Here is a 288,358-nt window from a genome sequence, read left to right as displayed (position 1 = left end):
CACCACAGAGATATTCACAACGCAAGAACTCCAGCTAAAGCGTGCGTCTACACAAATAAAACGTAAACCACAAAGATGGCACGGGACAATTGCGCACGCTCGTGACGTCATTCATGATGTCGACTCGAAACTTCTATAAACTTTTTCATCTCAGTTTAGCGGATATTTTAATAATAATGTTTTTACTTACCATTTATAAGTTTTATATACTTTTCAATTCGACAGTTAAACACATTTCTTTGCTATTAACTATGAGCTTGACTTTAACCACGGAGGTCGCCATCTGTAATCTTTTTATCCGACCTTACATTCGGATTAGTTTGATCACCATCCAGTCGATCCTAGGTGACGTTTGTATACGCAGATAGAAATCGATCAGATCGCTAGTTCGTTTGTATACAGGATTGAACGATCAGAGTAATCTTGAGTCAGTTTGATTCCAAAAGTATATGCACCCCTGGACGTTGTGTGTTATCGTAGGCTTCCGGTGGATCGTTGCCCAAGCGAACACAAACACCCTGCTCGATAAACGCCGTATTTCACTAATCGCCGAGCACTCCACACATCGCTCGTAATGATCCTCAAAGTTTATAGGATCGGTGAAGATCCTGCTAGGCACCACCGCCGGTATCCCTACCTCGTAATACCCGTACGTACAGCACAGCAGTGATCACGAGACCCCTTCCCCACGCAGTCGTAATATAAACTAAGAATCACCGCGTGATACGTACCTGTACAGTACTTACCAGTGGCGCACTCATAATTTAATCTTGGGGAGCCGAATGGAAAAAATTTTTAATGCCAATTCGATAAAATTCCCACCTTCTAAGACCGCTAATTCATTAATAGTATAGAAATAGAAGCTACACAAAATAAAGAAATAACGAATTTTAATTGGGAAAAGATCATCGGAAAATTTTCTAGTGTTTTTTCAATTTTCTTTGGAGGATGCGGGGCCTCTTGGACCCCCTCCGGGTGGGCCATCGATACGTGCGTACGGACCCGGTTTTCGAAACTTTTAGATCCTAGCCGGCAGGCGGTGTGAGCGAAAATTTCGCGGTATAAATGACACACAATAAAAGTTCTTAAACTGCAACTTTAATCGGTTCACAATACCCTAGAGGGCCTTTTTTCACTCGAAAAGTAGCACAACCACATTTAAAAACATTTTCTTTTGATACAAATGATGCCCTTATTATATAAAGGATTCGACAAGAAAAAATAAAAACACAATTTGATTAATTCACGTAACAATTTCGAATACTGCATCGTAATATTTATTATTAATACGAGAATGGAACGAAAACGAAATAATTGGCAGTGATTGGCAAAAACTTTTTAACACCGACGGGGAACGAGCCGAATGGCGTCGCCCGTCTCATTCTCGTCGTTGGGCAAGAAACGTTTCCGTTTAAAATATAACCTTTGATAGAAGCCACAACATTTCGAACGTTTTTCTACATCGTGCTAAACATTTAAGAATATTAAAAACAGTTTTTACTAAGGCTTGCCCAGTGCTCCGTTTGTGCATATAAATTTTCCACACCGACGATCCAACGATGCATTTTAACATTTTCTTTCTTTTTTTTATAATTAAAACTACCGGCAAACATTGGCGCCGTCGGTCGAATCTACGTCTACGTTTTACCATAACCAATATCGTACAACATAAATTTAATCACACGAGTACCAATATCAAAGCCGTTTTTATTAAAATACAATATGAGAAAAACGAGGCCCACGCACTTCACCTTTCCACGTGTATTATTAAAGGGTGCTTGCCGTAACTGGTAAAAATAAATAGGTACAATTATAACCGTAAATATGAACACAACGGAGTTTCGTCACGTCCGAGAACCTAAAATTGGCAGTGTAAATTCTTCCGTTCGGATGGCAAAGGACGACTCGTCCGGGGTTAAATATTGCGGGTCCTTAGTCAACCGACGGCTAATCGTAGTACAAATGAATGAATTGTCGTTTCTTGTCTTGTCATTATATATATATATATATGTATATATATGTATATGTATATAATATATCTTTGATCACAAAAGTTAGTATTCTTTATATGTTTAACAATACAATGTTTAAACAACAACAGAAATGGCAGTGTTTATTATATCAATGATCAAGACAAGAAGTCGGTGAAAAAAGTAGGGGTTAGGGGTTTCCGTAAAGCTAAATATCTAACACTAATTAAACAATGTATTTTGTACTTTTAGTCACGGGTTTAGTAATGAAATTCTACTCTCGGAACGCACAACAAAGAAAACTGCCAAGGAACGTCGTACTAACCTCAATTAAACGTACGGGCAGTTGACGAAATATCCAAAAAAAACCGCATCCGACTTTGTTCCTAAGTACGAACGAAACGATTTACGTAAGCGACGTACGACATGGTCCGAAGTATTTCTAAAATCTACGGAAATTTTTCGGATAAAGGCGATTATTAAAACGGATAAAAATTTTATATAAATAGATTATTACTTTGTAAATAACTGCAAAATCTTCGTGGGTAACGAACGACGGGATTAAACGCAATAAATTAAAATAAAACACCACGGGAAACGCAATAATTACTAAGGGCGACGGGCGTTGGCCGTCGACTTATAAATTGCCCTTTTTTTATATATTACGAAGCGCACGGGGCTTTAAAAATTGAACCGCGCAGCCGATAAAATTGACGACGTATTTCGGAGAGACCGGAAATAAGAATAAAGTTTTTAACATTTATCTCACTAATATTCGATAAAGATTTGCAATAACATTAAATAGTAAAGAAAATACTCTAGGTAAATAAATAACTGTAAATGAATATTTTAAATGCAATAAACAGCTTATTCACGCAATTATCGTATTGTTATCTGACGTGGTTTATATATTATACGGTAACAAATTTGTTGGCAGTGAAAATTCTCCTTTTCTTTCCGTGCCGACGCCACCCCATCCCCGGCTGAATCCAAATGGGCAACGGGAAAGGCCATTTCCACCGACGGCGGGTTAAATCGGAGGAAAAGAGCGTTTTTCGTCCGTAATGCCGGGGAAGGGGGCGAGGAGGCCGCGTCCTCCCCGCCCGGGGGACAGATGTGCGCGGCGTCGAAGGTCCCGGGCAACGAGCGCGGAGCGTGATCGGAAGGGAAAGGATGGTTGTGATCACAGTAGCCGGCCGCGTCAGACGCGACCGTTCGCCTCCTCTTCTCGAGACGCCGCCCCCGCCGACGCCGGAACCGGAACCGGAGACGAGACAGTCTTGAAGAAATTCCTGAGAGGTGTGAAAAGATGTCTGATGACGGGCACGCTCCAAGCTTTACCCAGCAGCTGCTGTCTTCGTCCCAGAGGGATGTTGCCCACGTCCGTGTAGTGGCGAGGGAATCCGAACACCCTGTCCGACAACAAAACCCTTTCGGTTAACCGTTTCCTAATTTTTCTATTTTACATTGTCGTTACTTACTGTTCTAGTTCTGTAACCCAGAGTACATCTCCTTCACCATTCATTGTCACTGGCAAAATACATTTCTTCCCTTGTTTTAATGAATTACTGCGTGTTGTCACGGTTCTAATTTTTTCTACCTGGAAAAAAAAGTCTGTTTTATAATATATTAAATCATTTCTTCATTTTATCCAATGCCTCTATATTAACATTTTTACTATGTCGTATTGTATTCTCGTAAGTCACTGTTCGCATTCATTGCAGATCGGACGGTGATACTAATCTTAACTCATTAGCAGTCTTTGTGCTGTGATTTTTCTTAATACACACACACACACACCACACACAATAGAGTTAGCTAGACAATTAAAGTTACTTCCTGCATGAGCTTCCAACTTGTCTATACTGCATATATGGAGGTCAATGGAAGTAAAAGACTGGAAACGCTTGGAGTAGACGTAAGTCGGTCTGAGCTAGGTCTATGTCAGGTGAAAGACGTGTCGACTCCCAAGGGAGTTGACACGTGGACCTGATCTCTTTGGCTGTTTTGTTTTTTACGTTTGTAAAACGTTTTTGTACCATCTTTATCATAATTATATTGTTTTATATTTTTTTTTTACAATTTTATTACTTACTTTTAATTCTGACGTTACTTACACCTTAATCACATGTCTCTTTTCGTACATTTCATCTAACATAGACCCTATCTGCCGGGGCTGACTTTAACATTTAATTATTAATTATATTATTAACAATTAAAATTTTAACGAGATAAATTATTTAAACATATTCAAAAATAAAAAGATTCAGTTTATTATTTTACTATAAACATCAAATAGTATTACCATGGCTTTTCTATTAAGACAAGGAGTTAAAACACTGTCCAGTGTAATGTCTTGTTCAACCAAGTGCGGCTGCAAGGGACTAGAAAAAAAGAAAAAAGAAAATTAACTTAAAAACGGTGATGAATAAATAATTCCATAATTAAAATTCTTTAATAGAAATTTTAAAATATTCAAAAATAATACATAAGGGTGCATCATCACCCAACATTAATGGAGAGTAACTTACTTTGAAATATCTTCTCCTTTTGAGTATTCCTTACCTCTGCGTGAGAGTCAGTGAGGTAATCAATGAATAAATACTATTTTTTTAAATTATTTTATTTTTAGTTGGAATAAATTTCTATCAGTCCAATTAGTGTTAAACTAATTTCTTAAATTTATGACGAGAATTAATTTGATCATTGTTAAGAGATTTGTTTCAGGATATTTTCATTTCACTGTTAATTGTAATTTAGAAATTTTCAAAATAATATTTTTCTTTTCAAAAATTTGGAATTCTATGCAGTGACTGTAATGTTTTTTCAGTGTAATAACAACATCCTGACTAATTTACAATTTCTTATTGATTTAAATATACTGTACCTATATTTTTAAAATAGATATGCTTACTTACGTGTATAATCCTGGAATATTACCCCAAAAATAACGTGCTCTATTTTGAGGAGAAAAATATTTGGAATCGAGCATAGCCGGTTCACACTAAAAAATAAAATTCAGAATTTTTTTTCATTACTCTCGTATATATATTTTAAATATAGATATATTGTATATTTACTACAAAATATATCTATATTGAAAATTACGTAGAAGTAATGTAAAAGTTTTTTCGCGTGTGGGTAAAATTTAATCTTGGATCACACTACAACTCCAGAGCTGAGTTTTTTGAGTCTAGGAATTTGGTGAGAAGAGTAAACTATTCATTGTCCAATTGTTTTGGCTACTAGAACTATTTTCTTTCTTTCTTATGAGTTTAGTTTATCTTTGTGTATAATATATATATTTATATATATACACACAGTTATACAGGGTGTAACTGAACTCTGTGCAAATATTTTAGGGATGGGTTCTAGAGTCAAATTTCCCTTAAAATTCTCTATAAAGATTTTTCAAGATTCACTTTGTAAGACTTATGGCTTGTCAAAAAAGGTATTTTTCAAATTCCATGTAAATATACTGTATTAACACCAGAGTTGTAAACTTTTTAAAGTAATTTTATATCTTTTTATGCTTCTGTCGACTGATTGAGGTAAGTAAATGTTGCCCAACAGGTCCTACTGTAATAAATGTAAACAAAGCTATAGCCACTTTAAGATTTTTTAATTATCTACCGTATCTGTTTTAGAGCAAAAAAACAAAAAAAGAAAATTAGTTGAAAAGCAAAAACTTGTAAATTTACTTTGAATAACATTTCATTAAACAGAATAATTTACAAGAGCTTCTCAAAATGACCTGTGTGGATGTGGATGCATAATTGCATACAACAAGCCAGTGACTCGAGCACACAGGCTAACATGTATTCAGAAAAATAATTTTTAACATTTAAAATGAAAAGCTTTAGTGTGTACATGTTGGTAAAACAAAAGTAGAAACAAGCAGTGATATAACCTTACTTGGTTAAATATGGCACTGGCTGGGGACGACTCCTACTTCCGTGGCCTAAGAACATCGTTGGTAATTCATTACATACTCGTTGGGCTTAGAGATGTTTATTATATATATATATATACATAATATACCTCACCGGGTAATGCGTTAGCTGGCCGAGTGCCATTGTGGAGATGTTCTCGAGCAGTAATATCTTTTTGGTAAGAATTTTAAAATTGGTTTCTGACATATTTTGGCAGGCCATATCTCAAAAATGAAGCAATTTCGAAAAACTTTTGTAAAGGATTTTAGGCATATTTTTGACCCTAAAATCTATCCCTAAAATATTGGCATTGAGTTCAATTACATCGTGTATATATTTTTTCTTCCTACATTTGTTATGCAATAGTGGTTTAATAGAGTCAAAAACTGAATTATTTGAGTAAAATATTAGAATGATTTTCACTGAAACAATTGTTTGATTTGAAAGCATTAAAATGTTCTTCTCTTGTAATTTAAAGTTTTTGACTCCATTAAGGCACTTTAAGATTTATTTTCTCCAGAGTGGCATTTTAGTTTCTTCTAATACAAATGTTGTTTGATATTTTTGGTTATATAAAATTATCAGATATACTAAACCTGCAGAAAACGTGTAATAGTGGATTTATATTCTTGAGGCATTGATGCTACGTTTTCGTATAACCAGAATACATGTCTTCCTTTGTTTGCTAATTGCACGGCTTTCAAAACTCGGAAGAAATCAAAAAACAATTTTCCGGTTCCCGTTGGATCTGGAAAAAACATCAAAATTAAGTAATTTTATATATTCATATAGTAATAAATTATATACATAATAATAAACTTACCGTATAATCCCTTTCTTGCAGGATTTACTAAAGAAAGATCATTACATGGTGAACCTCCAATAACTAAATCAATTGGGCAAAGTTTAGCAACCTACGTAAAAAAAAATTCACTTATTTATCTAAAATAAATAATAAATATATTGTAATGTATTATAGTGTAAAAATGTTTTATATATTATAATTAAAGATATATTTCTGATATTCTGATTGATATTCAGTTGTTTTAATTGATTTGTGAAAGTTGTTATTTTTTGACTGATAGAAGTAATTTGAGTGAAGTAAAAAGATGATGTGAAATGAGCACAAATTAATATTAATATTTAAACTATTTACAATTTTAAGATAAACTATATACAGTAGACCCCCTATAACACGGGTTCATATACGACAGATTCGTATAACACGACGGAAAAATTGCAATCGTGTTCGTATAACACGCTAAAAGAGGCTCGTATAACACGGTAAAAGAATGAGACAGATTGTTATGGCCGACTCCTGTCTTGACAGAATTGGTCGAATCTGGACCAATAGTGGACATTGCATAAACCGTCGAATTTAAACAAGCAGCAGACCTACTAAAAAACATTTATAATTCAATGGCCATAAAAATTATATTTCTATTAATGATGACTCCAAAGTTCGGCAAATTTTTCGCAGAAAGAATAACTTATCAGGAAATATGCGTCCGCCGTTCGACGAGCCACTCTGCAACGAAAACAAGCTTAAGCAATGGCGTCTTCGAACAATGCGCACTCGGTAATTATTCCTACTATTTATTGTTTATAGCATAGTTTATATGGATTATTCCCAAAAAATTATACATGTTTTGGAACGTTCGAGCCAAATTAGTCTAGAATCGATTAATTTTATGGAATTTCAAACGGCCATACCCCCTAAACTGCACGAGTGCCGGGCTGTGAACGGCTCGTGTATTTGTAAAATCTAAGTAACTCATACAACACGGAATTCATATAACATGGAACGTATCTACCGTGTATAGGGGGGTCTACCGTACATAATAAAACAAATAATTAACAAGGAACATCACCCAAGCATCCCTCTCTATTTTGATGTTTCTATGAACACTGGTGGCCAAAAGATTTTGTTACATCGAGATTGAAAAATCTATTAATAGTTTCAAGCAAATTTTTTCCATGTGTATTTTACTCCTTAAGTTTAACTAATTACTAGAATTTTAATTTGAAATATATAAAAATATTTTAGAAACTACAATTTTCTAATAATGTGATGGCCAAAAGTTTTCATTACACTTAAAATTTTGTTAATAAAGCCATATTTTATAAAGAATAATATAATTTCAATGTATACTAATTTACATCAGATTATTTTAATCAGATCTCACTCGGTGAAGATAAATCTTAGATTTAGCAAGGGTATATCATCAGAAAGGGTATAAATTCATCTCTCTTGCTCAGAAGAAAATGTTCTATTATGATTATTACTTATTTATAAAATTCTTTTATTGTTTAAAAAAATTAAATGAATATATAAATATAAATTATTTAATTTCTATTTTCTCTCATATTTTATTTTTAGAGAGTGTGAACTTAAAAATTTTTCTACAAAATACAATGTAATCTGGTCCTGTGTAAATATTAAATTTTTCTTAAAATCTAAACATAATTTAATATAAAAAAAATTTCGATTTCAAAATTAAAACAAATTGTATAATAAAAATATTCGTACTTCTGCATCAGTAATTTCTTCTATAGGCCCTAAATGTAATATATTTGTTTTATGTTGAACAATGGCAACATTTATAGCATCTTGATCGATCTCACTTGCATAATAAACTTCTACATCTATTCCCAACAGATCTAGAACATATCTTCCTATAAATATTTATAAAAATTAAATTAAATTAATAAAATGATAATCTTTCAAAATTAATTTTATTTGAAATTCATTTATCATACTAAGAATAATATCTAAAAAAATTCATCCTTAATGCAGTGTTTTTCAATCTTTTTCTAACAGTAGCACAGCAACTTTGTAGTTTTTCTTGCAGCACCTCTACTCCTTTATATAATTTAACGTGCGTTGTAAATACATGTACAATTAGTTTAAACAATTAAATATATAGAAGTCTCTGTAATCCGAACAAAATATACTTGTAAATCGGTAGACTATCTTTCAGCCAAACTGCTAATAACTTCTTTTATTTAGTATGGTAAATGCATTTCGGTCCTATTTTACATCATGGACCCTCTTCAATACCTTCATACTCCCGGATCTTATATGCGCTTCTACTGCACTAATACAGCTAATATACATGTAAATATTCACCCAGTTGTTGACTGTGGTGCTAAAAACGGTTAAAAGATTACATTTAATGTACAACACTAATTTGTTATAATTATATGTTATAACACCGAATTTAAAAAATTGAAAAAATACAAAATTACATACGTTTTTGGTGACCGTGGAATCAATTCCGTACAATATATATATATATACCAATAAAACATCACTGCGGTATACAATTTTCAGTGGTAATACGTCACATAACCAACCCGTACAAATTTACACACTGTAACAATCGTTATACAGCACTATCTCACTGCGCCATCTATCAGAGGGTACCATCTCTGATCAATTTGCATACCGTTAGAAATGTTGATCAAATTATTATTTTTACTATTGTTGTATTTTATTATTTCTATGTGTTCTTTAAATTTGCGTTTATAAATATCCCGTTCATTATGTAAAATTTGTACACTATTTCTATCAATTTGACAATTATTATTAACAACATGAGGGTACCAAGGAGAAATATTAGTTTTCAAACGCATAGCTGCTTCATGTTCTTTAATTCGTTTTTCCAATGTACGACCTGTTTCCCCGATATAAACATTCGGATTCTGACAGTTGCAATTAATTTTATACACAGTACCAATCTTTTTTTCCCTATCAATTTTAATTGGGTTAGTTTTTACTTTAATATTATTTAATATTTTATTGGTCAAGGACGGGGCCAACACAATTTCATCATTTTTTAAAAAATTTTTACACTTATTATATATAATATCCTCATAAGGGAAACTATTATAGAGATGTTTTTTATTCTGCTTAATATTAAATTTATTTCTTTCATAATTAGTATGCCATTTCTTTAATATGTATTGTGGGTAACCATTAAGAATAAATTTTAAATTTAATTTATTATATGCTATGATTTGTTCGTTATTATTAGTGATTCTTGTGTATATTTTCCTCAGTTCCATTATGTAAACATTCTTTTTAAAACTTATTGGTGCACTTGAGTAATAGTTCATTGTTTTTTGTACATTGGGGGATTTTGTATAAGTAGTAAATGAATATTTTTCATTTTCTTTAATTATTGTTATATCTAGAAAATTAATTTTATTATTTTGTTCTAACTCTATATCGAATTTTATATGCTGACTTATATTATTTACAATCTTTAAAATCTCTTTTTCATTTATGATTTTGTTATTAAAAATTAATAAGTAATCATCTACGTACCTTCTTACTATTTTTACCCCAGGTATATTTTGTATTTTAATGTCAATATTCTTCATTACTAACTCGGCAAGTTTTGGCCCCATCCTTGACCCCATACCAATACCGTCAATTTGTCTATAATAATCGTTATAAACTTCAAAATAATTGTTTTTATAAGCAAACTTGATTAATTCAATTAGTACTGGGTTGATATTATTTTCAATTAAACTATGTTCTACTAATTCCCATTTAATGTTAGGGTACATATTTTTTATGTCTAAACTCATGAGGGTATCTGTGTTCTCTCTTTTAATTTAAAAACACACAAAGAAATAGAACAATACAGACCCTTAGTAGACTTTCGTTACTCTATTTTGTATAATTTAGAAAGTTACATAAAAGAACAACTAAAACATATTGATAATTCTAGTAATAGCATTAGAAATGCGGATGAATTTATCAATACTATCCTTAAAATTAAAAGAGAGAACACAGATACCCTCATGAGTTTAGACATAAAAAATATGTACCCTAACATTAAATGGGAATTAGTAGAACATAGTTTAATTGAAAATAATATCAACCCAGTACTAATTGAATTAATCAAGTTTGCTTATAAAAACAATTATTTTGAAGTTTATAACGATTATTATAGACAAATTGACGGTATTGGTATGGGGTCAAGGATGGGGCCAAAACTTGCCGAGTTAGTAATGAAGAATATTGACATTAAAATACAAAATATACCTGGGGTAAAAATAGTAAGAAGGTACGTAGATGATTACTTATTAATTTTTAATAACAAAATCATAAATGAAAAAGAGATTTTAAAGATTGTAAATAATATAAGTCAGCATATAAAATTCGATATAGAGTTAGAACAAAATAATAAAATTAATTTTCTAGATATAACAATAATTAAAGAAAATGAAAAATATTCATTTACTACTTATACAAAATCCCCCAATGTACAAAAAACAATGAACTATTACTCAAGTGCACCAATAAGTTTTAAAAAGAATGTTTACATAATGGAACTGAGGAAAATATACACAAGAATCACTAATAATAACGAACAAATCATAGCATATAATAAATTAAATTTAAAAATTTATTCTTAATGGTTACCCACAATACATATTAAAGAAATGGCATACTAATTATGAAAGAAATAAATTTAATATTAAGCAGAATAAAAAACATCTCTATAATAGTTTCCCTTATGAGGATATTATATATAATAAGTGTAAAAATTTTTTAAAAAATGATGAAATTGTGTTGGCCCCGTCCTTGACCAATAAAATATTAAATAATATTAAAGTAAAAACTAACCCAATTAAAATTGATAGGGAAAAAAAGATTGGTACTGTGTATAAAATTAATTGCAACTGTCAGAATCCGAATGTTTATATCGGGGAAACAGGTCGTACATTGGAAAAACGAATTAAAGAACATGAAGCAGCTATGCGTTTGAAAACTAATATTTCTCCTTGGTACCCTCATGTTGTTAATAATAATTGTCAAATTGATAGAAATAGTGTACAAATTTTACATAATGAACGGGATATTTATAAACGCAAATTTAAAGAACACATAGAAATAATAAAATACAACAATAGTAAAAATAATAATTTGATCAACATTTCTAACGGTATGCAAATTGATCAGAGATGGTACCCTCTGATAGATGGCGCAGTGAGATAGTGCTGTATAACGATTGTTACAGTGTGTAAATTTGTACGGGTTGGTTATGTGACGTATTACCACTGAAAATTGTATACCGCAGTGATGTTTTATTGGTATATATATATATATTGTACGGAATTGATTCCACGGTCACCAAAAACGTATGTAATTTTGTATTTTTTCAATTTTTTAAATTCGGTTTTATAACATATAATTATAACAAATTAGTGTTGTACATTAAATGTAATCTTTTAACCGTTTTTAGCACCACAGTCAACAACTGGGTGAATATTTACATGTATATTAGCTGTATTAGTGCAGTAGAAGCGCATATAAGATCCGGGAGTATGAAGGTATTGAAGAGGGTCCATGATGTAAAATAGGACCGAAATGCATTTACCATACTAAATAAAAGAAGTTATTAGCAGTTTGGCTGAAAGATAGTCTACCGATTTACAAGTATATTTTGTTCGGATTACAGAGACTTCTATATATTTAATATATTAACAGCCGTCATTACAAATTTTAGTTTAAACAATATTTTCAATAAAATAATTATAAATATATAAAGTAATTTATAATTTTAATTACATATGAATATACAATAATTTTTATTAATACAAGTAAAAAGCATTATGGTGCTGCTCGTCACTATATTTTGTGTCGTTGCAGTACCCTAGTGTGCCGTAGCAACCCAGTTGAAAAATCACTGCCTTAAAGTGATATTTCTTTAACTTATTTTTATTGAATTTTTTAATATAATTCCTGATCTGACAAATTATTTACATTTAAACTTGTAAGGCTATTTAATAGTAAGCTTCTTGTCTCTAATGATTAATTATCTCAAACTTCCAAATAGTGGAGATATACAGGAAACTTATCAAACTGCATTGGAACATCAAAATAATTGAGATCACATCTTTAAAAGATCAATTTTAATAGTGGAATGCATTTTGGTCATGCATAGACCCTCTTCGGCCACTTTTATACAAATATTGATATCTACAATATTGTAAACCATTATTTAACATCCAGTTTTAAACTAAATATATATATAAAACTACAAAAGAAAACAAACCTGTATTATTTTAATACAACCATGTAAATTTTTAGTACTATGTTAAGTAGGTACTAAAAATTTATATGGATATACTGTCTAGCTGTCCACATAGCTATCTGGTTACAGATTCTTCTATAAAACCTACCAGCAGTTCACACAGACAATTCCTCATATAACCTTGTATTAAGCAGGTCTATAACTATACTCGGTAGTGATCCCTCTTAGTGAGAAGTGATAGCCAGGACCCGGGATTCACATACTTTTCTTCTTAAATTATCATTAATTCTTTCATTAACATTCATAATTTTAAAATGCTCATAATACAAGCATTTTAAAATTTGGAAGTTTGAGATAATTGTAAAGCTATATTTATAAATAAAAATTTGAAATTATCACTTTCTGCAGTGGAGGTTAGTCCTTGAGAATGTCCATTTACATAGATAGATTTTGTAGATTATCATTTACAAAATCTAGTTTTATCAACAGAGAGAAAACTTTTTATCTATATCCATTTTACAAAACGTATTATAAATATTAACATAATAAAAATTATAGACAGAAACCTGTTCCTATTCCATCAAATAATGACAGCACTCTAATTGCCCTTTTTTCTTTGTAATCATCCATTGATGGTGGTAACTGTACATGTTTTTCTGGTTGAAACAGCTGCATCACATTTTGTTGCCATTCCTCTTTTTTTCGAATTAAACCATTTAATTCAGGATCATATTCTGAACATAAGTAACAGAGCCACGGACTAGTTGCTAGCACCTTTACGAACGAAATTACTTTGATTTATATTTCATATTAAATTATTATATTTTATTTTTAATAAACGAATATAGTTTTGCAAAATATAACTAAATTTGGGGCCATCCATTAATATGTGTACAGTTTTTGAGTCACATTTACTCCCTTCTTCCCTGTTGTGTACAGTGATGTAATTTTGGCACTCTCTCCCTTTTAATTACATGCACTATAGTTCATGGACATCGGAGACATGCCCTTAAAAAATTCTGCAAATATTTTCTGATAGTTTTATTCATATGACTAGAAAGCATGCTTATAAGGTCAAATTTATATGCACTGAAAAATCCATGCAGATAATGCCTCAACTCCCTCCTTTAAACTGTACTTGTAATTAATGGAAGCCCTTAACTATTATTCAGAATTATTTAACTTTTTTAGATGGATCTACATTATATTTTTGGAAATTTTTAGACTACCTCATTTCACATTCTTTACATTTTTATATATTATGAAAAAATTTACAAAAACATATTTTAAAAAATTTTTATTTTCATTTTAAATTGATGAATAAATTGAGCCAAAATTAAAAGCGGTCCAAAAACTTTCCAAAAAAAAATATTTATAATTAACATTTAGAAATAGAATAATTATTTATATGTGTTCAATGTTCAATAATTAATTTACTTTAATACCAAAAATTTGATATTTTTACTAAAATATTATAATATATTTATCTTACAAAAAATTTTGATTATATTTAACATTCAATAAAAACCTTTTTATGAGCTCCAGGAGCCACTAAAACATCCACGCAACCTGTACAATAACACCTATAAAAAATATATCTATTACATAAGAGTAAATAGTACAATAAAAATTTATTATGCATATGTTAGAGAAAACCAATTCACAAAATAACAAAAATATATTCTTTTGTGGAAATAAAAAATTTAACTTCATAATCCATATTCATTATATCATAAAAAAAAATTAAGTTAAACAAAATACAGTCGAGTCCACGTAAGTCGACACCCGGATAACTCGACATCGTAGGTTAAGTAGTCAATTTTGTGTGGCCCCGGCCGACTTACATAGGCATTAATGTTGTTAATGTTAAAAAATTTGGTTTATTCGACATCGTTTAACTCGTCACCACTGGATAAATCAACATACTTTTTCTGTTTCACACTCGTTTAGACGTCTGATAAGTCGACTCCCCCTGAAAAATGAGTTCACATCACACAGCTTATTGTACAATGTGAACTCATTTTTCAGGAGGGGAGTCGACTTATCAGACGTCTAAAACATGTAAAACAGAAGAAGTATGTTGATTTATTCAGTGGTGACGAATTAAACGATGTCGAGTAAATCGAACTTTTTAACATTAACAACATTAATGCCTATGTAAGTCGGCCGGGACCACACAAACTGACTACTTAACTTACGGTGTCGAGTTATCCGGGTGACGACTTATGACTTATGCGGAGTCGACCGTAGTTATATTTCATTAACTCGTCAACTTTTCACGACATAATATTATGTATCAAATTCCAGTTTATTTTTTATAGAATATTACATGTTAACAATTATTACTAATTTACTAATTTCTATTACTATGCATTTAAAGATACTAAACATAGTTATAGAGCATCCAGTACAAGTTAAATGCTCTGAAATAGAACATATTTTTAAATGAAAATGTTTTTGATAGTCAATGTAGATTTAGAGAAATATGTTTGAAAATAAGGATTCAAATAGTCCACTTATAAGACAGACAAGAAATCTATTTACAGGTAACCTCCGTATAACACGGCACTTCCATAGCATGGATTCACTCTAACACGGTTCGAGAATTGGGTAAACCCTCATACAACATGAAATGTAATAAATGTTCATGTATTTAAGTACTAATAGTTAACGAAAATTATTATTTTCGTGAACTATTAGTACTTAAGTATGTAAATTTTCTTTTCCCGCCTTCTGTCGATACACGTGGTCCTTCTCGAAACTTGTTTCAGTGTTACTAGATCTCGACGCTTATGCTTTTGATGTCGCCACATGTTTTTCCCTTATTCCATACTTGCTTTACTCTTCATAAGTGCTTAGCACCATATAAGGAAATTTATAAAGATCTTTTAACTAAAAGCAAGCAATCTAAAATAACATATTTTTTGCAAAAGGTAGAGCATGGATCTGAAGATAATGCAGAAAACTGCTCAGAGGATGAGGATATTTTGTCAAAAAGAATTCTCTTTAAATGGGAAGTTAATCTTCAAAAAAACCCTTGTACACAGCCTTGATCAGAATAACTGACTTTCTTGAATGTAGTTGAACTGAAACTCAAAAATTATCATAAAATTATATCTTGAATACAGGTTTAGAATTACAGGGGTTTAAGGGAGTGTCCAACATGTTGTGGCAGTATGCCATGTTTTATGTATAGTACTAGTTTTATATCATATTTTATTTATAATCTTTCACTATCCCTTTGTTGTGTATCTTGTTTTCCATATTCCGAGAATTTTCATACCCAACCCTTCTCAACCAGGATGTGGAGGAGAAGACAATAGAGAGCAGGAAGCACTGAGAATAAAAACTCATTCTAGAGAACCACTTTTTGGCTGGACAAGAGGTGTAGATGGAAGGATCTGGGTCGTTTCAGCAGATGAGAGTGTGATACCAGAGGAAAAGACACATAAGTTTTTGTCCATAAGTGTTATAGGGAAGACTTCTCAGAGAACATCCCTCATTGTGAACACTTAAAGAATGGTTCAGAGCAGCAGATTGGCAAGGACGTTAGAATCTGATCCAAACCAACGCATCTAAAGATTAGTCAAGATTTTGGGTACCCGTCCTACAAATTCTTCTTTCCTTTCTTCTTCTATCTATATGCATATTTCCTTAATTTAGTTATAAATAGGTTAAGATACTAGGCTAAGAATACGGTCTGTGATTGTAAAGTCTTCATACCATTACATTTTAATAACCAACGAAAAGTAGAAATTGTGATGACATCTCCCTACACGGAGGATTCATTGTATACACCAGTCTTGTGAAAAAAACCTGGGACTTATGTACGAGTTAGGGCCTATAAATTCCTTGTTCGTATGTGAAAATAAAGCGTTTCTTGTATACTATACTTTGCGTAATTACCTTTCACTTTGAACATTCACAATGTCCTCTGTCTAGATGTAGAAAAGTCATCTTTTAATATTCCTTGTCCCCATACATGTTGAAATACAGAAAGATTTAAAAATTAAAATCATTGAAATTTACAAATACAGGACTGTTTTTTTTTCTTTCTTTTTACTCTTTCTGTCCTGCAAACACTAAGAGGATGAAATACAAAAGCCAGGATGAAAATGATTGGAATGCTTAAACTGAAAAGAAATTCTTTTGAAAAGGATTGGATTTCATAAGCCAAAAAAATTGCTTCCTAAGAAATACTTTTAGCACAAGTCATACTACCATTTATGCAATAAAAAGGATTTTGAATACTAAAGAAAGACATAACTAATGACAAAAGCTGCATTGATCAGAAAATTCTTTTAAGCTAAAACTTGCTACAATAAACCCAAATCTCAAGTCTTACATGATATATACCACTTCATATTTGATTCTTGTCTAAAAATGACACACTTATAAATGGTTTTAGCACAATTTGTTTGCTGTTAAATAAAAAAGCCTCAACATTAGCATGGAATATCACACAGAAATTGTACTATAAACAACTGGAATGAATTTGTATGAGTTTTGTCATCATCTATCTTCACAAAAGTAATTGACGAGATTCTATAAAAGCAAAAACAGATGTCAAACATTGCTAGTGAGCACAGTTAAATGTGAAAGTGTTTCATAAAACAAATTTAATCCTCACATAATTGAAAAAAATCTGTTATTTAAAATCTAACATATGCACGTTCATTGTGTGACTGCTCGCCTTATTAATTATTTAAAATTTATGTGTTTTGATTATTTTAATTCTCAACGTCTTTCCTCTGTTCATGTCTTCCCTTTCTGGAACTTTCTATCCCTTTCTAATCCCTCTTTTGTCAATGTTCTGAGAAACATCAGTAACAATAGAGAGAATGATGACAGGCCCAAAGGGAAAAGAGAAACTGGTTACTCTTAAGCTAGATTTCAGAGAGGATGTGTGGAGGTCCTCATAGTCTGAGAAGGTAATAACAGAAAAGCGAAAAAGGTTAAGCTTCGGCAAGTACCGTGTGGCTCGAGAGGACATAAATTTTATTAGTGCTCCTTTCCGAACAAGAGACTTTTGATCATCACGAAGTTGGATAAGCAACGGAACTATATTTGTGAAGAAAGATGGAAAATCATAAAGCCAGAAGAATTCATTGTGATTCCAATCTCGCAAGCAAAGAACAGTATTTCCAGACAAAATCCCAGGTATTTTCACAATTGATCTTTCTATCTCTATCATTCTAATTTCTGTATCCTACTTTTCTCTTATTTAGATTGTAAGGTAGTTTTAGGGTAATATTAATTTTGGGTTACTTCTGTTATGTGCGAGATGTTTTTTTTTGTTTGGTCTGTAACCACCTGCACTCCCAACGTGAGGAAAATTCACTGGTATCCAACCTTAGTTGGGATCCCGACAAAAGATCCCGCGACAGTTATTCTGTGTAAATAAAGTTGTATTAACTGTATCTGTTCACCAATTGTGTCTTGGTATTACATTTTGTATATTGCTTTTGTTAGCATTGTATCAACACTTGATCTTCACAATTGCATAAAATGGGTCAGAACATAAAAATGGAATGTAATACCATATGTCAACATATTGCTATAATCAAAAAAAAATAAAAATAAAATTTGGCAACTAAGGGGAAGTTTGGCAGCTTTGGCCCATTAAAAAAATGTGACTGTATATAAAAACATTTCAGTTTTATTTTTAAAATAATTTTCTGGTTTGGTAAAACGTGTTTTACTGATATTAAAATTTTAAAAAATTATATGTGCCTCGACCGTTTTTTTCATTTTAAATTCATTTTATCACAAGTGCCAAAAAAAGTTGGACTTTCTTTGTTTAGAAAGTGAGATTCCAATACTGCATTGACAAAATTCACTTGATAATGTTATCTGTGGAGAACAATATTTTTTATGGTAAGTTAAAATAGATCAATTTTATTAATTGTTGCAAGCTGAAATTCAAAGACCAATAAAATTGGGTGTAGCTAGGATTATGTTAATGCAACTACAAGAACTTATAAAGTTTATATAATAGAAGCAAGATGAAGATATATGCAAATTATTAAAAGCAATGTAGTCTTTATGAAAAATGTTGTGATTAAAAAGTTTTATAGTTTAAAGATTGTATAATTTTTGGTAAAAGTCATGTATTTTTCCTATCAGTTTTGACGAATTACAGCTTACAGTTCTATAATAATGGACTTAGCATAAATGAGCAAAAACTTAGAACAAATCATTTTCAAAATTTAACAGTTCTTAAGTAATATAAATTTAATATTTTTGTTAATTAATAAGATTCAAAAATTCAATATCATAATTGATTTTAACTAAAACTTTAAAAAATTATACACATGTTCATACCTATTGCATTCATTATTATCACAGATGAGAAGCTCTCCAGCTTGACCACAAATCACACAATATGCCTGAAATATCATTGCTTTTCCATTATATTTTTATTGCTAATTTGAAAATTAAAATAAATTTCATTTAACGTACATTTGTGCCGTCGTCTCCGTAAGCAAACATTGTTTCTACAATATCATACTTGCATTGTTTACAAAGACCACCATGAATAAGTGGATGTTGTTCTACAATTTCCACTGAAGAAGAATCACAAGCAATACAGACATCTATAAAAATAAATATACAACAATAACTAGTTAAATTTAAATTAGATAAAAGGGTACTTTTTCAACAACTTGTTTAATTTTTATCTTAAATATAATTTTTCTAGTTGAAATTTAAAATTATCATTCTTGTAATTGTTCAGAAACATTTGTTTTAATAGAACATAAAGACTTTTGAATCTCATCCATCTTCAGGAAATTTTTAGAATGTAGAATTAGGATTCACAGCTATTTGTCATTGTAAATTTTCCTGAATTTACGTTATCATTAAAAATTTCTAGTACCCTATTATTATTAGACTTAAAGCTTATCCTGTACTTATGGCAAAATTATTAACTTCATAACATAGTAATAATACAAAATTCTTTTAACTGCCAATTACAAAAGTAAATTCCCACTTTATGTCAATCAATATGAAGATGAAGTCACGGAGTCAAATTTGATGTAACGAAAAACACAGACTATATCAATGAAATATCAACATTAACTTAGAAATATGCTTTGAGTAACTTTAAGTTTAATCCATATTTCCAAGTCACTTACAATCTGGTCATGCTCTGTTCTTGATCCAGTCAAATATTTATTAATTATGTACAATATATGTATTTACATTACGAGTAACATTCAAGTCTCGATCCAATATATTGGACACCATTGATAAATATTCGACAGGACTATAAACAGCTTGGTAGTGAGGATGAGGCCTTTAAAGTTAGTGTCAATGGCAAAACAGTTACCGTCCGTCAGACAAAGATAGCAAAACACTTCCTGGAAATCAACATAAAGTATACATACCCGACTCAAGCCAGAAATGTACAAACTGACGGACAGAAGTCTATAATGTTAATTTCTATTTAATCTCATGAATTTATATATTAGTGTATGTGTGATCATCTACAACAGTACGTGTCAAAAATACATGGTATTATGTAATGCCCATAAGCCAAGAATTATATTTTTAATGAATATTCACCAAGTGCTCGATAAGCACTGGACTCTAAGCCAGCACTTACCTGAAAAGTGAGCACTCAATTTCTGATAAAACTCATTTCTGAATGCACCTTTTGATTCAAAGAAGTTAGATGACTTGAAAAATTCCTATGCATTACATATGAATGAAACTTTGCACATCCACTGCATCAGTTAATTATTTTGGATAAAATCATATAACATTAACAGAGAACAACAAATTTCCATGAAATTCTCCTTCTATCATGGAAAATTTCCAGATTTTCCATGATAGCTATGGATCCTGAGAATTCTATTGCTATAGTAATGCATTAAGGACAGATGAAAGCAGATGGTAAAACAAAAATCTGTTATTTTGTATTTAGAATTCCTTAATAACAATTTCTTTTGTTTTATCATCTCCTTTCTTAACAATGTGTTTTTAATGCATTGCCATGGTAATTGTGTTGTGTTCTGAGCACTTCCTGAAGATGGACAAGAATATAAAAGTGAAAAAATTTGTTCCTTTTTTCAAAGTTTATTAAGTTTTATTAAAGCTTCATTAAAGAAAATATTTCTATTATATTTTAAATTTGTGGAGTCTTTTATACAATTCAAACAGTTTGAAGAGGAAGAAAATCTGCAATTTCGAAAATATTGGCCAAAATATTAGCTTTAAAATTACTGCCCATACTGGGTTAATGGTAACTAACTATATTTATAGTATGTACTTAAGACAACTATACTAAAGAGCATTTTTAATGTATCACATTCCAACATGTAAAACACAAGATACAAGACAATTAATACTAAGAAGGAATACTACATCTATATCTCTCACCAATTTTGATGAATTTTGGCACATAGGTAGTGTTTGATAATGCAATTCTCAAACTTGTTTTATTCTAAGGGCCATAATAAGTGAGTTATTGAGGTTTAAAAATTAAAATATCCATCTGTGTAGTCTGCTGCCGTAGGCTCGTTTGTAGAGGCTTCACCCTATGACAGACAACTTTTTTGGTATTTAATTATGTTCTGACTGTAAATTTTTTAATTCTTTTGAGTGATGAATATTTACAAATAAACAAATATCTGATGTTTTCCAATAATGTTTTTGGATTTGGAAATTAAGGAAATTGGACAAAAGAGGATATTTTTCAGAGTGGAGGTCTGTCTGCTCTTAGTTGGGAAATGAAAAGGAAAAAGCAGACAATGAAAGGAAATTTTTGTTATTGGACTGCAATTTGAAAAATTTGTAGACCTATAAATTCTCACTGTTGTTTATCTGTCCTTCCTTAATCTTGAGAATGGTATTAGAGGAATGTTAGACCAGATATAGAAACCTCAGGGATAAGAGGCCCCAATTAACTATATACTAACTTTTGGTTTGGACTGGAACTCACATTATTTCAATTCAAAAATCTTATGAATGGAGATAAATGAATGACCAGCATGATTCTATTGTTGATGTCAACAGGAAAAGTATGATGTACTAGGAGCAAAGAATTAGAATTGAGAGCACTGCAATTGTACTAGAATTGAGAATTGCAATTGAGCACTGCAATTGTACTAGAATTGAGAATTGCAATTGAGCACTAGAATTGAGAATTGCAAATTGAGCACTGCAATTGTACTAGAATTGAAAGCACTGCAATCAAAGATTGTAGCCTGGCATTGTGACGATGTCACAGTAAGTAAATGGTTGTTAAAGTTAAGTCAGTATAGAAACGCAAGTCGAATCTGATCTAACATTGCCACATCCAGAACACATCAATCCTTTTGGAGTTTTACAAGAATTGTCTGCAATTTTTTAACATTGTGTTATTGTCATGCTGTGATTTGAAGTAAACTTGAAAATTGAGCAAATGTTAAATTTTGTATTAAACTTTAAAAATTTGTTACGAAGACCCTTGAAATACTTTGGGAAGTCTATAGCAACTAAGCAATGGACAAAGGCCACAATCTCCAAGATTCAAGAAGACATGACAAGTCAGGAGCACAACAAAGAGAATGTTAATAATTTTTTAATTTTAAGGGGATTGTGTACTAGGAATTTGTTCCTCTCAGTCAGACAGTAAATTCAGATTTTTACTGTAACGTTTTCAGTCAATTGCAGAGGATATTTGTAGCAGACGACCAGACTTATAGCACAACTGAACCTGGATCCATCATGACAACACTTTTGCATACATTGCCTTCAAAATATGAGCATTTTTGGCATAAAACAACATGACAATCATCTTCTTCCATCCTCCTTACTTGCCAGATTTAAAATTTTGTGACTTCTGTTTGTTCTCCAAAATGAAAAGCTTGAGATGTCATTTAAAATGTCATTTCAAGATAGTCAAGGAGAGCTAATCCAAATCACAACAGGTGCTTTGGAATTTTTGAAATAATAATTTTCAAGAAGTGTTTGAGACTTGGTAGAAACAGTTGGATTACTGTATAAAGGGTAGTAATCAGATTTAAATTAGTTAGGTATTAAAATATTTATAAATCAAATTTGGTTTCTTTTTTCTTTCACCTCATAATTATATTAATAATAAAAGTTCTAAGCATCTTTCCTATTCCGTAATTCAAATAGTTTTAAATAATTCAACATCACTGGTGTAAACAAGCTCAATATGAATTTATTTAAACCCCAAACGATTACCAGATTATATTGAACTGTATTAATGCTACTATCAATCAAATGTCAATCAGGATGATCAATGTTTCTTTAAATCATTCTTTAATTTATTAAAGCTAAATTACTTAAAACTAATAGTAAAAACATATGTAATTTAAATTATTTTTACCTTCTATTTTCAGAGTACCTTCACGAACTTTTTTTAATACACTATCTATAAGGAAAAATAATAAAATAAAATTACTAAATAAATTCTACACTATTTCCATGAAATAGTCAATACATTTATTTTTAAATCATACAAATTAATATTTTATATGACCTAGAAATATTATAAGATTTAATAATTTTGTGCTTAATAATATGTAATAACTAAAAAAAGTGAAAGAAAGACTTGTCTTCTGAATTGCTTTGTGTATGGATCTGAAGATGAGACGTGAACCATCCTGAAGATTATTTTACTGCATTAATAAAAGTGACTCTTTGTATGATTATTAAAATTTTGGTGTGTATCATCAATATCATCATATATAAACATCTCAAAGCACAATGTTATTAATCAATACCAAATGATTGCTGTAATAAATCAACCCTATTGTAATGCTACTATTAATAATTAAATTCTAAGTAATTTGGTACTAGAGGTAGGCATTAGGTGTCATCTCTTATTAAATTTAATAATTATAATTAAATTAATATTTATTATGTGGTCTGAAGACCACGTGTTCTGTTGTGTAACCAGCTCCTTCGGTGGGCCACAGGGTAAAGAAGGAATGGGCATTCTCGATGATAACCGAAAAACCCGGATGAAGGAGGAAGAGAGGGAGATCATGCATGCTCAACGAAAGAAGCAGGACTTTTTAGGAAGAAAGAAAGAGGAGATGTGTAGAAGAGAGAGTTGCGAGTTTTTTTTTTTTTTGCATTGTTTCCTTTGTTTTAGTGTCTGTTATAGCGAAAGGACAGAGAAGTGATCGGAAGGACTAAAATAAACTTTAAATTCCTTGCATTGGAGTCATAGTGTGTGTGATTTATTTCTTCGAAGTTTCTTTTTTGTTTTGTTCTGCATGGGGAATACTCTAAAGATTGAGTACTTCCCCACAATTAAATAATTTAGGATATTCTAGAAGAAAAGAATCAATCCTGCCTCTAGTACCAAATTACTCAGAATTTAATTATTCATAGTAGCAGAAAAATAGCCTGATTCATGATTGGCTTTGATTGATGTAATCTTAAACTTGTAGTTGTAATATATAAAATGAGAAGATTCCCACTTTTACCATAATACACAATCACTCACTAAACTTGATAGAAAACAGTCATAAGAACTAAAATAACCAGCAGAAAAAAGTGAAAGAGCTAACGTTTTTGCACATGTTGAACGAGCATCATCACGTTAACCTGATAATGCCCATTCAACATGACAAAAATGTTAACTCTCATCTTTTTCTGCTGGTTATTTTGATTTTAATGGCTGCTTTTTTTTTTTACCATAATTATAATTGATTACTTTATCTGGATATTCAAAACATCACAACGGACATTCAAAAGGGAGTAAATGTTTTTTCTTTACTTTGTGCAAAGTGGAATGGTCTCTATTGAACAATTGTGTGTGTACTGCTCCGCCACTTTTTGGTTGTAATATGTGTGTATATTATATATATTGTATATAGATATCTTTTGTACATAGTTTCGCATTTGGTTTATTATGTTCATTATTGTATTGGGTTTTCCTTTTTTCTCTTTGTTTTGTTTCGTCACTCGTGGTTGACACGTGACCTTCTCACTCCAAACCATTTTTTTAAAGGTGTGTGTAAAAAGGCCGTTTGATTGGTTGTCCAAAGGTCACGTGGGAACAGGAAGAAAATGGATAAATAGAAGGTCCAGGTGTGGGGGGACACCTTTTGGTTCTTACCCTTCATCTCAAGAGGATTGGCGCTATGGAAGGATTCCAAGAAAGCACGTGAGTAGGAAGCGAAAAACCGTTTGGAACAAGGGAGAAGGAAAGAGGAATAGAATCCAATTCCATCTGTGGCATTTGAGAAAACAACGGAGTGAAGTGAATTAATAAGGAAGTTAGAGCGTCTAAGGTATCGTCCCAAACAATTATTTTGTCTCCATGTGCGATAGTTGTCGGTCGGACATCATTGTTTAAGTACAGAGTCACCATAAGTAGATTGTTCTCATTGTAACCTCCGGGTTAATGTAAGCTTTGTGTTAACCTTGTTACGCGTTAAGGAAAAAGGGAGAAGGAGAGTGAAGGTACGTGTAATATTTGTACTCGGAACACGTGAATGTAAAGGAGCCTTTCAGAGGAGTTCATATGAGCCCTCAAGTTGCTGAGCATGTGTTAGTTATAAATAAATGTATATTTGTAAGCCGACTATTTGTTAATTAATTGTAGACTATTAGATCTCAGTCTAGCTATGAGTCTTCTCATATGTCTGATACTTTATTTTAGTCAACCTAGGAACATCTCTATAGCAATGAACAGGAAACAAATTACACAAACATACATTATCTGTATCATATGTCAGCAGTTGCCAACTGGTGGTCCATAGGATCATTGATGGTCTATGAGAAAATTTTAATAGTCTGTGGAGAAATTTGGACATTGATCAACTCAAGGTTACGTGAAGTATCACGAAAGAAATGCAAAATTCTTGATTGCTTTTTCTCACTCATTGGGAAGTTTTTATTTGAATCTAAAGCCAAACATGAAATGACTGTTATCAATAAATAATAATGTTAATACATCAATAAATAATCAACAATAAATAGTGTTGTGAGTGCAATTGTCATCCTTCGTGGAAAAGAGCCAAGAATCCATAAAGTTAATTTCAAACAAGCAGCAACAAACTTTACACTAATCTGTTATAACTAAACAAGTGAATTTTGTATTAATAAAGTAAAATGGAACTTTTATGATCATTATTTTATAAACGTTTGTATCATTTAAAAAAATATTCATGATTGTTATGTATGTAAACCTCGAGGGGATAACCCACACTGAATTTCCCCTTGACCTAGTTAGGTGACCCCGCACCTCTGACCTTTGTGGTGTTCGTTTGTCTTCGATCAGTCATGCATTAGCTGTAGTAACACTTAGACTTGGAGACACAACATTACGTCTGTATTATCACAAAGTTATGTTTTTATTATAATAAAGTTAATTATATACATTAACAAGTAATTGTTTATTTTATGGACACAACAATGATAGTGGTCTGTGGGATTCAAAATTTAGTTTAGTGATCAGTGAAATCAGAAAGGTTGCCAATTGCTCTCATATGTTATCATCTGTAATACTACAGTAGAATGTCAATTATCTGAATTAATTGGGAACTGGGGTTGTTCGGAAAATCAATTTTTTGGATAACCGATTATGTACGAAAAAATACATTATTAATATAGTATATTAGTATATCCCATGTAATTAGTATACTGTATTAATATACCCCACATTGAAATTTTTCTCCGTTGCGTGTCGCTTCGTGTTGAATTTTCGTCGATTTTTATTATAATAATAATCGTGCTATTGTATCGTTAAAAATTATTTCTTTATTTTGTACGAACAAAATAAATATATTGAAATATATAAAAACCAAAAAAATTATACTTTAGAAGTTAATCTAGTATCAAAAATGTTCAATTCAGCACAACACACGTCCCAACACAGTCCGACTGGAAAGCTTTCGGTTAATCGACATTTGGATAATCGACATTCTACTGTATCTGCTATGTGTATCATAGTTTGTAAGGTATTTGTTCAGTTATTACTATATTTAATAAAAATTAAATTTCTGATAGTTATAAAATAAATAAAATAAAATAACATTCTTTTACTTTTGGAATGTAATCCTCCATTTTGTATTGGTTCTTAACCCTGTATATCATGGTTTCACACTACATGAGATATTACAGTATTACATGAAGACCAACTTTACAGTACATCTAGAGATGAAAGTAAGCTGGAGACTACATCACATAACTGCTTTATTGTAGGTTTTATAAATTCAAATCTCATTCTACATCAATCTCTCTCTCTAGTTATAAATATATTGTTAATTGATAGATAAATTAATTCTAATTATTAATAAACTAGCAGATATTCCTGGTCTGGGCAAAAACTAAGAACAACAAACGTTAAAATGAAAACCATGTTAAGTCTGGTATTTTAGTGTATCATTGCCATGTTTTTACGATACTTGGATGTGCAGAATGATGCAATTTCATTGGTCAGGTAGACAGAAATTAATGTTTTTCAATAGAAAATAGTCATTGACTTCTGTCTGAATGAGAAGACAATTGAAGATATCTATATTTTTTAAACACAAAATTAAACCAAATTTCACTAAAAACCATGTAATATTTACCAATAAATAATAAATGAGTACATGTACAATAAATATAAAATTTAAATTAAAGATATGTCATATGAATTTATTTAAATTTCAACTTTACCTTTATTTTCTAATTGTTCTAGTCTTGAAAATCTGGGTGGCAAAATATTATTAAATTCAAGTGATTGCAAAGCTTGAAGATATTGAGATTTTATTCTATTCAAATGTTTTCGCACATTCTCAGGAACTGGTTTTGCTGAAAATAATTTATAAAAATCAAGAAAAATGTTAAATTATCGAAATATTTAAAATTAAATTCAAACTTAAATAGCTGGTATTGTCAAAACTTTTTTTTTATAACTTGATTGAAGAAAGCAATCTTATTGAAAGCAAGTGCAAGTTATGCAATGATTGAGACTAAGACATCTAAGTGCTAAAAATCATATAAGTTATAATTTATCAGTTTTGTAACTACAGTCGACTCCGCATAAGTCGACACCCGGATAACTCGACACTCGTCGGTTACGCAGTCGGTTTTTTGTGGTCCCGGCCGACTTACATAGGCATTAATGTTATTAACGTTAAAAAACTCGGTTTACTCGACATCGTTTAACTCGTCACCACTGGATAAATCTACATACTTTTTCTGTTTCACACTTTTTAGAATTCTGATAAGTCGACTCCTCCCCTGAAAAATGAGTTCACACCACACAGCTTATTGTATGGTGTGAACTCATTTTTTCAGGAGGGGAGTTGACTTATCAGACGTCTAAAAAGTGTGAAACAGAAAAAGTATGTAGATTTATCCAGTGGTGACGAGTTAAACGATGTCGAGTAAACCGAGTTTTTTAATGTTAATAACATTATTGCCTATGTAAGTTGGCCGGGACCACAGAAAACTGACTAATTAACCTTCAATGTCGAGTTATCTGGGTGTTGACTTATGCGGAGTTGACTGTATTTATATGATTTTTAGTGCCTAGATGCCCTAGCCATAGAATGATGCAAGTTATCTGACAAGTTCACTTACAATTATGAACTTACCAAACAGATTTTCCTTTGTATAAAGTCATCAAGAGTATCTTTAGCAAACATAAGAAATCTTTTAAGTACTATATAATCTTACATTCGTCTAATATCCTAATTTTTCTGAAAACCACAAAGACATGCATACTTTGCCTTTAGTTCTTACCTGTTCACATATGCCAACCTACACTTTAGTTGACATTATAACACATTCCTATTTTAACTTGTATTTTAAAAACTGATAAGCTTCAAATAAATTTTCCTTTCTATAAAACTCTCGAAGAACTGTTTACTGTTCTACTTTGAAGCTAAACAATCAACTTTCGAATCCATATCAATCAGTAACTTTAATATTACAATTTCTTTCTATTTAATTGTTTTGAATTTATTATAAGTATATAACTATAAATAAAATAAATTAATATAATATAATATATAATAAGTTAAAATAACTATATGAGCATATAAATAAAACTCATTTTGGACTCAACAGGTAATATTATCCTGAATTAAATAAAAGGTGTTTACACAATAATTTACATTTAAAAAATGTTGCATGAAGCTGATTTTCTAATGCAATAATACTTTCAGATATGTGATAAAATAGAGATCTATTAGAATATTGATAAACAAAAATAGGCAAAGTTGAATTATGGGTTAATCTATACAAATGAACAACAACGGCCAACCCGTAACGTATAAAGCTACCACCAACCAAAGCCGAAATTATCGGGCGGAACGGCTAGCCGTTTCAGCCGATAATTTCGGCTTTGGTTGGTGGTAGCTTTATACGTTACGGGTTGGCCATTGTTGTTCATTTGTATATTTTATCTAATTCTTTAGAAACTTTGGTTAAAAGTGAAGGTGCAGCCATAACTGTATTGGTATGCAATAGTCAATAAGAGACTGAATATTTGCAAAAAATAATGAACGTAGAATAGATTTTTGAGGAATTGACCTACAGAAGTGCCAAAAAATGCCTTGATGTATTGCAAGCAATTTTATTATTTTGTCTATTTGGTATCTAAAATTCAAAGAAATACTTATTTAACTATGACTGGATTGGTGGATCTACATCAAATCTGTTACAAAGAGAGTTAATAAGGGTGTTTGACAGTATGGAATCAAGTTTATTGTTGTTAAAAATTTATGTGCTGTTAACAATAATTATCATTATAAAATGGCAATGACATAATACAATTAAAAAATCTTGTTGTTTGGTAGATTTTTGTATTATTGATATTTATAAAGTTAGGAGTTTCCATCTCTATATTTTGTTTTCCCCTTTTACTTGTTTTATAATTATACCTACAATGTATAGCTAATTAGCATAAATTATATAATAACTGGATGAATAAATCAAAAAATTCAAACCTTCTTTCCAGCAGTTTATTACATCAACCTCTAAACAGAAACACTGGTCTGTGAGACTGTTGCTATTACATTATGCTATAATGTGACAGAACAAAAATGCAAAACATGAAGTCTACAAAAATACAAGGTTTCTCAAACCAATGTTTCCAATTATGTAGTAGAAACCTATGTTTCTGTTTAGAGGTTAAGTGAATACAGGTATTTAGATTGTAATTAGAAAATTATAGGAAGAATAAACACAGATTATTTTTAAATCCGGATTTATAATATACAAGTTCTGTAAGTAAAATGATCTGAGAATAGAAACTTACTAGAATCAGGTGCATATGGTGCTGGTCTCTTAGAATTTGTACAAAAACCTTCTTTTGCCCAAGTAAGAAATCTGGCCGAATCATTGTCTGCTATATCTACTTCTGCTCTGACAGCAACTTCCTACAATTCAAAATGTTAAAATTAAATTATTAATTAAAAAATTATGAAAACAATTAATAATTTAATTAAAATTCATTTCTTAAGATTTTAATAATAAATAAGACTAGAGACAAATTTTAAATAACTAATTTAAAACTGACCAGAGCAAGTCTGGAATAGGACCTGAATCCTCAACTAGATGTGAACTTCGTGTAAAGACTTTTACACTTTCAATTAAACTTGTGAGAAAGACAAACAAGATAATACTATAAACCAGTAATTCCCAAACTTTTTCTGTTCATAGCACCCTTCGTGTCTTAGAAATTTCTTCATATCCCCAAGCCAAAAGAAATACCTAACATTTCTGCTTATTAAATAGTTAAGTTCAAACAAATGAATCTCTTTTTGTCCTAACAACTTAGTATCCATTTGAAGGAATAATAAACAAACTAAAAGAAAAACAGTATTTTTATTTTGTTTTTAGATATCTACAGTTACTAATGGGATGTATGCATCTGTTGAGCATCGTACAGTTTCGTAAACTTTGGAATCAGACTGAATATTACCATTGTGGCAGTACACCATTTTGTATATATTAATTTAAGTATAGTTTTAGTCCTCTCTTTTGTTCTTTGTTTCTTCTTGCTTCCAGAACTTTCCTTTCTAATTCTTTTCCCTTGGGTGGGATGACCGATTCTTGGAACCACAGAGAACAATGAAAGAAAAGAGGCCCCGAGGGCTGGCGAGAGAAGGGAAGGACATTCTTTGGCGTCGAATGTGGTGCTCCAGGTTGCAAATGACAGCGACTGGAGAATTCGAGAGCATCGGAGAAGAAAGTTGGATGTTATTGTAGTTACGATAAAAGGTGTAGTTGCTACACTTTTTATCAAACTTTTGCATATTTAATAATTATTTATTTATTTTTATGTATTTAATTTTTTAAACTTCGTATACTAAAGCATAATATAAAACGTATAAATTTTTTGGTCATTTGAAAAATGAGAACTTTTAATAAATCTATAAAAATTAAGATATTTCATATAAGAGAAATATAGAAACTGTCAAATTTTTTGCATTTCTGTTATAATTGTTTGAAACATTTGTAATTCAAAAAATGAAGAAAAAAAATGAAATGCTTACCTTTATAGCTTCAACTACACCTCTCTTAAACATTTTTCCAGCAAAATCTGAGAACTTATTACTAAAATCAATTACAAAATCTGTTAATTTATCACGAGGCAACTGAAAATATATAAAAATACATACGTAATTATTATCTTCATAAAAATTTCATTTTATCGATATAATTAAAATAATATCATTAAATATAAAAACCTTTAAAAAATTAAAATTTATATTTATTATTATTATTTTTATATTTCATAAAATATAATGAAACTTTTTAAGTATCAGGTTGTAAAGGTGAAATTTACAAATGACTGGGAAAAATTCTCTAGAACAGGACTATTTAAACTATGAGTCACAATCCCATTTGGGATTGCAGAACAGAATTTGAAAGTCGTGAAAACTTTGTCAACTGTTCGCAAAGAATGTCACTTTTTATTTATTTATTAATGTTTTTATTTATTGCTGTACAAAAGAAAATGCCATAACATAATTGATATCCTCCCATAATACAGTAGATCCCCCTATAACATGAGTTCATATAACAAGGCAAAAAAATTGCAATCGTGTTCGTATAACATGCTAAAAGAGACTCGTATAACACGGTAAAACGTCATCCCCGACTCTTGTCGTGACAGGATTGGTCGAATCTGGACCAATAGTGAATATTGTACAAACCATTAAGTTTAAACGAGCACTGGACCTAATAAAAAACATTTATTGTTCAACGGCCATAAAAATTATATTTTTATTAATGATGTCTCCAAAGTTCGGCGAATTTTTCGCAGAAACATAACTTATCGGGAAACACGCACCTATCGTTCAATGAGCCGCTTTGCGACGAAAACAAGCTTCGGCAATGGCGTCGTCGAACGGTGCGCACTCGGTAAGTAATCCTACAATTTTTTGTTTATAGCCTAGTTTATATAGATTATTCCCAAAAAATTATACGTGTTTTGGAAACGTTGAGTTAAATTAGTCTATAATTGGTTAATTTTATGGAAGAAACCTTTCAAACAGTCGTAGTCCCTAAACTGCACATGTGCCGGGCTGTGATTGGCTCACGTATTTAAGTGACTCGTACAACACAGAATGTATCTACCATGTTATAGGGGGGTCTACCGTAACAGAAAAGAATGATTTTATATTTTCCAATTTTCTAATAAAGTTTAGTATTTGTCTTACTATAATAAGTCATTTATATAAAAATTTAGTCTAAACTAATGATTAAGACTCTTTTCTTCCATTTTTTTTAATTATTTTATTATATATATATATATATATATATATATATATGTATGTATGTATGTATGTTGTAATATTATAATTTATATCAGTTTATTTCCCATAATTTTTATTGAATTACTTATGTTACTAAATGTATAATTATATTATAAATTATTTCATATTAAAATTATATTTTAATTGTATGTATATTTTTAAGTGCTATTTTAAAATAGCACTTAAAAAAATACTAATAATTATTTCAATATCAATCAATATGATATTTACCTCTGATATTTTATGATCTCCAAACCAAAAAACCCACGTCTGACCAGGACGAGCTGGAGGTTGGCCACAGTCTGCACCCCAAATCACCATAGCCGGCCACCAGCGAGTGCAGCCTAACTTTGCCCATACTATTTCTCCAACTCCTGCTTCCTATTGAAAAAAAAAAATTATGTAATGCAGAATATATTAATTTAAATAATAAGCATATTTAATAAAAGCTTATTTTGATTGTAAAATTAATAAAAGTTTTCTAACTTCCAGTCATAAAAATAAACTCCACACAACTGCCAGATTAAATCAAGCGACATTACTGTATTATAACAGTGAGAATATAGCCTGATTTAATCCAGCAATCATTTGGCTTTAATATAGTTATCAGGCTTAGAGTTGTTTATATACAAATAAAATGCTACACTTGACATATACGTATTTATTTCTTATACGTGGTTTTCTTTTTTAACACTGGTTACAAAATATCTTTAGAAAAACATTGTTTTCCTCCTCAATTATATACTTTGCAAAGGTGTTGATGATCATATAATATAACTGTATATCATAACACTGTCTGCTATATTCAAATACTCAAAAACCAATTACATTAATTTTATATTCAACTTTATGTAGAAATGAACATATTATCAATGTATTTTAAATATTACAGAATAAGTGTATTACTGTAAATTTTGTGCTTAAGTATAAGAGTTCTATGTATTCCAATTTAGGATGTTATTGACCTGAAACAGATCTTGTGTAAGATTGAAAACATTTGTCAAATTTACATTAAATTATTTATTGGAATTATCAAGGTTTTGATTGGTCTACTTAATTATAAGTATATTACAATACATAATTATATTATGTAATCTTCAACAGCTTCAGAAAGTATACAGCTAAGAAAGAAATTTTCTTTTAAACACATTTTGTAAACAGGCTGTTGTAAAGAAATATCAAAAATAAAAAAAAAATAAATATGCTCTGGCAAAACTTTCATCGTAGTGGATTTTGTCTGCATCATCTTTGTCTTTCAGCAAAGGTGCAAAAAAGGACATTGTTAGTAAATTCTATTAGAGTATAATTGTGCTGTGAATTCATTATGATTTCATCAGTTTTTCTAGAGGTTACATTGAATTGCACAAATTTTTATTCAAGTATGTCCTGGTTAAAAGGTTCGTGTGTGGTGGCATTTTGTCGTCAGTGTATATATGTTGTGAGGTTTTTATTAAGGATTTACAATGGAGTCCCGTACAGTGCAGAGGATACATGCTACATGATCAGAAATCGGGTTATCAAGATATGCATTATTACACGATTTTATGCAAGTTTAAACTTAGGTCTAGTTAAAGAAGAAGATATATATGAGATGACAAAGTTAGAATTTTGTATGAGTACCAATGACAATTTTTTTCATTGAGTTATACAGGAGTTCACTATACTAATGTGTATACGTATGCCTACAAATCCTAAAAAAGGATCTATGTATTAAGACTGAAGAGGAGCCTGTTATGTCTGAAATGCATATTGTGAAATAAATACATAGAATTACTCTGCAAATTGTATGTCTCGACATAATTCTGTTCCATGTTTAATCCAGTGTGATAAGTCTGTCTTTGGGAAAATTATACCAGCACAAAACATTCAAACCTATCAACTGTTTTAATAATAATAATAATAAAACAAAACAAACATCCCATTTTCAAGACAATCTGTCTTTGTGATATACTAACTTACAAGTTTTAGTTGTTGCATCATTTGTCAGGCAGCCAGATGTGATTTCTTCATCATCATTTTATATCTTTTTGTTTTCTAAAAACCTTTTTTGGGTTTCTTAAAGTGTGTATGTGAATTTTTCATTATTTGAAAACGTTCTCTCAATAGTTAAACGATGTCAAATAATAATATGCAAATTGGCACACAAAAAATTTTGCATCATAGATTTCACAATTTTTGTATGAGCACTTGAAAAGGTTTGTGGTGTTCGTGGAGAGAGGCTTGTAAACCCGTGAATGCACGTTACAAGTATGAACACAGAGACTGATACACAATTAAAAGTTCTTTTATTTCTCCTCCGGAACACGGTTCTTTCCTTTTCTAATTATAAATGATCCCAACTGGAATAACTTCACTGAGGAAGGGGGGGTTGCCACATACAAAGAATCACACCCGTGCTCGTAACACAAACTTTTTACACCCGACTTAAAACTAAACTTATATCTACCTTAAAAACAAAAAAGGAAAAGGGAAACAGATAGATTTAGGAAAGACGGAAAGTATATAGAAACAGATGGAAGGTACCCGGGTCTACGTTGATCGGTATTTTCGCTTGAGTGTATTTCCACAGTAGCAGCCATTTTTCTCTCTTTTTCCTTGTCCGGCTGTCTGCCCTCAACGTTTTTCGATTCCCTCGGTGCTCCCTCGGTTTTGTGTCTATATTCCTTTGACCTCGACGGTCCTGTAGCCTCCTTTCGATTTTTCCCGTTTCTGGTCGATCGCTGGCTCACACTTCCGTCCTTCTCGAGGTCCAGTAGAAAAGTGTCCCTTGTTCCACCACTTAGCCTTCAGGGCGTCTTTGCCTTCTTTTGTTCTTACTTAGGAGGGGTAATCCTGCCCTCCAGCGATAACGGTCAGATTGTTGAGACAAAGGAGAAAGGAACGGAAATAAGAGAATAGAATGAAGGAAGAAGGAAGATAGAATATATATATATATATATGTATTTACAACTTATGAACTAAACAAAAAATAAACAAGAAAACAATATGGCTGACAGCCACAGGTTGTCCTCTCTGGTCTAGACTATGAGGTAATTATCTAAAAGATGAGGAGGCATGGAAATGGGTAAAAAGACAAGAAAAGAGAAGTAGGAAAAAAATAGACAATAAAATCTAGTGAACTTAAAGAAAAGTATGAAAACTAAGAGGGTTGCAAGAAATATGATGGAAGAGATTTCATGTTTGAACTGAACAGATAAATATTTTTTAAGTAAAGGAGAACAGTGGGTGGTAGTCTCTTCAAGACTGGAATTCCTAGACCAGGGGTGGCCAACCTTTTTGGGAAAAGTGCCACTATCCGAAAAAAAAAATTATGCATGCCACTTCCAACATACTATAAAATATAAAAAGGTGAAAAAATGTTATTTACAGGCTAATTATGGGATTTTTATGCAAATAGCACATTTTTTCTCATGTACGTCTGAGTAGCGAAGATTTAAAAAATAATATAATAAATAAAACAAAAATACAAACTTAGATTTGATTGTAAATAAACATATTTAAAGGATCAGTCAGTTAGGTTATGTATAAAATAACAATGAATAACTTGAAACATTTAATTCTAAATAATTATTAAACAGTCAGTCCCCGTACTTAATTAATGTGGCTTTTGAATTTATAGTTTTTTTACCAAGTCATCTATATTAGGATTAGTTCTTGAAGATGCTAACAAAATTGGGTTTTGGGTGCATATCAGTTGATCTTGAATGATATTTTGATTTTATTATGTTAATAATAGAAAACATTTGTTCACAAACATGTGTTGATCCAAACCTACAATAATATCTGAGCCAAATCATGTAAATTTGGAAAATTGCTTGTTGGTACAAATTTCCAAAATTCAATATAGTTTGGATCACTTGCATTTGAAATAAGTTCCTTACATTTGGTTTTCAGTGTAGTGTGGTACTGTAGGTCAATAATTTCGATTTGGATTTCAGGTGGGTAACAATTAATGTCTTGCAAAGAAATTAAAAAAGGATTTGTGAAAAGATCAGCATGTTTTTTTTCTTTATCATCTTGAAAATCATCAAACCTAGCATTAAATGAATCCTGCAAAATGGATATTAAATTTTTATATCTATCATAGTTCAAAGCATTATTGACTTTGGTAGCTAGTTCCTGCATTAATGTGAAATGTGTTAATCTTTTTTCTCCAAAAATCAAGACAAAAAAGCAAAAATTTCTTCACAAAAAAAGATATATGACCAACTAGGGTAGGAAAAATACAATCTTTTCCCCGTAATCTTAAATTTAAATTATTTAAATGTCCCATAATATCGGTGAGAAAAGCTAAATCCCATAGTCAATCTTCATTCTTCAGTAGAGTAGCAAGCACTCACTGGGCCGTTCATTGTTTTCTTCCAAATATTTTAAAACACTCTCCCTCAAATTCCAAAATCTCGCATCAACCGAAGAGTGTCGCACTCGCTCTCGCTCCAAAATGAACAACCATAGCAAGACACAACGGCGCCAAAGCAAGGCAACTCAAACCATTGGGCTTGTCCCACGACCACGCTGTCTTACCGCATCGTCATGCCGGTGTCAAGCAGTGCTGCTTTTTACAGATTTTGACAAAGTTTCCAAAGACAACGTTATTATGTTGTCAAATTTTTAAATTTTTCAATAAGTCTTTGCGTGCCACTGTTAACACTCCACCGTGCCACATTGTGGCACGCGTGCCGTGAGTTGCCATCCCTGTCCTAGACTATTTGTATTTGAATTTGAATGTTTAAAATGTTTTTTGAATCAACAGAATTTGGAATTTGTGTGGTCAATTGCCACTTATGATGAGCCTAAGAAGTTTGAAAGTACTTGGGTAAAATATCAGACTGGTTTCTTTTGTTAGTTTCTCCGGTAAGATTAAATTCTACACTTGATCATGTTTATCAAGTTTTAAGATGGGGTAACTCCTCTAAAACATCATTAGATTTAGATATGTCCTCAAATGTTCAGACTTCTATCTTGATTAGAAGTGAGTGAAATTTGAATTGCAAGATTTGATGATAAAAAAACTCCTTTTTGTCCTCCTTTTTATGGTAGCTTATTAGTCATTAGCTTAATAGTTTATTTTTCTTTCAGTGGAAGAACACCAGCAACAAACATACCTAACATTCAGACAGCTTAACTGACTTAATTGTTGATTTGTAAAAAAATAAGAAATAGGTAGTAAAAATACACAGATTATAATCAAACAAGATACTGAAATCTTTTATATATTCAGCAATTTATTAAGAATACATTTTTAATTATTTTAGTAGCAATTTTCATATTATAAACACAAAGAATATTTCAAAACAATAAATGAAAAAATTAAATTATTATTTAAAACTTTTAAACAAATTTTAAAATCTTTCATTTTTTGTTTTAAGATTTATGATGATGGATTTTCAATTTTCTTTGTTGTAAAGAATTTGAAGTAAGTTGTTTGGTGCTGATTGTGAGTTCCTTAAGATTTGCGTAAAAATCATTCTAAACACTCTAAAGTTCACAGTAAATTCTTCACTCCATGAAAAAACCTTTATAATCCAGTAATGGGTGTTTCTACGACAGCTAACATTTTCAACCCTTTCGGGTCTTCCTATCACTGGATTATAAAAGTTTTTTCATGGAGTGAAGAATTATAATTCATCCAGTATATATTAAGAAGTATATTTGTTCAAAGTAAAACAAAGCAATGTTTTGTTTTAAAAATATTCTCTTTATTTCATATTTAAATAATATCCAAATACATAAAATAATTTGAAGAATTTGTAATTTGAGAAATATTGATAATATAATATCCTTAACATAAGAATATTAAAAACTTTTACTGCCAAACCTCCTTGGTTCATTTTCAAGACCAAAATACAATACTTTCATAACAGATATAACCAAATTGTCAAAAATCAAAGAATGTAAGTATTACATGACAATTCAAACAGTTGTCATTTGGGATACTTACCCAATATTATATTTTCCGAACCAACCTAACCTAACAGTTTCTAACAAATTCGGTACAGTAGACCCCCCCTATAACACGGGTTCATATAAGACAAATCCGTATAACACGGCGAAAAAATTGCAATTGTGCTTGTATAACACGCTAAAAGTGGCTCGTATAACACGGTAAAAGAACGAGACAGATTGTCGTGGCCGACTCGTGTCTCGACAGGATTGGTCGAATCTGGACCAATAGTGGACATTGCATAAACTGTCGAGTTTAAATGAGCAGCAGACCTACTAAAAAATATTTATTATTCAACGGCCATAAAAATTATATTTTTATTAATGACGACTCCAAAGTTTGGCAAATTTTTCGCAGAAAGAATAACTTATCGGGAAACGCGTTTGCCGTTCGACGAGCCGCTCCGCAACGAAAACAAGCTTAAGCAATGGCATCTTTGAACGGTGCGCACTCGGTAAGTATTCCTAAAATTTTTTGTTTATAGCATAGTTTATATGGATTATTCCCAAAAAATTATACGTTTTGGAAATGTTCGAGTCAAATTAGTCTAGAATCGATTAATTTTATGGAAGAAAACCTTTCAAATGGCCGTACTCCCTAAACTGCACAAGTGCCGGGCTGTGAATGGCTCGTGTATTTGTAAAATCTAAGTGACTCGTACAACACGGAAGGTATTTACCGTGCTTAAGGGGGGTCCACTGTACTTATTCCATAGAAACATTAGAATTATATTGGTTGGAAGTATAATATGACTATCAATTTTTAAAATTAATTTAAAATATTGCACTTTTAATAGCAGCTTAAATAAGATAGCACAACCTAGTGATTAATAGATTTCTACCCTAATAAAAATATTATTTGAGATCATATTTTCATGGTACATGATTTCAAAATGATATGACATGACAACAATTGACATCATGTTATATTTGAATATAACATGATGTCAAGTATGACTTGATTTCAATTATCAGAACATTATAAGATTAAATCACTTGTAACGACATATATTCCTGTTTTAACGTCATATTTGAAGCACTCCCAAATTTACAAAATTAGATTACAAATTTTATTTAACAGAGAAAAACTACGTGTTCAGTCCTAGGGTCAGAGTCCACTTCCTAGAACGACTGTGGGTGGTACTCTCGCCACCTGACTTTAATGGAGTGAGGTTTAAATGACGTGACCATCGGTTATTATGTACTCATTTTTAAATTATTTTATGCTAAATTGTTAAATATTCTATTATTTTTATTTTAACATATTATATCAAATAGTTTATAAAGAAATAATTGAATTATTTTTAATTGGCATACATTAGTTTAACCTTTTGATTCAACATTATTCTCAAAACCGGAAGTTCAGCCGTTATTAAAACTTAAGACAAATAGAAGTTTCTTATAAAAAAATTTTTAATTGCATCGATGTAAACTTAGACGTAATAATGTAAATAAAGTTGATTTAAACATGTAGTTTGCATTTTTATACATATGATAATAAATTATTACCATCATAATAGATACAGTATACTGTATTACCATTAAGAAATAATTTTATGATAATACATACGATGTTAAATTAGAATGGATTTTATAATAGATTCTTAAATACACTTGGTACTTTTTATTAGACTGAAATTATGACCCAGCAGATAACGACACTCTGTTATACCGTCAAAAAATTGTCGGTCCCATGGATGACGTTATAATCGAGTTAAACTGTATCTATGATAATTTTGTATAGTTTTCTTTCTTTCTTTGTTTCATTGTCTATCCTTTCCAGAATGTTCTTTCTTTAACTCTTTCTTCTTGGGTGGTGATGACTAACCCTGAGAACATAAGAAAGGAATGACGCCCTGAGGGCTATGTTGGGAGAACGAGATTCATTCTTGGTGGGGACTTCGATGGGAATGGACAGATGAAGTGAGTTCTCTAGTGCGTTTTGGCAGCATATAGAGACGGAAGAAGACCTAAGATAGAATATTGGAAACTTCGGTCAAGAGGAATCTTTGAAACACCGAGACCATCATTCAGGAAAATTTAGCGGGGACCAGGACCATCCATCGACCCAAGGAAGAAAAGCTCTGAAAGTTCACCACCCCAAGATCACCATTGAAAATTGGTACCCACTTTCCTCTATCCCTACTCAATTTCCTGTTTCTGTCTACCTCCTCCCTTCTTACCTAGATTTAGTTAGTTGTAAGCACCTAGTTGTAGTTTGTTATATATTTGTTGTAAATATATCATATTCAGTAATTTGTAGTGTCGCGATAATAGAGTCAATAACAACCTGTTATATCAAGATTTGTATGGTTCAGGTTATACACTTGTGTATTGGGACTGAGAGGAGCTGGCATTCCAAAGAATTGTTTTACTGTACGTGAAATAAAGATATTAATTTTATAACGTATCTTTGTAACTCATTTCGGACCTATCATTACAATATATATGAATGGGAAATCTTTCTACTAATCAACACAATAAAACTCCAACAAAATACTTTATTTACTGCTTACATCTTTCAATAAGTCTAACTACAACTTCATCACGGCCCTTCATAACATTCTCTGATCTTGCATCTAAACTTCACATCTCCCTCCAACTTTGTCCCTGCACTCCATACACTTCTCTCACCCTTGACCCCAAACTTAAAGTATCCTCTTCTCAAGTGTCCCCAGCCATCTGTTCGGACTATCTTCCCGAAACACATATACGTAAAAATTGATTTATCCATTATATATATATATATATATATATATATATATATATATAATTTATCCTTGATATTGTCTAATTTTTTATCATTCAAATTTCTCAGTATTAGGATCTTAGCATACAACTACCTTCGATCACAGTTCAAAGTAAAATTGGTTTTTTTCACATTCAATTTTAACATGTTCTTCATACCAAAACAGCAACCAAAAATCATTTAAATCTGAATTCTATCCTGTTGTTTTTAGAAGATGACATTTTTTCTTTTCTCTTCAGTGCATGCCTAATTCCCCGAGATGCCACATGTAATCTAAGATGATCGGGTAGGTTGTCATGACAATGGAATAAAATGTAAACAAAAATAATTCAGAATTGTAAACAATATTGAGTTTATTGTACAAGTATATTTATCTATTTAAGATAAATTAATTCAAGCAATTAATACCAAAAAAAACAAATCCAATAAAAAATAAAATGTTTATTAATAGAACAAACATTTTCAACTGTATGTAATGTCAATTACGTGAATTTATTATGTTCCATTCTAGAACCTGAAGATAGCTATTATACATGGTTAAAAACATTTGTTCCATTAATAAACATTCCATTTTTTCCTGGATTTAAGGTTTTTTGATATTAATTTTAATAATTACATCCAGTTTTTGGAGTTTTTCAGTTCAAGTAATTTATTAAAAATTAGAATGAGCAAAGTTTCTCAAAGCATATTTCTAAGTTAACTTTGATATTTGATTGATCTACTCTGGGTTATGCATTACGTCAGATTTGATTCCAAGACGCCAACTTCGTGCCAATCGGCATGAGGTGACGATTTACTTTTATTGTCGACTCTACTTTTCACGATAATCCCTTAAACTATACACTTAATTAAAGAACAGCCCTATTTCTGACTTCTATAAAACTTGAAAGTTTCAACATCATCCTTGCATTTCCAGCAAACACATTTATTAACAACAAACATTTTTGGCATATTTCATAAGCCTGCATTGTGTTTACAATCTAGCTTCAATTTTAATAAATGTGTTTTCTAGAAATACAAGGATGATGTTAAGATTTTCATCTTAATCATAGTTTCAGTTTCGTTCATTACTTCTATAAAACTGTTTAGCAATGCATTTGTATTGTGGCTATATGCCATAATGTATCTTAGTTAGTTTTTAATATTTTTTCCCTGTTTTTTGTTTCTCTCTTTCTAGAACTTTCTAATCCTTTAATTCTTCCTTCTTGGTTGTATGAATCACTTCCTGGGCAAACTAGTTTGAGAAGTTGCGTGTGTATTAGTGACCTTTTGAGCTGATGCTTGAAAAGACAATCTGGTGAGAGGAATGTGGAACATCAAGAACTGGAGTAAATGGGAGACTTGTAACCTCATAACGGAACCTTGCTGAGACAAGGTGTGAGGTAGACTGGCATTAACTGAGTTGAGTTTCTTGCCCTGAACCAAATCCTAGGAGAGAGGACTCCAGTTCTCACATATCCTGCAGTGTATAAGTGACCCAAAATCAAACTGAACCATTCTGATCTTCTGCTAAGAAACAGACATCTTGGCTAGAATAGACATCAGGAACAGAAAGCGAAACAGAAGGGATCATTAATGGTATAAGAAGGTCCACTTAGGCCAGCAAGACAACAGAAGCTGACAGATGTCTAAAGGAACCAGGTACCTTAGTTCTTAACTATTCTCCATTTTTCTACTTCTTTCTCCCTGTTGTCCATTTACTTATTAGCTGTAAGTTTAGTTTTAGGCATTAGTTGTAAGGATATAAAATTTGTAACAAATAATTTTTTTGTACTAGTTAGTCATGTCGTAATTTGGTCGTAATTGTACATAAATTTTATAACTGTTTTGCCGACAACTGGAGTTTGGATGACTACTGGTATAATTGTAATTAGTCTAGATTTGACATCCGAAAAATACCTGTTACAAAATCACGCATAAATAAATTAATTCCTTTCTCCTAATTACTGCTGGTTTTTTGTTGTGTGTTTGCCTTTGTGGTTAACTGAAACACTATCATATTTCATATAATATATCATAAGTGATAATATTATACATAACAAGGCATGATCTCATCACTTGATCATCAAATAATTTCATGCCTTGTCATTTGGCCATTTGAAACTGTCCAAAAATCTATTCAGATGATATCACTTGATATCATTTAAAAGTGATGAAATAAATTTTTACTAATCTGACATAATGGCTTTTTGCATTTTAATAATTATACAGTCAACTCCGCATAAGTCGACACCCGGATAACTCGACACCATCGGTTAAGTAGTCACTTTTCTGTGGTCCCGACCGACTTACATAGGCATTAATGTTAAAAAAACTCTGGTTTACTCGACACCACTGGATAAGTCAACATACTTTTGCTGTCCCACACTCCGATAAGTCGTTACCGCCTCCTGAAAAAATGAATTCACTCTGCACATGTGGTGCAAACTGATTTTTTTTCAGGAGGGGGAGTGGATTTATTTATTAATATATAATTAATATATATATATATATTATACATATTAATAAAAATGCCTTAACATTTTATGTATAAAATAATAACAGATAAACAAAAATAAAATATGCAATCTACATCAATGCCACACCAGAATCCAATTTTGCATTTTCTCACGCTAGAGCCATTAAGAATCCTTAGACATTACTTGCCAACAATTGACAATTGCGAAGATGATGTTTTCGAGGCTTTCGTGATGGTTGAAAAAGAAAGTCAAGACAGTTAAGTGCTCAAAACAAACAACACTAAACGAATTTTTCAGTTTTTCATCTAGAGTAATTGTAAATGGAGGACACAATGTATTGTAAGCCGATACTACTGTTTAACGCACTACTGTATTTTCCTAATTGTAGTTTTGTGGTTTTTTCCCACTTCGCTTTAGTCGTCACATCGGATAACTCGACAGATTTCCACTTCCCCTTGGGGTGTCGACTTATGCGGACTCGACTATATTTACTGTATTAACAGGCTATTTCCTATATTTGGATTATTTGGCTTTACATAAGTTATTCTGAAAAATCCAAAATTTCAAAGTTGCATTTTTACAACTTGATAAGAAAAGGTCCTCAATGAAACACTTAAAAATTTGAATTATTTTGAAATATAGTAATACCTTGCTTAGCATTATCCCATAGAACTGTATAGATAGTCCTCAAGTTATAACCAAGTTCATTCTGATATCCCTGCCATAAGTCAAACATACAAAAAAAAATAATAATAATAATAAAGAGATACTGTTCTCAAGACTGTGCATAAGCTTATGTTATACTTGTTGATAAACACTATGTAAATTGTAATTAGTTGACTCTTCTTACGTTTACTAGCCATATTAATTACATTAATACAATGATAATATCATAAAACCTTTGCATAACCCAAATCACCATATTCCTTATATCTCAGAGTACATTACAGGCATATAACTATAAAAGGTATGCCCATAATCGGAGCCTCCTTCCTCTAAGGTTTCCATATCTGGTCTCGGATTTCATCTATCTAACTCCATTCTCAAGATTAAGGAAAGATGGACGACAGCGGGAATTTATGGGTCTACGATTTTTTCAAATTGCAGCCCAACAAGAAGGTGGAATAACTATGCAACACAACTACACGGAAGAGAAGACAGAATTGAATGTAAATTCAAAGAGGAAATAAATGGGGAGGTCCTGAAATTTCTAGAGTTCAAACACTTTGTGACTTCTGCATTCCACCAAGAAGTTGAATTTGGCTCTAGCCCTAGCTAGGACTAACAAGTGTTTTATATAAATTAGCCAGCCAGAATTTCTAGAGGTAAAGATTGAAGTGCCACTAATGAAAGTGAGAAGTAGGAAAGTACCACAAACTGATGGGCTACAAAAACTGCTTAACTCTCATCCAAGCATATCAATTTTTGTGATGTGACTTGGGGAGTTGTATCTGCTGGATACGTAATGCAAATTAATGCAATTTTTATATTTTTACTGATTTATAAGCTTTACTACGATTATATCTTCGATTTCTACATTTTCTAGATAACGGTATAAAATATTTATGGGTTTAAAAAATGAGATTTTTATTTATATTTTTTGTAATTTGATCTGTAAATGCAAAAAACTAAAGTTATCAAATATCACCTCAATATAAATAATTTCAGCATTTGCTTATTGAAGTCAGATTTGTTAAATTTTATAGGATCTTATTATTTTTCAACTTCAGGGTAGTAAAGCTTTGTTTATTTTCTCCTGGGAAAGTAATAGACTTTGCAAGTTTTCCACTGTGAAGTACAATAAACTGCTAATTGTTTTATTACTTTGTTTTCAAAAATTCCCTTTTCTGATAGTAGTGGGTTGAATGACTAACAAACTGCCTTCTTGCACTCAGGGGAATGTTTTCTTTTAGATTTAACAACTAGTATTGCCAGTAATGAAGTCTATAATTTTATTTTTAATAATTAAAAAAACATTGATAAAATTACCAAATAAATGTTTGGGTCACAATTACTAAATAGTATTGATATGTAATGAAGATAAATTTTAATTGTTGCAAAAATGAAAGTATTAAATTTCTTATCATGCAACTGATCACAAGACAGCAAGGCCATAACACTGAAGCAAGAAAACTGCATTGTCAAAAAAGCTGCAATGCCTTATTTGAAATGAATTGAAATTGGCCTGTCATTGAAACCAGGAGAAAAAGATAGAATGTTCAGTATTGTTGTAAAAGTTAAATATTCTATATTTTCTTTTTTTTTATTGAATTGCAATTGTTGCACAACAATCATGAGAGTACAGCACACTCACGCTGTGAGAGAGTTTACTGCAGGTAGTAGTAAGGTATTGTTTTTTGTAAAATTTCTCTAAAAAAAAAGTCATAAACTTTAAAACCATTGTTGGAATTGCTTCAGAACATATCAATTGAGAAACACTACAAAGACCGCAGTTCAACTATTATTTATTTTTGAGAAATTCAATAAAAAAATGCCATATATCTGCTGGATGCATACACAACAAGGTAAGAGTTAAATCAATGGGAACAAAAGGCAAAAGCATTTTAAGAACTCTGCAATAAAATTCTAGGAGGAGACAATATCTCTTTTGACTGGGCAAGTTCCGTTTTTATACCAATACCAAAGATAGTAGGAACAATGGAATGTGATAAACATAAAATAATGAGCTTAATAAATCATGTCTCCAAAGTGCTGATAAATATCATACATAGAAGAATAGAACAAAATATAAACATGGGGACATGCAAAAGACAATTTGGATTCAAAAGAAATTGCAGAACTAAAGAAGCAATAACACTAATAAGACTGATAGGCAAAAAAATAATTGAAAAGAGTAAAAACTTATATCTATGCTTTGTTAACTACAAAAAGAAATTTGATAATGTCAGCGACAGATAGAGAGATTAGAGAGGAATAGATAGAGTTAATAAATATTACTAACCAAATATATAAAATTCAAAGAGCAATAGTCAGGCCAATGTCATTCATCCTATCTCTAACTGGTCCCTCTTAAAAACATCTTGAAAGGATGGAAATTTATGAAGCTTCCTTTAGAGAATCAGCCATCAATTACAGAGAGGTGGATATCATCTTCCATGTATGGAGACCCTTAATAAAACTCAAATCTTTTTTGATTTTTTGATGGACCATAGGATGGCAGGATTCCATCATTTATTATGTATATATTCGGTGAGGTTCCAGACGGAACTGAAATGATGTTTTGAATGAGAAAAATCCGGCAGGACAGTTAAGCTCTCACCTTTCGAAATTAAAAGAAAGTAAGACTTAAAAGTTTGAATAAAAGCTATGACATATATTTTAGGAGTCTAAATAGTATTTTTATGCATTTGGTACATGAATGGCATCCGTGTTGATGAGGACCCCACTTCTGTCAGCCCTGTAGATCTCTACGGCTTCCAATGCTCTAATGTTTTGCTGGTCAAAGACCCTGTATATTAGGGTAGCTTGGTCTCAACAGGAGGAAATCCCCGAATCGCTGGTGTATTTCAACAGGACAATGCCCATCCATATGTTGTTAGGAATACACTAGACTTCTTCTCAGAATGACAGATACCACTTCTTTCTTGGCCTGCCCATTCACTAGACATGTCACCTATTGAAAGTGTCTGGGATTTTGTGGGTTAAAAACTTGCTTCTGACACTTGTCTTGCAGCCAATATGGATGAACTTTGGGTTTGGATAGAAGTATGAGGCCCCAAAATAGTTCAAACCAAAAAAGGATGTAAAATTTAAGACTTCAGAAGAACAAATAAATGCAGGAAAATAACAGCTATTTCAAGGTGTCAGGTTTACCAATGTCGAGACAGTGACGACGGACTTTGACACCTTTGCTGTTAGTAAGAGAAAAGATGGTGTCAGATAAACCATCTTGGTCAGACCTTTCTCATGGCCCGAACTGGTCTCGAATTCCACCTGGAGACAGGTGAGAGACCAATAGAGGAGTGAGAAAAGGGAAGTCCGACCAATTGGAAAATGAATCAAAAGTGAAAAACTTATAAAAACTCAGTTGTTCAAGAACAAGGAGGACATTCCTCCTCTGTCACACACAACCTTCTCTCCATGCCATCACCAAGAGGTGTCCAGCTTACTGTTATTCTGTGCGCAACTTCTATACTCTGGACTCTAACTCACCACTGCTCCATAAGGGCACAAGAAAGAGACTTCCAGGAACAACTTCAACAACGGAACATCAAAAATCTTGGACTTTATCAAATATACCGTATTTACTCGCATGTAGCACGAGGTGTGACTTTAAAGATCAAAATAATGAAAATTAGATTTATTAATACAATTCTAATTTTATTTTGTTTAATCATAGTTAAATATCAAATTAACATAAATGCACACATTGTCCCACGAAAATTACTAGCATTTTAAACTTTAAGGAAAAATCTTGTAAAATTGACAACATAATTTGTTCGTGTAAAGCTGGACAATTAGGAACCTTTTTGTCAATTCTTAACAGTTGAATCCACTCTCCGTTGATTACACTTATGAGTTTCTCTGAATTCTGATTCCCGAATAATCATCTGTTTTCACGTGGGAATGAATTAAAACTTACATTGGGTTCCTGTGTGATTTTGGAATTTCAATCTGGAATTCAATTCAAAAACTTTGCTTTTCCTATTGCTATTTATCTTTACTCCTGACAATACACAAGAATGATTCAAACAATCCAGGTAAAATACTTATGTTTTTAAACACCAGAGGGTAAGCATCCAGTAAAAAATACGAATACATGGTTCACAAAAAATAATGCAAAAATACAAAGAATCCTTCACTCACGCATATAGGACGACCTAGGTTTTTGAAGCAGTGAAAAATGAATAAAAACCTCATCTTATATGCAAATAAATACACTATATGTAAGCATAACCTTTGAAAAATAAGTGTTTCTTTGTGAAACACTTGTAATTTCTGCCTCCACCTTCAATGCAAGGGCCCTAGGACATCCTGACGAGGGAGTAAAATTTTCCCTCAAATCGGTATACTTACAGAACCAATCTGGAATGCTATTCCTCTGGTAGACATTCAAAACCTGTTTGATTTGATGCCACAATGTGTAGAAGTTCTTATTGCAATGCATGGCAGCTTCATCAAATACTGATTTTTGGCATATAATATTGTTCGATTGCTCTGTAAATGTAATCGTTTCTATGTATCACTACAGGTTACACATGGAATAAATTTCATTCATTTCTGATGATTCTTTCATGGTGTTGCAATTTTTACAGACATAGTTGAGTGTTTTTATCTTTTATTCATTTTGTTTCAACTTTTTGATTTAAACTATCTGGAATTCTATTTTCCACAGTTTTTCTGTTACATTCCATTTTTTTTGCTTTGTTTGAATTTGTATTTTACCTGAAGGTGATCTTTAAAAAAGATTGAAAATGTTTGTAATTAAATTGTTTTTGTTGCATACAAAGGTATGTTGAGTGTCTGAATATCCAAAGCTGCAGCTTCTACTTGTTAGGAATATTTGGATATATTGTACTAATGTGTCAAAGTAAATTTACAATTCATGAAATATCCAGGTAATTCAGAAATCAATAAATTAGGCAAAATATGTTAAATATAATTAAGAGACTAATCTTTATATTTATAACGTAGTTTAATATACTGAACAGATGATTTATTCATAGTCTAGATCAAGGGTTGGCAGTTTGTCAAGTGAGAAGAGCCAAATTGTCATGGAAACGGGATAACAAAAGTATCAGAGAGCCGCATGTTACACAGACGGGCGGACACGTGTTCAATGGGTTATATGTATAGATATGCTTCAAATGCTACCACTCGCATGCAACTCATATGTGCAGACGGGCTAAAGAGTGGTAGAGAGTATGCCGTACGAGTCAAAGTTTGTTCGATGGCTCTATCTCGTAAACTCATAAGTTATAAGGCTGCTCGAGATGAGGTGAAATTGGAGTTTATGTCCGAAGAGCCGCAAACGTCTATGCGAAGAGCCGCAAACGTCTATGCAAAGAGCCGCGTGCGGCTTGCAAACCGCTCCTGCCGACCATTGGTCTAGATGGTAACAATCAATTTCCTGTACATACAGTCAACCCTGTTTATCCAGATCAAAAGGGATCTGATCTGATCTAGATGAATGAAAATTCAGATAAACTGAGATTAGTGTGGTATTGAAATAAAAGTCCAAAATTCCATACTGAAAATCCTTTTTAATGATTGAAAATAAACTTACATACTTTACTGTCTTAAAAACAGTAGGAACATTAACATTATATAAATATGAACATAAAATTTTCTAAGTATATGTAAACATTATGTATTTTTATCCTTGCAAACATGAAATTGCTACATAAGTATATATTAAGGCAATAAATAATGTTTCAACGATCTTACAAACATCACAAAAATGTGTAAAAATTGAAGAAAATACAACTATTCAAACCAATACAAATATTTCTGAAATCTGGATGAATGGGATCTGGATAAATAGGTTTGACTGTAATTTCAAAAGATAAAATGTTTAATGTTACCTTAGGTGCCAAGATGGTGGCCCGTCTCCGATTCCAGCAAGGAAACAGTGGAACGCATGTTCTAACCTAACCTAACCTATTCTAATTATTTGGTCGCTAATAATTATGGTAATTTATTAGAATAGGTTAGGTTAGGTTAGAACGTGCGTCCCACTGTTTCCTTGCCGGAATCAGAGACGAGTTGCCATCTTGGCACCTAAGGTGACATTAACCGATAAAATAAACAAAAGCAGAACATTCTCAACACAGATCAGGAATCAATAAGAAAATGATGTTAAAATAATTAAAACAAAGAATTTTCACAAAGAGAAATGCTAATTTATTTCATAATATTTTGGATCGGTGTTATAATTTTTTCCATAATACAAACTGTATCTTTATTATGTCTCACTTTAAAACTGTAAAAATTGCTAAGTTAAACATTAATTATAAAGTAAATAAAATTATAAAATATTCACACATCTTTACTTACATTAAATCAAATTTGAGATTAAAAAAAATATTTTTTTAATTTTGTTTTAAATCTTCATTATTATTCAATCTCCATTATGAGATTCTTCACGTCAAGAATAAGATAGTGCCGACTAAAAATTTCAAACATCTTGATCACAGTCATTCTAAGCACCTGTGGTAAAGGCAGGACCTAGTTTAAATTAAAAATCAAATTACATTAACAAATTATATTAAACAATTTTCATTTAACTAATATCACACCAGAATTTAATTTCTTTCTGTTAATTATCAGTTCTCAGATGAATTCCAAATTTTAAAAGTATTTACATGTTGAAATTAAAGGTAGATATGTTCAATTCATCTATTTACCTTGACAATTTCTAGCATTCATTTCTTTTTATGGTGTATAGAACAATTTTCTAAATGTTATCTTCGAATATATCTTTAACATAACTCCCAAAAACTGAACAGTTCAAAATCACACACAGATGTTTTTATATACAAATTCCAGCACAGATGTTTAATAGATGTAAGATAAATGGAAGATAACAAACGTTTTTGGTAACTTCGGTGGCCTTTCTCGAGATTACAGAAACTAAACAAACACACCAAAACACACCGCAAAATATAAGACTTACTTCTAACTCGAAACCAAAAACGAAGTCCGAAAACGTTAGTGAAAGACGTACCGTCAAGTTACGCGCCGTTTTTGGTTTTGAGTTAAAAGGAAGTCTGATTCCGATTACAAGATCTGTTGAACAAGCTCATTTGAAGTTTTCATTAACTTTTACAAACACTTCTTACAGAAATTCAAATGATCATACTCATTTGAAAATATGGAGCACTATAAATTAAAATTAAAACATTTCAAAAATTAAATATAACAACATATTTTTTAAAGAATAAAGCTATAATATTCATTCTAACACTAGCAATACTTGACACACTTGTGGCAGATTTAGTTTGTCTCTGTTATTAGTAAACCACCTTTTTGTACCTACTTAAAATCTCCCACACAGTTGAAATTTATAAGTTCTCGAATATAGTAAATTTTTTGTATTAGTTTCACCTCTCCCCATTGGGAGACACCTCACGCACACTTTCAAATTCAGCCAATGCTGTGACATACGTCTCTTTCTGAATGCCATAAGCATGTTCTTTAATTCTGGTAGTTAATAATCTAGTAGTGTACACTAAGCGAGTGTTAAATCTTAATGGTATTCTATAGATTGTGGAAACCTTTATAAGTTTATTTCATCTTTATCATTAGTTAGCAATGTAAATGTAGTAGGGCGACATGTATAAGTACTGTACATGTTATGAAACTTATGCTCATAGTTTAAGACTATACTTTCTTCTCCTTGTTATTACTCATCTTGTTGCCACTACTATTTTTAGCTTTTATATCTTGAATTAGACTAGAAACAAAATTTGCACTGTACCCATGTTTGAAAACAATTATCCTAATATGCCTTATTTCCTGCTTAGTGTCTATCATGAGAGAGCAATGAGTGTATGCTCTGTTTGTGTATAGTCTGTGCTGGAAGTAACATTTTAAAGTTAAATCTGTAAAGGATTTTATTTTTTTATTTTTAGATTTTGTGCTTCAAATTATGACTAATAAAATTCTCTGCATGTATTTTTAAACTACTTCAAAAACAAAAAAATAAAAAAACAAAATGAAAAAGGATGATTCAAATGCTATTATCAATGTGGATGCTATTAATATTGTCAATGCCAATTTGGATTCAGTATCCCCACTCACAGGTCAGACAAAACTATTAAATTATCCGGAAGAAAGTACTTCCTTAATCATTAATAATTCTCAAGACATCGCATTGTTCAAAGAACAAACATTTAATTCTGACAATAATTTAGATATTATGAAAAAGTTGTGGAAACCAGAACCAAATTTGAATTTTTCTGCAACCTATGCTGTAAATCACAACCAAAATTTCCAATACATATAGTTTGAAATATTTACATGGCTTGTGTACTCCTAGGTTGAAAATAGGGTGCATAGTATAAATATCCTGGCTGCAGTTAATCAGAAATGATTGGAACCGATTATAAAAACAATAATTTTTATGTTGTCTGCAAAATATACTCTTGAGAGGATATTGCGGTATGGAAAATTTTCATTTGTACAGTAGCCAATTGCCAATGAAGGCAATTTCTAAGCTTTGTTAAGAATGAGAATTGATGTGGGCGATGAAAACCTCACTGGACATTTTAAACATCCTGCCAAAAATGCTAACTACATTAGCTGGAACATACAAAATCAGATTATAAATGCACGTAACAAAATCATTTGAACTATTTGGCCGAAAAAATTAATTTGTCAAAATGTTTTTCAATTCTTGCCAATGAAATTTGTGACATTTCTACCACTGAACAACTTTACTTGTGTGTTAGGCATGTATATGAAGAAAATGACAACAAAATTTGTGAACAATTCTTACAATTTATTCCTGCAACAATCGTTACAGGAAAAACTTATCCAACAAAATATTACAAAGAAATAATTATGGCACCAATTTGTCAAGGTTACAACAGTGCTGCATTAATGAGTAGAAAGATTAATGGTGTCCAATGTCAATATGGCAACTACATATCCATAAACTTTATATGTTCATTGTGCATCACATAGTTTGAATTTGGCAATTGGATATACAGTATCTGTGACTGAAATAAGAAATTGTATTGGCATAATCGAACAAGTACACAATTTCTTCAATACCCCAAAGAGATAGGACATCCTTGTTGACAATATCGATAAACAAACATTAAATATCATGAGACAGAAACTATGCTAAGTTTCCCTGACTAGGTGAATGGAATGCCATGAAGCTATCATGGCCATGGTAAAATTGTGATGCAGTGACTCAGTATTGAAACACTCATTTGTTGGGAAAACAGAGATTTGTCCTCTAAATCAAAACTTTGAATAATTTGTATATGAATTTTGTTTTATAGTAACTTTATTTAGCTTGAAAAGTATATTTCAGTACACCTTATACCATCATCTAAAATAATGCAAAAATCTGGCAGTAACCTCTTAATTGCCTTAAATTTTGTTGATGATGATGTGGCTCAATGAAATATTATTAATGAAATACCAGATGCTTCTTTTAAAGATATTTACAATAAAGCATATGTAAAAGACAATACTTTTAATATTCACATTAAAAAAACAAGAATCGCATCAAAATAAACATAAGGACCAATGTTCCGGTTGATTTTTCAGAAAAGCATTTGACCAAACATTGACTCAACTTTATTAATGTTTCACTCTGCACCACAATTTTCTGAAATATTTTTTTACTCCAACCAAATGGAAAAGTTGTTCCAACAGCAAGTGCAATGGAAGATTTTCATTAATTGTATAAATTTTATGCTCATAATTTGCCTTCTACAAATCCAGCAATTCTTAATGAATATTTCAAGTTGTGACATAAAACATTTGAAAAACCATTTGCAATAGCTCCGTGCAAAAGTGCCACTTAAAAGTACCATTTTTCATACTTTGAAACGGCATCAAACCTATTGATGCAGTGCGACATACGGAGATTTGAAGCATGAGAAAATAATATATCCTAATATCTATGACTTATTAAAAATATTTGCAAATGCTGCTGATAACAACATGCATCAGTGAAAGGTCATTTATTACATGATGCTTTTTAAAAATTTATTTAATATCTACCATGACACAATCACAATTGAATGGACTGGCTTTGCTATATATACACAAATAAATTAATCAACACTAAAGTAATTCAAGAGCTTTGTAAAAAGAAAAGAGAACTGGATTTTATTCTGTAAATAAATTTTTATAATCATCTAATGAATTTTATTGAATTCTCATTAAAAGTTCTTTTATCTGTTTAACTCAGCTCCCCAAGTTTAAATCCTGAGTGCACCATTGTTCTGGAGCAATCTAAGTATGTTTACAATGACTTACAGTACATATAGATTCTATAAGATGGCACATGCTATTTAATCTTAAGAAATCTGTGTATAATGGAGGAGATAGAGAAGGATGGGATAACATTGCAAAAAAACTAGAGGTGGCTCATGGAAAATGACATTATGTTAATCAAGGATGACAAAAGTAGGAACATTGTGTTATTAATTAAAGCAATCCACATACATATAAATATGTGAAATATGTTATAATAAATATGTTAAATATAAATATGTCAACAGACTCCAGAATAAAGTGAACTTTTTGCACAATCTAAGTTAGAAAGAAAGCTTGGACTAAAATGTGCCTACTCTTCCCTGAGGCTCTTCAGTTTTGCAAAAGCATATAAGCCAAGCCAACAGCTAAGACCCAGAGTGGACAAAGCCTAATCTCCAACAATCTGTTTAGAAAGAAACATCCATCTTTTACTACAAGATTTTCTCAAAGATTACCAATGCATTGTGACCCAGTGTTTAGAGCTCATCTAAGTTAAGATCAATTGTTCTGTTTTTGAGTTATCCTGCTTCCTTTATGTTTTCTTAGAATGTCATTTCATATCTTTCAAAATGATATAAATTGATATTCTAAGAAAACATAAGATCAATTGGATTAACAGGGTCAAAGCAACTTTCGATGCCAACTTCATATCATTGTACCCTTCAATTAAACTTGAACCTGCTTTTGCATGTTGAGGATGCTGTAGTATAGGACACACAAATACCCTCAGCAGATCTTGAACTTATCACTTACTGTACTATTCCTTTTTTCTTCCAACAATATAATGTACAGTACATACAAAAATGGGGTTCCCAATGGAAAGTAAAATGTATAACCACTTCACATAAGTCCCCAGATTCTTATTGGGGACTTATGTGAAGTGGTTACACATTTTGTCAAATGGCAAACCTTAAGAAGCTTTCTTCCAAGCATATGATTACGCATGAGATATGTTGATGATACTTTTACTATTTGGAAAGATAAGCCTAAAATAAAAGATCTCATACAAGAATTTAACAACTGTGACTTAACCTTAGCTTTAGATCAATCCAGCAATACTGTAGCCGTACGCTATACCTTTTTATTGTAAATATAGATTTAAGTTTAGTTTAATATCTTTCTTTTCCCTATCCTTTGTCTCATCCCCTTCTAGAACTTTCTTGCTTTGTCTTTCTGGTTCATTACCCCTTGGGTGGGATTGCCAATTCTGAGAAAAGGAGTACAAAAACAAAGGGTGAGGCAAGGCCCTGGAGCCGATTAACAAAGAGTAGAGACACTTCGGTCGGGACACTCAACGAGTACAGACGGACAGAAGGAAGGCTTGATATAGCTAGCACGCTAATCGGAGACCTCCGAGTTGCTGAAGGGAAACTTGTACTCGAATCCCGGAGAATGAGGGCAGAATTTGGGTAGCCACTAGATCGAATTTTTAGAAGATCGAAAGTTACGTTCACCCCAAGGAACTAGTAAAGAAATTGAAGAGCTCCGACGCATAACATCAAGGTGTAATATTAACCCCGAGAAAAGAATCAGATTTGTCTCACCCAAGTCTTTAAGACCAGGAAAATCCCGGGTATTTCTATTTTTTCTCATTCTTCTATCTTCCATTTTCTCGTCTTTCTTTAGTTGTAGTTAGCATAAGTATTAGTTTGTAAGTTTCGGCCCGCGTATAGTTGTCGCGCGCGTTGATCTTTTGTTCGTTAGAAAATATTGTAGCGTATGTGTGTATAGTCAATTACTTGTAGTTGTTGGGATCCAACGAATTTGTTTAGTGCGATAATAAATTACTTTGTCACATTAAAAATCTAGTCATTTATGTGTACCTGTCGCCCTAAACTTCACAATACAAAAGTCTACTACTCAGACCTAGAAAATGAGCTATTATAAAATGAGCAAAAAAAAAAAAATAATTACAAGAGTCGACCACAAACCCACATACTAAGCCACTTTCATACCAGCCAACTCCAACCCCAGGAGATACAAAATTGCAGCTTTTAGGGCACTTACAAATTTATAAGCAGGTGCAAAAATGGGGCTGTATTAATAACAGAGAGAAACTAAATCTGTCACATGTGTGGCAAGTATTGCTAGTGTTATAATGAATGTTAGAGCTTTATTCCTTTAAAAAAATATGTTGTAATCTTTAATTTTGAAATATGTTTTAAATTAAATTTATATAACATTATTGAAATTTATAATGCTTCATATTTTGAATGTGTATAATCATTCAAATTTTTGCAAAAAGTTTGTTTGTATAAAGTTCTTTTATCAAGTATACAAGAAGTTTTAAAAAAGACATCTAAAAGCCCAATAGTTATATTAAAACCAAACAATTGCCAAATTAAATTAGACTATACTACTGCTATTATTAATAATTAATTACTACATAATTTGGCCTAGAGGCAGACATAAGGCACCATCTCTTATTAAATTTAATTATAATAATTAAATTAATATTTATTAAATAATTTAGAAGGTTCAGGAAAAGAAGGTTGTCCCCAATCAGTACCATTAGTAATCAGTAGGGTTATATCTAAATTAATAGTTGTGGATTTGATGCAGGTAACTGGCAATGCATCCGCACGGTAAGCAGTAATTGTGGGTTCAAGTCCCGCTCCAGGCAGATTCTTTTCTTCCAGAATCTCCTAAATTATTTAATAAATATAAATTTTAATTATAATTATTAAATTTAAAAAGAGATGGCACTATCTCTAGGCTAAATTATGTAGTATTTAATTATTAATAGTAAGTAGCAGTAATATGGCCTGATTTAATCAATCATTTGGTTCTAAAACAGATTTTTTAACCTGAAGTGGGCCACTGAAGTGGTCAAAAACGTTTATCCTCTGTTTATCTAACATCTATTAAAACTCTGTGCCGGAAGTAGTACATAAAAGTGTCTAATCCAATTGTAATTTATAATGTAACTTTCATATAATTTTTAAAAAATTCTGTATATAACGTATTTTTCATTTATAAATTAATATAATATTTTCTGTATAACAAATTTTAATTAGCAAAATGAGTCAAATTTCTGAAAAAATTAATAAAGTTTAAAAACTGCAATAAACAATTATAATAACAAGAGTTCGAGTGACCTATGTAATAAAATATGTTCTATGTTATTTTTACTAGCTTCTTGTTAATTTCTAACCTTGCATTTATCATCAGAATAAAAAGAAACCTGCAAAGTATGTTACAGAAGACAAATACTTATTGAAATACAAAACTTTCAGGTTACAAATATCTCATCATAAAATCATAAATAATGAAAATAAAAAAGGCTTTCGAAGTGAATGTAGAATACTTTTACAATAAACTGAAAAGATTTTAATCTAATTCTAAAAACATTTCTAAACTTAGAAGAAAATTAACAGATAAAACTTAATACGCTGCTAAATAAAAAACATGAAAATGAGTATGAATTATACAATATGGTCTTGTTTTATGCAGGAATTTCAAATCAGCAGGTACTACCCTGTTTCCCCGAAAATAAGACAGTGTCTTATATTAATTTTTGTTCTCAAAGACGTGCTAGGTTTTATTTTCAGGGAATGTCTTATTTTTTCGTACGGTATGGCGGCTTTTGGCCACCAGGGGGAGCTCACCACAGCACACTCGTACAGCACAGCAGGAACAGCGTGTGGTAAGGCGGCAGGCGATGGGCCTCTCGATGCCTTGCTTGCACATTTACGAGTGACGGCCGCGAAAGGGAACGTCGGGATCGGCAGTAGGTGACGGTCTTTGCGTCCTGCATGCAGCTGCTCTGCAACGGACAGTGAAGGTAGGGGATAACGATGGCAGGCTAAAAAGAATCACAGCTGCATGCCCTGGTGTTCTGTTCAGCGGGCATGCTTTCAAATGAAAACTTTGCTAGGTCCTACTTTCCAGGGAGGCCTTACATATAGCAATTCAGCAAAACCTCTACTAGGTCTTATTTTCAGGGAAACACAGTATGTAAATCTGTGCTCCATCCAAGCATTTCCTAATGATTGCATAGACCAGGAATGGGCAACCTTTTTAAGTATGATTGTCAAAAATGTCTTTTAACTATTGAGAAAACTTTTCAAGTACTCAAAAATCCACATAAATACACACTTTAGAAACAAAATACATAAAAAGATGTTAGATATTTAGTTTTTTAGACGAGTTCTGTGTTGCATGCTGGAGTGTGCCATATTTGAGATGTGTTGCCTAACTTTGGCACGAACATTGATGCAATCTTTTGCAATTGACAAGAAAAATATTAAACACATGTTTACAATGTATAGAATATAACCCATGTTTTAATTATAATAACTAAAATATTTGCCAAATGTTCCTGATTGTATGGAGCAAAATTTTATTATATTGTATCAAGTACATTATTTTAAAACTATATGTAAACCAGAATATTCACCACAGTGAGTAGCATTCAGTAGTTCTCAGTGTTCAGAATGTCAAAAGCTGGAGTAGCACAGTTTGCTGACTTAAGAGTAAGATTCAATGGTTATAGAGGTGGGTTAACCTAACCATTTGTCACCTGTGTAAACAAGAATCCATATATATTAATCTTGCTTAAAACAAATACTATTAAAATGTCAACTGCTCATACTATCAAAAATTTTTTTGAAAAATTTACTGTATTTTACATATTTTTTATTGTGCAATATATTTCTGTTGTAAGCTTTTTGCATTTAGATTTTAGCTATTTTTGGAGTTAGATTCAAAATACAGTCAAAGCTTGTTAGTTAATATATTACCAATTTATGCAAAGTCTGCATTAATGTGAAGTAGATTTGCAGTTCTATGGACAAGGATAGTCATTTCAATGTTAATGAGCTTAGTTAATAACAAAATATTGATTGATATGTAAAGAAATTACTAAGAAACTAGAGGAAGAATGCCGAGATAACAACCTTAAATTATTTCAGCAAATATTATTTAATGCACAAAAATATTTTTGATCCAGTTGATGGGCCTTCATTAGTTGTCAATCAGTTGTTGATTCGACAATTGATGAAAACTCATCAATGGGTTGAATACATTTTTGTTCAAGTTAATAGTTATAAGTATCCGTCATTTATGAGTAATTTTTACTTACTCTTTTTGTCCTATGGGTACCAAGAGGATCTTTTTTCCAGGACTATCGTGGATTTGGCTCGAGCCCACAGTGGGTGGTGAGAAAAGGGGCCCAACATATCCACCACCCCTGAAAAATTCCTAGTTTTCAATTTGTTCAGATTTGATCCCAGGTTCCCCAGAGCATTAGAATTAGTTACAGCCATCTTGCCAGAAAGGAAATCAGAATTTACAGGATTGGGAGATTTTTAATTATTATCTTAATTATTATTATTAGTTATTTAATAATTGAAATAATTAAACAGCTCAATTACAATATTAAATACTGTAATCAGCTCAGTTTTATAATTAAAAAAAAACTGTTTCCATCAAAATCCAAACAAATATGTTATTTTTAAATTTATAACGTTTCAAGTGTCCGGCTCTTGGTTTCAATTTAGTGTCTAGGTCAGCCTGTTACATCCAATAGTTTTAATCATTGTTCTACCGACTCTAGCCGCTGTCAAAATATCCGGCAATGAGTTGCTTAACTTTCCCAGCAACATATAAAGCTGCATGTGGCATCTGTTATGATATTTTATAAAAAAAAACTTATATTTTTAATTATTATAAAATAGCAAAAGCTTAATTTTTAGGGTAGGGATAGATTTTATAAAAAAATTGTAAATGCTAATAAGGTAGTTTCAAGGAAAATTGCAATGAGAGGCAAATGTATGCAGCACACAAAAATGTTTTGCATTTTCTGTAAATATTTTGGAGAGTTTAAACAATAGAAAAGCTGTCTGATGAGTTCATAATTGTAAATTAAAATCAACCAATAACCAACATCATTGCACAACCCATACTTGTTTTCAAGTTGACTTTCAAACACAAATGTCCTGCAGGTTATCGACATAAAATTATGGTCAATGAAATGGTAAGGTATTTCTAGTTATACACAGATGTGTATATTGTCTGAACCTCCTTTCAACTATATAAATCTGGCAACATTTTATTGCCGTTAATCAATTTTTATAGTTATGATGTAGTAATTTGGACTGGAATATATATTTATCTTGTTACGTATAAAACCGAATAACGATTCTATGGCAGAGAAGCCAAAATAATTTTATTTTAGTGCAGAAACATTTTTACTTAATTGTATTTAAAACAAGGATTATTATATTCAAATAACTTAAGTTTTTCAAACTATTAGAAAGCCTAATTGGTTGGTTATTAAAAATTTATGAAATTGTCCAATCCAGAGTTCTAGTTACAATCTTATTCATAATTTTGATTTTTACCATAACTTTATGCTAAATCAACTAATAATTTTAATTTCCATAATTCTGATAGAAACTGAAATTACATTATAGAATTATGAAAGGTAATAGCTTAAACGTGTATATATAAAATCCTTATATAATTATAACAGTTTAAATTAACAGGAAGTCATTTAAACTTAAATTGATTCAGAAATGAAAGATTAATAACAAAACAGAACATATATGTACAGAACATAATATATATATATATATAGATAGATACAAATATAAACATCTCTAAATCCAATAATTATATTAAAGCTAAATGATCACCAGATTAGATCAAACTTTATTACTGCTTCTATTAATAGTTAAACGCTAAGGAATTTGGCCTAGAGGTAAGTATTAGGTGCCATCTCATATTAAATTTAATAATTAAAATTAAATTAATATTTATTAATTAATTTAGAAGATTCTGGAAGATAAGAATCAACCAGAGTAGGACTCAAACCCACAACATCTTTTATTAAATTAAACCAAGAATAACAGAAAATGCATCAAAGATATTTAATGAATTAAAAACATTTTTGACCTCTATTTTTATGGGTCTTCCTCGGTTACAAATTAGAATAACTTAAGAAATTGAACAATTTATTGAATGTATAACTGATATTGATATTGAAAAGAACAAAATACAAATTTTAAAATTTAACATAAAGCAGTAAGAAAATAATTTAAAATAATGTAAAAAGATAACATGTAACTAAAAGTACATAATATAAAATATACCCAAAACAGTGTACATTGAAATTTAAAATAACTAAATAACAAATGCAATATGTTTTGTTATATAATGTAAAGCAACAGAGTAACGTGGTATCTAGTTTGTAAACAGACCACACTGCTGATAAAGTGTCCATATCTTTGTAGTTAGTGCATGTGTTTTTTTGATACACCTTATAAATTTGGGCATCTCCAAATATCTTAAGTTGTTATTGCTCAAATTATCTTGGCATCCTCCCATAAAATCTGTATTCTTTATTGTTTGGCATAAACTGCTAGTATTGTGTTGCTTGTTCTTTTGTTTACTGTGTATTGATATTTTTTCATCCTTTTCTCCAAGTTGCGCATAGTAGTACCTATACAGAAAAGTCTTCTATTGAAATGCTGGTCCATTGGAATTGTATATACCAGTGATTCTTAACAGGGGAGCCACGATCCCCTGGGGGTCCATAAGAAGTTTGCTGGGGGCTGCCAAATTATGCAATATATATATATGTATATATAATACAATAAATACAAAGCAGGAAGCTTCAGTCTGTACTGTGATTGGTAGGTTTATAACTTGCCACAGACATACTGACTGAAGTAACATAAACACCATCCCAGGGATTATGCATCAGATATTTTTGTAGTATGCAAGAAGTTCCAAAATTAGCAGATTTTTGTAAATCAAATGTCAAAAAGTCTGTCATGTACAGTTTCTATAGATATTTTGTCAGTCCATATGATAAGAAACCAGACCCAAGGCTTCTGTCACAATTGGTACAACTTTGGTGCTTTTGTTCCAGTCATGTTATCTTAATTGCTAAATCTTGGTATTTATTCAGTTTTTCTTTCTCCTTTTCAATAATCCTTGGTTTTCCTGGGATTGCTATGTCAATTAAGTAATTCTTTTCATTTTCAACTACTGTGATGCCACGTGTATTATGATCCATACGTTTGTCAGTTTTTAGTCTAAAATCCCAAAGTATCTTGACTTGTTCATTTTCAATCACTTTCTCTACATTGTGTTCGTACCAATATCTCACTACTTTGATGTACTTTTTGCACAGTGACTAGTGTATCATTTGGACAACCTTACTATGCCTCTTTCTGTATTAAGTTTGTGTGATTTTGCTACATCCACTGAGCAGATGATCAATTGTTTCATTCTTATCTTTACAAAGCCTGCATCTCTCATCATCACTTACTTTCTGTGGGCCGATTGCAGAGACGACACTTAGACACCAACAGCAGTTTAAAGATTGTGTAGATCAGAAAAATTTCATTGCAGAGATAGCATTTCTCACTTGCCACAGTTCAGACAGCTATTAGTAACCAGTTATTTGACCTACTTTCTAGACTCACTTGATAGCAGGTTTAGACAGTAAATTAATTCAAGTGATAGTTTTGTTGAAAAGTTTAGATAAAAATGTTGTAAACTGTATGAATCGACAAAATTATTCATTAATTAATTGCTTGGAGTGACAATAATAAAATGAAATACTTTAAATTTGTTTTAAATGTCCCAATTCCAATATTGAAACGGGTGAAGACTTAAAACTACAATTAATTTAAATCAGATGTATTTATTTAAAATTCAAGAAGTATCGTGTCAGTTATAAAATGTTAATGCATTTTGCGGTCATTATTGTTAATCCCCGATCAGAATGGAGAGAGAAATACAATGTCGGAATAATTCCTTAAAAATTTATTCCAAAGATGAATTTCGAATTCAGTACAAATTTTCTAAATATAGATTTGTTCATATTTTAAACCATATTAGTGACGAAATTAAATATTGAAATGGAAATGGATCATCGTTAACTACTGAACAATAGTTGTTGACGGCCTTAATCCTGGAAGCTTTCAGAATATGTCAGGCAACCTTATTGGTGTTTTTTCTGACGTCACAAACTAATAATCAGATTGGCTGAACGACTCCTAAAATGAGAGTAGTGGTGAAGAAAATAAGAGCCAATATTTTGCCAAGGTTCATTTAGACGACGTTCAGAAGTAGACCATCATCATCTTTGCAATGCATTTTAAACCACAGTTCAGCCAGCCAACGTCTAGATGCCGTTTGGCTGTTAAACATGGTTTAATGTAAACTCTGTCTCTGCAACTGGCTGTGTATGTTTGTTTTAATGACATTTGTTGTTATGGCCTGATTTTAAGCTGCAAAAATTCTTGCCTTCAGTTCTTTTTTCAGTTTTTATTTGTACCCATTGCCAACCTTTTACTTTATAAACTTTTTCTTCAGTTTCTTTGATGCAGTATCCATGTAAGGGTTTCTTTTTCCAATTTTAAATTCTATCTTGTATGACTCATTTTTTTATACTCTTGCTACATAATATTGTGAGTAGCTTCTCTTTTTTTACTTCATGCAGCAATTTTTCTTTGCTTCTGCTGATGTAGTCATTCAAACTACATTTTTCTTCCTCAACAGTTTGTTTTCATTGGAGCTGGCCTCTTTCATCACTCCTTCTCGAGAGGTATAGCCTATCTGCATTACTCTGTGAGTGGAAGCTTACATGTATTGTCAATAACTTTGTGGTTTTTCTATCCAGCCTATCAATGATGCCAGCCTTTATTAAATTACAGGAACTACCCATTTATTAATGGCTTTGATTGTTTTCTTGCATTTAGTTTTGATCTTAAAATTTTACTGGAACATCTCAGGTATTCTGAGCCCCCTTTTTAATTTTTATTTCAGCATGTAGGCCTGAAGCTTCTAATACTAGAATATTAGAAGCTTCAGACCCTTTACATGCTGAAATAAAAGTTAGAAGTTTTCCTCTATTTATTTTATTTTTTAATGTATACTGTTTTGGGCACATTTTATATGTATTTTAGTCACATGTTGTCTTTTTATTTTACAGTAGAGTCCTGCAAACTTGACTTAGTGTGAACTGTAAAGGTGATGAATTACTAAAAATGATGAGCTTTGCAGCATAGCAATGACGCTAGCCTAAATAGCAAAATTTTCATATAGATATTACATTGTGCAAATTCATATAATTAAATTAAATAAATATCAATAGTGACTATTTAAATTTGTAGTTAAATTTTAATTTAAAAAATATTGGCTATTCAGTAGCTACTTTTGAGTTAGTGACATTTGCGTTATGGTGTTTTGCAGTGACACCTTGAAAAAAGGGGTTTATATTCTTTAACACATAGAATTGATGTTATCATCAAATGTTGCCAATGAATAACAATAACTTATTTGATTCCAGTGTTACATTACAGAGGTAAAAATTAGATTATATGTATTTCTTTTTTTGGATGGCAACAAGTTTTATGAAATGTTACGTTATCAATAGTTAATTTTACGGGATTCTATTATTTTTTAAATTATTTTCACATTGGTATATGTTAAATTTTAAAATTCATATTCTTAAATTCATATGTTCTTTTCAACATCCAATATTAGTTATACATTCAATTCTGTTAAATTGTCCAACCTACCTCTAGGCCAAATTACTTAGCGTTTAATTATTAATAGTAGTAGTAATATAGCAATATCTAATATGGTGATCATTTGGCTCTCTATATATTTTAAAAAATATTTCTGCTTATTCTGAATGCATAACAAAATGTTGTGGAGACAAGTAATATTCTGGATTATATTTATTTATAATATAATCCAACATATTTACCTCCAAGTATGGAACTACATTTATTACATATATAGTAAAACCTGCCTAAATGGAAAAAGTTCTTTGCAATGGAGTAACTTCTTATGTTAAATTTTACTATATGCTGGAAACCAATGAAGAAACAGATGAGTTTTCAGTCTGTTAACCTGAATAAAGTAGAAAATTAAGATTCTACTAAGGATGATAAGTAAAATTATCTCTAGGTATAATGGTCAGTACAGAGCATGAAAAAGTGTATCCCAAGAAGAATTTTGAACCTTGTCAGAGAAATGAAGGCCATATGATAAGAGAATATACAGACACAAGGTCTTTGTTAACATTAGTCTTTACTGGAATTACCAAGGGCAGAATCAAATACTTTAAGGATCAAGAACTTTCAATGAATCAAGTTCAAGAAAAAGCAATGAATGTAATTCAAGAAATCAATGAGAATAAGGTAACACAGTGCTGCCAATTTATCTTGTATGAAGTAGTTAGAATCTAACTAGACTGAGTATTCAAAACAAGTTGATTAACATATTAATAATTGCAAAGTTGAAGTTAACAATTAAATTAAATTAAATTGCAATAAGACCCTAGCATGTGGATTCACTTCACATGAATTCAGGTTCATACTATTGGCAATCAAGGAAGGATGAAATATACTGGTACATAAAATAAAAATTCTTAATTAGATGCTATATCTGTGTCATTTTCCAAGCTGCATTAAGTCTCATAGCATCTCACCTAGTCAAGCTCATTCTCATTCTCAGAAAGTGTTACTGTGACTAATTTCTTAGTTTTGCACTAAACACTGGATCCATATTCATTAGTGCAAAACTATCATAGTGCTAGATGTGCACCATCTAGTACCATATGGCAGTATTGAGAATAGATGGGTATTTGCAGATACATTATGAAATAAAGATAAAACCTTGAAACTTTTTAATTTTCACTATAAATATACTACTATATAGATATATATTCATTATTCTTTAACCAAATATTGTCGAAAAGATCCACCAAGAGCACTGTTGTGTGGAGTTCTCACTTGTAACATGTGTCTGCATGATATCATTGTTTCTCCTTATTTCATTTATGCAAATAGAGCAATCATTTGGCTCTAATAAATAACATCCGGTTTTGAGATGTTTATATTTTATGGCATCATGCTATATTGTTAAATTAATATAATGTTTATTTACCTTATTTATATTAAAAAACATGTGATAGTTATATTGTATATTAATAGCAAACCCCATTAATTATTAAGTATTTCCTGTAAATACTTAATAATTAATCGGGTTTGATATTTTATGTCAATTGATGCTTACTCAAGGAGTCTTGGAACATACTGATTGCGTATGGCATGGCCCTATTATATTAAGATTCCTCAACAAGTCAGAAAATAACTTTGTCTCTGTATTACTGAAGTGTGATTGTATTTCCAATGGCAGAGGAAACACTAGTGTTGAGTACTTGAATTGGCTTGTTCAATGCCATTTGAATACCCAGCCCAAGTTCTTCAGAACAATGAGAACTTTCTGCAATCAAATAGTTATTAATCCTTGCATTTGAATACTCCAATGTTTAGTTGGAATCACTTTGAAGTAATTTGGATTAAGTCTAGTAATAAAATTTTTTTACATAAGTAAAGGTGATTTTACTGTAAAAGATGAGTATACAGATCATTTCACATATCTTAGTCTGGGTAATGAATGTACTTAGGGGTCTGGAAATTTTATAAAATTCAATATCCCATTTGATAATGCATAATGATCTTGTCACAGATTCATCTAACAATCTAATCACTTCACTAAGTACAGACTGGCCCCTACTACTGTGCAATTTATACAGCCCAATCAAGATTCATGAAATGAGCTGTAACTATGTTAACATTTAAAGATAGATTTTTAAAAAATTACCTGTTCAAAACATAAAATAATCCAGTACCGTGTGATTCTGGTTTACACATCTTTTATTATATAACGTTTGTTCTATATCTTTGATGAATAAATTGAGTTAAATAAGAAATTGATTTTATACTGAAGTGTATCATCAAAACACTATAATTATCATCAGCCTGGATGTATATAAAAATAAAACACTGCAAATGATTAATTTTATACAGAAATCTGTAAATTCCTTACTAAATATAACAATTTACATATGGAAAATTTTAATTGTTGAAATGATAATTATTTAATAAAATAATAATTTCCTCATTGATAAGATATTTCTCTGCATAATTTATATATAATATACTTTAATGTTGCTATAACTAAAAAAAACAATTAAAAAAATGATGAATGATGAAATGAATACTAGACAAATTTTAAAACAATATCCAACTTTACACTACTTGATTACCGGAATCTTGTAACTAACCCTTTCAAAACCTTTGTGTTTCCAGTAAGTTACGATGTTTACTTGAGTGAACAAACGTTTTCGAATCTCCGCCGAGATCTGCTTCGGGTTTGTTGGTGTTCCAACCTTGGAATGCCAGGAATTCGAATTTTTAAAAACCAATTAAAACACCAACGAACCCGAAGCAGATCTCTGTGGAGATTCGAAAACGTTTGTTCACTCGAGTAAACATTGTAACTTAATGGAAATACAAAACTTGAAAGGGTTAGTTTTTAAAACAATAAATGAATATAAGGATTCCGTTATAACATAGCATCCATCTGAGAACCTGTAACAGAAAATATAATTAAATTTCAAACATTATATTAGTTAAATGAAAATTGTTATAATAATTCTTTAATGTAGCTTGAGTTTTAATTGGAACAAGATTTTTCATTTTTCAACTATAATGGATATATTTGTTATTCTTATGGAAATAATGAATTTCTTTATATGAATAGTTCGTGTAATCAACTACTGATATATAAATTTATAACTCACATTATTTTATAAACTATAACAACCTTAATGCACACACATTATGGTTTTATTGAAGGATGATGAATAACAGCACGTAATTATTCATTTTCCATTTATTTGATAGTTGCATTCTCTTCTTATATTGACTTTTATTTGTATTTTTTCTATAATTTTAATGTTTATTATTTATTTTGATCATGTTTAATTTTGATTTCAATATTACAATGACAATATATAAATTAAAAAGAGTTATCTTACAACTAATTTAAAAATTGAGAATATTTTATAATTTTATTAACAGAATTATATATAACTGTTACAGTTTTAATATTAAACATAAAAAAATTATAGTGAGTTTGTGAAAATTTAATCAAAACTCAATATCCAATGAAAAGTATTGATATGTTGATTATATTAACCGAGGTGATCCTTAAGTGTAAAAGAAAATAGCTGAAATTTAAGTAATAAAATTCAAGATTAAAAATTAGGATCAAGTTAAAGAAATGAAACTAAAGAAAAAGTACTGTACATACATATTGGAACAAATTCACATTTTTAATATTTATCGTCAGTTATAATTTAACTTAAGAAGAACAATGAATTAATCTAAAAATGATAATTTTTTTATATACAGTCGATTCCGCATAAGTTGACACCCGGATAACTCGACACCGTAGGTTAATTAACCAGTTTTCTGTGGTCCCGGCCGACTTACATAGGCAATAATGTTGTTAACGTTAAAAAGTTCGGTTTGCTCGACATCGTTTAATTCGTCACCACTGAATAAATCAACATACTTCTTCTGTTTTACATATTTTAGACGTCTGATAAGTCGACTCCCCTCCTGAAAAAATGAGTTCACACCGTACAATAAGCTGTGTGGTGTGAACTCATTTTTCAGGGGAGGGAGTCGACTTATCAGAATTCTAAAAAGTGTGTTGATTTATCCAGTGGTGACGAGTCAAACGATGTCGAGTAAACTGAGCTATTTAACATTAATAACATTATTGCCTATGTAAGTCGGCCGGGACCACAAAAAACTGACTACGTAACGACAAGTGTCGAGTTATCCGGGTGTCGACTTATGCAGAGTCGACTGTATCTATTTTATAAAAATGGGCAAAAAATTGAAGTTTTATAGTAAAGATTTCATGAAAAATGATTTTGACTATCATGATCTACAAATTTATGGAATAGCAATTTAAAATTAATGAAAGCCTAACAGTTCAGCAAGATATGTGTTGTAGAATAAATAGAACAATGTAGACAAAAATACTTTGTTTGTTTTTTTGTTTTGCTAAAATTTGATCTTAAACATAAATTAATATACGTTTATTTAAATATTAGACATATTTTTGGCCTTTTCTTTCAAAAATTATCTATTGCTTTTTAATTAAAAAGAAAGCTTGTTAAACTGTTAATTGATGCATACTGGAATGTACCCATTGTCAATACATTATGACATTTCTCCTCATTTAATATTGTTAAAAAATCTTCAAAATATTTTAGTCTATTACATATATATTTATCCTTTTATTAAGTGTTGCTTCTGGTAGAAATGTTTTTCTAGTCAGATCAGTGTTGCTCAATATTGACTTCTGACTTACACTTTTACACTTACTATTTTGGTCTCCAAAAGTTATGTTATTAAACAAAATATCTTGTTATCTCTGCATGACGCTTGAATCATGACGATCTCTGCATTTTCAAGAATAGTTGTTTCAGAAGTTAAAATCCTGATGTTAGAAATTATTCCATATAACCAGTTCTCATCCTTATTGTAATGTCTACTGTGGCAGTCTGCCATGTTCTTTTTTTTTGTCTTCACTATCCACCCCATTTCATACGCTCTTTTCCATCCTGTGTCCAGTGTTATGCTGTTGTTTGTAATCATGTCCAGACCAGCTCTATCATTCAGCGTTGAAGTTAGCACCCCTGTTGAGGGAAACCGATCTGAACAACAGAAAGGAAATATCCGAGGGGACTCGAACGGAGGAGAAGTCACTTCGGATGAAGTCTTGGACAAGGATGGAAGTGAGAAGAACTCAGGAGGACTAAGGTAGACAAACAGTGGAAGCCATCCCTGAGCTCGAGAGCAGCATCGGGCCAAGAGAGACCTTTTTGGCAAGGAACTACAAAATACAATGCTGAGACATGAAGTGTTCAGTCACCTACTGGCAAAATATTGTAACTCATAAGGAGTTCTAGATGTAATTGTAACTCTGTTTAATATTATTGTCCCACTATTGTAATTTAGTTTGATTTCATATTCAGGAACCATTGCATAAATTAGTTATAATAGTCTACGACTGTCAGGACATACACAAATTCGATTTGTACCTTACAGGATTGGCTGATATCTCAGAGTCTAGTAGTGACGGTTTTATTTTATAATTCATTTTGTTCAACAAAAGGTGTTTGTGTGTGTTTCTTTTGTCACTATCCCCAAACAAAGTTCAAAGGTCATTTTGAAACTTAACATTACAACATACTGGATCATTTATTTTTCTCTCTGAATGAGATTTATGCTTCTCATACACCTCAGAAAATGGATTAGGATGTCATCATTCTAAAAGTGGTGTCAGTTTTTGATTCATTAAAAATTCTATTGGATATTTATCTATTTCTACAAAAAGTTATGGAGAATGCAGATTATGAATAGATTAAAATTATGAAAATAATTTTATTTTTCCAGTGTTCTCCATTACATAATAAAAACTTTAAACCATCATTATTACACCATAAAATAAATCTTTTGAAAAGTTTTTATGGTTTAGATGATATTTTCTGATTGCCTACATATCAACAAAAAAGTGGTACAGTAGCTTCTCATTATATCACTTATTCGGACATAAGGTGATTTTTTTAGTGTTACAAATATAAAAGCACTTTAACAAATAATTTTTCAAAAATTGGTTGGTATTGAATTTCTACTGGCAATGAACTTATCAATGGCATTGAAATGAAATTACTATTGTTTGAAATACAACCTATAAAGAAGCAAGTTGGTATGGAGATAAAAATAGACAAAACAGGTGGATAGATACATTGATTATATCATGCCATCTGATACACTATCCATTTGGTTTGTCCCCTAACATGTGCAATATAATGAGGGACTACTATAATAGTACAATAATATAAATATTAGGTACAATCATTATATTACTATGATTACCTTATGTGATGATTGCAGTGGCGTAGCGTGGGTGTCAGCCACCCGGGGCGGAGGAAAATTCGCCGCCCCCTTATTTAGGTAACTCAATTTAAAAGACTAAAATATACAGTAATTCTAAAGAACTTTTCGGCAAGAACAATCATCATTATTGTGTATCGTATAGGTGTATTGTATTGTTATTATTTATCGTGAAATTTTGCCGCCCCCACTACGCTACGCCACTGGATGATTGATTGTAGTTTTTCTGTGTAAAGTCATGAATTCCTAACTAATAAACAGAATCTAATCATGGTAGCTACATCTGATATTATTATGCCGGATAATAGAATCAGGTATACTGTATGCCTGATTAATATGAATTATGTTGGTGATCTCCGTATATAACTGTTTAATGTACGGATTAAATGTGATAAAGACATGGGGTTCATCATCTGGTCGGTTGTCACCACGTGTGGACGGTGGATGTGCGCCGTGAGCAGTGGTAACAATCAGTCAATCTATGGGTCAGATTACCTAACATGAATTATTATGAAATATATAGAATTAATAAATTTTCTCTCTGGTCATTCTGAAAATGAGTTAAGTTTTGCTCTTAAACAGATCCATCAAATCATACATAGTCTAGACCACAAATCAGTTTGCAATTCTTTGGATACAACTAATTTTTCAGCTTATTTCTGACTAGCTGCCTCTACTGATTAATCATTCAATTTCCTTGTTTATGTGTGGCTGTACGCCATATTTTTGTACATATGAATTTTAGATTTAATTAGTTTTAATAATTTTCTCTCCTTCTTAACCCTTCTTTCTAATTTCCTTTGTCCATTGTTCTGGCTTCTGGGAACGCGGGCTTCCCACTCCCCACCCACCAGGGGGTCGTGTGGAACAAAGAGTTCGAGTGGAGGACGAGTAAAATCTGGGTCATCGAAGAGTCACTTTTTCTCCGGCCGGACACGAGGAAGCACGGACGAGAACGGCGAGCTCGTGAGACGGAATTCTACGAGGGCCGAATAGAGAGCCGTGAGGTGAGGATCCGGACCGTAGAGTCAAAGACACTGACAAGAAATTATCCTAAAAGGTATTTTTACAACGTTGACGAACCCAGAGATACGCAGAATAAACCACCAGCCGGAATCGGAGTTCAGCGAGAACAAGGGTACCCCACTATCCTATCAATTCTTCTCACTTCCTACTTTTATACTTTTCTATCCTTTTAGGTTTAAGTTAGTTAAGAATCGCGCGGGTTTTATTGTTACAATCGGACAACAAGAGAAGTTGGACTGAGGGAATCCACAAAGAACTTTTTGTATATATTATTAATCGCGAAATTAAATTTGTTTTAATTGAATTCACGTGTCTGTGTATTCCTATCGCGCTTCACACTTTACATTGGCGTCCGCGACAGGATTCCCTCCTCGTTGATCCAATTCTCTGTATAGCTGTACTGATTATCAGCCATCGTTGTAAGTTATATGGAGGACAAAGGTACTCCCAGTATGAGTTTGGTGGCAGAAAGCCACAGTGAGAACCCCCCACTCGTGGTTACTGGATTCTTAGGGATGATCCCCACTTTCTCAAATTCGCCTAACGACACGGTAAATATAAATCAACTATTTAGAACCATTGATAATGTGGCTAAGTTAGCCCAATGGGGGGACGAGGTTAAGGTGGCTGCGTTGCAAGCTAAACTAAAAGGTGAACCATTAAACACTTTCTTTTGTTTATTGGAGCAATCGCCTGCACCAACGTTTAAGGAAATTGAGCAAGATCTAATTAAATGTTTCCAGAAGCACGAAGGGAAAGGAAGGGGCTTACTCGATCAATTACTAAATTTGAGGCAAGGAGGAAAGGAATTAGTCAGTGAGTATATCATTAGGACTAAAACCATAATGTCTAGGGCTATCCGGAGTAACCCAAATATCGTGACATTCAAAGATGAGATTATCAAGGAGAGGTTCATCAGGGGATTAGACATAAGTATCCGAAGTCACGTATGTCGCAGGGAACCTGCTACCTTAGAGAAAGCTTTCGAATGCGCTGAAAGGGAGGAAGAGCTAGAAAAGGAATGTAGTAATCCTAGAGACCTCAAAACGGTCTGTTATAACTCCCAAAGCGAAGTGGGTGCTGAATGTACTAGTCCTGAAGTAAACCCTGACAAGACTCCAAAAGATGAGGATCGGTTAGCCAATTTAGAAAAAGGGTTGAAAACCCTGTTCGAAATAGTTTCCAAGATGGCCGAAAACTCGACCCAGACTACTAAGTCGCCTAATATTAACAGCAGACTTTGTTTCGTTTGCAATAGCCCAAATCACTTGGCTAGGAAATGCCCCAAAAGAAATAGTCAGGATTTAAACTAGTCCGGGAACCTGATCAGGGTCAGTGTCGTGTTCCCATCCTCATCTTTAAACTGACCGAATTTTCATGTTCGGAGAGGGGACTCCCATTAATATGTGGCAGGGTAGTGGGGGTAGAGATTAAATTCTTAATTGACTCAGGTGCGGAAAGGTCTTTAGTTGATATAGCGCTGACTCAAAACGCGAAATTGGCTAAGTCCTTCCAGGTTGCAAGAAGGGGTGAGATCACCCATATCAGAGGTATCAACGGCACAATCTCCACATGTAAGGAAGTCCTAAAGGGATCGATAAGCTACAAGGATGAGATAATACCCGCTTCCCTTTGTTGTATGGAATTCCCGGATAGGCTAGAATACCAAGGGATCTTGGGGATGGATGTCATCAACTCAATCCCGTCATTGATAATTGATGGATGTACATTCATCAGTCGTGAAGCTAGAGTATTGAACCATAGTCCTCGCCCATCGATCATGTATTTCGATTGCTTAAGTAGTACTCTGGTTGGCACCGCCATAACTCCAGGAACTACAAAAACGAATGACGAAAATCAGGTGACTCGCGTCCTCGATAAGTATCCCGGTTTGTTTTCGGAGGGGGTCGAAGATTTGAAAGGCACCGATCTTTTTATGCACAGCCCTGAAATAGACACTAACCGGGTAATCAATACCCGTCAATACCGTATTCCGAATTGCTACCTTGCCGAGTTAAAAAAATTGACTGATGCATATCTTAAGGCAGGCATCATAGAGGAAAGCCATTCGGAATGGAATTCCCCCATCCATATTGTGAAGAAAACCTCGGGTGAAATCAGGATGACTTTGGACTTACGTAGGATTAATGACATAACGAAACCACAGGTGTTCCCGCTAAGTAGGGTGGACGAAATACTCACGACCTTCCATGGTAGCAAATACTTTTCCGTAATAGACCTCAAATCCGGTTACTTCCAGATCCCGCTTGACCCCAAGGTTAGGCATATATTTGCATTCACTACCCCTTGGTCCAAATATCAATTAACGCGTATCCCACAAGGGGGGAAGAACAGCGGTCGGTTCTTTCAATATTGTATGTCACGTCTCCTCGCCCCCTTCATCGGAAACAAATGTTATGTATTTCAGGATGATATCATCCTTTTTTCCCCTTCTCTGGAGGAGCATTTAAAACTTCTTGATCAAGTGATAGGGATCTTACATAAGGCAAATCTGAAGCTCCACCCTACCAAAAGCAAATTTTGTGTTAGAGAAATTAAATATTTAGGTCACATCATTAGTAGTGATGGTATATACCCTGACCCAGGCAACGTCGAAGCAATTAAGGAATGTAGAACCCCGCGTAATGTCAAAGAGGTTCGCAGTTTCCTCGGAATGGTCGGTTTTTTCCGCAATTTCATCCCCAATTTTTCCGAGATGGCGCTGCCCATGACTGAACTAACAAAAAAAGGGAAACATTTTGTTTGGGACAGTAATTGTCAGTCCAAGTTTATGAGGTTCAAGGAAGTTTTATCAAACCCCCCCCTTTTGGCACACCCAGATTTCTCTTCTCCATTTGTGCTATATACCGATGCCTCTGATAGTTGGCTAGGTGCCGTTTTGGGACAGCAACGGGATGAAGGCGTGGTCCCACTCGGATATTATAGCAGGAAGTTTAGGGGACCGGAATTGAGGTATTCAACGATCGAGAAGGAGTGCCTTGCGATTATTCTCTCTCTCCGGCACTTCAAATCGATAGTTCTAGGTCACGAAGTTTCTGTATATTCGGATCATAAGCCCTTATCTTACTTGAGGAGTATGAATAATCACAACGACAGATTAATGAGATGGGCCTTAGAATTGACGAATTACGATGTTACGATAGCTCATGTTAGGGGTAAACACAATCCGGTGGCCGACCTTTTGTCACGCCCGATATGTTGCGGAGAGAGACCTAACTTGGTCAACCAGTGTTTAGATGTGCATAGTCCCAGTTTCCACCATAGAGTAGTGGAATCACAAATGGAAGACGATTTTTTAAAAAAAATGAAACTAGGTCTTGCGAAGGCTCAAAGGAACATGCATCAGGGTCTTGCCGGAAAGGGTGTCCAGCCAGAATTCCAGTTGGAAGGAGGTGTGTTGGTCCACATTAAACCGGGAAGATATGGCCTATATAACTGGAAGCGGATATGTGTAGGTCAGAAAATGGGTGAAGAGGTTGTTAGAGCGTTCCATGAGTCGGGCCTTGGGGGGCACTTGGGCATAGAGAAGACTTGTAATACCGTTGACAGGCATTACTACATACGGGGTCTACAATCGGTAGTCCGATCGGTAGTGAGGGTGTGTAGGACATGTCAGAGGTTTAATTTACACAAGGGAAAGGAGCCGTTCCAAGAAACAGAGTTAGCTGGCTTCCCTTTTCAGAAGGTAGCTATAGATATAGTCGGCCCACTCATGGTTACTCCCAGCGGAAATCGGTACATTCTATCTATCATTGACGTTTTCACCAGGTATTCTGAAGCAATTCCTATTAAGGACCAGACTGCAAAGAACGTAGCAGACGCCATATTCCAGCATGTGATATGCCGTTACGGTTGCCCCGAAATTATTATCTCAGACCGGGGGGCTAATTTCACTTCTTCCACGTTTCAGGAATTATGTGGCATACTCCGTATCAAACATAAAATCACTACTGCTTACCGTCCGTGTGCGAACTCGGTTTGTGAGCGGTTTAATAAGTCTATATGTAGTATTATAGCTCGGATCTCCAGAGGAAGTAATGGGAAGTGGGATGAGCATCTTGCTCAGGCAGTGTTTGCTTATAATAACGCCACTCATGCATCCACCGGCGAATCCCCTGCCTTCCTTCTCTTCGGTTTTGACCCCAGGTTACCTCAGGTCTTTCCGACGGGCGTGCCGGCCCACCATAATTTGCATGATTATCGGAGGGAGCTGTTAGAAAAATTGAACACTGTTCGTAACTTGGCTTATTCACGGAGCAGGCAAAACAACTTAAAGAATAGGGAGCGGTGCAATATAAAAAGGAAAGGGCGTGGCTTTAGTGTTGGTGAGAGAGTGTGGCTGTTACGCAAGCACCAGGGTAGGAAGTTCGGAAAATTTTCCCCTAAGTATTCGGGTCCTTTCCGTATTACGAGAATTTTAGGTCCAGTAACCGCAGAGTTGGGTGGTAGTGATGGAAAGAAAAATTGTATTGTGCATTTCGATCGTTTGAAACCATATTATTCATATGCTGTATATAAAGGTCGAAACCATTACCGACCCAACAACAATGATTCCCCGGATATGTCTGATGATGATGGAGGTGATGAGATTGCATTACAGTACAGGAGACAGCCGATGATACCTATCAGGCGGCAAGAAGACGATGCATCACCAGAGAATCCCCTTGAATCGGATGACGAGCATCAAGCTGTTCCCGCAAGCGAGGGTCGATACCACCTTCGGAAAAGGAGAGTAGATTACTACAAACTCCATCATGGACTTTGAGCCTTTCCGATGGGGCGTATGTGGCTGTACGCCATATTTTTGTACATATGAATTTTAGATTTAATTAGTTTTAATAATTTTCTCTCCTTCTTAACCCTTCTTTCTAATTTCCTTTGTCCATTGTTCTGGCTTCTGGGAACGCGGGCTTCCCACTCCCCACCCACCAGGGGGTCGTGTGGAACAAAGAGTTCGAGTGGAGGACGAGTAAAATCTGGGTCATCGAAGAGTCACTTTTTCTCCGGCCGGACACGAGGAAGCACGGACGAGAACGGCGAGCTCGTGAGACGGAATTCTACGAGGGCCGAATAGAGAGCCGTGAGGTGAGGATCCGGACCGTAGAGTCAAAGACACTGACAAGAAATTATCCTAAAAGGTATTTTTACAACGTTGACGAACCCAGAGATACGCAGAATAAACCACCAGCCGGAATCGGAGTTCAGCGAGAACAAGGGTACCCCACTATCCTATCAATTCTTCTCACTTCCTACTTTTATACTTTTCTATCCTTTTAGGTTTAAGTTAGTTAAGAATCGCGCGGGTTTTATTGTTACAATCGGACAACAAGAGAAGTTGGACTGAGGGAATCCACAAAGAACTTATTTGTATATATTATTAATCGCGAAATTAAATTTGTTTTAATTGAATTCACGTGTCTGTGTATTCCTATCGCGCTTCACACTTTACATATGTTTGAATAAAAAATGTAACTTATGGTCAATATTTCCATGTTAATAATGTCTACATGAGTCTAATAGACAAACTCCAAAATACTATTTCTCAACCTAGTGGAGATAAACTCTGAATCTCCTATATGTATAGATGTTTATGTCACTAACAAGAATCTTCATCCAAATGCCCCTCTCTGAATTTGATAATTTTTATATATGTTATAGAATAATAAAAACTAAGAGGTAGATATTTTTTCTTTCAGTGGGAAAACATTTTTAGGAGATGAAATCAGTTCTCAGCGTTGGACATGTCAAGCAGTGATTTTACAGTTTCAAATAGCAACACTTATCCAATTTGAATGAAATCAATGTGAAAATATTTCTTATAATTGTTAATATTTATTAGAAATTCCTTAAGGAAAATGAATTATTTGAAAAAATATTTGTTGTAAAGGTCAGAATTAAGTGCAAGTGTTTTTTTTGTATTTTCACAAAACTCTTTTTAAAGAATGACAACCCTTATAACATTATACTGCTTGCAACCATATTGAGGTGATTCTTTTTAAAACTATCCCATTTTAAGCAAAACATGAGTTATGTACTAAACTGGAACTCTTTAATATATATACGCACACAATGACGCCTTTCATACTTATTCCAGCAACTTTATTCAGAAATACAAATGTTTTCAGTCACCTTTAGTGGCCCTCTTCAGGTTACAAGCCATTCCATTTATCAATCATTTAAAAGATAGAGATTATTATTTTATACATTCATAGTATTTTTTACATTTGTTCTTATTTTAATTTTATGTGCAGATATTTCTAAATTTGAATTTAATCCTTGTTGATTATGTAGAATGTTTTTTTTTTTTTTTTAAATCATATCCATAGAACATTTCTCTATCTTTTAAATGATTGATAAATGGAACAGCTTGTAATCTGAAGGGAGCCACTAAAGGTGAGTGAAAACATTTGTATTTCTGAATAAAGTTGCTGGAATAAGTACAAAAGGTGTCATTGTGTGCATATATATATAATAAGCCAAACAACTACAGGATTACATCGGGCTACTTTTCTGCAATTATTTTTAATTAATTTCTAAATAATCTGTCACTCATTTATTTAGAAATTAATTAAAAACAATTGCAGAAAAGTAGCCTGATGTAATATGGTAGTTGTTTGGCTTATTACAAATATATTGCATTTTGAGATGTTATATCTATTTCCATTTTCTTTTTTTTTAATGATAAAACATGTCAACAGATATAAATAGTTAATGCTCACTGTAAGATACAGTACATAACCCATCCAATAGTGGTAAACTATCCTTGTTTATCTTTTGGAAATGCAAAGCATACTGCTATTCATAATTTTAAAAGTATATACTGATTTTTTGAATATGATAAAAAATCTTTTTGCATAGCCTATCAAGTTAAGTTTCTAATAATTTTATAGCTTCTTGTAATAAGACTAGGACATCTAGGCACTGAAAATCATAGTCAAAAAGTTATGACATGTGTTTTCAGTGCTTAGATCTCCTAGATTTAGTACTAATATAATTGTAATTCAATATTCATTTTTGTTTGTTGTCCTTTGAACAAGATTTAAATGCATTATGCTAATTTATAAAACTTTATAACTTCAAGAAATTTTTTGGATCCAAGTACCCAAACTTGGACCCAGCATGTCTTCTAATTGTTACTTAGATTCAATAGTAGAGCTAAAATTTCACTTCAGGAATTTTGTAATGTGGACTTGATGGTATCTTGAATCATAAAAACCCAGATAACACAAAATGTTTGACAAAAAATATTTGGTGAATTATTAAATAAACTGAACATTAACATGTACGTATTATTGCCTATGATGCACACTAGTTTTATGTTTGACCTACTTATTAAATATAATGACTTAAATTATATGATAGCACCTTTAATATGATTTAAAATTATGTTTATTAATGAAATGTAAACCTACAGTTATAATTAAAATTTCTTTGATGGCTGGATGGCTAAGGGGGTAAAGGAATCAGCCTGCGACTCTGAGGACCCAGGTTTAAATCTTTGTCATGAATCTTGGAAATTTTTCAGGGCAGTCTTTCCTGGATTTGTCATGTCTCATCCCTACCCCAATGTACCCTGACTAAACCTGTAATGCATATGATTAATAAAAAAAAGACCCTCTTTCCATCATAGGAGCACTGAAGTTAAAAAATAAAATTAATTTAATAATTTTTTAAATTTGTACTGTCAAGATAAGTGACCAGATTAAATTCTTTTTAAAACTTCAACAGCCTCTTTAAAATACCACACATTACCAGGCAAAGATTCACGTACTGTACTACATTCTGTTGACAAACTACTCTCACAATTCACCTCAGCTATGAATCCTTGGAGATACAGATCTCAGTTAATCAGGACTATATTGTAATATTAAAATACATCTTTACATACTCTACATATTAACATAGTGTAATACTTGTATTAAGATATAATAATACACTTATAAATCAATGTTGTGATAAATAACTATATTATATTATTGTAAAATTAATACATACTGCAGAACGTGGGTTTATTGGAAAATGGGTTTAGCAGACACTTCTACTTAGTGGACAAAATATCTGATTCTGGCATAGTAATAGGGCTAGGGATGTAAATTTATCTTGATTAAACAAATGCCGTCTTCTGCAGAAAACAGACAAAAATTTCCTCTTTTCTAGTCTACAAAATCTATGTTAAATGACCAGTAAAATGGTTTACACATTTTCCATTAATATCACTTTTAAAACATGGTATTGTGCTTACTTTAAATGTTATCATCTTGTAGGATTTCTTTGTGTCCCTATATTTGTTAAATGAGGCTTTCACAGTTCCATATTTAGACAGATTAATGCCACATCTCTCTCTTGTATAATGGGAGAAAGGCATTAAGAAACTGAAAACAAGAAAAAAATAATAGAAGCCAAACTGAATCAGATGAGTAATGTGTTTGGAATATTGATAAACATTCTACTTGAAAGCCTAGGTAACATAATCTGCCTAGTAGCTGCAATTTTGAATTACACTCTGGGCCAGACCTTTCCTTATAAGTTTCTCTAAATTAAATAATTATTAATTTCTAATTATTTAGTTCTGTATAATATAATGCATAACACTTCTAGTGTCAAATTATTTAACACACAAAAATATTCCTATAATTTCAATGAATTTTTGGCTATTTCTGATTTCTATTAGCATAAACTTTTTCACAAAAACATATATTGATTATTTAAAAAACTGCTGAGTATTATAAAATATACAGCAATTCTTTAATGACTATCTATCTTAAGCAGATAAAGTCTCCAGTCCACGAATGTAACTAAATTCGAGTTCTATTTTCAAAGCACTGACGTCGAGATACATATATGTAAATGCAACTTATTTGTTTAAATTCCACTACATTAATTACATAAACTAACAATATTCAACGTTTTTCTTTGCATATCTATATTTCCCTAAGTATTAAAAACAAACATTAATCATTTCAATGCTTATTGCATTTGTTTTGCTATGCACTGTTTTATAATTATTTTTCTGCAAATCATCTATCAAATTTTGATCATATTTTAATCAAAAAACATATTATAATCTGTTAGTATGTTACTTGTAGATGCAAATAGGAATATTTGATATTAAAAAAATACCATGTGTAGTTAGGCAGTTATCAAAGTGCTTGAACAATTTTCAATGTAGTTTGCAAGAAAGTCCGTTTGCTATTCCTTAAATCGCTTGTGCACAAAATTCATAATTTTCTCATTCATAATAATGTTGTATCCTTTTAAGGTTCTCTTGAAAGATCTAAATACATGAAAATAGCACAGCAAGAAGCAGTGGTGCAACCAGAAATTTCAAATAGAGAGAAAATTTTTACTGTTTTATATTATAAAATTTACAATAAAAATAATTACTTTTTTATAATGCTATTTAAGCATTATAATACAGTAAGTAAGCATGTGCCACTTTCTTCTCACTTTTTTGAAATTTGACAATGTTTTGGTTTCTTTGAAATTTTCTTTGAGAGAATCACTAGAAACAAGTCTTGGCTATTTAACAGAAGCTGTGAAACTTCCTAGTACATTCATTGCATGGTCACCTGGACATCCATTGCAACATGCAGATGAACATAATCAAGTAATGATATAATGTCTGTCCTTAACTTTCCTGGGTTGTTATTTTTGATTGCTGCACAGAGATTTATAATGGTTTGTTTGTATTGATGGAATTCTAACAGCAATAAACATGAACTGTCCTTATCAAAGAAAAACATAATCATGACTTTTCTTACTGACATGTTTTGAACATCCTATGATGAGATAAGCTCACATGCTTCCACTACAAAGCTAATAGCTTTCTACTCTGACTCAAAATGGCAATTCCATATTTTGTTACCTGTCACAATTCAATGAAAGTTCTCTCTGTCTTCATTATATTGCATGACATCAAAAAATTGATCAAGTATTTGGACAAATACCCGTACATACATTGCTCTTTCTTCTATCATCAAATATTTCCATTTGCATATATAGGTAATATATATAACAGGTTGTAACACATTTTTCAATTAATCAGAATTCTAAATAAGGACATGAACAAGTTTTATTTGATCACACCTTACACAATAAAATTTATTAATTATTTTATAGTTCATATTAAAACAGTTAATGAATTTTTATCATAAAGATTTTTTATAGTTTTATTTTATCAACACTGCTATTATCTGTATGAAAATCACTGTTTGTTTTTAGTTACAAAAGGAGTTACATGAAAAAGCAAAGCTCAAAGTAGTATCATACTGAGATAGAATTGTATGAAGTTAAAAGTTAGAAATATTTACTGGTTAATAACGTATATTTTAGAATATCTTTCCTCTGACAAAAAGAATTGTGAATTAGCTTTATCAGAGTGTTTGAGTTTCTGTTGTATAATTGTAACAATTTAAAAAACACTGCTTAAATTTTCAACATAATTTATTTTGGTGTTCATTAGTATTTTCTGAATGTGAATTAGATGAATTTTTTTAATAAAAGCAGTATATGAAATAAACTATATGCAAGCATTATCTAATATCTTTAGACTCATAATTGTGCTAATTTAGAATTGCATTGTAACACAGAAAAACTGTCTTTTGATATTTAATGACAATAAATAAAAACAATTGCACTCTAAAATATTGCAAACAATTGTAACAACTAAAATATTGCAAATGCTTTTCCATCATGAAGCAAACTATTTTTAGTTGTAATCTGTTTTTATTTATTGTATTCTGTCATTAAATTAACATCAAAAATATTTTTTCTGTTTCTATAATGAAGTGTTGTTGTTTATCATTCTTTTCCTCTTATATTTAATTTTTTTTTATTGATAATATTATTCATTGATTAATTATTAGTTTTTAATATGGAAATATAAGCCCAATAAGCTTGTAATCAAAAGCACTTCTGGATCAACAAGTTTATTAGATAATAAAGCATGTTTTATGTAAAATTCAAAATAAAAAATTGTTTAAAAAACCATGATGAGAAGCCAAAACTTTATATATTTACTTATAGAAGGATTATTAAATCAATTAGCATCCATAATATTAAGTGATTCTAAAAATCTTAATCTAATTATATATATATATAATATAAAATATTTTAAATTTATAATTACTTTCCATTCTTGTCATTTTTAATTCAATGAATTATAAATATAAAAATGAATAAAATAATAAAAATTAATATGAATTTCATTATTTATAAAATAAACACTAACTAAAGGTTTATCTGTTTCTTCTTGCTCATCAATCTGACTGATGTTTTCTGGAGTTAGAAGTCCTTTATCCTCTATTTCAAGAGATTCCTGAAATTATCAGAATAATTTATTTAGCTAATTCATTTTACAAAAATTACCAAAATAAAATATAAATTAATTTAATTAAATTTTTTTTTTAATGTAAAACTTTTAGGAAATCATTTTAGAAATTTCAATACTAATAAATTAATCAAATACAGAGGTTCTTTTCATTAAATATTATATTCATATTAATGTATTTTTTAAGTTAATTTAAATTTGAATATAAATTTTATTTGTATTGTATTCAATCAATACAGATTTGGAATATTTGTAATTGAAAAGAGAAGACAAAAAATAGCTTAAATTTTATATTTATATAAAGCACAGCATCTAAATTTCACATCTGAATAAAATAGACATTGCTACCATTAACAACAAATGGTATCTACTATATTAACTGGAATGTTTTACATCTGTTCAGTACTAGCAAAGACAGCCATGTCTTCCAAGAAAGAGTACAACAATAGTCAGTTATGTAGTGTCATCTGTAACCACAGTGAGTGACGTTCTAATGGTCCTAACAAATGAATGTAATTTTCTAAGTTTGATTTTAACACGTTCATGGTGTTATGAGGCACACGTGACTCGTACGGACATGTCTAGTAAGGGCTACAGACATAATTGCTTCTTTTTCCGTGGGGCGGCGCATATGTTTTGATAACATAATTCTTCAAACATCATACTCGATATATCAATATTATTTTATTAGGTGCAATAAAATATATTAATTTAATAGTACGAGGCAGCACTGGCGACTCGTGCCGCCCGATGTTAAAATAAACTACGAGTCGCCCGTGACTCGTAACGTCCGGCAGCTGCCTAAGCGTTTATCTACTGACACCATGAACGTGTTAAATAAATATTAGTGTATATAGAAAACAAATACAGTGAATACTGCTTATTAAAATCATGTTTATTATTATCAGCCTTTTATTGAAGCTAAGTTATTTCCAACAATTCTCAAGGTCTGTATACTGTACTGTATCCATTTTAATTTTTATTGTCAGTATCACATATAAAAAGTAATGACTATCATAGAAAGCATAGTACATAAGCCAGTTGACCCAGGAAGATCTTTTGGTGGGCTGTTATTGTTTGTCAAACATTTGATAAGCTTGAATTACATAATATATCTGATAATTTCATCATAGTCAAACTTAATTACAACAAGGATCTGTTTTTATGGGATATCATAGTTTAATGTTAATTCTTATTTATCTAACTATAACAGTTTGATAGTGGATTTTGAAGGATACATCTCTGGTTATGTAAATGATGATGATCTTTTAATTCTAGAAGACATTGATGCTAGAATTGCCAATGAACTAGATTCACTATAAATTAGTTCTAATACAAATTTTAGAGTCACTTTCAGCCTAGGTCTTTTTCATCCAAGATTAAGTGAATTAATTGAAAACCCTCAAAGTTAGATGACTAGTCTTTTATTGTCAATTCTAGATATGATGGGATTAAAAAAAAAAATTTTTTTGGACTCCTAATCTTTCTATTCGACATTGCTATCTTTACTGATAGAATCAGCATCTCATGTGATACGTTGAATGAGCATAGATTTTTGAGTTTATATGGAAAAATTCAGGTTGATTGTGATTGTTTGAAGTTAATTGCACCTTGAAATCTTTTAGAAAGGATAGAACTAAGGAGGCTTTCTTAATTATTCCAAACTAAAGAAAAACTTCAAGTCTCTTTACAAGGTAAAAAAGAAATTGTTTTGGCATAGAGTCACTGTGCAATTATTGAATTGTAAATCTTCTAGTGACTTTTGGAAAATGGTTAATAAATTCAGAGTGCAAGAATCATACCTTAATATTATTTCTACTGAAAAATGAAATTTGTTTTTGAGGAAACATTTCTTTAGTCCTTTCTTGGCTATTAATCTTGCCTTAAATTTTGATAATTATAGTCCACTGTTAGATGGACTAATGTTTTGAGTTATTTACAAAATAATAAGACCTCTGATCTAGATAAAATTTTAAATAAAATGATAAAATCTCTTTCTAGTAATATTTTGGTGGTTGATAACAATTAATGATTTTAAGTTAAATCGTAGATTTCCTTCCTCTTGGAGAGAAGTGCGTTTAAAAATGTTATATAAAAAAGATCCCAGATCAGTGTCAACAAATTACAAACCAATATCCTTAATCAATGAACTTAGAAAAATCTTTTCTTCCATATTGGTAAACCATCTGAAACTTTGGATTAAGGAATTTAATATTATATCCCTGAATCAGGGAGCTTTCTTCAAAAATGGTGTTTGGCTATAATCTATTTTATTCTACAGGGAATTATTCAGTCGGTGTTTTCAAAATGCACCATAAGTTATATGTAAAATTTATCAATTTGAAAAAAAGAATTTGATTCTGTAGAGCACAACATTTTATGATGGAAACTTGTTAAGTGGGGTATCTCCAATTCATTTAATTATTTATTCTAACAGCTATTCTCCAATATCAGTTACATTATTGAGGAGGATTTTATTAAAATGGATTCTCGGACATCGAAAAAAGGATTACCTCAGGGTGAGCCTCAGGGTGATTTTCCAAGTTCTATACAAAAACTACAATTATGGGTAAAGTGTTGTCTTTACAGATTGAGTTTGATTGTCTTTTATTTGCATATGATATTATGCTGCTATCAAATTCTGTTGTTTCTCTTCAATCAAAGCTTAATGTTTTGGTTGATACTGTAGAAACAATGGTTTGACAATCAATGAAGATAAATAAAAAATAATGATTTTTCATGGAGCAGAAAAATTTGAGAAGGCTGATATTTGAATAATGAATAAAAATGAACCATCTACAACTTAAAAATTCAATTGGTAGATTTCAATGGCTGGTTTTTGTAAAGTTTGGTGTCCTGTTGAACTAGTCAGCAGCTGATGTTGACAGAAACATAAGAAAAGCAATATATCATCGTGCCTACTCAGCCAACACTACTTGTTGCTGGGTTGCTGAAATTAAAGATGGTAAAATGGACATTGAAGAGGCATGAGGAAAAGACAGAAGTGACCATTGACAAGAAGAGAATTGCATCAAAAAAATTAAAGAACTTTTGAGTGAATCTAAGGACTGGAGTCTGCAAACTATTAAGGCAAAAACTTGCATTCCACACAAAATGGTTTGGTTTATATTAAAGGAAAAACTTGGTCTGAACAAAGTCACGAAACTTGGGTTCCAAACACATTGACAGAAGACAAAAATTGAACCAAACTGCAGCATATCAAACAAATTTGCTTGAATTTCATAAGACAAGGAAGCTCCTTGAGCATACACTTTCAATTGACAAAATGTGGATTTCCATGTAAAGAATCAGCCAGACAAGAATCCAAAGTTTGGATACACACAACCAAACCATGGAAACTCAAGTTAAGGGAGGCTTTCAACAAAAGAAGAGGATGCTCTTAATGGCCATGGATTAATAAAGCCTGATGCTGTCCCCTGAAAATGCCAAAAATGTATGCTTTGCATGTATATTGACAACATTTCCAGAAACAAACAAAAGGTCAGTTTATTATTTGTACAGCAGTTTCAGCTTGGAAGAACAATAAGTTTTTATGGCCATAGATTTTCATGGAATTCAGTGGCGTGCCGTGACATTTGATGATAGGGAAGCTGTGTTTCTGTAAGAAGCCGACTTACAGGGGCAATCAATTAATTGCGCATCGGGGCCCGTTCGTATTCGTTTGTTCGATAAGCCAGTAAAAACCGTACACTTCTTTAAATGTATTTTTAATAGATTATCTGACATACTTAATAAATAAGAAAGTTCAATATAATTACCTACGTTATTAGATTCAATAAATTCCCTATGCCCTCTAAATGCCAATTCTTGCTTTGAGAAAAAACACATAACATCTATTAATTTAGATATATCTATTAATCATAATTATCTTGTTCTAATTTTCAATATTTATTTTATATTGTCTACCAATGTTAAATTCTATTCTATTTTGATTTCCAAATTGCTTCAATTTTATGAGACTCGTCATTCGTCATAAATTTTATCATCAAAATGTCGAAATTTTTTGTCGACGTATTTATATTTAATTTAGGCATTGGTCTTTCTCTTTTAATAATGTTTTTTTTTTCATTATAAGGTCTTAAGCCAAAACTTTTTTAAAATAAATTTTTTAATCACTAGCCACGATATAAGGGCTAAAATTAAAATTATCAGAAAAACTTACTTGGTAAAACAAAATGTGTGACGAATATACATACATAGTACAAAAAATTCTTCAATTGTACGAATATACTTTTAAAAAAACTTATAATTAAATATAACTTTGTGAAGAAACGTACATAAAAATAACAAAATATTCTTTACTTTTTAAATCTTAAAACAATCCACTTAGTGAAACAGCTCCCTACGAGTAGCTAATGAATTGAATCAGAGACGTCCTGGTAGGTGTGCGGCGTGGCATGCACGCGGGATGCCAAATCTCGAGGGTGCCGATACCGGTCAATGTCAAATGCCTCTTTTGTCGCATCACTAGTATATTTCAAAGGACACGACAGGGTTGTTGTAGATTTTAAACGTTTCTCACCATAGCTGTAAAAATCTAAATACGTCAAACTTAACAGATTGTCCGTCGTTCGTTTTCTAACTAATTTGTTTTAGGACCAAGTGTCCACGGAAATTTCCAAAATTTACAACTTTTCGGTCACTCTCATTGAACTGGAAAAATTTCTGTCTTTATTACATCTAATATTATGAATAGATCAGACCCCACTGTACTTGGCAAGAGATTGGTTCAGTTAAGCTTCTGTTTAAGTAAAATTTCGGCTCTTTCATCAGGGTTTTATATATGTTTCTGATTCCCTAATCGCTTAATTATTTAACTACTACTTAAGTAGAAATAAGTTAAAACCGGTTACTTTGTACTCGAATATCTGTAGTCTTGGGAAAGAAATGGAAAGAAATTTTTATGACAACCGATACATAAATCGTAAATTTAAGGAAAATAAATTCTAGAGCTTTTTTTTGTACCATTGTATGTCTCATTCATTAAATTTGGTTGTAAATGATGCTGCCAAAGTAACAGTTAATGTTTTAACACTGTACTAGAATTGTACACGTTTTTTTCTGCATCCTCTTACAGATGGGACATACTAAATTGTAATATCACCAGTTTAACATTGAAATCCATAAGTAATATAAGATGGGAGAGCGGAATAAACGCAGAATAAATATCAAATATTTTAATGGATTTTTTTTAAACTCCTGTCAACTATACAGAACTATCGTAAAAACATGCCAGTATATTCCTATCAGTTGAGTTAAGTTATAAATCTAGTCCAAGGGTGGGCAACTTCTTTTATAACATGGGCCAGAATAAATTTTATGTTTTTTCCGCGGGTCGTAGTAATCAATTGATGCCTTCTTGTGACTTGTAATTTTTTTAGTCTGCAAATATGAAATAAATAAATAAAAAGTTAATTACTACATTTATTTCTCTTATCGTTTTCGAAAATTACAAAGAATTGGAAAAATAACTATTAATTAATTATTTTTCCAATTTAATAATCTATTAAAGATCTCGCAGGCTGGATAGAAACTTTTCGCGATCCGTAGCTAGCCCGCGAGCCGGGGGTTGCCCACCGTTGATCTAGTTTACTCATGATTCGCATAATCAGGCGAGGGTGGCCAGATATCTAGCAGGCAAGCGGCTAACAGCCCACAACCGGTCCAGGATATAAAATTAGAAGCTTTATGTGTGAAGCATCCACCAGCTAAACCAGGTGACATTGGTGCTCTGTAAAGCGCATGCGCCAATGCCTATAATCTGGCTGCTTGGAAGTTGACAGGCAGGCGGCTAACAGCTCAGAACCGGTCCGGGATATAAAAATGGACGCTTTACACGTGTGTCGCTTCTACCAGCTAAACCGGGTGAGGTTGGTGCTCTGTAAACTGCATGTGCCAATGCCTATATAATCTGGCTGATTGGAAACTGACCTGGTTTCGACATTCCTTCCGCCACCGAATTATTCAAATATACAATAGCAATCTTATCGTTTTTTTTCACATGTAGTATAGAAATTTGTAAAAGATACATAATGCAGTTATAATAGAATATTAATTTTAATTAATTCTAAGTACGTTAAAATATGAAAATTTATATTTTATAAAATACAAGGGAAGGTCATTGGAAGGTGGAATCGGCGCTTCCATCGCTTCCAATGACGACACGCCACTGATGGAATTACTTTTTGGTGGCTCTTGCTTGAAAAAGACAACTGTGATTGCCTAAACCAATAAGGACTTTATTAAAGGACCATATCAAAGAATGGAAAGTAAAAACAACATAAAACATCCCATTATTGTTCACGACAATGCTAGACCCCATGTTGCTAAATTAGTTCAGTACTATTTCATTTGGATAAAAGAATTTCACTTTGAATTCAGTATGTCTGTTCATCCAATCTTCAGCCTTGTAATTTAGACTGCTTCAGCCCTCTAAAAGCTCCCATAAAAGATACTAAATATCAAAATTAGGATGAGATTGAAACTGTATTGAGTAATGTGATCTAGCATGATTTGTTACATGGCCTCTATATGGTGTTAAAATGCTGCCAAGGAGAAGGGAACAAGTCATTGCACAAGAAGGAAACTATATTTAATTATTGTGAAATTTCAATATTTTTGATCGTGTACCTTCTATTTATTTTAATAAAATCACTGATTGCTTTGCTCTGATCATCTGATAATTGTCTATTATATTCCAGAGATGTTACTAAATTTTCATTTAACAATTTATTAAAAATAATGCATTAAATCTAAATATTTACATTATACCATGATAAATTTATGGAAAAACTGCTTTCCATTAATTAATTAGTTACTGATCAACATACCAATGTTAATTCTTGATCTTCATTTTCTTCGAGATGATTAGGTGATGCTTTCTTTTTCAAAGATTGTGTTTTACATTCATTAACAGGAGCCGATATCACAAGACTGGGAACAGAATTTTCTGGTTCAATTTTCGCATGCTTGGGTCCATTCTTCTCTTGATCTTTCATCAACGAAGGTATTGAAAACTTGCGTTTTCTCATTATCACAATGCTCTAAAAGCAAATATAAATGCCTAGTTTAATTTTAAAAATTTAATTTAATTTAAATATACACATTAATAAATTTACAAATGAATAAATAATCAATAATAAATTATTGATAAATTTATCAATACTTAAATGTAAAGTGGGATGTCATTTTTTCCCACACTAAACTTTTGAAAATGTGAAGACCCTAAAATTGTCAGATGTGCCAATGCATAAGTTGGTGATTTTCTGCTGATTTTTTTACATATGATTACACTACACATAATTTCCATTCGTTGAATTTGATGATTTTGAAAAATCCTGTAATTATCTTTTCGGTTAATGTTACCCTAGGATCCAAAATGGCAGCGGGGGAAATTTTTCCCTACGTTGGAGACTGCGACGGGGAAAAAAATTTTCCCTTGATTCAAGATGGCTGCGTTTCCGGCCGCCATCTTGAATTTCTCTGCACATTCCGCGGATATTAACCGAAATAAACAATAAAAAAAAAAGAATTTTTTTACTCACTTTTTGATGGTGGTTGCCTGCTTCTTCCTATCTTTTTTTCCTTTCCGAACGTATTTTTAAATATACGACCCTTTCTCGTACTTTCTTTTACATATTACGGTCTCGTCGATTTCCACCGTTTTATTCGGCACTCCTTTTTTAAACGATGTCAAATTACTCAAAGCTATAAGCAATACCAACCGTATGTGATTGGACCAATCGACTCCCGTTTTTCTGGATTCGCCCGCTGCAATCGCCGAGGTCGTCGCCGTACATTCCAGACATAGTTAGTGCCATATAAACGACAGAATACAACTCCAAGAAATGTGGCCAAATTTACTTTTAAATGTTTCCGATAGTATAATTTGCATAAAGAATCACAATGAATGCAAACGGACTCGGTCGGCTGTATGCCTAATTTTACAGCAAATTTCAATGCGTTATCGATACTGGGAGGCAAACCTGGTTCCAAAAAGTCGTCTTCAATTAACATGGAGAAATCACGGGCGGTGCATTTCGACCAAAATTCGTCGTTGCAACTCAAATCTGCAAAACTACTAATTATCGAACAATTGCAAATAAACTATACGTTTACCGATAATAAATTGTGCGAGAATGAAATATCGTAACGAAATGAAACAGCAATTATTCCAATACGCAATTCGTCGCAACACTACAGCAAACGATTCCAACTGGAAACTATTCAATTTGCATAAAATTGCCCGGAAAGGAACAGAATCACGTCGTAGATCATGCATTTGCATATTCGTTCGTAACACCCCTACGTATTTCCCGCCGATTTTACTCTCGCACGACGCTACGAAAAAGCTCCCTCTACCGTCGCAAATACACACTACTGTCCGTTTCGAGGATACAGGAAACTCGGCCACGTCGAACGCAGGGTCGAAACCAAACGGGGAAAAATTCTCAACGGCGTCGACGTCACGACTCTAGGGAAAATTTTTTTCCCCGTAGTAGTCTCCGAAGTAGGGAAAAAATCCCACCGCCGCCATTTTGGATCCTAAGGTAACATTAACCATCTTTTCTGTAAGTGCCAGAATTGAACATCACACATTTAATTTACAAGATATTATTTTGTTTACAAAACAGTATTCTTGGTCAGGCTCCCCTATAGAGCTATCCAAACTTTACAATAGTATGGACTAATCAGAGAGGAATTCAGGAAGAAATAAATGTTGGGAGGACTGAGATATTTCTCACAAGGAACTGAAAATGATTTTTCTGTATTTTTTGGGCACAGAATAAATCTGTGAAAATATTTAAACTGTTGTGAGGTTCTGGACAGAGTCCAAAATTGAGTTGATTACATAATATATAAAATCATCGAACCTAGAGTAAAACGAAGTGAAAACAAAAGAACAAAGCTTATATACGCAAGAAATAAATGTAGCTATCAAAATAGTGATGCGGAGGTGAGAAAAGGCATCCTAGGATGACTCTTGAACATGTTAGATGATACGTTAACGTCAACCGAGAGATCAAGCCTTGACATCGACTCTCGTAAACAACAGATCAAAGTTAGGGTAAATTGGAAAAAGGGAAAGTTTGACAGTCGGAGATACATCATGTACGGTCATTAAAATTCTGAATTGATGGAGAAAGGAAACAACGAACTAAACAGAACCTTACAAGCACAAGGTTCTTGATTCAACATTCTCCTGGTTAAGTTGAAGGATGGTATGAGGTAATCTTTCTGAAATGGACCTTCCCCGTAATCCGAAATGGTCTTGGTTTTCACCTGGAGATGATGAAAGAACCAATCAGGGTGCATGATAGGGAGTTGAGAACCAATTGGAAATGACAACTTGTGAAATTCTATAAAAACCGCAATTTTAAGGTCAGGAGAGGCAGTCTCTCCCCTCTGGATCTACCTAACTTTATCGTGTCTGTCTCATCTGCCAGTGCAAGAACCAGTGCCAATTTCATTGCAACCTCTTCCCTACCCAACAAATGACTCTTCTTGCCTGCTCTGGGGCTGTGGTCATCCAGAACGAACACACACATTACTGAAAACTGGACTTTGAACTTTTCTCAACCCATTGACTCTGGGAAGACACTGTGTTGGAAAATCTGTAGTGTATCAGAAGTAAGACATGTAAGATATTTTTCTCTTTAATAAACAGTTTTGTAAACATATATGTGTTCTCTGTCTCCAATGCCACCACCCACATACATGAAACCCTTGATTTTACTGTGTTATACATTAGTTCCAGCTTAAAAATTGAATAAGTTGATGAAAAATTCCCACAAAAAAGTAGTAGGTATGGAAATTGCTGCTAATGGATGTGATCATGGGTTAAGGATATAGTCTTTTATGAAAATTATTAGTTTTCATAAATAACCATATATCAAATAATAATAATCAATGGGTTGATTTTCACACCAAATACTGTATAATAAAACAGAGAAAACACTGAGATCAGCATTGTGGACTCCGCAAGCACGTGGTTTGCGGGTATGAAAGGAAGTGGAAATGAATAGTCGGTAGAAGCGTATAGATAAACAAACAAAGGTTTATTAATTACACACACAAAAAGGGGGAATTGATCGCCTGATTTAAACAGGCAAACAGCGTTCTTAACAAAATTAAGGATGACAATAACACTAAGATTACAACAGTAATTAATCGCGAGACTAAAACTAATACGCGATTAAACCTTAAAAAACTATACAAACATTTACAAGATGGTAGATACCGTCGCCGTATTTCGTGGGACACGTAGTTACGAAATGAGATTCTTCTCGCTGGTTCTTGTCTTTTCTTTTTCTTCCTGATCGGCTGCTCTGCTTCGAATCCTTTCTCTCGTCTCGTCACCGCTCCAGATCCCCGATCCACGAAAGAGAAGAATGAAAAATGCCTCGACACGTGGAAGTCATCCCTTTATATCTCCCACCATCCGGGAGCTTTTTCTTTTCCTCCCACGTGACCCTCCAAATAGCCAATCAAAAACCACGGCACAGCAATGACGACAACAGACGGTACGGTACACAACAAAATGGCCGTGCGTTATATCTAAAACCCGATACAACAACATATACGCGACGCGACATAAACGAAAAAACAAACATATAAATAGAACAATCGAACAAAAAAAAAATACATAAATATATACATATAATTAATAGCGGCGAAGCGCTACATATCTCCCCTCGGAGACGATTAACTACCGTAGTGTAGCCTACGGAAGTCAATCTCACGATGCCTTAGGTTGTACGGTCGCTTGCTTATGCGTTCGTCATCGCTATTCCCCTGCGGAACGTCGTTGCCAACACCCTTTACCCTAACATCACTGCTCCTCAATCTCCTGTTCCATCTCCCATCTTGACCCTCCTCTTCATCCTCTATTTCATGATCGCTAGGTTGCCTTTTTCCTCCCCTTTTTCTCTCCCCACGCCTAGTTTTTTCTACCGGTTCTCCGTAGCACATCTTTATACGGTCAACATGGACAGTCTCCCTGTCTTTGAAGTTACACCCTTCTACGCAATACGTAGTCGGGTTCACAACTCTAATGATGCGGAAGGGCCCTTTGTATTTATCCGCGAATTTATTTTTCTTTCCCCCCTTCTTTCTCACCCAGACCTTTTGTCCTACTAAAAACTTCTCCAATTTTCGCCCCTTACTCCCGTATTCTCTTCTTTTCTCGTTAAATTTGGTAGCGCGTTTCCCTGCAGACTCCCTTAGAGCACGAAGTTTTGTGATGAGAAACGTCCTACGCTCGTCAGTCGTGCTTTCATCGACGTGTTGTTCGAAATTCGGAATGCGGGGATCTATTCCATATAACAGGAATGCAGGCGACTCGCCAATTGCCAAGTGGTGCGAATTATTATAAGCGAAGCAGGCCGGATAAATCATTTCATCCCATTCCGCCCCTCCTCTCTCCGAGGACTTTGATATCATCTCTATTAGCGACTTGTTAACTCTTTCACATAACCCGTTTGAACACGGTCTATAGGCTGTAGTAATGTTTCTCTTGATCCCAAGCCACTTACAACAATCGGAGAACAGGGACGAAAGAAAATTCGTCCCCCTATCCGAGATAATAGTTTCGGGTGCACCATAACGACAGATTATTGAGTTAAAGATAGCATTGCTAACCGACCACGCAGTTTGATCTCTTAAGGGGTGAATCTCTACAAATCTCGTGAAAATATCGATCATCACAAGGATAAAGCTATTCCCTTGACTCGTCGTATTAAGGGGACCTATGATGTCGACGGCGATCTTCTGAAAAGGGGCATTAGCCACCTCATTCTCCTGAAATGGGGCCTTTCCCTTATGAATATTGTGCCTCTGACACTTTTCACAGGTCCTAACCACTTCCTCTACTTTATCCTTTAGGTTTCTGACATAATAATGCTTTTCGATGCTCATCATCGTCTTCCGTACTCCCCAATGCCCCGACAGATTATTATTATGAATAGCCTTGATTAACTCCTTGGAAATGTCTTCCCCCACGCAGACCTGGTTGTGATACTGATCGCGTGCCCTGAAATAACTTTGCCTATATAGGCATTCGTCCACTACTATATACTGTGGCATCTTACTCCTTATGCCGTTACCATCAGGAGTTCTCATTAAATCCCGTTTAATAGGTCCAAAAATTTCGTCTCTGTCTTGCGACAAACGTATTTCGTACCTATCAGGGATAACAAATTTCGTGGCCCCTACCTCAACGTGATATACCCCATTAACGTTCCTTGACAAAAAGTCCGCCACATTATTATTCACGCCCTTAACGTGCTGCACCTCGATGTCATAATCCATGAGCTCCATCACCCATCTGATTAAGCGATTGCTTCCGTTTTTGATGTTACTAAGAAAGACCAAAGGCTTGTGATCGGAGAGAATTATTGTCCTTTGCCCCAAGATTAAAAACTTAAAATGCCTCAGGGCCATGATTATGGCCAAACACTCCTTTTCTATGGTCGAGTAATTAAGTTCAGCTCCCTGAAACCTCTTACTGAAGTAGCCGATCGGTACTAAGCCCCCCTCTCTGCGTTGCTCTAGCACTGCAGCAGCCGCTATCTTAGACGCATCGGTGTGTAAGAAAAAGGGTTCATTAAAATTAGGGTGTGCTAATAATGGCGGTGTGGCGATGGCTTCCTTCAACTTTTCGAACCCTTGTTGGCACTCCAGACCCCACGCAAATTTTTTTCCCTTCTTTGTTAACTCGGTAAGCGGTGCGGCAAGGTCAGCAAAGGATGGTATAAAATTTCGAAAAAACCCTACCGCGCCAAGGAAACTGCGGACACCTTTCACGCTCTGGGGCGCCCTCACCATTCTTATGGATTCGATGTTACTCGGGTCCGGACGTACTCCTTCCCTACTAATTATGTGCCCTAGATAACTTACTTCTTCCGCTAATATCTGGCATTTTTTTGGGTTAAGTTTAAGGCCTTCGCTATTCAGGGTGCTGATGACGCGATCGAACAAATCAAGGTGGTCCTCTAAAGTTTGGGAAAACAAAACGATGTCGTCTTGAAAGACGAAGCAAGAGTTCCCTACGAACTTAGCCAGGATTTTCGTCATGACATATTGAAAAAATCTCCCACTGTTCTTACCCCCTTGAGGCATCCGGCAAAGTTGGTATTTGCCCCAAGGTGTGGAGAACGCGAAAACATGCCTCACCCTGGGATCCAAGGGGATCTGAAAATAACCCGCCTTAAGGTCTAGAACCGAAAAATATTTATTCCCATTAAGCTGAGACAATATGTCATCGATCCTAGCCATCGGAAAAACCTGCGTTTTCGTTATTTCGTTTACCTTCCTCAGATCCAGAGTGACGCGGAGCTCGCCAGAGTCCTTCGGAACGACGTGTATCGGGGAGTTCCACTCTGACGTGCTCTCCTCGCAAATTCCCGCCTTCAGGAGGTCATTAATTTGTCTTTTGAGGGCAGGCAAGTAGCTGTATGGGATACGGTATTGCTTAACTTTTATCGGACACTCAGACGTCAATTCAAGGGAGTGCACGTGATCTTTGGTCCCCGATAACTCTGAAACTTCGTTAGCCACAGCGTTTGGATACCTTTTTAACACATCGATCACCCTTTCCTTAACCTTCTCCTCAAGGTGATCCAACTTCCATAACTCCGTCTTATCACCTAGCTCAGTGTTTATATTAATGGAGAAATCCCCACTTCCCCTCAGGTTCGTACTATTCACAACTACTCTGATGCCAGTCAGCAGCTCTGGGTGTTGGCAAATAACATCCATGCCGAAAATTAAGTCATAGTCCGTCCCCTTTGGAAAACTCAAACTAGGAGCCTTAACACATACCCTACGCCCGTTCTCGAATCTACAATCAATAATTACAGCCTCATCACTTCTCAGGAGAGCACCTGACATTCCGCTTATACAGGAATCATTAAACACAACCCAGTTTCTATTCTGTTTTCTTATATTTTCAGCTAGCTCGTCTCTAATAACGGTCCTTTCCGCGCCCGTGTCGACTAGGCAAGTAACCATGGTACCTAACATTATACCTTCGATTATCGGTAACCCGCGCCTGGATAATTGGATCCTCGTGGTCAGTTCCAATCTCACGCTCTGGCCATCTGTCTGACCTCCCAAATGGCCCTCCATTAGTTTAAATGCCTACGCTTATTGCACTGTCTAGCCAGGTGCCCCTTCTCCCCGCAAGCATAGCATCTTCTCTCATTGCTCCACTTTCTATCGGGATTCCCATTTCCCTTCATACATCCTGTTAACGATGCGACCGACTCCGTCAATGCCCGTATTTGACCCTCGAGCTCTGCAATACGGCTGTTCACGCCATCCTCTTTCTCAGAGGACGAAACCTTATGTTCTGAATTCGTGCACACCTCGCTCATTATTTTCCCTTTTCCGCAAGCCGCCTCAATCTCTTCCTCTTCCTCTGCCCTACATATCGCTTGGTCCAAGGTGTCCGGATGTTTTTGCATTACCTGCCTCCGGATGTCAGTGGCCAAACCTCTCAAAAAACACTCTTTCACAGCGTTATCCCGGAGCGTGGCCAAGTTACTGTTACGAGCCACGGCGCGCGAGAACAAGGACCTTATGCGGATTCCGTACTCACAGACTTTCTCTCCTCTCTTTTGGGCTATTTTTAGGACTTGACTGAAAGGATCTTGTTCTTTGTCCCTCCGATCGAAACATTTAATGAGACCCCTCTTTATTTCGTCGTAACTCGTGATGCCTTGGTCCCTTAGGTCAAAAAACACCGACAGTGGTTCACCCTTAAGCCTGGCCTGAACCACGGTTACTTTGACTTGCTCCTCCCAACCTGCGAGAGACGCCACGTTTTCCACCGTTTGAAAGAAGCGACATATATCCAAAACATCGCCTGGCGAATTCGTAAAGCATGGGATCATCCCCATGAACCCGGTAACAATAGGGACGTTACTGATCCCCTCCATTGCCAATCCGGATGATACTACAGTATGGCTTTCCATAAGGAAAGAGAAAAAAAAAATTTTCAAAACCGAAGATGTGCAGCGCAGCGACGAATACGTTATACAAATAGTAGGGCCTGGAATGTGCGACGGACAGAACGAAAATGAAATGAGGGGATGTACGCTAAACCGACTATTCTATATCCTGTCGCGGACGCCAATGTGGACTCCGCAAGCACGTGGTTTGCGGGTATGAAAGGAAGTGGAAATGAATAGTCGGTAGAAGCGTATAGATAAACAAACAAAGGTTTATTAATTACACACACAAAAAGGGGGAATTGATCGCCTGATTTAAACAGGCAAACAGCGTTCTTAACAAAATTAAGGATGACAATAACACTAAGATTACAACAGTAATTAATCGCGAGACTAAAACTAATACGCGATTAAACCTTAAAAAACTATACAAACATTTACAAGATGGTAGATACCGTCGCCGTATTTCGTGGGACACGTAGTTACGAAATGAGATTCTTCTCGCTGGTTCTTGTCTTTTCTTTTTCTTCCTGATCGGCTGCTCTGCTTCGAATCCTTTCTCTCGTCTCGTCACCGCTCCAGATCCCCGATCCACGAAAGAGAAGAATGAAAAATGCCTCGACACGTGGAAGTCATCCCTTTATATCTCCCACCATCCGGGAGCTTTTTCTTTTCCTCCCACGTGACCCTCCAAATAGCCAATCAAAAACCACGGCACAGCAATGACGACAACAGACGGTACGGTACACAACAAAATGGCCGTGCGTTATATCTAAAACCCGATACAACAACATATACGCGACGCGACATAAACGAAAAAACAAACATATAAATAGAACAATCGAACAAAAAAAAATACATAAATATATACATATAATTAATAGCGGCGAAGCGCTACAGCATTATATGTACTTTTTTTATCACAACTACTTTCGACAAACCTATAATTGTCATCATCAGGCAAATATAGAAATTTACTAAAAATAAATAAAAATAATCCAATGAAGAACAAAACACTTATAATTCAAATTAAAACTTTCGTCAAAACCGTTAAGAACATGTAACAAATATTTAAATGGGTTCGAAATTGAACGAGCGGTAAGCTCCGTGATATGCGAAGTGGCACATGCTTGTTACTATGCTTACGCTATACGTATACTGAAAGATACTAATAGTTGCTTAACTGCTTGTACAGCATGACCTATACACTGGGCAGGTCAAGGGTAAGAGTGTTGCATGTATCCAAGGTGGTAGTAAGAAGGGATTCCCATATAAAAATGAGTTCTTAATTTTTATAGCTCTTGAGCATAATTGATTGGGACCATAGCAGGTTGTAACCCTACTCAAGTACCTTTTTTGTAATTTCTGTGGTGTGCCGTCCCTTCACAATGTCCTCTTGGTGTTCCACAAGGCAGCTAGCAAGCATTCTAGTAGTGGCCCCGATGTATCTTTTGTTAATTCCCATTGCAAAATTCTCCAATGGAACTGCATAGACCCCAGACTTCTCGAAAGTAGAAAACTTGTCCCTATCGTTACAAATGAGCTTGCATAGGTTTGGAAGTGGGGATAGTGGTAGGACAAGGTTATGCTGCTTAAAAATATGGCAAATGCATATAGAAAGGGGTCTAAGGTATGAAAATGATGTTTCGATCACAAAAAATTCCCTCTTATTGCATAGCGTAGTGCTTGGAAATAGTGATATTTTTACCGTATTGAGCACATGCGTAAATTTGGCATGCGAAAAACCAGCAGTGCATACTGCCGAAGTAATGTTGTCTAATTTAATGTTTAACAGCGCTTGCAAAGATGATAGTAAGAAAGCTCTTCTGATGAGGGTGGCAATGGCGGCATTAACATATCGTGAAGGCCTTTCAGCCTTCACAATATGTTAATGCTGAGATAATGTGTGATGCCATGTTAGATTTGTAGTGAACCAAGAATTGTGGTCCTTCAGGAGATTTATATATGCACAAATCTAAGAACATTACTGTGGCGTCAGTTTCTTTCTCCCAAGTAGAGTTGATGGAAGGATATATACTTGAGAGTTGCTGCAGAAAGATGAAAAACATCTCATCCGTGTCTTCCCATACTATGAGAATATCATTAACGTAATGCAAATACAGCAGTGAATAGTAGATGGCAAGCGGGAATTTGAATGTTCTGCACTCAATTTCTCTCATAATGAATTCCGCTAGGATAGCAGATAAGTGTTAATTTCTCTCATAATGAATTATAAGTGTGAGGGCCCGAATATAAGAATAACAAGATTCGATTCAAATCTTTCCTTTTATTTACCGTTTTCCATACGATTTTAGCAAGTTAGGGTTAATTCAACCACAGAAACAAAAAAGGAAAAACACCCGACAAATTTTTTCATAAAATCAATCATAAATCTTCGTTCTCACGGCAATACTTCCTTGTGGAAGATAAGTTAACTGTTGAAAAATGATTATGTCATTTAATTCACCATTGGTCAAAAAGTACTATCACCTCTGACGTACATTGCAAAATCTCGAAAAGGGAGAACCCTAAATAAAAGAAAAAACAATGACGTATGAGGGACAGAGAGGTTTCGACATTTGTCAACTGTGTGTGTGTGTGTGTGCCGTGGATTATCTCTCCTGCCATTGAAGCCATTCATCCGCTGAAGGATCCCTCCGTCCTTATCATTCGATTCAAACTTTTGTCAATTTGACTCCCCAATCCCAACGAACTTACGTTCTTCAGAACTTTGTCAATAATCCAAGGATTATCAAAGTATCACCTACATTTCAAGGTATTTACTCTACTCGTGATGTCTTGTAAGCTATCTCTCTCTCTAGTCAATCGAAACGTGGTCCGGTTCGATAATGTAAATAACTCCTCCGATTATGTTAAGTAATGTATCTCTTATTCGTTCCAAAATAAACGGGTATTTTTATCTAACTACAGAGTGGTGTGCATTTCTTCCTCCATTATCATCTCCTCCGTTCGAACCCGGAACTAAGTACGAGATCACTCGCGCTTGATCAGTCATTCCTTCAATCCCAAAAAACGCGTATCTATCTGCGAAAAATCGATAGATTGGTGTCAATTCCCGATGTAAACAAGATCCAATGATCCTCATCTGGAAGAAAACATTGACCACTCGATCCCTAGTCATCTATTGGACGAACGAGGTCGGACCTCAAGGTCTTGTGCTGATAAGAAATAGGGAAGGAAAGAATCATCTTCTATCTCCTACCCTTGGTTAATCTCACATAGGTGTTCTGTTCTTCATCGCATTATTTCCGTTTATTTTTAGTAAATTTCCGTATTCGCCTGATGATGACGACTATAGGTTCGTCAAAAGTACTTGCGATAAAAAATGTACATATAATGCCGATCTCAGTGTTTTCTCTATTTTATTATCAAATAATAAATAGATAAAAACTGTATTTCAAATAATTCTTACCTGATAATGTTGAACTTGTGCAGGTCTTGGCCTTAAGCAATCTTCCCACCCATTGGATCCACGTTTATAAGGAGAAGAAAGAAAAAATTCTTTTTTTTTCTTTTTGTTAAATGAAGGTATATTTTCTTGAATTTCAGGTTTTAACTTTGGTGACAATGGCATCAATTCCTCAAGAACAGGAGGTTCGGGCGTTGGATGATTTTCAGAGAGGATATTTTGCTCTAACATGTCTGATTCCATAGCTGTACATGATGGAAGTATTGGTAATCGTGATCCAATACTTAAATCTTCTGGGATCAATTGACTGTCATCAATACAATGTAACTGATGATGTTTGGACTTTTTTGATTTAGTTCTTTTCTTTTTCTTGTAACTGAATATATTTTTACATTTACTTTTTTTTTCTTTTTCTTTTTTTTGCTTTGACTTGATTTTTGTACATATTGTTTCAGATATGCCTAAAATTATGAAAAATTTTGATATGATAAATACTCCTTTATATGTATAAGATCTCATGCAATAACAGAAATAAAAATCCACATTGCTTTTAGGTAGCCAAATGTTTTCTTACACATAAAGCAATTCAGATGAATAAAATTTGGGCTGCATTGTTAGGTACAAGAAACTATATATAAACAACAACTCATAACCTGATTTTAATTGATTAAAATAGTAGTAAACCCAATAATTTTGGCATAATCATTTGGCTTAATATATGAAACTTGAAAAAGAACAAGTTCTTGTAAATGTTGAATGTTCTATCAGATATTCAATATTTAAATGCTATAATCTATTTCACTAAGTCAAATCTGGATCTGATGATGAGCTGAGGGAGTTTGAAAAATGCTTAGTACAAGGAAATAAAAAGACCTTTATATAAGATTGTGTTTTGTTGTGTGTGTGGACTATGGAATATAATACAATCAGTAAATTTCATTAGTTATACATGCTCATTGTTATTTACCTTATCACTATTTTGACCAGTTTTACATTTACTTGTAGACAAATATTACTTTAAAAATTATAATGATAAAATGTTTAATTGACCTAATAAACCCAAAATTATCTTTACATGTAATAAAAAATTTGGCTACTTGAAATGAAATGTGAATTTCAAACATATAACATTCTTTGAAATGTTCTACATTCAAAAAATCCAAGATAACATTTGTGTCAATAAATGATGTTTGTTGTGAAAAATTTTGTTTAGAAGCACTGAAGATGGCTTTTAAAAGGTTGAAAATGTTCCAATATTAAGATTTGTTGGCTGAAGTTACAGGTTAGTTTGTGTTTTAATATTATACATTATATTGTCAATTTGGAAGTGTTAAGATACAGTGGTGATGCCAGCAGAAATTCTATTAGTTGCTATACATTCAAAATTTTATTCTTCTTCTATGTTTAAATAATTTCAAACTTTAAATTTCTTTATGTTCTAGAACAGCATTAGGGAACCTATGGTACACTGACCAATTCCATCCCTCAAACGTAGGTAATCTGCCTCAGGGTCGTTTTCAAAATATACAGTAGAATATCATTTTAACGAATTGCAGAACAACGGATTTTTTTTCCAGGTCCCATCAAATCAATATAATTTTACTTCCTTTTAGCAGATCTGTAACTCAAAATAATAGATTTTTTTCTAGCCTATTCAGGCTAGAAAAAATGATTGGATAAATGTTTTTGAGCTACTTTACAAATCAACTTCAAGTTAGGTTATCCATAAATTAACTTATTTTTTATTCTATTTCTGCAAAATTAGAATATTGAAAATTCATTACGAGTTTTAAACTTTGGAATTTTACAAAAGTGTTGCTGGAAGGGGATAAGATTGTTTGCATGATATTGTTTGATTATTTTCCAGTTTGAATTTCCTTTTTCATATAATTATTCCTAAATTCAAGTTAAAATTATTTTTTATTGCATTTCAACATCTGTTTATGAATATTTTTACAAATGAATACCAGAATATGATTTTCCTGTTTTTATATTCCTACACTATACTCTAAATTTAATGTTATAATTTTTAAATTTACAAATATATATATATATATTTTATTCATTACCAATGGCACATCTTCTTGATCATCATCATCTATATTTCCAGGTAACTGATCCTGATCTTCATTCTGACAGCATTCTCCATTATTAATATTCGTAGTAATTCGAAACCCTAAGAAGTTACAGTCCTCATCATCACTAAAGATGGCAGGTTCTCCATCCCATACATCTTCAATGAAGGCAGACTTGCGTAGCAGAAGGTGAGCAGGGGGTGGGTAGGGACAGTTGGCAGGCAGAAGGATAGGTGGGACATCTGCAAAACAAGCAAGGGTGCAAACAAAACACATGCACCACAATGCCCCATACAAAGCCATTCCATAACAAGTGCATACTTTACTAAACATGCTCACAGTGCTCCACAAAATATAACATTAATCATGGAATATGAAATTACTTTATCTAATTTCTTAGTCCTGTTCAAATCATAATTATTACTATAAACATGCAGTAGTGACTAGGTCAGCTACTGTTTCTAAAATACAAATGAAACACATGGAGCACGTCAGCACATTCAGAGCATAACCAACCTATAATGTAAGTGGCAGTGGACAGCTAGTACCGTACAGCGGAACCAACCCATTGCTAAAAGGACATGGGACAGTCAAAACAGCCAAACATGCACAGTATAGCTAAAACCAATGCCATTATTATTAATATTATTATTTATTAATATATAAACATATATATATATATATATACATATACACATATATATTATATACATATATATATATATAAATTAAATATAAGTACTCTACACCAGAACTATAGTATCCAAATAAGCTAGCTAGCAGAGAAATAGCATATTAAAAAGCTTCAAAAAGCAAACCATATTAATAAACTAAAAATTATTTAAAACTGTACATTTCTTTCAAATAATATATAATTCCAATTATAATTATAATTATATAATTTCAAACTATTATTGTAATTAAATATATAGCATGGATACATTTTGCATTTAATTTAATTTATGCTAAATGTATCCATGCTAATTTGTTAAAACTTCTGCCTTCTTTATATATGACAACTTCATTTTCTTCAAATGTTTATTCTTTTATTATTTTTAAAGGAAAAAAGTTTTCATATCTTCAAATTGTTAGTAATTGCATTTGTTCATTTGAACAAAGGATATAATTAATTATGTTTTAATACTTTAAACAAACAAACAGCTATTTTAATTATAAACTTCAAAATAAATAATGAGTCGTACAATTTTCTTAAATAGATTTGATGTACTTTTAAAAGAAATGAATTTATACTTTTTTATTAATGCGCGATTCTATAATTTATTTGAAAATCAATAATTTTGTATTCTTAAACTTATAATTACTGTAATTACTTTTATGGAATGCAGTAAGCTTGTACGATGTGAAAAACATCTAACATAAAAATTTAGTTTTTTACTCAATAAAAAAGCCGGTTAAATTTACCTATGGTGGACAAAATGGCGGCTCATCTCTGATTCCAACAAACAGAAGAAAGGAAACAGTGGGAATGCATGTTCTAACCTAACCTAACCATTCTAATAATTTGGTTGGTAATAATTATGGTAATTTACTAGAATAGGTTAGGTTAGGTTAAGTTAGAATGTGCATCCCCACTATTTCCTTTCTTCTGTTTGCTGGAATCGGAGACGAGCCGCCATTTTGTCCACCATAGGTAAATTTAACCAAAAAGCCTTTATTTATACCAATGTTTTTAGTACTACAAATCTTCAGTGATAAAAAAAATGCATTAAAATTTTCATTAAATAAAAAATGTATGGATACATAGAATACTAATTAAATTATTATTTACAAAAATAAAAATCTACTATATAAAACTGAAAAACTAGGCACTCTCTGTCACTGTATGCCAAAAATGGCCACTAGGGGCGCCCTAGCTATTATTTAAATTAACAATTATTTAAATTCAGCTTTTTGTGTTTTTGACTGTGTTTTAGTAGGGTACACCATGAGAAATTCAGTATATTATTATTTTTATTTGTAATATGAATTTATTATTTATTTTTAACTGTTTTCGCTTGCAAATAAATGCTTTCTGTGTGTTCAGAATTTTTGTGCTGGCAATTTTCAAAATGTCAAGTTAAGTGAACAGAGAATGTGCATTAAATTTTGTTTTAGCAACAGAATTACTCCTACAAAAACGTTGGAAATGTTGAAAAAAGCTTTTGGTGTCAACAGTCTATCAAACACAAGAATTTGAGTGACACAAGATGTTCAATGAGAGCAGAAAACATGTCAAACACGGATTATGAACTGGTAGACCATCCACTTGAACTGATGAACAACACAACATATTGGTCAATTCAGAGATTTGGTGTTCAATAATCATCATTTAATAATTAAAAACATTATTGAACATGTTCCAATATCAAGCAATTTTAAAAGATCATTTGGGCTTGAGTTGTCCTGATACTTTTTGAATCATAGGGTATGAAGGTAGGAAGAAATTTTTGGCCACTAACTTTTTGTTAATATAAGATGGTGAGATATTTTTAAATAAGAAAAAAAGAGTATAACATATAGAAATTGTATCAGATTTGTCCAATAGATGAAAATTATGTAACAATAATCATCTGAAAAATGTTAGATTAATAATTCCAAATAACTAGGATTACTTAACAAGCATAATACATTTTTAGTATCGACAATCACTATCTAAAACATTTTAAATATGTAAAAGTAAAAAGCTAGAAAGAGTACATCTGGTCACCCTAGTTAATGCCAGATGGTTGGTAGTATATTTCCTGAGACTGAAGTGGCCGTTTTGATAGTTGCTACATACTTTATAATGCTAATAAACAGACATTGACCTATAAGGAAATCTTTAAAAAATAGCTGTTTCTTTAGTTTTATTTAAATTTAAATATACATGATGGTATCATGTATTATAAAAAAACAGTCTAAAAGATTGCCAGTAATACTTTTAAAAAAGTGAATCATCTTATGGAAGGCAGTCCACATTCTGATCTAGTAGTAGTGTTGCCATTTTGAAGGATTTACCTTCAGATCTGGAGGAATTTGAGGCAGAGATAGAGGATAAAAAATGTTAGAGGTGTATTTGACAGTGACAACTTCCAGACCCAGAGCAACAAGGAGAAATTATTTTTAACTTGCATTCTATAAAAACCAAGTTGTACAATAAACTACATATCACTATATTTTAACTTTTTAAATTTTTAGTTGTTATTTTAATTGTTAAAATATATTATTTCAATAGATTAAAAAAATAAATCATACCGAAAAATGTCACTAATTTTAGCAACAATAGTACACTTTACATAAGTAATTTGTTATGTATATATAATAATTATTAACTCAAGAAATATTTTGAAAGTCAGAAAGAACTGTTTTCATTCAATAACATGCAAAGCATCTTAAACATTCTTCCAGCAGGAAAATATCTTTTAATTTTTACATTAGCAAACAGGGAAAGAAAAATAAATGTGACAAAAATCCAATCCTACAGGCCACACACAAATGGTTAGCCAAATATACTAAAGCCAAGATAACATACAGATGCCACCAACTATTTTTCAATTATTGTCCAACACCAAAGATAAACCTAATAAAACGACACTCGAGGGGTTTATTCTGTCCCCTTACATGATAGTAGATTGTACAGAAATCTGATCTATGTGGGATCTACTTAGATTCATAGGATTGCAGAATATAAATATGATATATCTAATAATAAACCTATAATTTCACTAGCCCATTATGTAAATGAGCCTGGGGTGACAATCAACTGTGAGGATGCAAAACTAATTAGAAAAATCTGATTTAAAAATACTAAGAATCCTAGATGTGTGGGAAATTTTTAATATAATGGTTAACAGAAACTGTATAAATAAGGATGGTGAGATAATAGCTACGGAATGGCAATCATCGATGAACAACTCTCTGAAAGAGAACAATACTACAGAAATAAAAAATGCACATGTGATTCCGATCCATCATGCATTAAATTAAAAATTTATAATATTTAGGATTACCGTATATTCCAGCATATAAGACAACCCCCGACTTTTACAGTTAAAATATAGAGTTTGGGATATGCTCACCCTATAAGACGACACCCAGCGTATAAGACGATCCCCAACTTTTGAGATTTTCCTGGGTTAAAAAGTTGTCTTATACGCCGGAATATATAATACATTTTAGATAAAAATTTCTATTATTTAATAATATTTGCTATAGATGAATATGTATAATTTCAAATAATTCCATATTCATTTAAATGCTAAGAAAAACAATCTCAAAAATATTCTAAATTTGGAATTCTCAGTCTAAGTTTACATTTTTTCTGTGTAAGCCTGACTCAGGTCTCTGAAAAAGGCCAAAAACGTTTGCTATTGTGAAAATTAAAAGGCATTTTCCTGCTGGAAGTGTGTTAAAGTTTGTTGCACATTATTGAATAATTATTAAATCTGGAAGAATGGACTTTGACTTTGAAGGAATTTTTAGATGCTTCTGAAGATGGACAGCACCTCAAATCCGGCAACATGCCAAGAAGGTATATCCTGCAGACACTTCAACATTTCAAAAATTATATTTATGGTTTTTAGATGCCATTTGTATTAAGCCCAATGTTCAATTTTAAAACTACAAAACTTATGACATTAGTTATAAGTTTTATAGTTTTAAATTTGGTACCTCCCTCTAGTATCAAATTGTTTCATAATTTATTAGTATTATAGCCATTTTATAGGCCGACGATGTACGGCATCGTTGGCTTGTAGTTTTATAATGTATCGGGTTTTAGTAATGTTGTTTGTTTAAAACTTACTGTATTTAATATTTTTACATTGAATACTTTAATCGTTTTTTCAGAATTATTATTAAAATTTCAAAAAGCAATGAAAACTATCAGTATTTCATATCATCTACTGACAACATTAATGACATAACTTCCGAAATTGTCTATTCAATTAAATTATAGAATTTCGTCGGATGGTGATTATGTTTAAAAATTAAATTGAAGACATAGTCTGTTGAAAAAGGAATCATAGGAATCACCAATTATTCACTTTCAATGTTCCTGAATACAAACTTTTGACGACTGACCTCTCTATGTAAGCTACTTAGTTGTCAAAATTAAAACTTCTCTTAAAAACACAAAAAAATATCCAATTAAAAACACAGGTTTAAAAATCGGAACTGGCAATGCCACAAATGTCTTCTTTCCTTCCATCGTTATCATTTAGGGACCTAATTTTTTTGTCTGTTTTAAGTTATGTGTAGTGTGAAATTCCCAACTATTTACAGTAAAATGTATGTCATGTTATTATTCCAGACCTGACCTTCTCAAAATCTTCAAAACTTATTCGAATTTTTATGTAATTGAAATTTTAAAAATTACATACCAACTTGAAAGATAATTAAAAACTAATCTGCTAGTACACTCTCAAATAGAAAGTGTTCTAGCTAGAAAAAATTGGATAACTGAAATAGTCGAGTAGAAATGAAAGATTAAAACTTCAACCGAAACTATGAAAGCAATTATCTCATAACAGCATTTTTGGAATTATGTCACTAATGTTCTCAGCAGGCAATACACTGCTGGCCATTAAAAAAATTGCTACACCATGCAGCAAATGTGAAATTTACATGGAAGGTACAACATGCTGAAATATGCAAATGATTAGCATTTCAACACATGCCTGCAAAACAGGTAGGAGTAAGGCCACCTACAGTCTGTATAAAAGGGAAGATTGTAAAGCTGGTTTCTCATATGGAAATTGCATTTGCACATTGGTTGCTTGTGATAAGGTTCTGTTTTGCCTCATGTAAGGAGGAGGAATGCCTACCAGTATCTGTCAGAATCTTATCATGGTAAAAGCATGTAGGAACTGCAGTTCATTGTACCACACTATTGCTGCTCGCATTGGTCATGATACAATGACTGTAATGAGAATATTGAATTGATTGGTCCAGGAGGGCCATACCGAATGCCGTGCAGGATCCCAGCAACCCCTGATCAGTTATACCCAAGAAGACAAACAGCTTTTCCACATGGTCTTGCGGGATCATATAGCCACATCGTGTACCGAGTCGGGAACTTGGGTCATTTTCAGAACGAGTGTCTACACAGACAGTAAGACAATGTCTGCAGCACCACATATTATCAGCACAGTGACTATTGCTGCGGCTTTCCTTTAAGCTGTAGTAAAGACAAGCACACATACAATGGTGCATTCAACGATGAATATGGACACATGAGTGGCTTCATGTCATCTTTTGTCATGTTTAAATTAAGTCCAGTTCTGCGTACAGCATCATTTTGGCCATATCTGTATGTGGAGGCACTGAAGAGAACAATCATTGCTGGTTTACATTTGTCGTCATCTTGCGGGTGCAGCATCTGGAGTGATGGTATGGATTGCCATTGGGTACACATCCCAATTACCTTTTGTTTGCATAGCCAGTAATTTAGACAGCCACCATTACATTTCTGATGTGTTAAGGCCCATCACTGTACCCTATTTTCGAAGCCTCCATCAGGCTACCTTTCAATAGGACAATGCACAACCACATATTGCCCATGCTATCCTAGCCAGTATGTTCTCCAGATGTGTTGCCAATTGAGAGCGTTTGGTCAATAATTGCTAAGAAACTGGCATGCCACCACTCGCCAGCCAGTATAATAGATGAACTCTGGCATAGAGTTGACACTGCATGGACTGCTGTACCTGTATCTGCCATCTAAACTCTGTTTGACTCAACACCAAAGTACAGCGGTTATTGCTGCCAGAGGCAGTTGCTCTGGGTACTGATTTCTTCATGCTCTATACCTCAAAATTGCCTGCCTATTTAATCATGTTTTCCTCTCATTATACTGTTTGTGTACAATAAATATGATTCTGCCATTTGCTTTCCTTCTTGGTGTAGCATTTTTAATGGCCAGCAGTGTATATATGGTTGGTTCAATAGAAACCCATTTGATCTATATAAATTCTGTTTGGTATGTCAAACAATCCCATAATGCCATACAACACACAGATTGAAATGCCATCTAGCCAGTGTACTAGCATTGTTATGGTTGATGGCATAATGAGTATGTGACAGCCACTGAAAGATAGCATTCACTGTTCACAAACTACCCAAAACTGACCAGAATACTTTAATTCAGTTTTTGAGTGTAGAAGGCTGCTAGCTTGCTGAGATTCATTGCTGAATGCAAGTTGTGTATGATGAGGCTTGTATTTTGAAGATAAAATAACAGATTTGAGCAAAGAGTTTCAGAATGCAGACAATCAACAGCAGATAAGCCATGGCATGAACCTGCAACAACAGCCAAAATGGACAGGAATTTTTCAGCAGTTGAAGAACTGATATGACAAAACATTCATATAAGCATTAAAGTTCATTGCAACAAAATTAAGTATTAGTATCGGATCAGTACATTCCATTGTTTGTGTTCTCAGATTCAACAAGATTTGCTCACAATGGGTTCTGCGAGAACTGAATACAGATCAAAAGGCAATATGAATGAGCTTGTCGATACAGCACCTGTAACATTACCACACAAAGAAAACAAATTTCTGTGAAGAACTGTAGCTGATAATGAAACATGGTGACAACACTATGAGCTGGAATCTCAAAGATTGATTTTACAATGGAGACATCCGGCCCAAAAACATGAAAAGTCAACTGTCTCCAAGAAAGTTATGCTGACATTCTTTTTTGATCATGAAGGACCATTATTAAAGGAGTTTCAGCAACCAGGTATAACTATTAATGCCGAATGATACACTGGAACACTTGATTCCTGCCCACAGCCATTAAGAACAGATATCCTGGTAAACTGAATTGTGGAGTCATTCTTCTTAACAACAATGGCCATGCCCATAAAGCAAACATCACTAAGTCCAAACTGCAAAACATCCATGGGAACAGCTCGACCATCCTCCATATTGTCTTGACCTCTTCCATTGCAATTTCCACATCTTCGGACAGCTCAAAGGTCTTACACTTCAGTCAGATGGTGAAGTAAGAGATACTGTTTGGAACTTCTTCAATCACCAGTCAATATGTTTCTTCCAGGAGGAATTTTTTGTTTGGTGAATTAGTGGGACACATACTTTAATACTGATAAATATTATGTGTAACTAACATCAACACAAACAAAAATACTTAAAGATGTATGGGTTTCTATTGAACCATATATTTAAAAACAGAAAATGACTGTTAAAGGAAAAATCATAATTAAACCTTCATACATCAATATTATATAATTAATAGTAATGAAAGCTACTTAAGAATTATTTTTGTTCACAATATATTACAATATTTATCTAATTATAAACTAACCATAAAATAATAAAAAAGTCACCTGAATCTTCTCGACGAGAAGCACCTCCAGTTAGATCTAATGGTTCATCTTCTTCTTCCTCTTCATCTTCATCTTTCTCTTCAAGGCTTAGAGGTAAGGGCTGAACAGTAATGCAGTTTCCTATTTTAAAATAATACTAAATTTAATATAATTTGAAATTAAAAACCTTTAAAAAAATCATAATAATTTAAAAATTTTTTAAAACAATATATATATATTTTTAAAATATACAAAAAGAAAAGTTCATTTTATTCCTATTTAAAAAGACTTTTCAACAAGATCTATACAGTCAAACCTGTTTTTATGCGCTCTTTTTATGTGCGATTTTTATTTGTGCGATTTTTTTAATGCGAATTTTTAATTTGTGCGGTATAGTTGGCGACTAGTCTCGTGCGATTCGTCATGTCTTACGTTGATTTATTATAGCTAAATAAACTTATTATAGCATAAATGCACTTATTATAGTAATATTATTGCATGAATATGCGAAAAATGAAATAATTTATTTTTTAAGTCAACAAAACACCAACTGGACAAAAATATGTAAAACAGACGATAGACCAGACGATGCAGTCAAGTGCTGACATCTGTTGTCAATAAATTCTATTTCGTACGGTTTTGAGTTATTTTCTATGTGAGACTTCTTTTTATGCGGTCCCTGTTGACCGCATAAAAAAAAATATTTTTTAATTGTGTCGCGAAAACTATTATTTACAGCCATTCGTGAAGTTTCGTGAGATTTTTTTTTATGCGTTTTTTTTAATGCGGTCCCTATCCCCCGCATAAAAACAGGTTTGACTGTATATCTTTAACGTATAATGGTACCTTATACTTCAAATGACTAACTTCAAACATTCCAGAGTTCAAACACTAAATTTGACAGAAATTTGACCAGAGTTCAAATGATGCTTCTACATTCAAACATTATTGTTTTCATGTTTTAATTTATTATTCAGGGCATCTAATTGTGTTATTTTTACTTTAAATTATGTTTATTTGCTTTTAAGTTTATCAAAATTGATATTGTTTAGAGTCTGGGAACAGATTAATTCACTTTCCATTATTTCTAATGGGAAAAACTGATTTTGATTTAAACAATTCAGAATTTGAACTGCCTCCTGGAATAAATTAAATTCAAAGTACAAGACATCACTGTATCTCTATAAAACCTCTAATAACATGCGAAATAAAATAAATTTATGATAAATATCCTATTTATAGTATTTATTAAAACAATAAAATCTCGAAAAAAAAATGTTAGATAAGTCCAATGTAGAACACAGAAATAAATTATCTCAAACATTTTCAAATTCCTCCAGAGTCCTGCCTCAGGTTAAAATTTGTTCAATTCTTGGAAGATATGAGCAGAACATCCAAGGAATTCAATTTTAAAAGAAAAAAAAGCATGAAAAAACTCTAAAACTGGATGTATTAATTACAGTTAATATCAAAACACCTTAAATCAAGTAAAGATTTTAAAAAATAGGCATGTGTCTGACATGCACAGATAGTGCATGCTGCAAACTAGGCATGTCAGACACATGCCAATTTTGCAACAGAACAGATATTCTGCTTATACATTCCAAGCATAGAATGAATTTTAATCTGAGGCAGGATTCACGAGGAATCTGAAAACATTTGGAATAATTTATTTCTGTATTCTACACTAAACTTATCAAAGGTCATTCAAGAATTTATTGTGTATCATTCAGTTTGAGATAAGTGTTGTGAAACAAATAATAAAAAACAGAAATAAAATTTTCATAAAGCATATATAAAATAATTTTAAATTTACTATAAGTATTTCTAAAACTAACATCAGCTTTTTTCAGTTATATAATAGATAATTTGTTTTCTAAAACAATTTTAATTAATACTGAAAATGTTGATCCAAGGATCTTCCTAGAATATGAATGATTCCTAGATTCTTTATATAGAAAACACATTATATGGCAACAATAATTAAAGTTCACTCAGATCCTGAAAACTGCCGACCAATTGCACTTTTATCAACTATCGGGAAATGCTTTACCTCCATTCTAGCCTCACGATTTCAAACCTGGACAACTCATCAGAAACTAAATTCACAATTCCAATTTGCGTTTATTAAAGTCGAAGGAACAGAATCGGCAATTTTTTTACTGTCATCAATAATTCAAATCTACTTACAGAAAAAGCGAAGAAAAATATTTACTGCGTTTATCGATATTTCAAAATCTTTTGATTCGGTATATGTTCCTACCTTAGTAAATAAACTAAAACAATACGGCGCTGGAACTAAATTTTCTAATTCTATTAAACACTTATTTTCTTCATATAAAATTAATATTAGTTATAATAATCAGGCATATCCGGAATTAAAACTAAACCGTGGAATTTTACAAGGAGAACCAGCTCTCGCCATATCTCTTTCAACTTTTATATCAACGAAATTGCTAATCTCTTTTCAACTGATACGGACGGCATTGATATTCACGGTCGAATATTCCATTACATTCTCTATGCTGACGATTTGGTATTACTGGCTCCCACACGTATAACATTGCAACGCAAGATTTCTAAAGTAAACAATTACCTAAACTCAATTTATCTATCGATCAATGTAACTAAATCCAAAATCATCATCTTTAGAAACAATATTAAAATATCTAAACTCGAGAAATCCTTTTATTTAAATGGTTCACCTCTGCAAGTAGTCAATAATATAAAATATCTAGGAATTGTTTTTAACTGGAATGGCAGATTTAACAAACATTTGGCTATTTGAATATAAAGAGCAACCAACTTATCAATAATGCTATTTACTTATGTTCTAACTTAAAAATTTCTGACCTAAAACTTCATATGAAAATATTCCATACTATTATATTACCAGCAATCTTTTATGCAAGTCCGATATGGGCACTTGAACTTTATTACGACCTAGAGAAATTTCATATCATTTTCCTACGTAAACTATTTAAATTGGAACGTACAGTACCAGGATATGCCATCAGATCTGAAATCAATAGACTTCAACTATTTCCATTTTTTCTAAAACGACTGTTCAAATTTTTCTATCGCTTAATAAATACCGACAATGATAATACAAAATTTCTATACAATATTACGAAAGCTCAGGTGAATGATTCAGCCGATAATATAAACACATGGACTTCTAATTTTATTAAAATGCTTCAATCATATGAAACTTCAATTTTATTATTTGATAACTCGGAAGATAATTGGAAACTTGGATACTCCTTACTGATGGAATCGGCTATATCGCACTCTATTATTGAAGATCAAAACAAAATTTTAAATTCGACCTACCATCCTTGGTATCAATTCATCTTAAGTATACCTACAAATCTAAATTTCATTACTGCAAAAATAAATATAAACATTAAATGTCTACTACTACAAATTCGACTTAATAAATACTCTATTATTGCCAACAATAACTATATTGACTTCACAAAGAACTGTTACTGGTGTAAATCTAATAATTTCTCATTATTTCATATACCCAACAAATATCTGGCGTTACAGAAATATCTTTGAAAATATCAGATTGATGAATTGAACTCACAAATCAAACTTTAGATCCAAATTTAATAATTTATCGTCAATATATATGTATAAAATAAATAATTTTTTCATCCAAATTACTAAAGAATTAACCAACTGTAATGTTACTGATACTATTGTTTAACTATTGCGACAACATTAAATTGAAGTTTATATATCCAAGTTTCTGTTTTTATTGTTAATTACTACCAGTGTGATTTTTCCCGTACGGGAGTTTCTTTGATTATATTGATCACTAATGTAACTATATATCGATTATATATTGTTATATCTAACCCCTCTGTAACAAGGTTTTTCCTTAATTAAATAAAGCTTTAAAAAAAAAAATAATTAAAGTTCACTTATTCTAATATTTCTTTAAAATTATCTAAAAGTCAGATTTCTTTCAGACCATAATTAAGCGGACTTTAATCACTGAAACATAGTAATTTGGACTGAAGGTAAACAATTGATATCTTGTATTAACATTAACTTTAATTACATTAATTTTAAAATTAAATTTAACGATTTAGAATAGTATAGAATTTGAAAGAAATCTGGATTTTTAGATAGTTGGTTATTAAGATTCAGGCTTTGCTGTTATATATTTGTTTCTATAAAAATACAATTTATTACAAAGAAAGACAGAATATCAAGAATCACCACCATAAATAGTAGTGATTCTTGAAGGCCTACAACTCTGACACTTATGCAATACAGTTAGATAAAAACATAAAATGTAAATAACAGACTTCTAGAGACATGACTATCTGTACATGTTTAGCTAGAGTGCTGCGGACGAGACAGCTCTATTTCTCAAGCATTCAAAGACAGGCATTTAATTTTTTCAGAAAAGGAAACTTGCTCAGAAACTAAAGGTAAGTAGATGTAAAAATAGATGACACAAGGCAATCTGCCAAAACAAAACATTAAACTAGTGAATCTGTCATTGATAATGGCAGAACTGATTGATTCTTTTACAAAGAGACTACTGCTGGCAAATCACTGTCATAAGGATTCTGAAAAATAATGCATGATGTTCTCGTGTTGCATTATTTGGTTCAATTCGGGCATTTGGCTCACATGATGAATTTTATCGTGTGAACCAAAAGTTGTGGTGGCAATGGTAGGCCATGGAGGAATAGAACGAAGTTTACTATCCAATATGTCCTTGTCTGCACCCTAAAAGCAAACAGAAGAGCACATGTTGTAAATTTAATTGAACAGATCTCATCAGTCAATGATTTTTTTAAGTTATGCAATACTGCTACTTCAGGAAACAAGAAAATTGATCCAATGACCAAACTACTGCCAAACTCAAGGTTCCAATCTGGAATGTCCAGGAAAGACTACAAAGTCTTTGGCCACACAGCCTGCAGGTATGACAAGAATCTTTCTGCAATTGAAGTCAGCAGTCATCAGCCTACCAAAACCAAACAAATAAAGAAACAGCTAAAAAGAAATTGCAAAAAGAGCCTATTAAAGAAGTAGAGGGCCTACTAAGGAGCTAAAGAGACCTCGAGTAGTGTGTGCCCCTTTAGCTTCTTAATAGCTCTTGATGGGTGGTCCTGTCTGCATATACTAAAAAAGCTGTCCACCAATACCTGTTTCCACTTCAGGCTGCTCTAAAAATGGTAGTGACTGTCAAAAACTGTGATTTACAGAGATCGCCAGTTTATTTATGTTTTGTGAAACAAAATAGGAAAAGAAAAGAAAAAGTGGATTTATTACCTTTGTGTTCACTAGTCTGGTGCATATCTTTTATTTACCTCGGTCCATAAAAAGAAAGGGAGGCCTGGTAACAACTCCGCATTCAAATTTTTGTGCAGACCGACAAACATATGATTCACTTTTGCCAAATAGCCAAAGTCATCGACGTGCTCCCACCATCGAAACTTTAAGCCATGCTACCTGCAAATAAAAAAAGCACAATTTTATCAAATCTTAAGAAAGGAAAGACTCAACAGTTGTTTATTTAACAACTTTTAATTAAAGAAAGCAAATAATTGAAGTGAGTAAAGGACGCACCCAATTTTCCGTTGTTTCAAGGAGAGAAGGAATTGCAACAATCTTCTGTTATTTTTTTTATCCGGACTTTAATAAATACATTTAGACTAATAAAATGTCTTTTATTAATCTAAATGTTTTTAGACCACAAACGGCAATCCAGTTCGGTCCTTCCCTGCAAAACAAAGTAAGCATTAGTCATGTTTTTTGAACTCCACGCCAAATTGTCCCACAGACAAAATGCCAGAGTCATTCATCTGACAGATTTACCATCACTCCTATTCTTTATCTATATGTCCATGACAAATTTCAATCGGGACATTAGCAAATCTGTTAACTGAGAACATGCCACTAGGTCTAGCGTTCGTGTGTTCACGAGATGTTCAAAATTAGTTCACGATTTGAGGTTTCCGTTATCTTCTATCTCAAGTGGCTAATATTTAAATTTCAATATCTTCTCCTACAAAGCTTTCAATAGTTGGGAGGGGGCAATGCCTCAATTCCCTAATTGCTACTTTATGTCAAAGAAAGAACTTTTCCTTTTCCCTCGGAAGTAAAGTTAACACGCATCATTTCCACAACTTAAAAATCAGGTTCCAACCAAAAAATTGTTTGCCAATTGAAGAAGTCTTTAGGAGCAAAAGAAAAAGTCTTATATCATCAGAAGAGAAAGCAGCTTAGAAATTTTTGAGGTTTGACAAGAGGCAAAGACAAAACTACCATCCACAAACAGAAAGAGGTGTCTATACGGGAATAAAGGTAACTCAAACCAGACACAGAGGCAGAGAAAAAGAGACAGATCTAGAAAACTAGTGACCAAAATCACTCAGTTGTGTTAAGACGAAAGAAAAGAGGCCAGGAAGCCAGCAATTACTTCTTGGGATTAGGAACAATGTCGAAACAAATGTGCGAAAAGACGTCTGCTTACACGAATCGGGAAAAAACGGCAGAGACAAAGAAATAGGCAAAGGACAAGAATCAATGCTCGAGCCGCTTTTCTATCCGAAGAAAACACATAATGAAATTCATATCACCGAAGAAGAGTGCAGAACCGATGCCAAATCCAGATAAAGATTATTCTTTAAATCTGTCAAATACAGAAATCACAAAGGAAAAGGAAGAAGAAGCTTGTGTAAAAGAATTCTGTTTCAATGGCATGCTACAAGAATTCAAACCAGATCCCAGGACAGACCCATCCACTTCTATCATGCTTCCTATCTAAATGTCAAAAATTTTAAAATTTAGTCACCCACTCCCCAGCTCCAAGCCCATTCGACAACTCACGGATAAAGAAAAACAGTCTAAGCCAGACGGCATACATCCCTACGCTCCACGTTATCTTTGCCATTATCTACGGATGCCGGCCTTCGTACGTGACGAAAACGTCGTCGGGTACGAAGGCCGGCATCCGTACCGGGACCACTCCGGGTTCCATCTTCCTCTTTCCTCACTCTCTCCCCTCTCTCCTCTCCGGATGGTCAAGAGGAGGCGAGTAGGGGATTTTCTCCTCCAGTCTGAAAAAAATTTTGGGGCCTACAGCAATTCCAAACCCTATAAAATTTTACTAACAGGAAATAAAATCTTTAAGATTCCTTTTTATTAAGTCAGTACCATAACTTCACCATCAGAAATTTCTGCATGTTCTTCCACCATCATTTTCATGGACATCACTTTCATTTTCAAATTCGATCAAATTTTTATCATCCGACTCGAGTAACATCTGCCGTAAATTTTCGACATCCTTCTCGTCGTCGATTCGATACGCGGTACTTTCCATTTTCGGACAGAAAACCGAAAAACATCTTTAAAAAATAACAAAATACTGGAATAGGTGGCGGTATCTCCGATGAACAATTCTAGGTAATCAATGGCTGCATTCGGCAGACGCACCAGTTTGAGTAGTTTTCTGCCGAACGCCCTCTACAGTACACTCTTTCGGAACATATTTGGTGTTTGACGTCACATTTGGTAGCGTCTTTCATTTACGCTACCAATGAGGGCTGCTTTTTGTTTCAACGCATACGTCACACATCGTTCAGCAGATGTAACTACGTAACAGCTACCAATTGAAACACCTTTGCTCAGTTATAACTGTTGACTGTACCGAACGCAACCAATGTCGTCAGTCCCCGGTGAGTGGCTACTCCAAGTGTCAGATTGTACGCCATTTCAAAACAAAAATACTTAAAAAATTATTCCGAACGTATTTGCGAAGTCGGCCGCGACCTCCGAAGGAGAAACATTCTTCACATTTCGTTTATTCAAAAAACAATAGGTTAAAAGGTCCGCTAACAGACAAAAGGAACCCGCTCTAATCCCGTGTCCCGTACGGACTCTGGACGGTTACGCTCCTCCCTCTTTTACCTGGTAGACTACCGGCCAATCTTCCGCATCCGTAACGATACCACGCGTTCGTTCCTCACCTAGAAGGGTCATTTCCGCCCTTAAGTGTTCTCCAGACGGCACCGAAACACCGGCTCCTCCGAAAGTCGCTTTCTTCGGATTAAAGTTTGTCGGGTTTTTACATCGATCTTTCCTCTCTCTTTTCTCGGTCCGAACTGGCGCTTATCGAATGGGTTGAAAAATCGTCGCCTACGTCACGTTCGCTTCCTCCGACGAAACCGACACTCCGGTGTGAAAATCATCACCACCCACTCGTTAGGGCCTTTATTATCCAAGTGTTATTCTTTTAATTATTATTCTATCGACGAAAAATCGTATCTCCTTCCGGTTCGTTTCGGCCCGCTTTCGCAGCATCCGCAGCATCTCTTAGCAGCTGCTTAAAGAGGATTCTCGAGTATTTTCGTGGCTTTTGTCTCGGAATCCTTCCGGGGTGGGCCGACGCCTTTCCGGCGGTATCTTTCGCAGAGGGAAAAATCCGACTATCTAAGAATTTCGGGTACGCGATAGTCAAGGGTGCGAAGGTTAATTATTGTATACGTCAGAAGCGGTTAACAAAGCGCATCAAAGAAAAGCGATTCTTCCCGAGGACTTTTATATATTTTTATTATAATTTCTGTCGTATTTAATGTATAATATAAGGCATTTTTGTTTTATGTAATTGTCTTTGTTTTCACATGTATTTGTTAATTTTCGGGGTAGAGGTCGACTGCTCTTTCAGAATCTTCTATTCTACTCGTAAAAATAAATAAATAGATGCGGTACGTAATCGGTATAAACACGATTGTTAATTACAAAATCGTTTTTATCACTCGTAAATTTAAATAATATTCCTTTAATCGTTACTTAAAAAGTATTATTGAAATTTACTGGGACAATAGAAAAAAGAGGCGATTTTTATAAAGAAAACAAAGTTGTATTTTGTCCACCGTTCGTCTCTTATTTCGTCGCTCGGACGTCCGGCGCCCACTTAGCAGCGGCCCAGTTGATCGTCGCTCAAAATTTCGGCCTCGTCTCTTTCACGCGTGTCGCGAGTAATAAAGGAAAAGCAGCGCCGATAGAAGGGCGTTATAACGAGGGAGAGAGGTGTTCTTCCCGTCCGTAACTCATCGATCGATCCGGCTGGGATCGGACGGAATTATCGAGGTTTTTCTCGGTAAGGTGCGGGAAAAGGCCACGCGTGTCCAAAAGTGTAAGTCGTCCGGCAAAACCCCCGTAAAAGCGGCACTTTCGTCGTACACCGCGCGGACGCGTCATTTCCGCTTTTACGTCCCGATATCCGAACGGAAAACGGACACGCGTGGCGAGTTGTATTTAAATTCCGGCCCGTCCTGTTTTCCCGAAATATCGAAATTCGGGTAGACGTTACGCAAGAGTTTCGTCATTTCCGGAAACCACTTTCCTAATTTTCGTCGTAGTCCGCGCTCGGTCTCGTGGCGCGAACAAGTAAACCCGACGGTGGAAATAATTATAAATCGGATAATATTTCGAGTGGAGCGTTTCGCTAGTCCGTGGCCTTTATCCTACGTCGACTCGGGTCTGGCCACGGTTAATCGGTCGAGGAGTGTTTCTGAGGTGTTTCCCACTTCGCCTACCGATCAGGAAGGCGAAATAAATGTTTCCAGAGCTTTCGGACGCACCGTTTCCGAAAAAAACCGAAAACTAAGCTCATTTTTGCGTCGGGCCCCGGCCAGCGCGGAATATAACGGCGTAGCCAACGCTAGTACGCGAGTAGCGCCAGCAACCTCCGCGCGGCCAGGCGGTAAGTAGGTGATTTCTTTAGATTCTCGTGGTTACGGCAATTCGAAACAGTTTGGGAGAGCGGATTTTTCTCGTATTTTCCGGTTTCTTCGTATTTAGGGAGTTGGTTTTTACGGTCGTCGGCAAAAGTTTCAGTTTAATTCGATACCGGTTCGATTACGTACGCTTTTCTACATTATAATTTTCCCAGGCGTTATCCGTTTGCTTCTAGCGCTAATACTTCACCGTCCTAATTTTCAAGTACCGTATTTAATTACCGATGCAGAGTCAAACTTCCCGGGCAACGATCATAAAAAGTTAAACCGAATATTATCGAAAATCCCATTTGCGTAACGAGCGTGACGTCTTTGTCGCACGACCACCAAAAATCGCTGTCGTGGGTTATATAAACGCACCTATGAGCGGAAGAAACTAGTCGGAGAATATTAAAAACGTGTCCGAGTTCGTCGATAAATTACATTCGAACCCGGGCGACCGGAGGTAGCGAGAGAAAAATATCTCCGACGGAGAAGCCGGTTAGGAGGTAGCGGGAGATACTCGTACGTTTGCCTACGCCTGGACAATTACCGGGCCTTTTTTGGGCTCTCGAAAAGACCGGACGCTAAAATAAATCTCTTTTCGTCTTCCAACGGCTCCGCAAACGTCGTTCGTTTCGTGCACGGGTGGCAATGTTTCTCTGGTAGCGGGCGTTAAAGGGAAGAGGGAAGAAACTTCCTCGGCGCCCGTCTCCGACGACGGAAGCGGAGCGTTTCCTCGCCCGGAACGATTAATTAAAGGCGCGCGGCGTTCCGGCTTCTCGAAAGCCTCCGGTGTCGGGTTCCGACGCGACGCGCGCCTCTTAATTCCTCCGTCGACTCCTTTCGCGGAAGCCCCCGGTGCTCCGTTCTCGTCCGGACAGAAATTTCTCTCCCGACGCGGCCGATCCCCGGCCACGGGAAAAGAAAAGAGATTATCGACCGGAACCGGTAGTCGCTTAATTACTATTGCCGGGAAGAGTATACCCGTTCCCGGTCCGCTCGCGCCTCCGCCCCTCGGTCCGAAAAGGAGGACGCGTTCCGCTCGGTCTTTAACCGGAGGAGGACGCCGCTTCCCCACCGCCAAAGAGGGCGACGGAGGCCGATCGATGGGGACTTTTCTTCGGACGCGGCCACGCCCGTCTCGGACCGTTCCATGGCGTGGGGGGGAGCGGCCGGGGTCGTCGGCCCCGGCCGGCGCGTCCGACTGCCACCGCGACTGCGCCGCATTTCCCGACGGAACGACGACCGGTTAATAACCGCTCGGACGGGGGCTCGGGCGGACGGGTCTCCGACGGCGATGGTGCCGGGACCGGCGCCTCCTCTTTCCCGGATCGAGTGGAAAGATGCTGACGAAACGAAAAAAAAAAGTCGGGAGGACGCCAGGCCAGCCGGCGGAGGAAAGCGCGCGCGTGGAAAAAGAGCGCACCCGCCTCGGAACGCTCCGATCCGCCTAAAAGAGCGACGACCTCCGCGGACGGATCCGCGGCGCGGGTCCGAGAGAGGCCACCGCTTCGGACGACGGAGAGGCAAGGCGTCCGCGTCGCCCGCGGGTAGGAGTGGCCCGGGCCTCCGGTATGGTCCGGGGACGCTTTCCTTCCCGCGGGTCGGTCGACTCCGGATTCCCCGCCTCCCGTCCCTTCTCCGCCCCCCGCTGGGTTCCGCGGATTCCCCCCGCCGCCTTCGGAAAAAAACTCACCTCTGCCGCGTCCCACTCGGCGCGGGTCGTTTCCGGCCGTCCAGAACGAATCCCGACGGAGTCGCTGCGCCTGCGCCGCGCGTTGCCGTCGACGGCGGCGGTCGGGCCTTAGTGGCGCCCTCTGCCGGACAAAATCTTACCGACGAAAATTATCGGGTCCTTCCGTTAGCCATCTCTTTCGCAGACCCCGCCAGTTTAGGAGCCGGCGATAAAGCCTATGTAAGATTTGACGCGGAAACTCCCGCAAAGAACATTTTATTTTCTACCTTTCATTACCTCTAGCGAGGGCGGAACAATTTCCGTGGCGTCAAAATATTTTCTTTCGATTTTCGCCTTTCCTCTCCTGAGAAAACAGTTCCAGAAGTACTAATTTTATTTCGTTTTGTTGTAATGTAACGGTTTTTGGTAATAATTATCGAAGAAGGTTGTATTCAACGTCGTCACTTAGTGGCTTAAACGTTCCTAAGCAATTGCTGCAATTTACTATTTAACACTACAAACAATTTAATAAGTACAGATAAGATTGTTGAGGATTGCTTACAATGTCGACGTGGACATTAACATTTTGCGGGATCTTTTCGATATTTAATTTAAAGTCGACGCAATTCCACTCCATTAACTTTTATTGCGCGTAAGGATCAGTTTTCCCCGTTACGTGGGGGTTTAACGAACAAAAATTGATATACCGATTGTTAGTTTTATGACGGTGTTATTACGAGATTTTCTCGTACGCTTTAAACGTAAGAAAATATAAGTCTGCCTTAGTCTTGTACGGGAAATTTTTCGAAACAGTTAAGCAAATTAAAAATCGTTCTTACGTCGTACACCAAAGCTTTTCGTCTTTCGTCATCTCCGATTTTAGATGGTTTTTATCGGCACGGAATTGGTGCAATTCGTTACGTAAACGAAAAGAGCTTCTGTTGTTGCACCGGTAACGGTTTTCTTTAAAAATTCTGTAAATTGTACCTTATTCGAAACACGGGCAATCCGGACCACCCAATTATTCTTATTATTCGAACCGACTGACATTTCTATATGTAGCATTTTTAATAAGTTAAATGATAAGAAATCACGTCTCCTATTTTTCTAAGAAAATTAGGCTAATAATCCTTTTTACCAAGTGCGAACACAATCTAAGTCTATTTAATTCCCCTCCGAGGACACTTCCGGGTATGTTACGTTCTAAAAAGAACGTTTTACGAATAAATGTGTCTTGTACCGTTTCTAACCTTTGACATTTAGTCAAACACCAAACGGGTAAAGCGTAACTCGTAGAATTTCGATAACTTTAAATCGAGTGATAAGATTCTTCTCGTCTTTAACTGTTTAAACACCTGGCATATTGGCAATCAATATGTAGTACTGTATCAGATTTAAGCAAACATTCTTATCGAACGATAGCGTAAGAGTATATAATTTCTTGTGCCGATTTTAATTCCTTTTTCTTAATATAAAAGGACACACGTTTCTTTGGCAGTCCACCTACCTTCATTCCGGAGTACGATTTATCGGAATTCATTTTCAATTTTAATTCTTCGCAGAAACCGTATCTTCTCGTGTAACGCATCAGTACTCGGCGCAATTAACACAACGTTATATTGACCGAACAATGTAGCAATTTATAAGTTTTTTGTCTGCCGATTTTTTGTTAATCTTTTTTTCAAATCAGATATAATAACGGAATCGTAGGTTCTCTCGATATAAAGTAAATAGGTTGTTTTCTTCCGAGTCGATGCCGAATAATGGCAATTATTCTGAAACAAATAAGGCCTTTATTTCTCGCACGTGCAAATGGCGTGAAATTTCTATAATTGTTCTGTTCGATCTATAAATTAAACTCTGTTATGGAAACAGATTAATAAATTACGAAAACCTACGACACTGGATCGTAAGAACTGTTTTCGATTTATCTTAGAAACTTAAGTTTGTTGATATTCCCACGTTTGACTATATAAATTTAAACTTTGGGAGATTATTCTGGTAATGGCTACACCTCTGGCCCTATCCACCCTACAGTTTTATGTTCATCTTGAGAAAGGAGTTAGATATAAATGAAATCTGAGACCAGATATGAAAACCTTAGAGGAAAGAGGCCCCGGTTATGTGAACTTCTGATAGTAATAGGAAATCACGTTATTTCAATTCAAAAATTTGCCCTCGAAAGGTGTTAGATCAGCGGTTCCCAACCAGTGGTCCGCAAGAGCTAAAATATGGTCCGCGAAAGATTTAAAACTTTTATTTATTTTAAATTATTATTCCCACATTGATATAAACTGAATTTAATTTTTACTAAAAATGTTATGTTTTCTATTATAATAGTACTGTTAAAGCACGTTACTCTTGAGTTTAACGATTACTTATGTTTAAAGTTTTGATTAAACTTTATTTTTGACACAGTTCATTTTTCTTCAACCTTGTGGTCCATGCTAACAACAATGAAATCAAAGTGGTCCCTGGTCAAAAAAAGGTTGGGAACCGCTGTGTTAGATAGATGCCCGCCACGACTCTATTGTTTAAGGAAAAGTATGATGTACTGGGGCAAGCCACTATTAATTTAAGGCGGAGAGCATATATTTTAAATTAAATTAAAAATTTCAGCCCGGCATTGTGACCGTGTCAAAACAAATAATTGCTCTTCTTAATTCATTTTAGTTTCACTTGTTTTCGTTCTAATTCTACACCTTTTATCCAAGTGTCACAAGTAAATATTGTTTCAGGTTTCAATTGTGTTTTTCCTCTCGGTTTAGCACATATGTAATATAAATGAACATCAAGTTTAATGTATTCTATTACGCATAATTTATAATTGTACGAATAAGGACTGAAGAGGGACAAATAGCCCGAAATGCATTTCCATCGCTTTATTATTTAAGACTCATTATTTCTGTAGAAAGCCTATTTATTCTCTTCGCTACATGTGTGTTCCTGTATGATAAGTTCGACATAGTAATTTTGTGCGTTTTTTCCCAATGAATATTTTCACATTTATCTATACTGCATACATTTTTAAGTTTCCTTCCTTTGCCATTATCTCGACATATTGTTTGTTACTCTATCATTTATTGGTTTACTCCGAAAATATAAGCGAGGTTGAGGCCGAAGTTTTAAACGCGAAAACGTGTACGTCGGACGTTCATCGCCGCTTTCCTGTAAGCCTAGAAGTTTGACAATGGCGTTTGGAATGTCGAGCACGATTCCACTGGCTTTCCAAACGCCATTGTCAAACTTCTAGGCTTACAGGAAAGAGGCGATGAACGTCCGACGTACACGTTTTTGCGTTTAAAACTTCGGCCTCAACCTCGCTATAGGCCTATACTATAATACCTCGTATTTCGAACGCTAAATTTCACAAAAATTCGTTTCGGAGTTCGAACTGCACGCGCAGTGAAAAAATACGCTCGAAGCGTAAACGCAATCTGTTTCCCATGTCGTCTCTTGCATTACATTCGTATAAACAACCTACAGCATGCTCAGCAGAAAATAATACAAAAACTAAACCAGCACCTGATCACTCGCTGAGAGATATTTATTCTTAACACAAACGTTTTCAATCCAATCAATGGATCATCATCAGGTAAAATAGAACATTACAAAAAATAGAACAACAAGTTCAAAATACAAAAAATAACGGCTAACCAATATGTAACTAACAGCACAATAACATTTCGAAATATCAAAAAATTAATAAAAGTGCTGCTAAAATTAAAAATAAAATAATAATATATAACAACAAACAAATAGTGTATACAAAATATTAATACTTCTGCCTTAATAAGCCTTGATAATAATTATTAAGGCAGAAGTATTAATATTTTGTATACACTATTTGTTTGTTATATATTATTATTTTATTTTTAATTTTAGCAGCACTTTTATTAATTTTTTGATATTTCGAAACGTTATTGTGCTGTTAGTTACATATTGGTTAGCCGTTATTTTTTGTATTTTGAACTTGTTGTTCTATTTTTTGTAATGTTCTATTTTACCTGATGATGATCCATTGATTGGATTGAAAACGTTTGTGTTAAGAATAAATATCTCTCAGCGAGTGATCAGGTGCTGGTTTAGTTTTTGTATTACATTCGTATATTTTCGGTGCTTTTTTCGGTTTATTTTTGGTGCGTTGGTTATTTGTCTTGTGTTATTCTTCTATTTTTAGCAAATTCTTTCTGCAATTATTTTTCGTCGACAGTTTTTGGGCGCCCACATACGCTTTGTATCTTTCAGTTTAAAATTTCCCGAACGGAACCATATATTTGACGTGTTCGAAGCTTAGGAGGTCTTACCCATACATATTACGACTACTGTATTTTTATTTTATAACAGAAAAAGTATGGCGACTGGCAAAAAATGACCTCCCCTGATTTTTTCATTTTTGGACTTAGGACACCTTGAAACGTGGAGAAATGCAAAAAATTCGGGGGTAATTTCTGTATGTATGGATGTTAGTGTGTGTGGAGGGACACGAATTAGTTCACTCCCTTTGAAGCTTAATAACTCCCGTGCTTTATGTCGAAAATTTCTGAAATTTTGCAGGGAGGTTTGCGTATTAGGGGGATTTATTCTATTAAATTTTGGTGGTTAAAGGTCGAAGGGTGGGGAGACAGTGGAGGTCGTGTTTATCTCCAGTAGGATCGGACCTAATGGCGATTTTACTCGTTTTTAGCATTTTCAAATTTTTTTTTATAAAACCCATATCCTCAAAATTAAGCTTTTTGCCAGTTTATACTAATTAAAAATATAAAAACATTTTAAAATAAAATACCATAACAGATGGTGTCACATAGTTTTAAATGTTGCCGGGAAAGTCGAGCAACTCTTTGCTGATTTATTTTAATTTCCTTTGCAATGGTTTGGTTCGTTTACGGAAGCGGGACACGTGGATTATCTACCAATGGAGGAATGCTTTCCGGGAGGTGTTTTATGGGAAACTGGTTCCTATTTACGCGTATCTGACGTGAAGAAACCTGGAAAACTCCACATGGCTAACCCGTCGGCCAGGCGCGATCCCACGACCAGTATTTACAGTGCTAGTGGTTTTATCCATTCGGCCAGCGATGGGCCATGCTTTCTGTTATTTCTAATGGGAAAAATTGATTCTTACTTCGAGCGGCCTGGAATGAATTAAATTCGAAGTATGAAGATAACTGTATATTACTACTTTACTAAAAAGTAACTTAAACATTTTATTGGAGTTTATATCATAAGTAAACATCTTCTTGTCTTTAATATAATAATCTTCTCGTAAATATATTTGATTCCCCGTTAATTTTTCCCGTTTAACTATTGGCAGAATTTTTTGCTAATCGATCTTGATCTTGATCTTGAATTCGCGAAGATCATCTAAAGAGCATCTTTACAAATTCCTGGTTAACGGTAGTCATTTTCTTCTTCTAAAACTGCTGTTTGGGAACGACGGTTAAAGAACCGTTTTCACACTTAATTCTTAAAACCATATAAAAATGGAGATCGAAACGAAACTCTCCGAGCCATGGAGAATTCCATGTTGCTTTCTACCATAACCTGCCACTGATCAGTGGCCGTTTTTATCGTCCGGAATACAGGAATGCGCGGAGGAATAGGTTTAAGTGCTCATTATTGGCGTTTTCCACCGTAGTTTCGACTTACGTCGCCTCTCGTGGAACCAATTACCGACGTAAGGCGAGGTATACCTGTATTAATTCTTTCATTAACTAACTTATCCACTTCAAATTCTAACGTACAGTTTACCTGACCGTAATATTTGGTTATGGTTTCCATCTTTTCTATTTTCTGCCAAGTCTTGTTAATTCTCCGTCAATCCTCTTCGACTTACTATTCCGAATATTTCGTCTTCTAGTGTTGAAAGTCTTCAATCTTTGGAATACCAAATCCATTTCCTTACGCGGTTTGCCCGCCATGTTTACGCTAATCAGATGTGACGCGATTTATATTTTTCATGGTAATTTTTTTGTTTTGATATTTGCTCTTTTTTTTCTTTTTTTTTGCACTTTTTTGACATTACCACACCACGCTATATGTAGTACTAAGGATTACGGGTAAAAACATGGTGTTACGCTTGGAATTAGGATGCCGCGTGCCGATTGGCTGCCACGCGAAAATATACATTGTCCCAGTACTCTGCGGCTAAAAGTACTCAAAGACGATATTAGAGAGGTTGAGGCGCACGTATTCAGCTCAAAACGTGAACGGCGGACGGACGAGCGCCGCCATCTGGCAATTCTAGACGGTCGATAATGGCGTTCGCTACGTCTAGAATGGCGAGTAGACAATCGGCTTAAACTTCTTCATTTTTTTTGTGTTTGTGGTTAAAATTATGACGTATTTTATTAAAATATTGATTATTTAAGCATTTACGAATAATATTGAAAAGAAACAGACGATTTTAATACAGAAATTATTTAATTATTCAATTTTTTGCAAGTGGTGTGAAGTGCCTATAGAATTTACTTATATTTGTCTTCATAATAGCTTATCTTAAGTCAGGTTTGTTCTTCCGCGGCATCTTCTACCATCAACAGCGTAATACGTTTGTAAATTTTCTAAAAATTAATTTTTCGAGCAGCTTTCGAATTTACATAAGCCACTACTTCCCTCGACAAAAGTATGAGGTAGTTCTGTCGTCCGATAGGAGACACGACGCTAATTAAAAATAATTATTCAGTGTTATAAACATCCTATAAATACTGTTAAACAGTTTAATTTGTTAGTAAGCCTTTGCTGGTAACCCTCGATGTTAAATGTATCCGCCAGCTTTTCAACAAATTTCCCGTGAGTCAATGCGCGACGTTCACTGAGTCACGTGATGTGAACGATCGCCGCAAGGTCTTTTACTTGGACTTAAAACGTCAAACGTGTACTTCTGCTTGCCGTACAAGTTTAACGTTTGTACTTGCGCCTCAAACTCTCTAATATAGTTAGTAACTATATTAACTGCAATTATAATGATGTTTCTTAAAAGCTTTAAAAAGCAATATTTTTACTATCATTTTAGGTACACGAAAAGTGTATATTTTTGTACAAACAAAAACATAATATATTGGCTATGCATGCACGAATCAGTAAATACCTTTTCCATCTAGAAACTGTACTTAATAAAAAAAAAAAAAAAAATGCTGTTCCCAACTGTGTTTAAATACATTTAATTAAAAATATAACACAAAAGTATAAAAAACATCATATATTTTAAATTAAATAAATTAAAATATGATTAAAAATTGCAGCTCTGCATTGTAACGATGTCACAATAAATAATTGTTCGTACTATTATTATTAGCGAGGTTGAGGCCGAAGTTTTAAACGCAAAAACGTGTACGTCGGACGTTCAGCGCCGCTTTCCTGTAAGCCTAGAAGTTTGACAATGGTGTTTGGAAAGTCAGTGGAATCACGCATTGCATCGAACTAAACTCTCGCAAATAATAAAATATCGGCATATTTAGCATTACAAGAAGATTTGAGAAGTGATATAAAAGGAAGAAGCTTGGGAAGAGTTGGTTCCTGGAGATTTTCATTCCAGAAGTAAAAAATTTCGAGAGATTTAATTTTTTTTACTCTCGGCGATATTAAAACTCTGTCGTCTATTCTTTAGTTTGTTTTAATTAATTTGGATAAATTGCTTGCAAATAATATTAAGTACTGTTAATATTAAATACATTGCGAGTAATGCGTTTGCTTTGATTTCGAAATTTTTATTATCCGAACTCGTAGGTGGTGTCGGATCCGCAATCAAATTAATTAATTGACACAAATGTGCACTATGGTAAAGAAATAAAAATGAAACTGTAGCTCGACAACAACGCTTAACAATGAGCGCAGTTTGAATTCGTTCCGCTTTCCACACCCAGCACGGATATAGATCGTTCCCGGAAAACTGACAACGGGCGGGGTTCGGGGATTTGTGGTCTTACAATAAATTTCATTCTTTTGCATACTGACGTGAAATCTCTGTCAAATACGGTAATTTTAACTTTGATATTGGTCCGCAGATCTTCTGCGCCCGATAATAGTCACAATATCCACATTCTACAAATCTGGACATCGTGAAGCACTATAAACTTGAAAGTAAAAGAATTTAAAAAAAAAAATGCGCTTGTTGCGGTTGCAGTTTGCGATGATGTTAGGGGCGCGCATTACATTCGCGGGATAACTTTTTTCTCTACGAGTTTTCACCTCTAGAAAATCAAGTGCGCATCACAATGGAGGAAACACGATAGTTGAAATTGTTCAATTCGTCCTAACGTAGTTTAATTGTGGCCTTTGTTGTTGGTACGAATGGATAACCGTACTTTTATCCATTCATTTTTTGAGATTTACCGTACACACCATCGATTATTTAAATAATTATCACACAGGCTCGAATAAACTCACGTCTCAGCTCGCATTTGTAAAAACAACCCAGGTACTTGAATAAACTCACAAATAGGTTTATTGGAACCACACTTTCTAAGTTACGAATTACCGTAAATAATCTATTCGAAAAATTGTAATTATATAAATTATTGGGTCGCATCTCTTGTCATCTGCGTTATTTTTTGAGTATTATTTTATGAAAATTTAATATGCCTGCAGCCGCTCCCGCCGACACATACAAAAATTAATTTTGTAAAGATAAACCTACGGGCTTGAATAATTCATACCCTAAACGCATTTTAAACACAATAAACCAACAATGAGTCTATTAGAGAGCCTAATACTACGTTCGCACACAATCCACGACTCACTTCGATCTCGATTTACCTACAATCTGGATTGTGACTAACGGTAGTCGAACGTCGTGCTGTTCGCACAGGCAGTCCGCTCGAGAACAACCCTGCTATTACACGCGACGATAAAACTGACATAACTACGTCGTAAGTCACGAACACCAACAAACAAAATGGAAGTTTTGGTTAGAAATAAATACAGTACTTTCTCTTGCCATTTATCTAATAATAGACAGATGTCATCGTCTTTCCAAATACAATATCTTTTTTATTTCTCTGTCGATAGCCCGACACGTGTTCCGCCGCCATCTTGTATTTTCTCGCGCGCGTGGGATTGTGGGGTCTCTCTTATGACTGGATTTAGTTTCGAGAACTCTCTCGAGTCAATCGCGATCGAACCTCGTTTCGGTCGAGATTGAAACGGTCGAGAGAGATCGCACCAAAACATAATCGCCGACCTTGGTTACAATCTAGATTCTAGATTGAAATGCTCGGTGCGAACGGGGTATAAGGTAATTTACTTTGTTATGAATCGAAATGCAATCTCAAAAAATCTAGCGACAAGTTGCATAACTTTCCCGGCAACAGCATTAGAAATTACATTTGGCGCCATCTGTTACGATATTTTACTTTGAAAAAAAAACATTTTATATTTTTAATTATTATAAAATGGCAAAAAGTTTAACTTCGAGGATAGGAATGAGTTTTATTTTAAAAAAATAATAATAATTGTAAATGCTAATAACGAGTAGTGTCTTTAAGTCCGACCCCACTCGAGATATGACAGGTGATCTGTCCCTCTCCACTCCCTGATCTTTAACTACCAAAATTTAATAGCATCGATACCAACCGTCTACAAATCTACAAAATACCTTGCAATATTTCAGAAAGTTTCGACAAAAAGCACGGGAGTTATTAAGATTTGAAGTGAGTGAACAAAATCGTGAGAGACACACTAATACAGAAAAACCCCAGAATTGTTTTTGCATTTCTCGACGTTTCAAGGTCTCCAACTCCAAAACTAAAATTCTTGAGGGGTCATTTTTTTGACCCATCGCCCTACTTTTCTTCTGCTATATATAACACAGCCGAGAAAGTAAAAAGAAAATATTTGTTTTACATTTCCTGCGTTTTTTTTTAATTTTATTTACCGATACAGAGAGAATGGCCGAAAATTTAAACATGTTGAAATGATCGCTATTGACGTAATTTCTGAACAACAATGGTTAATTGCAGGGATTAGGACGAGTATCGATGTTCAAAAATATCAAACAATTTGTCGAAAGCGTCTTTAATTGAATGTTCAGAAAGGACCAACAAAAATCGACAAAAAAAACATAGACGCGTTAAGTATAAGCCCGATTAAAAAAAAAAAAAGTTACGTATCTTATTGTTGTTTGCCAGGAAAAAGAAAGCAAAACGTAATTCATTTCCATAGTCTTAAAATCGTCCGAGGGAGGGAGGAATTATGGCAATGGCAACTACCCGATAGAATAACGGAAAATACTTTTAAAAACGTCCCGGGCAAAACAGTTTACTTATTTCAGAAATTTTACAGCTTTTACAATTACCATTTATATTTTCGTACTTTATTATTTGTAATTTCGCGTGATTTAGAGAATGGAATTTCGGACGTTCAGATTTCTAGCAACAGGCGACGTCGATTTGGCCATCGACCACCCGGCCAAATAAATACGTTATTCCGAGAATAACTCTCGACGAGAGAGTTAAAGCGACTACAAATTACAAAAGAAAAGATGGCGCTGCACGCGTTAATCGGAAGAGAAGCGCCGCGCGGCTAATTCTAAGGGGAAACGGACGACGCAGGGGCGCGTCCGAAGTTGCAAAAACCCTGTCGGGCGGTAAGCGTGCGGCGGAACGAAAAGGTAGACGTTACGGCCCTCTCCCAGTCGATATCGGCCGTCGGAAAAATATTCGAAGTTACTTAATTTGTCGTACGAAATCGGCTCGCGCCGCGCCGTTCCGTTCTCCTAATCGGCCATTCAACGCTCTCTTTCTGGCCCTTTAGCTCTGTCTTCCGGTAGTCGTCTACGTCGTCGGGACAACAAAAACGTTGGCTAATTTTCGAACGATTAACGCTTCCCGGTCGCCAATTCTCCGACGTTCGTTCGACTCCGTCCCAATTCGTCACACCGCCGCAATCCTTTCGGGGGACGGCGACCGACGTTTCGAAGGACGAACGGTTTAACGTAGTTACGTAACGGAAAATTACGCTTCGGCCGCGGAGGCTAGACGTTCCCGACGGGTGTACCCGACTCGGCACCCAGGGCCCACCGGCAGAAAATTAAAGACGAAAACGTTACGGACGGGGAAGTAAACGTCGACGCCCGACTCAAGATTAAATCATATTTAAAGGATTCCAAATTAAGAATGTTTCGTCGTTCGTTCCTTCTCCTCCGTCTCGGTAATTACGGATCTTCCGTTGGCGGTTGGGAAAACGTTTCGTATTTCCATCGGCTTTCACACTTCCGGTGGAGGAAGGCTACCGACGGAGCCCCGGGCAAATTCTTAGTCGTAACGCAATGGTAAGCTATCTCCTAATCGAGACGAAGCCTCGGCCTACGGTAGCGACTAAAAAGGAAAACAATTCGACTCCGGCCTGGTAAAAGAGTTGTGTCGAGCCGAAAAAGTCTGCGAAAGGTTTACCTGTACCGAGAGATAAAAATACGCAGAAAACGGACAACCCGCGATTGTCTTCCGATGTTCGTAACCATTGTTTTAAAGACAGACGTTCGGTACCGGTGGGGTATGACACGCTTCCGGTATTCGTCGTCGCCGTCTGCTTCGTGGGTTTAATTTAGTTTTGTTTTCGGACGATGCGGGAGGAAAGTCTCTACGCTCCGCCTTTATAGTAGGAAAACATACTTTCGATTCCGATGCAGGTCCAACAAATTAAATTGTTTCGACGATAGTTAAGTCGGAGTGTAAAGTCGGTTCGATTTTTATATTTTGTAATGTTAAATACGGATTGCAAATAACGGCTTTGCCAGACTTAAATCTTAAAATGGGACGGCGGGGAAAAGCACGGGGAGGTGGTGGTGTTTTGTACTTTCTTCCCGGGAACGCGAACGTCTTTTGATCTTTTTAAAATACATTGCCAGACTCTTCTGTTCCGGCGGAAACAATCTTTCCTTCGGACGGAAGGCAACATCGGACTTGGAGAAAGGAACCGGAGCATCCACCCCCTCTTGCCACCGATTCGCGCTACGTCGGCAACTTCTTTTTACACGCGCAGCATCCAGAGAATAAAAGTGATGGTGGCATAATTCCCGCGGAGTTGGAATTTTCTAAAAATGTAGAAAACCGCGGCTCGTTCCGTATCGGATCTGGAGACGAGGCGAAGGCAGAGGTTACGCGCAGAAAAGACAGCAGCGCGAAGTAGCTTCAGACGTAGTGGCCACTCCGCTTTTCTTTCGGGAGGAAGAAACGGAAGAAGCAGAGAAAGGACGAGGTCGACAACCATAATTTAATTTCCTCGTTATGTTACTTCTCAAAACACTGTTAATGGCGGCTACACATTGTTACCGTAAAAAAGAAGAAAAGATCCTTTGGAAACTGGAAAAAGCGCGTGAAAAACCGGACGGGTGGGTTCGGTTCGATCGTTGCCTAAACTTATCTCGGGGCGGTTTCGGCTCTTCACACTCCGTCGATGGCGGCGTCCAGTTTGCGCTCGATGTTGCTGAAGGCGTCGCTGCCCAAATAGTCTATCTGACCCCTCTCCCAGGCGTGTCTCCTGGCCTGAGACGACGCGGCAGTTTCGGGCGTCCGGCCTTCGCCTGCTTCCAAACTGACGCGAGACAGAGCGCCGGCCAAACCCGCCTGAAAATACAAGAGAATTAGAAACGGTTGGCGGAGGACCCCTGGCCGCTCGTTTTCCTACTCACGCAGTCGGGTTCCAAGAAAGGCTGGACCTGAGTGGCGAAGATGTTCCACCACAGACGCAGATGCTCCTCTAGATGGCGGCAGTCACCGAATACCTCCAGTCGGCCCGTTCCGGCGTGGTAACGGTGCATCCAGGGTTTGACGGGGCCCAGGAAGTGAATTATCTTGACGTCGCTGCCAAATCTGCAATGAGAAGAAAGAGTTAAGAGCCGGGTAGGAGGGAAGGAACGTCGCATCTACTTACTGTTTGTAGGCGGGAAGATAGGTGTAGCTGGCATTGGAATTCATGTTATAAATGAAGGAGAGATGTCGAGAGATGTCTTTCGTTCGCCAGTCGCTAAAATAACTGTTTAAAAGTCCCTGGTCGCCTCCTGCACAAAAACGGGGGTTGAGAAATGCGAAGGAAAGAAGAAAACGGAAAGAAAATGGTGGTTTACCGTCGAAGCTGCCGTGCTCTCTGGCGTGGTTTAACAGAGCTCGGAAGGTCTCTTCGGAAGGTCGGAAGACGAAGACCCCGGAATTGAAGCAGTCGGGCCAACCCACGTCGGCCACCGCGGACAGTTCCTCGCGGTCGAACAACTCGTCGCAGTTTTGCACTACCTGAAAAGACACTTCCCTGAAGTTTTGGCGCGGGGGGAAAGAAGCCGGCCAAAAATTCACTCACCAAGGTGTCGGCGTCGAGGAAGACGGCTTTGGAGTACTGCGTCAGACACCAGCAGTGGATCTTGGTCAGCGTCACACCCAATTCGGGACGGGCCATCAGAGCCAAACGAGCCTCGTCTTTGCTGTCTAGCACGTTTACTTCTCGCACCTCGTCGAAAACCGAACTTAGCTGAGATCTACCGAAGAAATCGTAAAGATGGGAAAAGAAAGACGGAGAAGCGCGCGGAAGGAAACTTACCTCATGTGAGGAGTGACGTTGGGAGCGATCAGAACCACCAGTTTTCTGACGGTGAAGCGTTTTAGAGAATGGGCCAGAACCAGAGCGCCCAGGCCGTAGGTGTCGTCGGTGGCTAGTGTCACGTACGCTTGATCTGGAAGTACGACGGACGACTGCGTTAGAAAGTCGGGCGGGCGCGCGGCGCCGAGCGAAAGAGACGCGCCGTCCGCGCCACCACCGACCGATGGGCGGCGGTGGCGATAGTCGAGGACAGGCGGGCGGAAGTAAACGGCGACGTGTCGAAAGGGTTTTCTTCCGGTTTATCGGCTTCCGGCAACGGCGGCGACGGCGCCGGGGGAGGAAACGGCGCGGAGGGAGACGAAGAGAGAAAATAAAGGAAGCGCTCTTCTATTTTAGCCGACCCAGTTGAGAGTTTGCCCGGTCGTCGCCAGAAATATCCCGGCCGTACCGCTACCGACGCCTTTTCGTCGTCGACCCACGTTCGTCCGCATCTTTTCGAGTTTCGATTCCCCCGACGGCACGCGGCTGGCCGAGGACCGGGTCGAAGGTCGCGGTCGGTCCGACGGGAAGCGCGGCTACGACCGAGACCAATCGGGAAGTGACCGAGTCGGGAAGCGCAAGCGAGGAGCGACGACCGTCGGAGGGCCGAAAGAAGATAATCCCGAGCGGAGACGGTCGTCGGGACGAACGAGCTACTCACCCTCCGCCATTCCGAAACTCCCGGCAAACGGAGGAAGCGCGCGCCTCCCCCTGCCTTTAAACGTCGGCCGAATCCCGTCTGCGGCGCGCCGACTCGGCGACGTCACCCGCCCTCGTTTGCCTATCGACGACGATGACGACGACTCCCGAAAGAGACGGCGCCCGGACGAAATTCCACGGACGGAACTCTTTTTTTCGTATTGGAGTTTTTTCTTCCTCCGTCGTTCTGTTTTTTTGATCCGTCCATTTCGGAAGCGACTTTTCTAAATTGGACCTTCGCGCCGCGGGTGGCGCTTTCGTCGGTACGATTCGGGCGTCGTCCGCTTATCGCCGCCGATACGTTCGGCCTTTCTTATCGGTCGGTGGTCGGAGGGGTCGAAGGTCGAGCGTTTTATCTCCGGGCCACGCCGGCCTCTAAGGTAAAATTCAAATCGTGGAAATAAAACCAGGCGAAAGGAAAGAAAAGTCTTTAATTCGGAAGGTGTTCCGGTGTCGCGTCAGTACTTACGAAAGACATTGGGAACGAATCGAACGTAAGAATTGGGTAAATCGTCGTATCGGTCTTTCTCTTCTCCCGTCTCTTTGGAACAGAGCAGAAGAGACGACGTTTCTAGGCAAAAATTTAAAAATTTGACAATCAATTGCGTAACTTTCCGAGCTTTCATTTTAAAAATAACCGTTATATTTTTAAATATAATAAATAAAAGTGTGTGTGGCGCCATCTGTTACGATATTTTTATGAAAAACATTTTCCATTATTAATTATTATGAGATAGCAAAAAGCTTAATTTCGAGAGTAGGGACGAATTTTATAAAAAATTGTAAATGCTAATAACCGGTAAAGTTACTGTCCGATCCCATTCGACACGGGACACAAGACTTCCATGCCTCCATCTCTCCATCTCCTCGACCTTTAACTACCAAAATTTATTAGCGTCGAACCCCTTTATACACAAGTTAACGTGCCAAATTTCGTTACTCCGTTCCAACGCGTTAAACGAAATAATGCCAACGCGTACAAACACACACACACACACACATATACATACATATCCGCGGAATTCTTTCCGTTTATTTGACACTTTTGGGTTCGGAAGATTTGCAAAAACATCGGATAGTCCCAATACTTCCCACTGTTACGTATACATAACAGCCGAGAAAGTAATACGGCGCGAACGTTTATGGTAATAATCAATTTGGTCAGAAATAGAGGAATGGGACGAATGGAAGGAAGTGAGATGGGTTCCTCCGACCCAACGTCGACGGCGGTGGGAGGGCGATTATTGTATTTGCAAAAGGAAAGGCGGCAGATCCGAAGCGACGTCGAAACCGGAGCGACCAGAAAATTAGCGACGCTCGAACGGGCGATAAATCGCATCCGGTCGGAGTGGTAGAAAACGGGTCAAACGGAAAGAAGGTCGGAGGGTAGACGGGTTTCTGGCCTTTCGCGAAAAAAACACCAATTAAACCTAATCCCGTCACGGTGCTTAAGCCCGGCTGCGGGAACAGGGGATTTGGCTACCCGGACTTTTCATTACCGGTTTATTAATTAATCCGTACAGGGTTTCTCCCTCTAAACGAAAAGAAGCGAAGGACAACGAGAAAGATTTCTAGTCTCACCTTCCACCGTGGGTCTTCTCAGTGGCGTAGCGAACATAATTGGCGCCCGGGGCACGACACTTTGTTGGCGCCCTCCTCCCCCTCCAGAAACACTTAGTTTGTCTTGGAGACCATTTGGGCGTCCCTCTGCGAGTGGCGCCCGGTGCATGATACACCCCCTTGCAGCCTCCTCGCTACGCCACTGGGTCTTCTCTCGTCGCTCGTCTGACCCGCGAAAGAAACGATTGCAACCGGGAATAAACCGCAAAAATTCCGATTTACGTACGAAGTGCTTCCAGTTTAAATGTTCCGTTCTTCTAGAAAAAGTATGCTATTGGTGGCCCCAACTTTTTATCCGGAAACAAATCGAAAAACTTTCTAGAAGTCGTAGGCGGCAGAATTCTTATTTTTACGGCGCGCTCCTACGGGAGAAGCCCGGAAACTGCCGACCTCCCCTTCCGTACTTCCGGTTAAAACGAGGACTTAGCTGAGCGAAGATTAAAATTTTGATTCGGAGGAAGGTGACGGAGGCCGAAGACGGTGGGAAGTATTAGAAGATTCCCGGTGGGCTTTATATATGTAACGTAACGTTTGCCTCTCCGGTCTTCAAGTTTTGGTCGATCCCCTCCAAATTATTCTAGTTGAAATGAGACTCTGGGGAAGATATGGACTTTCGCAAAATCTGGACTCTCCGTTCTTCCTCCGATTTAATCTCCTGGACACTTGGCGATAAACCTAACGACGGTAAGCTAAAATAAACAAATTTGTAATACGGTTTTTATTTTACCGTTACATATTCTGCCCCTTCGACCTCGAAAACCCGCCGTCCCCGTCGTTTGGGACGTGCAGTGGTGGTCGTCGGCCTCAATCCTACTGTTTAAAACAGCGTAACTAACTTCACTTGTCTGCCGTATCGAAAAAATCCTGAGACTTGCGTAACTCTCTCCGCCATACTTAAAATTGCCTGCGGCTCTATCTCTAATCACTCTACTTAAAAACATTTTACATTATTATTGTAAATTGACCAGAAGCTTAATTTGAAGGGCACAGACGAGTTTTATAAATAAATAAAAAATATTGTAAATGCTAATAACTAGTAAAACCTTAGTTAAGTCTTCGCTCCAGATACGTCGGACTCCCCTTTATCTCTCCACCCCGCCACTCTTAACCGCCAAAATTTAATAACGTCCCTCTTCTAATACGACGACTTTCTCATATTTTTGACATAACTCCCGCCTCCGTTATTTTTAATTTTTGATGTTGTAAATTTTATTAAATAAATAAATAAGACACGACGGCGTACACTTAAATTATCTCCATCTTCTTTCCGATTACAGTTTTCTCCGGGAATGTTCGGCAGTCGAGTATCCGAATGACCCCGGACTGGGATCGGCCATCTTCCACGTTCCTTCCGCTTTTTCGGTTTCGTTTCCGGGACGATGTGCTTTTAATCGCGCCATCTGTTGGACTATTTACAAGTAAATTGAAAAGTCTGGAAGAATAGTCGACATCTATCCCGAAAATTAAACAAATATAGGTGAAAACAAAGAGGACAATTACATAGAAATACACCTTACATTATATATTAAATATGATAGAAATTAAAACAAAAATGTATAATAAAAGTCCTTTGTTTTCGAAGAACCGCTTTCCTTTTATGTGATTTGTTAACCGTCGCCCACTCGACTATCGCCCAGTTGTCGGGTACCTCTCGACACTCGAGTACCAATAACTTAGCATTTCTATAATAAATATGGTAATTGCTTATCTCTGTGTATTTTGATAAGAACTAGTTAGGCCTAGTTAATCGATTAATCCAAATTAAGATAGGAACCAACTTTTTTCCTATTAAAACTTTAAAAAAATAAGTGAAACACATTGCAATCTTTCTGGAAACAGAGGCATTTCCAATTTTCCGATCTCTTCCGGTTTTCCCTGTTTTTAAATGATACATTCGGATTATCACCTTACCAATTAATTTTAATAAATAACGATTACCTTTATTCCAAGCGCGTTTTTATATGGCAACCTTCACCAATTAAAAGTAATAGGTCGTTAGGATAAAACGTAGTGTTTTATATCGGTACCTAATTACCCACACTCGACATAACTTCGGTTAACCATTCAATTTATTATACTTCATTTCTATACACATTTTTGTTACGACAAACCACCCAAAACGCATCTCTCCGTAATATGACGTAGTGCATTTTTGTCTGTTGTTTTATAATTTTATAAAGCTCAACCAAAATAAATTGTCTTTAATTTCTTCTTCGCTCTGCTCGCTGCGAATTATGTCCTAACTCATCGATCCTCGAATGATTCTGTTGATCTTTTCACAAATCGATAGCTCGTGAACATGGGCGTAGCCAGGAAGGGGCATGGGTGGGCACGCCCCCCCAGTTAACCTGGTGCCCCTCCCCAGAAAATTACAGCCTCTACTAGGTCCCCCATAACAAAACTCTGGCTACGCCAATCTCGTGGATGATAGGCTAAGACGAAGTAATGCATTGTTTTGTACCCGTTAGATGAAAAGTTTACCAGAGACTTCGTTGCAAAATTCGCCACCTCGATAATTTATTTGTATTCGAGCACAGCCAAATCGACAAAGCAATTCGTACAGAAATATGGCCATTTCTTTTGCAGTCTTCCGATATATGGGGCCTTATTAGACAAAGAAAATTTTCGAACTTTTAGCCTCGCGCGGTTTATTATTGATCTGGATGGAGGATTCTCGGAAAACGTTCCTGGCCACCCTGGTGCCAAAACTTAATATTGAGATCTCCGGCCAGGACGTCCGCATTCCTCGGTGTTTACCATTTTCCGAGATAAGTTTTGGTCGAAAACTGTCCAAAATGATCAATATTTTGTGATAGTGAGTGATACGTTACCCACTCTGCTTTCTTGTGGCATCGCATAATTGTAAAAAAACAAATCCGGAGCAAGACGCCTAGAGATAACTCAAAATTTTACAAATATATTATAAAAGTAAAAAGATTATTTAAATCAATGCGTATCGATCTCGGCAAGCCACATCTATAAAAGTTTCAAATTGTTGGTACTCCGGCGCAGTCAACTTTCGTCCCGGGTATGTCCATGCCACAAATTTTGTCACAATCGGCATTTTAGTGAATACCCCTCCCTTTGTTCGGAGATCACAAAAAGACAAGGATAAATGAAATTTTTAAAAAATATAGCAACAAGCTCCATAACTTCCCGGTCGTTATGAGATTTTACTTAAAAAATAGCTTTTATATTATTAACCATAAGGCCAAGAACACATATGCGTAAAACTGTGTGGCAGAAAACTGAATCAGAAATCAGCTTTCAGTTCAGTTTTTGTTTTACGCTTTTATGCCAGAACACACATACGTAAAAATTCTGGCCCAATAGGAAACGCTACTGCTACTTACAGTGCTACATTTTATTAATTGTTTTCTTCTCATATATCTAACCCTTTGAACCTTCCATTTTTCTCCGCTGCCTCTGCTATAATTTAGAAACTTTAAATTAATAGACTTGTTATTTGAAATTTAGCACCAATAGCCGTCCATAAACTTTGTTTAAATATAGTGTTTTTTACAGTGTCACTTTTTTGTCATAAAGACACTGATGTGGTCCAACGGATTCAATAAAGTCAATTTCATTTATTTTTTGTTTCTTGGAGACTGTCACGATGTAGGGCTAACCGCCATTATTAAATAAAAACCACGTGGTACTTTGACGTCACAAAAAGACTTCTCTTTATTGGAGGAATTTTGGCGTAAAAAGTAGAGACATGCTCTACTCTTTTTTCAGTTATTTTTCAGCTAAACTTTCAGGAAAATTTTTACGCTTTCTGTTTTATGCTAAATTTTACGCCGAATTTAACGCATGTGTGTTCCTGGCCTAATACAGTCAAACCGGTTTCCGAACATAATCTACTATATAAGGCCGAAAAAAGGGCAGTCTTTTTCTTTCTGTCACGGTATGCCAAAAACGCCACTAGGGGCGCCCTAGCTATTATTTAAATTTATTTTATATTTTTACAGTATAATTCAGTATATTATTAATTTTATTTGTAATAGGAATTTATTATTGATATTAATTTATTATTTATACCACAGAAAGACACCGCTGCTGCTACTGAAAAAATGGGTAGTCTGTGTTCGCGTATCGAGCGCCAGCAAAGCATAGCGGCAAAGCTAGGAATTGCCAGAGTCCGTGCGCATGCCTTTCGGGGCATGCCGATCGGGCCTTTCAACTGGCTATAATATTAATAGAAAGATTAGAAGTACGAAATAATCCAATAATCTTAACCTTTGTTGTTATTTTTAGCCCGGACAACGCCGGGCTCATATGCTAGTTCGTTCATAAAAGTTATTCTAAAACCGAAACAAATTTTTCCATAAGAAGCAATATATAATAAATTAAACCGTATTTCATGCTAAAAATGCCTACAAATTCAATGCCTAAAATAAATCAAATGCCTAAATTCAATGCCAAAATAATGCCTACAAAATATAATACAGTATTATACTATATTTTGTATGTAATATAATGCTGTTTTATATATAATACATTTTTGTTATCTAATTTCACTTAAGCACCTTTAAAAATAAATTCATGGATGCCATTTACATTATGCGAATATCAATTAGCGCGGTTTATATTAATTTCATTTAAATTCGACTTCGGCGCGTACCGAAAAACGCAAGTAGGATCTTTTCCGCATGCGCATGGAAATCTAATTTAAAATAGTGGCGTCAGCGTTGACGTCTAACGACGCGGACGGTCTCGCGCCACTAAACCCCAAATCGGTAGTTCCGTCGCCCAGGTCGGGCTTAATTTTTAGAGTAAAGAAGGGTAAAAAACTTAAATCAACACCTTAATGCTTGCTGAGAAATTTTAATTAAACGAACGTTTTCGGCCTCATCTATAGGCCATCATCAGGTCGAAATACAAAAATTGGAACGCTTACGTTCCATACATAGAATACAAAATTCAAACTAAACGTTTTTAAAAAGTGGAACTAATTAACGAAAAAAATAAAAATAAATAAATAAATAAACATATAGTGAGAAACTAGAAAAACAACAATAATAATAACAAACGAACATAATATCAATATTACCTATCCTAACTAGAAATAATTCAATTTAAAATATAACTAAGTTCATGCCCCTCCTATAAGTTTTTAAGGGCATATTTCCAAGCCGAAGGAAGACCTTCCGCGTCCCTTGCGTTAATACATTTATCTTTTAGCTTACTTCTGTAAATTTCCATTTTTTCCGCTGTTCTCGCCAAAGTTGGGGAAATGTACCTGTTTTATGATTCTCGCCTCATTCCACCGTACCACGGATCCTTCAGCTTGCCCCATCTGGGCTAGTACTGTTGTATTGGACCCTTTTCTAATATCATACTTATGTTCCTTCATCCTAATTCCTAAGTTTCTAGTAGTAACCCCCACGGTATTAAAAAATCAAGATAAAGGGAAAAGAGAAGGCTACAGCAAGGATATCAGATACACTAAGGGATGGTTAAGAGAGAATAATTTGATTGCGGCGAGAGCAGATAAAAGCAAACAAATTGTCATAATGAAAAAACAAACGTATGATAGAGCCTTAGAAGAATACATCAGAAAAACAGAATGTATCAAGGTCAACAGTAATATAGTTCAAACTATTGATAGAAGGGTTAAAAAGCTGGAGGAAACCAAACTAGCGAAGATATTACCGTTTCTCCGAAAATGCCGGAACCCTAGACCAGGGCTCCCTAGACTCTTTGCCTTCGCTAAAACCCATAAAGAGGGTAAGGAAATAAGGCCTATTGTGGAAAAACGAAAAGGTCCTACATTTCTCCTAGAAAAAAGATTGCAAGAATACGTCTCCGCGTTGATGGAAAGTAATAAGTTTGTGGTAAAGGATCCTGTTATGGTAGTTAAAGATCTACAAAGCATTACTTTGATGGATGAAGAAGTGGGAACTGTGTTAGATTACGAAAGTATGTACCCGTCGATCAAAGTGGAATCCTGCGTAGAAGCGCTGTTGGAGTTCTTGTTTAAAGAAAACCCAACGTTAACACAACACAGAAAGGAGGTTATAGAAATGGCTAACCTAGTATGTTGCGAATCCTTCTTCGTTTACGAAGACCAAACATTCAAGCAAAAAAGGGGAGTACCAATGGGAAGCCCGATTTCGGGGCTCCTTTGCGAACTTGTTGTTAGAAAAGTAGAATTAAAAGTGCTACGCGGCTTCGAAAGGGACATAGTATACTACAAGAGATATGTAGATGACATTTTCATAATATGGAAGAACAATCGGGTAATTGCTAACTTTGTGGATAGAATTAACGAAAACGAAGAAGGCCTTAACCTGAAGCTTGAGCAAAAAAGCTCTAGGATGTTGCATTTCTTAGACATTAATATCGTATTTAGCAAAGGGCATATATCCACTGGCGTATTCATTAAACCTACACATAGCCCACTTTATATCCCTGCTAGCTCTTATGACCCTTATAAATATAAGTTAGCGGCATTTAGAGCTTTGATTAGAAGGGCCTTTATATACTGTGAAAATGTGATAGACCGACTTACGGAGATAGAAAGAATTATACGGATAGCAGGAACATTAGGGTATAAGAGGAAAGTCATAGAGGGAATTATTAGAAAATTTGAGACCAGCAGTGATAAAGACACTAGACAAGGGCCTTATAGGTACACGAAATTTACATTCAATAAATATCTAGGAGGGATTATGAAAGAAATAGCAAGCTTGAAGGATGCAAGGGTGATCTTAAAAAGGGCTCCGAATTTGTATAAAATACTTAGAAACGATAAAGGATTAGTTAAAAAAGAAGATAAGGCAGGTGTGTATAAGATCCCCTACGAGAACCAGCTGTTAGGTATTAATTTTATTTCTTTTTTTTTTAACTCTTTCCACCCTGTGGGCACTAAGAGGGCCTCTTTTAGTAGGCCCATTATGGGTTCGGCCAGGCCCACAATGGGGCGACCGGGTGGTGAGGGACGGGGCCGACATATCCGAACGGACCACCCCCCGAAAAATTCCTGGGGATTTTTCGACCCGTTCGGATTCGATCCCGGGTCCCCCAGAGCGGTAGGCTGCCAGCTTGACCGCTCGCCCATACGAGAACCAGCTGTTAGGTATTAATAAAGAGTACGTGGGGGTTACTACTAGAAACTTAGGAATTAGGATGAAGGAACATAAGTATGATATTAGAAAAGGGTCCAATACAACAGTACTAGCCCAGATGGGGCAAGCTGAAGGATCCGTGGTACGGTGGAATGAGGCGAGAATCATAAAACAGGTACAGTACATTCCCCAACTTTGGCGAGAACAGCGGAAAAAATGGAAATTTACAGAAGTAAGCTAAAAGATAAATGTATTAACGCAAGGGACGCGGAAGGTCTTCCTTCGGCTTGGAAATATGCCCTTAAAAACTTATAGGAGGGGCATGAACTTAGTTATATTTTAAATTGAATTATTTCTAGTTAGGATAGGTAATATTGATATTATGTTCGTTTGTTATTATTATTGTTGTTTTTCTAGTTTCTCACTATATGTTTATTTATTTATTTATTTTTATTTTTTTCGTTAATTAGTTCCACTTTTTAAAAAACGTTTAGTTTGAATTTTGTATTCTATGTATGGAACGTAAGCGTTCCAATTTTTGTATTTCGACCTGATGATGGCCTATAGATGAGGCCGAAAACGTTCGTTTAATTAAAAATTTCTCAGCAAGCATTAAGGTGTTGATTTAAGTTTTTTATTTAATTCTGCTGGGTACGAGTATGAATCAGTAAAGAAGGGTTTCATAAGAAAAAACCTGTAAATTCTAACAAGAAATAAAATCTTCATTAAGTCCGACCTACTTCATTAATTAAAGTCATTAAGACCAAATTAAATTTTGGTGGTAAAAGGTGGACGGGGAGGGTGGAGAGATAGAGTACTCACGTGTCATATCCCAGTGGGGTCAATTCGGATATGAAAGGAAACGTGAGTACCCTCTATCTCGCCATCCCGTCGACCTTTCACTACCAACACTTAATTTAATAGCATCAATGCCCCTTACATACAAGCTACCGTGCCGAATTTCGTCTTATTCTTTACTGCATTTTGAGAATTTAAACGAAATTGACGCCAACACACACGCCATTGTTTTCGACTTTTTTGTTCGGGAGGTGTCAAAACGTGGAGATTTGCAAAGATTTCGGAGGAAATAATTAGACACGATTCCAATACTTTCCCTCGTTACTTATACTGTACATGACAACCGGGAAAGTAAAAGAACTTATTCAAAATTCTAAACAATATTTAATTTTTTCGCGACACACGGGTTGAAAAACACCGTGAAGAAGTTTCGTCCATTTGGGAGATACGACATCCAAAGTCCTTATCGCTGTGGGCGCGACTTGGGTGCTTTTGTTCCACGGTAGTGTCATCTCGATATTTATTCGGTTCGTCTGGCAATGTTTCGAAAATCCTGGGAATTGGCGGGATGGCAACGTCAGTCGAATAAACCTTTTCCTTTTCGGCTACCGTGGCGTCGGGTGTATCACGATCCATGCGTTTGTAATTTCGTAGTGTAAAATCCTACGGCATCGCGACACGTTCGTTTACGATCATCTCGCGTACGTCGTTACCGGTAACTCGTTACTGGGACGTCGTATCTTTTGCAAGACCACCGGCGCTTCTTTTCGTATCGGGTTGCACTAAGAGGGACTCTTTTAGCAAGCCCATTATGAGTTCGAGCAGGCCTACAATGGGGAGGCCGGGTGGTGAGAAACGGGGTCCGAAATTTCCGAACGGACCACCTTCCGAAAAATTCCTGAGAGTTTTCGATGCGTCCGGATTCGATCCCGGGGCGCCCCGAGCGGTATGCTACCACCTCGACCACTCGGCCATCCGGCCTAAAACGGAAGTCTCGGATATTCCGAGGCAGATTTTATTTTTATTCATGTTTGATTATTTTTTTGCGCTGTCGGAAGATAGAAACGGGGACGGATGCGTATCCGGTTAATGGAGAGGATGAATGGAAAGAGTACGTCGATCGTTACTACTTTCTCCGGGTATCCGATAGGGAAAGTGGAAAACGGAGTCTGGTTTGTTTCTAGAGCCGCGGTTCCTACCACCTAGGGCATGGGGCAAAGCGCGTGCGTACCGTTTTTCTCTTTCCCTCCGCTAATTTGCCGTTACGTCGGTAGTCTGAAGTGGGGCTGAAAATTTACTCGACGGAGGCGAGTTCCTCCCCGTCGGGTCCGCGGCGGTTAATCACAAACGGCAGTTGGCAGTGGAATTTGCCGTCTTCTGGATCCGGGCCCGTTTGGCCGTCCCGTGGTTTTTGCGGGCGGCGGCGGCGACAATTCTCGAAAGGTGCGAGAGTAGGAAGTAAAAAGAAACTGCGAATCTCTTATAAATTTATTTGAGGGTTTTCAAAATTCCGTTAGACAATTCGAAAGTTTGGAAGAACGATTTACCCATTTTCCTCCGGCCGAGGAACGTAGCATTAAAGAGCGATATAAATCGCTGGATGTAAAAAAGTTGTAAAAATTTCGCTCCGTCGTTTACGGACCGACGGCCAATAAATAAAGATCCCCGAAGAACCCGTCTACCCCGAGCGGAAGACCGGGATTATTTTCCCCGGAGCCCGGCTTTGGGAAATCGGCCGAACGTTCCGTGACTTGAATAAATACGATTTTTCGTTTCCGGACGGATTCGGTCCTCAGTTCTTCGGGTTCATGTTCAAGCCGGCGTCTTCGGTTTCGGTGGGCGGTCCCGTCGTCCACCTTCCGTCCTCCCCGGAGCCGGAGGATTGAAGGGACGGGGTGGAGATGGACCCTGTGGAGGTGGACCCTGTGGCGGCGGTCGAGTCTTGCGGTTTTCTCCGAACGAAGGAAACGGTCATCTGTCCGCTGTCTGCCAGTTGGTAGGCGTTGGCCGCGCGCAACTGCCGACAAAAAGAAGAAAAGATAAAAGGTGTGAGCGGAGGAGGGCCGGGCACAGACTGCGGGGGGAAAAGATAGACGTTACCCAGCATTCGAAAGTGACATCGTCTTCCACCTGGATGTCTCGGAATCTGATAAGCACGGCGGGCGGCAGATAGAGGGAACGGTCGAAATCGGTTGCTGGAAAGAAACGGACAGGAAAACCTTTGGGCGGGAAGAACTGGACAGGTCCTGTTTTCTTCTTCTCCTCCGTTTTCTGAAAAGACAGACAAGCAACTTTTACACAAATACAAACGTAAAACCCACGCTTCCGCCCCTCCCGGAAATTGGCGTTTTCCGCCAAATATTAAAGTATCCGCGGCTCCCCACTCTCCCGAATTAGCGGACATTCCTCCGCCCCTCCCACCTTTTCGACTCTTCTCGCGCTCTACCTACCTCGGCCCAAATATTTCTTCCTGGCCAAAATAGCCCCACGTTATTTACCGATTTCTAAATATAAATCCCGAACTGTCCTCTGTTTTATTTTTCGTTTTTGGCTCTTCCCTCCCGCCGGCCTCTCTTCTTCCCTATCCGTTCCGTATCCGATGATCGCCGGTTCCTGCACTTTTCGGATTTTATTTAAAAATTAACTTTTATATTATTAATTGCAATGAATAAATTAAATTGTGTATGACGCCATCTGTTACGAGATTTTGTTACGAAAATTTCTATATTTTTAATTGTTATAAAATGAAAAAAGACTTAATTTTGAGAGCACAGACGAATTAAAAAATGAAAGGAAAAAAAAACTGTAAATACTAAAAACCAGTAAAATCTTCAGTGAATCCGAATCCCAAGCCAGAAAGACACGTGACCACTCCCTATCTCTCCACCCCCTCAACCTTTCACCACTAAAATTTAACGGCATGGATATACATATCCATAAAAGATTTTGCTGTTTTTTTCCACTTTTTTGGGTTCGGGGGTCTCGAAACTTGGAGATTTGTAAAAAAATTCGGAAGGTCTAACTTGACACGATTCCAATACTTTCTATTATTATGCATACGTAACAGCCAGGAAAGTAAAACAGACCTCGACTATAGTACTTGTATATACGTAAATTACCTTCCCCGGAACGTAGGTTTACAACATGGACAGATTCCACGCAAATCGGGTCAAAATTACATTTAAAATACAATAATAACTTAACGTCGGATGTAGGGGGTTGACCTCCAAAGAATTTTATATTTTCGGACTCAGGACCCTTCAAATGTCGAGAAAAGCAAAAAGAAAAATTTCGGGTGTTTTTTCTGTATATGGATGTCAGTGTGTGTGTGGGGGGGGAATGGTTTCGGAATTTTGCGGGAAGGTTTGTTTGTCTATTAGGGAGATCGATGCTTCTATTAAATTTTGGTGATTGAAGGGCCATGTCTCGAGTAGGATCGGACTTAATTACGATTTTACTAGTTATTAGCATTTACAATTTTTTTTTTCATAAAACCCTTCCCTATCCTCAAAATTAAGCTTTTTGCCATTTTATAATAGTTAAAAATATAAAAAGTTTTAAAAATAAATCATAATAACAGATGGCGCCACCAAATGTCGCCGGGAAAGTTAAACAACTGGTTGAAGGATTTTATATAATAGTTTTCTAATAGATACCTATTAGAAAACTGGCTATTATGTATATATCGCAGTTTTATAGCGGGCACTTTAATACTATAAGTTCTCGCGCTATAAGTTAGTATTCGCGCACCTTTCAACTCGTTACGCCGACTTTCGTCCGTCTCGAAAAAATCCTAAATCTTACAATACAATCGAGATGGGTTAATAATCCTGCATTCCAGAATTTTATTTTATTGTAATTTTATTAATTGTATTGTGCAATTGTGTTATAATTGTACTAAGCGAATGTACTGTAAGTCATTTTAATTATTAAATGAAATAAACGTTTTAACTTTGCTATTAGAAATGCCTTTATTTTTGTTCAGGAAATCGAAATAATTGTTTTTCTAATGTTAAAGACGTTATTATATAGCTTGCAAGTATTAAATAAACTTACCCTCGTTAGGATGCTATCAATAAAAAAATAATATGCTAATAATGGTCGGTATAACCTGTGTCTACACAACCGTTATTAGGGGGCGCTAATATATCATCCACTGATCAAACTAGCAATATACAGCCCTGTCGACTGTGTACAAAAATATTTAAAACATTTCAAGAATGCAAAAAAAAAAAAAAAAAAAAAAAAAAAAAAAAGCAACTACTAGAGGACACCACTAACTGCCAAGATCGACACTAGGGGGCTCATAGCAATAGACGCGTAAAGGCCGCCATTATTTCGATCTCTCAAGTGCAATAGTTAAGAGCAACACAAGTACCACAAATGTGGAACCCCTACCAAAACACGAGAGTTGTGTAACTTGCGTTACGGTTGATGTGAGTCTTCGTTTAAAAATAACTTTTATTATTAAAGAAAAAATAAAATTGCGTGTGGCGCCATCTGTTATTAGATTTTGTTACGAAAACCTTTATATTTTGAATTACTATGAAATGGCAGAAAGTTTAATTTTGAGGGTACGGATGAATTTTATGTAAAAGTGCAAACGTTAATAACGAATAAAATCATTAAGTTCTGCCCCCTCTCGAGATACACGACTCCCTCTATCTCTCAAACTTCTAAACCTTTTACCACCAAAATGTAATAGCATCAATGCCCCTCATATACAAGCCATCATGCCAAATTTCGTTTCTTAATTTTAACCCCATTCTGAGATATTAAACAAAGTAGACGCCAACACACATACACACATACATATCCATGAAATGTTTTTGCCGCTTTTTGGGTGTATTGGATTCGGGAGGTCTCAAAACGTGGAGATTTACAAAAATCTCGGAGGGTCAACTTTGACACGATTCCATTACTTTGTCTTATTACGTATACAGAACAGCCGTGAAAGTAAGCGGGAAGTCTATCCATAGCTACAAAACAGCAGTGACCCCAATTATGAAAATCTAGACAGACACATCGCAATACTTATCAACGGAGCACGTACCACCTCCCTTCTTACCAATCACTTCCTGTATAATCGGAATCTAGCGAGTCACGATAAATGTAAATACTGCCCTACTAAAACTGACAATACTCTCCAAAAGTTGGACGAACGCCTCATCTTCAAAAAGATCAGGAAATTCCTTTTACAAAATAGTGACATCAAAAACAACGAAATCGACAAAATTAGTGACCGCCTGAAATAAATAAGTTCACGCACATTAAGAGAATTTTTCAGTGAAAATATGAATCACAATGAATACGAGAGTAAGTTTTATTTTGGTTTTCACTAATCCGACGTCAATGATCGAAAAGTAACTTACTTTTAGGACACAACTCAGGCTGACGAAGGTCGGATCGTACACGTTTCTCCACGAGTCATCGACGTCTTCTTTTCTGTAAACCACCGGCTTCCAGTCTTCCGACTGAAAACACCAGAAAGATTATAGATATGAAGGAAGACACCGGGGTGAAATGGCAGCTATTTACCTCCTCGATCCGAACCAGGACGCAGGGACTAAAGGTTCCGTTATTCTCCCGGTAACCGAAGTGATCTTTGGCGCCGCATTCTTCTCCCAACCATTCTCTGTTGAAGTAGCAGGGTCGACTATAAGACGGGGAAGAGACATAACAACTGACGCGATGGCCGGGATGCTGCGGATAACCTGTCCAAATAGATTATTTAGTCATTTCGAAAGGGTCCCGTTGGTCAGGAAACGATTACACTTACCGTTCAAGATGTCTTCCAGGGAGCCCAGACCAGAGGCGTCCAGGGGAAGGGGGAGGGAGTAGATTCCGGGCACCGCCGTTCCATTGTCGGGCATAAAAGGATACACTTTGAGAAAACCTGTGGACAAAGCGGGTCGGGCCGTTACCCTCTCGTCTTTGGAGTCTTCGGTTGGAAGAAGACGTTCTTACCTTTTTTCTGCATCAGTTTTTCCGAAGCGAAAGGCTTGCTTTCGGGAATTCCGGGTAAACGCACGAATTGGACGCAGAGGATAAAAGTCAAGGAAATGGCGCCAAAGACGGCCGCGATCAACCCTGCGGATACAAACGAATTTAGATTCTCGGACAACGTTCTCATCTGCGCAGACAGTCTACCAAAATGGACGACGGTGATTTCAAAGGAACGAGAAAGGAGTGACGCCTATTGGAAGTTTCGACGCTCGGGTGAAACAGTCTCTGCGGACGTTTCGCTAACCACCCCGAATTTAAATCTCTATATTGTATTTACGGGACCGAAATTTACGTAAGGAATAACATCTTTTACGGGAGCACCTCCGTTTTGGAGCAGAATATTTGGGAAAACTGATGAGTGTAATTCTAAGCATCCCGAGCACTTGGCATTTGACACTCGGCTCCCAAATTGTTTTTACGTATTCTGATTAGAAAAAGTAAAATTGCAATGGGCACTTTTATTTATCGGGTAAAAATGAGGAATTCGAAAGATGTCATTAACGATTAAAATTTATTCTTAAAATATTTTCGCGAATACGCCAAAAAGCTATACCAAGTAATAATTATACGCTTAATTAAACAATAACATTTTTTCCTCCAAAATCGGGCTAAGTAGAGGTTGCTCGCAAAAGCCCAAAGCGGCGTTCAGACCAACCGCACGGCAATAATCCGATCAAAACAGAGCTGAAATGCCCAGAACCCAGCGAGAGGTATTTTATGAATGAGCGGTGTTCCGGTGTGAGCGCAAATATGAAACAGCGAAAATTGCAAGAGCTGCTTTCGTAATAGTTTATTATCACTCGAAGGAAAAAGTAAAAATTCCTAGAAAATGTCGCGGTTGAGTTACGCCGATGCCAAAAAATAGGCAATTATATGGCGGAAATAATCTTTTAAGTTAATTGCATTTTACTATCGAAAACTAACGCAAGACTTTCGTCGTGCGTTAATTATCTCGATCGGTAAGACGCAAATCCCGCCGACACGCGGTAAAAACCAAAAACACCGTCCAAATAGAACGCGCACGAACGTAACCCTTTCTTTGATGTACCGACACTTGCCAGGTGGGCTCGAAGTTGCACGATGCGGCGCAGTTTGCCATCAGATACGAAACAAAGACGTGCAACGCAGCTCTGTTTGGTATCTGATGGACGGTTGGCCCGGACGCGTCTTAACCAAGGCCTTTTGGGCAATTCGTTATCTTGCGGGAAGTGGCAACTCGCTTACGAAAACGGGAGATTTTTGAACCTTATTTTTTTACGAAAGTCAGTTTTAAATACGGTAATTATACGGAGAAACAACAGTAATTACGTATTCTGTAGAATATAAGTACTGTTTCCAGAGCCGGCGCTAGAGTTTAGCGAGACACGCATTTGACGCCCCTTATCCTCCTACATAAAACGAAAGAGAAATTTGTTTCGAAATGCTATACCAATTAGAAGTGCAATACCTTGCTCTGTCAATCAATATTCAATTCGCACTGTGTAATATAAATAAAAATAAAAAAACATTAAAAAAATAATACGCCTGAAAATTCTGTGTAAATTTATGAAAATTTTACGCCCTGAACAAATGCTCAGTCTGGTGGTAAGGGAGCGGACGACCCTGCCTGTTTCGACTAAGGTCTATAAGCGCACGGTCGGGACACCAATGTTCCTATGGAGCCGCCATATTGGGTCCTTTGTTCCAAGGTCAGGGTATAGATTTCATGCTATGTACTCTATGTGCAGTAAACTGCGCGTTCCTTCGAGTTCGAGCCACGGAATTCCTTTTATAATTTCAAATACAGTATCTTTTCATTTAGAGGTTACTCTGACGTATAATTAAAGAATTTAAATAGGTTTCAAAATAAAAAAACTATGTCAATGTATAATACAGTACGAGGATAAATTTTTTTAGTTTTGAAATGCAAAATTAGAGAGGAAATTTGGAAATATTTGTTAAAATAAAAATATATTTAATTTTCTATATTCACATGCATTTTTTTCATTACACACACTGCAAACAGTACACACGACCTCAAATGAATCAATATGGCAAATGCCGCCATCCATCGCGGTATCGAGTCCAGACCTCGTGTTTATAGACCTTGGTTTCGACATTGATAAATATACTTCCGTTGGGCTTTTTAAACAATTAAGTAAAAATAGATAATGTAAAATGACTGTAGAAGTCGCTTATCGTAGTGGCCAAAACACGCCTAAATCCACGCCACAACCACGATCACAATTGGTGGAAATTCTAGGTTTACCGACCCCGAGGTTATAACAATATCTTAAAAAAACAATCTAAAAATATATAACTTGAAGTTTTATCTATTATAATTAGCCAAGGATTTTTCCCAGCACCAAGCTAAATGCTTTGATAGTGTACAGTACTTCCATAATTAAGAAAAACCGCGCAATGGCTGGAAATGCGGGCAAAAAAGAGAATTGGGAAACATTTATACGAAGAGTCATTTTTATCCTTAAAATGTGGATGTTTCCACATAAAAGAAAAATAAATAACCTTAACCTTATGGAATTATGTTTGGAAATTTAATGAATAATTTTTTATTGTACAAAGTATTGGTGTTCCAAGCTAAAAGAGGACGTGTTCCGAGGTGTACGATCGTGTTGTACCTAGGAACATCGGTTAAAAGTAAAAATAAAAATATTTTTCCCACGTGTAGATTCGAGAATAGTAAATGTATTAGGTGCATTATGTAAGGACGGTAGTTCTCTTTTATTTTGGCAAATACAAAGATACAAAAGTATTGTTAGCGGTTCGTTAAAAAAAAGAAAAGAAAAGAAAACCGAAAGTGTTCGAGCTACAACGGATTCTGCTACGTGATTTTGTTTTTGTATGTCGACGAATGTGACGTCTGGTCTATTCTGATGGATTGTTTCGCGAGTGATTACGGCCATCGTAGTATGTTTCGCGTGTGTTCTTTTCTAAAACCGTCTGCGGTGTGTACTGTATTTGTAGTGCGCTTTCTGGGTGCGTAATAGTTTGTTGGACAACTTTTCCCGTATTATGTTTATAACTTGGTTATATCCACTCTAAATACTCTTAGTCGTAATCTATCGTACTCTAAATATCGACTCGATTATTCGTCGAGTAATTACACGTTCTCACTAAACCTTTTTCTGCTTATTGGTTTGGCTTATTTGGTTGCAGCAACGGGACAAATGGACGATCTACCGAGGGGAAATTCCTCCCGGGAGTTCTTTTATGAGAAACTGGCCCCTATTTAGGTGTTTCTAACGCGAAGAAAATCCGGAAAACTGTTCGAATCCCGACAGGTCAAAAAAATCCCCAGGAATTTTTCGGGGGTGGTCCGTCCGGATATGTCAGGCCCCGTCTCTCACCACCCGGCCGCTCCATTGCGGGCCTGGCCGAACCCATAATGGGCTTGCTTAAAGAGGCCCTCTTAGTGTCCACAGGGCGGAGAGTTAAAAAAAAAAAATCCCGGAAACTGCACGTGGCCAGGCGCAAACCCACGACCAACTAGCAGCGTTAAACGTTGGCCAATGCACCCCAGCACTGGCGTACGCACGAAAATTTTTAACCGGCTTGACTTTGTTGCGTTTCGCGCCCCTGTCTTACGGCGAAAATCACGCTTAAAAGTCCATGTATTCATCACTGTGTCGTGCTCGAGGTCACTGTCACCAAACGGTCACTGTGCCGGCACGTCACTGCTGTGTGTAAATGGACCCTAAGTCGACGATTCCGAAATATTCTTCGCGCCTTTACGATTTTAAATCGGATTTCTAACTCGTACAACGGAAGAAACAGTCGAATTTAACGGAGAAACGGCGGATACCGAACAGAGAATAATTAAAGAGTTAAAAATGTAACTTAACTATATATAAATGAAAAAGAATGCATTTTTGGGACAGTCAATTTTAAGGTAGTCTTTTAAAGTTGTTTTCGTTCTTAATAAATTATTATTATTATTATTATTTAAATGTATGTTTTTACAGGTTTAAATAAAATAAAAATAAGTAGGAAATGGAAACTTTTTCCGTACGAATGATTTTATACGTAAACCCGTTAGCGCTTTTACGTTTACGGAACGGACCTTAGATGCGTCTTTCCTTACTGATCTGGATTTACTTTTATCGGGACTCTTCCGCCATTTTTTGACCAAATATCGTTCAACAGACGGAACGGATCGGACGGGCGGGCCATCCGCCCAAAGGGGAAGTTTTCCGGGTGGACTTTCTGCCGGAAAGCGGTTCCTATTTAGGCGTTACGGAGAGAAAAAAGATCCAAAAGATACCCGCCGGCGCGAGGCGTTTTTTTTTCTGCACCCGGCCATCCGTACATCGAAGTGACGACCGGTTCGATTTACGGCATTTAAATACCCCGACCCCAAACCTGGGTTTTGGTTTTCGGGCACGAGACAGAGGTAAACGGTCGACGGTCCGATTTACGCTTTCTTCCGGCCAAGAGCCAAAAGGGATAACCGGGAATTCCGTCTCCGTTCTAGCGTTACCGGCCGACGCCCGCCACCCACTGTCCCAACCGGGCGAAAAATACCCCGCCCAAGCGAAAAAAGTAGACACCTGGCCGAGCCACCGTCACGTAATTACTACCGAAATTAACGAAAATAATATCAAACTTTTCCATAAAAAATCGGATGGCCGGGCGGCCCAGGCGGATGCCGGTGGCCGGATCCACGCCCCTGATTTAAGCGTAAGATCGTTACGGGAAAGGTAAAAGGCGCAGAAGCGAAACTCGAGGAAATATTTAGAAAAGTAGCGAATTCCCGGGGTGACGGAAGATCCTTCCACTTCCGTTCCGCCCGGATCCGGTCTTTCCTCTCCAGTCGACCCGGAAAGACTATCGGTCAAAGGGAAAATGCCTGCTGAGTCTCGTCCCGACCGATTTTTAATAACTGGAAACGGAGTAATTCTCTTCCGCAACTTACACCGGCGCGTAATTATAATCGGCCACCGCGACTGGACACCCGGGCCGAAACGAATCGCAACGGGCGTAAAATAACCAAAAGAAGCCGGACCATTCGGTCCACGGGACTAAACCTCAGTTGTCCTCCGCCGCTTCACCGTTTCGACCCTCCTTCCCTCGTTTCACCTCTCCAACTCTCGCTCCGTTTCCCCGGATTTCGCTTCCTCTCCCTCTTTATAAAGAAATGGGAGGAAGGACCGCCAGCCTTCTTCCTCCCATTACCTTAAAATTTTGCTTTCCGGAATCGTCCGACTTCCGCCTTTCCTCGCCCTCGCCTCCGTCGTCCCTCCGTTCTTTCTTTTTATTTCCGTTTACCACTTTCCTGAAGAGTACAAACGCCATCTCCCACTCCACTTGCCCCGTCCGCGGGTTTTCTGTCGTTTTTCTTCCTTTGTCCGCGTAATTGCGCTCGGATCCGCGCGGTTTCCAACGCCCGATCTTCCGCCGTCGTTTCAACGCCGATTTTGAGCGCCGCCACCCGAAGGTTTACTTTGGTTCGTTAGCCGAAAACGGCAGAAAACCCCGGCGGCCGGAAACGAAAAGACGACGAAAGGCGAAACGGCCGTTTCCGGAGAAATTTGAAAAAAGCTTACTCACATCCGAAAGGAATCCTTCTCCCGCCGCGGGGAATCCTGCGGTGGTCGTCTAGGAGACGGTCGACTCCCGTTCCGTCGGCGTCCGGTCGAGAGGCCGTGGTCTGCTGCGAAGGGGCCAGAGACACCAGAGACTCGGTCACCGCGTACTTCTGCGTCCGGGGCATTTCGGCGCCTGCCAAACACAAAGAAAAACACACCTTCTCCGTTATCCGCTCCTTCGCTTCCCTCTCCGTCTCCGCGCCGATACCGCCGCCGGCGGGAAACACCTAGGGGAGAAGGTGTCCGAGCGCGCTGGGACGTCGACCGATGGTTCCGAAAGGAGCGAAAACTCTCGACGCGGTTAACGGCGACGGTGGAAATTTCCCCGCGTTACGAAAACATTTAATGACGAATTAAAATGGGAATAAGGTCGCGATCGATCATTCGAGACGATTGTCTCTCCGCCGTCGCCGACGCCTTTCCGCGTGTCGACCGCCGTTCTCCCTCTCTCAACCCTTCCTGCCAAAGAGGAAAGAGCGCCGGTTCCGTCTTTCCGTCTGAAGGAGTTGGAAGGAAGAGAAGGAAGACGAAGAAAAAATCATGGAAAAAAAGAGGTTCGGATTAATTTCTGCATAGAAACGATTTCCTCCGACAATGTTTTTCCTTCCCGGGACGCGAGAAGCGCTCCGCGTACGGGGGGGGGAAGAGTTCGATTAGAGTCGGCAGGTGCTCGACGTCACGAAGAGCGACGGAGCGTGTCCCGAAAATCGGCAGCTGCGTCGTCCTCTGACGGCCGAATTCCTTCGTCTTTTCCACCTTTCTCCCCCCCTCATCCGCCGCTTTCCTCGCCGATTTCTCCTTCCTACCCGTCGGATGCCGGTGGAAGAGGGGAAGACGGAAAGATTTCCCCTTTCTTCTCTCCTCCGTCGGGCGTCGGGTGGCCGACGCGCGCATCCCGTCCGCCGGAGATCCGCCGAAATCGGTTCCTTCCGCGTCGTTCCACGCGTCCCGCGACCGATCTTTTTCCCGGCGGAAAGTGGGCGAATTTCCGGAGAAAAAAAGGAAAGCGGTTTTCTCCCGTTTTCTGCCAGAAAAACGAAGTTTCCGTGGCTTTGGGGCCCCGGACTGGGACGGCCGACGCCGGGTTTCCGGAGGGCCCGACTCCGAAAACGGAAGGGGAAGAAGAGAAGAAGCGCGCGCGGCGAGGCGACTTACCCGTCGGGTGTCCGAACCGCTAATGCCTCCGCCGGCTCCGGCGTCGTCTGGCGGAAAAACTCGTCGGCTAATCCCGCGCTTCTTCTTCCCGTTTTAGCCTCGTTCCCGCTCTCCGGCGAATTTCCGGTCCGGGCCCGGAGGGGGAGGGAAAACAGACGAAGACGGTGTTCCCAGGGGAAAGGAAGAAGGGGAATTCCGAAGGGCCGAAGCGCCGGAATTCCACCGGAGGAATGAGGGAAAGGCGGCCGGCAGGCGGCGCCGCCGGACGGAAGTGACGTTTTTTTAGATAATTACGTAAGAACCCGAGGAAAAATATTAAACCCGCCGCCTGCGACGCGGCCATGGGCGGTAAGAAGTAAGCGATGGTCGGCGCGTCTTCCGCCGGGAACGGGCGAGTGAAGGAGAGGAAACCGAAAGCGTTAAGCCCACCGTTTTCCACCCGGAGAGGAAGGACAGGCGACTTACATTCCGCGGGAAAAGGTAAGGGGGGCGAATGGAAAGGGAAAAGAAAAACGGAACGAAGTGGCGCGAGGAGGCGGCGGGAAGCGAGTTGCGGCGGTTTACGCGTCTTTATAATAACGTAGAAGAAGGGAAGAGGTCAGCATCCAGAAGACAGAGCGCGCGTTTTATCCCAAAGCGGACGGAGACGGGCGAGTGGGGAGGGGGACGAGTAATAGAAAAGACCCGTTTAAAAAGTGGGTGAGAAGTATTTAGGCAGGCGAGAGTCGGACGAGAAATATCTCGCGCCCGCCGCGCGCTTGGTATTCCGCTTCGTCGATTCGGCCGTTTGTCGCTCCGCCTACCGTTTCGCTTTTGTTTTCCTCCGACGCGGGCGGCCGCCTTCCCCTTCCCCGGTAATAAGAACGGTATTTATTGGCGTTTATCGCAGCCAAACGGGAACGATCCGATGGGCCGCGGGATCCGACCTGGCCGTTACATCGCTATTAAATAGCGTAATTTTAATTGGAGGATCCCGAGGCATTTAACTGTTTTTATTATTGTCAAAAGGTAAAATCGTCGATTATCCGAAATTTATAAACACGCCACGCCACACTCGACGATTTACACTCGAATAGGGAACGGACGTTGTCCGTAATTAACAGAACGCGATTTTCTCTAGTTCCGGGTGGAATTTGTTACAAGCGTCTAGAGCCTTGGCAAATCTTAGTTCTAAATTATGCCGCTACGGCGAACAGCGCCAGTCGGGTGGTGGACATAGAGTAATGCGTAACTGTAAATTCGGTTACGACTTACATAGATAAGACCAATTATGATATTTCAAACTTATCATAAACATAAAATAAAACGGCGTCCAAAGAAGGATTTACAAACGTTTAAGTTTGTAAATCCTTCGACCCATATTACCCCCTTCCCGGGAATAAAATACAAACGGACGTGGGTGGCAACAAAACGGAAGAAAAGTTTTTCCGAGATTGTAAAACAAATACTTGGACGGTGGATGGCCGCAGCTTCCCGGGTAATTAATTAGTACGTACCGCGTAATTTGGAGCGGATCGAACAAAACTAAGACGACGGAGACATACACTAATATCCCTGGAGTGAATGGGTTGAAAAATCCCGGTGACGAATGCCCCGGGTCTAACAGATCCGTGCCAGTAAACGTGTACGTATTTTCTCACAATGTTTTTTAGGTTATAAAAAATTATCAATTATACTTACGGAAGGTGCTTTAATACACGTAAAAGCCTTTTCTTTCAATCTTTTCCTAACACACACACACATATATATAATTGTATTGTAATACGGCAGTATGTTCGCTGCGACCAAAATATAGCTTCGTACGGAGATCAAAAGCACGTATGATAATAATGTAATTGTTCACTAGACACATAACACCTATAAATTACGTAAAAAATAACTCAAATAAAATATACATATGTATACAAAACACAAAAAAAAAGACTTACGCGAATGAATACCTGGGTCTGTCGGACTCAAATTGCCTGCTAGCCAAGGCAGACTAGGCCTAAAATTATTCTATTTGAATTTTACATAAATTTGTAGTAACACCCCGTGCAGGAAAGTATGTGTAATACGAATTGCCTACATAAATACATAAGAAATATATACTGCAAAAGTAGCATGGGTCTGTGAGACCCAGGCCATTCGTTGCAGGGATGTATATACAACCCACGAGGAACCCACTTTTTCGACAGACGTAACGCGATGGTTCCGACGAAGCGTTTAGTACTACTGTTCCGAGGAACCGTCTAGCTTAGAGATTCTGACGGAACAGCTCTGCGCTGGGATCGGTTCCGACGGTTCCAGTTTCGGCAGCGGAACAGGACATCCCACCTCCAATATACGTGCTTCTTCTAGAGGGAGTCTGTCGAGATCGATCGACAGACTCTTTCCCGAGATCGATCTGCAGCCAATTACCGCCACGATTCGTTCTTACTTTTAAAGCGCAGGTCGAAAAAGAGCTATTTTCTTTTTAATGGGTGGAATTGTTGCCGGTGAAGAATGACGACTTATTTACCCCACTGTTCTATTATGGAGGTAAAAATTAAAATACGTGTAATTTGTTTTTTTGAACGACACGACGAGTTTTACCCAATGTCCAGTTTACGGAACTTTACTGTATTCTTTAAAGCTTTGTTTTTTTTACGGGTTTCCATTTATGCGGGAATAGTTTTCGTTTCGTTCTTCGTCCGTAACAAATTCATTGGTAATATATAATTTCCATTCCATCGCAACCCATCTATAAAAAAGTGCGTGGTGTCCTCGGCGGGTGTCGAAGATGGAATCGTGGACGGTCGGCGGTTATAAACAACGATTTACACCACGGATTATAAACGCAAAGTCGGGAACCAATGTTCCTCACGGAGTCGCCATTTTGGTTCCTTCGTTCCGTGCCCAAGTATGTATTTTGCGCTCCGTACGTGCAATAGTTCCTTCGGGTTCGAGCCACGAACTTATGTAATTCCAAGTAAAGTATCTTTTCATTCGGAGGCCGTTCTGACATTTACTTTCAGGCTTTAACTTAATACATTTCAAAATATAACTGTCCATGGTTCTTGTAATACGGTACAATGATAGATTTATTTAATTTCGAAATGCAAAACTAGAGAAGAAATCTGGAGATGTTTTCTTAAAATAAGAATATGTTTACTTTTGTATATTCACACACATTTTTGCAATACACAAGCTGGAAACGGGAGCATCGGAGTAAACATTTTTATAAAGTGAAATTAGATCAAAATAAAATAAAACTTTTCTTGCAATGTTCGTGTGCCCCTGTGATCAAAAAGTATCGGGTATGGTCCAATAAAACGAAAGATTGGAATTTATTCGTCAAAATCTATTTCGACCCCTTTCAAGCAATTTCATCCCACTGCAATGCACTTATACCGACGATTTTTTTAATCCTCGAAACACGTCTTCAAATTGTTTTCGCCGAACTCCTCTGGGACTGGCAGCGAATTTTGTTTCGTGGTATCGATCGATTGGAAACGGTAACCGCCGAGCGAAAATATTGGTCCAGGATATGGGAAAAAGTCACACTGTGCCGTATCGGGTGAATGCGGAACCGCATTTGTCGAATTTTTGGCCAAAAATTCACGAACAAGAAGAACATGTCGAACGGGTGTATTATTAGGGTGAAAAATCCGTGTTTTCCAGCTACAAATCGGGTGGTTTTCTACGAATTGCTTGACGCTAAAATAACGCTAAAATAATATTCTTGGTTGACAGTTTGGTCAGTCGGAAGGAATTCGCGATGCGCAACACCACCGCAATGGAAGAAAATAGCTAACATCACCTGCACTTTTATTCACCTCGTCGTGGTCTTTTCGGTTCGCTTCATCTTTTTGAGCGCCATTCACTGGATTCTCGAACCGTTTTCGTATCAGAAGCATAGACTTACGTTTCGTCATCCGTAATGATGCGTTTTATGAACGATTGGCCCGGAGAGAGCCTTCCCTCGGACACTGCAACACGTTGTTCTTTAAAAAATATTCAACGTCTTCGGGAAGACTGGAGAAGCCAGGCGCCACCAGCCCAAATGATCGAGCACCAAATCTACGACTGGAGCGATGCCTTGTTCATCGGTTGAAGTAGACGGTGTATTTATTGTGTTGTTTATTGAACTGCAAGTTGAAAAAATTGTAGACCTATAAATTTCCACTGTTGTCCATCCGATACTGTACATGGCTACATTTTATTTACAGACCGTGAAGCAAATACGTAGTCCGCGTTTTAGTGTTCAGTTTAAGATGAACATTACTGCTTATGAAAAAGTTTTACCCACAGATTTAAAATTTACCAAATATAATAGCTAAAAATGTAATTTAAAACAAAGGAATGGACGTGTTTAAAATAATTTACAGATTTATTTTTGTATAGTAGCAGCAATTATTTTCTCCCGTCCATTTTTTAAACTTCAAATTGTGACTCCTCAAAATGTATCTAAAACATTCAGTTACATTACAAAAGTTATTGCAAACCTTTATTTTATCCACTACACGGCCTGGAATTCTGTGGTTTCCACTCATTGGCGCACCCCGAGAGAGGCTAAGGGACCTGGCACCCTCCAAAGATAAAGGAAAACAAACGGTAGAAAATTTTCCTAATTAAGATTCTTTTTTTTATTTATATTCTATGACGTTTTCTATTTCTATACTACTATGAATTAGCGGTGAAATAAGGTGGGAATTTAATTAAATTCGCATTAAAAATATTGTTATCCGTTCAACTCGTCTTTCCAACAGCAAATCCTGAATGCGCCAGTTTCCACTTTTCTCTTCGGCAATATTGAAGCCATTTAGTTCTCCTGGTTTTATCGCGGGAAAACGAAACAATCTTACACTGTTTGCTGACAAAGTTTTACAATTCGGTGCCGAACATCCCACCGTTTAAACAAAAATGAATAACAAGAAATCCAGCTAATTGAGATCGAAGAAACAGATAGCCAAATTCGTTCTACAAACACAGTATATGGACGAGCTAGAACGTTATACTGTATAAAGAGTGGCTGTAGCGATGCCATGTTTAAAGAAAATTGAATACACGTCCGCCATTTTCTCTTTAGTCAAGGGACAGGCCACGTGTATGTTGCGTAAAGGCAAGGAGCTAGAATATTTTAACTCGTTGTGTAAACTTATTAAGAGGAAGTTTTAAACCTTAACTGATGTGGTGCAGGTCAAAATGACCCTACTTATTTAATTCCAAAACTAGGAATAAACTAACAAAACACTTTTCTTCAACCTTTCATTTAAACATTTCTAAACGACACAAATATTCTGTTGCGATAAGTTAAACGCATCTGTAGTCTTAATTTTTTCACAAGCTGCTAGGTTTTTTTTTTTTTTTAAACTCTTTCCGCCATCTTGGCACCAAGGGTTACATTAACCCTTTCCGCCCTGTAGACACTAAGAGGGCCTCTTTTAGTAGGCCCATTATGGGTTCGGCCAGGCCCACAATGGGGCGACCGGGTGGTGAGGGACGGGGCCCGACATATCCGAACGGACCACCCCCCGAAAAATTCCTGGGGATTATTCGACCCGTTCGGATTCGATCCCGGTCCCCCAGAGCGGTAGGCTGCCACCTTTACCGCTCGGCCATCCGGCCGTCATCTGCTAGGTTTATAAATATGACATTTTCTTAAAACAAGAATTGTTAACATAATGTTTTAATTTTCTAAGAAATTTTAATGAAATTAGTTCTAGATATTTGTGTAAATGATAAAGTACAGTACAAAAGATTAGTTCGTGTTAATTAATTTTTTTTTCATCCAGAATGATGCGTATCGTGCACAATTCGTACACATCCTAATGATAGTTTCTACATATTGGTCTCTCACTTACTGGCATGATTTCTTTGTTCATTTTTGATGGGCAAATGCAACACGTCTTTCCTTTTCCCCAATTATTAGCTCTCAGAAGAATTTTTACTGCAGCAAGGTGGCTCTTCACAGGACAAAGGTCAAAACGTAGTTTTTTTTTAATTGTAAATAGTTTCACAAATAGAAACCAAAATTTCCACAAACTGTAATTATAATAAAAACACAAGAACATTACTTACAGCGTGCTCAGGTCAATCTGATCCCTATCGTACTCAGTACGTTGTTCATATTTTCGGACAATCAGGCCGAGAGTAAAGGTGAGAACCGACCTCCAAGACCGGGAGCCGGTATTCTGGTCACCATCTCTGGTCTCTCACAAGCCGGTCGCTGATTGGCTAATCACTTGGACTAGCCAATCAGCGACCGCCTTGTGAGAGACGAGACCAGAATACGGCATCAAGCTGGTGCTTATAAAATCGAACCCCGTCCCTGGCCATCCGACCGCTCCACGGAGGGCCCGCCGAAACCATAATAGGATGGCTAAAAGAAGCCCTCTTAGTGTCTTCAAGATGGAGTTTATAAAAAAACTCTCGATTTCCAGGACTATATCTTACTATTTTTTTTTCGACTCCATCAAACCGTCGGTACGAAAAGGCTATTTTTCGGCTGCACCCACGAAAAATTCTGTCAATGGTCTATCCCAGTGATTCCCAAACTTTTTCGATCCATCGCCCCCTTTGTTCCATAAAGTCCCAACGCCCCTAACCCATTTTCTCGTGTGAGAAAGAATTGGAAATATTCTTAGGAAAATTTTTCTACGAATCTCACATTTTGTGCCCTTACCGTACATTGTTCTCAACATCTGGAAACAATTAAACGCAATGTTTCCTCTTATCCGCCCGTTTAACAGTTTAATAGAGGAAAGGGAACGGCTGTCAGTGACCCCGACTTTTGCCTTTGGTCATCTTTCAGTACCCCCTAGATTTACCCACTGCCCACAGGGGAGCGATAGCGCCCACTTTGAGAACCACTGGTCTCTCTGGATTCGATGGGGTTCCCGGGAAGAGCGAGTAGGTCGGTCTAACGCTTTAAATTACATAGTACTCGCGTATCGGCCGATAACAAGCGTCCGTCCAGGACGTTTTAAAGAAAGTAGCGAAAAATATTTTGCCTTTCTCCTTACATAATCGTGCAAATTATTTTTACGTCGGCAGAATCGAGTAACGCATAATTAGGTTCGGTAACGGTCGACGGTCACAAGTCGCGGGTTCGGAGGCCAGGGAACGGCACCGTTACCGTGGGTTACGCCCGGTAAGACATTAGAAATGTTATTGCCGACGAGATTAACACTCGTTGATCGGCGAGAGAGAAAATAACGTTAAGAAATTTTTTATTTTAATTTTATATCGGTCGGTGATAAATACGACGAATGGTTTCGTGTAAATACAACCGATATGGGGTTTAAATAACGTATTCGGTCAATGCGTGACGGTAAGCGCGCATTATTCCTACAATTTCTTAATTCGAAACGAATGGTACACTTTCGAATGCACATTTTAGCCCAACGTCGGATTCAAATAATTCTCGGTGGTGACGATATACCGTAGTTTCCATTATCGAGTTACAAACGTGGCGCCGTCGACGTTTATCGTTCGTAAGAAAAGGCAGAGATCGCCCCTCTACCAATTCAAATTGGTATCTTACGGTTAAGCCGGTAGTTAGTCGTGCCGTATTTAACGAAGACTGTCGAATTAGAGACCCTAGCGTCACGTAATTTTTTGTAAATACTCCCACCCGCACACGCATTCCGTTATTTATAGACGTTCCCGTTCTTCGGTTCGATTTTACGTAAAGCGGCCCGGTAAATGGCAACATCCGGACAGGATCAAAAACTTTTCGGATAGTTGTCACGGGATTTTCTCCGACCATCGAGCTTCGGAGTAGAGTACCGATTATCCACAGGCGCCACCCCCAAATAAAATCGGTCTTACCTGGATAGGAGGCCGGAACGAAGTGGGAGAAGGCGAGAACCGCAGGCCGGAAAGTCGAAGGGGATTTCCGCCCTCCGGAATACCTGGAAATTCGGCGAACGGATCCGGCATCGTTTCCGGCCCGACGTTACGTTTTCCTTATCGTTTGGCAACGGTCGGGCGGAGTCACCGGTCCGTACGTCGCCCCTCCTCCTCCGGTGCCGAAATTTCGTTTTACGGGTAAAAAAGTTCCCGTTCGTACTATTTCGAATTCTTCCGCTCCTTTGGCCGAAAATCCGGGTCTCCGGAGTGGGCGCCCACTCTAGGACCGTTTCCGAAAATCGAAAACGTTCCGATGGGAGACGCCCGAAGTCGGGAGAAAACGGCCGGGATTTCTCCGGGCTTAAAAATGTCCCCGTCCATTAACCGGGTTTAAACAATTTTTAATTATTACGTGACGCGAAGGGCCCGCCGGAGCCTTATCTTTCGCACCGTAACCGTACGAAGGATAAGACCGAAATATCCAACCCTGACGGTACTTTTTGCTCTTTTTGGTCTCCACTAGGGTGTTAATTACCAATACGTCGGAACGGCAATCTTCCCGCGTAAGGCCAAGTCGTCCTTAAACTCGGAGGAATGGAAACGAACGTTACGGGCGCCGGGAAACGGCCAATAGATAAGTTCTAATAAAGGAAATTATAGTAACGGCGCTAAGAAAGCCAACGGCGGCGCCGTCTTTTCTCTCCGAAGAAACACCAATTTCCCACGTGACCGCAACCGTCTTATTAACGACGGTACGTACCACTTATTCCGGAACACGCAGAAGAAATACAATAACCTGGCGCGAATTGCAACCTACGACCGATTCGTCCGGCTTGCCGTTTCCTCCCTACCAGACACCGGTACTCCGTCACCACCGCGTACTGCGACGGTTACGTAGTCGTTCTCTTCCATGATACTTCTTTGCCGTCAATAAGTACTGTACCGGTACACGTTTTTACTTTTTGCATCGTCTCTGTCTATTATACATTACTTGTAAATAACTACAGCATATCGTATCCAGTAGTTATACTAAACGTCGAAATTTTGCCACGATAAAAATTTTAATCCCGCGTATGTTTTATTACACCGTCACTGATCTACTTTCTACCGTCGTCTACTCGCCAACAATTTTCTACCGCATCCGCGCCTACGACAATCGCCCGGTCCCGACATACCCGGTTCCGCTCCGCGGTACCCGATGAGAATAATCGAATGGACTCTGTTAGGGGCGGTCGAAGTCTGCCACCAGTTTAATGTTAGAGCGCCAAAGATGTCTTAATTAATGTCGGTACCGCGGACGTCTTAAATTTTGCATAGATCGCCCGCGGCGTAACGCGCGCGACAAGCCCGCAACAGCGTAGGAATTTCTGCAGAGAAACATCGACCGGAAGTGACGGGACAATAGGAAACAGAAGGAAAGACGAAACGGTGATTTTGAAAATCTGCATCTTTCTTTATTGACCGTCGCGTGCACCGATTACAAAATAACACCGACAAAACAACCAATAATTCGACTCGACGAACTCCCGACGGCGCGGGCGGCCCGCTTAAGTAAAGCCCGCCGCGTCTACGGGCGCGCGCTAATTTATTTCCCGGATGGAGGGGGCCGCTTTTAGATTACCCGTGGAGGGCGCGGCCGGCCGACCGACCGTCGGGCTTTCGCAGACGGCGACCCGACAAAAAACATAAACTGAAGTAAAATACAGTTTAAACAAATTTACAGACCGACGGAAAGGGCGAGGTCCCCGCCCACAGACACAACTAAAAATACCGTCCGATTATTATTAAAAATTAAAAAAATATTCTTCCGAAAATAAAAAAAGACAAATATAATATATATATATATATAATATTGGTACGGAATGCCGTAAAATAATTTAAACCCAGCGTTTGAATTACTTTAAGGGGAGTGCGGGCGGACCGAGCCCACCGCTCGGCCGCGTGCTAATTATTTTGGCATTTAAATGCTTTCTAACTTGTTTTCCTTTGGTTTAAATCTACTGTTTTTTTTAACGCGTCGTGTATCGATCACTTCAGCCGCCGGACGCCCAATTCTCTCCTCCTCCCGCCCTCTGCCGGACGTTTTCTTTCGCACCCCCGAGAACCACACTCCTTCCGCGCGTTACGCCGGAAATCGTCGCCGGTCTGGCTTTCCCGTCTAACCCACTGGGCGGAAAAAATCTAGTGTAGAAGTCGTTACCTAGGTCTCGATCCCCCCTTCTACCGCCGCCTCCCACGTATTCGCACCTTTCGGGCGGGTGGAAAAAGCTACGGTTTCGGAGCCGGCGACGTCGGTGTTGGTACACGGGATTTCGACTGCTTCTGTTTCTAGTGAGAATAAATCGAACGCCTTTGTATGTGATGTATTGGGCGTACGCGTATACGTATATATACCGCACGTCCCGTACGTGTATGTTTACTATTATCGTCTCGCCGGGATGATAGTTCCAGTCGAAACAAATCTGCCCCGCTCGATTAAAAATCTTCCTCCCTAAATAGCGAGAAATAATTCGATTTTCTAATTAAAAAAAAAAAAAAAAAAACACTGGAATGAATGCTAATCTTACGAGACAGATCGTTTCTCGTCGAACTTCGTGGCAGGAAAATATATAAATATATATATATATATATAATATATTTACTATATATATCTATATACACATTTATATATACCTATGCAGATTTTGCGTGCTTACCCGGAATGCAGGAATGTCCGTTAATCACATTCACTAATGTTAAAAAATATTAATACTATGACGATAAAAAAGAACTGCGTGAACACACAAAGCTGAAGTATGGTGTACGTACGCTACGTAGCAAAAGTCCAACTAAAACTTTAAGGCGGCGGCGGGAAACCAGGAATGCCAACGATTGGAAAATACAGACGGGTATATGCGCGGAAAGAAATAGTAGTAGCGAGAAAGAGAAAAAAGAAATTAATCTACTAATAATTCGAAGTGGACGCTACCCATTCTTTCCATACGATCGTGACGAATATTCTTGGCCCACGCTTTGCATTCGATGTTAATCAAAACACCCGGAACCGGCTTTTCGAAATGCACGAACACGAAAGGAGAAAGATAGCCCTCTAGGTTGCGGAACGGGAAGTAGTACCTGGGAATTTTACCATTTTTAGGATAATAATTCAGTGGCCCGATGTTCTCCTTGTCTGCCGGATTCTGAAAATACAAACGCAAAAGTTAAACCCTTTCCTTCGTTATGTATTGCAAAAAATACAATTATTCGAAATTGCCGTTTCAATATAAAAATGAATTACAATAATAAATCTAAAAGGCCGGCCATCGTAACTTACAAATTATAGAAATTTATTATTTTAACGTCGTATTACCACGACCAAAAAAATCCAACCACCACTCGCTTAACTCTCCCGGCTGTTAAGAGATTTTATTTTAAAAATAACTTTTATATTATTAGCCGTACTACTAACCCTACGTAGGTATTGTTCCGGTGACTAAAAAAGTATGGAGACACATTAGCCTACTAGCATACCAGACTGCAACCTTTTAATGATTCCCGAACAAATGATTTAATTACCATTAATAATATTAACGATGCAAATTCATGGGATTATATCAACAATTATCCGGCGATACTATCGAGTAAATTTTATTTATTATCGTTTTATTGTATTTGAAGGAAAACTAGCGCCGAATGTTCGGAGCCTTTCCATTCCTCCACAGGCTCTCAATTTCTTTAAAATAAGTATTTGTGACAATTTTTTGGTTTTTATATTTATAAAAACTCCAAATGTATTATCTGGAAGATGGAAGTTCGTTTAATTTTCCAGGATCTTCGCTCAAAAACTCGAATTTAACGAGTTCTTCCGGCAGAAATCGCTGTTTTAAAGGAAAGAACATTTAGGAACTAGTTTATTTATTACATTGTCGCCATTCCTCCTTTTTAAAAGTGCCAAGACTTAGATTTGCTTTTAATTCGGCAGGAATTTTTTTTAAAATGGTCAAAATATTCTTTGAACACTTCAAAATGACAATGATAATAGTAAACGAAATGTTTTCTCTCGCAAGTCGGATGTACGCGAATTTATTTTCCAAAAACTCTTTAAACTGATAAGACGTTATCTAAAAACGAAATCTATTGTATACCCATAAACAATGAATATTTATAACTATTATTTGTACAATCTTTTTTTACTTTTATCTATTGTTTTGAAATTATTTCATTCACCATTACCGATGGTCGAAACGACCTTACAAAAGGACATTTTTTAAGTAGAAAGTGCGATTGTATCCACAAAGCGTCACAAAAAATAATAAATGATAATAGAAAGAAAACCAGGAATCTCCTCTTTACAATTCCTAACCATTTGTTTTTACTTCGTCACAGAGGAACAAGTTTCAGAAATTGTCGTATAGCTGCAATTATTTTTCTTATCGAATTTTAAATATTCGCCAATCTAAAGAACGTGTCTGGCATCGAATCGCCGTAGACGGAATGCAAACGATGCGACACCGGTTCTAATTTTTCCGGGCGGTAGTCACTATGTACTGTACAGTACAATACCTTCTTCTGTCTGGTTCTACTAAACCCGTTCAAATTTATAAAATTTTCAAAAAAATACTTTATACGCCTTTTCTTATATCGAATATTTTTTCTAATATAACACTAGAATGGCTACAATGGTCACCAGCATATGTCGTTCTCCCAATTTTTGCATTTGAATTTTTGAATTTAAAATTCCTTTTATTCATTCGTGGAGATTTGTGGAATACTACCGGGTGGCGACGTGCTTACTCGAAATAGTAATACGAATGCACTTTATAAACGTTTGGTAGTGTACATCCCAGCTAGTGGTGTATATTAGCGAAATTGTGTTTGTCTCCTATACTCTATCTAAAGCCACAGGTCCATGGGAAAAGTGTTAGTCCCATGCATATTATTATTGACAGAACTTTAAAAATATATGGTAGCAAATCTCACTAAATATCAAAGAAAAAGAACGTACTGCTTTTAACCATTAAAAGCTTTTTCAAAGTAGAGTTTGGCACTGATATTATGCATGGAATGGTGAATAAGTAATTACAAGCAATAACTACTTATAACTGGAAAATACTTATTAGTTTATTTCATATTCTAAATTTTTTGATCATCATTCACTTAAGTAAAAAATCGTGACTAACATTTTATTTAGAAATGAATATTTTTAGATGAAAATATAGCCAAAACACCACGCTAAATATTCTTATTTAGTTTTTTCATAATTTTTTATTTCAACTAGTTATTGGTCATTCAACGATTGACACTTTTTTGATGGAATTAAATTATTGTAAACTTTTTGAACTTACTGTACTGTACAGTACATTGGTAATAATCTAATGAATTTTGAATATTCCTATAACATTTTGAAATTATTTTCTACACTTTAAATGATATTTAGCAAAAGCAGTAAAAAGACCATTTGCAGCTGTTCTAGATTTGAGAAAAATATCCCAGTGAGAAAGGATTTCTATTATATTTCATTAAACAAAGTTTACATTTAGAGAGTAACTAAATAAAGACGTACCTCTCCTTGGCAACTAATATAAACGTAACGACCGTCATAATCGTCTCTGATGTGATCGGGCATGTCTTCGGGCAAATCCTCCTTATCGTACGGCTCTGGTTTCCATCCGTATATCTGAAATTGTATTTAATATTTCATTTTTATTCATTATTATTAGAGTGACCATAATGAAATAAGTTTTCAATAGAAAATTCCTAATCAAACTAAATTAAGATAAACAAATATTAAGTACAATTTTGGTAATTGATTTTATTCTTATCCATAATGTACTTTTGACAAAACATTGCCTAATTCTACAATATAGGCCTAATACATTTAGAATTATTATTACAGTAGGCTCTCAATTTAACAGAATAATTGGGGAAAGAGGGTGTCTACTATTATCGGAAGTTCACTAGATTGAATGTGTTTTAAAAACATTAATAACAAACTATATACAGGATGTATTTAATGTTACTTTAATGTATAATCATAAATAAAATATCAAACAATCTGCTAAATTATCAGAATATTTTTAGGCTTTAATATTAATAATTAGTTACCAATTAATTTGACCGGAGGTAGGCAGATATGCTACCATCTCTTATTAATTTTAATTTAGAAATTTTGGCAGATCATTTGGCTTTAATCAAGTGAACTGACTTTTGAGCTCATGTTATAGAAATAAAATATTGAAATGTACAGTACATTGTGTGGTCTAATTATATACTCCTTGACAGTGGCTTAGTGAGGGGGGTGCAAGGAGGTGTATCATGTACCGGGTGCCACTCGCACAGTGGCATCCAAATGGTCTCCAAGACAAACTATATGTGTTTCTGGAGGGGACACCAATAAAGTGTTGGGTGCCAGTTATGTTCGCTACGCCACTGCTCCTTGAGCCCAAATTTTTAGCATGGGAATAAAATATGAAGTTATGCATTTTTCTTTGGACAAATTTTTTGTCCTCTGTATTTGGAAAATAATTGGATTTAATGTATAACTCCATGTTTTATGTTATGACTAAAAACCTCCTGAAAACGGATGCTCTATTTCTAAGTCACAACTTAATATATCCAATTTAAAAAGGAATTTACCATAATAAAACAGCCTACCTGCTATATCTCTCATTCCACTAACTATCAGGAAAAGGATCTATTTAACATAACATTATCACATCACACATTACAAAAATAATCTACCTATTGATTTCAAGGATCAACAGATCTTTTAAATCAATAGATAACAGCAGATGGACTTGGTAATTGTAGTTTTATTATCCTTCCTGCCATTAGTATTATTCCAATATATCTGCATATTATACAATGGTATACAGATATGAGAATATTCATAAATACTTACATTAAATTTAAAAAACAGTAACTTTTAACAATTACTAATAATTCTTAAATTCGGGTTATTAACTTATTCAGCCAAATCTGTATTTTTGTTTGTCAATGCTTTGAGTAGAATAAAAGATTTTATTTTTGAAGAGGGAGAAATTTAGAAAACCAATTTGCTTATTTAAACATTAATAGGAACTCCAGTTTTTATTTTCCTCAGTGTTATACAAATCTAGTGCATTAAGATACTTTCCATGCCACTCTATAATCATCTTAACCCCAGATGACTGAAATATAATTGAAATGTTGAATTTAGCACAAGTTTAAGTCTTTTTTAGGCTCTTGCTAGATTCATTTCAATTATATTTTAGTAAAACCTTTATTTTAACTTGGCATATTATATACACATTACATTCTCTTTACTATATTAATATTGGATACTCTTTATGCAATTGGTATGACATGTTTTTAAAAATCAGGCATTATTTTGAATTTAAAATACAGTGTTGTTCTTTTTCTTCACTTATGTAAAATGCTTGAAGGTGATAAATATAATGCTATAGAAAATGTTTATAAAGTACACCTAATTCTGTTTTTACACGGTAGATACGTTCCAGACAAAAATATACGTTCCGTGTAAAAAAAGACATGAAGTACATAGAAAAAAAGGGATTAGTTCCATATCCTTCAACCCTGTAAAAAATAGTTAAAATAAAATGATTCATACAAAAAAAAAAAAAATATTATGAAAGTCTTTATAAAAGCCAAATTAAACTTTTATATGCATTAATGCACAGTTTATTTCATAAAAACAAAAGGCAATTCAAATCTTAAAGTAAAAGTAACATAAATATAAAATTATCGCAGTTCGGAAACTGAAAACTCGTACAAGAAAACAATATGAATTAATAAACAAAAGGTGCATAATCCAATTCTTAAAGTAAATTAAAACAAATTAAAAATCATCAAAAATTCATAAACAAAAAATTAAAAACAGTCAAGGTGATGAAAATAACATAGCTCTATTTGCTATCATCATCGGATATCATATGCGATCGCTTGCATAAGACTGGTTCAAAATTGCTATCATCACTCGAAATATTTTGTACGTCATTATCACGTTCCAATTGTAAGGTTCTCTCTGTGGTATCTTCAACAAGATTAGGATTTTCTCATGGTGATATCATAAGGAACATGATCGGTCGATTTGAACTGGTAACGAGCACTGCCGAGGAGAGATCGTCGGTTAAATTCGAATTGGTGGTGCATGCGTCTCAAGGACATTGGACAATCGCGGAATGTAATGAAATCGTATTGTGAGAAAAAATAACAAAATAGTTTTATTATTAATTAACAACTTTTCTTGTTGTACTTAAGAAAATATTAAAAAATACAGTACAGTATACTTAAACTGCTATGAAAATAAATTAGAAAGGGGAATTCCCTAACTATTTTATAAATACAGTACAGTAACAGATAGAAAAAAAAATATCTAAAAGACTACGGTTAATAAAAATATTTTTCTTTAAAATTTCAATCAAATACCTTTTTTTAATAGTTCTAAATCAAACGAAATCGTGTAAAAACGGAATCAATTTTTTTTTTCTAGACAGCGTTAAATCAAAACCGTGTAAAAACAGAACTGGGTGTATAATTACATCTGAATTGTTTTACAAAGTTTATTATTTTTTTGGTGAAAAAAGTTATTAACATCTGAAGACGGTGTTTAAATACGGTAATATTTTGGTGTATTTTATTTTCTATTGGTACTGCTTAAATTTATTCTACTTGTAATTTTGAAAATGTGTTGCTCTGGCTTAATTTTATAATCAAATTTGGCATAAATATATTTTCAAACATTTTAATTTCATAACATTCTCTACCTACCGAAATCACATTAAAGAATTTTAAATATTAATATAGGATAAACTCAGCCTATTAATTGATAAACATACATGCATCATTTATGTAATTTATGTCAGCAATTACCAATTAACAGGTTGAAAAATAAAGTTATGTTACCTATTAATTCATCTGTTATTTTTCAAATTTTAAAATAGCAATTTACATATCACATTTTAGCAAATATGGCACCTTCAATTTCAAAATGAGTTGCTCAAAATGCAAACTATTAGAGACATACTTACTCGATTCAATTTAATAAGAACGCACGGATGGCCGACGTCGTAACCGTATTTACGTGACTGTGTGCAGTTGTTTCCAATATCTTCTATAGCAAAATGGCAAACTCTCTTACTCTCGTTGTCGTAGTCTTTTTCTATGTAGCAAGTATCGACGTGTTCTCCAAATTGTCCTTTCTTGTATGCTACATAAAATTTAATACACTGTATTAATAATTAACATTCTTTATCCCATGAATTGTAATTATATATAAACATTAACATTTATATTAAGTTAAATATTTTTAAAAATTTAAATTAAAAATTTTTTAAACACTGAAATTATTGACCTTCATTGAATTAATGGCATTAACAATGGATTATATTACAGTAGAGCATCGATTATCCGACTTAATTGGGGACTGGGGTTGGTCGGATAACCGAAAAGTACGAAAAAATACATTTATTAGTATAGTGTATTAGGCCTGGTTTAAATACTAGCCTCTCTTTCATGGTCGAGCCAGTGCTGCCAGCTAAAACATGCAAAAATTTAACAAAAATAATATTAAAGTAGCAAGACATAACCAAATATTGTAGCGCCACATCACTAGCGGACATTTGAATTTGCCGACTAGAACGCGGTTGGTTAACCGATAAGTCGGTTAATCGGGGGTCAGATAATCGATGCTCTACTGTATTTATGTATTAAAAAAAAAAAACAACGTTTGCTATTTATAACCTCGAAACAGACTATTTCAACTGAAGATCAATAGCAGATAGTGAGATACATCCTTGTTATACATAAAAGATAGTTAAATATAATTTGAACAGATGAAATAATATTCAACTATAAGAAATAACAACAACAAAGAATTAACAAGTGCCAACAAAAAAGTATAACTTAAAACGTTTTAAACAAAGAGAGTCACTCATTTCTTACATCCTGGAAGTGGATCACTAAGAAACTTGGCAGATAAGATAAAACTAAATTAGATTAGAACTGATGCAATACTTAATTCTAGATTATTATTTCATTGTTTTTATAAATTAAATTATATTTATCATATGTTATTCTAACCATGTTTAAAATTGCCATGGCAATGGTTTGTTTAGGTTTATTCAAATTTGCTTGTTTCTAATGAAAAAAAAAAAAAAAAAACAACAATAATAATAATTTAAAGATCAATTATTATATTACAATTTATCAAAAATATTAAAAAATAAAATCAATGAGAAATAATCCTTATTAATATAAAATTATTTCATGTATTTATGAAATAAATTAAATAGTTAAGATTATATTATTTTCCCATTTCTCTTGTTGGACATTCAAAGTTATAAATTATTATTATTCATATTGTCATAATTATATTAAAAAAATAACTTTACCAAGACAGAAAAAGATATTAAAAGTACTTATAGGAAATATTTACTTAATGATTATCCTAAGATTATCCTCAAAAAATGGCAAGATGGATACGAAAAACGTAGATATTATATTAGAAGATAAAAAATTGGATAAATTTTATAAATTTCCATATATTAAAGGACTGTTTGAAGAACAAAAAGAAAAATTTAAACAAGACATGAATTAGTACCTACAAACCAACATTAAAATTTACAAATAGAAAAAAGAAAAGAAAAAAAATAAATAAATTCAGCAGGTGTAGTGAATGAATTAAAGTGTAATCATAATAATAACAAAGGAGTTTATATAAGAAAAACTGGTAGACAACTTAAGAATAGATTAAAATAACATTTAACAGCATTAAGACTACAATACCATTGGTTACCTTGGATAGAACATCAACAGAAATGTAAATGTATAACTGATCAAGATAATATTAAAATATCATTTGAGAGAAATAATAAAAGAAAAATAAGAGAACATTTTGCTATTATAAAAAAGTGAATATAAATGTATCGCCAAAACGATATACAATTGTAGATGGTGCAAACACAAGAACTTGACTGTCACGGAGAAATTGCGTAAAGCGGCATTTCTAGTTTTTTCAAAAAAAATTACGTATCTTTGTTTTTGATTTTTATAACAGTATTTCTCGTTTGTAAGAAAAATATGTTCTATCGAGTGTAACAACATACCGACGAGGATCGGAAGATTGAAACATATTTACAAGAAAAATAAAAACAACTTAAAGTAATGGTTTTAAAGTGCTTTAAAATTGATTTATTGTTATTTTAAAATTCGCCTCGGACGAAAAGTCGGGAAAGTAAAAAAAGGATAATTACAAATTTTATTGAAATTTATATATTTTTAATATAATTTTAATAAATGCCAAACTTTGTTAAATATAAAAAGATAGAAATAATAATTCTTAATCTTTTTTAATGCATTTAACATAATTAAATTGGAAACCGTGGCAAATTAAAAACACTCGTAGGACACTTACAGACGTTGAGCACCGATATATGGCATTTTAAAGGATTTTTAAGAGAAACATACCCAAACATTGAGACCGACAAAAAAATATTACAATCATATAGTAATGCAAAATCGTGCTATTAAAAACATTGAAAAAGATATAATAAGATCAGTTATTAGATATAAACTTAAGAAAATACAATTAATAAGAATGAAGATTAAAAAACTAAATTTAAAAATTAATAATTTTCAGACAAGAAATAAAACACAGAAAAAAAAAAGGACAAAGTTAAAAAGATTATTTGAATATCCGACAAAAGAAGAGAAAGATAAATGGAAAATCTTTTCTATTATAAAAATTATCAATTTTTATCTTTATTAAGATTTGATATTTTAGCACGAGTGGAATTGTGGTGAGATATGTATAAGCATGTTCACACAAAAAGATCTATTAAAAAAAATAATGCAAAATATTCTCAACAGCAGCTATATTAAAAATGAAATGATATAAGTGAAAAATATTTGGATTCGAAATTAAAAGTTAAAACAAAATATTTGCTTCTTAAAAACTTTATTCAATAATAATCTATTCTTCTTTTAATGTCAATAACCAAGTAATAAATGTATTTGTAACTTTTATTCTATTATATTATAATCCTATCAGATAATTTTATTGAATAATCATTAAGAATATGAATGAATATAATAAGATTATGATACAAAATCTCAACTACTTGCTTGTATAATTTCCTTCTTTTTTATATTATCAATAAATCATCTTAAGCAAATATTCAAAACCAAATCTTTATAATCCAGCATACGTTACTGTACCAAACTAACATTTTTGATTATTTTGAATGTTCGTTATAAGGTTCTGGAATACAAATTATGGTAAACCCCTGCCGACTCGAGCTTCACTTAATTAATTAAATTTTTTCAAAAAAATCGTACCGTAATTTAAAATTTCCCGACCGTAGAATTATAATAATTATAACGAGATTATAATTAACGAGTGTTTCGATATCTGGACGTCTGCTATACTACACATTATATTACTGTAATTGGTATGTTACTAAAGACTTTACATTGCTATATACAGTACTAAAACAAAAGTTTTTTTGAGCTCATTTCCTGTAATAATAAATTCGGCATTAATCCTGCTAAAGAACGGTAAAATTTCTGTTTAGAATCTACCGTAATAAATTACTGTACTGTATATCTGTATCTGCCTTCCTGTTTTTAAATGTCTCCTGATTAAACATTTGTCTAACTTGGACTTTTATAAACTCTGACGACCTTCAACTCCCGTAAGTCCAAGATGGTTGGGGATTTGCCATATTTAAAATACAAAAGTTTGCAAAATGTAAGTCCGTGATGGTAATAAAAAAATTTTTTTTTTCGGTTTTACTTTTTCACTCATTATGTATAATATATAACAAGGAAAAGAATTTGAATCATGTCAAATTTGATCCTCTGAGTTCTTTGCAAATCTCATTTTGAGCCCCCCTAAACGAAAAAAGCTTCCCACAGATATACATAGCATGCTTGTAAAGTCTGTGTGCAACTTAAAAAATTAATGTACCTAGTTTTAAGTAAAATTATTTAGTAACAAATGTTTTTAGAGGTTGGAGGAGATGGACCATTTTCTTGGCCTCCGCATTTGCCAGACTTGACTCCATTAGACTTTTTTTTTATGGGGGAATGTGAAAACAATGATATATGCAACTAAACCTCGATCATTAGAAGACTTGAAAGCTAAAATAACTAATGTGATTTCAGGCATTACTGCAAATCAATTGGCAAATGTTTTGAGAAGACTACAAAATCGTATTACCCTTTGTTACTAGTGATGGTGAACATGTAGAAACTTAATAAAATACAATAAAACAATAAAAAAATATATATTTTCTTATTTCCAATACATTCTACATAATTTCTCTATCACAAATACTAATAAAGTTATAGTGCTTTAAGAAACATTATCTGTATATTAATAATTAGAATACAGTAGAGTCCCACAATGCGGGGATTCGTTACGCATTATAGGAAATCGCGTTATCGAAACCTGCATTATCACACGATTTTGAGTTTAAACCTTGACCTGTAAGTTGAAAAACAATGTATACCTCTGATCGACAAAATTCAAAGGTTACTGCTTGTTTTATTTGCACGTTGTACGGGCCTCTACTGTACGTTGAAATATGTGAAACTTTAAGATCATATCACGAGCACAATGAGAAACGCTTTCAAGTTATTTCATCTCATTTTCAGGTATACATACTTAAAATGTAACATTCTAAAAATTTATAAAAAATGTTCCATTTAAAAGCAATATAAGAATCCTGTATTTCATTGATTTATACTAGATTTATAATTGTAACCGAAACATTTTTGTTTTTAACTAGAGTGACGTTAAATAAAGAAGACTAATGTGGGACATATAGTCCAAAATACATTTCTCTCACAATCAATAAAGTCTGTGTATCTATTCCAGTTGTGTACCTGTGTGATTAGTTCTCTCAAGCAATCTTATGCTTGCTTCTAACGGTAAAAACCTGATTTACTAAGGTTCCGCATTATCCGAAGCAAACCTGTAAGTGAACACATCTCTCTTATACTGAAAGTTTAAAATAACATGTATTATAAAATGATTTGTTTCCATTACATTTTATCATTTAACTTCAACATGAGAAAAACTATTCATATATTAAAATGTAACTATAGTAAAACATATCTTTATTCTTAAAATTATATATGTATTAGCTGTATGATAAATAAAGTAAAAATTATTGTTCTTACATATGATTAAATTTAATAAGTGTAAAAAGGAGGCTTAAAACTAATACATATAACTCTTTTATATTTGTAATTTTTTAATCCAAGAAAACACGGTTGTGTGTTTCATCCGAGTTTTTGGTTATCCAAGGTAGCATTGGTCCACGTCACCTTGAATAATCTGGGTTCTATTGTAATCAAATAATGCCTTATCATAAAGTTATAGCTGGTTATAATTTAATTACCTAAAAAATTTTCTATCAATATCATTTTTAAATAATTGGAAATCAGAATGTTTGTATTCCATTTGACAACAAATTGCATATAAACAAATTCTTTAATTCTCATTTTGTTATATATAAACCTATTTGTTTGTTTATTTATTTACATAAAATGCAAAAAGAAAAAAGGCGAAGTTTAAAAATGAAATGAAACTTAATCTTCCAGATTTTTAAATTCGAGTCATATATACCTGTGATCAAAAAGTATTGGAAATGGTTCAATAAAATGCAAGATTTGAATTTATTCATCAAAGTTTATTCTGTCCCCTCATGGCAATGCACTAATGACAATTTTTTTTTTCCAATCCTCGAGATATGCTTTAAAGTTGTTTTCTGGAAATTCCTTTGGGACTCTGAGCAAATTTTGTTTTATGGCATCAATTGACTCAAAATGGTGACCACAAAACAGGAAAAAGTCACAGTGCTATATAAGGTGAAAATGATGCTTGTAGAACTGTATTTGTTGAACTTTTGGCCAAAAATTCCCAAACAAGAAGAACATTGTCTGTAAGTGCATTATTGAGGTGCAAAATCCACGAGTCTTCTCATCACAAATTGGGTTGTTTTCCACAAATCGCTTCATGCAAACAATGCAAACTAATCAAGTAATATTCTTTGTTGAAATTTTGGCCAGCTGGAAGGAATTTGCAATGCACAGCACCACAACCTTGATTCTTGACTGACTTTGACATGGTCTTTTCAGTCTCACTTCACCTTTCAAATGCCATTCATTCAATTGTCAAGCTATTTCAGTGCCAAAAGTGTAGATCCATGTTTCATCATCTGTAATGATGCGTTTTAAGAACAATCCACTTCAAGAAAGCATTTTCTCAGCCACTTGAAAGATTTGTTTTTGGAAAAAATTCAACATTTTTTGGGATGACTCAAGTAGCAACAATGATCACAAGCCCAAATGATCTTTTAAAATTGTTCAACAAGATTCAAATGATACTGGAACATGCTCAATAATGTCCTCAATTGTTAAATGACAATCATCAAGCAACAAATCTCTTACTTGAGAGACTTCTTGTTCATCAGTAAGAGTAGATGGTCTACCAGAGTGTGGTTCGTTTTCGATGTGTTTTCTGCCTTCCTCGAACATCTTGTACCACTTGAAAACTCCCGTTTTTGATAGACTATCACCACCAAAGGCTTTTTGCGACATTTTCAACATTACTGTAGCAGTAACTCTGTTGCAAAAACATAATTTAATGCACATTCTTTCCTCAATTACACTCGAACATTTTGAAAAAAAATCACTGGCACAAAAACTGCTTAAACTCAAACATGTGTTTATTTGCAAAGGAAAACAAACAATGACATACAGATTGCTGTTAGACATTGATGAAAGTAGTACCAAATAATGAAAAAAAAATGAAGACAATGTCATCTTGCACATGCACAATTTAAATGAATCATTCCCAATACTTTTTGATCAGAGTAGGACATTTAAGATGATAATTTTTAAAACTATGAAAGGTAATTAATATTTGCTTAAATATTTCAGTTTACATATATATATATTAAAAAAAATCTTTATTATATTGCACAGTTCATTAATGATATATGATGAATAATAGAAATGGCTACATTGCATAGTAAAGAAGCTTTAATACAATTAGATAAAGAAATGAATGACAGTCAATTTCCAATGAAACAAGCTACATCAATGGCTTGTTTATCCAGCAGGCATGTTATATTATTTAATGAATTGTACAGTAAAAACAACCTTTCACATTAACAGAGTTGATTCTATCGTCTATTAGTGTGAAGACTATTCTCACTAATTAAAATGCAACTGTCAGCTGACCATTGGTTACTAAACTATAATTGATTGAAGAAATGTAGTTCTTACGACTGACTAAATTTAAAGAATTTGAAACAAATTTTACAATCTAGAAGTATTTATAGCAAACATTTTCACTCGTCTTCAATGGTCATTATCAGAATTCAAGAACGAAATTATTTAAAATAAAATTATTATTTCAGCAACCTAATAGTGCTGTTTCTTCCCAAACTTATCACAACTTCTTTAACTGTATATAACACTATTTTTTAATATTCTTTTTAAGTATCTTTTACAAATTATTATTATTATTTTATCCATAATATTTTCTCATTTCTTATTACCCCTTTACCTTATTAATTACTCTTTGATGATTGTATTTTGTGTAACTTTGTTCTACAGTTCTGATGACAACCATTTAAGATAATTGAAAAATTCTCTTTATCTCGAAATTCCCCCCCCTGCATTTTCAGCCTAAATTCAATATATTTTCCAAGTTTATATCTGAAATAATTTTCTCTCAAAACCTCTATATCTCAAATTATAGTCAATTACAAGTTCAATGCTCAGTGACTACATTTTGATAGCATAAATTGTAGTCAAGAAACATCTCTTGCAATACAGTAAACAGTTGCAAAAAATGCTGCTTTTCTCTGACTGGCTACAAGTTTGGCTTGCATCTTATCAGTTGAAGAACATCAGGCATCAAAAACTATTGACAAACTATTTCTGTTAAGGTGTGTCAAAAATGTTTTATTTATAAATAATACAGGTATGTACTGTACTTGCTACTATATTAATAAAATACTGTACTTCCAATCAAACCTATTACTGTTTCCTATATCTCGAAACCTGTATATCTTGAATGTTTTTCTTGTTCCCATGAGCTTCAAGACAGACATGTTCAACTGTCTAAGAGCTGATTGATAAATAAGATTTACAGTTCTACTGAATTAGTTTGGTAAGAACTAAAATAATGTGATCAGTTTTATATATATGTGTGTGTGTTTTTCAAGGTAATCACCATTTAGAGTAGATTCCATTTACGCCCTAACCCAAGGATGACCTTTAATCAAGGTCAAAAACATTTCTTTAATTAATGAATTGGTGTTACTTACTGGATTAAGGTATTTTTGAGTTAAACATTTAGAATAGTAATTTCAAATGTTTCATGCATTTCACATGTGAAAAAGACCTGGTTTTTCTTTGATGCATCCACCAAGGCAGCTGAATTTTATTAAATGCTAAAACTTTTGACACTACTTTTGTGAAAAGCCAGAAGTATGATTGCGTCAAATCTGAACTGTAAGGAGAGTGAGTAATGAGCTGTAATTTCAGATTCTTAAGTGTCTTCATTATTTCCTTAGTTCAGTGGAGTCTATCATCATTATATGAAAAAAACACTATTCTTTTTGATTTTAGTTGGCAAATAAATCTCAAGTGCATATATAAAATTTCATAATACTATTTCTCACCATATTGTGAATTTCTATGAATTTCAGTTAGTACATAACCTACCAATGCCAGAAGTTCAATCACTATTCACTGCTTACCATAGAATGAAGATAAGTTCATTTTTAAATCTGACTGTTATCCAAAAACAATGCACTAAACCAAAACTTTGCACATACAAACTAGATGTTTATGTGTACTCAATGAAAAATTCAGCTACTAGTCATGTAACATTCTTGGCAAAAAAATTAAAATTGTGCTTGGCATCATTTGGTACGAGATTTTATTTTTAAAAACTTTTTATACTACTAATTATTAAAATATGGCAAAAAGCTTAATTTTGAGGACAGAGATGAGTTTTATATATAAAAAAAAAAAAAAAACTAAATGCTAATCAGTAAAATTTTCATAACGTCCAACTCCACTCAACATATGACACATGAACATCTCCATAAACCCACCTTTAATCGCCGAAATTTAATAGTATCAACCCTTGCATGCCTGCAAAATTTCAGAAATTTTTAACTAATGGCACAGAAGTTAAGTTTCAAAGTGAGTGAACAAAATCATGCCCACCCCACACAAACAAACATCCATACATACAGAAAAAACCCCAATTTTTTTGCATTTCTTGACATTTCAGGGTTTGGAATCCAGGATGTCATTACATTTTTGGACTCCGAACCCTGGAATTTTGACCAATCACTATGCTTTTGCTGTTATATGTAACAGCCAGGAAAGTAATACTAAATGGTGATGATGTCTAAACTTCATGGAATGTTGCAAGAGGAGATTATTTATCAATTCATTGTTCTATTTCAATTTTACTGTCATATAATGAAAAAACTTAAAGTGAAATATAGAAGTATTGTACTGTACAAGAAATTACAATTCTCAGTCTGTCTTCTATTCACTGCCATTCTATTCAAGTCATTCTATTCAAGGGATAATTAATAACATTTTATAATACACCAAATGATTTTGATGATAACTTCACATGCAAAGTTCTTGTCACTGTTTATAAAGTTGGCCATTTTTATTTCCAAACTAATTGTCGTCTCAATAATGTTTATCCTCAATGCCCTTCCTTATTCAATGTCTATCATTAGAACCAGTTTTTTTGTTCATACATTTGAAAAATTGCTACATTGACAACTACTTAAGCAGTTGTAGAACATATCAACTCAAATTTTAATGAACAATAAAATCCATGTAATGTAATCATTTTGGGGCTTGCCCATACCAATAACTGACTGATAATATTTAATGGGGCAACTGAATAAAACTATTATTAGCAGAAATTTGGTTGGAAATTGACTGGTATCAAAAGAACATGTAAAAAGATTTTAAAATGTATAAATTGTAAATACATTGTAAACATACACATACACAGGAATGTCTATAATTAAAGTATAATATGTAACTACGAGCACTAAGTTTTGGCTCTATGGAGGACTTATCACACACTATTGACATTGTTAAGGTAATCACACAAAAATAGGTAGACACAGGTTTATTATAGGTTTCACAAAGCAATATCTGCTCCCAGTGGGTATATGGTTTATCTATATATATAAAAACGAATGTATGTCTGTCAGTCTGTTTGTCCTTCATGCATTACTACACCATTTATCCGATTGCCATGAAACTTTGGGAAGTTGTTTAATACACTCTCGCAAAGGTTTGTGGCATATGTGAAGACCACCATTTCCTCCCTTCCAAAAATATCTTTATATATGGATTAAAGCTTTTATGTCCAACAGATGGCACTAACTCTGACGACCTAAGTTTGCTTTTCTGTGAGGCATTATGCTTTACTGTGAGAATGGACTAAAGCAGATCATTTTCTATCTATCTATATAAATAAAATATAACGTTTGTTTGTTCCTACCGATTCCTTTGAAATTTTGAGACAACATTGCATTCGAATACGCACGTGTTTTTATATAATATACATGTCGAAATTCCAGGATTAAGGCTTACCGTGAAGAACTCGGCTTCTATTACACTATTTTAGATGCGGTTTTTTGCGTTTTAATAGGTTATGTCAAGAGAATGTACACTAAGAAGGGATTTTTTGAAATTCCCCCACGGGGAGAAGTTATACATTTATAATAGATACATTTTGAGCCACAACAAAGCGTGGCCGCGTCATTTAGTTACCTATAAAGGTTTATTATTACCTTACAATAAACAGATTTACTATGATGACGTCATAATAAACCTGTTATCATAACATAAGGACAAAAAGCAATATACCAATCTAAAGTATACTACTTTAGTCCACCGTGGAAATAAAACTATTAGAGCTAGATTGATAAAATTTTGTAGACATGTTTATCTCAATATGGAAAATTATGGACATTTCAAAAATAGTTACAATTTTTGCCACTATAATGAAAGTATTCAACATGCTTTCTGCCACTATCGGTCACATACTGCAATCAAGTTATCACATTTGTAACAGCAGGGTGCAACACGTCAGAACTTAAGAGACTCACTTTCCCTTCAGTTTGTTTCTTTAGTTCTTATAAATCTGCAACTCTATGTTTATAAACCCTACTTTTCAAATAATCCCATAACCAGAAATCATAAGATATGAGATCGGGTGAATAAGTAGGACAGTGCATTGGAAAAAACTGACAGATCACTCTTTCATTGCCAAAAAAAATAAGATAGTAGGTTTTCCATAATGACTGCAATGGTAAGTCTTCAACATCTTGCATAAATGTGATGTTATTCAAACATCCTCTTTGCTATAGTTTAGGGATGATAAATGTTTGCTCACTGCTTATGAGTTACAAATCACTACTGTTATGTGATGCTGCTGTGACAGCAGTGCCATACAGTAGTGAAAATTGTAACTATTTTTAAAACAGTCCATAATTTTCTAAGTTGAGATAAATGTGTGCACATTTTATTGATTATATCTAACAGTTTTGTCTACAGAGTGATCTAAAGTGGTTTACCTTAATAATAGATACTATATAGGTATGAATTTGACTTATTAATTATAATTCATTCAGTATTGTTTGCATACTACTGTCTTTAACAGCAGCTAGAATATATTTGAAGAATGAAATGCTATCAATTTAAACTATTGTATTGTGAGTAAATAAAATAACTGACCTGAGTGAGCAAAGCTCATTGCTGTACTGTACATTCAAGTATCATTGGATTTAAATAAATTCTTCTGAAACCATTTGACCAAATTTTGTATGGCATCAAATCTAGGTCAGTAAATGTTACAGGCTATTTGGAATCCTGATCAGATTGTCCTTGAGGAATATCATACAAAAACTTTACCACAGACTTAAGCTGCAATTTAGCCAGTCTTGCAATTTGCAAGGACGATTGTTTACAAAACACAAACCATTCAGTTTTGTTTACAAGTGTAAACAAACACATACCACTCAAGTTTGACTTAATATTCCAAGTGTTAAACTATTTAAATTGACAACTGAATCTAAACTCCTGTTTAACAGCTCTATATTCATTATTTATTTATAAACATTACTGGCTGACACACTAAACAAGCTCAAAATCTATTATATATGGAGTGAAAGGAATTGAGTTTCCAAAATCAGCCACAGGAGCAGATATTGCATTATGAAACACACTAAATTCCAGATTTATGCATAATCTCACTCAGTTCAATATGCAGGCATTAAAAACAAATCTGATTCTAGTTAAAATTAATGTTTAATGCACCAGTTGAAACTGGTAATGATTGCATATATCAACAATACGGATGCTGCCAGCACAAATAGACAGCTTAAAATTACTATTTATCCAAAGATAATGATGGATGTAACTAAATTACAATTACAACAAGTAAAGTTTTATAAGTATATTTAACTTATCTTTTAGAACTTGCTAATACTGATAATATTAGATAACTGATAACGATATCCATAATTACAAAAAAACAAATTTTACTGTAATTCTGTAGAATAATAAGTATTAATCTGTGCAAATCTTTGTTTACAGAAACAATACCCAAATTTAGAAAACTTTTCTTACAATCAAAGACAAAAATGTCAGGAATCCAGACCAAATTGTACAATTATTGCACATGAGGATTGAGTCATGCACTACCTCCAACTACATTGCCAAATAAATCTGGCAAATTTGAGGCCTCACAGTATTAAAGGTCGCTTTAAACTGTATCACTGTTGCACAGGATATTGTCCCTTGCTACGATATTGTAATCACTTAATACCATCATTATATTCACAAAGTTTTAGTGGATTCCAACACCAGCTCTTGACATGCAAATTTGTCAACAGGCTTATATTTTTTGTGAACAACATTTCAAATAAAATTAAAGTATCTTTTTTCAAACATTACATTAAGGTAAAATTAAATATTTTTATTTTTATTGCTATTTTATTATAATATACTTACGTAACAAATATTCATCTAAACTTGTTGTCCAATGTGTCCATCCCTCAGAACTTCCATGTTTAAACCATATAAGAGTACTATCAATATTATCTTGAGGTGGCAGTGGTCTGAATCCTAGCCCTAATAATAATAATAAAAAATATATATATATATATATATAATTTTAAAGTACCAAAAGTCTTCAATTACAGCAACATACACATTATAGTATTATGTAAATATATAAAACTACTTGTCCTGACTGACTGACTGATTCATCATCACCCAGAGCAAACCGCTGAACCTAGAGGTGAAATTTGGTACACAGTTAGGGTACGTCATGGAAACACACACTAAGAAAGAATTTTTCAAAATTCCCCCGCGGGTGGGAGAAAGAAAGCATTAAGTCTTAACCAGAAGAATGGCTTTTACTCTACTATTTTAGATGCGATTTTTTGTATTTAACTGCGTTTTAGTAGAGTACACCATGGGAATGCACACTAAGATGAGATTTTTTGAAATTCCTCTGCAGGGGAAGAGCATTAAGTCTTAACCAGAAGAACGGCTTTTACTCTATTAATTTAGATGCGATTTTTTGTTTCTGATGGTAATAACTTAATTTCCAAACGTACAATATTTATGTATTACGATTTTTTAACTAATTTAAATTCGAATTTGTTATTACATATGTGTTCGATTATATGTGGCCATCTAACCCTTTTGCCCTTGGGTAGGATTATCTTTTCCACGAAAATAAGTAGAACAAAAGACGGTGTGGGGCCCTGGGGCCAAACGGACAAAGAAAGAGTCACTTTTGGTGAAAACCTCAAAGAAGCAGGGAGGGAAAAAGAGTGCTCCAGACCTTGAGAAAGACAATCCAAGACTGAGAGGAACCGAAGAAGTTAGAAAGATAAAATAGGCTACAGACAGAAAACCTTGAGAACAAACAACAAAGTCGGGAATAGACGAAAGGTCTACGACAAGAAGAGGGTCACGAATAACGGAGAGTTTCAAAGTGGTGTCTTTTCCAAGAGCATGTCGCTATGAAAAACCCCGGGTATTTCTATTCCTTTCCTATCCCTTTTGCTTTTTTCCCCCCATTTTCCTTAATTGTAAGAAAGTTATTAATATAAGCTGATACGACCCGCGTTTGATTTTTGCGTGTGAGAATTTTATATATTTAGATGGTTATAAATTAAATAATTACTATGGTGTCTGAAATAACACCAGCCACGATTTTACTTTGTTAATTTTTAAAAAATATTATTGTGATAGTGGCGAATCACCAGAGGACGTTTTACCATTTTTGCATGCTTGTTGCAGAGGCAGTAGCCTAAAAGGGAAGGTCATCTCCATGATTTTTGTAATTGCTGATGGACTACTGATGGTGTGCAACGACAAAGGTTTTATCTTTGTGAATGCTCTGTATTTTTATATTTTATTATTTATTTAAATTTAGGGAGTTTCAGATAACGTCATTTATGTTTTGAAAAAAAATTAAACTCAGATTTATCGTATCTCAAAATCCCATAATATTTGAAACTTGAATTTAAGTGCATTAGCAGTCTATAGTTTGAAACAAACAAAAATCAGTGATTTTACCAAATTAGTAACAACTAATAATTGAGAACCTTAGTGAAGTACTGAGGAAGAGTTATTTCTATCAAATTGCAAAATCCGAGCAGGCAAAGCTGCGGGTAACAGCTAGTTCTGCATATAAATATAAAGGCTGACCTGAAAGGAAAGACCATGGCAACTACCACAAACACAAACCTCTATTAAGAAAAAACATCCATGCACCCAAGATGGTATCTACCAGGGTGGCCACACATCTGGCTTTTCGCAGGATTGTCAGGCATTTGACTACTCTGTTCTCCATTCGGCATCACCTTGCACTGGACATCGATTTGTCCTCTTTTTTGGGTGTGATGAAAAATGTGTACAAAAATGGTTCAGTTGTCATTTCCAATGAATTGAGGAAGTTGATTAATGTTTCCAGATGGCCCACACTACTTTGACCTAGTGACACTTTGGCCATTTCCTTCATTAAGAAGCCAAAGAATTTCACAAGTGTTTACAAATGGTCACAAATGTTTATTGGACGAGGGCACGGCAATGACAGAGATTCCTTTCCACGATCTAAAGGAAATCGGTGCCTACATCTTCTCCATAACACGTAGCAATGCTCATGCTGAATGAATTTTCTCAATGATGACTTCAGCATGGAGAAATGAGAGAAATCGTTTGAAAGTAGACTCTGCCAAAGCAGAACTCCAAATATTTAATAACTTCACAGAAGAGTGCCCAGTTATGCACAAAACATTTCTTGCCAACAACAAACTACTAGAAATGGTAAGCAAAGGACAGAAATATAGAGAGTAGACATCCATGCCCTCAGTTTTTTGTTTTTTTAACAAAATACTGAATGTTTCTTTTTTCTTTCTCAACATTTGTTACATTGCTTCCATTTGTTACTTCATGTACAGTTTTCAACATTTAATATTATCACTGATTATTGAACATTCCATAATTTATTTTTCTGTTTTTTATTTGTACATGTATGTATAAAAATCCGGAAAGCACAAGGGGTCAACAGGGTGCACGGGCAGTTACCCCCTCCTCAACAGTGTCCTCATTTTTAGGCATTGGGTGAGGCCATCCTAGTATCTACACCGGTCAACACTTTTTGATCACGGATTAGCAAATTCGAAAACCCGACAATCACGTAAATTGCTTTTTGAAACACAGACCATTCCCCAAACATACGGTATGACAGCCCAGAATCACCACGCACGCTGGGATTTTCGGGCCTGACACGGACGTGCATACACGCACATGTGCACAAAATTGGGGAACGAAAGTCACAACCGTCAGAGTTCGGGCCCAGCGGAGTAAATCTCATCTTCCGTCCTCCGATTCTAACGTTCCGGTCGTGCGCTTCTTCCTGCCACCCCAAGACGATAATTTTAACCAAAAGTACCCAAAACGACATTCACGCCACCGCCACGGGACTTCTCCGTCCACGCACGCTAGGTGGTTTTAACGAGCGCTCCAAAAACCTAAAAGAGAATTGAACCATTAAAAAAGATAGAAAAAAAAAAAAAACCAGATTTTAAGGCCGTAGTAAGGTAAACGACGGCATTTATAAAAGAAACATTTTGTTACAAACTCCGTAACTCTTTCCATTCCTAATTATTACATATATTTTTAACATCCACAACGAATGACGCACTACAAACTTGTCAAAGTCAGTTTTGTATACATACATACATACATAGCCTACTGTATATCTGAATATTCACACACATGCAGGTATTTGTATTAAAACAATAAATAATAATAATAATAATTGAAATCCGAAGTAAAATAAAAACATTTTCGTCCAAACTTAACGTTTAAAATATAATTTTATTTCCCTTTTAGTTCGTTACGCTGTCCGCCCCCCCGGGTCGCGATGAGAAGCACCGTAAACCTCGCATGGGAGTTAAAAATGGCGGATAAGAAATTGCGGGAAAAGAGGAGAAGGCGCCGCCGGAAGGAGGCGCTTAAATAAAGCGATCAAAAGTGGGGTAATTTCCGTAAACGGCATCCGTTATTTCTTCCGCGCCGGGTCGGCAATTCTTTCACCGCCAAAGCTAGATTTAGTACTTCTTCGCATTTATCGCATTTATTTTTCGTCGGGCACGAGACCCGACGAAAAATATGCTTCCGGTTTCTTTTATCTTCCGCCGAATCCATTCGGAACGGCACCGCCTCTTCCTTCTTCCATACGGGGAAAGAGGCTCCACCAAGCGCCCGTCGCGATTTATGGGGGTAGAAAAAATAAATCACCAGAAATATTCAAACGGGGAAAGCCAGAAATTAGGAGGCAAAACCTTCCGACGGAAGAAGTATTTGCGGGCGGCCCGGCAGGCGCCACCGGGGGTGGGCGGCGTCGGTTCCGTAATGCGGTAACCGCCGTCCAATAGTTTTTAACTGGGAAAAGAAAGCGACGGAAGAAGACCCACTTCCCACCCGCGGATAGGTAGGGTGGCGCCCGGGACCCGGTCCGGGCGGGGGAAACCGAGACGGCTGTTCCCACCTCGTCCGGCAATTCGAGCCGGAGCGGGGGGGAGGGCGGCGGAAGTAAAGTTTTCTTCCCGCCCACGTAACGGGAGAAACAAACCCAGCTCGGCCCGGATTATTCAGATACTCACCGGGATTGGAGCCGATCCTGCTGGACTGTAGTTTCCATGTGGGTTCGTAGTAGTCTAGAGTTTGATAAAATATCACCAGCATCAAGGTCCAGAAGGTGGCCAGACACGCGTAGAAAATGATGTAAAATATTGTGATTTTCACTGAAAAAAAGAGGGTAGAAAATTTATTAGCCTAAACGACTAGCAGCTAAATAGCAAGGCTCCGGAAAACGAAATCTGCGCCAAATTTTCCTCCCTAATTTCGTGTTGTTAAATAGCGGAGGGATACGCGGGCGCATACTTTATTTATATAAATCTGCGGAATATTAATAATTTTCGCGGGAACGGTAGAAGAAGAAAGTAGACGTTCCAACGGAACGTCGTATTCTAGATTATTTCGGCATTTACGGTAAACCGACCGTCGGGACGGGCGGGCTCTTTAACCGCCGCCCGAGAGGGCCGGGTTCAACCCGGGGGTGGAGTAATTACGCCGGTAATTGGATAAACCGTCCGTTATCCTTCGGAGGGTTCCACGGATTGCGGAGACGTCTCTAATCTGTGGGACGGCGCTTCCGTTTTTAAATATTACCGGACGGTCCGGGGACCGCGCTTCACTTCTGCCGTCGGTGTGAAAGCCCCGACCTTCGGGGCGTGGGAGGTTGGGCTCTCCGCTCACCGGGCTCTACTTTTCGTCGGTCGCACCCCCCGCCCCGCGGGTAGAAAAACCCGTCGCGTACCGTCGGAAGGCGGCCGCCGACGGGTCGACCGATTGGGGTCTTCCCGCTTTTCGGCTCGGCTCTTTTGCAGGAAGAAGCTCCTCCGTCGGTGGATTTCTTCTTCGGACGACGGTGGAAGAATCCGAAAGGGAACCGCCCGGAAAGGGAAGAAAAGGGCGCCGGCCGTGGACGGACGCCGTCGTCGATCGATACGGCGGCGGAGAAAGTAGGTCGCGTCGATTCTACTTCTACTCCGTTTCCACCTTCGCCCGGACTAAAATAACCCGGAAAATTGGCGGCGACTCCTTTTCCCCTCCCCCTTCGGTCGTTTCCCGGCAAAATCGTCTCCCTTCTTCGCGCCGTTTTTACCCTTCCGGCGAAAAAAGCTGCGGGAAAAGATCCGTCGTCCCCGTCCACCTTCCAGGGAAGGTGCGGCCGTCTCGGCGCCGGTAGCCGACGGCCAGAGGAGATCGGGCCGACGGAGGAAAAGCCACTTACGCCAGCTGAGTCCGGTTCGTCCCAGGAATTCTCTGGTGGCGGGATTCCATAGAAATCGAGCGAATTTCTCCCTCTTGCTCAGGTTTTCCGGCACCCTGAAGTACACGCCGTCCTTCTCGGCCATCTCGCACGATCGATCTACGCCAACCGAGTGCCCGGATCCTCGTCCGCCACCAGAGTGCGCCCTCCGATCCGTCCGGCCACTCTCGACTTCTACCCCTACGCTCGGCCGGCGCCTGCTTTTTCCCCTCTCCGCCCACCGCTCGATATTAATTCTTTATTCGTCTCCGCCTCGACGCCTGCGCCCGGCCCGGACCGGGCCCTCTGGCGTAAATACAAAGGCCGATCGGCGGAGGCAAACCCGACCCGTAGACTTTTCCGTAGAGAGGGGAAGAGCCGCACCGCTCCCTCTCTTCGCTCGGACGGTTTTTTCCGGTTTATACGACAAATCGGGTCGTCGCCGTTAATCCGGTAAAGGCGTGGGAATATTTATCGGACGGCAGAAACTAAAGGATAGAAAACGGCCGTTAGTTCTAAATCGATCGGAAAATTTCGTGAAGAAATACTCGCGGGAAGACGGGAAGGGGGAAGGATCTATCCGTCGTCGATTCCCACAAATCCGACGGGGAATTTCGCGCCGGACAATCGAATTTTTATCGTAGAATACTACGATAAATATTTAACGGTTTTTTTTTTAGCGGTGCCATCGCGCCGCAAATACATAGGCGGGTGACGCAATCGGTATTAAATTTCTTCTAGATTGAGGCGCGGATCGTATTTGTGTAACGGTTAAACGGTTACCGGGATATTTAGGAATCGGTAGAGGTCAAAGGATTAGAAATGATTTGAAATTAAAATTGACGATCGTCATCGAACGATTTTAAATCTTTGAAACTTCGGCAGTTTTATCACCCGGGTAATAACGAAGAAAACTTTTCGGTTTAATACGTAACACTTTTTCTTTCGAGTCTTTACGGTGCTGGAACCACAGAGTAAAGAAACATATATATCTGGGACCGATCGCCCTTGAAGATTATCAACAAGTCCGACCGGAGTCTAAGTCCGTATTTCCCAGACTACTTCGGTCGTGCGATCTGGGTCGAATAGACCCCCAAAGTATAACAAGTTCCTTTTTGCCGAGTGTCTTGCCTTTTTTTGAACAAATGAAATATGCAGAATGTTTCGTTATTAATAAAAATCAGCCTTAAAGATTTATTTCTGTTGTTTTATTAACTAATTTTATAAGGATGGGAACTACTTCGGGTCTCCGAGTTTTCTCGAGAGAGCCGGGGAAGACTCTCCCGTTCTCGACGGCTTTGCAAGTTACCTTCGATTACGTGTGTGGTATCAAAGGGCGAGCGAGAAGAATACTTGTACTTATTTTCCCGACCTACCGAAAACGAACTTAACCTGATGTTTAAAGCAGAGATTCTGAACGTTCTTTTTCATCTCGTGGTAGCCCTCGGCTTTGTGGATCCCTCATTCCGAAAATTACATTTTTACTGAACGGTAACAAAGGATTGGATTGTGAATGCTGAAATGATAACTACAATTAGAACGTGATGCAGCTGAAAACGCTTATATTAAAATCAATAAGTAATTAAAATCTTTTGTTGAAGAATCGGCAATCTCATATAACTTAAACCAAAAATCTAATAATTCAGAAATAGAAAAAATTCCCGCACATTTCTTAAGTTTTTCAAAAATGTATTATACGTTATTAAAATAAATTTAATTCTAAACAAGGTAAACTTTTAAATGTATAAAAGACTTATGCTAATGTCGAATTAAGACATTCAGTACGAGTTTTGAGACTGATAATAAGAAGCAATTTTTCTATATTTGGCTGAAAATTCACTAAACATAACCAAAAAGCTTCCCTGTTCTCAATATCCAATCTGTTCCGGGTCTTTGATAAGTGCCAATTCAACCAAATAGGAACTTGGAAACTTAAAAAATAAATAAATTTTGCCTTGTACTTTGCTTATTGACAATTCATTTTAGTTCGGTGGCCTCCCTGGTAATTTCTACGGCTCCCCAATTTTATTCCCGAATGTTCCCGAGACAGCCGTGTTCCACGACCGTCACCGGTTTAGAGAACGGCCATATTTTTAAAAAGCGGGAAAATTCATTAAAAACTATAAACAGCGCTGTAGTGTGCCAGGGCATATCAGGGCAGAGCCCTGGTACTTTGTGAATATCTAGACTATGAACCTCGGCCAGAATACAGAAAATACTTCTTGTACGGTGTATTTCCGTAAGTTACGAATGTATAGGTCATTTTTAGCGCATTTGAGGCGTTTCGCAAATATTGCGTTACAAAATTGCGCTTTGCCCTACAGAATTCCATAGATGGTGGCACCTCCATACACAGAGACGATTCAAATTCGGGTCACCGGTTAGTGCCCTAGGCCTTTTTATTAAGGAAACATTTTACGTATTTCATTTGTTCAAAACAAAAGTATGACAAAAGGGGTCCACTAAGGTTCCGTGCAAGCTTTCGACGACTTGGGTTAGAAGTCCAATAGAAATTATGTAAAGTACACGTAAAATCAATTGAATAAACGAGATTTCTGCGTTAAGAAACGTCGTTTGCCGTGTCGTTTTTATTAACGGCCAAAGCCGCCGTCTTTCCACTTTCTGTCCGGTAGGCGAAAGTATTTCGTCCACATACCTAAACCTAATCGGAGTAAATGCGGTGTATGGTAAAAAACGATCGAGGCCATTTTAATCCGAGACTCGGTCGCTGTTTTTTAATCAAACGATTTCGCTATTCACCTTCACACCTTCCGTGTTCGAAGGTGAATATTATCCGTCACTTATTCGTATCGACGCAACGTTTAAATTATACTGTATAATTAGAATTACAAAGCATTCATGCATCGGAATTACTTTCCCAGCTCTGTTAAATATAACAGAGGTTAAAGTATGGCGATCGGTCAAAAAATGAAACCCCAAGATTTGTGCGCGCGCGCGTTTGTGTGGGTTGAGGCACGATTTTGTCCATCCTCTTCGAAACTTTATAACTACCCTCCTTTTTGTCGAAAATTTTCTGAAATTTCGCAGGGAGATTTGTGTATTAGGCAAATTGATACTAGTCAATTTTATTGGTTAAAGGTAAAGGGAGAAGAGAAATAAACGGGGTCGTGTGTCATATCTCTAGTAGGGTCGGACTTGATGACAAATTCACTCGTAATTAGCATTTAGAAGTTTTTATAAAATCCTTTCCTACCCTCAAAATTAAGCTTTTTGACATTGTATAATAATTAAAAATATAAAAAGTTTTTTTAATAAAATGTCGTAAGAGATGGCGCTACACAGTTTTAAATGTTGCCGGGAAACTTAAGCAACTCGTTGCTGGTAGGTAACGTTCAAACGAGTTACGCGTTGGTATCCCTTAGTGGGATATTGTGAGTGTTTGTTTTTTATTTCAGAAAAACTTAATGAATCTGCAAACCGCTAAAGCGATTTATCTTAAAATTATCGGTAGTTTCGTATACGAGAATAACCCATTTAATAGTTAATACAATTTTTCCATAAAATATGCTTTAAAAACAGTGCAGATTCACCCGTTTAAAGCATATTTTATAGAACGGAGTGGCTTTTAAAATGGCGCCCTTTAAATAAGGGAAATAGCGAATCTTCCTTCTTAAAATTACTTTTAAATTTACTCCGTATTCGATTAAAAACGGCGGTTTTAATCGGCCGGTTTCTTATCGAACCGGGACTAGTTATCGCCGCGGCCACCCGACGATTCCCACGAGTTTTCGGATAGACGACTTACGGGATCGTACCGTCGGTCTGCTAACAAAGTACTCGTGTCCGTTGGGTAAGTTACTAATTAAACTTTTAATTGTAATTAACTGAACCGGAAAAAAGCCACGAAAGAAATAAACGAAAATTCGTTCGGTAGGCTTTTACGTTCGTTCACGGCAAATAAATCGCAATTTTCTTCATTTTATAACGTCTAAAATCGACATTATTAACGTTATGCGTTTTTTATTTACATAGAAATGCTTTTCCCCTCGTCTCTGCTGGTGGCCCTCTTCTATGTCCTGTGGCCGTATTCCTCACGGGTAGCGGAGGCCAAACTCCAATACCGATTAGTCAGTTCCGATACGTGCGACAGATATTCTCTAGATGCACTCTTTCACGAAAAGTATCGGTTGATTACCCGAGACGTTTTCGCAGGTAAGGAAATTAGGTAATAGAGCCTATCGGAAATGTGGGTGAGGGAGCGCCGGAACACAAAATGGAACTTTCCTTACGTAAATAATAATTATAGAGTTTGTGCACGACGTATTTTACGTTATAAAAACGTTCGTTGTAACTTTGTGCATAACGTACCGGTATAAGCATAAGAAAAGTTTCACCTTAAAAGTTTATTTTATAAAATTGCGGAACCAATCACATTTGATTCTTTATCGACGTAGATGCGTCGTCATCGTTACGTAGGACCGCATAAGAACGCGCTCGGTGTTTGTCGGCCGTATTGTTTTTGCTTCGGTACGCATTTAATTATCGTCTGTTAATTATTTAATTGTTAACGCCACGACGTAATCTTCGATATTTCCGGCAGAAAACAAAGCCAGAGAGATGGCGTCCACGTTTGTTATATTTTTACAACATAACGGGCTGGGATGCGCAAGACGTCATCTAACGTTTAGTGTTTATAACAATATTAGCGAGGTTGAAGCCGAAGTTTTAAACGCGAAAACGTGTACGTCGTACGTTCGGCGCCGCTTTCCTGTAAGCCTAGAAGTTTGACACTGGCGTTTGGAACGTCGAGCATGATTCCACCGACTTTCCAAACGCCATTGTCAAACTTCTAGGCTTACAGGGAAGCGGCGCTGAACGTCCGACGCACACGTTTTCGGGTTTAAAACTTTGGCCTCAACCTCGCTAATGTAAAATACATCATGGGCAAACTCAATATTATCGATTATCTCGACACGCTGTATTACTCACTACATTGAGGAAGCTAGTAGCATTTGACGGTCCTTAGAGGCTGGCTTATGAAATTGCAAAAGTAAACAAAACAGATCCAACATCGTGGACAGAAAACAAAAAACCAAAGAGTGGTCACATGAAAAATGTACGGATAGTGAGCGTGCCATCATTGTAACTCAGATGACGCTGCGTAAAGCTACTTTAAAATATCTTCTGGTCTTTGTGAGTGTAGTTCGGCTAAAGTATGATATTCATAATGAAATTAATTATTTTTAACATAAGAATAAAGACATCCGTGATATAAACAAATGTCCGTGATATTTAATTCTATTTAATGACATCCATGATATTTTTACAGTATATTGGTTATTATGGTTTACATTAGCCAGAATATAGTTTCAATTTACCCCATGTTCTGTTTCAATTTATTCCAGGTACGGGATAAATTGAAACAAATTGCATTCTGAAAAATTTTTTTTCTGAAATTTCTGTTTATAAAATATTAACACGACGAGCAATTATTTATTGTGACATTGTCACAATGACTGGCTGCAATTTTTAATCATATTTTTAAATTTAAGCTCTCCACCTCAAATTAGTAGTGTGTTGCCCTTGTACATCGAAGAGAGTTGACGGCATGACTCTATTGTTAACTGTAACAATAGAGTCATGCGGAAATTCATCTAACTCCTTACAGGAGAAAGTTTTTGAATTGAAATAACGGTTTGCGCTGGAAGTTCATATACAGTTAATCGGAATCTTCTCTCCCTAATCTTTCCATATCTCTCTCGGATTTTATTTGTCTAACTCCGTTCTCGAGATTAAGGAAAGACAGACAGACGGACGACAATGGAAATTTATAGGTTTACGATTTTTTCAAATTGCAACCCGATAATACGTAATGACGTCCACCTAATTACCACATTTGTTGACATGAACTTAAAAATACCAAATATTAGCGGTTATTCAATAAAAAACCACGTACTGTTCCAACCTGCCCAACTCCCCTACTGACCGACTGCGGGAATGAGACTAAGAAAGGGGGATTTCCCGCGCTGGAGATCTAAGTCGAAGCAGTCGTTAAACAGGTAGGTTGATAAGTGAAGATTGGCTGTGGAATAATAGAAAGCAGCTGACATAACAAATAGTCTCCGTTTCTGATCAGAAAATTTTTTGCCCCCAGATTCGGTGGTCTTCGTGGAGAAAATAATCGAAAAGGTGGAAGGCAGTTTGCAAGAATTAATCGTTCAAGTTCCCGGACACGAGAAATCTAGCAAGTAAGTATCCTTCTCTTTTATGTAACTAGAGAGGACTTGTATTTTACCAAACCGTGTTTTACAGGGAGGAGATGTGGATGCATAACGCCTTAACGCTGTTAAAGGATTCGTTTGAAAAAACTGCCAGAAAATTAAACGATAACATAACTTCTCAATGGGAAACTTTAATCAAAATCAATCGCAAATTCCTGGCATCGGAACGGGACGTCACTTTCCGAAACGTAGTGGAGCGGGTAGAGAACGTACGCGGTACGTATATTTGAGTTTCGTATTGGCGATTTTCGTAACAAATATTTCAAGAGGAAAATTTCAGGAGTTTACGAACACTCCAAGTCGCGGCTTGACGAAGAATTGGGCAAAGTTGTCTCTTTTATAAAGAACTTGATGCGAAACAGTCAGAAGGGAATCGAAGAGGCAGCCAAGCTTGTATCGAGTCATGGGCACGGAGATGAAATTTCGAAAAAAGAGGAAGAGGATGCATCCAAAAAGAAGAAATCGATCATCAGAGAAATCTTGCCTCCTTTTATGCTTAAAATAACGGAGCGGTTGTACGATCGCCAAATCAATTTGACCTTTCCGGTTTCGGATGCATCGGAGGAGAGAGATTCGGTCTTGGACGACCTGTGCTTTTCCACTGGAATGGCGAGTATATTTCAATCTAATCTTGCCGTTTCTGCTTTCGGTGGCCATTAAACAAAATCTTTAAAATTAACAGATAGCCTCTAAGGTCAAGGGTCTGGAACACGCGGAATATTCTAGCCAAGACTATGTGGACCTGACACGTCGAAATTTGTACATTTTATGGGCGAATAGCATGCGGTCGGTTTATGAAGATGAAAGAAGAAAAAAGTCTGATCAAGGGAAGATCCGGTCGAAAGATTTCGGAAATTTTGGTCGAACGAAGAAGAGCTTGGTAAGTAACATTAAAGGACAATGTTTCTTGGAAAAATTCTCTTATCATCTTTCAACGCAAACGTCAACTCCCTAATTTGAGGAAAAAACCCGCTTTAGATTCAAACTAGATGGAACCGTTATTCATTTCATTAATTCTCTCCCCGAAAATATGTGGTGTGTGTTGTCGGACCGACGTAGCTTATCTCGGAATGAGTCCGAGGAAAGAATTATTTCTAGTAATGTAAAACACTCCCACAGAAGAAATAACAGGGACGGATTGCTGACAAGTTTTCCACGTAATATTACTTAGGTGAGCGAGTTAGTCAGGAAAGGTCATTAACATTTTGCTCTGCAAACCACCGTTTTAATATAGTTTGATACATGGATTGATTCATTATCTTGTTAGAAAATACGGTTTTTCCACACAAGATTTCTCCATATGAGCCGAGCTGATTATCTAACAGTTCAAATTTCATGTCCAGTCATTCCGCAATCTTTAAAAGCAAGCATTTTGCTTCTTTTAATCTCAGAAAGTTGTGCGCTGTCTTGGCATTTAGAAGATTCAAAGAACGTCATTGCGTAAAAGTGTGTAAGACACTCGAAGCTACCAAATACAGATAATAGAAAATGCAACGTCATAAAAAAATACTTTGTCCTTGATTTTTTTCAAGCTGAATTCTATGATTTATGATTTTTTTTATGACCGTCTTCTTTTTTCTCATCACCGTATAACGCGGCAGTTAGATTCCTTTAAGGATAAACGCGGAACCAACACAACTAAGAACCACTACAAAAGGCGATTACGTTCCAAAAGGCAACAAAAATCCCGCGTTTTAATAGCGAGGTTGAAGCCGAAGTTTTAAACGCGAAAACGTGTACGTCGGACGTTCGGCGCCGCTTTCCTGTAAGCCTAGAAGTTTGGCAATGGCGTTTGGAATGTCGAGCGTGATTCCACTGACTTTCCAAACGCCATTGTCAAACTTCTAGGCTTACAGGAAAGCGGCGCCGAACGTCCGACGTACACGTTTTCGCGTTTAAAACTTCGGCCTCGACCTCGCTTGTTTTGTAACTATCGGAAACTAATTCTTTTTATTAAAATAGAAATAACAGTATAAACGTCTTATAAACTGTGATACATATATAGAATTATCGTAATTTAAAGTACCTGTGCAATTTGGACTGCTGTAATTAGCAGTCTAAATTAACCAAATCTGGTAGATCGACATATATATCAGGACAGTCATACGGTAATGTCGGAGTTGTATTCATCCAGTCTCTCACTCTCTATCACTATCAGAGGGTCAGAAGTCAGCTTGGGAAAACTCAAATTTAATTTTGGTAGGAATACCGCAAACAAAAGATGACGTTAATTTCCCTAAAGTTCAGAGTTTGAGTGGGGTCGTAAAAACTATTTCGATTGGCTGTCCCGTTGTTTCTTTCGTTTCGAATGTAAAACGACAGAAGATTAATCTAGTTATTTAAGTTATTTATTTTTTTATCATTTCAGTGGACACATTAATTAATCTGTTCCAAGTTTATCCCTGAAGAAGTTTATCCGAAAACCGAGTCTCGCTCGATGTGAATGCTGTATTTATTTCGTATCGACCAATTAAATCCCAATCTAAAATTGACTGTTTGTTTCTTATACGAACATGAGAATGCCAACGAAAGTCGTTTTCGGTGAAGAGGTTCTCTGTCCATATTTAATTTCGTACGAAAGACGTGGCAAACGAACATTATGCGTTACGAAATCCCCTTCCTTCTGTTAACTTCGTCTTCAATTACCTAATTAAAGGATAAGGCCACTTTCCGGAGAAAAACGTTGAATTAACGTCTAAAATCTTTACGTTTCATTTAGAGTTTTACTAAATGGTATGGTGACATTTCTATTTCTTTTTCGTTCGTGGATTTTGCTTTTTATTTAGTGGTATAATATAAAAATACCATTAAATAGTCGTCCTTCCAACGGAGGACTATTTGCCGGTACGAAAATGCTGGGAGATATATCTGTTTTGTCCGTTATGGATCACGCTCGCAGTTTTAATCGAGCCTATCGTGGATTTGGCAGGCCCACAATAATGTGGCCAGATTGTGAGGAACTGGGTCGAACTACCCCGAAATATTCCTGGGATTTTTCGATTCCAATCCCATTAGTCAGAGCCACAATGAGGAATGGCTGCTGATGAGGGATATATCTGAGACATACCGCCCATGAAAAATTTTGGGGAGTTTCTCACCGATCTCCGGTCTTTCAAAGTGGCAGGATAACGACTTAACCGCTTGGACCATCGATACACTAACTTTAAGAACGTTCAGCTCAGCATTGATTTTTAAGTGGGGCTTTGGAACGTATCCTACACGTGCGACCGTACGGCAGAGAATAAAAGAAAAAAAAATGAATTTTTATGACTGTAAATGCAGGGAGGATCAATAGACTTAAGGTAGTCTAATCTTTGACGTATATATAACTCATAATGACGTGTGTATTTTAAAATATGGCGGTTGCGTGATTAACGAACTGTTCGATAGGCTATAAACGTATCGAGACCAAGTTTATATAAAAAATTTGAAAATCTGAAATTGTAAACATCCAAAGCGGACAACTAGATGACAGAGCCGGTAAAAAATCGACCTAGTGCTCTGGAGACCAGAGATCGGATCCGAGGAAATTTCCCCGAGCCCAATGAAAATTTAGAGGCCGTAGTGGTTCCTACGCCTATAAATTAATGTTACTTTTACTAACAAAAATAAAATTTTTAAGACTGCTTTTTATTAATAAACATTTTACGTTTTTAATTTGTTAAAAAAAAAAAGAGGGTGAGGCCCGGTCGTCGTGCGCTCTCAAAGGTTATGGCGCTAAGTCCCAAATATACCGGGCCCTGTCCTTCGTCACCTGACCGTCCCCATTGTGGGCCGACCAACTTATGATGGGTATTAAAAAACTTTTTAGGACCTCAGGACGTAAAGTGTAAAACGTAAAAACTATTGTAGAAAAAGGACTAAAAGAGGGATGCTGACCAATACTCGATCAGCAATTGAGTAAGCTACTTTAAAGGATTGGATAGGATTGATGGGTTAAGGCAACGCAACACGAAGACGATTTGCCGAGAGTGAGTGTCTCCCGGGAGTCCTTTCAACGAGAAACTGGTTCCTATTTATATGTTAGAACCGTAAAAAACCCAAAAAATTCAACGCGGCCAGCCCGTCGGTGAGGCGCGTATCCACTCGGCCATTGGTGGACTACTCGCGCTAAGAGGATCTTTTTTCACACCCATCGCAGGTTCGACTGGGCCGAGTGTTGACCAACATATTCAGAACGGACCACTCCGAAAAATTCCTGGTGTTTCCGAAAGGAAAAGTGGCAGGGTATCAGCAAACGGTCGTATTAAGTTAGAAGAAAGAATTAGCTCTTCGTGGTAAGAAAACTAGTGGGAAAAACGAATTAATTGAAAAAATAATCTGTTTATAAAGTTTCCTATAAATATCATTATATATATACCAGTATATTACGTATATGATAACCATTTACATCGAGTACGTATTTAGCTTATGTCACATACGTTAGTTTATTTTAATAACGCGATCTTTAGATATGTTTGTTTATTTATAGATAGGCCAGATCAAAATACAGTAACAACCTTAATTGAAACTGAACCATGTAGGACTGAGCGTTACAGATAAAATAGATTACCGTGAAGCAATCAAGTTAACTACGTCATTTATATTTTGATAAAGGTAATCGCATGTATCAGGCAATTATCACAGATAAATAACATTTTATTATGTCAATTGACTTATTTACAATGTAACGTCTAAAGTTAGATAACACGAAACAGACAAATATGATCATTGAGCCCATTCTGACTTTGCTGTGATGTAACTCTTTTTTTTTTTATTTATTTATTTTGAATGCTTTCTTTAATTAATCCAACGAGTCTCTAAAATACACGGATACGTTATAAAACTAGGCTGCGATCCCAAATAACCTCATCTGTTCTTATAGTATGATCCGCGTTAAATTTTAATGGTGTTATGTGTCAATTTAAAAGGTTGTAGAATTGAAACCGGCTTAGGAGAACAACATTGCTTCAATGCTTTTGTTGTCGAAATGCTTACTGCTCATTTACTTGTTGCTAAAGTTTAATTGTTTAATAAATATAGGCTAGTACATCTGTGTTTACAATGTATCGATTCAATAGAATCCCTATTATCCGAGGTTCCGAGGATATCGGGATTCTAACCATATACGTTACGTATATGGTTAGAATCCCGACCATATACCCGAAGTTTGACAATGGGGTTCGGAAAGTCAGTGGAATCATGCTCGACATTCCGAAGGCCATTGTCAAACTTCTAGGCTTACAGGAAAGCGGCGCTGAACGTCCGACGTACACGTTTTCACGTTTAAAACTTCGGCCTCAACCTCGCTAAGTTTTAGTAAATGCGAAGGAGGAAAATTTTTCGTATTTGAGGGATTTATTTGCAATAACCCTAAATCAAATATTAAATTATTATTGTATTTTAAAGAGAACTCTCAATTTCTAAATTCACGAGAGATATGTTTATGCTGCATGGAGCAAAGCTGTGCTATGCTCTGTGTTACTTGTAAAGTATTGGGATCGTGTCAAATTTGACCCTCCAGGTATTTTACAAATGTTGATATTTCGGGACTTACTTAATCCAAAGATGTAAAAAAATCAAAGAACGCGTTGCGCAACTTCCTCAACTGTCATAAGGTTTTATTAAAAAACAAAACTCTTATGTACCGCTAATAAATCACGAGAAATAAATAAAATTGAGTGTGGCGGCATCTGTTATGAGATTTTGTTATAAAAACTTTTTATATATTTTTAATTACTATAAAATGGCGAAAAGCTTAATTTTAAGAGTAGGGATAAGTTTTAAAAAATGTAAATGCTAATAACAAGTAAAATCTTCATCAAATCTTCAAGTACAGTCCAACTCCACTGGAGGTAGGGCACGTGACTAACCTCTATTACCTCACCCCCTCGACCTTTAACCACCAAAATTTTACAGTATTAGAGAGGTTGCGGCCGAAGTTCAAACGTTAAACTTGTACGGCAAGCAGAAGTACGCGTTTGACGTTTGAACTCCAAGTAAAACACGTTACGCCACACGTTCACGTGCGCACTGACTCATGGGATATTGTTGAAAAATGGCGGAAACGTTTGACAAGGACGAACGTTACCAGCGAAGGTAAATAAGCAAATTAAACTATTTTAAAATATTTATAGGATGTTTAATAACACTAAATAATCATTTTTAATTAGCGTCGTGTCTCCTACCGTACGATGGGACTGCCTCATACTTCTGTTGAGGGAAGTAGTGGCTTATCTAAATCCGAAAGCAGCTCGGGAAATTATTTTTTAAGAAAATTTACAAACGTATTACGCTGTTAATAGTAGAAGATGCTGTGAAAGAACAAACCTACTCCTACAGAATTATGATAAGCTATTATGAAGAAATATATATGTAAATTCTATAGGCACTTCGCATCACTTGCAAAAAAATTGAATAATTAAATAATTTCTGGATTAAAATCGTCTGTTTCTTTTCAATATTATTCGTAAATGCTTAAATAATCATTATTTTAATAAAATACGTCATAAGTTAAACCCCAAACACAAAAAAATGAAGAAGTTTGAGCCCAAATTCTACTCACTATGCTAGACGTAGCGAACGCTATTAGAGAGGTTGCAGCAGACGTTTTCATCGCGAAAACGTGAACGTCGGACGTCGAGTGCCGCAATCTGGCAAGTGTCGAAGGTTGACGATGGCGTTTGTTCAACTAGAATGAATAAAAATATCTGATAAAAAACTTGCCAAGTGTCTTTGGAAAACGCACAACACTAGTGTTTACTAAGTCTAAATTATAGAACGAAACACGGTTTCATCAAACAAATATCCCATGAGTCAGTGCGCACGTGAACGTGTGGCGTAATGTGTTTTACTTGGAGTTAAAACGTCAAACGCGCACTTCTGCTTCCCGTACAAGTATAACGTTTGAACTTCGGCCACAACCTCTCTATTATCAACCTTCTAGAATTGCCAGATGGCAGGGCTCGTCGTCCGAAGTTCATGTTTTGGGCTGAAAACGTCGGCCGCAACCTCTCTATTAACGCTTTTTATACACAAACGGTGTGCCAAATTTTGATTTTTAACCTTTACCCCATCCGGAGATATTGAAGCCGCCGACACGTGTAGACACCAACACCCACACACGTATGTAAGAAATCTTTGCCGTTTTTTTCACTTTTTAGGATTCGAGAGGTCTCAAAACGTAGAGATTTGCAAAAAACTTGAAAGGTCAAATTTGAAACTATTCCAAAACCTTCTCTTGTTTTATTTATATACATAACAGCCGAAAAAAGGAAAATCTTGAGATTTTTAATAAGGTTAAAAGCTCAGATAACAGTAATGTAAATTTTCCGTTCAGTGTGAATTCCGTGTTTCTCACATAAAATCGTGAAAGAAAAGAAAAACGGAATACAAAAATAACAAATTTTTCGCCATCTATAGTGTCAGTTCACATTACTAGCAGTGCCATATCTATGCTATTTCGTACATTCATTCTGGCCCCAGCCAATTGAAGCTAAACATGGTTCTCGGTTAGCTTTGACTGTTTTCTTTCTGAGCTTCCATGATTTTGAAGCAGCGACGCAACTATAAACACGTGCAGTGGTGATATTCGAAATATTTAACAAAGGGTTCGCTAGCAGAAAATTTTTCCCTAACAATCACCGACAAACAAACTGGAAGTTTTGGCTAGAAATAAATACAATACCTTTTCTTGCGATATATCTAATAATCAGTGGCGTATTTGGAACGTAAGGGGCCCTGGGCGAAGACCAGGTAACAATAGTATATTAGTGCTGTCGACCTTTCTTTTTTTTTAGGCAGAGAAATTTTTCACCCCGAATGGCACTGCTGATAATAGACAGATGTCATCATCTGTCGAAATACAATATCTTTTTTATTTCGCTGTTCATAGCCCGACACGTGTTCCACGGCCATCTTGTATTATCTCGCGCGCGTGAGATTGTGGGATCTCTCTTATGACTGGATCTAGTTTCAAGAACTCTCTTGAATCGATCGCGATTAAATTTCGTTTCGGTCGAGATCGAAACGGTCGAGAAAGATCGCACCAAGGCATAGTGCCCGACCTTGCTCACAATCTAGACTGAAATGCTCGGTGCCAACGGGGTATAAGCAGTGGTGATATTCGAAATATTTAACAAGGGGTTCGCTAGCAGAAAATTTTTCCCTGACAATCACCGATAAATGAAATGGAAGTTTTGAATATATATAAATACAATACCTTTTATTGCAACCGCATATCTAACAATCAGTGGCGTACTTGGAACGTAACGAGCCATGGGTGAAGGCCAGGTAACGATAATATTTTAGGGCTGTCAACCTTTTTTTTTTTTTTTAGGCAGGGGTAATCTTTACCGCGAAATGGCGCTTCTGGAAATACACACGTGTCATCATCTCTCGAGATACATTATACTTTTTCTTTCGCTGTCCATAGCCCGACACGTGTTCGACAACCATCTTGTATTATCTCGCGCACGTGGCATTCTGGGATCTCTCTTATGACTGGATCAAGAACTCGCTTGAATCGATCGCGATTAAACCTCCATTGAAACGGTCGAGAGAGATCGCACCAAGACATAGTCACTTACCTTGCTCACAATCTAGATTGAAATGGCTCGGTACGAACGGGGTATAAGGCTCTAGTTTAGTAGTATTACAGAGTATAATACGCATATTTTATTATATATTTTTTTAAAAAAACAAACCACTGAGAAATGTTCCGTGTGTTTAACAAGGTTCGGAAAACTGAAAATTTTAACAACGGGTTCGGCCGAACCTGTGCGAACCCGCCGAATATCACCACTGGGTATAAGGCTCTAGTTTAGTAGTGTTTTTTTTTTAACTCTTTCCGCCCTGTGGGCACTAAGAAGGCCTCTTTTAGTAGGCCCATTATGGGTTCGGCTAGGCCCACAATGGGGCGACCGAGTGGTGAGGGACGGGGCCCGACATATCCGAACGGACCACCCCCGAAAAATTCCTGGGAATTATTCGACCCGTTTGGATTCGATCCCGGTTCCCCCAGAGCGGTAGGCCGCCACCTTGACCGCTCGGCCATCCGGCCGTCAGTTTAGTAGTGTTACAGAGTATGATACGTATATTTTAATATATTTTTTAAAAGAAACAAAACCACTGAGAAATGTTCCGTGTGTTTAACAAGGTTCGGAAAACTGAAAATTTTACCAACGGGTTCGGCCGAACCTGTGCGAACCCGCTGAATATCACCACTGGATACAGCACTTCAAACCATAATAATGAATTAAAAGTATTATAAACTCTAATGTAAATATGTCCCGGTAAGTAAAATAGCGAAAAAACGACAATGAAAAAACTGCAGAAACTTCCCGAAGACACACACAAAGACAAAAAAAAAAAAAAAAAATCGCCTTCTAGCACTACGTCATCGACGGCCGGATGGCCGAGCGGTAAAGGTGGCAGCCTACCGCTCTGGGGGACCCGGGATCGAATCCGAACGGGTCGAATAATCCCCAGGAATTTTTCGGGGGGTGGTCCGTTCGGATATGTCGGGCCCCGTCCCTCACCACCCGGTCGCCCCATTGTGGGCCTGGCCGAACCCATAATGGGCCTACTAAAAGAGGCCCTCTTGGTGCCCACAGGGCGGAAAGAGTTAAAAAAAAAAAAAAAAAAAAAAGCACTACGTCATCAGTTGGGGTGGAAAGCTTTCTTTAAATATTGTATGGAGCGTCGGGAATCGGCCCTTTTGTCGTCTTTTACCGCCACTCCTCCTCTTACGTAACGACGTCTGAAAATACGCGCGAATTTCTAAAATCTGCATTTTTATGTAATAATTTTCCCGCCGTCTATTATTTTTATTTGGAAAATAAAAGATTTTTTGTTTCGTCCATTTCACTACAGGAGGCAGGCGTGGCGTCGTAGCGTTACCATGGTGAAGTGTCACCGTCCGTCGACGTTTCGCAGAAAAACTTATTGTGGCATTCGGACACGAAAAGGTTTCTTTGCCTTTATCTTTGTTTTACCAAGCATTTTTAACCGTTCGTCTCGTCGTATATCTAATTTATTTATTGGAAAACCAACGCGCCACGCGTACGTCTTTATAACCGAGTCGGTCGAGTCCTACCAGTGTGTTAGTAAACGTCTGTCCTGGCCCACCAATGAAACCTTCCTGACACATTACCGTGGCTAAACGAATAGGATCAAACCCGGTTGTGACGTTTTCATTTTGGTATCGTGTCCGACGAAACGAAATTTGGTCAAGAGTAGGAATACCAAATCTTCCAAGTTTTAATACTGACGTCATTTATTAGAAATGAATGAATTCCATCCATTATGAATTGATTACCTGACTAAATTGAGAATTCTTAACATTAAATTCGTAAATACGGACCAGAAATTTTAGAAACGAGCTTTATTCCAGTTTGGTTTAGAATTTCAAATCTGATTGTTAAACTCTTTTGGTGTTTTTTTCGAAATAAACAGTTGGCCGTGCGGAAGTGTTAAAAAGACGAAGAGACGGTCGATTCTTTCCGTAGACTGACCGTAAAAAAGAATAATAATAATATAAAAGTTAATAACGAATCGAAAATATAAAGTCCCGTTAACGGTAAAAGGCTAAAATCTGTATAAAATTTAAATGTAAGTTGATATGCTTCGTGGTGCCGTCATTAAGAAATATAGTTAGCGTGTATATAAATGAAATAAAGCCGTGTGCAATTATTAACAGACCAAAATAAAGAAATAGAACGTGCGTGTCATATGTTCTGGTTAAATAATTGTCTGAACAAAATAATTAAAAAAGTGGTCAAATACAAGGATTGGTCAAAAGATTTGCAGAAAATACCTTTTAAATTGCTACTCTATGATAGTGTTTTGCCCGTGATCGTCTGTTTCCATGTTGTGGAGATGTGCAATCGTTCTACCGGTGCCTCGGTCCGGTCTGTCTTGCCTTCCTTGAGCAAACGTCGCGAGAGTTGCTGTTTTGCTTGGCAGATTTGGCCGTGTGGTGTCTTAAAACTCTCTGACCGGCACTTTGCTGGTGTGCTCCATTCTGCTGCGTACGAGTGGTGTCGCTACTTTCGATCTGGGTGCTTCTACTTTTATAATGATAAATGTGAAGGGTGTCCGAGGGCTATGGTAATTCTGGAGAAGATTGATTCTGTCAAATTCCTGCTTGATGAAGATTGATGGATAAGTACTGGAGAGCTAGAGTACGACCTTGACGTCTCACATGGATTAGTCGTTACCGTATTGCATGAATGTCTGCATACGAGTAAACTGTGTGCGTGTTGAGTACCTCGGCAGTTGCAGCCAAACCATATAGAGGATCATATGAACTTTTACAAGTTTATGCTGGAGAAATTTAATAGCAGAACGTCGGAAATGATCCCCGATGTACCGATGGGTGACAAAACCCGAATTTACTATTATGATCGTAAAACTAAAAAAACCAGAGTGGGCTGTGGATGGCCGAAGATGAGGATGTCCCCTTCAAGTTTCTCCGAGAGAGCGGCGTTGGAAAAGTCCCGGCTGCAGTTTTTTTGCTGTTGCGACATTCTTCCATCTGTTGTTTTGGAATGAGGTGCTACAGCAACTGGAGAATGGTACTCTTCTGTTTGCTTGCAGAAACTGCTTCGGTTGCTCAAAGAAGAACGTCCGGAATCCAAGCTATGCAACGTCGTGGTCCGTCACAATAATATTTCTGGACATAGAGCCAATGTGATCCATTTGTTTTTGGAGTCTTGCAAGGCGGTCTAGTTTCCACATCCCTCTGTTCTCCAGATCGGGCACCTTGCGATGACTTCCTTTTCCCACAGATGAAGAGAAATTTGAAAGGAAGTTTGATTCAAAAGAGGAACTTGTGAATGTGATGACGGCAGAGTTACTCGAAGTTTTGAGGTGGATTTGCAAGGCTGCTTTTTGGACGTTTTCGAGAATGAAGAAACGCATTCATTTCCATGGAAAATATTTTGAGAAATAGAGATGTCTGTATGATTCTGTGTATAAAAAATGAATGATATCTGACAATCATAACTAGTATTTTCTGTGAATCTTTTGATCTCCCACTGTAATAATGCACTAAAGCTATAATATCAAAAACAAATCTACCTAATTTATATATATATATATATATATATATATATATATAAACATCTCAAAAGCCTAATGATCACTGTAATGAAATGGGCTTTTTTACTGCTACTGTTAATAATTAAATTCTAATTTGGTAGTAGAGGTAGGCACTAGTGCCGTGAGTAACTGTGGATGGTTATATCTAAAATTAAATGTGTCTGGAAGTGAAGGGTCAGATGGAAGTCTGGGTAGTATAACTGGCAATGCATCTGTATGGTAAGTGGGAGTTGTGGATTCGAATCCCACTCCTGGCCAATGCTTGTCATCCAGAATATTTTAAATTATTTAATAATACATTTATTAAATAATTTGTAGTAGTTGAATACCAGTTTAGGAATGAAGTTTATGTAGTTTTTCATTAATCAATATCATTTCTTCCGGCAGTACTTTATTAGAAACAAATGTTTTCGGTCTAGCTCGTGGGTCTGCTTCAGGTTCTACACTTTAGAATTCGTAAGGAAAGTGTGATATTGATTAATGTTAAAATAAGTACCATCATTTTTTGTGTTATGTAATAATGCTTGATGTTGATTGCATATATCTATATATTTCTTTTTTTTTATTTCAGAACTATGCTAAGTGGAAAATATCTGAATACAGATTTTGATAATGATTCATACAGATCACAATAAAAATAATACAACTTTGTCAAATGTGAAAAATGGACATCAGTTTCAGAAATCAATTCTTGGAAATATTAAGATACTCGATAAAAAGATATTATGGGATTCTGTTTTTCCAGTACCAGATTATTTATTGCCCTGGGCTCCTGTTATTATTTTTACATTGGCACTTGCCTGTTTTATAAACAGTATTTATGGCAATTTTGTATTTGATGACTCTGAAGCAATAGTTAATAATAATGATCTGAAATTAGAGACACCATTAAGCAACATTTTTAAAAATGACTTTTGGGGTACAAAACTTACTCACAATAATAGCCACAAATCATATCGTCCATTAACTGTTCTTACTTTCAGGTAAGCGATTCAATAAAAATTTTATCTTTTTTTTGTGACTTTTTATTAAAAATATTCATTATATTGTTATTTTAAATGAACAATTAAATTTTAAGATGAATTATAATTTTTTTTCATTTAGAATACCTTCTTTTTTTATGAAAATGTCATGTTTGTTAACTTTTATTATAATGTAATGATAATATAACTTAAAATATAAACATTTGGAATTAACACTACACATTTTTACATTTCGTACAGTGTACAGTATTTCACTTTGATTAAGTACTCTTTCTGTATACAATTTTTTAAAAATTGGTTCCATGTATCAAAATTTTATTTATTTATTTAGTCATTTGACAGGTATGACTTTTCTCGCATTTTCAGTATTGTTTGTTTCTAATTCTATCAATACATAAATTGACAATCTTGAATCTGCTTTTACTGAGAAGTTTTTCTTGTTTGATCCAAGACTTCAACTCAACTGTAATTTTACACTGTGATAAACTATATTTATGGGTATTTTAAGTTATTTTTAAATTTGTGAGTTGCACTAAATCTTTCAATATATATTTCAAGTTAAGTTTTATCATTTCCAAAATTAAATAAAAACTTATTAACACGTTCACGGCATCAGTAGATAAACGTTTAGGCAGCCGCCGGGCGTTACGAGTCACGGGTGATTCGTAGTCTATTTTAATACGGGGCGGCACGAGTCACCCGTGCTTTGTACCATTAAATTAATATATTTTATTGCACATAATAAAATAATATCGATATATCAAGTATGATGTTTGTAGAATAATGTTATCAAAACATATGCGCCGCCCTACGGAAAAACAAGCAATTATGTTTGTCGCTCTAAGTAGACATGTCCGTACGAGTCACATGTGCCTCGTAATGCCGTGAACGTGTTAAAAATTTACTAAGAATTTGTATCAATAGCAATCTAAAAGTTAATTTCTAGATTTATAAGATTCATAAAACATGTACTGAATAAATTTTCATTTTAATGTAGTAGAAAATTTTGTTGTATAAGTTGAAACCGTGTTTTCTTTTTCTTGTTTAGTTCAATATCACTACTTGGTGTAGTAGAAAATGTTTGCTTGCCTTTAGATATATTCATTTCTGATAGATAACAAGTAGATTTTTCACTATTTGAGAAAGTAAAGCTAATTTACCAATTTTACTATCCCAGCTGTTATATATAACAGAGGGAAAGTATGGTGATTGGTCAAAAAATAACCTCCCCTCAAGATTTTTACATTTTTGGACTCAGCACCTTGAAATGTCGAGAAATGCAAACAAATTTGGGGGTAATTTGTGTGTGTGTGCGTGTGCGTGCGTGCACGATTTTGTTCACCCTCTTTGAAGCTTAAAAACTTTTTGTTAAAAATTTCTGAAATTTTGCAGGACGGTTTATTTATTAGGGAGATTGATACTATTAAATATTGGTGATTAAAGGTCGAGGGCCATGGTAGGTCTCTCATGTTGTATCAGTGAGATGCTCTTGAATCCCGATACCCATGGAGCACTTAGTTGACCCAATGTATAGAAGATTTCTATTGCATCTGTTGTCTCTAATGAGGACACTATATATGCCAGGAGGTCTATTCGGGTTGGGAGGGTCCTTTCCATTTTAGAGCATCTCCTGAAAGTAATACAAACCCTATGTCTCTTGAGAATTTTGACATACAGAGATCTTAAGTATGGGTTAAACATAATAGGAACCCATTTCACGTCTTCAGTTTGGTTAGCTAATGGCAAGTCAACTACAAGGGTGAATCCTGAGTGTGTCAAGTAATAATATTTAATGTATAATGATACAGTAACCACGGGCAATGGTTAGGTGCTCTATAAATGTTAATTCAGCAGCAAGAGCTTGGGGAATAGAAGAATGTGTAAAAGCTCTCATAACTAATGCCTTGTAAGCTGCAATTTTGTAACAGGATCACATGACCTCATTGGTATGTAAGAGGACATAGAACTCGGTTTATGAAATACCGAGGTACGGATCTCAGACCCTTACATGCTAATATTTACGTCCAAGAAGTGCACCTTTGAGGGCCTAGATTGTTCCACTTCCAGTATCAACCCATAGGGATTATTATTCATTGTATTGACAATGGCTGTCAAATCCGGAACTGTCCTCCAAAAACTGATGTCATCTATATATCTTGTCAAAATTTTCTTGTTCAGGTCTCATACCATGAATACCATGAGTTCATATAGCCAATTAATTGAAGTACCACCTGACTTTTTTTAAAAATGTCTATAACTTTTAATTTACTTACATTATTTTGAATTACATTTTTCTTTTTTTTTACCATTGATTATTCTTTATTTACTGTTATACTTACTGTTATATTTACTTTATTTAAATTTTTACTGTCCTGGTATTATATATACAGGAAATGTATGGAAATTGGTCAAAAAATGACTCCCAAGATTTTTGCATTTTTGGACTCGGACCTTGAAATGTGTAGAAATGCAAAAAAAAAAAAAAACAAAATTTAGGAGTTTTTTTCTGTATGTATGGATGTTAGTATGTGTATAGGGAGCATGATTTTGTTGACCCAATTTGCATCTTAATAGCTCCTCTGCCTTTTGTTGAAAATTTATGAAATTTTGCAGGGAAGTTTGTATATTATGGGCATTATTGCTATTAAATTTTGGTGGTTAATGGTTGAGGGAATGGAGAGATAGAAGGGGGTCCTGATATCTTAAAGACTTAATAAAGATTTTACTTATTATACTTACTAGTATTTACAGTTTTTTTTTTTTTTTTTACAGAACTCATTTCTACCCCCAAAATGAAGCTTTTTGTCATTTTATAATAATTAATAATAATATAAAAAGTATTTTTAATAAAATATTGTAACAGAAGATGTGACATACAATTTTAAAGTTTTTCTGCTGGGAAAGTTATGCAAATTGTTGCTAGAATTTCTCATTAGTTATTTATTTAACCAATATATATGAAATTGTCATTATTTATATAAAGAATTGTTATAAAACACAGCAAGGAGGAGGAGAGTAGCAAAGAGTTTCAAAGAAACTTAGAATGTCTGAGATGATCATGGAAAAGCTGCTGGTGTCTATATATATATTTTAAATTGATATCATAATAATATACTTTATTAAATTTATTTCTGATGCATATGTATATACATTTCTTTAATTAAAATTATTTTACAGGATAAATAATTTCCTCTCTGGTGGCTTGCATCCTGTTAGTTTTCATCTAGTAAATGTTGTACTATACGGCATAGTCTGTATACTTACATTTTATGTGATATGTTCAGTTTTTATTGGAATTTTCAAACATCATAATGCACCTAAAGCATCTTTCATATGTGCCTTACTGTTTACAGTCCATCCTGTTCATACTGAAAGTGTAAGTATCAAATATATAAAATTTTACTTTATTATTTAGTAATATTTAAACAGCAATAAAAAACAATCATATTTTAAAAAAACTTTATACATACTCATCATTCAGATACTTTCTATTTTTCATTGAAAAGTTGCTTGCTTGGAATTATTATGATTCTAGGCATGTTGGACAAATATTATTCATAAAAGTTCACAAAACTTGGCACTATCTATACAAATAAATAAATCAAATCACTGTTAATTTCAGGAAGCCAATTGTTTTTAGTCAAAATCTGAGAATTTACATCTTAAAATCAAACGTTTAATAGTATAGAATGATATTTTAAACTACTTCTGTTAGAATGAAAGATGCTAAATGCGTGGCTTGTAGAGATAAAAGTTTTCCAATGTTGTTTACCAAAATAACCTGAAAAGTTGGGGGCTGTGCTTAGTGTCAACAACTCCATCATGAAAAAAGTGTAGGAGTTATGAAAAAAAGACACAAACTCTTGGAAAAAATGTTTGAATGGTAAAAAGGTTATGAAACATGGAATATTAGAACCATTTTCAGACTGGTTGCATTGCAAGAACTATGAGATGAATTAGAAAAGTATACACTGTATATGACATTTTTACTGGAAATAAGATGAACATGAAATGGGGACATTCAATGTTGAAATTGTATGATGATACATGGAGGAAATGATACTACTAGACATGAATTTGGTACAGGTTTTGACATTGGAAAATTGTTGTGAAACTCCATTTTGAATTTTAATGTAGTAAAAGAAGATATTAGTTACATTTGTATCAAAATCAAATGTGCAAACATATCTTTTGTGAACACTCATGTGCTTATGCAATATAAACATTCTTTATGAAGTATACTTTTTATGTTGATGTACATACCACAATCCAGAAGGTCCCAATGAATGATGTATTCATATTGCTAAGAGATTGTAATGAAAAAATTGGGGAAAGAAGAGATTTATAGACACATAATTGGAAAAGAAAGCCTGCAAGATACTTCAAATGACAATAGAGTCTGATTAATCAATCCACTTAGCAGCAGCCAACGGTTTAATTGTGAGTAGAGTATCAGACTAAAAACAAACCTTGACCTCTCTATATAGAAGTATTGTAAATTGTATTGACCACATGCATATATTATCTGGGCTAATCACCAGTAATGGAGACATGAATAATGTGGAAACACAGATAATCCACAAGACTGTTTTAATGAAAGCTAATTGATTTTTCTTTTATTTAGTTTTTAATTGCACATTAAATTTGACTTAACAGTTTATATATTATGAATAAAATAAGTTTTGACAGTGATGATTAATTAATTAATATGCTTTAGATGTAATTAGTTGAATGAAACTTTTGACTTAAACAGTAAATGTGTTGAACTAGCAACTCACAGTTCTTGTATTATTAACTGGAATGACAAGTTGCCAGCTATATATCATTGTAAAATGTCATTAATTTTGTGATATTAATGATTTATTGATAAAGAAATGATTTAAAATGTTTTCTTCAAATAATTTTACGACTTACGTAATGAAAAAATAATAATACAGTGTACACATAAGTAAAGCCATATTGTTAAAAAATCAACTGCACTTACCGTACTTGTAAGGTCATTTAATTTATGTCTTGACATTCTGGAAATAGTTTTGACACTCAATATAACATTTTAAATAGCCAGAGTTAACAATACAGATTTTTTTTATTTTAATGCTAATATTTATATTCTTGATGTAAATTTTTATCAAGACTTAAGTGTGCATGGATAATTTGCAAAGTGAATAATCTGTACCTGGGTAATCAAGAGTATACTGTACTTATAAGTAAGAAATATGGAAGCAATATACAAAAGGTAAGAAGTTTTAGAGGTGCAGAATTCAATAGCAACCATTTCTTGGTAGGAGTAAACTTTAAAATAAAACTTAATAGAAATTTTCATAGAAAAATGGACGGGCAAGCATCTCTTGATATAAATGGCCTTAAAGATGCAGCAATCAAAAAAGAAAAAATACATTGATGAGCTGCAGGATTTTTATGGAAATGGAAACAGATAGTGCAGAAAATGGAAGTAACACAGCTTTAGACATAAATAACTTATAGCATATAGTTAGGGCTAAAAAATACACAGAAAAATGTTTACATAGGAAAAAAGAATGGTCCCAAAAATGGTTTGATAATGAATGTAAATTAATTGTTCAGAACAAAAGCTTGACAGATATGGATTAATGACAAAAATAATGTGGAAAATGAACAAAAGTAGAGAGAGGTCTGCAGGGTAACTTTTAGGTGGATAAAAAGGAAGGAAAAAAAAAAAGTATTTTCAAACAAAATTAGAAAATCTGAAGGAAAACTAACATAATAACTCAAGGAAGTTTTATAAAGAAATATCTATTTTTAGGAAAGATTACCAGAAATATCTTTTATGGATGGAAACATATTGGCAGACTATAAGGAAATTTGTCACAGATGGCAAGCATATTTTAAAGATTTTCTCAATTGTGACGAACTGGTAAATATGCTAACATATGAGACAAAATTTACTTGTGAACCATTTATTGCCTCACCAACTCCTGCAGAAACAGTGGAGATCATTAATAAGTAAGTCAAAGAACAATAAAACTGCTGGATCTAATGAAATAGCAGCTGAACTGATAAAGGTAAGCAGCCTTGAAATTCCTTAGGTTAATAGTAGTATGGGAAAAAGAAGAAATACCCTCTCGACTGGAATGAGATTTTAATAATACCAATTTTTAAAAAAGGTAACATTCGTAACTGTATCAATTATAGAGAAATCTAACTGCTATCAACAAGTTACAAAGTATTGTCTAACATAGTGCTAAACAGACTAAAATCATATGTTGAGGATATTCTTGGTGATTATGAAAAACTATTCAATCATACATCAGATATTAACATTAAGACAGGTTTATGAGAAAAGTTGTATATAGGGGAAGGAAGTTTTTTATTTGAATTATAATGAAAAGGTAGATATTATCTTTTTGTTGTAATACTGGAAACTAATTGGAAGATTAATAAAAAATAGTATTATAATTTTATATAGGGAAAAAACATTGTTAAATGAATAAGTAGAGAACATTATGCCTTAAAATATGTAATATTCATTTAAGCAAAGATGTGACCTTACAGTAGACTGTTGCTTTATATCTTCTTTTGGTGTAATAATCCACAGAAGAAGTTTTGGCACAGTGACTGAGTTAAAATGTATTTGGAGATAATATCTAACATTTTGTTGTAATTGATGTTTAAATAGAAAACTTTTCCTATAAGCATTGGTGTTGTAAGTTCTGACAGCACCTCTAAAATTCAGTTTGGAAGGAGAATACCGTCTTGTAAAAAATAAATTAAAAAAATTTTAATAACATTAAAATAATGTTTTTTTATTCTTAGAAATTAATCTAATAGGTGAACTGATGGTAAAAAGCTTGCTTGTTAATACCATATTTTTGCAGATTGTCTGGCATGTCGGTCTATCTGGGAGAGATCATGAAATCAGATATTTCCATATGGTGACAACTGGCATGCTGGTTTATTCTGGGGAAATGCCAGTTTAAGTGAGGTTATACATCCTGTCTACAGGGCAAGTAAAACAAAGGAGTTTTATTCTAAAACCATGAAACTGTCAGCATTACATCAGAAACTATGAATATATGTTTAATTTCTGCATTTTGTCTTCTTTCTAATGATGTAAAATACTTGTGGAGTGCCTAAAGTGCTTTTTTATGTTTATTTTATTGTAATTTGATTCAAAAATGAACATATTAAATTTCAGAAACTCAATGTAAATCAGGGGTGTCCAACCTTTTTGTTTTTCTGGGCCACATTGGAAGGTGTCATGGAGTTTTGGGCCACAAGTATTTTATACATACTTGTGGCCCAATCCTTAAATATACAAGTTTATTTAAGGATTAACATGTCTAGATTATAGTAATAAGTATTAAAACTTTATCACAAAAAAGGATATTTTAAAAAATTACTTCTACAGACACTTTCAATTTTTACTTAGAAATAGATAAATTCATTTATTATAAAGTAGACAGACAAAAATTTATTTGAAAAACACAAATATTTGTTCTATTTGGGTCTCTAATTAATAAAAAAATGACAAACCACCATATTTGACTAATATATTTATAAATAATACATAGCCAAAAAGTAGCCAATGTGCCAAATGATATTTTTTACACCAAACTAAAAAAAGGGTAGCCAAATTTGGTGCAAAGGAGCCAAATCTTGCAATGCTGGAAGAAATACTAAATAAAGCTGGTGTTGGGACTCAAAGGATTATACTCCTAAATGCAGGGAAAGGAGAGAGAGAACAAAAGATAAAGAAGTGAAGAAGGTTGGAAAATTAAGGGTCAATATTTGCACAACAGAAGGTCTATTTAACCTTTCTCATTACTTTTTATTCATTGGCCTTTCTCTCCTTTCCCTGTATTTGGGTCTATAATCCTTTGAGTCACAACTCCAGCTTTATTTAGTATTCCTTCCTCATTCATATATTTCCAAATATTTGAAAATATTTCCTTTCCACTCAAAAATAAAATATGTATAAAGGTTTATGGCTTTGTGAAACTTCTTTTTTGAGTTTATGCCATTGAAATGAATACCGTATATCTCAGCGGATAAGATGATAGTTGAATCATAAAAAAAAGGCCCCGAAAATCCGGGGTTGTCTTATAGGACAGATACAAAAAATTAGAATGAAATTTATATAAATTAAAACCATTATAAAAAAAACGGACAAACTGTAATTATTTACTAGTAGAGAGTAGGGCATGTCCACAAAGAATAGCCCGTAAGATGTTTTTGTGAATAGACAAGGTCATTACCCGAATGCCAAATCAGTGCGAATGCTTGCAACAATCGCAAGGCAGTGCTGCCAGAAGCAAGAAAATAAATTTGTTCATTTGAAAAATTACATATTCCGTTTTTAATTTCGTATACGTTATACAGTATTATTATTCAGATGATGATCACCGATCTAAACTAAATTCATAGGCCATTGATAGTTTGGGGGTTGTCTTATAGGACAGATATATGCTAAAACTATAAAACTTTGACGAAAATGTATACCTCGTCTTATCCGAAGGTCGTCTTATCCGCCGAGATATACGGTAAGTAAAAATAAAATTATAAAATTTGGCAGTTTTGTTTACATGTTTATTGGGTTGCATTGGAACATACCTTGGGCCGCATGCAGCCTGTAGGCCATGGGTTGGATGCCCCTGACCCCTGATGTAAATTATCTCAGTTTACACTGATTAACATGTGCTTTGTGTGAAATTTGAGACGATGTTATTTTTAAGGTTACACCTAAAAGAACACCAGGCTGCGATTCATCTAAAAAGACAGGAGTCACCTTGGTACCAACACTGCAGTAATTCTCATTGTAATATTGATAGGAATAATGTTAAAATTTTGTATAAAGTAGAAAACTGGTTTAAAAGAAGAGTTATAGAACATTTTTGTATTGTGGAATATGTAAATTTAATAAACCAAAATTTCGGGATGAACGTAGATGCATGCTGGGAAAGAGTAACCAGTATAAAATGAACAAGTTGTTTGTTGTTGGATAATCCACTGAAGAGGCTAAAGCGAAATGCATTTGGAGATTTTGAATGTAATAAACAGCAAAAAATTTGATTCTAGTAGAAGTTAGTATCTGTTGTCAATCATCTGTCCGCTAATCACTCGAAGTAGGTTACAAAAGAGTAGTTTCTTTTTACTCGTCTTTTAATCTGAAAATATTTTATTTTTAGAATTTACAAATATTTTACGGTCATGTTGGATTGGATGGTCAGTCCCACACTGACTTACTACTACTACAACTAATGTCAATAAGCCACTAATTGTTTTATTGCACTGTAAACGAAAACTCTTTCTGATTTTAAATTACTCAAGTTACAATGTTATTTTTTTGTACTTGGAAGAATGTTTTTTTTTTTTTCAACATCTGTTTAATAATTAGTTTTGTTAGATCTGATTAATTTTATATTTTAGTCACAGTTTAAATGGCATGCCTTTAACCATGGGGTTTCCAGCATGCTGGTTTCCTTCGGTTGTATGCAGTATGCTGGTCAATCCATGAAAATATAATAAAATTAATTATGTAAACTTAAGCAGTATTCATTTTGTCTATTTCATCTTTATGTCTGCATAAGAAAGTAGTATAAGATTTCCTGAAATAACTAGTGATTTGATTTATTTATTTGTACAAATTATGCATATTGTCAAATGTGATAAACTCATTTCAAGTAATAACTAAATAGTTACCATACCTAATACTGTATTGTGTGTTTAATGTGATATTCAGAACCAACATGATCTTCACAATAATCAAATTCTTAAATGTTATTTTTAAATATTTAATTTTCTATTGACTATTTTTTATTAAGTCAAAACCAACATGTGATCAGATATTGTAACACATGCCAATCTCAGTTTTGCATAATTTGCATTCTGCCAATTAAACAAGTCTAATATTGCACTTCAGCAAACCAGAAGCAATGCCATTATTTCTCTTTCACTTTGAATATCAATTAAAATATAAATATTAATCACATCACATGTTTATGAAACTAAATTTTGAATTAACAATGAAATACTCCCTATCCAGGGTAATAAGTTATTTCATTTAGTTTCATAAATACAGTGGACCCACGATATAACGTGCACGTCGGGCGGGAAACAACACCCGCATTATAAGGTGAAACCACGTTATACCGAGCGGCGCGGTGTAACGCGGTTCACCTCTTTACTTTAGCAATGATGTCAAGCTTTTATTTCACGCTGTAAGCTTTTCTTTTACTCATCATGCATACAATAATTAAACACTATTCAAAATACATGCAGAAACTCGATACGTACACAATTACTCAATACGCAGTAACAATAAAATGCGCTACTCACTAATGCCGCACGGACCTGTATAAACGTGTTTGAACTTATTGTGTCGCAAACATCGCCCGCACTATAACCGAGTGCGCGGTATAGTGAGCAGCGCTATAACGAAGGTCCACTGTAATGTGATGCTATTATACATGTCAATTTTTATATTTTAATTGTATTCCCTCTATTTAAATTTTGATCATATTTGATTGATTTGGAAAATGTTATGTATAGTTTTCATTCTAAATGATCTAAATATGTTAATTTTATAAAAATGAAAACATTAGTAATAGCAAAGTTTAGTATTTTATAACGTATTTTTGATATTTGTGTGTTATTTTTTGTTCCTCCTCTTTAATAGTCCTGCATGTACTATAAACAGCAGCCAGAGTGCACCATATAGGGTCCTGCTAGCTATGAATTATCATGTTAGTTTGATTCTGATTATTTGTTTTTAATTACAAAAATTTGTTTGACTTTTCTGTATTTGTATTAACAGTAATTAGAACTAATATTAAACATTAATTAATTTTAGTATCAGAGTCTGTGTGTAACAGAATACTATAGTAAACTTGTATATGACAGTCATAAAGAAGTATTAATAAAAAAACAGTTTTTTAATTAGGATTTGGAACATTTCATTTGTTGTACGAGTGCATTAATGTTTTTAGAAATACAGTAGAGAGTCGTTTATCCGAATCAATTGGGGACTGGGGCTGTTCGGATTAGCGATTTGTTCGGATAACCGATTATGTACGAAAAAATATATTAACCTATCCGACGTTGAAATTTTTCTCCGTCGCGTGTCGCTTCGTGTTGAATTTTTGTCGATTTTAAGCCTAACGAAAATTTTTATAATAATAATCGAGGCTATTGTATCGTTAAAAATTATTTCTTTATTTTGTACAAACAAAATAAATATATTGAAAAATATAAAAACATAAAAATTATACTTTAGAAGTAAATCTAGTATCAAAAAAGTTCGATTCGACGCGACACAGTCTGACTGGAAAGCGTTCGGATAAACGACTCTCTGCTGTACTTCAGTAAGAATTTTTCTAGAAAATCTATTAGGAATAATTAGATTTCTGATCTTTTTTAGGGAATCACTCACTCAATGACATAATATGTAAGTGTCAACAGTATATATTTTGTTAGTTTTATCAGTATATTTTTTTATAAAAATTGAATTAAAATAAAGTTGGCAGGAACAGCATTTCTCTTGGATGCAGTCCAAATTTCTAATGGTCATTTAACATGAGCATGTTACAACTTTTGAAGTTATTTTAATAAAAATTATTTCATTTTATTTGAGGTTTTTGAAGAAAATTTGGGAATTTGTATAATTAAGTATCATTTTAGGAGAATTACCGTATTTTATGGACTATAAGACGCTACGGACTATAAGACACACCTGAGTTTTGGTAGAAATTTTTTGAAGAAAAAAGTGCGTCTTATAGTCCGTAAAATACGGTAAATCTAAATATTTAATATATTTCAAAATCATATTGAATTTTTCTTGCTTTTTTTTCTTTTTTTTTTTTAGGTATCTGCAGTTGTAGGAAGAGCTGATTTATTATGTGCTTTATTTTTTTTCCTATCATTTTTAGCATATGTAAAAGGTTGTAAAAAAGGTAAATAGTTATTTAAATTATACAAGATAATAAATAATAATAACAATTAGAAGTATTTTCTAATAAAAGTAAAATAATTTTTAATTTTTATGTGCATACAATTTTTTATACATAGTATTAGATTGTCGCAAATGATTTTTACTTTTGACTTTGAATGTTTATTAATTTAATTTAAAACTTATATATTTAATCAAAATTGTTTCTATCAACATTAATACACTTTTTCCAATGCAATAGAAATGCATTAATGACAATTTGATAAAAATCACATGATTGAGAAGCCAAATAGTAAAGGTTTTTATTGTGTCCTCTTCCTTGAAGACCAAAACTTAATAGCAGCAAACCTCCCTGCAAAATTTCAGAAATTTAGACAAAATGCACAGCAGTTAAGATTCAAAGAGAGTGAACAAAATTGTGCCCCCACACAAACACATCAATCTATACATACATACATATGTGCATACATATGTACATACATACAGAAAAAACCCCACAAAGTTTGTGAATTTCTCGAAGGTTTGAGGTACAAAGTTTTTGAATTTCTCAAAGTTAAAAATCTTGGGGGGGTCATTTTTTGACTGATCGTCATACTTTTCCTTTGGTACGTATAACAAGAGCCGGGAAACCAAAATTAATTTTTATAACTCAAAATGGCAGTAAACTTAGTGCAAATAATTATTTTTACTTAGAATCATGCAAATCATGTTTGAAAATTTAACATATTACAGCATCATCTGTGAATCATAACAAAAACACTCATAGTTGTAATGGAACAGTCATTTTATCATTAAAAAAATTTCGAACAACACCTTAAATACTTTTATCAGTGACACTTTCATTTATTTAAATGAGCATTTTCGTCCTCTTTTCATAGGTCTGTGCAGGGGCGGATCTACATAGCAACTAATAGGGCTTAATCCCTGGGCCCCTAAGTGTCAAGGGCCCACAAATATTGAATTATTATCATAAATTTTTAATACTTTTTCATTAACAATGAGCACTTATTGTATAGTAAAAAATATATAATATAATAAATATATTTAAACTCTGATTTTGATGTTATTAAAAATGAATTTTAAACACCAATTTATAGATTTTTAATCTAACAAAAATGGGGTCCCATTGGACTTCAATAAGCCCTAGGCCCCAAAAAACTTAGATATGCCTCTGGGCCTGTGTCACATTTAACAAGAAAATTTGAACTGTCTTAAACTTTTTGAATCTTCTTGCTAAACTTGATGCAGACCTATGAAAAGAGATCAAAAATGCTCCATTAAATAAATTAAAGCGTTGTTGAAAAAGTATTTAAGGTGTTGTTCAAGCATTTTATCATTATAAGTAAACGTAGTAAATATTAGAAACAATTTTACATAATATTTTTTCAATTAGAATATAATTTTGTTTATATTTTAAACTGTTTTGTGGACACTTAAATATTTTTCTTGACCACCAGCCTCGATTTGAAATTGCTGGTCAAGTCAACCCAGCTGGGTGGCAAATTAATGCCACCTTATCTCCCCTAAAATGGGGACAGTTAGTAAAAAGAAAAGTTTCAAGAAAACTCAAAAGAAAAGTCTGCTGTGACAGACACCTTGTATATTAGTATTGCGTACTCTCTGTTTTAGTGACGTGAAATTTTCCAATAAACTAATACTTAATTGTTAATATAGTAATTTAAGAAATTTTTAATCTTCAACTGAAACAAAAAATTAATTTTCTTGTTAAATGTGGAAGAATTGGAAATTATGATGAGATTTGCTCGATTCTGATTCTGAGACCCAGAAAACGTCTGAGTTTTCTGATTCCTTTCCGATTAATTGTCCCATCATTAGACCAAACACGCTCTTTCATTCAAATATTTAAGTTTCTAAACATCTTATGTACTATCTGCAAATTTCACACTTTCCATCTTCTGATGGAACCCTGAATATGACTGGTGTTCTTGATGGGTCAAAACACTCCTTATCATTTCTTAAAAGTTAGAATATGTTGGGTTTTGTGATCCCTGTATACGACAAATGTGAGCTAAATCTGGTAGCCTTCAAAGGGCCTGCTTTTATTTCTTTCACTTTGTGTTGTGAATCAGTTTTAAATCTGCTCACCAGATTATCCACATGACATGACTACCTGTGCTATGCCACTGTTTGCTTGATGTATTTTAGTTTCTTTAACATATCAGTATAGCTGGAACAATGAATGAATGTTCTCTGAATGAGGGCTGCCTTGAAAGTGAACATTTTGAACTTACAAAGGTCACGTTATATAGCTGGTATGTAAATTGGATAATCTTTAGACTTTCTGTATATTGTAGTTGCCAAATGATTGCCGGATTACATCGGGCTATATTAATGCTAGTAAGTACTAATTAAATTTCAGGTAATGTGGCCTAGAGGTAGGCATTAACCATCATCTCTTGATAAATTTAATAAATATAATTAAATTAATATTTTAATAATCAATTTAAAAGTTAAAAGTAGCTGAATTTAAATCTGGTAATTGTTTGGTTTCATTATAAGATATCAGGCATCGAGATGTTTATGTGTATAGTCAATCTCTTGTTCTAACTGCAGGGTGAGGCCATATGAATTATTATTAGTTTCCAGTTCCATATTACTCCAATGTACTTTGAGTACAATATAATATGCTATGGAAATTTAGGAAATATTAGCTGTTCTAAGTTTCTCAAAAGTAATTTACATACCATTCCCATCTGAAACTGCGTTCCCATCCACTATTTTGAATATATGTCTTGTTGATAAACGAAAACACAATATTAATGTGTTATTAAACCTGTGTAATGCTGGAATTTTAAGGAGTTAATTTTATTTTTGAAAAGTTTTGAGAATATAAATTTATAATATGTTTCAAATGAAAATCAACTTTGATTGAATTTTGTTCTAACTGAAAGTGTATTATTAACTGTAGTCAAAGACGAAAGTATTCCTTTGTTTTTTATATATTATATTGTCATTGTGTAATTTCTTTGAAAAAATATATTATGGTAGAGGTGTAAGAAAGTTATTCATTATTCTGATAGAAAACTAATTTAGTCAAATACCTGCATATTCTACAATTATAATCCATATTATACTGATAAAATGGTTATAGATTCTTGATTAATAATTACATTTGTAAAAATAAATTTAATTTATATCATTATTCAATAAATAATAATACTTTTTCTTATAATAATAGCTATAGAGGTGAACATTGCATCTTCCCTTACTTGGATAGGAATTTGTTTAATATTAGCAGGAATTTCAATGCTTTGTAAAGAACAAGGTATTACAGTCATTGTAAGTATTATTCAATTCAATGATATCATTCACTTTAACAGATATATATATATATAGGTAGAGTAGTAAACTAGTTTCAAGTTATAATGATGATTTTATTAAGTTGCTTATTCAGTAGTATAAATATACTGTTTTTTAGAATAGAAATAAATAGAATAGGTTGAAGAACATTTGTGTATGTTTATTAAATGTTTTCTCAGCAAAGGTAAGGTGTTGAAGTGTTAAATGAATAGAAGTTTTGAAGTGTGGTAAATTTTGATTTATGTTAATTAATGATATTTAGTTTTATTAATTGTTATTTTATTATCACGCATTAAATTATTTATTATTATGATGGTACATTTCTGTTTAAAATTATTTAAATTTAATTTATTAATTCCACAATACATAAGATGTTCACTATGTACGGTAATACCTCGACTTACGCGAACCTGGAGTTATGCGATTTTCAAATCTCGTCGATTCGTCTTTTGTTTGAGCGCCACACAACTCTTGATTACTCACTCCTCCCACGCTGTTGTTCAGCTTACATGTTCAGACCTGTCGTGTGGAATCGACACATAGCTACGATTTATTTTGTGTTATTTATTTCTATGTCTGTTATATCTACGGAGACGTGAGAGACTCTACTATGTCATCCAAACGAAGTAGAACTGATTCTTCTGCATCAAACAAGAAAAGAAAAACTTTATCTTTGGAATGTAAGGTTAACATTATTAAAGACTTCGATACAAAAATGAAAATATGTGAATTGACAAAGAAGTTTGATCTACCGGAATTGACGGTCAGAACAACTGTAAAAGGTAAAGAAAAAATTCTCGAAGCTGTGATAACTTGACAGAAGGCCTCGGTTCAATTGAAAAGGGGTTACAAACTTTAGAAAATATAGACTCCAACGAAGAGTGCATTTCTTCTACAAAACGAGAAATAAAAAAATGATTAGCATGCCATGAGGAAATTTTGCGGGAGAAAAAAAATCTTTGAGCCATCAGACGAATTTGTTAGATTTTATGAAGCCTTCTACATCAAAATAACTTCGGTTTACGGTTTTAATAATATAATTTGTTATACATATGTATTATCTAAGATTTTATTAAACATTTTATTCTAAATTATTGTTTTCTTTAGTCTCCGGCTCCAATTAAAAATAATTTGTATGCATTTATATACGAAATTATACCCTGATTTACGCGAATTCGACTTACGCGGTTATCGCTCGGTCCCACCTATCGCATAAGTTTGGGGTATTACTGTATTAGTTTGTAGTTTGATAATTAATAGTAAACACAAAACATTATCATCAAATAGTTATGCTACTTGTAGTTGTTTCATCATTAAATATTAGTATCCTATACTTAAAATAACTATAACAGTATTAACAGTATATCTTGTATTAAATGTTGGCATAGTCTTTGCATAAAACACACAATTTTTTGTCAAACTTTATATTCCGTAGAAATACCTTGTAACTGGTACTGTAATTTCCTGCTTATAATTTGCAGATAATGTGTTAAAAACCATTTGACCATTGCATGTAATTTGTGACACTTTTTCCAAAACAATGGTCTTAAAATAATTAATTATTGTTAAATTAAAAAGTCATCTTGATATTATAGAATATGATAAGGTGTCGTGTTTACATGTTGGGTGGACACAAAAGTCAAAATGCAGTAACCTATTCATTTCTACTTGTGAATAGAATATAGTGTTAATTCTTTTGCCTCTGTGTTCTTACTGTATTGAATTCTTTATTATATCATTGTCTAGTTGGACTTTGTATATTAATAGGACTTATTATACTGGTATTGTTTCCATTTTAGCAAACAGAGGAAATCTTATTCAGAAAAACGAAATATCTTTATTTTGTAGTCATACTCCATTTTATTTGTTCTTTTTTACTTTTACATGACCCTTTATCATTATTTGCATGTAAATAATGCTTTAATTTTGTATTGCATACTTTAAAATAATTCATCAGTTTAATTTCATAAAAATTTATATATTTGATATAATATTGTAACAACATTTTTATTGTATACATTTCAAATTTATTTATATAGCAATTCTATTGTTTAAAAGTTTATTTTAAAATATTGATGAAAAATTTAAACAGCATTTTTTCACAAATGTTTTTAGAATGATTTTTCTTTGTTTTTTAAGAAACATTAAAAACACTTCTATGTGTTTATTTAATCTTTTAGTATTTAACCAAACTTCTTGCACATTTAAATTTTATTTCTGTTTATTTACATAGCTTATGTTTATACACGAAATTATTAAAAAATTTATAATAATTAATTTAGAAAGAGGTCAACATAAAAAGTTAACATATACAGGTAAATTAATGCATTTTATGGCATATAAGATACAATTTTTATTCGAAACAAAAAAGCTAAAATAAATCGCCTTGCATCTTATACGTGAAGTTGTAATCTCTCATAGGCCTGATGATTTACTCAAAGAGCTTTTCAATAGGCTACTGCAGGTAACTGCTACTAAGTTCAATTCTTGAATAAAAATATTATTATTTTTATTAATTTTTGTTATAGCTAAGCTGATAATAATACAGTAGAGCATCGTTTATCCGAATCAATTGGGGACTGGGATTTTTCGGATAACCGATTATGTACGAAAAATATATTAATCTATCCCGTGTTTAAATTTTTGTTCGTCGCGTGTCGCTTTGCGTTGAATTTTTGTCGATGTTAAGCCTAACGTAAGTTTTTTAAAATAATAATCGTCACTATTGTATCGTTAAAAATTATTTTTTTATTTTATACAAACAAAATAAATATATTGAAAAATATAAAGACAAAAAAATTATATTTTGGAAGTTAATCTAGTATCAAAAACGTTCGATTCGGAACGAGACAGTCCGACTGGAATGCTTTCGGTTAACCGACATTTTGGTTGATCGGCTTTCGGATAAACGACGCTCTACTGTACGTGTATTCAAGTGGAATATTTTAATAGTAAATTCTAATTGTATATGACTTTTCTATAAACTCCTATTATCTTGATAAATAAAGTATGCATTCTAATTTTACCTTTTCGGCCAGAATATAATAAAAAGAAAATTTTGGTAAGAGTGCATAAGGTGCAGCAGGATGGTTTAATTAAATATAAAAATACTTTTAATTTCTTAAATATTCTGTGCTGAATTGAGGGCAAATCTTACGTGTCTATGCATCTTATATGCTGTAAAAAACATTAATTTTAATTATTAATAAAACATTTATATCTTAAGTTGTTATCCATGTTTTCTTTTTCTAATTTTAATTTCAGGGTATCTGCAGTGCCTATGATATTATTATTAATTGCAAAATCGATCTTTCATTAATCAGCTTGTTGAATTTATCCACATATAAAGTAAGTATTTTATTTCTTATAGTTAATTATCATAATTATTAAACACGATCAATTGATGAAGATTTAACTCTACTATTATTTTGTGAAGATTAGTTTGTTTATTCAACAATTATAAAACATTTCAAATATTAATATTTTGATAGTGATATTTGTGTTTTATACATATTTAGCAAAGTTTATGTCAATCAAATAGTAACATTACAATAAAAAGTTTAAAAATATAATTAGTTGATTCTGAAGTGTTATTTTTGATTAAATGGCGATACACCTTGGGGGCATTCCGTACCAAGTGATCAAGTCGCCCCACCTGACTACCTTGGATTTTGATTAAATTTGATGTGTAGCTTTCTAAACTAAGCAAAGAGAATTATGAAAAATTTTAGACCTCAATATACAATACTTCAGTTGTAGGAGTCCCTTAAGTGAAAGTAATTAAATTGCTGTGATAGCAATTCAAAACATTTTCCCATTTTTGGCATGCTGCTATACAGCAACTAAGGTTGATATTTTCTTGAAATACAGTCAAACGTCTATATAGAAGGTTGCTAAATCCTGAAAAAAATTTGCATTAGGGAAATTCTGTTACCACCAACCAAAGCCGAAATTATCGGGCTGGAAACGGCTATATTAATTATAAAATTACAAGATAATTTGCCATTAGAGTGTGGGATTCCAGCCCGATAATTTCGGCTTTGGTCGGTGGTAGCTTTATATATTACGGGTTGGCTGATGATGATTGAAATTCTGTTATACAGAGATTACACTTTTTTTCTGGTAAACAAAGTATTATTTTAACATAATTTAAATTAATATAAACATAATATACAGTAATAATGTACTATAAATGTAATTTTAAAATTAAAATTATTCTAATTAAGTATACATTTGTGTATTAAAATACAAGTTAGTTTAACTATATTTTTGTAAAAGTTTGTAAATTTTTGTTGCACAGAACAATTAAAAAATGTTCTGTCTTCATAATATGTTTGACACTCATTAAGAGCAGTAAAACTATTTTATCTAAATCAATGTACACGCAGGTTCTAGCATGTTTTGCTGTGGGTGTTGCATCATTGATTAATTTCAAAATTCATTCATGATTTGTTATGGTTGATGAACTACTCACAGAAATTCCAAACTTTGCTGTGATGACTTTCTTTTTTGAGCCTTTATCAACTTTCTACAATACATTATTCACTGTACAGACTGCCATGATTTTATGACTTGGATGTGCTTCCAGAGAAAGTAGCGTAAATAAAATTGGTGTAAAAATAATCCATTATACTGTATTGTACAGTACACTATTATGAAGTGAATGAAGATGCATTTAAAATTGTCCAAAAATTTATACAGTGCAGTAACTTTTTCAATAAAAACATGTTAACTGCAAGTTACAGTATTACTAAGAAATACTGTATAATATAGTATTAAATTTATTTATTTTACTACTGTAACTCTAAAACATTTGTTAATTGTAAATTGTTTAGGTCCAAATGCCATCATTAACAGATAATTTCTTTCTCCCTTCTTTGCAACTGGGAGCCATTTGGAAGCAGATTACAAGATGGTTTTAAAAGATAACGACCATTATTTGTCACACCTGGGCTATGGTTTATCAAAGGATTTACAGATTCATACCTGAAAATTGAACCTAAATTCAAATTCAACCGAGATGGAGTTGTTGACTTTTAATGATTGATAGTCCTTACAAATTTAAAAAAGTTGTTATATGGAAATTTAACTTCATTATTTAGAAGCAATTTTACATATTTTTTTTTGGCTGAAAGAGCAGTGTACAATGCAAAAATTCGATTATACAGAGAAATTTGCTATATACAAGTGTAATATGGATATTTGACTGTATATGTTTTTTGCCGGTTATTGGTGTTTAGTTGTGTTTATAAGCACGTTACACCTGGTATAGTAGTAATGACTATATTTTGTTGAAAATTGCTGCAGCAGTTCACCGCTTTGCATTGTGTAAACTGTATAAATTTGAAGGGTCAAACTTGATTATTATTCTTACCAGCTGCAGTCAGTTGAAAAAATTTGCTGCAACAAAGAGTCAAATTTTTGAGACAGCTATATTTTTTAAACATTAACCCTTTTCAGCTTCTAGCAAAACATGTAAAATGTTGCAATTCACATCCACCTGATGGCAGCTTCAGGTTTATGGAGTTTGTTTTGAATCGGAATGCATCGAATAGAATGCATTTGTAGAATTCAAATTTGAACAGGCCTGTATAAGGTGTGCTGAGCCATACTGTCACTCTGGTTATAAAGGTGTATTGCACTGTACCTGCCATATTTTGGATAGCTGTGTCTTGTCCCAAGAGTTGATGTAATTGGAGTTATGGCTAGCTTTAAATATTTTAATGGACTCTGATGTGGTTCCAGTTTGTGGAGGATCTGATGAGCTGGACCTCTATATGGTCTTTCAAGATAATGCTTTGCTGGAAGCTGAAGAGGTTTAATGATCTGAAGATATTATTAATACATGTTTCCAGTATTAAAGAAGTACAAATTATCTCAGGAATAGTCTCACAGAAAAAGATATTTTCCTGTGAGATTATTGACTAGATGGTTCTTAATAAAGCTTGTAAATTTTACTTTTAATTTCAAGATCAACTTGCTTCCAAAAAATAAGATACTAATTTTTTTTCATTTTTGAACCCCATTATCTCAAAAATGATATGTCCAATTTCTATTCTTTGACCACCGTTTGAAAGAGCTCACTTTTCTCTACAAGAATATTGTATTTGTTTTACTTTCCTGGAGAGTAAGATGCTGATAGCTGGTTAAGCTTGAAAAATTGGAACTAAGTTCCATTTAAGAACCCAAGTTTTTATATGTATCTTAGTGTTTTAAAGGCAAAGGCCGTACTATTATACTTTTCGGAATACTAAATGTATAGCACCTTAATGGGAAAAGTCGACAGAAGAGCGGCAAAGACCCGAAATGCATTTTGGCAAATGGAAAAAGAGAATTAAACAGATGTATAGAAAGCCTTGCGTCATTTATATTACACTTCATTGTGAGAAATAATCAAATAAGAAGATTGACATGATTTCACATAAATAAGAATTAAAATTATATTGTTACTGTGTTATGTAATGCACCAATTTTGTTGTTTATTTTTATTTATAATTATTGTTTGCTTTAATTTTTTCAGTTACATTTTCTTTCGAATATTCTTTATATAACTTCATATATTTGCATATCTAATTATTTTTATTTATTTGTTTACTTTAACTTTAATTTGATGCATTAGATTATTCAATTTGAAAAAAAGACCTGTTTGAAAAAAAACTCAGTTTAAATGCCAGAACATTCAGTAAACCATTCGGTTTGAATGTTTAGAACTTGAAGCAGGCTCATAAACTAGGCTGAAAATTTAATAAATATAAAAATATTATGAATATACAAAGAAAAACTTTACTTGCTTCTCTTTTTCTTATCTGTTGTTTTAACACACCAGTGACAATCCATAAAAAATTCACACACACCAAGACATCTTCAGTTGAAAATGTTTGTTTTGAATAAAGCATTGCTGTGAAAGACACATAAGGAAGGTGTGAAATTAAATATTTAGGGAATTTTTGTTTTCTTAATAGTTGTGTTTTCTTCTTAAAACATAATTATTTTCTGTTATATTTCTGTAAATATTCTGCTCTCTGGTGCAATAGCTTATTTTTCAGCCCTATTTTAGAAACTAACTATGCGTTATTTACATTTAATTGCTATATAAATGTTCATTTTTGGCACTTCAAGTATGCTCATTTAAAGGCAAGAGGTGTTGCTGGTAACACATTTTTAACTATAATTTGACTTATATTTGGCTATCAGCATGTTAGAAATCAATGCTTTCATTATTCTATTTGTGATAAACTCTTGAATAAATTTAAATTAGTTTTTTATGTCAGGAAATTGACTGAGATATGTACCAATAATTCTTTAAGCTTAAATTTACAAAAATAAATTAATAATTGGAAGTCTTATATTAATAAATATTTTATCAATTATATTGAAATTTAATATATAATAATTTATGTAGCAATTTTTACAGTAATGATTAATAATAAATGTTTTTTTTTATTTATTGGTTATAGAATCAAAAATGGTTATCTCAATTCCTTGGACGACAAATTTTTCTTACAGTTGGAGGAATGATTTTATTATTTGGGAGATGGCAAATAATGGGAGCTCGTGCACCCGTTTTTCAGCATGTTGACAATCCTGCATCTTTTGAAGAAAATTTAATTCTTAGGGTAATATTTATATTTAAATATATAATAGAAAGGATATTTAACACAAATGCAGTTTTAATTCAAATGTCCAAAAGTTTTTTAATTAACCACTTTAACAGCGAGGTTGAGGCCGAAGTTTTTAAATGCGAAAACATGTATGTCAGATGTTTGGCGCCGCTTTCCTGTAAGCCTAGAAGTTTGACAATGATGTTTGGAAAGTCGGTGGAATCAAGCTCGACATTCCAAATGCCATTGTCAAACTTCTAGGCTCACGGGAAAGCGGCGTCAAATGTCCGACGTACACGTTTAAAACTTCGGCCTCAACCTTGCTAATCTCTTATATTTAACTGACCTTCAGGAGGAGCTTACTCAATGAACAATGGTTGCATTTGAACAGAACAAAAAATTTAAAACATTTCAGAATAAACAATTTAACAGTTGGTACTGGACCTTATATTGTAAAAGTTATGAAAATCTCCGAAGATCCGGTACTATCTTTTACATTGTTTATTCTTGAATGTTTTAAATTTTTTGTTCTGTTTGAACACAACCATCATTCATTTTGTAAGATCCTCCTGAACGAAAATGTTAGAGATTAAAGCAGTTAATGCAATTTTTAAGGTCTTTTTTTGAAGTGTTTTACTATAGTTGTATATTATTCCTGAGTAGCTGTTTTGATTTATATAAAAAGAGCATGTAGAAACAGCAAAACAGTAGTAGAATTGATTTGTTCAAAATCAGAAATAATTAAGGAGAACTCCAGCAGCTTAATTCAGTTTTACCAAGCAATGCACCCAAAAATTTGTAATAAACTTCTTTAAAGTTTTACATGTGAATAATATGAATTAAATATTTGAGATTTTTGTGTACACTCTACACAGAATAAAGAGCATAGCCAGGGTATAGCTATTGAGAAAGGAATCATATACAGTAAAATATATTTTTCACTGTACTGGGGTAAAGTGATATCTGGCTGAGTGCCATAGTGGGTGATTATAGGCCGTAGGCATACGAGTTGTTCCCAGTTGGCTCTGTGAGTAACCGTGGATGGCTATGTATGATTAATATATCTGAAAGTGAAGGGTTGGATGGAGGTAACTGGCAACGTATCCGCATGGTAAGTGGGAGTTGTGGGTTGAAGTCCTGCTCTGGCCAATTGTTTTCTTCCTGAATATTGTAAAATATAATACTGAATGACAATGTAAATTGTCATTAAATTTTTTTACATAGCATTTGTCATAAACATTATTGTGTTCATTATTGTACACAACACATTGATACAGTTCAAAGCTGTCGATAATACTTGCTATTTACAGTGAGAGCAGCAGGACATTGTATGTTGACAACTGAAAATATTGGAAAATGGCAACTGACAATACAAATGTGCTACTGCCTTTTATAGATACTTCTTACTCTGAAAGAAGTCATAAATTCAAATGAAGCAAGTTGTCCTAATTCATGCAGCAGAGAAGCTAATTTAACCTTAAGCATAGAAGTCACAAGCCTGACTGATGTGTTATTTTTAGCTGTCTTTGCATAGAAGACTAGGGAAAAAGATAACTTTGGATAATCAGTTTTGCCAGACTAGTCTGCTTTACAAAAACAAAAGTAGCTTGACACAAATCAGCTGCTTTTATGATGGAATGATACATACACAAGTAAGGTGTTTTTTTTTTATCCTACATAGGGAGTATGGTATTTTCAAAGACAATCTGAATGGTTAAAATAATTAGAATGGTAAAGTTTCAGAATAAATAGTAACTTTACAGGTTTATTAGCTTTTTAGAATATTATTTTTTATCTTTTAATTATTTTTTTAAAAGTATGTATGTATGTATGCATGCATGCATAAAAAAATTCTTATCTAACTGGAACTGGACAGTTTATTAACATAGAATACATACACCACAGCCTCAGATAAGTACAGTAACTCTTGAATTTTGAATGGTTTAAATTTTGTCTTCTTAAAACATTCCCTTCTAGAGTGACTTTTCCTGACAAATCTTTTGGGGATAGACTGAAAACGTTCTTAGAGATTTGAAGTTATGTTGCTGGACTTATCTGAGTCTGTGATGTATATTTTTCATGTCATATATATATATATAATGTGAGAGCCCAGACTTGACAAAAAAGTTTTACACAAACTTTTTCAAAAGAAAAAAAAAACCAGAAAGGATATGGTTATATCTTTTCTCATGGACTTGCTTCTTTGTTTGAGGTGACACATCAAATGTGTCACTAGGAACTAATGAAAAAATCATTATTGTTCATAGACATTGCAACATTGTCCGAGAAGGGCAAGGGGAAAATGGGGAGGAACCCCAAGTAAAAGGCAAGGTCCAATGAGGACATGGGGAGTTTGCCGTCATCGTAGTTTGCCATCATCGATATTTCATCCTCTGTAGACTGGCGTTTGCACCTGATCCTGTTTCGGATACTGCTCAAGCCGTCACCGATTCTCTGTCCTTCTTAAGACATCCAAAGACTTCCACCCTTTTGATTCATCAAAGCACCTTTCAAATTACTTTGTGGTCCAGCAGTACTGCCGATTATATGATTCCTCAAGGAATCAACTTCTACTAAGGTATTTACTAACATGCGACCGATTTGTAAACTCTTTCTCACGGTCAGGGACTATAATTGATATATAAAATTAGTGTCTTGCTAAGTGTCTTAACTAACTATGTACAGAACTGCATAAATTGCATATAAATAAATGGGTATTGTTAAACTCGTAGTGGAGTGCATTCACTTCTTCCGTTTGTCTCAGACCTTCTCGTGTGTGTGTGTGTGTGTGTACACATATACACACATGTTATCAAGAAATACTTATATATATAAATTATATAAATAATAAACGTTAATAAGTTACTGTATTAATAATAATAATAATATATTTTTAGGTTATAAATTATAATTATATTTACACGTTGAACATATGGATACTTTTGCATCCTTTATGGCTTTGTTTTGACTGGTCGATGGGGTGTGTACCATTAATACGATCTGCATCCGATTTTCGCCTCATTGTCGTAATAATATTTTGGGCCGTGTTTGGCTTATTTTTCTACTTTGGAGTTTTATCGGGAGATCGAAAAATAAGAAGGTAAGTAATCGATAAATTATATTTTCACTTTATATTTTGATTGATATATTTGTTTATTAAACTTCAAAACAAAAACTACTTATTTACCATCATTTCAGCTATTTAATATATTAAATGTGTTTTTCACTTCAAATGTTAAAAATTATTTCACATATACAATAAATGATAACATAATGTAAACAAATTCAGAATTTTAAACAGTTTAAGTCAAAAAAAGAACTCCAGAGAATTGGTCGATGAATTGAAGCGTACACAGGTCAGAGAGAACACTCACGTCACGGTATTGGATTTTCAGGCTCTATATCCATCTATCAAACTCCAACCTTGCTTTTGCGCCCTTAGGGACGTCCTACTAACCAAGTATAGCCTACCAGCACACCGCAATCACGTACTTGAGCTCGCACACCTGGTGTGCTACAATTCGCTGTTTAGGTTCGACAACGCCACGTATTTACAGAAAAGGGGGGTCCCCATGGGGAGCCCAATTTCGGGCGACCTGTGTGAGTTGGTTTTACGGCAGTTAGAGAGAGATGTCATTCACAGGTTTACACACGATATTATTTTATATCGTAGGTATGTGGATGACGTGATGGTCATATGGAAGAACAAGCCGAACGTCCATGATTTTCTGCGCAGTGTTAACGACAACCCGTATGGGCTAACGCTTAAACTAGATCAACTATCGGGCACCGATGTGCACTTTTTAGACGTCGCCATTCAACTCAAGGTAAACAGTATTGAAACGCGGGTGTATTACAAGCCCGACTACCTACCTATGTACATACCTGCTGGGTCTGAAGACCCGTATCAATATAAGATTGCGGCGTTCAGGGCGTTAGTTAGGAGGGCGTACACTCATAATTCTAAATGGGAGGACACGCTCACAGAGCTGGGACACATAGAAGACATAGCCGCTAGCCATGGATATAAACGTGGCCTCGTCCGTAGATTAGCGCGTAACTTCCGTAATACAAACACGGCACTTAGCGCTTCGGTGGCACGGGATAGCTCCAATTCGGGGCCGAACCGGCGCACGGTGGTCCAGTACAACAGAGGTATGCAGGACCTATACAAGGAAATAGCGCGGAAGAAGGGCACCAAGTTGGCGTACTCAAGAACCCAATCGATCTATTCGCTACTCAGGAACGCCAAAGACAAACCGGATTTTCTAAGAGCACCAGGGGTATATAGTGTCCCGATAAGGGATCACAGGTCCCAAAGGGACCTAATATACATCGGATCTACCAAGAGGTCCGTTCAAAGAAGGATCTCGGAACACAAATATGACGTTGCCAAAAAAAGACACACCACCGCTCTGTCGATGTACGCCACCGACCCCGAGATAAAGGCAGATTTTGATAAAACCAGCCTCGTTAAAACGTCATTCGACACGGACCGCATCAGGGCCTTGGAGACCCTTGAGATTTACAAGGCGTCAAAATCGGGGAAATGTATTAATTTCAAGGATGGCAACGTATTATCATATGCGTGGCGGTATGTATCCGAAATGCACCCGCAATGGTAGCATCTCAGGATAGTGTAGTATTCCTGTATGGATGGACAGAGGCATTTTTATGATGGTATCAGGGAGATTAATTGCATGTTAGATCATTCGCAATTATTGCACGCGGGAGAGGTTCGATCGTTTGAATTTTGAAATAATTCTTTTTGCATTCTATTTCAAAACCGTCGATAAAACCTGACGAAGATCGCGGAGGCGATCGAAAACGTTAGTTAATTAGTTGTTAATTTTCGTATGGAGTACCGGAAATTTAAAAGGCTTAGGAAGTGATATTGGAGTTTAAGTCAAATTGACTGGGTTATTTATGGGCTGTAAGAAAAATGATTATACTAATAAATTTAGCCTCAAAACAGGTGTTTAGGATGCCATCTTGTATTAATATTAATAATTAGAAATGAATACTACCAGTTTGAAGGATGCTTATATGGATGGGATTCAATGTTTACTTGCTAATCCAAGGATGCCATGTGTGTCCAACATCTTATTATATCTGCTTTTGTGATATTTTACTTGATCACTAAGTTAAGTGCGATATCTTTGCCTGGCATAGCCAATGTGTTTTGTTTGACAGGAAATTTTTACTTTTCAGAATTTTTACGTATTATTGCCAGTCTATTTTTTTGATGACGAATAACAAAAATTTATCATCCTATACATAATTTAAATTACTTCATTAGGTTATAAAGGCACTTTTTCTGACAATGAATTTTAGTTATTTGAAAGTACCTCTCTATATGTATTTTATGAAACAGTCATGATTGTGTAATTGGTAAGTAAAGGTAGTAAAAGTAGCAAAAATTGCTACTTTTACTACTATTACTTACCAATCAAGCAATCAGATGCAATTGGAGCATTCAAATGCATCTGAGAGTTCTGATATCTTCTTTTTTTTTATAAAAATGAACTCTCCAATGCATAAATTTTACTGAAAATTTTGAAGATCATTTTTTAATATAATAAATGGGTAGAGATCCAAAGGGTTGAAAAAATTAAATTTAAAAGCTGCTGGAGGCAGGGTACTAAATGGTGACCAAAGGCAAAAGTTGGGGTCACTGACAGCCGTTCCCTTTTCTCTGTTAAAGAGAAACGGATAAGAGAAAACATTGCGTTTAATGGTTTCCAGATGTTGAGAACAATGTACGGTAAGGGCACAAAGTGTGAGATTCATAGAAAAGTTTTCCTAAGAATGTTTCCAATCCTTTCTCACACAAGAGAGAATGGGTTAGGGGGTGTTGGGTATAACTTTATAGACAAAGGGGCGGTGGATCGAAAAAGTTTGAGAATCACTGGTTTAAATGAACTCGCTGAAGCAAAGAAATCTGACATTATAAAAAGATGGTTAGGCTGAAACAGTCTGTCTACGCAAACTTCACTAATTATTTGTAACACTGCTTTTGTTGAAAAGAGAATATGTGTGTTTTATTGGAGAGTGACACGTACCGAATTCTTTAAATACTGTAGAACCCTGATTATCTGAGCACCTATTAATATAATTTTCAGGATTCAGTTTAATGTTTAATTTTGTTATTTTACTGTATTTTTGTTGTTTATATGTGAATGCTCAGGTATTCAGGTATATGTATTCTGTTAAATATATTTTAACTTTTTCAGTTTTGGTAAACATTTGTTTTCAATGCATACATGTAAATCTCAAGTTATATTTAATTAGTATAAAATTTTGTTAGTAAAACTTGGTTTTTAACTGTTTAATTTGAATTATCATCAGAAATTTATAATAATACATATTTTTATTTTCATTATGTAGGTTAACAACAATGGGTTTGGCATTTCTTATTGTGCCATTCTTACCAGCTTCTAATATATTCTTCAGAGTAGGATTTGTCATAGCAGAGAGAGCATTGTTTCTTCCAAGTTTAGGAATTTGTTTTTTAATAACAGTAGGATTTCATCAGATCTGTAATTCCTCAAATCAACAGGTAAATGTTTAATAAATTTCAAATTTATAAGAAGATAAACGTTATTTCATTAAATATTTATTGTTTATATTATAAATTTTTCCTATATTTAATCAATGACTTTAATAGTGTAATGCACTGTTTAGTCTGCTCAGAATTAAACTTAATGAATGGTGTTACATAAATGAAAATGGTTTCAAACAGTTGCTAGGCCTGAACTTTGGATGGGGCCAGAAGAAATAGAAACTTCTGGTCCCCATCCTTGTCAGCAAAAATTAGAAAAATTCAAAAGTATTTATTATATGAAAGAAATGACTATTTACAAAAAATGGGGTTAGCTTAGACACCATAAGTAAGTTAGTAGTGATAATTCATCTAAATGCAAACATTATAAAACTTGGAACTATAATTAGTAAGACTTAAAGTTGTTGGTATTTCTGTAGAGAATTAAAGGTAATTCAAAAACAAATCACTTACAAAACTCTTAGAACCTAAATCATGAAACTGTCGCACCAGGAATGATGAAAGAATCCAATCACTTTTCTAAACCTTGCACTCTGGAGAATCACCTCACTTGCACTTGGTAGCTTCACCTAATCAGCCTCCTGTTACTCCATGGTTTGTGTGTCTCGAGTGTGACGTTACATTAGCATGTGCCGCTCTACCCTATTTACATACATACTTGCTAACAAACACTTTTATTTCTTTGCAATTTTTTATTCAACAAGAGTTATTACAATCTTTCCATAAATTTATCCAGTACAGTAACAATGGGATTAGGTGACTACTATAATCTGTTTGAAGATCTCTAAACCCAAAATGCCATGTTAGATTGGTGACAGCATATAAGTAACCTTTGTCTTTTCAAACTTAGACTGGGAGGTGTAGAAGTTTTTGTCTTTTAAACAAAATAAAAATGTCTCTAAACTAAATAACTATAAGTAAAGAAAAACCCAGAAACGAAAAAAAAAGATTTGACTCCTTACAATAGTTCATGTTTTGAATGCAGAGTTTATTCACCAAATCTTCATTTTATTTTTTTGAGGCTTTGGTCACAATAGACATTTCAGAAACAGTTTTATTCTTCAGATGTTTTTGTTTAAAGGATCAAGTATAACATCTTTTGAGACTGAAAACATGTAGGGCATGTTTTCCTTCCTATTTATTTATATATTTATGTTTTATAAATAATTAGAAAAGTTCGAAAGGATATTTGCCCTTTGAAGTTGGTTTAAACAAATCCATAACAAATTTTTATATAATGTTGGTATATAATAATAATACAAAAATAATTTTTATTTTGGAAACCACTGAAAAGGGGTTTATACGCAAATAAACAAATTTGTCCTGTCCTTCCAATCTGATGTTCACCAGAGATCAAGAACCACTCAAAAGAAAATTTTAATTTACAGATTTTGACCGCTGGTGAATGACAGATTGGAAGGATGGAACAAATTTGTTTATTTGTCTATAAACCTTTTTTTTGTGCGTTTCAAAATAAGTGATTAAATCTGACAAATATTGTTGATTTTAGCTTTATATTAAATAACTTTTATAGGGCTAGCGGCTTTTCAGGCGATTTAATACTCATATCCACAAATTTAACTGATTTGTTTGCTTTTTGATATTTATTATATTTTCATTCTCATAAAACTTTTGAGCTATTTTAAGCATCTCTGTTATCATTATTATGCTTTGTTTTTGTTTGGATAAGCTTAGCTTTTTCTCACTTTCACTAATATAATAATTAATTGAAATATTAAACATTGGTTTGAACTGGCATCGTCATCATTTTTAAATAAAAGTTTTTTATTAATTATATTGAAAACTGATAATTTGCTTGTCGTTACTTAAAAGGAAGGTAATCCGTATTGCGAACATTAAAATCAAATAAAGTATAAAAACTATTCTCAAGTACTTAGCAAATCACCAAACACATAAATAACACCTTATTCTTGCCAAGAAACATAATTTATTACAATAACAAATGTTTTCGGCCTGATTTACAGGCCATCTTCAGGTTGAGAACGAAAATGGAACTAAAGCATTCCGTTAATAGAATACAAAATTAAAATTAAATAACCAATGGAATAACGTAAAAACAAAAAATTAAAAATTAAAATAATCAAAGGAATAACCCAAAAACAGAACAAAAATATGTACATATTCTTTCTGCATCTCTTGCATTTAAACATCCCTCCTGTAGTTTACTCCTATATATCTGAATCTTTTCAGTGGTCATCGCCAAAGATGCGGAATATAGAGGTTTGATGATGGCTGAGTCATTCCATTTGACTATAGAATCTTGTGTTTGTGCCATTTGGGACAAAATTGTAGTATTAGACTCTTTTCTGATATTATAATTATGCTCCTTGAGTCTAAGTCCCAAGCTCCTAGTGGTTACTTCATTTAGGTATAAAATTGCGGTTTTCCGTGCTTTAATAAAAAGGGCTTTCTTATATTGCAACAGGATACAAGACAGGATTAAAGAAATACATAGAATAATGAACGTAGCAGGGATCCTAGGTTACCAAAAAAGCACAATTCTAGGAATGGTTAGGAAATTTGAGACGAATTTCAAGAAAAAATCTTTTAAAGATGTTCCCACTGGAGTAGTAAAATTTACTTATAACGAAAGTTTGTATAAAGTTATAAAAGAAGTGGCGGACAAAAAAGTTTGAGAATGCTTGTGAAGAGGGCACCAAATTTATACAAAATCCTGAGAAATGATAAAGATAGTATAAAACCAGAGAAGAGAGCAGGGGTTTATAGAATTCCTTATGAGAACATGCAGTTGGGCATTAAAAAAGATTACATTGGAGTAACCACTAGGAGCTTGGGACTTAGACTCAAGGAGCATAATTATAATATTAGAAAAGAGTCTAATACTACAATTTTGTCCCAAATGGCACAAACACAAGATTCTATAGTCAAATGGAATGACTCAGCCATCATCAAACCTCTATATTCCGCATCTTTGGCGATGACCACTGAAAAGATTCAGATATATAGGAGTAAACTACAGGAGGGATGTTTAAATGCAAGAGATGCAGAAAGTCTTCCACCTGCATGGAAATTTATGGTTAAAGAACTCACTAAGAACTCTAACCAGTTAAATTAATGATTTTAATAGAAGAGTTATGTTAATTTCAATTTCATAATTCTATGTACATATTTTTGTTCTGTTTTTGGGTTATTCCTTTGATTATTTTAATTTTTAATTTTTTGTTTCTACGTTATTCCATTGGTTATTTAATTTTAATTTTGTATTCTATTAACGGAATGCTTTAGTTTCATTTTCGTTCTCAACCTGAAGATGGTCTGTAAATCAGGCCGAAAACATTTGTTATTGTAATAAATTACGTTTCTCGCCAAGAATAATAAGGTGTTATTTATGTGTTTCAAATAAAGTATATTTTGTTTTTATGCTTTTTATGTAGTTTTTATTTTATCATTGATTATATATTATTTTTTATTTATTAATTTTATTAGTAAGCGTAACAAAACATATTTTTGATTTGTGCTTTTTGTTTATTCAGATGAACACTATCTGCTTCAGTCTTTTAATAGCAACATATGTTGGAAGATCTATACAAGTAAGTTTTAATTTTTGTTTTACAAGCAGACTTTATAAGTTGCAGAAAATATCCTTTTCTGACAGTTCAAAACATTCATTTGATGATATATTCTATAAGTAATATAATTAATGGTGTTTTCTCGAAACATTATTATGTCAGTAAATTAGAAAAAATTTCAAACTGTATAGGAAGATGTTTTCTATTTCATTATAAATATTGGAAATATTTTATGAGATGGCAACTTATCTTGTATAAAAAAGTTGTTTAAAACAAGTTATGTATTTTAAATATTTTCCTATAATTGTAATTTGTAAGAATTTTTAAATCATTATTATGTTCCATTTTTACCCGAAGAAAAGTTGATTTATTTAAGTACTTGTAATTTGTGTGTACTATTAAATTGATCGCATTTAAAGCTAGTATTATTTACCAATATGTATTTCTTTCATATGATGACAATGACAATTTGTTTGGTTTATTTCATTTCTTTTTGTAAATGCTTGAAATTGGTTTAATAACTGAATATATTGGAAATTTTTTTTTTCTTCAAAATGAAACAGTTTTGGGGCGTATTTAACACTGAATGACATCATAAAATTGAATTTATTTTTTATTTGGAGATATCAAATCAGTTAACTTTGTTATTTGAGGAATTGTATGATTATTGGCTAACTAGTTATTAATGTCCAGTTATTTACTTTTTTAGTTAAAGTGATCAACTGATAAAAAAAATGTTATAACAAAGTACAAAAAAATGATAACACATTCATATTTATCATTTTAATAATTTTGATTGTGTATCAAATGTGACAATGCACGAAGCACCCCCTATGTTTTGGTACCACGGGACCGAAGGGTCGACATTGTGTCGGCGAAGACTGCAATGACTAATTTGTCAGGACCGACACCACTGTGTCTTCTAGGTAGACACAGAAACCTAAGTAGTTGCTAATTTCGTATTTTCTTGCGAGCGGTTGCATTGTAGGTGTTTGGATCCAATACGAGGGATGGCGGCACAGATTGAGGAAGTGCACCAAACACAATTCTAACGATAACAAATTTCGTTTATTAAGCTAGTTCTACAAAAAAAAGGTTATTATCTCATAGTAAGGGTTACATCTGCGATATTAACTAGTTCGTGAGTTGGAGAGAGAGAGTTCACATATAAGGTTCATAGATACCTGGTAAGGGATCTGAGGCAAATCAAAGGATTGATGAAGTTCACCTTTGGATGGAGGTGTGCACTTTTTCAAGGAGTCACTTTAAAGGAGTTTCCTATTCACGGTGTTCACTTTATGGAGTTCATTGAGGATCACTAAGGATGGAGAGAAGTCACTAAGGTATCCAATCGTCGAGGAAACTGACTAGGACAAACTTTTGATGGCGGCGGATTCTCAGAGGAATGAACTGTCCCCTTTTTCGGTGAACTCCTCATCAGATGGATGAACTTTTCTCGTGGACCAACTGTTGTTGTCATCAGTCATTGCCTTTTATTGGGGGTCCTCCTTTTTTTCCCCCTTGCCCTTTTTTGGCAATGTTGTAGTGTCTATGTCCAATAACAATTTCTTGTTGCCCAGTTCCTGGTGGCACATTCAATGTATCACCTTGAAAGGGAAGTGACTCTACAGAGGGATAAAATTGTATCTTTTACAATTTTAACAATTGTGAGAAAAATTATAGCAAATTTTTAATTAAATTTTCAGCTGAAAAAATATATTTTTTTTTTCTCAAGTCTGATCTCTCACACAAAACAATTTGATTTTTTTGCAGTTTATTAATAATTTATAGCATTTGAAAAATTTATTAAGTGACAAATTTAATAAATTTATATTTTCATACAAGGATTCTGTAGGATTTGTTAATGAATAATAAATAATGGCTTTTTTCCAGTCATTTTAAGGTTGTGAATTAATAACAGGATAAATTACTTTTATTTAATAAAACATTTTAATTTTAATAACTCAGCAATTATGAGGGGGTGCTCTAAACTCACTTCGGTGTTAGCACGTTTCGTTTGGAAGCTTATTCTTAACAGTTATTTAAAGTAAAATGACTTATAACTGAGCAATTTTAAAAAATATGTAACTGTTAATTAGAAAAAATAACTAACTAAAAAGTTAGAGAAGCAATAGCATACCTGTGTGGTAAGTCAAATGCTGCTTTATTTTGTCAATATGCCCTCTGTAATGGACATAAAGGTCAGGAAAATCTGCAAAGTTAGTCAAGAAAAGATATGGATTTTAAAACAAAAATTTGATTGGAACCCTGTAATGGCAATGCCACTCAAATCAAAGATATTGTTGAAAATATAGTCCAAGAATTTGGCATTGAATTTGAAAATAACATTGTTGTATGACTGTGCATGACTGTGCAAAGTTAATTCAAAATTTTAGTTTCTTAACTAGATTTGAAAATCAGTAGTTATGTTATAATTATCTAGCAATTCTTAATGATTTTAATGTAAAGAAAAAGGAATCACTTGACAAAAATTAATAAAAGTAGATGTGACGACGACAGAATATTATTTTGGATATGCATTGAATTATAATAATAATGAATTGAGGGAACAGAATGTTTAAATACAGTTGTAATGCATTCTTACAAAAATTTTTAAAAATTCAAGCATTAGAAGTTCAATTTTTCAAAAATTTATAACAACAGATAGGGCTTGGCATACTCGTATTTGATGCCTAAATTAATAATTTACCGAACTTGGCTCTCTAATTTTCAACACTGCAAGTAAAAATTTATTTACAGAAAACTTTCAATAGAACAGGCTTGTTTGTTTCTGCAATCATTTTAACTTTGTTTTGATGATTTTTTAACTGACATGACAATTATTTTATCTCAATTTAATATATTTTTGTGGTTTATTATGTTTTTATAACAATAATAATAACTTTATTAACTGATATAGCAATTGCTTTTACAAGGGAGTTAATGAAAACTTACAAAAGTTTTCGTGTTTGAAGAGTAAAGATATATAATTTATACAGTGTTGTCATACTGAGGCTATCATCCAGTAAATTAATATAATTGAAATCAGGCCCAAGAACATAAGATCTTATTTCAGAAAGCACTTCACATGACAGAAACAGATGATTTATCATATTTGCTACAAGCATTTTACGAAAAGAATATTCAGTGTTATTCAGTATAACATCTCTTTTTCCTTTTAAAGTAATAGGATGTCTGTTTAGATGAAGCTGAATAATTAATGATTTAATTTTATAATTTTTATTAGACAATAGATAAATAGATGGACACCAAGAGATATCCAATGTTTTTGAAATTATATTCTTTCTCTCGCAAATAAAACACATCCTGCAGCCAATATATATCTCCTTATCTTAGTTCACAGGTTGTAAGGAAAGATTTTTCATTAGAAAATTCAAAACATCTGGCTAAGAATAATTTGAGATTGTTTAACAATGTTTTAATAATGATGGACCACACTTCCCGAGGAATCGTATTACTGGGTGACAAGAGTTCGTTATATATCAGTTGTCTGTAATCATTACTTGGTAGAGAGAGAATAATAATCCAGAATTGTAGCAAACACTGATAGATTAACAGCCAGAGATGGCCTACCCGATTCTGTTCTTATCACAGACCTTGGCAGGGAACGATTTAAATGAAAAACTTTACTGAAGAAAAATAATTGTATTTTTTCTACTTTGTCCACCAACAATCTTCCTCATATGGAAAATGCATATAAAATAATCTAATTAGCACATCAAATAAACTATAGTAGTTATTAAGTGATGAGATTCTTAGTTTAACAAGAAGCTTGATGCAATTAAAAATTTTTGTTTTAGCATCTAGTATGACTTTTTCCAAATGAAAATAATATAAACTTGAGTGGTAAAATAAATGCCTAAATGTTTAAAGTCCATATTTTGAATAGACTGATGGAAAAAAGATCTCAAAGAAATGACCATCTTAAAGAGTGGGGTAAAATAAAAGTTTCATTATGAATAATGCATAGTGGAACTCTAAGGTACAGCCATTCAGAACAAATGGAACCAAGGAAGAAATATATATAAATGAAATTCTTGTTGGTTTTGTCCTTTATACAAATCTTTATTCTTAAACTCATCTGGACCAAAATTTAGGTATTACTTAGACCCTGGAATCGACACTAAGCCATATATTATCCCAAAACGTTGAGATAGTGTATAGATACTGTATCCTTCATGTGTAGTGCCATCTGTTGGCAAAAGTAATTAAGTAAATGCTAATTGTTGTTTTTTGGATCGTTGATAATAGATTTTTGGTTTGCCTGCCGACACCTGTTAAGTAGCTTAATGCCTGCTTAACTCGTTAAACACGAAATTGGCCAAATTTGGCCTTATCCATTCAAAATGAGATAGACTGATAGAAAAGTTGTTTGATTAGTTTTGCTGTACAAATTTTCCTTGTAGCTTGAGGGGTAAAAACAATTTAGTCTCTAGCTACACAGTAGGAGAAAGTTTTCAGAGCTTAGAGTTAAAGGCATCACTGTGGAATCATGTTAAAAAGTTGTTCCTGTAGATGAGTGTCCATCTATTGGGAGACATCTGCAGAGAATTTTGTTAAACAAGTTTTGCATCTCAGTGATGGCAAATTCACTGAAGATCTGGATATTTATTTGATAACACTTACTACATTAATTAACCACTAATGGATATATTAGAGGGCAACATTGGCATCTAAAACCAAATGTGTTGCCAAATATACCACCAGATGGACTACTACCGTATAACCTAGATCTATAGGTTGAACCATCAGTAATGGTTTTGTGAAATTTGGATCACCAAAGTTATGCAATGGGACAAGAATGATCTTTTATCTTTGTCCACAAGTCCAAGCAATCTTTTTTACAGTTTCATTATAATAAATACTCAAGTCAATAAATGCACATTTTAGTTACTAGGGCCATTGTTTTTATCACACTCTTAATTCCACATCTCTCAAAAACTTGAGCAATGCTGGGCACACTAACTTAAAGGTAAACAAAAACAATAAGCCGTCTCGACACCTGTCAACCTTTAACATGCAGCCTTTTAATTCTAATTCCAAACATTTTCGGTTTTTTTAAAAGGAAAGGTTGATAGGTGTTGAGACGGAATTATTAATTAGTGCAGTTAAAGAAGAATGTAAAAACAATAAGCTTTAACAATCCCAATGATGAAGTTCCCAACAATAAAAAAGTGAAGTGGTTTGCGAGACCACATGATTGCAGTTAAGGGTTTTAACTCTATGCATTGGATTTTAAAACATTTGTAATTATAGATTTGCTGAATTTTTATTATTATTTTGGATTAAAAGACAAAGGAATTTATTTTGTAATTTATATTTATTTTAATTTATATTAATTTAAGTTATTTATTTTATTATAAATTATTATATTTCTGTTTATTTACAACTTACATTTGTTTTATGACACTATTATAACCTTCTGATGACCAGATGGGAAGCATAAAATGACTTCAATAGTAGTTTTTGCTGAATATTTATCTAAAAAATTTTTAACACTTTAATATTTCTTAGCCTACTAAATAAGTTTTGTACTATTTTATAATGTATTCTACAATTTTGTTCCAAAATAATCAAATATTCTTATAAAATAAAATTATTTTTAGGTTGAGATCATTAATTGGTCTTGTATGGTCCTTACCGATATAAAGTTGTTTAATGTTGTTAAGTGCATTTATTTATATTTTAAGCTTATTACTTGAAGACATTGACTCAGAAATATGTTAAAATATGCAGCAACATGTTCTAGCAGATGTATGTACGTGAATATCTGTTTCCAAGAATGCTAGAACATGACATTGCATTTCTTTTCTTGCTGGGATCACTGGCTATATTCTAATTAGATAATTCTCGAAAACTCTGTAATCCTACATCTGCAGGTGTATAGGAACGCTACTGGTAATTGAATGATTCAAAATTTAGAGTTTAAGTATATTTATTTGGTTGATTAAATACATAAATAGATGCAATTGGGCTGACGTACGTTTCATGGCCACTCATTAATAACTGATATAATAGCTTGGTTTATGTGGGCTCAACCAAACGCTCCCTGCAACAATGCTTGAAAGAACACAAGTATGACATAGACAAACAGAAACATACCCACCACCCTGGTGCATGTCGCTTCTGAACCTGGAATCACTGCCGATCTACAAAGTGCCCGTCTCATAAGACTCACCCACCACATGGACCAACTCAGAATAATGGAGACCCTCGAAATATACAAAGCGGGATTAAGGAGCACATGCATTAATTATAAAGATACAGCTAATGTTTCACAAGCGTGGAAGTACTGTTATGAGGGGGAGAACACCCGGTAATTGCGTCTTAAGACATTAAGTTATGCAGCAAATTGCAGCAAAATTTTCTCACGCGCTAAACCGTCATCGTAGCACGAGAGAATCGTTCCATTATCAAGCTCAACTGTTTTCTCGTAATTTGAATTGGACTGGATTCGATTTGAATGTTCCATTTCACACGTTGGTGTATTTATTACAACGTTATCCTGAGGAAGTTTGAAGGACGTTTGAAGATTTATGAACGTGATTAACTGGAGTAATTAAGGTTGTGTTGGATGAATTATAAGATTTTATTTTGTATTGAATCAACTGTCTCCTTAAAGACGAAAGTACATGAACATAATATGGAATCTATTTCACACCAATACATTGAGCAAATGATAAGGATTGGTACAGTACATTAGTACATCTAGATGTTTCATGCTATCAGAATAGGCCATTAGTATTTATGTTAAAGTGTAACCACCTTGTTGCCTACAGATTTGTATTGCAGGTTTGTTTCATAGACTATATATTTTCTGCTCCCACATTATGGTTTCAGTTTACAATTAGTGGTAGATGGCACATAAGGTGCATAAATGTCTGACTCTGGATGAGCTTGAAAGATTAGCCAATAAAAATTGTGACAATATTCCTGATGAACTTGAAGTCTCAGAAGATGAAGATGCATTATTAGAAGATAATAGTGAAATCAAATATTGTGAATCATCTGAATCAGCTACACATACTGACAGTGATTTATGCAAAAATATGCCATTTACGTAATAATCAAAATGATTAAGTTCAACTGAACATCTATTAGTTGAAAACAATTCTGTTATATATCATGTTTTTTTTTACTTTTAAAGTACAGTGGAACCTCGCTTAATGAGCATAATTCATTCCAGAGTCTTACTCTTAATGCGAAACACTCGTTAAGCGAAACAATTTTTCCCATAGAAATTAATGTAAAATACGATAATGCATTCCTCACCGAAAAAATGCTCAAATGTTTTCTGTATAATGTTTATTCAAAAAAAAATTGTACAATATACACTGTTAAGGAGCGTGAATCATCATCATCTTTTCTTCTAGTGCAGAATGAGCCATCCTGGAATGAGAATTCGATTTGTAGAAACAAAAAAATAAAATAAAATAAAATCGCAGCTAATATGTTTGATAAACACTCCAAACCATATGCCAAATTCTTGGGTTATGTAAAGGCTATAATTAAATATTAGAAATTTATTAATTTGACTAGAGGTAGGCAATTATGTTGTCATGTCGTATTAAATTTAATAATTATAAATAGTTAATTTTTAATTCAGACATTTCTAAAATTTAATTTGGCTTTGGTCATTAAATTTATTTGGCATGTTTATTATATAACGAGCTATGGTTGTTGATGTTTATAAGTAATATGTGTGAACACGAGTTTGGAAAAATATGTGATCACGAGCAACACTAAGATGCTAGCGTAACAAGTGCTAAACACAGACTGATGGAGCATGCCACATGTGCACAATTTGGGACTTCCCCTCTCTTTGTCACTCGTTATGCGAAATATTGCTTGTTAAGCAAGGCCAATTTTTACAATTTGTTTTGCTTGTTGTGCGAGGTGCTCGTTAAGTGAGGTTCCACTGTATTTTGTTACAGCTATATTTTATTTCCTACTATAAATCATTTTTCTTAGGTATCATTAAATATGTTTAAAGCTAATTATCGGATTTTAATTCATATTGTAAGTAAATTAGTCCTTTATAAGTGGGTTCAAGTGGCCATTAATGTTTCAAAGGATGTTTTACTACGTCATCAGAAGGATAAACCCTTATCATAAAGAGCTTATTTATAATAGGTAATAAGTAATTTTGTTGATAAATGTGTGAACTTGTAGTGCTGACATTATTACAACTATACAAAAATAAATGATATTTATATCGAATCTCTCATCAATTGACGTGATTAAAATTTTTCACTTTTTAATGAAATGTTAAGTTTTAAATATGTTTTTAATAGAGAAGTTCTGATTGGAGAAATGAGGAATTACTTTTCAAGACAGGTTTAGATGTTTGCCCTTTAAATGCAAAGGTAATATTTAGTTTTAATATATAGATTTATTATCTTTAAAATAATAAGAAATTGAATGAAATTAAGGAAATTTCAAAAAATTCAATTATAAGTTCAAAAATATCACAAATGTTCTGTTTTATTGGAACATATTTTATTAATTAAATACATAAACCCTTGAACTTTTGAACTTATTGCTTATATGCAGGAGTATAAATTCTTAATGTAATGAAGCAACTGCACAAACTTAATATTAAATTTTAAAAAGTCTAAGTTTATTCACTGTTTATCATTATTTATAAATATAAGCATCCTCTTAACAAAATAATCTTTCAGTTATAATATTAGATAAGGAAACACACATTGTGATTTAATTCTGTTTTGTTTCCTAGAACTTCTTTACATAAAATACATTAGAAACAGTCATTAACTTAATGGGGGCAAATAATTAATGACAAACATTTTCGAAGCTTTTATACTTCAGTTTTGAATGTTCTATTTTAACACATTTGCAATTCAGAATGGAATACAGTTTGAAATGAACTGCATGTGATCTTTCAAAAAACATTTTACTTTAGGTGTAAAAGTTTTTCAAACATTTTTAAAATTAATATATTAGTTTTTATGATGAACAAGTTAAATGTACAAGCTTATTCAAAACTTTCTACTAATAAATGTACAAAGTTTCATTAGGAACACTTTATGATCCATATTCATAGGTCAAAAATTGCTTCTTTACATTTTTTTGTTAACCACTTCTGTATGTATGGTATATGGAATTCTTCATCTGTTCTTCAGGAAGCATTCTTGTTAGGATATGACTGTTTTAGCTTCTTTCCATTTAATTTGTACGTTTTTATTTAATTCTTGATCAGTAAATATGGTCTGTTTTCTGTGCTACTGGCATTTTTTTAGTTTCTTGTGGTTTGTACATTAAATATATATCATAAACTCATTAATAATATTTCATAATATTAAATACACTTTAAAAATTTATTGACAAATCAATGTTTCTGTAATGCAGAAATTGTGTCTTATAAGGCAAAAAATTATACTTTACTTTACTTAAAGAAGGTAGAGAGCTGTCTGACTTTTATGTCAGACTTTTGCCCTAAAGAAACAGAAAGAAGAGATTAGCAAAGAGAAGTTAGTTGGAAGAGGAAGTAAGGAAGATAGGAAAGTGTGAAGAATAAGAGCAACTGTGGGGCCCAATGGGACCTCACAGGCATTTGCATCGCTTAAGATAATCATTAGAAAGACAGTATACAGTGATGGAAAGCTTTTCCAATAAAAATTACATAATAATTAGGAAGACTTTCCCGAAAACAAAATTGTAGATGATTGCCTTCCATTGCTGGCCATATGGCCTAAAATTACGGAGGTAAACACGCATTCTGGAACTTTTGGTTACAGATGAGAATTGGAACCACTTGTTCCTTACCGAGAAGAGAGTTCATAGGGTAGCCCGAATAACAGGCAAAAAATTATAGAAAATAGAAACAGTATTAATTAATGAATGTAATAACAAATTAATATAAAATTATCATTACCATAGAGAAATATTCACATGAAGAGGCGTTAAAGAACATTAAAATAAACGTTTTATTTTCCTGCGAGCGCTTTCGACATATTTAAAAATGTCGTCTTCAGGCAGAAATAGAATTCGAACAAACTTTTTTGAAAACTTTTTAGAACAAAATGGCATTAGCTACATGGAACATAACAAGTTTAGAATAAGAGAACACAAAACGTTATATTTAAAAATGTATGCGTAACAACGTTGCACATGCGTCCTGCCGTGCAAAACCACGAACGGCGTTAGCCATTTAGAACATAATGTAAAACTTGAACTTGTGTAACATCGATGTGCATGCATTTAGAGCGCAGAGAACAGGAACGGCAATTGGCCGTTTTTAACAAAAAAAGGTTAAAAATAATAAAGTTTACAGAAATAATTTAAATACGCATAACATCTTCGTGCACGCGCCTTACTGCACAAGGAAGGCATGGATATTGAAACAGATTTAATGCACATGTTTTATCTGTTTGTACAGATTGATCCAAGTTTTGGGCAACTCAAGGGTGGGAGAATTACAAGCTCAGCAGTGTAGTGAAGAGGGCCTCCCAAATGTGCACCAACCTCCTTTCATCACAGCACTTGAGCATCACCACACGATCCCAAAGTGGGGTGTGGTGGTGCTGTACAACCAACTTGGACAACTCGGTGTCGCAGCTGTCCCCTGCAACAGACCGTTGGTGTTCTGCTATACGGGTGGACAGCATCCTGGTGATTGCCCCTATGTAGTGAGTGTGTGCCCCCGACAGTGGGTTTTCCAACAGAATGGAATATACGCCAGACTTTTCTAGGATTGAAATTACATCCCGGTCGTTACATAAAAACCTCCTCAGATTGGGGTGAGGGGTAATAGCTAATAGTAAATTATTTTGTCTAAAAATACGACAAATCCGGGCTGTAACACGGCCACAGAACGTCAGGGATGGGTGGACTATAGTCCTGTCTTTTGGATTACGTAAGGTAGTGGCTGGGAAGAGAGATCTTTTAACTTTGTTAAGGATGTAGTTGTATTTGGTGGTGCTATAACCTGCTGTACATACCGCTGTGCAGATGATTCCCAACTCAAAGTTGGTAAAGTGTTGCGTGGAAGGCACCAAAAAGGCCCTTCTGATCAAAGGGGCTATGGCTGCATCGACATACTGTTGTGGCTGAAAGGACGTGGCGGGGAGAATTGGGGGATGTTACCAAATTTGTGAAGTACCGAGAAAATCAAGTTCCCCTGGGACTTGGAGATATCCAAGTCTAAAAATGCAATTTTTCTTCCAGTTTCCTTCTCCCAGGCGAAGCTGATGGAGGAATAAACATTCCTAAGGTGACGTTCTAATATTAGGAAGGAGTCTTCAGTATCCTGCTACGCCAACAGAATGTTGTCCACGTACCTCAAATATATTAATGGGTAAGCTATCGTGAGAGGGGATTTAAAGACCCTGTGTTCAAGATTTCTTATGATCAGTTCTGCTAACACAGCAGATAGCGGTGAGCCCATCAGTATCATCTGCTTCTGCAGGTATATCCTCCCATTGAAGCGGAAGTAATTGTGCTCTGTGATGAAGAGTAAGGCCTCTCGAATCTCCAAAACCTGCTGTGCAGTGAAACCCCTCTTGACAAGTAAGGTGTTGGCGAGCATTACTGCCTCGAAATGTGATACAGAAGGATATAATGCAACAACATCCATTTTATAGAAGGTGTACATATCAGGGGATAAATTATCTAATGTAGCGGATAGTGTAGCCTTAGCGGTGAGAGACGAGGGTGTGTCATGGGTTCTTTAACGCCTCTTCATGTGAATATTTCTCTATGGTAGTAAAATAGTTGGCGTGACGTCCGCTCGAATTATTTAAAAATTTCTTTACAAATTGAAGACAAAGTCGCTCCAAAATTTAGACGATCACCATTTTTCTCTGATGTTCTAGAACGGAATTAGACAGCTGGACCTTCCTTTATAGGCTACGCAACTGCCTATTCTTTAAAAGTTCCTTTAAAAACACAGAAAACCAATAAAATTAAAAAAATCTTTAAAATTGGTAATGGAGATCTTACGACGTCTTGTTAAGTCATCCTATCTTTCCGGGATTCTGGCTCCTTTTATCCACTGAGAGTGAGCACTGTTTAATGTAGATTAGTCCTGGAGCGACTTTTGGAGCGACTTTGTCTTCTATTTGTAAAAAATAAACTTATTCATCCGACGGAAATATTTAAAAATTGTCGTTACTGTAATTTTCTGCAAATAACCAGTGGGCTATCTATTGACTTCAAATTGTAATTAAAAGCTTATTTAACATCTTTTCCTTTATAATAGCTTAATGCTCCTGAATTAATGTTATTTTCAGTGATGAATAGCACTTTCCAATGGTTGTGACTTTGTTGTTTGGAGCTAATCCTACGTGGACTAAGATGGTTACTGGTTTAGAAGTATTTTATTTCCAATTTTTCTGTCAGATATGCATTTCAGATTTAGCCCCTCATCAGTCTCACCCATTTGGATATTTAACATATGAATTACAAGATTTAGGAATAAAGTATTTATCTTATATACAATTTTTAATTTGTATGATTAATTTTATAATTATTGATGATAATGTTTCAGATTCTTAAAATTAAGATACAATGATTAAAATTATTAACATTATTATATATGGATAAGTGTAAATTTTAAAATACAAACATTAAAAAGATAAAGTTGTGTGTATAATATCTTATAAATACTAGATTTAAAAAAATGTTATAATTTCACAAAAATAGTGCCAATATAAAATCCAATATTTTGTGTGTATCTGTATCTGTCATTATTACAACTTCCAATCTTGTGAATTTAAACATACGTTATACAGTGGAACCCCAGTTAACGAACTTAATCCGTTCTGTGACTCCATTTGTTAACCGAAGCAATTTTTCCCATAGAAATTAATGCAAATGCAATATATCTGTTCTTGCATTTGAAATTTTTGTGATTTTATTTGTAAAATACAGTAAGTTTTCTTTGATGAAAATGTAGGAAAATGTATCTATCATTACAGCAACAAACATGTAAACTTTATTTAATAAAATAGCACTGTACATACCTTCGTTTGTTGTAGTTGGTGGCAGAGGAGTGGAGATATACAGAGCTTATTGCTTAGAAGGGGAATCCCCTTCCAAAAAAATAACGGGTAGCACTTCATCGGGAGATTATTCGAGTCGAGGTCTCTTTTGGTAAGGAACAAGAAATTAATCTAAAGTTGATTGTCTTTCTCTTTTAATCAAAATTCTTCTCAAATGCAATAGCACATTGTTGTTTTCTATTTCCACTATCACTTTTCTCTTTCTTTGATGCCATATTGATTAAATATACTGTACTAATCATAAAACTGAAAAAAGAAGTTTAGCACAAACACTTGGAAAATCAATGCTTAACTCGCGCATGCCTAACAACAACTAAATTTTGACACAAAAAGCCGTTACGTTCTTTATCCGAATTTTGTCCGTTATCCGAGACAAAATTTTTGCAAAATAAAAGTTTGTTAACCGATTTGTCGTTAATCGGGGCGTTCGTTAACCGGAGTTCCACTGTATTATAAAAATAAAAGTTTTTTAGGTTAAATTGTCTAAAAATAAAAATAATAGTAAAATTATTTTTAAAGGTAAATTTATAAATGATTATAATTGTGAATGTACTCTGTGCATAGTTCTATGCATAGCTCCTGTATAAGCCCTAAACTAGTGGAACTATGTATGATTGAAACAGATAGATTAATTAGCAAACTAAGAGGTGTTACATTTTATAACATATAAGCAGACGACTGTTTCATTTATGACAAAACTTTAACAAATCCAACCTTAATCATGCCAATTCCATCCACACAGATTTAAAATATGATATACGAAAGAGGCAACCAGGATTCAGTTTCCCAAGAAAATCATGGCAACTTATAACAGAGTAAGAAATAACCATGGACACTGCAAATATTTCCTTGGCAATATTTGTAAATGGCAATAATCAATAAACTCATCATGTGAATGTGGATCTTTCCAGGCTTCCCCGAGCCTCATGAGGAAATCACATCTCAGAGGATGACAAGTCATGAATACACAATATTTCCCTTGTAGTATCTGTACATAGTTTTGTAAATATCTCGTCCATAATTGTATTCCTTAGCTATAATTAAATAAATAAATGCGGGATATGCCATTAATGCATGTCTGACAAAAAAAATTGACAATAAAATACTTCTAAAACAGTAACCATTTTAGTCTTTGTTACTGGTTAAAAACAAATCTATGAAGAACACAAACTATGAATGGCTGAGTTATTAGATATTTTTAAATGTACATTAAGAGAACAATATATTAATAGCAGAGACTGTGAGACAATATCTTTTGCATGGTGATCATTATTTGATTAATCCCCTTTAAAAAAGGAAAGATGACAAAAATGCAACATGCTATAAAAACATGCTGTTATCCCAGCTCATTGGATTATTATTTTTTCATTACTTTATTTTATTGTTAATTGTATACTATTTTTATTATGTTTTTATTTTATATTTATATTTTATTTTTATTGTAATTGAAAATCTCATTTGTTTTAAAAAAAATGTAATTTAATATTATTCCAAAAATAGAATCTCTGTTCAAAGATCTGATGAATGCTTACTAGACAAAAACATTTTTATTAAAAATTAAGTGCTAGAAAAATATGCAAGATATTTTTAGTGTCTTTATATTTTTTGTTATTCCAGCTTAGACTATTATCAATGAATACAACATGTAACATAGCAGCTAATTAAATGATATCTCTTGATTTAAATTGCGACATTCGATTCACTTATGTTCTCTATAAGTATTTTTTTCGTGTTTTGCTGGAGTTTTTGGTTTTTTGTTTTGTTGTTCTTTTTTACATTGATATCCAGTTTCTGCTTTGTTTATCAGTGGCATAGCGAACATAACTGGTGCCCGGGGCACAACACTTTATTGGCGCCCCCTCCCCCTCCAGAAACACATATAGTTTGTCTTGGAGACCATTTGGGCGCCCCTCTGCAAGTGGCACCCAGTGCATGGTACACCCCCTTGCACCGGAAGATTTTGGAGAAAGGTATTCGTTGTACAGCGTATGCTGACGATATCATGGTGGTTTATCCGGGGAAGTCCCTTAGAGATATTGAGGTTGGCTGCGGTCATCTATTGGACGATGTTGTCCGGTGGGGGATGGATAGTAAGTTGCTCTTTAACCCTAAGAAGACTCAAGCGATGGTATTTGCTAAGAATTTTTCTTCGGCTCTTCAGAAACGACCTCTGATTATTAAGATGGGGACGGAAAAGATTGCGATAGTAACTCACATGCGTTATCTTAGAGTTATTTTGGATAATAGGCTGAGTTGGAATGAGCACATAAAGAACTTGAAGATTAAAAGTAACATTATTTTTTCTAAGCTTGCCCAGGTTGCAAGCGGCACCTGGGGGTTAAAATTGGAGGCTATGGAAGCGATATATGACGGGATGTTTGTACTGATCATGACCTACGCTGCGTCAGCCTGGTGGGAAAAGACGAACAATACCACTCAAAAGAAGTGTCTTCAGCAGGCGCAACGGACGGCGCTCTTAAGGATGACAAGGTGTTTCAGGACCACTTCTACCAGGCACTCATGGTTTTGGCAGGCAAGGTGCCATTGGAGCTGCTAATTGAGGAGCGAGCCAAGAGGTACTGGATTAAGAAAACAGGAGTGGAATTTATGTTTGGTCTCTCATTACCTTTACATAATTTTGAAAGGGGTGTTCTTGCTAAGTATCTGCCACATCCAGCTAATAGGCGTACTATTAATGTTAAGGATGTTTACCAAGTCAAGACGGAAATTTATACTGACGGTTCCCGGTTGGATTCGGGGACAGGTGCCAGCTTTGTGGTTTACGAATTTAAGGAAGAAATTTATAATGACTGTTCACGTTGGAATCATATTGTTCTATTTATCAAGCGGAGTTATTGGCAATTGAGAAGGCAGTAGACTGGTGTATCATAAATCATCGGCATGAAGGAATACGGATTAACACCGACAGCCGGAGTGCTTTGGAAGCCATGTTGGATAGGAGCTCTACTCATGTGCAGGTATTCAGGATTCACTCTATGTTATGTGATAATCATCTGGTGGATCATATTCATTTCAAGTGGGTTCGAGCGCATGCTGGTATTCTTGGTAACGAGCGTGCAGATTACTTGGCAAAAGAAGCAGCTAAAGGGGATGTTTGTGTTTTTCATTCTGTTCCCATGAGTTGGGTCAAAAAGGAACTGAGGACATTAACTATTAGGAAATGGCAGGAGAAGTGGATTCAAAGCGAAAGAGGTTGAAGGACATTTGCATTCCTGCCCAATGTCGAAGAAAGGATTGGGCAGTTGACTTGGTTCAGATTGCAGCGGACTATGCTGGTGTGTCTTTCCGGACATGATGGTCTAGGAGCTTACAAACAACGATTCAATATACGTGGTGAGAGGATGTGCGTTTGTGGAGAGGAAGTAGTAACTTTGGAACATCTGGTGTATGATTGTCCTCAATGGCAAGTGAATAGGTATTACTTGGAGTGGATGGCCAAGGAAGAAGATTTGTCTTGGCCCTGCGATATGTATCATCTCATTCGGAAGGAAACTACGTTTAATCAACTTAATGACTTTTTCCGGATTATTTTGAAGAGCAAAGTGGCTCTTATTCAGTGTTAACTCTACTTTCTGAGCGAGGTGCTCTGTTTGGTTCTTTTCATCTTATTTTTGTTTGTATCTATGTTATGTTTTGGATTAATGATTCTATGTATGCTGGTATTTAATCCCGTTGTGCGTCAGCGGTGCGGGGAGACTGATCCCCAGGAGGGGAAGTGATGATCTCTAATGAAAAAAAAAAAAAACCCCTTGCCCCCCTTGCTACGCCACTGTTGTTTATGTTAACTGTTAGTCCTATTTCTTTTTGAATTTTAGCAATGTCTTCATCTTTATCATTGTTGTCGTCTTTTCTTGCTTCTTTATCTAACTTAGTGTTTTTCATTTGGGTTAATGTGTACCTAGGTAGCCAATATGGCCAACCTGCCGGTAATCTCGATCCAGGTTACTTAATGACGTCAAGATGACGGCCATCTTGACTGCGATTTACGATGGAGCAGATGTGATCACGTGATTTGCTCCGCGATTTATTAAATACTAAATCCCGATTTTAAAATTTAAGGATTTTGTTAAAATAATTACTATTTCGAAATATTAAAAAAGAAATAAAAATATAATGTTATTACTTATGTCATTGTGCATGCTGCTGTTCCTCCCTTTTTTTCCGATGCTTGGTTTGGACAGGAATTGATACCGTTTGACTACTTGTCTTTCTGTTCTTCTTTCTTTTGTTCCTACTTTTATCGTTATCATTATCAGTAATATTGCATTCCTTTCTTTCCTTCAACCACCTTTTTTTACTTTTTTCTGAATATTAGAAACAGGCTGCAGGGACTGTCTCGGGTTCTATTTTTAGCGTGATTTCGGAACGATCGTTTACTTGACAGATAAAACAGCTCTTGTCTTCTCGACATATTCCCCCTACAACCCATTTCGTACTTTTTAGTCTGCGGCCTTTTTCATATTTTCGTTTACATATAACAGTCTCGTCGATTTCGACGGTTTTCTTCTGACCTCTGATTTTAAACGACGTCATATTGTGCAGAGCAACTAGCGTAATAAAACGTATATGGTTGGACCAGTCGACAGCAGCCTCATTCGAAATGCTTACAGCAATACCCGAGGTGGCTGAAGAGCATTCCAATGCAATGTAATGCCATATAAAAGAAAAGATTCTACTCCATGATATTTTTTCACATTTACTTTTAAAGGTTCCTTCGAATGCAGAACTATTTCTTCGACATTTTTTGCATCTCATCGCACACGAATCTCGGTCGTGTCGATAAAAAATTTGGCACGAATTCGAACAAATCTTACACACTTCCTCAATATGCTGTAATCCTAGACTCACCGCAAACTTAAAACCTTTATCGATTCTGGGGTCCATACCTAATTCGGAAAATTCAGATTCGAGCACTCGATAGAAATCATGGGTGGTACACGCTGCCCAAAACTCTTGGGAAGAAATATTGAAAAAACTCATAACTAACCAATTAATATTAAATGAAAAACTTCAAAAAGAAAAAAAAAAATTACGTCTAAAGTCAAAAATCAATCGAATCAACACAATTATCACACCTGTTACCACTTTCCGCCGATAACTCTACACGAAATGCGTCGTTACTATTAATTTGCATATCACAACGCGATAGTTTGCAGCTCCCTCCATCTTGACGTCACTAAGTAACCTGGATCGAGATTACCGGCAGGTCCGCCATCTTGGCTACCTAGGTACACATTAACCTTCATTTGTTGATGGAAAAGTATGAGATTTGAGTAATTTTTCAATATAATTTTTTTTAGTCTCATTGAATCTTGCATCTTTGACAAGGTTTACAGTTTCTGTGTGAATCTAATTAATGTTAAAATACTGAAATGAATGAACAGATTCAGGATTTATATTTTTTTGACATCCATTTTTTAAATAAGGTGGATACCCTTTCAATCTTGATCAAAAAGCTTAATGCTATCAAAAATATTAAACTACTTCCAGAAATTTAGCACATTGTTTTTATTGGCTGTGTTGGTCTTGAATATTAGTTTTTTAAAAGCGTAACATAAAATAAAGATATGTTCCAACTTAATTAATGGTGCTAAAGACATAAAACATGTAACATAAAAGTTTAACACAACCAATAGCCCAATATGTTATCCTTGTTTTTAAAGTTTATTAATTTTAAAAACATGGATAACATATTGGGCTATTGGTTGCATAACTGATGTGCTCAATGGACAAGATGTTATGAATGTGGTGGTGATGGTAAAAACATTGTTTTCACATTGGAACACAAGCTAACCAAATCAATAACATGAACAGAGGCATTCTCTAAAAGTAAAATCACTTTGAATATAATATTTAACTTTAAAGTATTTTCCCATTGCAGAAAGAAAATAATCCACAGATCAGTCATGAAAGATTTTCTTGATTTGGCTGCAATTTGAAAAAATTGTAGAAAGAAATTGTAAAAAGATCTACCTGCATTGCAAAGACCACTGCACAGTTGCATACAGACAGCATGGCTGCGTAAAACTCCAGAATTTGACATCTGTTTCCCCATGTTGACCTGGCTGGAATAAGTGTACCCATCTGGCATGCTCAACTTGTAGACTTTGGTGCCATACTTATGTGATTTTCCAGGAATGTACTGTCGAAATAGAAGTTGATCTCGCCAAGGAATCATTGTTTCATCAATGACAACTGTGCTCTTGGAGTAATAGCTTCCTTGAATTTGTCAGATAATTTGATGAGAATTTCTCTAACTTCGTACAGACGGTCATTGTGGTCAAGATTATTATTATCAGCAAAATGCCAAAATTTCAGTAAAATTTCGAATCGATCTCGTGGTGTTACAGATTTTATGAGGCGGTTCTCATACAAAGGGTCTTTGGACCAATAAAGTCTGATATTAGGCAAGGGAGAAAGACCCATGCAAGTCATGATGGCCAAGAACTTTGACATCTCTTCATTGGTTGTAGGGAACCACTTTTTCACACGCAATTTTGATCTCAAAATCTTGCTTGCTAAATATTGATCAGCATATCTATTGGTCTCATTAGTCATTATATCTAAGATATCATCACTGACAAATATTTCATAAATTTTGTGTGGATCATCCAGATTACCATTACAAAGGTTCAACTTTTGATTTCCTTGAAACTGTGGGATGTTATAAGGTGTTGAGCCAATTGAACCAATTGAGCTCAACATCAATTGAGCCAAACAGAAGTAGTAGACTGCTGAATGTTAGAATAATTACTGTCATTCTCATCGTTAGCACCTGAGTTATCATCAGAAGCGTCAAGAGGCCCTTCACCTTCGGTTTCTGATCCAGAAAATGATTCTGATTCATCCGAAAATGGTATATAGTTTGAATCATCTAACTCATTGTAATATATTCTGGATTCATTGTTGTTAGAGTCATCCATATATTGACTAATTATCTGACAAAATATTTCGATGGCTAGACATTCTATTTGTATAAGATGATACCTATTATTAAAAAAAAACTTCATTTATCTAATGCGAAATAAAGTTAGCCCAAATCCTACTTTAAACAAAATAACTGACCTCACAAAATATATATAGTAACAGCACAAAATGTAAGAAAAATTAACCTATTCACTAAAATGTATGTGAACAAAGAACTTTCAAGAATGCAGGAACAATAAAAATAAAGTGTTTGCTCTAAAAACCCAGATTGAGGGCACGAGACATGTGTGACTCATACCGTCCAAAAGTAACTTTTAACTAAACTAGGGCTGCACCAGTCACCCGTGTCTCATGCTATTAAATTAATATATTTTATCGCATCTAATAAAATAATATTGATATATCAAGTATGATGCTTGTAGGATTATCAGTTATCAAAATATATGTGCCGCCCCACGGGAAAACGTACAATTATGTCCGTCGTCCTAACTAGACACGTCTGTATGAGTCGCATGTGCCTCGTAAAGCCGTTAACGTGTTAAATGCCATGAAAATTTTAGCTGCCTCTTACTCTTCCATCTCTTTCCATGTATCATAATAAAAAGCTAAAGCTTTTTCTTGTATTAGGGCTAAGCTTATGAGTGTGTGTTGTTAGACATCTATACTCTATATGGTCTTTTTGTGTTTTCTGAGCGGTAAAGGGCCTAAAACTACAAATAAAAAAAAATTAAAAGAAAAATCTCTACTCTATGTTGCTACTTACCTTTCTGTTGTTTCCATCACACTATTTCTTATGCATGTTAGTTTTACTTTAGAATTTCCACAGCGTAGTTTTAGCTTTACCTTCCAAACATGAAACATTTTTGAGAATACCATGTATAAATAGTTTCAAGGATGTTATGCAGGTGAAGAATATCAATCACCAATCTTTCATTCTTTTTGTCAATTAAATTCATTGTAACAAATATATGAAGCGTGTTTTTTTTTGGAATCAGAAATTCCTCTATCAACTACCTTACATTTTGATGACATAATACAATAAAAGGGAAAAGTTTACAATGAAAATTGATGTAAACAGTCAAAAACTCTTTTGGAAATGTACAACACTTATAATGGCATGTAGGATACTGAGAAAGACATTGCAAGAATGGAAATGTGACTTGAGATTATCATAATTTTATGCTTGTCATTTGGTAGATTATTAAGAAAAAAACCTACTGACTTTCTTGGTGCAAATTATTGGAATGTAACATTGTTAAAAAGTAAAAAATATTAAACAATTGGGACAATTTATTTATTTCTATTTTTAAACTTTGTTTTGATTGTGAATCAGCTTATTTACGCCTGAACAGGAAAAACAGGTGGAAATACTATTGAGATGTGTTCATTTATCTTTAAAAACATTAGATGCAAAGAATTTTAAATACTCTTTCATAAATAAGAAAACAGTTTAATACAACAATTAGTAGATGTTTACTAATTTAAAATGAACACAATGTAAATGAAAATACAGTAGAGCGTCGATAAGTGGAACGTCGGTAAGTGGAATGGCCAAAAGTGGAACGATTTTCAGTCGGACTGTGTCGTGCTGAATCGAATGTTTTTGATACTAAATTTACTTCTAAAGTATAATTTTCATGTTTTTTATATTCTTTAATATATTTATTTTGTTTGTACAAAACGCAGAAATAATTTTTAACGATACGATAGCCTCGATGATTATTATAAAAATTTTCGTTAGGCTTAAAATCAACAAAAATTCAACACGAAGCGACATGCAACGGAGAAAAATTCAACAGGAAGCGATACGCAACGGAGAAAAATTTGAACATCGGACAGGTTAATGTATTTTTTCGTACAAAGTCGGAAACTGGAACAAATCATTAACTGGAAGGACCCCAGTCCCCAATTGGTTCCACTTATCGACGCTCTACTGTACATTAAAAATTCTTCAAATTCTAATGGGATGAAAGATCAGTGTTGCGTTAACTGCAAGGTCGAAAGATCAATTGCGAAAGCATGGCAGGCGTACTTTGACAGTTTCTTATGAACTGCCTATCCATGCATTGCATTATGTTCTTATGACAGGTGATTCAACAGTAAATTTTTCTGTTTGAAGATTTACATTCTGTTGTTTGAATTACCTCATGAAGACCTTTTGGAGTAGGTCGAAAACATTAGAATGGTGATAATTTTGACAACTGCTGGACTAATTTTCAAGATTAGTGATATTTTATGCTATAAATGAAGATAATGTAATATTTATCTTAATCTGTTCTGTAAACATCAATCTATATAAATAAAAATGTAAATGTTCATTTGTTCAAAATCTTAAATCTCTGAAAGTTTTTCACCGATTGCTTTGAAATTTTGACACAGCGTTGCATTCGAATATGCACTTGTTTTTATATACCTATTATTATATAGATGTCAAAATTCCCCCCGTAGGGGAGAGGGACAGGATTAAGCCTTACCATGAAGAACTCTGCTTCTGTTATACTATTTTACATGCGATTTTTTGCATTTTTGATTGCGTTTTAATAGGGTACATCAAGAGAATGTACACTAAGAAGGGATTTTTCGAATTTCCCCTGTGGGGCGAGGTTGTTAACACTTCTCCCGCGGAGGAAGTGTTAGCAATGGAAGTGCTAAGAATGGAAGTGTTAAGAGAAAGCGATGTGCAAGATTTTTACAGTCGCAGATGCGGTTGCTTGTGTTTTTGCAAGAAATCAAACATATTTTTAGATCCATCTAAAAATTTTCTAATTAGTTGGAAACAGGGGGATCTAATTCTTGCATTCTGTGTAAACGAGTAAGATTGGCTATTACGTAATAATCTTAATCTTTGCTATTGTTACTTTTTGCCTGAGCAATGCCAGGCTTATCTGTTAGTATAAAAATAAATATGCTCAAAACGCACCTGAACCTGTTACTGGTGTCGACGAAAAAATGAAAAATTGCGAACGTTTTCGAACATGGAAACTCGTGAACATATTCGTTTTTTCATCTTTTCGACAACACCAGTAACAGGTTCGGGTGCGTTTTGATCTTATCCCGGTGTTCTGTGGAAGTAGAAGTTTAATGAATATGCTCTTTTCCTTGCAAAATAATTTTCTGATGTAGAATTATTGGACAATAAACATTTCTAAAACTTAACTTTTTGCAACTAATAAGAAGAAAGGACATCACATTTGTTTTTCTATTTGATAAGTGGGATGTATTAAACTTTATGAATTATTATTTTAAATAATTTTAATATTAGGTGATTTGAATTTTCTGTCATTTCCTTTACATTCAAAATAATGTAAGTTTACTACATTTTATGATTATAAAATTTTAAATAATTATGAAATTTTTAAATCATAAATTTATATTTTTAGGTTCATTATAATATAGCAAAAAATGCTGCGGACAATGGTAATCGTGAGTTAGCAATAAAAGAATACACAGAAGCAATTAGGTTAATTAATTCAATTATTTTTAAGACAACTTATTTTAATAAAATATCATATCCATTAATCAATTTATATTTTTCATTATGTATTTTAGTCTACATTCAACTTACGATCAGGCTATGAATAATCTAGCTAATATTTTAAAAGATATTGGACAATTAGAACAAGCAGAAAATCTCTTATTAACTGCAATACATATCAGGTATTTGATATTTAAATTGGATATCTTTAAATATATTTTCATATTTGTATTTTTTTTTAATTTTATACAAAACGATTATTTTATGCAGTTTTTATTAATATTTCTATAGAAAACCAAGCTGAAATTATACTAATAATCAAATGATAGAGCTGAATTAACTGTTAGTTAATTTGGTTTTATTATTTAATTATTAGTTCAAAATATTTCTTAAATAACTGTTTGAAACGTAAAATAATATAAATCAACCTACGGCACACGGATCAATTATCAGTGGCACTCTAATTGAATAGAAATGTAGTAAAAATTATATTTTAATTATTAATTACACAATTAAATGGAAGTCATAGTTCAGGAAAGGCTGTGGTATGTTAAAAACAAATTTCTTTTTTGTATATTTCTATTACAGCGCATGCGTTTAAGCTCAGTGTTTCCATCTAGTCATCAGTGGTGGGATAGCTGCTGGAGCATTTTGGCTGGGTTGAAGTGTGTTGTCCATAGTATGTGAGTGAGGTTGTAAATGTCTTTGTCTCTATGATGAAGTAGCCATACTTGGATCAGTTCTATGTGGTGAAGGAAGCTGTGGTAGATTTTACAAACATGAGCCTTTGCTTAACTCATAAATGTGGATCTTATTAATCTGGGACGTCTATACTGGTATTATTCTGTCATGACTATTTTTTTCCTCCACAAAACTGGATATGCTTTTATTCCTAAACAAAGTTTTTATAAATCAGTCACCTTTAACATGGAGAACAGATGCTGTTCAGCAGTCACTCATGTTTGTTCAGACACTCAGTCACTCTGTTTCATTTCTCTCCATACACTTTATTGATATGGATGGTCTTATTGGAATCTTTTTATTATTAGCATTGCACTCTATTGCTCATTGGAACTACTGAACTGTCATGTTGAAAATACAGTGACTAACGTTTCTATTATTGTATATTTTATTAACATCTAAACAGAAAAATAGGTCTCTACTACATAATTGGAAACATCAGTCTAAGAGACCTTGTATTTTTGTAGACTTCATGTTTTGCAAATTTGTTACTATATAAGAGTTTTTTGATGTTTTTTGGGTAATAAAAAGCAAAATTATGATTAATGATTCAAATTTATTCAAAACACTTAATAATTTCATAGTAGTAAAATGAAGAAAATTTTTGAATAAATTCTAACTTTTAGTCATTTGTACATGTAATGCAAACTTTTCTGCAGCACTTTAGACAAATTGATGGTTACATTTGATACACTTGTAGGAAATTTTTCTGTTTTTGGAAAATGGACATTTGGAACAGGTCTTTCTCTACTCAAGTTTGATGCTCAAAGCTCGATCTCCAGCAGCAGTATTTTTATATTCCGGTATTGTCTACCATATCAATGCCATGATATCTCTGAGTAGATTAGGAATACTGAGCCGTCTTTTGATATGTAGGCCCAACAGAGTGAGCCAAGCATTTATTAAAATGAAATTTTTTGTCGATTGGATGTTCACAATTGCACAAAGTAAGCTCTTGATGATTACGTGGTCCTTCTCGAAACTTGTTTCAGTGTTGCCAGAACTCGACGCTTTTGCTTTTGGTGTTGTTGATGGAATATCTGTAATAAAGAGTTTGAAAATTAAGAAAAAGCTTATAGTGAAGCAATAAAAGTAGCAATTGAAAACTGTATAAAGTATAAATATGAAACGTTTGGTAATACATACATTCATATTCAATACATAATACACCCAGTCAGTAAGACCTTCACATATTTAAAAAGTTATATATATTTTAAAACAAACAGTCACAAACTGAACAGTAAGACATGTATAGTGTAGGCAAGTGGTTAATAATATGGTACCATGTAAGGACAAGACAAAGCTCAAACAGTTCTGCCAGATGGTAGCTTGTAGAAAAAATATAAAAGTAAACTCACGCCAAAATTGTATATACTTCTGATAAATAGAACTGAGTTCAGCATTAACGTAAATTCTTCCTTTTACTGCAAGCACTTTCGACGAAATTACGTTCGTCGTTTTCAGGCGAATAAAGAATAAATTTGAAAGTGGCACGTGCCGAACGTTCCAAACCGATAACGGAAAATTTTCATTGGCGAATTTTTAAAAAATAATATATTCTTTTAGCGTTCGGTAACTTCGCCGGTTCAAAGGAGATTTTTAAATCGGCGCTGCTGATGGCGCATGCGCTGAAAAGCACACGCGCTAAATGTGTGACTGTCGGCGTGTTTGGGTGTTTAGACGCTTGTAAAGAGTGACCCAAATTTCAGGCAAGTCCAGGGTGGGGACGTTGCATGCACCTGATGTTATTGTGAGGATCGCTTCCCAGATGAATGTAATTTTTCTATTGCTGCAGCTTTTTAGGAGCGCTGTTTCTGACCACAGCGGAGTGTAACCTTGTTGTAGAACTTTTCTGGTTAACTCTGTTGTTTGTCTTCCTTTATTTATATCGTCCTGGTGTTCCGTGATACGGCAGGCGAGCATTCTTGTTGTTGCCCCTATATATTTCTCTATTGCTCCTGTTGTTGGATTTTCTAGTGGCACCACATAGACCCCCGATTTTTCTAATGTGCTGATTATGTCTCGGTCATTGCATATGCTCCTGCATAGTCAATGACCGAGACATAATCAGCACATAATCAGCACGAGACATAATGGGTAGAGGTGTTAAGGGGAGCACAAAGCCGTACCGCCGGAATATACGGCTAATGAGTATGGACCGTGCTCCTATTCAATACATAATACACCTATTAATACCCATAATACACCTACGGTAATGTTGACGGTACTATTGCCATTTCTTTTTTGTTGCGTAGCGTGGTGAACGGGTGGATGGAGTTGTTCACTCTACGCAGTACATGCGTAAATTTGGCGCCTGTAAACCCAGCACGATGTACTGCCGTTCATATGATTTCCAATTCAGCGTTTATTAGGTCCTGCGATGATGGAAGCAGTATCGCCCTTCTGATGAGAGCTGCTATGGCGGCATTGATGTACCGCGATGGTTGGAAGGCGTCAGCTGGAGTGATGTGTGGAATCATGTTGGACTTGTGGTATACCGCAAACCATGGTCCTTTCGGCGATTTCTGTATCCGCATATCCAGAAAAGTTATTGTTTGGTTTCGCTCCTTTTCCCAAATGAATTTGATGGTGGGATAAACGCTTGATAATTGCTGCATAAATCGGATGAATTCTTCCTCTGAATTTCCCTATACTAGTAGGATGTCGTCTACATAGCGTAGGTACAATAGAGGGTAGCAATTTGGGTAACTCTTTACAAGCGCCTAAACACCCAAACACGCCGACAGTCGCACATTTAGCGCGTGTGCTTTTCAGCGCATGCGCCATCAGCCGCGCTGATTTAAAAATCTTCTTCAAACCGGCGAAGTTACCGAACGCTAAAAGAATATATTAATTTTTAAAAATTTGCCAATGAAAATTTTCCGTTATCAGTTTGGAACGTTCGGCACATGCCACTTTCAAATTTGTTCCTTCCTTATTCTCCTGAAGACGACGAACGTAATTTCGTCAAAAGTGCTTGCAGTAAAAAGAAGAATTTACGTTAACGCTGAACTCAGTGCTATTTATCAGAAGTATAGATGGTAGCTTAACGGCAACAGTCTCACAGACCGATGTTTCTGTTTAGATGTTAATGTTATTTGATAAATAAAGCAGAAATGAAGCAAAACAATAAAAAGTTTCGTCATTCAGTGACATTTTGTATTTTTTGGTGCATTATTCAGTTTAGTCTTTTTTTTCCTGTTGTTTTCTTATTTCACTTATTTTAAAATTATATCTACAATGAACTATTAATGTAAATAAAATGAGAGAGATAGGAAAAAGAGAATGTTTATGATGATACATTTTAAATTTTATACCAACAAACATTTAATGAAGTTGGGTATATAGTTGTGTGGGATATGTGATGGGATATGTTTTATTTTTTTACAAAAATGCTCAAGTTTTGTATGGTATATGCTGCTGTATATTATGCATTGTTGTTGAGTATCTGTATGACATTATCATAGTTAAATTATAGAATTTATTCAAATTCTACAATTTACTTAAAAGTTAGAATAAATATGCCTAAAAATATAGTAATTTAGATTTAAGATTGATCAATTTGGATATAGGTTATTTTTTACTGATAAATTATTTGGAGGTAATAGTCTCTAAAAGAATTACAAAACATTGAAAAGAACTAAAATTGTATGTTTTTAAGGGAGAAATGTTTTGTCAATTTGACGATATTATTATTATTATTATTTTGTTTAAAATAAATTTTTTTTATTATATTAACAATGCTTTCTTTAATACCGTTGAAAACAATTTATACAAATAAACATAATTTTCCTTATGTCACCAAGACCAGATTTTGCTGCTGCTTGGATGAATTTAGGAATTGTTCAGAGCAGTAAAGGAAAAGTGATTGAAGCTGAACAAAGTTATCTCACTGCTATTAATCATCGTAAACATTATCCAGATTGTTATTATAATTTAGGAAATTTGGTAAGTTTATTTTATTTTATTTAATATCATAGGAAGTTATTCATCATAAATTTTATTAAACTTTTGCATGAGAAGAACAAAACAATAATTAAACTCCAAAATACTATCAGTCAGAAAGTTAAGTAAGTTTGAAAGACTGTGTTTTAATTTTTTTATAAAGACAAGTTAAATTTATATAATTACAGGTAACCCCGTATAACACTGTGTTTTTGTAGCACAGATTCACTCTAACACGGTTCGAGAATTGGGTAAAACCCTTGTACAACATGAAATGTAATAAAAACTATTAAAAGCAAACTTTATCTAATTTGAAATTAGGGAAATCCCCATACAACAGTTCAATAAATGTGATAATGCTTTTAAGTGCAAAAGATACCTCATTTGGCATTTTTCATTCGAGTGCATACGTACTATCAGATTTTCCTGCATAATTTTTGTGAACTATTAGTACTTAAGTACAGTATGTAAATTTTCTTTTCCGGCCTTCTGTCGATACACGTGGTCCTTCTCAAAACTTGTTTCAGTGTTGCCAGAACTCGACGCTTCTGCTTTTGGTGTTGTTTAATTTATATTATTACTAGCTGACCTGGCAAACGTTGTTTTGCCATATAAATTATTTCTAGGTAATTTCTAGTAATTTTAATAAAATAGGAATAATTAATAGTTAATATGAGAGTTACACTGAGATAGCAAAATGATAATTGTAAACGTTACTACTACACTTGATGCATAAACAATAATGATGGCCGAAAACTGTGTAGGGAGTGAGAGAAACAGGAGACCGGCTTCGGTCTCATCCCTACTCCGTGCTGTTTACTGGGAAGTGACACCGGTATAGTCTGGCAAATGAGTATCACTCGCCAGTAAAAGCGCGGAAAATTTTAAAACTCTAACATTGGTAACACTAAGTATATATCAGGAATAAACTTTAATAAGATTTGCCATAAGCTCAGGGAAATTTTAATCGAAATAGAGTGAAAAACATTTACAAAAAAGACGATAATTGATCAGTTATCGAGCGGGATGAAAAATGATTAAATTACTAAAATGGCTATTAAAAAATAGGGGTTGGTGATAAAAGGGTAAAAATTTAGGGTTGTATGTATTTTTTAATGCCACATTATAGAAAATTAAAACAAAAAATTTTGTCCAAAAATTAAAAAAAAATGTTAAGGGTGAACAACCCTTATCACTTAGGGGTATGAAAAATAGATAGTAGCCGATTCTCAGACCTACTGAATATGCATATAAAATTTGGTAAAAATCGGTAAAGCCGTTTCGGAGGAGTAAGGTAACTAACATTGTGACACGAGAATTTTATATATAAGATGTATCACTTCTTAAGAAAATTTTAATAAAGATATTTATCTTAATTATGAAAATGTAATAGCATGTTTTTTAATTTTTGGAACCTAACCCCCTTTTTCGTACTAGTTCTCTGTTTCGTATAACATGGATTTGCATAACATGGCAATTTTTTGGAATATGGGAGTTACCTGTATACATCATGAATTAGAGAGAGATCTTGCTTTTATTTCTTTGTTGCACTATTGCATCTATATGATGCATTTGTAGATACATTTTTGTTTGGATTCACACTGTCATTGAAGTTTAACTTTTTTTTGGAAAATTTATTTTATATATATATACTTACCTACAAACCTGTTCTATTGTATTTTATAGAAAAATTTGGGAAATTTCATTCTTTCAAAAGATCATGAAAGATTATTTTAGCAAATGAATTTGTAATGTCACTGCCTGCTGACCAATTAGCTACTGAAAATGTGAGGTCCCAGACAGAGTCTGAACTTCTTACAAAACACATTAAAAATATATTTTAATATAAAAAAAATTATATAAAATAAATGCAGCACAAAGTGACACGAATGTGAATAATGTAAGTCTGAATTACGACTCAGGCACCCACATTAGAATTTTTATCACTGTCCTACCAGAGAATTTGAATCTTGACTCTGACACTTATCGAGTAGACAAAATTTGGGAAAATTAGAAAAATTTGGGACATTTATAATGAGGGAAAAATGTTGCATTATAATCATTAAAATTCTGGAATGACAGGAGAGAAAACATCATTTCTAAAATACAATTGAAAGTTCCAAAGTTTGGTGAACATTCCTTGGTCAGAGTGGAGATATGGTATTAGATGAATACTGAAGATCAACTTTTCTGCTGGCTCGATCTGGTCTAATTTTACTTGGAGACCAGAAAGTAACCATTTGGGAGACAATGTGAAAAAGTAGGGATTTTAAATAAAACAGGAGAACTACTGTAGAGTTGTCAAAAATTCAGCACAGGGTCAACCAGTTATAACTAAAGGTAAATGAAGGGGCATCCATTGTAATCTGTGATTTTTCAATCCATGTATCTTTCAATCAAGATAGAACCATGCTATGTAAAAGGGAGCAATTCACAATAACCAATTAACTGGAGTGCATATGATCGATATTTGTGAACGTTTTCATAGCCCCTTCTGGGATCTTCCTCAGGCTTTTTTTTTAATTCCAAACAAGCTGGCCATTAACATTCAAATATCTATCGAATGGTACTTGATTTGGGATACAATATGCACATTCATTCTAAGATGTTTAAATAATATAGAACAATACAATTAGTTTGAATGTGCATGTATCCCACTTTAAATATTATTGCAAATTAAATATTATTGTCCAGTAGGATTTGCCATGCCATCGAAAGGCACATCTCTTTAAAATTATGCCAGGTGGTTCTGCATCCTGCCTTAAAAATTTCAATCACCTCCAACCATTTGAGGTGTTCCGGGTGCAGGATGTAAGGATAATACGGGCTCTGATGAAGTTGCCATAATATCCAGGTCCGTTGCATAAGTGGAGAGGGCTGTTGTACCCCTATTATGTTGTATGTTGGATTTACGCTCCCCAGAAATTTCAACCGACGTTTACGACAATCGTATGCACTCCGGTTAATTGGTTATTGTGAGTTGTTCCCTTTTATATATTCATCCAGGTGTGGTGCAGTTAAGTAGAACCATGCTTTTGTGAGCTGTGCAATTTTATGTTTAAAACTTTAAATAACCCTGGCAATTACAATATAATCATCTTAGAGCTAATCAACCAATTATACCATAATTTGCTTTTTATTTGAAGGGATTATTTACCACCAGAACAGAGGTGCCAATGGGAAGCCCCATTTTTGGAACATTGTAAGAACTAATGTGTCAACTGAAGGACAATTTCTCTCCTTGTTTGAACAACAAATAGTTTTGTACACCAGATATGTTGATGACACACTTATTATATGGCATAATAGATCACACATCAGGAATTCTGCATTCCATTAATTTGAATCCATTCAGCCTGCAATTGTGTTGGACAGGAAAGTGCCTTGCATTTCCTAGACATCAATTTCTCTATAATTGGCATCACTGTCTGAACATCGATATGCAGGAAGACCACATATATCCATTGTTTAAGAGATCCATACTCATATAAACTGGCACCTTTGATGTTCATGATCAAAAGGACACATACACATATCTCCAACTGTAAGGACAGAATATACAAATATAATTATCCAAACCAGATAGTTATATATCAAAGCCAAATAATTTTGAATTATATCAGTATATATTACTACTATTATTAATTAAATGCTAAGTAATTTGGCACTAGAGGCAGGCCTTAGGTGCAAATTTTTTGCTAAATTTAATAATTATAATTAAATTAATATTTTAATAATAAATGTTTTTGATCTTTTTATACAGATTGGAATAGTGATAAATGAATGCTCAAACTTATTTTAAATGTCAAAGCAGAAAGTTTTAATTTTTCGACAGATTAATAAATGCTATATATATTTATTATAATGTAAATTAACATATTATTAATTATAGTGATTTTTTATTTTTAAAAACTTTATTTTTAATATAGTATCTTGAACAAAAACAATATGAAAAAGCTTATTTAGCATGGAAAAATGCAACAACGCTTCAACCCAATCATTTAGTTGCATGGAATAATATGATAATTATGTTAGATAGTATAGGTAAGTATATTATTGATTACGACAGATATAGCATTCGATTTATTAAAAGTTGATATTTTAATAAATGAAATGAATTAATAATGAGAATCAATTTACAAAGTATCTGTATGTTGTTAGGGAGTTTATTAAAAGCTGAAGCAATGGCTCAAGAAGCACTAGAAATATTGCCAAACGAAGCATCTCTTCATTTCAATCTGGCTAACACCCTTGGTAAAGTAGGACGGTATCACGAATCTGAAAAGCATTTCCAAAAAGCTATTGCCCTGAATAGCAATAATCCTACATATTACACAAATTTAGGTGAGTATATGAGTTTAAGTAATTTACCTTGTTCAAACTGCCATTATTTTATTCACAAGGGTTTCAATGTGGTGTGCATTGATGGCGACAGAAATAAATCTCCGGAGTAACAGCTGTTTTTCTGTCAGAATATGCAGCCCCTGAGGATACCTTGCTAGTTTTCCAAGCCTTTTTCTTGTTACCTGGAGTATGGAATTCTTATTTGTGTGTTAAGTGAGCACTTACAAAATACAAGTTAAAAAACTTGGTGACACAGTAGGCCTTTAGCATTTGATCGTCTTTTGTCCGTAGAATTTGATAGACATATCTTTTCATATTTCGAGATAAAGTAAATCTTATTGTAATGGTTTTAATTTTATACGCTATGTATAATTAAAATAATTTTAAAATAAAAATACCATCTTCTTTTCAGGTGTATTATATCACAGATGGAAGAAATATAAAAATGCGGAAGAAGCCTATCTTCGGGCTCTAGGGTTAAAATCGGACATGAAAAGTGCTCGGGAAAACTTAGAACTCTTGTACAGAACTATTAATAAGATAAATGCATAAAATATATTTAATAATTTTTATTTTAAAATGAAATTCACTATTTTTCGTCGGAAAAATCCAGTAATAGAATTTTGCATTTGACTGAAACCATATTTGCCATTATTCTATGGCATAAATGAAATGAGATCTTTGTATTTAGCAGATAACCATTAACAGAAAAAAAAATCACGGTCCTTTATAATGCATCAATATCGTTATATTCAGAAATATATTATGAATTTATATTATTTTGTGTAAGTGTAAGAGTACGTTTTAAGTCGAAAGTCATTCATACTATAAAACGTTTGCAAGAATTTCCGACATGGTCGAACATTTTTAAATTTATGGAACACTCGATGGTGGTTATCGAGTTTTTTTTTTAATTTTTACAGTTGGTATTTCCAGTTCAGTTTCCTCCAAGTAATAATTGAACATTTTGTGTAATTTTTTAACGAAATATTTTTATTTCAAATGATTAATTACATAACGTATTTCACAACAGTAATAACTTGTTAAGATCATTTCTCAACGAGTGTGAAGATATTTATTGCAAACGGCGAACCGTCGTCATATCAATTGCATTTCCGACGTGCCCAGACAATCAAGAGTTATTTTAATCAATAAATACACGAAAGTACAATTATAAGCGAACATTCCACGTTTCTCGGCAGCCTTTCCAATATGTGAAGTCTGAAAGTTGTATCGACGGACAGAAAACAAGTTTGATCTATAAGAATGTTGTCGATCAATTGGGACAAAGCAGAAAATATTTCTATTGTTTTCTAATTGATTTAAAAGAATACGAAAGAATCTTAGCAATTTCGACTGACGTTTACGACGATTTCATATAATAATTTAGCTTTGTCCGGTTATCGTTACGGATATAAAGTACTAAACGATTATAACGGGGAAATCTATTTTGAAAATTATTTATGTTTAAAAATTGAAGCGAATCATATCAAAATCTACCTCGTACAAAATACGGTAATTGGACGGCACAAAAACTTTGGCGTAAGTGTACTGTGTATACTCTGATGAATTAAGGAGAATAAAAGATTTCTAGAACCATTCGTTTTCCTTTTGTACGTAATTCGATGTAGAACGTGAGGTTGTGGACAAAATGTAATTGAAATAGTTGCCTTTCATTTATCATCCTTGTTATAGTTTTTTGTGTAAATACGTTTTCTAATTGATGTTTTGTTACTACTGTATTGCATTAGTTTTGTGTTTAAAAACAGAATACATAACTAAAAGTGCCAAATGTTTTAGTCATCATTTTCTAATTTTATATAGAACTCGTTATATAAATTTATGTTAATAAATTGTGTGTAAAACTAATGTAATTAAATGTTGAATAAAACGTCGAATGTATTGTTTATCTAAAGTTATTAACTATAAAAAAAATTAGATATATCCGAATCCCTTTTTAATAACTTGCGTAGGTTACACAACACCCCGGGTCACTCCCAACCAGAGCTATAAATAACTGAACGGGCAAAGACGCCAAACATTGAATTTAATACATGCTGGTGATCGCCGTATTGTGTGGGGAAGACAACATTTTCTATTGGCTTGTCAAAGCATTGCATACGGAGTTGATGTTATTTATACTAGATATAATTTAATATGGCTTTCAGAGTCTCGACATTTAATTGTGATTTATCACATGTCAACACTACGGTAGAAAAATAATCAAAACGAAAAAAAAACGAAAGAAATGTGTTAATTTTGAAGAAAAAGCTTCAAAGTACAATTCCCCTCTTCTCGCCTTAGCGCGAAACTTGACACCAATGAGTCATTGTTTACACAGCTGGATGACCTTGAGAACAGCTGGTGTCGTCTTTCGCGGGACATTCTCATGAAACTCTCGGGAGGAGAAGGGTAAAAAGTAGGGTGAATACTAGATGGTGGTATATTTCTAAATATTTTTTTAAAATTACGATTTTAATTGATATTTCCGACCCCCCCGACTTAATTAAACGTAATTATAAAAAAATCTATTAATTAAAAAATTAAAAAACTATTGGATGTTGTTTTTGACATCAGAAAATAGCTTTAAATAACTTTACCGAAGTAAAATCGACGCACTAGAAGTTTAGAATGATGAATGAAGTTCCATAAAAAAATCCCATAAAAAAACAATTAAGCGTTAATTGCAGGTCATTAAAGGTTAATTAAAATCGCAATAAAATTTTTTCGCGCGGGTAAAAATTTTTGAAAAAATTTGGAGACTTAGAAAACATTTCAAAGATCAAAAAATATGTTTTTCGGTCCCAAAGTACCGTTTTTTTGTAACGCTATAAAATTTTTCCGAGTTATCTCGGGTTATGTCGGATCTTGACGTCTATAGACGTTATATGCTAGATATAATTTAATATGGCTTTCAGAGTCTCGACATTTAATTGTGATTTATCACATGTCAACACTACGGTAGAAAAAAGCGCGTTCAGTTGCGGCATTAGTTCCTGATATGGACAGCGCATATTCCACAATTTTTAATGCATTATTGTGTGGAATGTTTCAAAGAACTCTTCTAAAATTCTAGGACATATGATCCTTTGAAATCCTACTTTCTTTCACAGGATATATGTTTTCAAAATTCGTTCAACAGCTGGCAAAAAATTAACCAGCGCGTTTTACTATATCTAAGTATTTTCTGATATTCAACTTTTGCAGTTTTACAAAATTCCTTAAGGCAACGCGCGTAGTGTATATATAAAAAATAAGAATATATTTTAATAATAATATTTTCCACATCTACGGGCAACAAGTTTATGAGACATAATTCACAAAAACTTAATCTTTCCATAACTCCGGACTTTTTAAAACGCCGCGGGACTCGGGAGAAATTGTTAAAAATCGCAACTGTCACGCCGATGGCGGGACAGTTCCTTCTGGTCACCTTAGTATACTGCCTACGAGAATAAAAGACGTGCGCGTAGAACGCACATTGTAGCGTGTAGGGGTAGTGAAAATATTCAGAAAATGCCTCAAAATTGTATTGTACTTCGGGCTTCTAAACTACTAAATATGATGTAAATGCGTACAATCGTCCCAATGCAACAAACAATTTTTACACCATAGATATTTTAAAAGTAAAAAAAATTATTGTAATTTTTTCCTATTCTGTGAATATTGTATTAATCTCACAGTTCATTTATTTCCTTTTCCTTTTACCTTCACATACCGAATACTTTATTTTTCTATAGCATGTACGAACTTTGGAAAAATTTTCACGACAACTGTAAAAGAATACAAAATATCAATATTTAATAAACCACGGTATCGCCCAATTTACGCGTATTTTTTAAAATTCAAAACGAAAATTAACTTTACAAATACTAACAATAACTTCTACACTCAAACCTGTTTTTGTGCGGTCTTTTTTGTCCGATTTTTTATACGTGCAATGTGTTTTGTGCAATTATTTTTGTGCAGTATACCAATTTGATTGAAATTCATATACTACACACAAAAAATCGCACAAAAATAGACCGCACAAAAACAGGTTTGAGTGTATTATAAATATTTAACTATATTTTTAAAAATTATAAATTTACAAAATTATTTCACGTAATTAATATATAAGACATATTACTATAAATTGACTGTATTGTTATTAGGAAAATAATATTTGCTTAATTTCAAACCAAACCATTACAAATAAATAAAATTTTTCAACGTGTATAACATATAAAGCATGAATCGTTATTTATTATTTAATATAATAGATTAATAAAATAATTATAAAAATCTCTCAAATATATAAATTATATCTCAAAGTTTCATTGCTTCATTGTGGAGTTATTGTTATCTATATATATAAGCCATTGGTCCCATCTGTAATGTGTAATGGAATGCCTTGAACGCCCAATAGGGGCGCCCCATTCTGAACCTAGCTGAATCCATAGTGGACTTCCTAAAAGAGCCCTTCTTAGTTCCCACACGGTAGAAAGAGTTTTATAAAAAATAAGAATCATTAAGACAAATAAATCAATAAATATGCATCGAATTAAAATTGAAAAAAATGAGGTATTTTTGTCACGCGGAAACGCAACAATATCGACAACAATATATTTTTGCATTGTTTCAGTTTCTTTGTTGTAAGTGGGCGATTTTCGAATGCGAAAGACACTTTACGATTTTTTGCTTCACTTCTTGAGAATAATTGCTTCGGATAGAAATGTGAGTAATATTTTGATAAAAATAGGATTAGCGATCTAGAAATTCTTCACTGGGTAATCATAAGGTTCTTGTACTTCATTAAGAGCACAGAACTATAATTTAAAACATTAATTTTAAACTGACTTGGAATATTTCAAATCAGTTTAAAATACGGAAATTTATTTTGATTTATTAATTTATTATTTTTCTATTTATTATCATGGCGGCGTCGCTTCATTCAAAATTTCCTGTAGTTGTAGTCTGTGAAATGTGCACTGTATTCCCATGTTGAGTCTTACTGTCAAATCTGCATTAACTATTCTTATGCCACAACTTTCAATAGTTTCCTATACTTTAATGTTTTTGCTGAGCTTTACTTTTTCTACTCGGTTTCACCAATAAATGTGTTCGGGAACGGTCGATTATCCCTTACGTAAGAAAGTCGACCGTATAAAAAGCTTTAATGACACCGCCGCTGCTAGAGACTTCCAGTAGGAGCGTCCCGGGCTACTAGTTTATTTATATTTAGCGTCGTTGGAATAAAGTCCACAACTACTTTATTTACAAAGAAAATATTTTTAAAATGATTTTTAACTAGATACGATGTCTCCGGTCCTATTTCAAAACTTATTATACAGTTACGGATATAGAAGAAAATTGTGGTATGAAACTATTCAAAAGGTAGGTCTTAGCTCACGGTGGATATGCTCATGCATTAATGCGGTCCCGGTCACAGGAAACAAAATTACAAATTTACACTGCAAAAGTCTTCGGCTCGTTACTTTGAGCGTCATATTTTTTGTAAATAGGGAATAAGAAGAACCCCTTTCCTGTTTACCATAAAAATAGAGCAAAGCCATCAGTTTTTTACCCCAAAGTCGAAATTATCGATAATCGTTCATTCCTGTGAACCAGTTAACACACAACATCCGTACTTTTCAATGAAAATATCTTTAAAAATCTTCCTCCGTATAAGTTTTAGCATTTTGCAAATATCTCTGATATCTCTCTTGACAAAGTTGCACAGAGAAGATTAAGAGTGTGTATATTCAGTGTACCAGAGCCCCTTTAGCCGCCACTCGAAAACATCGCGTGACGTTTCCACTTCGCAGGACGAGGACCTAGACGTTGGATTTTGAAAAGCAGTGTTCGTGTTGTTACGGTAACGAAGCGTGATATGTAAATGAAAATGCGCGAGTTGTAATGAAATGACGAAATTGTAGGATCTTCGATTGGTGAAATTCGTGCTGATTGATGCATTAAATTATATATCCTTACCTGGCGCCGAGGTTTGCGGTGAATAAAATAAGGATACTTCCAGGCTAGGCCCTGTCACTACATTCGGACTGAAGCGGATGAATTTGTGGTACTGGTAAATACCTACTAATCCTACACTAATCAACGTCGTGTCAAGCACGTAATTGTATCAACTAGTCTTAAGTTCGAAACCCCGGGTCGTACATCGAACAAAGGTCTTCTCCCGGGCACTCGACTATTCTACGAAATCATACAAACTGAAATCTCACATCGAAACATTCTAACGATAGATTCCGGAATGGGAGCTTTTACAATACACGAAATCGTCTTCATTGTTTAATAATAAGTATCAAACAATTATCGAAATAATTATTACATTTTCAAGTGAATGATAGAAATTATTAATTTTGTTTTTCGTTTCAAAATGACCGTATTTTTCTACAGTATTTGAAAAATTCGATATTAGTTTATCTTCGTACGGTTTCAAATACCTGACAGTGGTTTATATAACATAATGTTTTGTCTGGTAAGTAAGATGACAGGAGAGAAATTTTTCTAAAAAGAAACGTTGCTGATACGGTTGAATATAAGGAGGGTGTTAATAATATGCAGGATGAAAATAGAGTCCAAATGTGCTTAAAAGCAGTCTTACATTATTTCGAAACTTTACTACTTGCGTGGTTGTGTTTCCGGATAGAGTAAAACAAAAAATAAATGTTTAAATTTTTTGTCACTAATGAATGACAAATTATGCACGAGCATTGGTGACAGATTTTAGTAGCGTCTCTTGGTAAAGGCGCCATATTGACTAAGCTCGATCCTTCTGACGATAAATAGATATAGTAAATTGTGAAATGAGAATTAATATCGCGGTGTTAAGTGGCACAAAGTCGCCTTTTGTCGAATTACAACTTAAGTTCGACACTATTAGCATGTTTACTTGACCATCCTTGTTGTCACCAATCGATTCTCTAGGTGTTCGGCGTTAATTTATTTTCTACTCTTTGAATTACTTGAACTTTTTAAGATAAAGATATATTCGTGGATGTTCCTTATAGATAAAAAATGACTTTATAGATATGCGCGGTTATTAATAAGTGTCTGCTGGATCTATTCCTCTACTTATTATAAACGACTACAATAATCGGAGCTTAAATAGATTAATATGTGATTAATACAGTCGGTATTAATATTCCTGTGATAAGCCGAATCGTTTAACACATGAAAATGTACGTGTTCCTGCGCAACATGGCGCGAGTCGGACTAATCTAGTTTTTCGCACTTACAAAGCTTTGTGTGTCGCGGTCACAAAACTACAATGAGATTGCTTCGGCATTTTACAACGACTCATAGTTGTTTAAAATGAACCGCGCCCGGTCATGAAAATTGCAAGAAAAAATAAGAGAACGGAACGCTCATTTTGGCATTAGATAAGACAGAAAACGGAGCAAAACAGAAGTGGCAACAGCACCCGGTGTTTCCAAGTCGTCTCTGTCCGAAGTACTATCCGGGCCCGACGCTGCTTCACATCGGTGATCGGACGAGAACCGGTACTTTCAGCGTGGTATGGCCGTTGCCGGTTACCGACTCTTTTATCGCGCCTATTCGTGCGTTTCACTGCATTGGCCATTCCATATTATGCAAGCGTCAAAGCAGTCGGTCAAACGGATTATGATCAGAGAGCTTATCCACTGGTCCGTTAAAAG

The 288,358-nt window shown here is 34.7% G+C and overlaps 7 protein-coding genes and 1 pseudogene across 11 annotated transcripts; 3 read left to right on the top strand and 5 right to left on the bottom strand.

Annotated features, from left to right (window-relative positions):
* Positions 1-1,076: 1,076 nt before the first annotated feature.
* Positions 1,077-124,312, bottom strand: LOC136989187 (DNA (cytosine-5)-methyltransferase 3A-like). Of its 4 annotated transcripts, none has more exons than XM_067287272.1 (25): positions 124,197-124,312; positions 118,344-118,497; positions 118,047-118,226; positions 112,767-112,886; positions 104,432-104,679; positions 102,366-102,823; positions 90,812-91,024; positions 83,862-83,948; positions 32,913-33,062; positions 31,416-31,517; positions 30,176-30,296; positions 27,586-27,720; positions 23,294-23,338; positions 19,417-19,550; positions 19,279-19,343; positions 14,483-14,537; positions 13,521-13,728; positions 8,433-8,578; positions 6,726-6,816; positions 6,499-6,650; positions 4,889-4,974; positions 4,502-4,537; positions 4,276-4,354; positions 3,452-3,570; positions 1,077-3,382 (listed from the first exon to the last, which is right to left on the bottom strand). In XM_067287272.1, the coding sequence occupies exons 6-25, from the start codon at positions 102,603-102,605 to the stop codon at positions 3,172-3,174; spliced, it is 2,475 nt and encodes an 824-aa protein (XP_067143373.1). In that variant the 5' UTR covers positions 102,606-102,823; positions 104,432-104,679; positions 112,767-112,886; positions 118,047-118,226; positions 118,344-118,497; positions 124,197-124,312; the 3' UTR covers positions 1,077-3,171. The 4 variants fall into 4 exon arrangements, 2 of the variants coding, with proteins under 2 accessions (XP_067143373.1, XP_067143374.1); XR_010882878.1 differs by having other exon boundaries at positions 3,252-3,382; positions 3,452-3,556; positions 4,261-4,354; XM_067287273.1 differs by lacking the exon at positions 4,502-4,537.
* A 12,052-nt stretch (positions 124,313-136,364) lies between these two features.
* Gyg (Glycogenin) lies at positions 136,365-138,558 on the bottom strand. Its single transcript, XM_067287361.1, has 7 exons — positions 138,403-138,558; positions 137,703-137,835; positions 137,466-137,640; positions 137,239-137,401; positions 137,046-137,172; positions 136,804-136,984; positions 136,365-136,738 (listed from the first exon to the last, which is right to left on the bottom strand). The coding sequence occupies exons 1-7, from the start codon at positions 138,410-138,412 to the stop codon at positions 136,556-136,558; spliced, it is 972 nt and encodes a 323-aa protein (XP_067143462.1). The 5' UTR covers positions 138,413-138,558; the 3' UTR covers positions 136,365-136,555.
* A 7,018-nt stretch (positions 138,559-145,576) lies between these two features.
* LOC136989202 (uncharacterized) lies at positions 145,577-149,545 on the top strand. Its single transcript, XM_067287288.1, has 3 exons — positions 145,577-146,302; positions 148,987-149,039; positions 149,446-149,545. Exons 1-3 carry the CDS (start codon positions 145,577-145,579, stop codon positions 149,543-149,545), a joined length of 879 nt encoding a protein of 292 aa, XP_067143389.1.
* On the bottom strand, positions 149,403-168,575 carry LOC136989239 (uncharacterized). Its single transcript, XM_067287350.1, has 8 exons — positions 168,469-168,575; positions 159,482-159,652; positions 153,896-154,018; positions 153,708-153,824; positions 153,467-153,642; positions 153,301-153,402; positions 150,029-150,199; positions 149,403-149,945 (listed from the first exon to the last, which is right to left on the bottom strand). Exons 2-8 carry the CDS (start codon positions 159,642-159,644, stop codon positions 149,721-149,723), a joined length of 1,077 nt encoding a protein of 358 aa, XP_067143451.1. The 5' UTR covers positions 159,645-159,652; positions 168,469-168,575; the 3' UTR covers positions 149,403-149,720.
* A 1,343-nt stretch (positions 168,576-169,918) lies between these two features.
* LOC136989223 (sodium/potassium-transporting ATPase subunit beta-like) lies at positions 169,919-196,118 on the bottom strand. The gene is made up of 6 exons (XM_067287318.1): positions 195,923-196,118; positions 194,730-194,870; positions 190,555-190,674; positions 177,498-177,676; positions 174,032-174,145; positions 169,919-171,668 (listed from the first exon to the last, which is right to left on the bottom strand). Exons 1-6 carry the CDS (start codon positions 196,044-196,046, stop codon positions 171,426-171,428), a joined length of 921 nt encoding a protein of 306 aa, XP_067143419.1. The 5' UTR covers positions 196,047-196,118; the 3' UTR covers positions 169,919-171,425.
* On the top strand, positions 192,745-204,674 carry LOC136989200 (uncharacterized). The gene is made up of 8 exons (XM_067287286.1): positions 192,745-192,885; positions 195,455-195,650; positions 199,934-200,113; positions 202,056-202,149; positions 202,214-202,398; positions 202,463-202,791; positions 202,865-203,062; positions 204,551-204,674. The coding sequence occupies exons 1-8, from the start codon at positions 192,745-192,747 to the stop codon at positions 204,560-204,562; spliced, it is 1,335 nt and encodes a 444-aa protein (XP_067143387.1). The 3' UTR covers positions 204,563-204,674.
* A 7,358-nt stretch (positions 204,675-212,032) lies between these two features.
* Positions 212,033-282,602, top strand: Tmtc4 (Transmembrane O-mannosyltransferase targeting cadherins 4). Of its 2 annotated transcripts, none has more exons than XM_067287328.1 (17): positions 212,033-212,129; positions 214,835-215,246; positions 218,424-218,622; positions 227,086-227,173; positions 230,369-230,469; positions 233,755-233,838; positions 237,948-238,106; positions 240,989-241,191; positions 244,479-244,650; positions 248,169-248,225; positions 256,520-256,591; positions 271,576-271,655; positions 271,745-271,852; positions 276,218-276,359; positions 280,286-280,400; positions 280,518-280,700; positions 281,113-282,602. In XM_067287328.1, exons 2-17 carry the CDS (start codon positions 214,876-214,878, stop codon positions 281,250-281,252), a joined length of 2,274 nt encoding a protein of 757 aa, XP_067143429.1. In that variant the 5' UTR covers positions 212,033-212,129; positions 214,835-214,875; the 3' UTR covers positions 281,253-282,602. The 2 variants fall into 2 exon arrangements, with proteins under 2 accessions (XP_067143429.1, XP_067143430.1); XM_067287329.1 differs by having other exon boundaries at positions 280,286-280,404; positions 280,522-280,700.
* A 5,509-nt stretch (positions 282,603-288,111) lies between these two features.
* Positions 288,112-288,230, bottom strand: LOC136989267 (5S ribosomal RNA; annotated as a pseudogene).
* Between the last annotated feature and the right edge of the window lie 128 nt (positions 288,231-288,358).

This window comes from Centruroides vittatus, unplaced genomic scaffold (assembly GCF_030686945.1).
Source record: "Centruroides vittatus isolate TY-2023 unplaced genomic scaffold, ASM3068694v2 scaffold_450, whole genome shotgun sequence".
NCBI lineage: Eukaryota > Metazoa > Arthropoda > Arachnida > Scorpiones > Buthidae > Centruroides > Centruroides vittatus.
This window is presented reverse-complemented; position numbering and strand designations above follow the sequence as displayed.

Bases quoted from the DNA above. Each gene is read 5' to 3' on its own strand.
- LOC136989202 (XM_067287288.1), top strand. From the start codon at position 145,577: ATGAAAAAACAAACGTATGATAGAGCCTTAGAAGAATACATCAGAAAA. The intron at 146,303-148,986 runs GTAATTGCTAAC...CGCTGTCGGAAG, and splicing joins TAATATGGAAGAACAATCGG to ATAGAAACGGGGACGGATGC. The intron at 149,040-149,445 runs GTACGTCGATCG...AAATTCCGTTAG, and splicing joins GGAGAGGATGAATGGAAAGA to ACAATTCGAAAGTTTGGAAG.
- Gyg (XM_067287361.1), bottom strand. The intron at 137,402-137,465 runs GTGAGTGAATTT...GTGTCTTTTCAG, and splicing joins TCCTCGACGCCGACACCTTG to GTAGTGCAAAACTGCGACGA. The intron at 137,173-137,238 runs GTAAACCACCAT...GTTTTTGTGCAG, and splicing joins AGAGCACGGCAGCTTCGACG to GAGGCGACCAGGGACTTTTA.
- LOC136989223 (XM_067287318.1), bottom strand. From the start codon at position 196,046: ATGGCCGAGAAGGACGGCGTGTACTTCAGGGTGCCGGAAAACCTGAGC. The intron at 194,871-195,922 runs GTAAGTGGCTTT...TCTTTTTTTCAG, and splicing joins ACGAACCGGACTCAGCTGGC to TGAAAATCACAATATTTTAC. The intron at 190,675-194,729 runs GTGAGTATCTGA...TATTATTATTAG, and splicing joins CAGGATCGGCTCCAATCCCG to GGCTAGGATTCAGACCACTG.
- LOC136989239 (XM_067287350.1), bottom strand. From the start codon at position 159,644: ATGCCCCGGACGCAGAAGTACGCGGTGACCGAGTCTCTGGTGTCTCTG. The intron at 153,643-153,707 runs GTAAGTGTAATC...CTATTTGGACAG, and splicing joins CCTGGAAGACATCTTGAACG to GTTATCCGCAGCATCCCGGC. The intron at 150,200-153,300 runs GTAAGTTACTTT...CTGTCTTTTCAG, and splicing joins GCCTGAGTTGTGTCCTAAAA to AAAACGGAGGAGAAGAAGAA.
- Tmtc4 (XM_067287328.1), top strand. From the start codon at position 214,876: ATGATTCATACAGATCACAATAAAAATAATACAACTTTGTCAAATGTG. The intron at 238,107-240,988 runs GTAATATTTATA...ATATATTTTTAG, and splicing joins AAGAAAATTTAATTCTTAGG to GTTATAAATTATAATTATAT. The intron at 276,360-280,285 runs GTAAGTTTATTT...TTTTTAATATAG, and splicing joins ATTATAATTTAGGAAATTTG to TATCTTGAACAAAAACAATA.
- LOC136989200 (XM_067287286.1), top strand. From the start codon at position 192,745: ATGACTTCAGCATGGAGAAATGAGAGAAATCGTTTGAAAGTAGACTCT. The intron at 202,399-202,462 runs GTACGTATATTT...GGAAAATTTCAG, and splicing joins GCGGGTAGAGAACGTACGCG to GAGTTTACGAACACTCCAAG. The intron at 202,792-202,864 runs GCGAGTATATTT...TAAAATTAACAG, and splicing joins TGTGCTTTTCCACTGGAATG to ATAGCCTCTAAGGTCAAGGG.
- LOC136989187 (XM_067287272.1), bottom strand. From the start codon at position 102,605: ATGGAATCAGACATGTTAGAGCAAAATATCCTCTCTGAAAATCATCCA. The intron at 4,975-6,498 runs GTTTAGTATATC...TTTATTTTTTAG, and splicing joins CTATTACACGTTTTCTGCAG to TGTGAACCGGCTATGCTCGA. The intron at 3,571-4,275 runs GTAATACTATTT...TTTTTTTTCCAG, and splicing joins GTCTTAATAGAAAAGCCATG to GTAGAAAAAATTAGAACCGT.